The sequence below is a fragment of the Dromiciops gliroides genome, chromosome 4 (genome assembly GCF_019393635.1).
Source record: "Dromiciops gliroides isolate mDroGli1 chromosome 4, mDroGli1.pri, whole genome shotgun sequence".
In the NCBI taxonomy this organism is placed as follows: Eukaryota; Metazoa; Chordata; class Mammalia; order Microbiotheria; family Microbiotheriidae; genus Dromiciops; species Dromiciops gliroides.
Genome location: NC_057864.1, coordinates 171212763 through 171501120, shown reverse-complemented (window position 1 = coordinate 171501120; position 288358 = coordinate 171212763). Strand labels below are relative to the sequence as shown.

The 288358-nt window shown below is 38.5% G+C and overlaps 1 protein-coding gene across 1 annotated transcript; it reads left to right on the top strand.

Annotated features, from left to right (window-relative positions):
* The first annotated feature begins 49727 nt into the window (after nt 1-49727).
* On the top strand, nt 49728-286967 carry LOC122754780 (ankyrin repeat and fibronectin type-III domain-containing protein 1-like). Its single transcript, XM_044003238.1, has 4 exons — nt 49728-49791; nt 140289-140329; nt 286196-286330; nt 286919-286967. Exons 1-4 carry the CDS (start codon nt 49762-49764, stop codon nt 286965-286967), a joined length of 255 nt encoding a protein of 84 aa, XP_043859173.1. The 5' UTR covers nt 49728-49761.
* Nucleotides 286968-288358: the final 1391 nt, after the last annotated feature.

Sequence of the window (288358 nt, the reverse complement as noted above, 5' to 3'; positions counted from 1 at the left end):
TGCCAATTCATCTCCACCTCATTTTACAGATGAGGAAACTGAGGCAAATTGAGTTAAGTGACTTGCCCAGAGTTACACAGATAGTAAGTATCTGAGGATGGATTTCAACTCAGGGAGATGAGTCTTCCTGAGTCCAGGCCTGGCACTCCAACTCTGAACTCAGATTTCCTGACACCCATCCAGTCACTGCACTACCTAGCTGCCCTCCTTTCCTCTTACCCACACCCTCCCCCCCAACAAAATATGCCCATGATTATTAAGGCCTCAAAATGGTACATTAAAAAGCCAAATAATTATTAAAAATTAGGGTATTGAAAGTGCATACAATGAGGTAGGTTTGTTGATTAAAACTTATTCATTAGAACCTGTCCCTTGGTATAGACCTATGTAGCTAAAATATATTTATAGGTTCACTAAGGGCAAAAACCCCTACCCATTTAAGAGGCAGCACTAGAAGGTAAGTGATCCAGAATCTAGTGAGCTCTGCGTCTTACTCTTGGGTTCTCTGCACCTCTCAGTTCCTCATCTGTAAAATGAAGTGGGTGGACTAGATAACCTCTGATGTCCATTTCTGTTCTAAAATTAGGTGACTCATTAGAAGTAAATAGATTGGGGCAGCTGGGTGGCGCAGTGGATGGAACACCGGCCCTGGAGTCAGGAGTACCTGAGTTCAAATCCGGCCTCAGACACTTAACACTTACTAGCTGTGTGACCCTGGGCAAGTCTCTTAACCCCAATTGCCTCACTAAAAAAAAAAAAAAGAAGTAAATAGATTTATCACATTAAGTACTGGCATGGTGTGGCAAGGAATGGCGCTAGGATGCCACCAATACAATCAGTCAAGATGTGTTTATTAAGCACCTACTATGAGCCAGACTCTGAGGTGAGCACTGAGGATGCAGACACAAATGAAACTGTTCACGTGGATGCATGGAATGGGAGAAAGACACAGAAGAGATAGAAATATGATGATTTGGGGTGGTGATAGAGAGACCACAGCAGCTGGGGTGGGGATGGTTGGAACTTGAAAAACTTTGTGTAAGAAGGTGGGGAGGGTGAGAGAGAGACACAGACACAGAAACAGAGACACGCACAGACAGAGAGACAGAGATGGGGAAATACAGGATAAGAGTAGTCCAGTTTGGTTGATGCATGAAAGAAAGCAGGATGAAATTAGGTTGGAAAGGCAGGTTGAGTTTTGATTCTCTCTCTCAATCCAGGATCAAAGGGCCTTCAGTTTTGAACTAGAAATGCCAAGGTCAGGATTTGAACCTTGGTCATTGGAGTCCAGATCCTGCACCCTTTCTACTCTACCTTGTTGCTTCCAGGGTACCTTAATCAGGACAAAATGGGGAAACATTTGAAGCTTTCAAGCATAACAGTTAGGGGACTTTTTCAAATAGCCCAGGTATGAGGGCCTGGGCAAGAATGATGGAAAAATAAAGGAGAAAATGGACTGAAGAGATGTTACAGAGATAGTACCTCAAATCATGCTCTATTAGTCGAGTGAACCTGGGTTAGTCCCTTAACCTCTCTCAAACTCATTTTCTTCAGTTTTAAGATGGGGTTAATAACAGCACCTACCTCAGAGGGTTGTGAAAATCAAATGGGATAATGTGTAAAGCACTTTGCAAACTTTAAATCACTATACAAATATTATCTTCATCATCACCACCACCACCATCATCATCAATGCTCAACAAGTGATCCAGATCCTAAAATCATAGATTTATACTGGAAGGGACCTTATTGATCACAATCTGATCTCCTGATTTACAGATGAAGGAAAAGCTTGGATTCCACCCCAGGTCATTGGAATAGAAACTCTGTATTCTATACCATAAAGGCCCCTCAAATATTTTGACCCTATATATTAGGGTAGAACTGATAGGATGGGAATCTGAGTTTCTTAATTTTGGAATGCATTGGTCATATAATCCATCACTCCCATTCCATTACATTAGAAGCCCTCTTACTATAATTAAGTGCAGCTTGTTGTTATTTCAGTGTATTTTTCTTTAAAAAAAAAAGATATAAAGCGAATCTGAGGGAGAATTGATCCATGGTCTTAGCTCAGGTCATTTGGAATAGGCCATATCCAAGCATTAGCATTAAATGTACTTTCCAAAAGTTAAAGTTCTTTAGTTGTAGTCTCCTTTGCCTTATCCTTATAGATTCGTCTCTTCTATACAAGTTTTTACTGTAGAAAAATGGGTTTTTTGCAGTTATCAGACAAATAAAAGTATTAAAATATCTCGAATCATAATTTTAGAGTTGGAGGGAATCCTAAAAAGCCTATATTCTTTTTTTTTTTTTGTGAGGCAATTGGGGTTAAGTGACTTGCCCAGGGTCACACAGGTAGTAAGTGTTAAGTGTCTAAGGTCAGATTTGAACTCAGGTCCTCCTGACTCCAGGGCTGGTGCTCTATCCACCGCACCACCTAGCCGCCCCAAGCCTATATTCTAACACCCTCATTTTACATATGAGGAAACAGAGGCCCATAGAAGCTAAGTGTCTTTCCAAAAGCCACAAAGGAGGTAAATGGCAAAGTCAGAATTGGAACTTGGAACTCAGGATCCAAATTCACTGCATTTAGTTCAACATCAGGGCAGATAGGTAGCATAGTGGATAACATGCAAGGCTTGGAGTCAGGAAGACATCTTCTTGAGTTCCAATCTATCCTCAGAAACTACTAGCTAAGTGACCCTGGATAAGTCACTTAACCCTGTTTAGCTCAGTTTCCTTATCTGTAAAATGAGCTGGAGGAGGACATAGCAAAGCACTCCGGAATATGGTGTTCATGACTCCAAATGGGGTCATGAAGAGTCAGACACGACTTAAATATAACTAACAGCAATTCAACATCGGTTATTATGGAGTACACTATTCTTTATTACTGCACAGAGACATTTTCTAAACTAATCTAGAAAATGTCACTTCATATAAATCTCAAGTGCTTGTCTAGGGGCTAAAACATGGCCCAACATAATTAATTGCCCAAAGATGGCATCTTTCCAGAATGGTGAAAGACATTGCTGTTGATTTTGCCATTTGTATCTGGTTTACTTTGATATGAGAGCCATGGATATCAAAAGCTGAACTAGTTTCCAAAGAAAATACGTTTTCTCAAGTCTCTGGTCTTTCCCCCAATGATGAAAGGGCTAATTTGTCTAATGAATTTTCATTCTCACCAGAATTCAAAATAGAGCTATGGAATGTTAGGGCTAGAAAGGATTTTTGTTATCAACATTCTAATTCAACCCCTTTAACTTGACAGAGAAGGAAATGAGGGGTCAAGGAAAGGAAGTGACTTGGGTAAGCTCATACAGCTCTTCACAATAGAGGCAAGACTATCTCATTCTGTGTAGTGTTAATATAGATTTGAGTTTGCTTGGCCCATTGTCCAAACAAAGACATTATTATAGTCCCAGGACTAATGTTTTTCTCTAACTTTGGTTGAACGGAGCAGATAGGTAGACAGAAGGACATACAGACAGACTGGTTTGCAAGGAATTTGTTTGATAAATGATTCTAGATGTTAGGCAGGAACTTAAAAAGAAAATGTGACCTGAAGGATCTAGCTCTTCAGACTTTCCTTTGGTTCACTGGAGAAGAAAAGTAAAAAGTGAAAATTCAGCACATTTGTGAATTTGTTGTTGTTGTTCAGTTTTTTTCAGTTGTGTCTGACTCTTCATGACCCCATTTGAAGTTTTCTTGGCAGAGATACTAGAATAGTTTCCTATTTCCTTTTACAGCCAATTCTACAAATGAGAAAACTGAGGCAAACAGGATTAAGTGCCCAGGGTCACCTAGTTAGTAAGTGTATGAGGTTGGATTTGAACTCAGATCTTCCTAACTCCAGGCCTAGCACTCTATCCCCTGTACCTGTGAGTTAGAAAGAAAATACTCCAGATTCTCAGAACTAAAACCTGTATTTAATGGCTGGTAAATCTTGGATGAGTAGCAGTTCTAGGTATTTTTCATTGTTCTTAGCTGTGGTTAAGATGGTCCTTTATTCTTATATCCAAGTAAATCTCCTGGATAGTGAAGCCTTAGAGGTTGGAAGGTGAAGAGGGAGACAGGGAAGTAGTAACAATTATAAGGTTAAGACCTCCTTAACTGAAGCTAGTTTTGCTTTTTCAGAAGATATGGCTGAAAATACTAGCCTCCCTTTCTACTTTGTAGCATAGAGTTCTTTGACATTCTACTTTGGCCCTATCTCTTCATCTAACCATGTTCTTGGTCACTTTGCTCAAGATGAGTCTCTGGGCTTCTACCACTCAATGGACTGGTCCACCTGCTACTGAAATTTCTCAGCCATCCACCGTGATGTGCTAATATTGGAAATGGTCCCAGACCTCTCTGATAAATAGAAACCTTGCTGATTCTATGTAGCTGTGAGTCATAGAATTCCACAGTCTTCAAAGAATTAAAGTTGGAGGTTACCCAAGGGGCAATAGAGAGGCACATGATTGACATGAGTAGGCTGTAACATTGCTAGCCAAGAAATGCAGAAGAGAAATAACACAAAGGATGCCATTAGAGAGAGAGACAGACAGAAATGCCAAGAGACAGAGACAGAAGAGAGACAGAAAAATAGGAAGAGACAGAGTTAGGGAGACAGAGATAGAGATAGAGAGAGCTTGGACCAGAAAAGAAAGTGAAAAAGGAGAGTCTTATGGTGAAAGCAAAGATAACCAATGGAACATCTATGTGTTCTATTAGTAACAACATAAGGTCAAGAAAGCATGTTAGGTGGACCTAATTTGGAGAATTTACTGGAGGACATGGCCAAGAGTCACCCAGCATATGAAGGGATGGATGAATTGAACTCTGCTTCAGTAGAGGGAGTAACCACATCCGTTGAAATACTTAAATTTAACTCAGTCATCTACACAGTGTAGCTAGGTGATACAGTGTGTAGAGCACTGCAACTAGAATCAAAATGTCTAGAATTCAAATCCAGCCTCAAGCATTTACTAGCTGTGTGACTCTGGACAAGTCACAACCTCAATTTGCCCCACTTTCCTCATCTGGAAAGTAGGGATAATAATAGGACCTACTTCCCAGGATAATTGTGGGGATCAAAATAAGATAATATTTATAAAGCGCTTTGCAAATTTGAAAACATTCATTATCGTTGTTATTATTTATGCCACAATGTATTAAAGTTAATAGTTCAAAAGATTTGGACATTGAGCAAAGTATTGTAGTGCCTGGTTAAAAAAATGTCATCACTCTCCAAAAACATTTTCTCTATATACTTTTCTGTAGATGACCTATGTTGTTTCTTAGAAAATGGTAGACTTTCCTTCCAAAAGCAGCATAACAAAACATTAACACTGGCAGACATGATAAATAACCACCATTTCTCAAACATTTTTAGTCTCACGAAGCTTTTTTACATCCACTCTTACATTTGATTCTCATAACAATGCTGTGAGATAAGCAGTCAGTCAATAAGTATCTACTGAGCTCTTTACTATGTGCCTAACATTGTATTACTATCCCATTTTACATATGAGGAAATCAAGCCCAGATAGGTTAAGTGACTTGATCAAGGTTACGTGACTACTAAGTGTCATACCCACAACTTTTCTGATTCCCAGTAGCCGTCTTCCTATTCTTTGATGTTGAGTCATTTAAGTTGTGTTTGAATCTTTGATTCTATTTGGGTTTTTCTTGGCAAAGATACTGGAGCGGTTTGCCATTTCCCTCTCCAGCTCATTTTACAGATGAGGAACTGAGGCAAACAAGGTGAAATGATTTGCCCAGGGTTACACAGCTAGTAAGTGTCTGAGGCTGGATTTGAACTCAGGAAGATTTGACTCCAGGACTGGCACTCTATCCACTGTGCTTCTTACTACTAGACCTATGTAATTAAGACCTATGTGCAATTTACCAATAGGAGCAGATTACCCCAGGGGATGCTGAAGTATATGCCCTGGCATGAATTATTTGAACATTTCCAGGGAGGGAAAGCAGGAACCCTGAACACTGCTCTTAGAGTATCTTGGGGATTTATTTATCCTGTTCTTTAAAAGTTGGTAAATAGAATTAAATAATTTCAGAAGGTAAAGGGACCTTAGATAAGTCCCCTTCATTTTACAGAGGAGGAAACTGAAGCCCAAAGAGAGAAAATGACTTAACTAAGGTTACATAGACAATTTGAGGCAGACCTAAGGTCCAAACTGAGGCCTCTTGATTCTCAGTCCAGTGTCATACTGAAAATATCATTCTGCCTCCGTAGCCTCTGGTGCTAAAAGCCTGAGGCCTAAGCATTCTGTTGAGCTGCTATGCAGTTAGCAACAGACCTACTGGAAAAACAGAAACGTCTCTCTCTCTCTCTCTCTCTCTCTCTCTCTCTCTCTCTCTCTCTCTCTCTCTCTCTCTCCCTCTCTCTCCCTCCCCTCCCTTAATGCCAGGCATGAAGTTAAAAGGTCACACCATCAGGTGTTAAGTATAGGAGGTCGTGACTGGTGAAGAAGCAGTAATAGAAATATCAGAGACAAGTTGGGGTTAGGACAGTGCTACATCTATGGAAATGTCAGCACCTCTGGTAAGCATACAAGGCACATGTTTTCCTATTTACAGAGAGCTTTAGTGTGGCCACCACATATTAGCTTGGAAAATAGAAGCTAAATTCTGACTTGATGGAGGAGAGGGGAGTTAATATTAAAAGGTGAGACATCAGACATGTGATTCCAAATAGTCTCAAATGCAGAATTGGTATTTCCCAAAACAATCCCCCAATTCTGAAATACAGCCTTGGGGCTGAGAGAAATGTGGTGGTTATTTTCTAGGGGGAAAAAATCTGTCTTTTAAGCATTTGGTCCCATGGACAACAACAACTGTTGTTGTTTTGCAATTGTGCCTGACTCTTTGTGACCCCCTTTGAGGTTTTCTTGGCAAAGATACCAGAGTGGTTTGCCATTTCTTTTTCCAGCTCACTTTACAAATGAGGGATTGAGGCAAACAAGGTTAAGTGACTTGCCCAGGGTCCCACAATTACTAAATATCTGAAGCCAGATTTGAACTCGTGAGTCTTCCTGATTCCAAGCCCAGTGCTCTGTGTGCTGTACCCTTTATGTTTCGCAAAGTACTTTGTAAATATTGTCTCATTCAATACTCAAAACAATCCTGTGAGATAAGGGGCTATTATTATCTCCATTTTACAGATGGAGAAAACTATGGCAAGCAGGAGGTTAAGTGACTTGCCCAGGACCACACAGTTAGCATATAAACTGAAGATGGATTTGAACTTCTCTCTTCCTGACTCTAGGTGCAGCACTCTATCCATTGTACTAACTAGCTTCTATGGAATGCCAGAATGAACATGATGGTCTACAGTAATTAGAAGGGGTTGTGGTATAATGGCAAGAGAACTATGCTTGGAGTCAGGAAAGAACATGATCTGCTTCTAACACTTAACCAGCTGTGTGACCCTAGACAAGTCACTTCACTTCTCCCCCTGAATCTCATTTCCCTTCTTTGTAAAATGGGGACAATAATATCTTCATGATCTACCTTATTAGTTTGTTATTTTCAAACTATTTTGCAAGCCTGAAAGTGCTACAGAAGTGAGTTATTTTTGTTTAAAGCCTAAATTTCTTTTCTCCATTGTACTATATGCATGCAGGAAGGAGGATGGTTATGGCCGTGTGTCCACACCAGATTATGTCCTGGGTGTTCTCAGATGCCTCCTTCATTGTACTATTCCATTTCCTTTTTTTTTTTTTTAACTCAATTCCATTCAACAAACATACATTAGGTATATAATAATGTGCCAGGTACTTTTGTGGGGTTTAGAGATACAAAATCAAAGACAAAGCCTTCTGTACCTTCTAGAAGTTTAAATTCTAGTGGAGAAAATTGTGTATAGATGTCACCTCTGGAATGCATATACATATATACATATACATATACATATACATATACATATACATATATATATGTGTATATATATATATGCCTAGTGGTGGTGTCACTAATTCAGAGTCAAATAAAATTGAGTGATTTTCAAAAAAAGTATAATTCTAAATACTCCTAATAATTCAAGAATGTTTACATCATTTCATGGCTTTATTAACAGTGTAGTACGGTGCTTGTCTTTCTAGCACCCCTCCAATTTTTACTATTTTCCTTTTAGTCAAGGACACTGAGCCAGAGCTAGTGGTCTGGAATGATGGAGTTGACCCTTGTCTCAGTCTCTTTCTCCCCCTAGTCCTGGATGAAATGGGAACATTCAGGGACACTAGTTCTCTTACCAAAGTTGTGGCTGGTGTTTCAGAAGGTGACATCAGGTCCTCCCCCACTGATTCAAGTCTGTTGGTTAGAGAGTGGTCCCTTGTTATTGTAGGTTCATGCATGTGTGTGTGTGTGTGTGTATGTGTGTGTGCGTGCACGCATACGTGTGCATGCGTATGCATGCATGTCTTGAGAGGGAGGGTTATCTTGCTGGTGTTTCTCTTAGTTCAACTTCCCTGTTGATTTATCCTCTGGTGCATTTGATGCTACTTTCCATTTTCCTGAGGTGTTCCCAGAGCAGGGATTCATGGATCTTTTGGGGAGTCTGGCTTCACCAGACTCCAGAAAAGGTTGTTCATGACTCACAAAAATAGATGATCCTTTCTAAGAATAGTGTTTTTAAATACATAAAATAAAATATAGAGGATTTGATTCCAAAGGAAAATAATTATATTGATGTAGTTTATCTATCTATCTATCTATCTATCTATCTATCTATCTATCTATCTATCTATCTGTCTGTCTGTCTGTCTGTCTGTCTGTCTGTCTGTCTGTCTGTCTGTCTGTTTGTCTGTCTGTCTGCCTGCCTGCCTGCCTGTCTCTCTGTCTCTCTGTCTTTCTATCTATCTGGATCGATTCCCCAAGTAGACATCTGGATAGACAGACAGAAAAATAATAGATAGATATGCTTGGAAATCAAGTAGATATCCATTATTTGAGGAACAGTTAAACATATTGTGGTACTTGCATATCATTAAATGTTCCTATAATATAAGAAACAATAAAAATGAAAAGAAAAACACAAAAAGACTTACAAAACAGATGCAAAGAAAAGTAGACTTTAGGAAAAATATAACCAATGACTACCATAATGTGAATGGAAAGAACAATCATAAAACAACTGAAGTTGAATGTTATAAAATTTAAGGAACAAGCTTGGATGCCTCCCCAACAAAAACATATGGGATGACATCTCATTTAGCTCTTTTACAGAGCTGGGCATCCATAGGTGTGGAATGTTGTTTATAATGGATTTTTAAGAGTTGATTGTTTTTATTGTTTCTTCTTCTTATTCTGCTTTTTAAAAAGGATAAAGGATGGCAGTAGGGGAGGGAAAGTGGAAAAAGGCAGGAGAAATACAGGAGGTAATATAAAAATGAAAGTTATCAATGAAAACTACTTTAAAAAATACAGAGACACCCACATGATAACTGAACTGAATATTGATTGAGAAAATATAGGATGATAAAGATATTATTAATTTTATAATGTTTTTTAAAAAGAATCTGTTTTATTTATTACAATAGTATCAATAGTCATTTGACAAATGCTATAGATATGTGTGAGAAATTCTTTATTCAGTCAACAGAAGGTATGCTTGCTTATTTGTGAGCTTCCATATAGATTTGGGAATTGCATGGCAAAAAGGCAAAATTGCATATCTCCTCAGTAGTAAGTCTAGAAGTAGCTAGGTGGAATGGTTAATGAAGAGTTGTACATAGAGTTAGAGAGACCTGAGTTCAAATCCTGCCTCAGAAGCTTACTAGCCATGTAACCTTGGACAAATCACTTAGCCAGTGTTTGCTTCAGTTTCTTCATTTATAAGATGAGGATAATAATAGTATTTATCTGTTAGTGTTATTATGAGAATCAAGTGAGGTAATATTTGTGAGCCACTATAAAAATTCTAGTTGAAAACATTGTTTGGGTATTTTAACTATACTTTAGCATACACTATTTAAATTATATATTTTCAAATAAAATCCAAAACAGAAGAATCTAGAATGACACAGCAATTATTAAGTACTAAACATGGAAGGTAAAATAAACTAAAAGTTCTATGATAAAAACTAATATCAATATTTATAAATCCATCCCAAATGAGAGTCATCCTTCTTATATCTTTTTTTTTTTTGGTGAGATAATTGGGGTTAAGTGACTTGCCCAGGGTCACACAGCTAGTAAGTGTTAAGGCCAGATTTGAACTCAGGTCCTTCTGAATCCAGGGCCGGTGCTCTATCCATTGTGCCACCTAGCTGCCCCCAGAGCCATCCTTCTTAAAGTACTCTACTACTCTGGGGGGCAGCTAGGTGGCACAGTGGATAAAACGCTGGCCCTGGATTCAGGAAGACCTAAGTTCAAATCCAGACTCAGACACTTGACACTTACTAGCTGTGTGACCCCGGGCAAGTCATTTAACCCTCATTGTCCTGCAAAAAAAAGAAAAAAAGTAGTTACTCTGTGAGGATATCATTCTTCTCTGGAATTGCTAGACAGAGCAATAACTAGGGAATCTGATGATTTAAGCTCATATAGTAAGGAAGGAAGAAGACCATAGGGAGAAACCACAAGACTACTGCTGGTTGGGAGAGAACAGGAAGATCCATGAGAGGGAAGAGCTCTTCTGGAATACAGGGAAGTCTAAGGATCCAAGCATTTTTGCATACCATCTCCATGGTCAACTTTCATCTAAGCCATTCATGGTCAATGCATGGGAAGGGTAGATTGTCCCATCGTGTGTGTACCCAGTGACTGTGGTGATGATGATGAAGGTGGAGGGGTTGAGTCAACAAAGGGGTAGAGGAGAAGAGAGAGCCTAGGTTGTGTACTCTTGATACTGGGATATGATGAGGCTGATAGAGGGGGTAGTCATGAAGGACTGGCAAAAGACCACAAGGAATGGGGCCAGATACTGGGAAAGAAGTATATGCCTCTAAGCTTCAGAATCCTGGCACAAAGTTCCAATTGTCTTTCTGCAGTTTATAGTTATACCTCTGATGCTGTCACTTAGAAGAGGGGCATAAGCTCCTCCTGTGCAAGTTTTATCTCTCCCACCAAGATAGTTACCCAACTTTGGAAACAAGGATTGACTGTCATGCTTCTTGGAATGTCACAGATACTTAGCATTTTGCTAGCAATAAAACCTATGCAATTAACTACCCTTCAATAAATATTTATAGAAAGAATGAATTGCCCATTCAAAGAAAGAGACAGAGACTGAGACAGAGAGGGACAAGAGAAAGAGAAAACATCTCAGGGCTTCCTGGACATCCAGTCTAGTGGTAATTGATACATTCTTGGACAGCTCATCAATAAATCTCCCTTCAATTATTAAGCAACTTTCCTGTATCAGGTACTGGGAATAAAAAGACAAAAAATGAGACAGACCCTTTCCTCTGAAAACATAGACCTAAGAGAACTTACATTCTGTTACAGGAGATAACGTACATATATGCAAGATAAATACAAGATAATTTTGTTGGAGAGGAATTAGCAATTAGTTGGGAGTGAGCCAGCAATCAAGAAGAACCAGAAAAGGTGGTGTTATAAGTCTCGGAGAACACCAATGGTTTTGAGTTGTGGACGTGAGGAGGAAGTGCATTCCTGGGAATAGGAGACAGCCTACATAAAATCAAAGGGCTAGAAGAAGGAATATTGTATATGAGCACCAGCAAGACCAATGAGTAATTGGCAGGAGCCTATAAATCTACAACTGCACCAAGTATTGTCCTCCTTTTATCTATTTTCTCAATGAACAGATACTAATAGAACAAGCATCAGATTCCCTAGTTATTGCTCTGTCTAGCAATTTCAGAGAAGAATGATATCCTCACAGAGTAACTACTTTTTTTCTTTTTTTTTTTTTTGCAGGACAATGAGGGTTAAGTGACTTGCCCAGGGTCACACAGCTAGTAAGTATCAAGTGTCTGAGTCTGGATTTGAACTCAGGTCCTCCTGAATCCAGGGCCAGTGTTTTATCCACTGCACCACCTACCTGCCCCATAAATACTTTTTTTGGGGGGGTGGTCTGAAAAATTACTTAATGAAAGAAAAAGCAGGGAAAGGGGGCCTCCTACTTAAAAAATCTGAGAATAGTGGGCAGCTAGGTGGCGCAGTGGATAAAGCACTGGCCGTGGATTCTGGAGGACCTGAGTACAAATCTGGCCTCAGAAACTTGACACTTACTAGCTGTGTGACCCTGGGCAAATCATTTAACCCCAGTTGCCTCTCTCTTTCTCTCTCTCTCTCTCACACACACACACAAATCCGAGAATCACTGAAAAGTTTCCTTGTTTCCAGGCAAGACCTCAGTTAAACAATTGAATTCACTTCTTCAGTTGGAGGGCAATACTAACTGCTCAAATTCTAGCAGAAATGTTAATAAGTGCTTGTGGTGTAAGGTCTAAAATTCTAGCTGTGATGTCTAAAATCTAATGAGTGGTCATCTTAAATTAGAAGCTTTAGCAAGAGTTTAGCCTTTTAAGTATTTATTAAGTTGTATTAGAAGTTAGTGAAGAGGGGGCAGCTAGGTGGCACAGTGGATAAAGCATTGGCCCTGAATTCAGGAGGACCTGAGTTCAAATCCAGTCTCAGACACTTGACACTAGCTGTGTGACCCTGAGCAAGTCACTTAACCCTCATTGCCCCACAAAAAAAAGAAAGAAAAAAAACACTAGAGAGAAGTTAATGAAGAGAGTGAGAGAGAGGTAAAACAGCCTTCATCTAGCTATCTAAGTGCCAGCATCTGTCCTCTCACCAAGCCCCAAGTCCAGAACCCAAAGACCCTTGCTTCTCCCTGGCTTCTCCCAGAAACCTCCCATGAAACAGGAAACAGGGCCGTCCACACACACAGCTCCAAGCTAATTGGCTGGTAGCTCTGATTGACATGACCCACAGGCAGCAGATATCACTTCCTGATGCCAATCTGACCTTTGAAACCTCCAGAGTTCACCTCACACTTTCTCCTCATGGTGGAGCTTCCCTGCAATATCTTTCTCAGCAGGTTGGTTGTGCTCTGATTCTCACAGTGGTCACCAGAAAGAAGGAAGAAAAGCAACTGGTTTCGTTAATCCATAGAGTAGATAGTCATTCTCTGTTGCTTATATTTTTTATATAAAACAAATTGAGAATAGGAGAACTTTAGAAAACAATCTCTCATTCCCTTCTGTTTTAGTTTGTGACTGTTCTTGATGTACATGAAGTTCTTTTAAACATTAATCATGGATTCCAACAGATGGAATTGTTTTGGGTTGTGAGTTTAGGATATGGCGTAGGGACAGATAGGGAAAGGGGCACCAAGGGCTTTTATTCTTGACTACGAATGGGAATCCCTTCCAAGCATTGCTCAGGGGGCTGGTGGGGCTGGTGACAATTCTTGGATAAAGTGAGATTTAAAGGAATGGATGAGAGGGACAAAAAGGCACATGAGATAGGAACTGTTTCATTAAAGGACCATTTGGTTTATCAATATAGTCAATGGAGTATAGTGGATCAGGATTCATGAGAGTTGTTTGTTTTGGCTTGGTGAGCCCCAAACTCCATTGGGCTTCCATGTAGCATGGAGGCTTAGCTTTGAGTGGTGGAAGACAGGTAGATTTGAATTTCAGGTGTGTGGGAAAAAATAAAATTGAAAATAGTGATTTAGACAGACCTGTGACTTCATTGGTATGAAGAACTCCCAGGTGAGAAAACTCCCTCTTCCATTGCAGATCAACATCATCTCTGCAACTTAAAGTCTTTTAGAGCTGCCTGGAGCATTAGCAGTTCAAATGACTTGGCCAGGGTCATACAACCAGTATATACTTGGCAGAAGCAGGACTTAAACCCATGAACTAGAAAGGATTTCAGAGGTCATGTACTCCAACCCCTTCATTTTATAGGTAGAGAAACCGAAACCCAGAGGGTTTAAGTGATTTGCTCAAGGTCATCACATAGCTATTAACCTCAGAGGCAGCATTTGAATCTAGGCCCCCTGATTCTAGATTATATATATATTTTTCCACCATACAACATTGCTTCCCAGGTCTTCTTGCATTCGAGGTCAGTTCTTTGTCTATGATGTCTCTTGATAAATATATACATAACAATACATATGTATACACATACATAAATACATACATACAACTGGAGTTCTCAATCCTAAATTTGTAAGCAAAGTAGTAAATTCTTCCCAGAGCATTCTAATGTGAGAAAATCAATTGTCTTCACTCAGGGGGTATAGAGGGAACTTGATCCAATAAGCAGCACTAACCAAGGCCCACATTTTCTCCTCCCAAGAAGGCCATGGTCTGAAATCATGAGCTGAGGGAGAAAACAGGCTGGAAAACTTACATCAAAAAATATTATTTATTATGCTATCTCTGGCACAATGATCTTCTTACACCGAAAACAAGCTCTACAGCTGGTGGTCCCAGACACCTCTCTCGGGTTGAGGTGCATTTGTGTGTGTGTGTGTGTGTATGTGTATGTTTGTGTATGTGTAAATCACACACACACACATTCTTGAGCAGAGTGATGTTACTGATGCAAGGAATGACCAAAAGAAAAGTCAAATCCTACATTCAGTACTCCAGGGGTGTTTTTGCTATTAAATTAAGTCTGGAAAATAAATAATTGTCTTTGGATCTGATTTGAAAGATTTTGCGTAGTGGAGTACTTACTAAAAGAAAAAAATTGCTAACCATTCTCTTGAAGGATTCTTTTGACCAGTCAGCTTCCCTCTGCCAAATTATAGGAGATCATGATTACAGGTTGCTGTCTGGGAAGTGATGGATTTTTTTCAATACAATTATCCCAGCAAAAAATAAAGGGTTGGTGGGGTGGGGGAAAGTAAGTCATATGTTCCAATTTTTATTGCTACATTCCTTGGATGGCCCCATATGTTTACCTTTAACTGACTTTAGACTCTGTGTTCTGTGTGGTTGCTGGCATGGGCTATGGAATTCCTTCATGTCTATTACTTTATTAAGGAATGTAAAAGCCACATACAGACGGACAGGGGAACACAACAGCATGAGACACAAATAACCCTAAATGAGATGCACATCTTGAATAGGGATTAAGGGGGGAAAAACTTTACACCTAATTCTTGGTTGGTATGTGACACCGGAAAGGCCCAAAAGGGGGCACTCTTACCCTCTCTCCAAAAACTCTATAAATAACGTCGTGGGGAAGAATGGCAGTACAGTCAGCCCCAGAGTCCAGCTTAAATATTGTCAGCCTTGCAAACGAATAAAGGTCTCCCTTTGGTGAGAATAAAGACCCTCTCTGCCATGGCACCGATAGAGTTGGAGAAATGACTTTCCAAGAAATCGATGTCTGGAGTTAACTATTTCATTTTCAGGCTCTGTGAGCCAACTCTCCAGCTAGGAACATGTTAGCTTAAGGGTATGGTTCATTTCATCAGATGGCGTGTATTGGGGGTGGGGGTGGGGTCAGAAGCTAAGTGGGACAAGTTGTTTGAAATGGCAAGAAATTAGAATGAAATATTCCAAGTAGGCACTCAATCCATGCCTTTTCTTACACACTTTAAGTGGACTTGTGGCTAGGGACCCGGAAGGCTTGGACAGCCAGATTTAGACTGGTCCATAGAACACCGATGTATTGATTCTGGGGGCCCTTCTTGTAAGGAAGGGGGAAAGGGCTTAGAGAAGGAAGAAATACTCCAGGCCTTATGTTTCCGAGAATTCCTCATCCCTCCTTGCACAACTTCCCCTGGATCCCTTCTACCCATTATTTGTTTCTTATAATCCCCAACTTCCTTTGAGGCTCAGCTTAACCTCCATGGTGACTGTCCTGATCTCCTCCAGTTGCTAATGCCCTCACCCCTCCAGTACTTTGAATTTTTTGTGAATATATTTTTTTTACATTTTTGTATATATACATGTTTTCTTCCAGTGAAATGTTAGCTCCTTGAGGTTTTGTTATTATTGTCATTTTCATGTCTGATTATGTGACCCCACTGGAGTGGTTTGCCATTTTTTCTCCAGCTCATTTTATAGATGAGGAAACTGAGGCAGACAGGGACAAGTGACTTGTCCAGGGTCACAAGCTAGTAAATTTCTGAGCCCGGATTTGAACTCAGGAAAAAGAGTCTTCCTGACTCTCAGCCCTGCACTCTATCCATTATGCCTCCTAGTTGCCCTTTCAAGGTTATAACCAATCAAGTAATAAGCATTTATTAGTTACCTATTACGGGAGACAACATGTATAAATGTAAATAAATATTAAACCAATTACAGAGTTAGTCAATCAATAAACACTTATTAAGCACTTTGCGCTATGCTAAACATTGGGGATACAAAGAGAGCCCAAAGACAGTCCCTGCTCTCCAGAAGCTTACAGTCAAGTAATTGGGTGTGTGGGGAGGAGGCAAGGGTGTATCTAGGAGGATCAGGAAAGGATACATACAGGTGGTAGTGCTTAAGATGAGCTTTGAAGTAAACTGTTCAGTCATTTTTTAGTCATGTCCAATTCTTTGTGACTTCCTTTTAGAGGTTTTTTTTTTGGCAAAGATGCTGGAGTGCTTTGCCATTTCCTTCTCCAGCTCATTTGACAGATGATGAGACTGAGGCAAACGGGGTCAAGTGACTTGCTCAGGGTCACACACAAAGTGTCTGAAATCAGATTTGAACTTATGAAGGTGAGTGTTCTAGATTGCAGGTTTGGCACTCTAGCCACTGCACCACCCAGCTGCCCAAGCTAGGAATTCTAAAAGGCAGAAGCAAGGAAGGAGGGCATTCCAGCCATGGGAACAACCTCTTTGAAGGCACAGAGATGGGAAAAGGAATGTCTTGTGTGAAGAATACTAAGCTGGCCTAAAAGTAATAAATTTATAAACATGTAGCAAGACTGGCAAGGTAGATTAGAATCAGGTGATGAAGGACTTTTAATGACACAGAGCACCCAGCATTGATCAAAATGCTATTGACAAATTGTCCAAATGTTCCAAATGATTTAGGTGAATAATTTATGACATATATGGACAAACATACCTGCAGAACAGATCTAATATCTCATACCAATATTTACAGTTATTTACACAGTTTCTTGGCAGCTAGGTGGTGCCACAGTGCATAGAGCAGCAGGTCTGGAGTCAAATCTTCCTGAGTTCAAATCCAATCTCAGACACTTACTAACTCTGTGACCCTGGGCAAATCACTTAACCCTGTTTGCTTCAATTTCCTCATCTGTAAAATGAACTGGAGAAGGAAATGGCAAACCACTCCAGTGTTTTTGCCAAGAAAACCCCAAATAGGGTCACAAAGAGTCAGACCCAACTGAAACAACTGACAGCAACACAGTTTTGAAGCATTTTCCATATATTTTCTTGTTTGAACTTTACAACGTCTTTATGATGACAGGTGTTATTAACCCTATTTTATAGGTCACTCAACAAGCATTTATTAAGCACTGTGCTAAGGTGAGGAAACTGAACCTCATAGAGCTGAAGTGGCTTGCCAATGAATATACCACCAGGAAGCGTCAGAGGTAACATTCAAACCCAGGCTGCTCTAGATTCTGGTCCAGCACTCTTACCCACTAGAATAGAATGCTCCTCATCATGGGAATAGAAGTGAACTTGGGCTCTTATAGGTTATATCAATGGAGCACAAACTCTGAAGGGCACTGCCCAGATGGAAAGATGACAAGTTTGGTCCTGGCAACTGACTATATCCCTATTCTCTGTGAAAGAACCTGCTAAAGTCATCATGGCACATCTCCCAAAGGCTGCCCAGAAGGTGACGATTTAAGTCAACATTGTTGTTCACAACAACTTATTGTTAAAGCATGCAGGGGTCATAACCTGCATCAGTAGAACACATACTTATAGAGATGGAATTATGGGTTCATAAAATATTGAAGCACAGGGGGAAAATGAACCAAGGAATTAAAGTTAATTGAGACAGATGAGAGAGGGGATGACCTGATGATACCACTGGGATGGAAGAGGTGGGGTGGTGACCCATGAAAATGCTTATAAGATATCACTGGGTTCTTTTCCATATAAATATTTTATTATTTTCCAGTTACATTTAGAGATAGATGTCACTATTTTCTAAGAATTCAGGTCAATATCAAAGATACTTATCCCCAGTGGTTTAGGAGCGGGGAGGGACAATGCAAACACTACCTCATATAAGTCCTTGGTTGGAAAGAGGTGTCGATCCCATATAACCCTAGAAGGGGTGCTTGACCCGAGTTCGATGGATTCCGAAGGAATCTATAGACAGACATCAAAAGGTCCGTGAACTTGGATGAAAAAAATTACATCTTTGTTTTCATTAACATCTCACTGCAGTTTAGCATTTCTTTCAATTATAATTTCTTTTTTTCCTGAGAAAGGGCCCAGAAGTTTTACGAGTCTGCCAGAGGGATACATAGCACACAGGAAAATAGGGGAAGAACATTTCCTCTAGAGATAAATGACAGGGAAAAAAATGGAATGTATTCTCATTCAATATCTTTCAGCCATTTTTAGTTGTGCCCAACTGATCGTGACCCCATTTGGGGCTTTCTTGGCAAAGATATTGGAGTAATTTGCCATTTCCTTCTCCAGCTCATTTTACAGATGAGGACATTGAGGCAAACAGGGTTAACTGACTTGCCCAGGGTCACACAGTTAGTAAGTGAGGCCAGATTTGAACTCAGGGAAATGAGTTTTCCTGACTTCTGAGCCCTGAACCACCTAATTGTCCTTTATGTAGCTTAGGGTCCTTAATAGAGAAGAACCCTCTGTTAACTAGACTAAATTTTGCTTCAGGACAAGGTAAACCAGAAAACTTTGAGGTTTGTTTTGTTTTTGTAAGAAGCTATAACATATACTCTTCCTTGGTTTGAATCTGGTAAACTAAGCCTGAAATTTTTATTGTTTGGGAATTGGGGAGATATGTACTAAAGTCTGAACCATAATGGGGCTTCCCTCTCTTTCAATTTTAGCCTATTGCTTCTTTATTGTGTAGAGGTGCCTTTGTATTCTTAAAGGTTATGCCAACACCTAGCATTTAAATGTCACTATAAAGTTTGCAAAACTCTTTCCAGAGGTTATCCCATTAAACCTCATAAAAACCTTGTGAAGTAGGTGCCATTACCCCCATTTTACAGATGAGGAAACTGAGGCTGAGCAAAGTTAAGTGACCCTTCCCCCACCAATCAAGCACAGACTCTGATAGGTCCTTTCTGGGGGTCCAGACCTTGGTATAGGGATCTCCCAGTTTGGATACTTCCTGCAGTAGTGCCAGCTCTGTAACTAATATGCATTTTTCTTTGCAAATGGGCCCTGAGAGATGAAATGATTTGCCCAAGATCACAGAATGAGAGTGCCTTGATCTATTCTTCCTGACTGTAAGGCCAACCCTCTAAGCACTGCATCCATAATGATAGCTCTCGACAGTATGTCCTTACCAAGATAAAAAAGCTTTAAGTAACTACTGGCTACTTGGTGGCACAGCAGATAGTGCACTAGGCCAGGAGTCAGGAGAACCTAAGTTCAAATCCAGCCTCAAATAATTATTAACTGTGTGACCCTAGACAAGTCACTTAACTATTCCCTGCCTCAGTAAAAAAAGAGAATAAAATAGCACCTACATTTCAGGGTTGTTGTGGGGATTAAATAAGGTAATATTTGTAAAGCTCTTAGCATAACACCTAATAGCATATAGTAGATACTTAATAAATGCTTTTTTTCTGCTGCCCACAATAAATTTCATGTGTCCACTGAAAACCACTAGATCTTAGATATGGAGTTGGAAAGGACTTTTTAGCTCATATAGAACAACCCCCTCATCTTGCTGATGAAAGAAACTGAGACAAAGAGAGGTCACAGAAGTAGAAGTAATATATTTGAACCCAGGTCACCATGAGTAACATATATGTTCTGTGAACTCTATCCATTTGTCTCCAATCATCTATACAGAGACCAGTTTTATATGCTTGAGACTCCAAGGTCAAAATCATGAAGATTCCAAAGGGCAAGACCAGTGACTATATATCTCACTCTGTGTAATTGATCATAAGATCCTAGCTCTGTCAATGGAAGGAATTTCAGAGATAATCTAGTTAACACCTTCATTTTACAGAAAAGGAAACTGAGGTCCAGAGAAGTTAATTGACTTGCCCATGGTCATACTGATAGTGCTACAGGTAGCTGAGCCCAGATTTACACCTTGGTTTTCTGCCTCTAAATTCAGTGTCCTTTCCTTTTTATCAGCACTTTTCACCTTTCAAAACTAAATTCTCCAGGGTTACTTTTTTGGGTTTTTTTTGGTGAGGCAATTGGGGTTAAGTGACTTGCCTAGGGTCATACAGCTAGTTAAGTGTCAAGTGTCTGAGACCGGATTTGAACTCAGGTCCTCCTGACTCCAATGCCGGTGCTATATCCACTCCAGGGTTACATTTTTATGAATGCTCTTTTTAGTATCGCAATTGTATAAGAACATCGAGGACTGATGTACTTGAGGACAGGATTTAGTCTATATGGTTGGATAGGAACTATAAATTCAATCTCAATACCACCCCCCCACACCCCTGCAAGACCTCTTAGAAAACTATTATGTAATAATGGAGTAAATTACGGTTTAAATTGTCAAGGACATTTGGGGGGGGGAGGCATTATTATTGTTATTATTATATTTACTAAAATGAAAGGTCATTTTCTGAAATAGAACTTTTGCCTATAGATTTTTTTTTAATTGTCACATATAGGGTGATTTCAAAATAAACAAGAGCACAAAGTTTATATTATTTTAAATGTATATTGTATTTGTCTTCTCAACACTGTGGTTTTGAGTTCTGTGAATAGCATCGTAGTATAGAGCCAGCCTATTAAGGCTCCTGTTTTGGTAAGGAAACTCTGAGAGTGGCTACAATGTTCTATTACATACTGTGTACTTCCAATATGCTTAGCATTCCACGGCCTAAATGATCATTTGTTGAACAAATTCATGCTTTTATTAGTCAAAATACAGAGAAAACAGAGCCTCCCTGTTTCAAGATATTTGCTAATGCATGGTTAATTATCACATATAGCTTACTATAATTCATTTTACAGGGGGGACCTCCTGCAGGTAACATACTAGCAATTTATGAACCAAAATAACCTCAGTATACATTAGGACTGTTTCAGAGCCGGTCAGACAGTTGGTGCTTCTAAACCTTCTTACTCCACGTTGCTAATTTGAACAAGGCTTTATTTTTTGTATTTGTCAGCGGCAAAACTGTAGCATGGTTGTTAAACTTCTCCCAGGCCTAATTAGAGTAGCAATGCTCGCATTCATAATGAAGTTCGTGTCCTGGTTTGGAAGCGGCTGGCCGGGCCGTTACAGTAGCTTCCTGGCAGACGGCAGACGTGGTTGGCAGGTTTAAGGTAGCTAGTGACTGCGATATTAAGTGACTGTTGAAATTCATTGACTCCACGGCGGCTAATGTGTCTAGATGACAACAAGTTTACACGGTTCTTTTATAGTTACAGCAAATGGGTCCATTTAAATATTTATTAGGTGATTATGATGATGTGAAATGGAAAAAAAAAGGGGGGGGGAGCAAAGTACAGTATTGCATGTGTGCCTGTCCTGACTGTTTACGCGGAGCAGGGCGGCGGGATCGCTCAAAATTACAGCATCTTTTCCTCATAAATATTTATATCATCTTCGGCAGTTATGAATGCTAATTTATTTGCATTTGTCTGTCCTTTCGATTTGCCTGCTCCACTGGCTGTGGGCAGATGTAAGGTAGGGGGTGGAAGGTGGGGAGTTTTGCAGGCTTCTTGGGTCCCCAGTATATTTCACTCTGCAGACCGAAGGGCATTTTGATTAGCCAGAGGAAAGTTCGGTTTTTTTTGCTGGAACTGAGAAGTCCTTTCTGCTCCCAGAGCTGGAAAGCTAAGAGAGAGTCCGGCAACTCCTGCACTCATGTTCGGCATTGACTCAGGGATGCTCTCCTCCCTCTCCATAAATTTGGCCTCATATTCCCGGCAGGACTACTTGTCAAATCTCCCTGGATGGGACCAAGCCGATTTGGCTGATTTGGGTGTCTGTCAAACTTGCAACCTATTTTTTTTTCTTCTGCCTGCTGTAAACCACTTACCAGAAAGCCCGACTATAAACTTTGACAAAAGCAGGAAGGCATCTCCCTGATGTGTGGGGGCCCTGGGAGTGGGGAGCCCAAAGATTGAAATGAACCACTGAGTGTGTGCAGCAAAGGCGGTGTCTAAAGGACGCCAGACACCACCTGAAGCCAGGCCATGCAGTGAAGAAAATCAGTTCAACCAATCATTTGACAGCAGGGACACAGACTAAACACCAGGCTAAATGATGGGATTTTTTTTTTTTTCACTATTTTCCTGGCAGTTTGGGCTCTATATGGACAACAAAAAACTGTTCAGGGCCTAGCTGGCAATGGGACCAAGAATCCCAGGAACAGCTAGCTGGGTTGTCTTTGTAAAGGAAAGGATATATTGGTGAATTTTATTTTATAAACATTCGTTTAATTTCTACTATATACAAAGTAGCCCGTTATGGTAGATGGAATAAGTGTATAAAGTCAAGTTGAGTTGAAATCCACTTAACTACCTATGAGATCCTGAGTAACTCACTTAAACTCTTGATGCCTCAGGCAACTCAGTAGGATTTCACTACATATATGGGCTGCTATCTGGACTGGTGGAGGGGTTTCCCACAACCAGAGTTGCATACACTGACAAAATTGCCTTTCCTGTCAGTGTTCAACTGTATGAAAGACACTTTGTTATGTGCTGGGATTACGCAGAAAAAATAACCAACCAATAAACCAACAGTGCCATCCCTCCTGGGCTTGTGATCTCATTGATGTAGGGAACTCCCAGTATGAACATTCCCTCCACTGACGTAGCATAGCAATTCTTCTACAATTTATGGACTCCTGAGGCGTTAGTGACATAAACTGTATATGTAAGAGATAGGACTTGGGCCTGGATCTTTCTGACTCTCACTAGCTCTCTCTCCATAATGTCATGCTACCTCTCATGTGTCTTTATCAAAGAATGTTTATGGGAATATATACTTTTTTCTCCTTTGGGGTCCATATATCCATACATATATAGGTACACACATATAAATACATATACACATACATATATGGACACATGTATGTATATGTGCATACACACACACACATATATGTGTACATATACTTTTTTTCTTTTTTGGCAGGGCAATGAGGGTTAAATGACTTGTCCAGGGTCACAAAGATAGTAAGTGTCATGTGTCTGAGGTTGGATTTGAATTTAGGTCCGCCTGAATCCAGGGCCAGTTCTCTATCTACTCCGCCACCTAGCCGTCCCTGTACATGTACATATATATATATATTTTTTTATTTTGGTGAGGCAGTTGGGGTTAAGTGATTTCCCCAGGGTCATACAGCTAGTAAGTGTCAAGTGTCTGAAGCCAAATTTGAACTCAGGTACTCCTGACTCCAGGGCCAGTGCTTTATCCTCTGTGCCCCCTAGCTGCCCCCTATACGTATACTTAAAAAAAAAAACTAGATAAAGGAATGAATGATTATTCATTAAACATTTACTATGTGCAGAAAAATGTCCATGGGTAGAAACTGGGAGAGTTCACTCTAGATAAAGAATATGTGGGTTGTATAAATCTGTATCCTTGTACTCTAAAAAGTTTTCACTTTATCTAGCTGTGAATCAGGCCTCCACTTCACTTTGCAGACATTTCCAAAGTGTGTATACGGGATTCTTCCTTTCTAACTCCCCTTTATGTTCTATATTCTCTGTTTAGAATGGAAATTTCTTGAGGGCAGGGGCTGTCATTCTTGCTTGTTTTGTAATATCAGTGCTCAGTCCCAGTTTCTACCTATGGACATTTTTCTCTCTAGTTAGCTCAAATGATACCTCTTTCATGAAGCCAGAAGATCAGAGAATTCATGTTGGAAGGGACCTTAGTGATGAATGAGTTCAAACTTCTCATCTTAAGGATAAAGAAACTAGAAAATGTAAATGATTAGCCCAAGTCTTAAATATTCATCATTGAAATCCTTTAAATGGTGGATTCTTCTATTACATTATAAATGCAATCATTTAAATAACCATAATTTGAGTTAGACACCATTTTTGTAAGGAATACACCTAGTTCACTAATTATGGTCTTCTGATAACTGGGATTTTGATTTTTGTTTTTGGTTTGTTTTGTTTGTCATAACGACCCCAATTCTAAGGCACCAGGTCCTTAAAGTATAAAGGAAGATGATTGTGTTTTTATCAAAATGGAAGGCATTGGGGGGCAGCTAGGTGTAGCAGTGGATAAAGCATGGGCCCTGGATTTAGGAGGACCTAAGTTCAAATACGGCCTCAGACACTTGACGCTTAGTAACTGTGTGTGACCCTGGGCAAGTCACTTAACTCTCATTGCCCTGTAAAACATTTTTTTTTTTAATGGAAATCATGCTTGCTTTCTACCGGTTGAAGAGGCCATTGTGAAATGATCCAATGTCATCCTGCAATGGTTTGATTTCCTTCACATTGATCGAAAATATCCATACTGTTGGAGCAGGACCCGAGTATGGAATAAAGAAAAGAAAGATATTTTAGATAATAAGAGCTTCTCTGGGGAAAGGTGCTTGGAAGTAGACTGAATCTCTGAGATAACTCCCTGTGTAAAGCTGCCCAAGAATAGGAGCTGGAAGAATAAAAAGAGAAAAAGAGAAAATCATATCTCCTTCTTGATGCCTTGTTAAATCAGGTGTTCTGCACCTTGACAGGTGAAGAAACAGATGAAGTTTCAGGCAAAAAAAAAATCAACATGCTGCTTCTCCTTGGGAACAACCCCAGGTTGGAGGCTTTCATGTACTAAGTAGTAACTGCTCAGAGCTCTAACTTGCATGAGTGGTAGGTCTGAAAAATATAACAAACCCCACATTTAAATTAAAATTGGCTTCATGGTGTGTGTGAGAGACTTGAAGCAAAAGCAATAAAAAAAATCTCACAGTTACCACCTCCCCTCCGCATATGGTTTTTTTTCCCCCTTTGTTTAGGTCTGGTAAAGAAACAGCAGGTTTAAAAATGAAATTTTGAAGTAATTTTGTTCTCAGAACTGGCAACATTCATTGTGTGTGTGCAAGCATGTGTGTGTGTATATGGTCTTGGATTGAAAATGTTGCTTACTAATGTGTAAAGACATATTCCATTCTCTGGATTATTGTTCTGACTTCTAGTTTTAGTTCCGTAAACCCCACTCGGCCCCCCAGTTTGACTTTTCCTTTTGTGATTCTACCTCTTGATTTTTCCAGATGTTCTTGAAGCTTCCTTAGCCAAACTTCTCTCCTCTGTCTCCTCCTCTCCATTCCTAATGGCGGTCCTATAGCTCAAGGCCTAAAGACTTCTCACCTGGACAGTAACAATAGCTTCCTAATTATTCTCATAATATCCAACTGCTTTACTCCTTCAATCAGTCCTATCCAATGCCATTTGATTAGACTTCCTAGTGCCTAGGTATGATCAAGTCTCTCCACTGCTCTCAAATTTCTGATAGTTTGCCATTGTCTGCTGAATGAAATCCAAACCTTTTAGCCTTGTACTCAAAGCTACCCACCACTGGGTTCCAACGCAGTTTCAAGGCTTATCTCACACCACAGCGTGCCATTCATTCTAATCTCTGATCCAGTCACTCACCATCCCCCAAACACAGAGTATGATTTTCTTCCTCTACACCTTTATTCATGCTTTTCTCTTTGCCTATAATACATTATCCTTATTTCTGCCTTTTGATGTCCTTCAAGGGCCAACTTAATTGTCAAATAAAAACTTCTATCATCTTCTCCTCCTCTCCAGATCAGAAATTATTTTCCCTGACCTGATCTCATAGCACATGATACTGTGCATATGTTCCTCTCAAATTTTAATTTTTATTATATTAATCTGGCTATGAATCTTAGAATCATAGCATCATAAAACTGGAAGGGCCAACTAATTCAACTCCCTAATTTTATAGTTGAGAAAACAAGTCTAAATCAGTTAAATGACTTTCCTAGGATATAAACAGTGGAGCCAACATTTATTTTTTTCCCTTAATAGTGTTTTATTTTTTTCAATTACATATAAAGATAATTTTCAACATTCATTTTTTTAAGATTTTACATTCTAAATTTTTCTCCTTCCTCTTCCAAGACAGCAAGCAATCCAATATAGGTTATACATGTACAATCATGTTAAACATATTTCCACATTAGTCATGTTGTGAAAGAAAAATAAAAACAAAAGGGGAAAACTATGAGAAAAAAAAACAAAAAAAGTGAAAAAAGTATGCTTTGATCTGCATTCATACTCCATAGTTCTTTTTCTGGATGTGGAGAGCATTTTTCATCAATTTCCTTGGAATTGCCTTGGATCATTGTATTTCTGAGAAGAGCTAAGACTATCACAGTTGATCATCACACAATGTTGCTGTTAGTATATAATGTTCTCCTGGTTTTGTGGAGCCAGTATTTAACAGCACTCTATCCCCTGTACCACATTGCTCCCCTTTTTCTCCTCCTAATAGATTGTAAGCTCCTTAAAGGAAAGGACCATGTTTTATTTATTTTTGTGTTCTGCTTGGTTCCTAGGACACTGTGTTACACATTGGAGGAATCGAGGTGTCCCAGTAGATATAATTCTGAACCTGAAGTTGATAATACTCGAGTTCAAATCTAGCCTCTATGTTTCCTAATTATGTCACTCAGAGCAAGTCACTAAACCATTATCTGCCTCAATTTCTTTATATGTAAAATGGGGATAAAAATGACACCTATTTTCCAAGGCGGTTGTGAGGATACAAATGAGATATTTGTAAAGCCCTTTTTAAACCTTAAAATGCTTTAGAAATGCTTGATGCCTATGATGATGTTTTTAAGGTTGAATTCTAGATTATTATGTTCTGTAGCTTTTAGTAAGGTAGACTTTATTCAAAGGCTAAGTTGTGGAGTAAGAAATCATGGGTAGGAAGCCAATTAATTAATTCAGGATGTGAACAAGAAAGCCTTTAGGGTAAAAGGACCGGATCAGATATTGTGAACGACCTTTAGGTTTTCTCTAGGCAGTAGAGAAATACTATAATTAAAGGTCTTGTACTCTTCAGTGTCATAGTTCTTCTAGAGAACATGAGAGGGGACTTCTAGAATATATGGCAACATGGACAGTTGTAGAGGACCCCAGGTCTCCCCCACAAACTCCAGAACTAAAAAGGATTGGGGATAGATCGATGATAAAGAAATTGAAGCAGGCACCTTCATCCAGTCCAGAATTGCATAAAAAGATGGCTGGGAGTCTGGGAAAGGAGTCACAGCAGGGAAGCCAATGCAAGGGCCAGTGAATAGTCCCAGAGCCAGATTTCAGCTTTTGTAGAAGGAAATATTCACTTTTAAATATTTATCATCTTCATCATCATCATGATGTAAAAATAGAGAGAACATGGGAAGAAGTAGTATGCTTGATTCCTGAATATCAGGAATCCTGAACTTTCTATTTGCTACCCTGTCTAAAGTGATTACTCAGTTTAAACACTGCACACTAATCTCTTGAAGGGAAATTAAATAGTGCTTTTAGAACCAAAGTTGGTCCCTAGCTCAAGACCTAACTTGTTCAACATAAATTCCCTTCCGATGATGCTATATGATGGTGAATTTGAGAGTACTACAATCTCTTAGGAATCAAAGATATAGGTAACCCTGAAAGCAAAGAAGGGATACAAGCAGCCAGCAGCTTTTTTTCTAAAGATGCCATGCTCATTAAATGGGCCGAAGGATCTCTTTCACTCTATGCTTGATTACCAAAGGAGTTTAACCACTTGAATGACTAGTGAAGGTTAATAGATGTCACATGAGTATCCATGAAATGTATAAAGACCTAAAACAATATTTCTTAATCTGGGCTTCATGAACATGTGTGTATACATGTGCATATGCATGTATATGTCTACACATGTATATGTATATATACACATATATACACACACTATATTTCTTTTATAATTCTATATGTTTTACTTTATGCATTTAAAAATACTCTGAGAAAAAGGCCCATAGACTTCACTAGACTGCCAAAAGAGCCATCACACACACACATACACACACACACAAACGCACACACACATGTTAAGAACTTAGAGGAAAGTCTTCAACACATTGGATGGATACTTTGCAGAAGATATTTTTTGCAAGGACATGGGCAAGAATTTCACAGGATCAGAAGGCATGAATGGGTTGTGATCTTTGCCCTATTCTATGTATTGTATAGAGATGTACAGAGACAACCACAAGTAGAGCTAACACATAGACAAAATATGGAGGTGTGGTGTTTTACTAAATCCAATAGGTTCACCAAGATTCCTCAAGTCCATTGATTTCCTACCTTCTTCTACTGATTTATATGTGAACAAATGACATAATAAGGAGAATATCTCCTAGAAAGCATCTCCAGAGACTGTTGTTGTAGATGGCAAACAAAAAGACTTCAGGGTATAGGCAATATCTTCCTCTTGTTCCATGACGTTGGAAAAGAAAGAAGGTAGGATATATGGATACCGACATAGTCAGCGATAGAGAGCAACATTTATTTTTTCAGGAGTCATAGACATACCAGAATAATCAACTCCCTGGCAGGGAGCTGAGTAAATCTCATGAAGATGTCAGTCAATATACTTTTTATAAAACACATACTATGTGCTAGGCATGTGCTGGGAATACAAAATAGAGACAAAAGACAGTCTTTACCCTCGAGGAATTCACACTCTAATGACATAGATATATTTAGTGGGGAACTTGCTTACTTAATTAAGGAGAATATCAGGTTGAATTTTTGAGGAGAGGAGAAAAATAATTTGAAAAAATTTATAAACTATAATTCTTGGCCAGATTGGAAGGATTCTTTTCCCATTAGGAGAACCAGTACTCTCTTGGTTTATTCTGGCTCTTTAAAACTTCTCAAATTCAATTGAATTCATTAAAAATTTATTGAAGCATCTACCAGGTGCAAGGCACCAAGCTAAGTGCAAGGGAAACAGACAAAGACAAACTAATACCTTGTCGAGCTCACATTCTGCTAGATGGTCCACAAGCTTAATATTAATCAACATCGTGACATGGTAGCCAAAAACAAAAAATGAAAACCAAACATGATGTATCAGTAAGGGTGTAAGAGCCAAAAAAAATGAGGATAATAATGCCTGTTCTCTGCCCTGGTGAGAAGTCATGTGAAGTACTGCATTCAGTTCTGGACCCAACATTTTAGGAAGGATATTGACAACTTATTCCTCCTTGATACAGCTATGAATCGGTCCAACCTTTCCGGAAAACGATTTGGAATTTTGTGAAGAAAATTACTAAAATGACTCAGAGATTCCGCTGCTAGGCATGTGTCTCAAGAAGGTCAAAGACAAAAAAGAAAGGTCCCATAAACAGGATATGAACTTGTCTCTCTGGCATTTAACATTCTGCTTAGCCTGGCTCTGGCTCATCTTTCCAGGCTGATTATACATCATTATGTCTCATGCACTCTAAGATCCAGTCAAGCTAGCTCATTTCTCTGGCCACCATGCCTTGGCACAGGCTAGCAACTCATCCATCTATCAATCAATCATGAGGCACTTATTAATCACTTATATGTCAAGTACTGTGTTGGGTCCTGGGCAAAAATGACAAAAATGAAACAGTCCTTGGCCTAGAGAAGCTTAGAGTTAGTCTAGAGGTGCACATATAGGTATATACAGAATATATGCAAAATGAATACAAGGTAATGGGGGGGGTGCTGGTAGCTGAGAAGTATCAGGAAAGGCTTCATGTAGGAGGTGGTAGGAGAAGGGAAAAGAGAAAGTGTTTATTCAATAGCTCTTATGTGCCAGATATTGAGTTGAACACTTTACAAATATTATTTCATTTGATTCTCATGACAACCCAGTGAGGGAGGTGCTATTATCACCATTTTGCAGTTGAGGAAAGTGAGACAGACGTAGATTAAGTGACTTGTCCAGATTTCCCTAGTTGGTAAATGTCTGAAGCCAGATTTGAACTCAGGTCTTTTTAATCTAGGCCCAGAGCTCTGTCTACTGGACCACCTAACATACCTGTTGTTTCTGGGGAATTCTAAAAAAGACTAAGAGGCAGAGATAAGGAGAGTGCATTCTAGGGAGAGGCAATAGTCTTTACAAAGGCACAGAGACTAGAGTTGAGTCTCATTTGTGAGGAACCCTAAGAAGAATAGTTTGACTGGACTATTGAGTATTTGAAGGGACAAAGTGTTGGACCTGGAGTCCAGAAGATCTCAGTTTGAAACTGGCCTCAGACATTTACTAGCTGTGCGACTTGGGGCAAGTCACTTAACCCTGGTTGCCTCAGTTTCTTCATCTGTAAAATGAGCTGGAGGAGGGAAATGGCAAACCCCAAAAGGGGTCATGAAGAGTCAAACATGACTAAACAACAACATGTAATAAGGCTAGAGAGGTAGGTTGGGGCCAACCTTGAAGACAGTCAGAAAGACCTGGGTTCAAGCCCTGCATCTGATACCTCCTAGCTATATAACTATTACTTTTCTTAACCTTTCAGGGAGACTCCAGGTGATTGAGAATAAAAGTTACCAATAGGTTGCTGATTTGTATTGGTGGAAGGAGTTTCCATCATGAAAGTTCCCCACACTGGTCAAAATAACCACAATCAAAACCATCCCCATACACTGATGCTACCAACCATTCAATTTGGAGTCAGTGTTGACTATGTGCAAAGTTCCAACTCTTCAGATTTTGGAATTTCCCCTCAGCCTCCCACACAATCCTAGTAGTTTGGATATGGGGTGGGGCCCACATGCCTCAGAGCTGGTATTATCTTCATGCCATGACCCTGACTCATGTTTTTCAACCCAAGCCAGCACCCCAGACAGTCTGAAACATTGAATGCCATATGTTGAGGGCTCCTGACCAGCTATACCCAATGTCTGAAGGGAAGAGGAAGACAGTCTCATAAAAGTCTCTTTTTCTCTTCACAAAGGCAAAAAAGAGAACTGTTTCAGAGAATGTCTAGATTGAAGGGTGATTGAAGGAGAATGTGATGGGCTTCTCTTTTTCTGGAAAATGAAATTAGGAATAGGTCAGACATCAAGGACATCTTGACTCTGAATGGATATCATGAGAACATGGAATGTTGGAGCTGGAAGTAATCTTATGGGTCATGTAATCTACCCTCTATTATTTGCAGAAGAGGAAACTTGAGAAAAGAGCAAGTCAGCATCTCTGCAAATGATAGTCTTAGAGAGTTACCTAGAGCACTGAGAAGTTGTCATTTTCCTGAAGTTCCATAGCCAGTATGTGTCAGAGATGGACTTTGAACCCACCAGACCTTCCTGGCTTTAAGGCCAGCTTTCTATCCACGATGCATACCTATTGAGTTACCATTAAGGAGTTATTGCCAACTTTGAAGGAGGCCATGGACCTCTCCTTAATTCTGTCTTATTCAATATTGTTGTCCATAACTTAAATGAAGGCATAGATGGCACACCTATTAAGTAGGCAAGTGATAAAAAGTTTGAAGGGACAATTAACATGATAAAGAAAATATTCCAGGTCTGCAAAGATTTCATCAAGTTAGAACTATGGATCCAAACAAAGAAAATGCAACTGAATAAAGATAAATGTAAATGTACTCATAAACTAAAAGAAAAAAATCAACCCTACAAATACAAGGTAAGGCACAGCTTGGCAACTTTTCCTCTGAAAGTAATTTTTGGGATCAAGATAGATTATAGTCAAAATAAGCCAACAGTGTGAAATGGCAGCAGAAAACATTTAATTCTATTTCAACCTGCCTTAGGAAAGGCATAGGGTTCCAAATAATGGAAGTGATAATCTTCTTGTTTTCTGTCCTGTTCAAAACACATCTAGGGAAATGCGTTAAGAGGTGGGCACCCTAATATAAAAATAATATACACTGAAAAGCAACAGACTATCCGAAAAAGGATGTTAGGGATGGTTGAAGACCAAATGATGATCTGAACGGCCTGGGTATTGGAGACTATAACCCATAAGCGTTGATGAAAGGAACTAAAGATGTTTAGCCTGGAAAATAGAAGGCTTAGTTGGGGGTGATAGGGACTTTCACCTATTGGAAAAACTGTCACAAAGAAGAGCTACTAGACTTTTTACGCTTGGCCCAAGAGGGCAGAACTGGAGCTGTGGGTAGAAGTTTCAGGAAAGCAGGTTTTAGCTTGTTTTAAAAGGAAAAACTCCTTAAAAATTAGAGAACCATAAAAGAGGAATTGACTGCCATGGAGTCAGCATACTCCTTCTCAGCAATGGTTTTCAAGTGTAGGTTGGATAACCACTTGTCATCATGATTGTAGAGGGCTTTTTGGTGAAGTATGGATTAAATCAGATGACTTTGAGTGTCTCTTCCAGGTCTGCAATTCCATGATTCTGAAGGGCTGAGCCTTCGTGTATTTAACATTTCTTAGTTATGTGAAAGGTATTTTAGGAGATTACCAAATTACTGGGTTTGCCTTAAAATAGATAAAGTACAGAAGACAACATCCAGATAAACATAAGAATGGGTCTCTTTTCCCCTCCCCACAACCAGCTTGGAGATAGAATGGAAAGAGCTCTGGGTTTAAATTCAAAGAACCTAGATTTAACTCTCAGCTCTGCCACTGACTACTTGTATAAACATCAGGCAAATCACTTAACTTCGCTGGGCCTTAGTTTCCTCTTATGTTAGTTAGGTGGTTCAGTGGATAGAACCCCAAACCTGGAGTCAGGAAGGCCTGAGTTCAAATGTAGCTTTAAGCACTTCCTAGTTGTGTGAACCCGGGAAAATCAGTTACCTACTATTCTGCTTTAGTTTCCCATTCCTCAAAATGGGATAATAATAGCACCTACCTCCCAGGGTTGTTGTAAAGATCAAATGCCATCATATTTGTAAAACCTGAAAGTTCTATGTAAATGCTAGCTATCATTATCACCACCATCATCCTCATCATCTGTAAAATAAGGGGGTTGGTCCAGAAGGTTTCTGGGGTCCCTTCCAGCTCTGGAGCTATGGAACCAAAGATTGAAACAATACTCCGCAATAGGAAACATGTAAAGAAAATTCTTACACCTAGATGAATTACAGTTTCTTCTGACTTTGAGATTCTGACTCTGTGATTACCAATGACTTCACTCTCTCTGTATGTTTGTAGGGAGAAGGAGATTATAAGATGAATTAGCTCTGTGAAGCAAGCTAAGGAATCTGTGCAAAGAAGTAGTCTGGATAATTCCAAACTATGTTTCTCTTTCCTTTCCCTCCACATCCCCTGTCATCTGGTTTCTGCCTTCTCTACTCTACTGAACCTGTCCTCTCAAAAGTTGCTCATTCCTATTTAATCAGGAAATCTGGCAGCAACTTGTTAAACTTCATTCTCCTTGGCCTCTGCAGCATTTATTTCTTTAAACCAGACTTTTGACTGTCTCCTCCTTTGGCTTCCAGCATGCTGCCCGTTCCTTCCAGGTCCTTGCTGATTTCTTCTGGCTTAAACACAACTTGGTATCTTTTACCACCCAGTACTGCCCAAATTAATCCTGTGTGTTCCTGAGCCACAATGCAGATCACCTCAGTGCCTTGTGTTCTCAGTTATCTTTGTGAAACTACATGTGTTGGTATCTCAAATAGGAACGCAGTGTGACTGGTAGATGGACTGCTGGACTTAGCCTCAGGAAGACCTAGATTGGAATATAGGCTGTATGACAATAGGCAAATCTTGACCCCTCTGAGCCCCATGCTTCCATCTGTAAAAATGGGATAATAGTATCTATAATACCTTGGAGAGGTGTTGTGAGGATCAAATGAGATATCATATATAAAGTGCTCTGTAAACATTAAAGTGCTATATAAATGTTATTGTTATTTATCAACAAAACTTTATGAACGTCTTACTATATGCCAGACACTGTGCTCAGAATCTGAAGACAAGAGTAAAATAGTTGACTTTGCATTCTATCCAGGTAAATAACAAGCATATAATCTGCATATACAAAATATATATAAAAGAAAGACAAGGTGATTTTGGTGGACAAGTCACTGACAGCTGGAGTGCAGGGGAAGGACAGGGAATAATGGAAGGTGGTACTTGAATTGTTCCTATAAGGAAATTAGAGATTCTAAGATGTAGGGGTAAAGAAGGAGCTGCTACCAGGAATGGGGAACAGTTGGTATAAGGACATAGAGATGAGATTTGGAGTGCTGTGTATGAATAGCTGGAAGAAGGGAGTTTAGATTAATCTAAGTGGGAGTAAAAGCATGTCATGTATTTAGGACTGGAAAGGGAGATTGGGGCCAGGTTATAAAAGTTATTAAATACCATACAGAGGGGTTTATATTTGATCCTGAGGTCTTTGGTATTTATTGATAATTTTTTGTTTGGTGGTTTTTTTAACTTATTATCATTATTACTTTTTGGTTTGTTTTTATTATTATTACTATCAATTACTCATAAGCTTGTTGACAAAAGAGTATATTTCAAATTCTTAATATTGCCTGCCACAGTGCCTTGAATATTGTGAGCCTTTGATACATAGTCCATTGATAGTAAATGCCCTTTTCTGGTCTCCCAAAATGACCTCTCCATTTCACTGGTAATCTGTGGTGCCCCAACACCCTTTCCACAACCTTTGTTTTGGCTCCTAGACCTGACGACATCAGCTTTTTTTTTTCATGGGTTGGTTTGAATGGGCTCCCAGAGCATCTATGGTACCTATCTTGATCTCCATCTCTGAATACTACAGCTATCAGGGATTGCGGATCCTGGGAGCCTGACAAGAAACACATTCCATAGACCGAGTCACCCCAAGCCAATCCCACCAGTACCATTCTTCCAGCTTGTTGACAGCTGGGTGGTTGCCTTCCAAGTCTCTAATGCATATAGCCATAAGTTCTTTAAGGAGGAGTTGGGAGGGCTTTGATGGATGGTAATTTGGAGGACCTTCCTTTTTTGTTTCAGAGGTATATGTGATTGACATTTGATTATATAAAGTGGTCTGAGGTACTATCATGGTCACATGACCCATGGCCTGGCAGGACAGTGAAGTCCTGAACCATGACAAGGTGAATGGTTCAGCAACCCATTCGAAGCCTGTCCAAACCCACACAGAAATAATAAGTATGGATTTCCTCTGTTTGGAAGGACAACAAGAATGCACGGGAAGAAGTCTCCAGAACCAACGGCCTGGAGCTTTGGAAAGAGTGGGAGGTTTGAGAAGGGGATAATATGAAGACTAGGGATTTCTTCATTCTTTGTAGTTGTATCCCCAGCACCAAAGTGTCTGACACATAAATACTTATTGATTTATTATATGGTACAAAATTTTACAATTTACAAAGTGCATTGAATACTTTGTCCCATTTGATTCTCATAATGACTACGGGAGTAAGTGAGATTAATGTTATTCCAATTATATAGATGGGGAGTTTAGAGAGTTAAGCCTTGTTTAAGGTTTCACAGCTAACATTTAAAAGAATTGGGCCTTGAACTCAGGTCTTTGGACTCTAAAACCAGTACTCTTAACTTTCTCTTATTTAGAGATAATATTTTTGGAAGAGAAGCTAAGATGGGATGGAGGACTCCTTTGAACAAGTGATCTCCAATCTCCAATATTTCTCGTGGACAAAATCACAACAACAATATTGTGAGATTTCTTCTTCCTGAAATCTTTGGTACTTTTAATCTTTTCCCTCTTTTATTTTCCTTATCACTCACTTCTTGACTCCCTCCCCTCTGATTGTGATTTCCTTGTGGGTTGGCTCTCAAAGCATCTCAGCCTCCTCCCACAAGGGGCAATTCAGGGTTCACCAGCCTAGATCTTTGCCCCAACTGTCTTTTGGGTGGTCAGAACTAGACTCAGGGGGATGCCATACTCTTTCTCATAGCTCCCCACAGACCCAGTATCCTGTAACCTGTCCCACCCGCTTTGTTCCCTAGTTCTTTGTCCCAGCACTAGAAATTCAGAGTTTTGCAGCTTTGGTGCTTTTGGATTGTAACTCCTGGCAAACTTTTGCTCCTGAAAGGCCATAGCCAAACTGGCTGTTGAGGCCTAGGCAAACCTCTGCAGTCTGAGCAGGGTCTTTATATTATTGGAAAGAGGAAGGTGGGAAATAGGTTTAGGAGTGGGTTTTATGTTATGTCCTTGGGTCGGCTAGTACAGCCTCACTGATGGTAGTGAAGGAGGGGCACTGAGTGGGTTCAGGGTCAGAGGAGCAGAGTTTTTGGATTTGGGGACTTATTTTCTTTTTAATCTTCTTTTGGATTTTGGGTGTTTTAGGCCATGGAAATAGCTGAAGTTACTTTATCTTTAGTGCATAATTTATGTTATGGAGAGGTTTGCAAGGTTGTGAGGATAGGAGAAAATTTCTAGTCTGTCTTCTTGTTACTCGTATAGTCCAGAATTCTATAGCAATGATTTGAACTCAGGTTTCTCTCTCCTTAGAGAGAGCATCCAATATCTAGACAACCTTTGACTTCAATTTAATATCATATTAGCTGTTTGATTAACTCAGTCCCTTAATTTCTTTGGGTTTCAGTTAACTCATCTCCAAAATAAAGAGTTTGGACTTAATGACAGCCAGTATGATCCAATGGTCTCTGATGATTCACTATTTTGCACTAAAGAGAAACCTAAGTAGCTTTACCTGAGTGGCATGAGTGATTGTTTGGCTCTTCCATAAATTTAATATCTTGAAGCAGGTGCTATGGGGTACTTAGAGTTTGATCAGACATTGCAGATGCCAAGGTCATCCACTGCATTCTGGGCCATCTCCAGTTGTCTTAACTTTTTTCTTGCCACTGGACTTTGATGACTGGAAGAAAGAGTGAAGTTGATGACTTTGTGAACTCTATCTCACTTATATCCAAATCACATGCAAGTGAAGACATCACTCTGTGATGGTATTGGTGCTTTTTGAAAATGGAAGATGAACAACAAGAACGTTCAATATGTTCTGCTTTATTTTATAGTGTCAGTCATTTCACAGGGGCCTGGTATGGAGAAATATATATTCATTTTGGAGACCTGGGCAGAAATGACACGTTGATATATGCTTGTTGAAGATATTCTCTCCAGCCAAGGCCTTCAACATTGAGGCCAAACATCAGTACTTTTCCCCCCATATGTAAATCACTCCTCTGGTCCTAAGGTAGTTAGTTTTCATAAGCATGCTCCACTGTTGATGAGTACCTCATGTCACATTCATATGTATATAGTTTTCTCTAAGAGAAAACCTGACAGAATAAGTTCCTAAGAAAATGTTGGATGAGCTTTCAGAAAGTTTCTCTGACCTTCATGTTTTTCATCTGTCTATCCTGAATCTTGATGCTGGAACCAATGGTTTGAAGAAGAGACTATACCTATCCTTGGAGTTTTGTTGAATGAATGAAAAGCATTTATAAAGTTTTTACTATGTGCCAGAAACTATACTAAGCTCTGTGGATACAAATATGAAAAGAAGATAGCCCCCATCCTCAATGTTCTTACATTTTAATAAAGGGGAGACAACACAGATAGGGGAGTGGTGGCCAGTGAAAGGAATTAGCTTTTGAAAAGTCAGAAAGGTGTCAAGGGGGACAATAGACCCTCCATTGCCCCAATAATTAGAGCTATTGACAAAAAGACTTCCACCAATGGAGGTCTTCACTAAGGGTCTAGGTAAAGAATTTTCAGAGAATATCCTTTTTTCAGTTATTATTTCAATTAGTTGTCCAACAAGACTCATTCCAACACTGAGATTCTGTCATTCAGAGAGGGTTAGGTGAAGCAGTGGATAGAGCACTGGGCCTGGAATCAAGAAGCCTTGAGTTCAAAATCTGGTCTCAGATATTTACTAGTTTATTGCCCTGGACAAGTCACTTAACTTCTGTTTCCTCTATTTCCTTGACTACTAAATGTGAATTTAATATAGTTTAATTTAATGTAGCACCTGCTTCCCAGGGTTGTTGTGAGGATCAAATGAATTGATAATTGTAAAGCACTTAGCATTATGCCTAGCACATAGTAGGCACTTAATAAATGCTTGTTTCCTTTCTTCCTGCCTTCCATTCATGGGATTTAGGATCATCTACTCTGATTCTCTCTCTTTTTTTGATGGTGAAAGAGAGGCCCAGAGAGAAGAAATGAATACCCAGTGGTAACATAAGGAAGCAACCAGAAGAGCCAGAATTAAACAAAACCCAGTATTCCCATCATTAGTTCAACCAGTTGTAACACCTTTGAATGAAAGGGATCAGTTACTTGGTCAGTCTATAAAACAAATCCATTGAAATTAGGTTTTAGCATCTGTTATCTGACATAAGGTTTCTTACAGTATAATTATTTTCCTAATTATATTTTTATTAAAATTGGCTTCTTTTGCTACTCACTAAGTGCAGATTGAAATGAAGAACAGGAATGACTATGTGGAATTGGAAACTCAGCCTAATTTTAAAAATCTGTAACACATATAGGCACAAATAGTCAAGAAATAACTTCATTTAAAATTAGTCATTAACTTATACTATTTACTCCACCCCCAATGCCACTCCCAGGTAGATTCCTAGACTTGGTCCCTGAAGATTGGAGGATGTGTGTGTGTGTGTGTGTGTGTGTGTGTGTGTGTGTGTGTGTGTGTGTGTGTATGTGTTGAGTAGGAGAGAAGGAGCTGTGATTTGCATAGACCTAAAGTACTTTGGCAGGAATCCAAACCTTCTCTCTAAGTCTCCATCAACTGAAGTCAATCTGGAAGGTGGACAAGAAGCCTGTACACTCCCATTTAAACCACAAGCCCTCTTGGCATTCTAAGAAGCATGGGCTCCAGTGGTGCAAATAACTAGATATTTAGTTTGGGTCCTTTTTCCCCAAAAGCAAAGAGATGATTCTTTTTTTTTCCTAGGGAGGCAGGAGGAGGAAATGGATAAAAATATTTACATAGCGACCACCTAGGCCAGGTTAAAAAACTCCTGTTCCAGGTGTGAAACTTCAGCCAAGCAAGTCAGTCTCAGTCTCTCTCTCTCTCTCTCTCTCTCTCTCTCTCTCTCTCTCTCTCTCTCTCTCTCTCTCTGTCTCTCTGTCTCTGTCTCTCTCTCTGTCTTTCTGTCTCTGTCTCTCTCTGTCTCTCTCTCCCTCCCTCTCTCTCTGTCTCTCTCTCCCTCCCTCTCTCTCTGTCTCTCTCTGTCTCTCTCTGTCTGTCTCTGTCTCTCTCTCTGTCTCCGTTGCTGCCTCTTTTTGTCTCAGTCTTTGTCTTTCTCTGTCTGTTTCTGTCTCTCTGTCACTGTCTCGTCTCTGTCTCTGTCTTTCTCTGTCAAATTCTCTCTCTCTCTCTCTGTTCCTCTTTCTCAATTTAGAATACAATAGGAGTATACAAAGATCTGAGACAAATCCCTGAAGCAGCTGATCTGACCTCTCCTGCTTTTCTATCCCCTCACTTTACAAACAACAAACAGCCTAGCCACTTGTTTCAAACACAGTGGTTTTTAAAAAGTCTTTTTATCTAATTTTTTCAGTTATAAGAATGTTAGATTCTTTGTTTCCACCCTGACTAGGAAACATATATTTCAGCTGCTTAATCTTTCCCTTCTCTTTAGTACAGTTTGATCCCTGAAAGCTGCTCACACTATAGGATATAATGCTTTTAATTTTAATCAGCTAGACAATTAGGTAGCTAGGCAAGTGAAAGTGGCAGGTATGGAATATTTATTATATAGAAGAGCTTCAAGTAGGCTTTATGAAGCATGAAACAAAAGAAACACAATGCACTTTTCCTGACCTTTAAGGGTTTCTAGTCTAACTGAGAATATCAAGCACACATATTGTAAAGGGATCCTCTAATACCTTATATATGATAAGCCCTTTTAGTTTACCAAAGCATTTTCACATGTTATCTTATTGTATCCCCAAGATCACCCCAAGAAAAAGAAAGCAGTTATAAGAGGAATCAGTGTATAAAGTGCATTTTCATTTTGTGAAGAAACTATTTGGATATAATGTTAACATAGTGATAGATAATATGTATGAATTTGATTTTGGGGGCGATATGTTGTTTACAAGAGACACACATTTTTGAGGGGGAGGTAGGGTAATAAGGGTTAAATGACTTGCTCAGCGTCACAGAGCTAGTAAGTGTCAAGTGTTTGAGGCTAGATTTGAACTCAGGTTCTCCTGAAGCCAGACCATTGCTTTATCCAATGTGCCACCTAGTGCCCCAATATGTATGAATTTGAAATATTCATAACACCAATATCATTTTTATTCATGTTTTTGAAAGGAAGAATTGTATGATTACATATACCTTAAGGGAAAAGAATCAATGACTTAATTTGTAGAGGGGACTCCTAGATGATGAAATTAGTCGGTACTGATTCAGCTGAACACCTTCTTTACAACTTTAAGTTTCAAGTACATGTACAACCCATATCAGATTGCTTGTCTTCTCAATGGTTGGGGAGTGGGGTGGGGAGGAAGGATAGAGAATTGGGAAGTAAATTCTTTAAAAATGAATGTTAAAAATTGCTTTTACATGTAATTGGGGAAAAATGAAATATTAAATTAAAAAAACAACAACTTAGTCTTAAGAGACTTGCCTATAGCACTGACAGGTTAAGTGATTTGCCCACTGTCACATACCCAGGATTTGTCAGTGGTGGGATTTGAAACCAGGCCTTCCTATCTTTGAGACCATTTGTCTATTCACTATCCCTTCCCCTGCCATTTATAAATAATCGTGTTGAGTTTTAGTGGGGTTAAATTACTTGGCTAGTTGACTTCTGAACTAGGATTAAAATCCAAGTCTTTTTACTCCCATTTCCAAATACTTTCCATTCATACTTCTATGAAATCCTTGGCTCCAGTGGGGGAAAACAATTCTAAAAACTAAGATTTCTTGAAGATGGGGAATAGATTAAAGAACCTCTACAAGGCTCTTTTTTATCAAAGACTTCCATAACCCTGAAGCCCAAGGTAGATCCAGGGCTTCTCACTTTTATACTAACTAGGAATATTTAGACTCAGGAAATAAACTGCACTCAGTCTCCTCCTATGTAATATTGGGTTATTCCTGTGTATTGGGTTAAGGGTTCTTGAAGGGAAGAAGCACTTACTGTGTGCTAGTCTCTGTGTTCAATGCTTTACAAATATTATCTCAGCTGATCCTCACAACAACCCTGGGGTTAAGTTCTATTATCCCCATTTTACAGATGAAGGAATTAAAGTAGACAGAGGTTGTCACTTTCTCTGGGTCAAACGGCTAGTTAGTGTCTAGGGTTTGATTTCAATTCAGGTGAGTTTGACTTCAGTCCCAGCACTCTGTCTACTTTGCCACCTGGCTGTCTTTATGGTTCTTTGGTTCTCCATCTCTAAAGACTTGGGAAGGATAGAGTAGGTAAGTGATAAGACTCAGGTGAGATTGCCAAGGAAAGGCTTTAAAGAACAAGTGTGGGGGGGGCAGCTAGGTGGCTCAGTGGATAGAGCACTGGCCTTGGATGCAGAAGGACCTGAGTTCAAATCCGGCCTCAGATACTTGACACTTACTAGCTGTGTGACCTTGGGCAAGTCACTTAACCCCAATTGCCTCACCCAAAAAAAGAACAAGTGTGTATAGGGGCAACTCTTGAAGGAGGTGAAGGAAATGGATTAATTTTAAAAAGGGGGGATCAGCATTCTAGGTAACTTGTGAACAGGAATAGAAGCTGTTTGCAAGGAATTTCAAGTGAATTTGTTTAACTAGAGATGAGGGCCTTTAATATAATTGACTGCTTCTTGCCTATGACCATCACATATAGCATTAAAGACAGCATAAAATTAAATTCCTGTGAAACATTTGACCAAAACAATTACTGCAAGACATTTATATACTTTCCCACAAAAGAAGGAAGATTGTGGATTCTTTTCTTTCCAAATAGCTGAGACAGAAATACAATGTATATTCCATGTCTATCCAAAAAATGTCTTAGACTCATGGGATCCTAGATTTAGAATTGGAAGGAATCCCAGAAATCATCAGATCCACCCCCCCCCCCATTTTTCTGATGTAGAAGCTGAGGCTTGTAAAGATTAAGTGACTTGCCTAGATTCCCACAGGATATACCTGTCTGAGAAGAGATAAGGAGATCCAAATAGCCTGAGGGCTATAAAATTTAGCAAACCAGCAAGGTAACCCAGGCTTATAGAAAGAAATGTATTACCTACATTGAGTGGGTGCAACATGAGAAAGCTAATGGCACAGACATTCACATTGCTGTTGTCCAGTCATTTCAGTTGTGTCCAACTCTTAGTGACCCCATTTAGGTTTTCCTTAGCAAAGATACTAGAATGGTTTGCTATTCTCATCTCCAGATCATTTTACAGATGCAGAAACTGAGGCAAACAGGGTTAAGTGACTCGCCCAGGGTCCCCTGGCTAATAAGTGTCTGAAGTCAGATTTGAATTCAAGAAAATGAGTCTGCTATCTCGATGCCCCATCATATGGGCATGTGTCCCAGCCAAATAATTCTCATACGGCTTAAATTCAACCAAGATCACCAAAGAACTCTGGGATACAAAGCTGAAGCTCACCAAAAAGAAATGAGAAAAGAATAAAGGTAAAGAAGTTATGAGGAAAAAAAGTCCACTATGTAGCTGCTTAAACTACTCAAATGAAAACAATGAAGATAAGGAAAAGGAAAAGGATGGGCTTTGAGAAAGGCATCTGGTGATCAGGTTGATGACAAGGAAAGCCTTGGCCAAAAGGAATTCCTAATGCTTGAAATACACATGGATGATTAGAAAAGGCTTTGGGAAAGTCAAACCTACCCATCTTGTTGTAAGGAGGCTGGACGAGACTTGATGGCAAGACAATGCCTTACTAACATATAAAACAACAGATGTGAGATGCTAAATACCAAGATGGGAGTGGTGATATAGAAAATAGGAAAAAGAGGAGAAGGTCCAAAAGAGAGAGGGGAAAACTTAGTTTTTCTTTATCCTACCCCCATTCCACCCCAAACTGCTTGTTTTAAGTTTAGCTTCTATTTGCTCTGTCTTATATGATTTGTGTATATTTTATATCCTCTAATAAAATGTAAGATCCTTGAAAACTTTTTGTTTCTTTTTTTTCTTTATATGCCCAGCACTTAGCACAGTGCCTGGCACATGGTAAGAGATCAATAAATGCTCCTTGATTATTTGATTGATTAACCTATCTTTTAAGACCCAAATGACCAAAATAATTTCTCCTGTATTTACATCTCATAGATACTTTTCACTCTGTCATTTATACTCTATAGTTTATTTACTTGTGGGCATGTCATTTCTCCTCCTATTGAAGATAACTTTATTTTTTAAAAATTTTTTTACAGGGCAATGAGGGTTAAGTGACTTGCCCAGGGTCACACAGCTAGTGTCAAGTGTCTGAGGCTAGATTTGAATTCAGGTAACTCCTGAATCCAAGGCCAGTGCTTTATCCACTGAGCCACCTAGCTGCCCCGAAGATAACTTTAGTTAGTTTTGTGAATATATGTAAGCTATTTCTCTTCCCTAAGTCTCAATTTCCTTATCTAAAGATGGAGTAAAAAATGCCTCTACTTCCTATCCCATAATTTAGCTATGAGAATACATGAAATGATGTGTGTAAAGTGCTCTGCAAATTTTAAGCACATAGAACTCTTAGCTATGCTTGTTCTTCCTCCACCAGGCCAGAAACACAGAAAACTGTAGACTAGAACAGATTTTTTAAAAATCCCCATGACTAGAATCTTCCTCCATTAGCAAACTAAAGCACGGCCCCATTATATTGAAGTTAATGGATCCCAGAGTAAAAGTATCATATCAATATTTTGGAAAGGCAGTAAATTCTATTTCTCGTGGAGCTGTCCAGCACACAGGGTGGGATACCATTGGATCACCAATCAAATTTGTCACCATAATTTAAAACAAAGAGACCTGCTAGAATTTCCTAGAGAAGAGACAAAAGCTCTTCACTGGAAAGCAGTGTCATTCTTCATCTTATTACTGTGGTTCTATAGTTCACAGATATAAAATCTTCTTGTTTGCAGCCATACCAAAACGATAATTCTTGCCCATTTCAATCTATGCAGGAGCTGTAGGCCTTTGACACTGGAAATCTGTGTTGCTGTCCCAGTTAATTCCAAAGGGTGCAAATCACCCTTTTCAAACCACAACACAGAAATAATTGCTGGTGAATGCCTATATTGGTAGCCTACTATGATGGCTACTACTGATTGCATAAGGGGTTGTTCACACAAATCTCTCTAAAATCCTACTCTGGAAAACTGTTCTGGCTTCCAATGGCGTCATGGGAGCCTAGAGACCTAGAATCTTTGGAATCATGTATTAAAATGGCATTCCTGGTCTGGAAGGTCTCCATACGAACTAATCATATTGCCATAGATAAAGGGTTCCCTTCAGCTAAGTGTTTTTGTAGTGTGATGGGGAAAAAAAACTGGACTAGGAAGAAAAATGTCTGGGTTCTAGTCATAGCTCTACCATTAACTAACCACTGTGACCTTGCATACGTTCCTCCTCTTCTTCGAACCTCAGTTTCCTCTCCATTAAATCTATGGTGGGAACAGACTAAATGATCTTTATGGCCCATCCCAGATCTAAATCATAAAGCCAATAGTCAGAAAGACTGGATAAAGCTAGGTTTTTGGTGGCCTGGATGCTTTCCCATACTTTCAACATTTCACCTCTCCCTAAAATACCATGTTTTTGTGCTATCCCTGGTTACCCAGAATCTCCCACTGGGTTATTCCTTACTTCAAAATTATCCCTCTTCCTCACTTCCTCTTCTCCAATAAGAATTTCATTCCCTTAGTACTTTGCTATGTGATACAATGGTTAGAACACTGGGCATAGGGCCCAAAATACCTGAGTTCAAATCCTGCCTTAGCCATGTACTGGCTACAGGACCCTAGGCAAGTCATTGAACATTCCTAATATTTAGTATGGTGGAGTTTGTTTCAATGGCCTCTAGGGTTCCTTCCAATTCTAAACTATGATGCTACAACATGAAATTGATTTGATCTTAGAGTGCCATAATAGAGGAAAATATTTTGATACAATTCAAAGAAGTGGGCTTGCTTTTCTTTATACTCTGAGTATTTGCCTAAGGCATCACTGGGCATTAAATAAGTGTTTATTGAATAAAGAAATGCATTAGTCTTCCCAGGGGCAATCACTTTTTAAAGAATTTACTCGGAGATAGTAATGTCCTGTTATCCTTTCCAGAATTTCACCCTTGGCCAACAGGGAAGGTATTTGGGGATTGAACAACCTTTTCTTTTCAAATCACACCATATTTATGAGTACTCAGTCTGCTCACATGTGAAATTTGTAACCTCATGTTTATGATGCCTTTAGCTAACTTGGTGAAGGAAGACAAGACAAATGTACTCGGGTGAAAAAAAAACTGTCTCAAACTAATTCTTTAGGGAGAGGAATGAGACTTGTAATTTCAATGGTATGCAAAACTCCTAGAAGAGGAAACTCTCTACTAATTTAAGTCAGCATCTTGTCTGTGACTCAGTTTTAACGAGTTCCCCAGAACAGTGGTGTCAAATTCAAATAATCAATCAATAAAAATTTATTAAGTGCCTACTGTATGCTGGTATTCAAATCCAATCTCAGACACTTACAAGAGGTGTGACCCTGTACAAGCCACTTAACCCTATTTGCCTCATGTGTAAAATGTGGGATAAGGAAATGGCAAATGACTCCAGTATCTTTGCCAAGAAAACCCCAAAAGAGGTCATAAAGAGTCAGACACAACTAAAAATGACTGAACAATAGCAACAAACATGTGCCAGGCCCTGTGCTTAGGACTGGGGATACAAAAAGAGTCAAAAGACAGTCCCTGACCTCCAGGAACTTAAAATCTAATGGAGGAGACAAATAGAAATGAGGGCCACTAAAGCCTAAATAAAGATCCCTGATGATTGTCTATGGAACTACATTATATATTATCTGTGTTCTTTGTATTTTCATTTATTTTGTTAAATATTTCCCAGTTCTATTTTAATCTGGTTCACGCCACACCCTGAAGGATTGCAGCTGCACTCTGGTGGGCCCCATGTTTGGCACTTAGGCCCTAAGAGAACCAAGAAGTCAAATGACTTCCCTGGGGTCACATAAGAAGTAGTGTCAAAGGTAGGAGGCCCATATGTCTTCCTGTCTCTGAGGGTAGCTTTTATCCACTACATCAAGCTAGGCAAGTTGGCATTACTCAAAGGAGAACCTCATCACTTTGGGCTATCTACTTAGTGTCTGCCCACCTTGGCTTTGAACCCATTGCTTCTAAACTCCATGTATGTATCCATCTCATGGATTTAAGATGGATTATTTTCATAGAATCTCAGAGCTCAGAAGGATCTCAAAGTCCATCCAATCTAAACCAGACATAAGCCTAGATCACAAATTTAAAACTGTAAGGCACCATTGAGATGATTTATTTAATCCAATCTCTTCATTTTGAACATGAGGAAACTGAAGTCCAAAGAGATTGAGTGATCTGTCAAAGGTTACAGAGGGAGTTAGTGTCAGAGCTAGGATTTGAACTCAGGTTTTTTTTTGCATTTCAAATCCAGTTCTCTTTTCCACTCCATCCACAATGAGGAGTTAACCAACCTTCAGTTAAAAGTTCCTAATAAGAGAGACTCCACTACATCCCAAAGAAGTTCATACACATAATAGCTCTAATTGTATAACCCTGTGAAAATCATTAACCCCATTTGCCTCAGTTTCTTTATCTGTAAAATGAAGTGGTAAAGTAAAAGGCAAAGCACTTCAGTATCTTTGTCAAGAAAACCCCAAATGGGGCCATGAAGAGTCAGACAAAACTGAAAACCACTGAACAAGAAGTTAGATCACAAAGCTAATAAGTGTCTGAGGATGGATTTGAATTCAGGTCTTCCTAACTCCGGGCTCAGCACTCCACCCTCTGGGGCATCTAGCTGACTCAAGAAAAGCATTCTTTCTTCTTTATTATGAATTCAAGTCTCTAAGTGAACAGGTAACCAATAAACATGCCCTAAAATCTTCACTTTACCCAGATTTCCCAGATAATGTTTCATGCAGACATCACATGGTATTTTGGGGAGCTCCATGCATCATCTTCCAATTTAGTTCAATTCAACAAGCATATTTTTACACTCCTACTGGTGCCAAGTAGTGGCTACTGGTGCTAGTCACTGAAGTCTACTACCGAGAATGCAATAGAAAGACAAAGATACATTGACCAAAAGAAAAATGAAATAGCCTTAGCTCTGAAGGAGCTTCCATTCTGCTGGCTGGAGTGGGAAGAACATCATATAGTCAGATGAATTATTACAGATCAATTTCTCAGGTCGGAGCACTAAGTGGATGAATCAGGAAAGGTTTCTTAGAGGAGTTGGCTTTTGAGTTAAGCCTTGAAGGGAGCTACTGATTCTCAGATGTGATAAGGGACAGTATTCTGGAATGGGGAATAACCTGTGCAAAAGTGAAGACCACCAGATATGGTAAGCATCAAATAGGTCAATTTTCTGGCTAGAATATAGGACATCTGGATTTTACAATGCTTACCACTCAGCTTGCGAACAACCGTTGCATCTGATTCTCCTTAATGCTGCACAATTTTAGAAGTTTCAAGTTAAACTTCTGTCATGCATGTGTCAAAGGACATCTTAACTTGCCATTCTCACCAATTGAAGATTTAAGCAGTGAGTACTTTCCTGTTCCTAAGATTGAGGTTAAGTGGAATCACCTACCTAACTTCATATTCAATCTTGCTGTAGGAATGACTACACAAGTTTCTCCCTTTTTATTTTCTAAGTACTTTCTTTGACTATGTTGTGGGCATTTGCATAGTCGAATTTACATTGAGATTACTTAGTCCTCTTTTCTGATAATATAACTTAACTAGAAGCCCCAAACTTGGGTTCTAGTCTACATCACCTCTAACTGGCTATACAATGTTGGATGAGTTGAGTTTCTTAGCCACTATATGGTATAATAGATACAGTGCCTGACCTGGAGTCGGGAAGACTTGTCTTCCTGAGTTCAAATCTGGCCTCAGACACTTACTTGCTGTGTGACCCTGGGCAAGTCACTTGACCTTGTTTGCCTTGGTTTCCTTATCTATAAAATGAGATGGAGAAGGGAATAGCAAACCATTCCAGTATCTTTGCCAAGAAAACCCCAAATGGGGTCATGAAGAGTCAGACTTGACTGAAAACGACTCAACAACAACAAAGTTGAGCTTCTGTTATGGACAGCATTCTGGCTTATAACTTTGGACTATATTTGCACTTTTCATCCCAAGAATGGTGCATTATTCTTGGAAAAGATCTGCTCCATCTCTGACTTGTGTGACTTTCACCAGGTTTCATGTGCTTCATCTATAAAATAATAACAATAGCAATATTAACAACACCTTTCCCATAGGAAGGCAAGGGTCTGGGCTAGAGAATATTTCAAGGGCATTTTAAATCAAACGACAAGTGTTTAATAAATGTCTGCTTTGTGCCAGGCATTGTGCTACTGTAACCTTTGTTCTCACTATTCTTTTTTTTTTTTTAGTGAGGCAATTGGGGTTAAGTGACTTGCCCAGGGTCACACAGCTAGTAAGTGTGTGTTAAGTGTCTGAGGCCGGATTTGAACTCATGTACTCCTGACTCCAGGGCCGGTGCTCTATCCACTGCACCACCTAGCTGCCCCTCTCACTATTCTTAAATGCCTATTCATCGATGTTTTGGAGAGCCAGAGACAAGAAAAAAGACATTTCCTGTTCTCAAGGACATTGAGATCTTAAGGTAGCAATGGAACATGTAAATGTGTAAATGAGATCATAAGAGATCTGGAAAGGAATTTGGAAAGGTTTCCCATGAGATAGAATGGGAATAATACATAGACATACTTCATATTTTTGCAAATTACTAAACTCTAGTTATACATAAATTATAGACACTAAAAGCAAAATTAGACCCAATATGCTCAAAGAATTAATATTTGTTTGATTTGCAATAGTTTTAGTCTCCTTTCTCAACCCTTACTACTCCCCCAACATAGTTCTACACACACACACACACACACACACACATGCACACACCCCTAATACTATAGCTGCTATTAATCTTCAGAGAAAAGGAAGTCTAAGATCTTTAACTTCTAAATACCCAAGGGATCCAGTCCAAAGTGCATCAACAAAGCATCAATGTTATTATATGCTAATTTGCTGAGTTCTATTCGCACCTGTATTAATCAGAATCTCTTTCCATCACCACTATAATTCCGTCCATTTCAACATCTTTCTCATTCTCTCTTCTTAGCTGTCTCTCTCTGTCTCTGTCTCTGTCTCTCTGTCTCTGTCTCTACACACACACACACACACACACACCAGAAAAGTATTACAATTCCATTCTTTTCTATGCCATTAGAGTTAAATTCAAATCTCCCAGCATTATCATTCATACAACTATTCCTCAGTTCTGGGGCTGATCATAAGCTCCCATTTCTCCTTCTTCTCTCCTTCTTTTAAAAGTTATTTCTTTGTCAGAAAGCATGTGAGGCGTTTCCCCTCCCTTTCCTCTTGACCCTCCTCTGTGGTCTGAACACTTCTTGAGCCAAGTGCTGAGTGCAGCGGCCATTCTTAGCTTTGCTAGACAAAGAAGATGGTTCCCTTAGCAACAGGAACCATGTGGAGGTCCTCAGAAGGGGTTTCTCCCTCTCCCTAGGTTTTCATTCAACTTTACAGCTCACCCTGATGTCTCTCCTGGAGGATACACCAACCAGGGTAGGAAAAAATGGTTCTGAATATACATAATTGGTAGTCAGGAGATAGTAGTTTTGTATTCAATGGGCAGAAAATATGAGGAGACTAGGTAAGTTATCACCTGGCTTGTCAAGTGGTGAACATCTCAAACAGAAGTTGAAGAAAAGTTGTAATTGCTCTGGTATACAATGACTTCTGAAACTACTATAGCTTGGGACTTCAAAGGGGATTTTCTAGTGGGCGTATACCTGTGGTGGGCAGAGGAGAAGGCTTTTATAGGCAAATTTTTACCTTGTTAGCAATATTGTCTCTTGTTGCCAGGCTTTCTTTCTTCTTACTCTTATCATTTTCCAGTATAGCAATCTGGGTCCCCAAGTGACATCACTTTTATGTTAATATCAACAATTATCCATTTTTTTCCAGGTCTCCTGTTTTCTTTTGATCTATTGAAAATGGGATTGGGGAAGTAGGGCATAGTAGGAAGTAATTCATTTTAAAGCTGTTGGGTAACATCTATTGCAGGCAGTCACTTATTTGTAGTCAAAGAGCACAGGACTAAGGGGCAATCTGAATGGGACATTTTAACCTCTAAGGAGTCACCTCTTTGAAGAATGATTATCCTCCAATCCTGCAATATGAGTTGTTATTTGTTTCACAGACTGGTATACTAGTTTGATCATGAAGGTCGGAAATGTAAATTCAATCTATAAGGAAGTTCATAGTAACAAAAATTTTGAACAAGAAATGACCTTAAAGACCTGATTCCAACTCTTTCATTTTATGTATAAGGAATTGTTAAGTGACTTTGTGAGATTCACTCATCTCTTAAGTGTCTGAGGCAGGTTTCAAACTCATGTCTTCTTGACTCTAATTCCAATACTCTATCCACTATGCCACCTCAGTGAGATCCTGATCAATTAGATGTTTCCCAATCAATTCTTTTTTTGGTGAGGCAATGGGGATCAAGTAACTTGCCCAGGGTCACACAGATAGTAAGTGTCAAGTATCTGAGGCAGAATTTGAACTCAGGTCCTCCTGAATCCAGGGCCAGTGCTCTATCCACTGCACTACCTAGCTGCCCCCTCCCAATCAATCTGATGAGATTACAGGGTATTAGTAATAGTTTAAGGGGCATCTGTTGGAAATCTTTCCCTGTAGAATAGAGGCATTTGTCACTTTATGGAGAGGTCACAGAATTTCTTATTGGTTCTCAGTGATTGAGACTGATTTCCAAGATAATTTATTAGCTGGGTTTGAGGAGAACAAGCTCTTATGGAAAGGGCTCTTTTTACTTTAGCCAACTGAACAGCTTAAGCCAATTTTGGACTTCATATGTACAGATTAGCATGCATTATTGAGTTATAGTAAGAGTCTTAGAAAACTGTAGGACCCTATGAAAAAGAGGTATGTACTGTAATGTCAAACAATTGTCCAAATGGAAACCCCCAAGTTCAATAAGAAATAATTGAAGAAAGGCAAAAGACCTTTTATTTTTTTTTAAAGTATACCTACATGGGGGAAGCTAGTTAAAAAACAAAGGACTAGTAAAACAAGACAAGGAGAAATAACTTAAGTATTACTGAACTTCATGAAAACCACACACACATGCATACACACAAATACTCATACACAGAAATGATACCATATCTTTTTAAAAATAAGAAAAAAAGAAAAAGAAAACTGTCCATAACTACTGCAACTCGGGGGCAAAGTAAAAAGAAACAGAATCCAGGTCACCACCTAAAATAAACTTCAAGCATATAACATACCTCAAAATGTTATTACCAAATCTTAAGCTTGTAGGTCAAAGAAAAAAAATTGCAAATGATCGGGAAGAAAGAGATCAGCCACAGTCAGTAACATGTGAGAATATGCAACAGTTATGAGAAAGGAGCAAAAAAATTGTAGTATGGTAATACTAAAAGACAAAATATAAGGAATTATAACTCCAAATAGCTTATCCTGAAAAGCTGAGCATAATTCTATTGAGGAAAAATAAATCATTATAGACTCAAAAACTCCCAAATATTCTTGTTGAGAAAACCAGAGCTCAGTAGAATCTGAAATGTAAATGTAGGAGGCAAAAGAAACCTGGAGAGGTAAGCAATTTGGACAATTTGAAAATGTTATATGATGATCAAGTACATACTTTTTTGGGGGGGTGGCAGGGCAATGAGGGTTAAGTGACTTGCCCAGGGTCACATAGCTTGTGTCAAGAGTCTGAGGCCAGATTTGAACTCAGGTTCTCTTGAATTCATGGTATTTTATCCATTTTACCACCTAGCTGTCCCCAAACACATCTCTTATGAAGGAGAAATTAAAAGTAAAGAGAGATTAAAAATGGAATACTATTATTTGGTTTTGATCTGGATGAAGAGAAGAGCATAGGATAATAAGATCATAAAGTTAGTCTATAGATGGCTAGTATTGATTACATTATCTTTCTTTCCTCCCATCCTTTTCCTTTATATACAGGGGTATGAAAGGTAAAGAAGAGAAACACTATAATAGGATATAGTGGAGCAAAACAAACAAATGAACAAAAAACCCTTAACAATTATAAATTGTGAATATGAATAGGATGTCTTTACATGTAAAATTCACAAACAGAATGCATTGAAAAGAAAAATTTAACTATGTTGTTACAAGAAATAGATTTAAAAACAAAGATTCACAGAGTTAAAAATGGGAGGTTAGGATATAATCTATTATGTCTCAGTTTAATCCAAAAGAACTAGGGTGAGAATCATGATCTCAGACAAGGAGAAATTAAGAATAAAAATGGTTAAAAGAGATATTAGGGAAATTAATAAAGATTAAAAGGAGATCACAAGGAGTATATATATTTCTTAGACTTATATGGCAACTTTAGAAAAATTAGTTATATGCCAGGGCATAGACTCAGAAACAAAGGCAGAAAAGTAAAAGTATTAAACTTATTCCTTACATTCCACAATACAATTCAATTTGGAATTAATAGGATGAAGTTGAAGAAAGGATTAAAATTTAAATGGAAACTAAATATGATAATTATAAAGAATGAATGGGTTATTGAACAAATCCTTAAAAACATGCTTAATTTTATCAAAGAAAATCAGAATTATGAGATAATATACCAAAGCCTTGAAATCCATCCAAGGCAGTCCTTAGAGGAAAACTCACCTCTAACCTTTAATTAACAAAAGATAGAAAGAAGAGATCAGTAAATGGAAAGTGCAACTAAAAGAAAACAGAACATTAACAAACCAAAAATATAAAAATAAATACAAAATAGAGAAAACAAAAATGAGATAAAATTATAAAGAAAAATTTGCTTCTTAAGTAAGGCTAAGAGCTGATTTTAGAAGAATGTTAAAATAGAGGACCCAGTAACTGATGTATAAAAGGGGGTAAAAACAGATGACCACTTTAATGAAAAAAAGAGAATTCCCCATAGATGAAGAAAAAATGAAAAACTGTTAGAGACTATTATGAAAGCCAAATTGAAAATTTAAATTAGGGACAGCTAGGTGACACAGTGAATAAAGTACCAGCCCTGGATTCAGGAGGACGTGAGTTCAAATCCAGCCTCAGACACTTGATACTTCCTACGTATGTGACCTTGGGCAAGTCACTTAACCCTCATTGCCCCACCAAAAACAAAAACAAAAACAAACAAAAAAACTTGTAAAAATGTTTTTAGCAACTCTTTGTGGTGGCTAAGAATTGGAAATCAAAGGAATGCCCATCAATTGGGGATTGACTGAACAAGCTGTGGTATATGATTGTAACAGAATATTATTGTACTATAAGAAATGACAAGCAGTATGATTTCAGAAAAACCTGGAAAGACTCATATGAACTGATGTTTAGTTAAGTGAGCAGAACCAGGAGGACATTGGGCACAGTGACAGCATTATTGTTCTATGAGCAATTGTGAATGACTTAACTGCTCTCAGCAATACAATGATCCAAGACAATCCCAAAGGGCTGATGATGAAGCATACTATCCACCTCCAGAGAAATAACTGATATTGATTGAACACAGACTAAAAAAAAGAGTACTTGTGGATTCTACATATATAACCTATATCATATTGTTTGCTGTCTTGTGGAGGGGGTAGGAAATGGAGGGAGGGAGAAAAATTTGGAACTCTAAATCTTATAAAAATGAATTTTGAAAAATTAAATTAATGAATATTTACAAAAACTTATACTGGTATAAATATATACAAAAATGTAAAATGCTTATGTGAACAGAATTAGTTATAAACAATCTGAATAGCTCAATTTCAAAAAGAAATTGAGCAAATCATAAATAGCCTCCTAAAGATGGTGGAGAAACTTCTGACTAGCAATGCAAACAAATTTGTCATATAAAGTATTTATATAAATTGATATGTATTTCTTATTTACAAAATAGTTATTTAAGGAATTAAAATCTTAAGTTATACGTATTATAATATGTCTAGGTATATCTAAATATAATCATGTAGAAAATGTATATATGTCACATATGTGTTTTGTGTATATGATATCTATGTTTGATGTGTATAAAATATAATTATATATCACAAATAAAATAAAAAATTAAAACAAAAAACCGCCAAAGAGGCTATAGCACTATACCGAAAAAGATTATTCATATACCATGTTCAGGTTGTAGTTATATGAGAAATATAGGGATAGTTCAACATTAAGAAAACTATAAATATAATCTACTATATTTTAAACAAAAATCATATGATTATATCGACATATATAAAAATAATTTGATAAAATATTATAATCATTTATGTTAAAAAATGAAAAGGAGCTCAGGAATAATTGTACTTTTCCTTGATATGATAAATACTATCTAATCAATCCATCAATCAATAAAGAGTAAGTACCTATCATGTACCAGGAATTTTTTTGAGGTGCTAGAGATACAAATACAAACAATGTAATAATTTCCACTCTCCAGGAGGTTACATTCTAACAGAAAAGACAATAACACATTTATAAATATAAATATAAGGAATAAATATATTACAATAATTAAGAATAAGGTATTTTGGAAAGAAAGGCACTAGCATTTGGGAGAATTAGGAGAGGCTTCACATAGAAAGTGGTGCTTAAGCTAAATCTTGAAGGAAGAATGGGATTCCATAAAGTAGATATGAGAAGAGTAAAAGTTTGGGATAGCCAACTTACAGTCATGGAGATAAGAGATGGAGTATCACGTGTGAGGAATAGAGAGAACAATTTGACTGGATCACAGAAGGGACAAAAATATTCAATGAGGTTGGGGCCAAGGCTCTGAAGGTCTTTTTTGTTCTTGTTGTTTTGGCTTTTTGCAGGGAAATGGGGGTTAAGTGACTTGCCCGGGGTCACACAGCTAGTAAGTGTCAAGTGTCTGAGGTCAGATGTGAACTCAGGTCCTCCTGAATCCAGGGCTGGTGCTCTATCCACTGTGCCACCTAGCGCCCCCCCCCCCGAAAGTCTTTTAAAAAGCCAACTAGAAAGGTTTGCATTTTATTCTAGAGACAATAGGGTATCACTTAAGTTTATTGAACGGGGACCTGAGATGGTCAAATATGTGTTTGAGGAAAATCATTTTAGCAAGAATGTGGAGGGTAGACTAGAGTGGGGAGAGACAGGAGGAAGCCCATTATACTTTTGGATAACTCAATTAGGTAATCTCTTCTTTCATCAAGCCCATATGTCCCTCTTTGTAGGATTTTTTCATTGCTCCTAATTCTACCATTAAGGGCCAAGCAGAAGACATGACACCCCTCCTCCTTCAGATACTTGGGAGGCAGCTATCATGTCTCCAACATCTTTTCTTCTTCTACAGGTTAAACATCCCAAGCTCCTTCAAATGGTCCTCCTATTTCTAGAGCACTCTCCAGTTATCAGTGTCCTTCCTAAAATTTAGTTCCCAGACAATAACACTTAAGAGTGATTTCCCTAATGATCCCTTTTCTAAAATGTTCTAGAATTTCCCCAGTAATCAAAATTAAGCTCACTGACCTATAATTACAGATTGATTTTCTCTTCATGTTTTGAAAAAAAAATGGAACAATGTTCACTCTTCAATTCTGAGATTGCTCTCCTGCTCTCCAGGATCTTTCAAAGCTTGATGGCAGAGGCTCAACAATCATGTCTGTTGGTTCTTTCAATACCTGAACACATTGTTCATCTGTGCTTTGTGACTTGAACTTCGCCAAATGCATCTCTTCTTATTTCTCTCCCCATCTTGGGTGTGTTTTTTCTGTCCTTTCCTGTCTAAAACCATCCTGCTTGGCAGAGAAAACAAAAGCAAAATATAAAGATGCTCAGTAAGAGGGTGAAAAATGAATTGAATGGTTTATTTTTTCTACCCAGTTGCTCAAGTCAGAATCACTTTTGTGTCCAAGCATGTAAAATGATCACTTGCAGATCCACTCTCTGGCTTATATCACTTGTAGACTATAGATATTTTTTACTGGGGTAAGGCAGGGTTGATGGATTCAGTCACTGTCTATTAGTCCCATTGTTTGGTACTTTGTTCATGAAAAGACCTATGTCTGTTTTCTTGTGTTGGTACCTTATTGGGATGATAGGAGAGTTGGTCCCACTAGCTTTCTCCCAGTACCAACCTATGTCACTCAGCATTGGCTACTGATGGCCTCCCTACCAGCAAAGAGACCTACAATTTCATTAGTCTTTCACTCAAATTGCAAATTGCGTTATAATTATAGCACCTACCTCAGAGTTGTTACAAGCATCAAATGAGATAAAATAGTAAAATGTTTTGCAAACTTTAAAGCACTCTAGAAATGCTAGTTGTCCTCATTGTCATCATCATCATTCATCATTGTTGTTGTCGCTTTGTTTTTGTTGCTCATTTAGTGTGACTTAGAAAGAGACCACAAAGAAGTATCTCCTGATGAACCTATGGGTCAGTACTGTTTTTTCTCAGTGTTAATGTCTGTGAATTGATGGTCTGTCCCTGATACAGGCAAAGTAGGTGACTGTCTGCATACGTTATGATTTGAAGAGTGACAAGAGGCCCCACTTGCCTTCAAGTGCATCCCCTTAGACCTACCTACGGTATCTGAAATCCCTTCCATGAGAGGCATTCCTTTGAGTTCATAGCCCTTTAGTTGGTCTTCCTGTATTCAGTCCCTTTTTCCTTTGATTTAACTTCTAGATATCTGCCAAACTGATGATTTGGGGGGGGGGTCAGGGCAATTGGGGTTAAGTGACTTGCCCAGGGTCACACAGCTAGTAAGTGTCTGAGGCTGGATTTGAACTCAGGTCCTCCTAACTCCAGGGCCGGTGCTCTATCCATTGCACCACCTAGCTGCCCCAAAACTGATGATTTTAAAGTGAAGAGCTGACCATGTTAGTCTTGTACTTAAAAAGATTCAGAGGCTCCTCATTGTCTTTAGGTGAGAATACAAGTCTTTCTATTTGGCATTTGATACCTTTACAATCTGTCTCTAACCTACCTTTGTAGACTGATTCTACCTCTCTCCCTCTCTCTCTCTCTCTCTCTCTCTCTCTCTCTCTCTCTCTCTCTCCCTCTCTCTCTCCCTCCCTCTCTCTCTCTCTCCCTCTCTCTCTCTCTCCCTCCCTCTCTCTCTCTCTCTCTCTCTCTCTCTCTCTCTCTCTCTCTCTCTCTCTCTCTCTCTCACACACACACACACACACACACACATTCTGCAGTCTAACCAAACTGGATTTCTTGCTATTGATACCATCTCATCTCTGTCTCTTCACCTTTGCCCAGACTGTTCTTCCTTCCTAAGATATTCTCCAACCTTAATTTTTTGCCTTTTAAATCATCTAGCCACCTTCAAGACACAACTCAAATGTCACCTACTACCAGAGGTCATGCCTAAATCCCCTGGCTATGAATATCTTCCTCTACTTGCCTGTAATTACTATAGTTAATATCCTCCTCTCCTTGCCTGTAATTATAATAGTATTTATTTTGTACATATCCTATAGTTAACTATCTGTGAACATGCTATAGTACTCTAATAGAATGTGAGCTCCCTGAGAGCAAGGACTGTTTGTTCCACTTCTATATTTCCATCAGTAGCAGCAATCTTGTATTGGTGGGTTTTTTTTTTTTTTTTTTTAGTGAGGCAATTGGGGTTAAGTGACTTGCCCAGGGTCACACAGCTAGTAAGTGTTAAGTGTCTGAGGCCAGATTTGAACTCAGGAACTCCTGAATCCAGGGCCAGTGCTCTATCCACTGTGCCACCTAGCTGCCCCGGTGCTTTTTTTGGAATCACATAGGCTAAATAAACATTCTGAGTACTTTCTTTTTTTTTTTTTTTTTTTTGCGTGGCAATGGGGGTTAAGTGACTTGCCCAGGGTCACACAGCTAGTAAGTGTTAAGTGTCTGAGGCCGGATTTGAACTCAGGTACTCCTGACTCCAGGGCCAGTGCTCTATCCACTGCACCACCTAGCCACCCCTCTCACTATTCTTCTTTTTTTTTGGTGAGGCAATTTGGTGAGGCCCCTGAGTACTTTCAATTGATCCTCATACTTGTGTTCTATAACATTCTCCAGATTATCAACATCCTTCCTAAAATATGGTGCCCAGACATCAACATTTATGTTATGACCTTCCTAATGATACCTTTTATAATATGGTCTAGAATTTTGCTGGGAATCAAAGTTAAGATCACCAACCAATAATTATAGACTTTTCCTCCTCTTTTTGTTTTGAAAAATTGGAACATAGTAGGCACTTAATAAATAAGTATTAATTGAACAAAAGGTGTGACTATTGGTAAGTATGGTAATGTATACTCACAAGGGGCAGAGATATGGGTAGGACTCGGCAGGGGGAGTGTTTTCTCACTCCTTGTAGTATCCTTGTAGGGTATGGTTGTCTAATTATGTACTCTGTGTGTGTGTGTGTATAGACACCACCGACTCCAATTTTTCTATCCCACTCACTACAAGATCCAATATCAGGGGCAGCTGGGTGGCACAGTGGATAGAGCACCAGCCCTGGATTCAGGAGGACCTCAGTTCAAATCTGGCCTCAGACACTTAACACACTTACTAGCTGTGTGACCCTGGGCAAGTCACTTAACCCCAATTGATTCACCAAAATTAAAACAAAAGCAAAAACAAACAAACAAAAACCTTATATTCTGGGGCAGCTAGGTGGCACAGTGGATAGAACACCGGCCCTGGATTCAGGAGGACATGAGTTCAAATCCTGCCTCAGACACTTGACACTTACTAGCTGTGTGACCCTGGGCAAGTCACTTAACCCCAATTGCCTCGCCAAAAAAAAAAAAAAAGATCCAATATGAGATTTTCTCTAGGTAGCTGGTTGTAAAGTGGATAGTGGATAGTGAACTGGACTTGGAGTTGGTAAGTCATGAGTTCAAATATGACTTCAGATACTTACTAGCTGTGTGACTCTGAGTAAGTCGCTTAACCTCTTGGTAGCTTAATTCCCTCATCTATAAAATGAGGATAAAAATAGCACCTAGCTTCCAGGGTTATTGTAAGGATAAGATAGAATAATGTTTGCACAACACTTTGTAAACCTTAAAGAGCTATATAAATGCTAGTTGTTATTATTATCATCATTACCATATCTTTATTATTATTCCCACCTTCCTACAGAGGTCCAGGGCATTTATAAACTCATTAATCTTTTGGGACTCTGGGTGTGAAGTTTCATTCATCACACAACCACTTCTGTGCACATGAAACTCAGACCAAAAAAATCAACCCTGAGCTTCTGGTATGAATTATGTCTGTGGTTTATGGAATGCCTCAAAGCCCTAGAAAGCACCTATTTTCACAGCACACCACAGAAAGAGAAATGCAGTCCTGGACTCTACCCTCTAACATTTTAATATCTAGCATAAACAGCACTGACATTTATTTTTAAGCATAAAGAGATAATGAAAAGAACAAATACAAAAACAAATATAAATTAAAAAAAATAAACACCAATGCTAATATCATCAGTGTCTAAAACTTTCCCTCCAGTGGATTGTAAGCTTCTTACAGACAGGGGCTGTTTCCTTTTTGTCTTTGTGGCTGTTAGGTAGTCGGCAGTTAACAAATACTCACTGAATTGCATTGGTGGAAAGAAGATTATATAATGTAATATTAAATAGAAATATAGTGGGGGGTGGGGGAAAGATCAAGGGGTTTTTATCATCAGGGTGGGGTAGTAGACAAGGCCAGTCTTCTTTTCAACACTGTGACCCTAAAGGACCCATAGTTCTGTGACTGAAACTTTTCTCACTAAAGTGATATAGACTGTGGATTCCATTAGAGAAAATGAATGCTTTGCTCCAAAGAGAAAATTTTATTTTTACCCTGTATTTTTCCTTCCATTTCTATGAAAAAGTGTTACATATATGTATATATACATGCATGTATCTATTCATTCATTAATTTATGTTTATCTACCCATTTATTTACTTATTTGTGCACTGAAGCACCCTTGACTATCTCCCAAACACTTGGATTCAAGGAGTCATGCAGCATTATTCATTTCTTCATCTTGAGGTGATATAAAAACATCACCATACAATTCTTGGTCATTCCAACTTCCCAGAGAGCCTACATAAGACAGAACCATAGCTTTTAGTTGTACTAAATAATCTCCCAGACCTGCTGGCCCTTGAGGAACTTGAACAGTTATCCAACAAACAGATAATCCTAACTCTTACAATTATTCATTACATTTTGACAATCTAACACTGTATAGAGCAATAGGTTGGGTAAGACATTCTGCCACCACCTTATTCAGTACCATCCTACATTTATGACTCCAAAATAGTGTCCATTGCCTTTTAGAGAGGTCCTAGTATCTAGGATAGCAAGGGAACGTTATAAATTACCTAGTTCAACTCTCTCATTTTGTAAATGATGGGTTCATCGAGAAAGGAGAGGCAATGTGATATATTATGTAGTATTAGAGATAGAATGATCTGGGTTCAAATCCTACCCCTGACATATAAAAGACATGTGACCATGATTGGGTTACTTTATTTCTCAGTACTCTACCCAGACATGCATTGGTAAAAGGAGTTTTTACAGTGAAAGGTCCCTAGAGTGATTATATATATAGGTCCACACATTGATTGATTGATTGATTGCAGGGCAGTGAGGGTTAAGTGACTTGCCTAGGGTCACACAGCTAGTCAAGTGTCTGAGTCCGGATTTGAACTCAGGTCCTGCTGAAGCCAGCGCCAGTGCATTATCCACCTAGCTGCCCCCTTTTTTCCACACATTTTTTTAAGTCTATGTTTAAAATTAGTTGGAACATTATCAATTATCTAGTTATAGAATCACAGATTCTAAGCATTATGAGGGAGGCCAGCCATCTATTCTAAACCAAAACTGAACAAAAATCCCTTCTACAAGATGTCTGAAAATTTGTCAATCAGTATTTGTTTAAAGACCTCCATAAGGGAGAATTCACTATCTCCTGAATCCATTCATTGAACTTTTAAATAGCTCTAATTATCAGGAAATTATTTCTTATACCTAGACAAAAGCTGCCATTTTGCAACTTCTGCCATTGTTCTATCCTCTGGGACTAAACAAAACACTTAAAATCCCTCTCCCACCACTTAAGTTCCTTGCCTTGCCTTGCCTTGCCTTGCCTTGCCTTGCCTTGCCTTGCCTTGCCTTGCCTTGCCTTGCCTTGCCTTGCCTTGCCTTGCCTTGCCTTGCCTTGCCTTGCCTTGCCTTGCCTTGCCTTGCCTTGCCTTGCCTTGCCTTGCCTTGCCTTCCCTTGCCTTGCCTTGCCTTGCCTTCCCTTGCCTTGCCTTGCCTTGCCTTGCCTTGCCTTGCCTTGCCTTGCCTTGCCTTGCCTTGCCTTGCCTTGCCTTGCCTTGCCTTGCCTTGCCTTGCCTTGCCTTGCCTTGCCTTGCCTTGCCTTGCCTTGCCTTGCCTTGCCTTGCCTTGCCTTGCCTTCCCTTGCCTTCCCTTCCCTTGCCTTGCCTTGCCTTGCCTTCCCTTGCCTTGCCTTCCCTTGCCTTGCCTTCCCTTGCCTTGCCTTCCCTTGCCTTGCCTTCCCTTGCCTTGCCTTGCCTTGCCTTCCCTTGCCTTGCCTTCCCTTGCCTTGCCTTCCCTTGCCTTGCCTTCCCTTGCCTTGCCTTCCCTTGCCTTGCCTTCCCTTGCCTTCCCTTCCCTTGCCTTCCCTTCCCTTCCCTTCCCTTCCCTTCCCTTCCCTTCCCTTCCCTTCCCTTCCCTTCCCTTCCCTTCCCTTCCCTTCCCTTCCCTTCCCTTCCCTTCCCTTCCCTTCCCTTCCCTTCCCTTCCCTTCCCTTCCCTTCCCTTCCCTTCCCTTCCCTTCCCTTCCCTTCCCTTCCCTTCCCTTCCCTTCCCTTCCCTTCCCTTCCCTTCCCTTCCCTTCCCTTCCCTTCCCTTCCCTTCCCTTCCCTTCCCTTCCCTTCCCTTCCCTTCCCTTCCCTTCCCTTCCCTTCCCTTCCCTTCCCTTCCCTTCCCTTCCCTTCCCTTCCCTTCCCTTCCCTTCCCTTCCCTTCCCTTCCCTTCCCTTCCCTTCCCTTCCCTTCCCTTCCCTTCCCTTCCCTTCCCTTCCCTTCCCTTCCCTTCCCTTCCCTTCCCTTCCCTTCCCTTCCCTTCCCTTCCCTTCCCTTCCCTTCCCTTCCCTTCCCTTCCCTTCCCTTCCCTTCCCTTCCCTTCCCTTCCCTTCCCTTCCCTTCCCTTCCCTTCCCTTCCCTTCCCTTCCCTTCCCTTCCCTTCCCTTCCCTTCCCTTCCCTTCCCTTCCCTTCCCTTCCCTTCCCACATTTTGACAATGTAGTGGGGACAAAAATCATTTGCAAGAAACTGTGGAAGATAGGTAGAATGGTGGATAAGGACACTGGAATTGAAGTCAGGAAGACCTGAGTTCAAATTTGGCCTCAGACTCTTACTAGCTGTGTGACCTTGAGCAAGTCACATGACCCTCTGTAAAATGAGTTGGAGAAGGAAATGGCAAACCACTCTAATATCTTTGACAATAAAACTCCAAATAAGGTCACGAAGAGTTAGACATGACTGAAATGACTAAACACTGATGACAAAGTCCATGACAGCTGACTTTGGAGGGTATAACTGATCTTTGGTATGTTTCCCTTCCTTCCCTACCTCAGCTTCAACTCTCCATATTACCCTTTCCTTGTCTATTTCCATTTTTATTCTGGCATTTAATATCTATGACCACCACAACAGAAATGAATGATGGGAATAGAGAAAGGAACAGACAAGCAAATCTCTGCAGGCCTGACTTTGGCTTTCAAGGGATGAGCATCTATTATATTGTTCTAGACAGAAAAAACAGGAAAAAAGAAATGGTCCCTGAACTCTTGGAGCTTACAGTCATGAACAGGAAATATTCAAATGAGCAAAAATGAGCAACTGTGTTAAAAGACATGAGAACAGATAGACCACGAAACAGAACAGGTGAGAGAAAGAAAATGTTAGAGAAGTAGCCCATGCTAAAAAGAAATCATTTTTACAGGTGTGGTTGACTTCACTGAGACTTAAAACTATGAAACATAGCATGCATTCCTGCCCCCACCCCCACCCCAAATAAAAGCTCAGAGAAATCTTTGACCCATTTCATAGAAAAGGCTACAGACAGGAGAATTGGGAAAAGTTTTGGTCAAAGCATTTAGAGTTAAGACCGTATTTCAAATATGATAATCCTTAGGAATATTTAATAACATGTGAAGCAAACTGATGTGGAATTGCTTTATTTAAATCAATTTAGTCATTTGTGTTGCTACATTAAAAAAGAATTTCTAGCCCTCTTATTTATGGAAACATCTATGTACTACCATCCCAGTGCAGTCTGGACAAAAAAAGGGCCAATTTTGTTGAATTCTGTCTAGTATGACAGCTCTCTCCATCTCCCAAGTGAAAGTAATCATTCATTTTGTATTTAATCTATAGCCAGAAAGTGATACTCAATACTGAGCTTGGCATTTTATTTTGTGTTTGGATGGGATTGGAACCAGCTGATTGGCTTAAAAGTTTATGGTCCGACTGCATCGCCTAAGACGATGCCCTCATGAATCAGTCATTCAGCATATAATGACCTAATATTCATAATTTAAAATCTGACATTCACCACACAATCCTTGCCCTGTCATTGCCTACAGTTCTATTTCGGTGCATCACAGTTTGCTGGAGTTTACTGCTCCGTCCCAGGGGTCTGGGGGCATTTTTTTTCAGACAATCCTTAAATAAATACAAGATTGATTTCATTTATCTTTTTTGCTGGCCAGTATATATTTACCCAAATATTATTTCATTGCTCCTTTAGGTTATTCTGATGGGTGGTAACTTCTGGGTGTTTGAATTTGGTGGAATTAATGCTAGAAAATGTAATTTGGAGAGATTTCACTTGAGCTCTCTGCTGCACTGGTCTCAGAGAGCTCCACCCCTACCCATACACACCCCCACCACCCCTACTCCAGCCCCCTCTGACATACACACAGTAATATTACTGTAGTGGTGGTGGTCACTGTTTACTTAGAACATTGTCAGTCTTTGCAGTTTGGTGAAATGCTTTCAGAGTTGGGGTTTGGGCTGTATTTATGTTTGTCGGACAGGAAAGTGTGTGTGCGTTAGGGGGGTGGGAGGCAGAAGGGAGCAGAACGTCTACCTTTCTGCATGTTGTCAGACTAGGGATGGTAATGGAAAGGGAGTTAAAAGATTATGGCACATAAACCTTAAGGCAGGGAGGGGGAGGTAATTAGCCGATCGACCAGAGAGAGAGCGGTCTGGTGTTAATGTCACGCTGTGTATTTGTGGGGCAATGGAGCTAGGGCACTTTGTCAGGGTCCAGTCTGCTTTTGCAGACATACACAGAGTAAGCAGGAGATTAATCCATGTGGTTCTAACCACCTTTCATATCTTTACAGCTGAACATTTTTTATAGAAATCAATTAGTCCTCTGTCTCTGCAATTTTATTATGAGCCTCTGTCCAAGTTTCTGGCAAGCTCTTTAAGAGAATGATTGATGGTAAACTTTCATAATGAATAAAAAATGAACCCTCCCCCAGGAATTAATGTAGTGGAGAGAAAGTAAATGATAAAAATTACAAACTCCAAAAGTCACTAAGAAACCAATGTTAGATCAGTGTGGTCGTTGTTATACTCAGGGTTCTACCCCCTTCCTGTTGAAAGCCCTCCCCCACCTTTTTTTTTTTTTTTGCATAAGTACTCAGAATCCAATTTACTATGGAAACTTCAGGGGAGTTCTTTGCCTATTATTGAACTTGTTGGAAAGTAAAGAAGCATTCATTTGCCAGTCTCATAAATGCCACTTTGATGACTTAGGTTCATTGTAGATGAAGAATCCTGAACAAAAAAAAAAATTAAAAAATAAATATAAAGGAACCCTAGGTTTTTGACATAGGGGAAATGTATATGTGATGGGAACTAGGCTAATCAGCTTTCATTCAATTAGTCTACGAACAGAATAATGATAAGGGCAAAATCCCATCCTAATGAACTCCATGGGAGAGCTAGGTTGTTTTATTATATTGGGATCTTGTTATAATTAGTATGCTACTTTACAAAAATCACATTCCTAGGCAGCAAGGGCCAGGGATAAAACAGGACCAATTCCCAGTTCCTCTGGAGAGAATGAACAAGTAAAAAGAAGGTCTCTGAACTCAGCTGGGGAAAGTGAGGCTTGTCAGACATAGACAGCCAGCCTCCAAATTTGCTTTCTGTAAGTTTCTAGACCTTTTCCACATGCTGCCAAGGGAAATGATTTGAAAGTTTAAGAGGATCCTTCAGGATGGGGAAGTTAAATGGTCAAAAACTTATTGCTGATTGGTAATTAAATTATGGAGAATAACTGCTACACTATCAGATGAAACCATGGACTGGGTGGCCCACTGGCCTGATACTGTAGGCCATTTCTTGTCTACTCTTGATCTTAGTAAGTAATAATGTACTTACTAATATGATTTCATGTCTCCATTTCTCCATCCACAAAATAAGAGAGAAAAAAGTTCCTATTCCTCCATATTTTAACAAGATGTTTCTTGGACCAATGGAGTAATAAGTAGGAAAATATTCCGAGTTCCATATGGTAATGCCACTATGGAAATCCAAATTCATTATCAGCCTCATTCTCTAAGCAGAGAGTTGTGTGTTGGCATGGTTTAAACTTTCCAAGGAAAACCCTATGGGGGCTTTTGGAAGGTGGGAAAGGGGCAGTGGTGGATTTGAATGGAGACTGGGGTTCTTCTTAAAAATTACAGAGGGTACATTATGGCTAGTGGTGTGCTAGAGCTGGCTTATGCCTACTTGTGAGAGTCAATTGTTAAATGTTCAATATGAGGATTTACTCCTTGGAAATTGGCAAAAACTATAAAACAGTCCTTGATTTATTATTTGGTTCATTGTCTAGACTTAAGAAAGTGATGAAGTTGATTCTAATAATGCAGATTAAACTTAAAATTGTGTCATGTATGCTTCCCCCACCAAGAGCTGGTTATTAAAAATTTACCACTATTATATTCCGAATCAGGGTCCCCTAAAGAGTTGAAAGCAAAGAATTGGGATTTCTGATTGTCATTTATCAGTGGAGTACTTACCTATGTTTTTAAACCATTCATGTATTTATATCTTGGTACTTTATTGTCCCATACTGGAGCAGATAGGTGGCACAGTGGATAGATCACTGGCCTTGAAGTTGGGAGGACCTGAGTTTAAATCTCACCTCAGACACTTATTAGCTGGGTGACCCTGGGCAAGTTACTTAACCCAAATTACCTTAAACATCTGAGCCATGTCCAGTCATCCTGATTTATATCTTGGCACTGGACCCAGATGGCTCTGGAGGACAGAGTGAAGTTGGTGACCTTGCACAACCTTCTCTCACTTTAATCCAATTCAGTGCAAGTCATAACATCACCTCCCAATGTCATGGTCCTCTTCGAGAAGGAAGGACTAAAGCCATAGCCCCATATAGAGTGTAAGCTCCTTGAGAACAGAGACTGGATCTTCTATTTCTTTTGTATTGTTCTCCATTATACCTGTTGCAGGACTCTACCGACAGTATCTATTCAATGGATTCTCCTTAAATCACTTGACCCTAAGTTTGGACATAACGATGAGAAGCATGTGGTGTAGTGGGTAAAAACAATGGATATGTCATAAAAGACTCAGGTTCAAGTCCTACCTCTACCACTTACTGTTCACATGACTTTGGATAAGTTACTCACTTTCTCTGCATCCCAGTTTTCTCATCTGTAAAATGGGCCTCCTCCAGCTAGAAATATTTAACTATTTAATAGTAGTATTTATACAGCAATTTAAGATTTACATTGTGTATGTTATCTCACATGACTCTCAAAACAGCCCCCTGAGGTAGGTGCAGGGAATGTTTCCCCCATTTTACAGTTGAGGACTATGAGGCTCCAACAGCAGGTCACATAAGCAAATAAGGGTTGATAATGGGATTTGAGTCTAGAAATTGCCTGAATCCAGACCTGGTATTCTTCACTATGTCCTCATTGTCTCTACTTGGGACATTTAAGCTACTAATATAGATCTCATTTAGGCATACTCAATGCTACACAAGGTAATGTTGAATTCATCAACTAGTGGGGTGGGGAGGGAGGGAGGAAGAGAATTTGGAACACAAAGTTTTAAAACTTGATGTTAAAATTTGTTTTTACATGTAATTTGTGAAAATTAAAATTCTAAATAAATAAAACAACGACAAAGAAAAAAAAGAAATCATCAACTAGATGGTTCTGGAGATTAATTTGTTTGGCCTTGGGTAGAAAAAAAATCTGAAAAATAGAGTGAAGTGTCCATTGTTTATCCAGATGTTTGTCATTGCAGCCTCAAGTTCAGGGGAACCTGAATATAATAGTAACATTGAGGGGAACAGGGAAACCACTGTGTATTGACTCCTCCATTGTGAACTCCTTCAGGGCAGGGGCTTTCTTTTACCTTTTTTGTATCCTTAGTACTTAGCATAATGCCTAGCACATAGTAGGCACTTAATAAATATGAACTAAGCCCGATTTCATTATTTTAATATGTATGTATATATGCATGTATGCATCTCTCCACCTATGAATTTATGTAGCTATGTACATATGAAGAAGGTTGATCAGGGGAGTTCTTCAATCAACTTGAAAACCTTCCAAAGAGAAGAATTTTTGTTGGGAATTTGTACTTTCCCATGAAGTATGTAGACACACATATTTGTTCCCTTTTGGTGTGCAGTATGTTATTGAATAGAAGTAAATTATTTGGCTCAGATTGTTATGGGGGGAAGCCACACCTTAGTGCCGAGCCTATAAAAAAGGGATCGCTTGCTGGGCCAACTAGGCCTTTTGCCCTTTGCTAAATCAGAGAGAGCATCAGAACTAAAAATGAATATTGGTTCTGGGTTGGGAAGAGTTCTGGGTGGAGAAGAAGCCTAAATGTGTATATGCCTAACCTCCTTACTTCTCTGAAAGAAGTCTGCATTCCTGTATGGGAATCTGATGTGAACATGATGCCCATAAGAATGGGGAGAAGGAGTAGCTTCTCTAGCATCCTAATATTCATTTTTCATATAAGAGTCTGAATTTCCCTTTTTAGGGCAGTCTGAACCATAGCAGGTTACTATGAATTGAAGGGTACTCTATGAATTCCCAGGGCAAAGATGGGACTCATCAGTAGAGAATTACATTGTTTATGAGGCTGTTTTGAGTCCTAGGAATGAAACAGAAGCTTTTCTGGTATGTCTTCTTACTTCAAATGCATGTCATGCAGGTGGGTGGCATTGTGCACTTTTATACTAGGTCTGTGAAGACCAAGATGTGATTGATATTAAAACTGTATTCTAGGGACAACTAGGTGCTACAGTGGATAAAGCACTGGCCCTGGATTCAGGAGGACTTGAGTTCAAATCCAGTCTCAGACACTTGATACTAGCCATGTGACTCTGGGCAAGTCACTTAATCCCAATTGCCTCACTAAAAAACAAAACAAAACCAAACTGAAAAACTGTATTCTGAAGTTTCCAAAGGCAACTAACTCAGGAAGGGGATTAAAACAAGGCAAAGAGCTATATTTGGACAGTGGTGGAGCAGAGGAATTGGAGGAGGGGGCAAAGGTGGTTGTCACCAAGACGCTGTGAGATCCAGGTCTCACAAAAAACCTTTACAATTTTAATATTGCATGCACGTGAATGTGTGCTTAGGCATGTACATGCATGCAATATTTTATTTCTTTCAAGTGATCATCTTCTTATGAAACCGCCTCTGAGCCTTTATGGATTCTTCCCTCTTCCTCCTTCCTACTTATCCAAATCCTTAACGTCATTTTTAAAAATCTCATTTTCTACCTCCTTCATAAAGCCTTGACCTGACCTCTCCAGTCCACAATGACTCTGCCCTCCTTTGAACTGTGCCACTCATTTGGACCTTAATAATTTACCACCTTATGTCATTTCTCCATTGGCAGAACTATTATTTGATTTTTTTGTGTGTGCATCTAGTTTTCCTTGAAAGTATTCTACTCCTCTTATGCTCTTCATTGACAAGCACGGTGTACTATATGCATTTCTATTATTTTTTTTTGCAGGGCAATGAGAGTTAAGTGACTCGTCCCAGGTCACACAGCTAGTAAGTGTCAAGTGTCTGAGCCCAGATTTGAACTCAGGTACTCCTGAATCCAGGGCCAGTGCTTTATCCACTGCGCCACCTAGCTGCCCCCACTATATTAATTTCTCAAGCCAAACCAACTTGATAAGTGATGTTGCAGGAAGAGGTTATCTACTAGGTACAAGTTGGAATATATAGTCAGTAAGGTCATTTGTAGCTCAGACATCCACTAATTCTATCTCTAACACCATATTGAGAGTGATCATAGCATCATATAATTTCAGCTAAGGTTCTTAGAGGATATTGAGTTCAACCTCCCTCATTTTACAGTTGAAGAAACTGAGGCACAAAGAATGCTATGCAACTTGTTCAAGTTCACACACCTAGTATCTGAGACAGGATTCAAACTCAGTTCTTCCTGAGGCCAGGTCTAAGGTGCTATCCATTGCACCACTTAATCTTTATTATTCATAAATTGTTGTGTTAATCAAAACAGAGATAAATAGAAAGTTCTTCCCTCCCCCTCCATTATTTTCTCCCTTAAAGATTTGAATATTGGAGGAGGATAGAAACTTGAAATCCTAACTTCATACCTAAGATTCCCATTTCACCAATAATTCTGAAAGACTTAAAACTGAGCAAAGTCAAACCCAATTCCCTTCAACAACTTTACTACATCTACAGGTTTTCTCTTGGATGGTAGCCACCATTTAGAGCAAGAAGATTTCATTTCATAATTCTCAAGAGACCAATCAAATAATGGTCAAGTACAGTTAGAGAGGGCACAAGTTGACCCATGGCACATCCTATAGACAATTGACTTGGCACAGCTGCAATTTACCAGATACACCAGAAATAAGTGGTTTTCTGGGAACAATGTTCTGACTTCAATTTCTCTCCTTTTCCTTGCTTTGCTGTTCCTTGGGTTTATCCTTCACTTAGACATGTTTCTCAGACCAAGTGCCTCCTCAGAGAATAGTGTAGTATTCTCCAGTATATATGTCTTGACTCATTCAACAAATATATATTTAAGTACCTACTGTGAGCAAGGCAAAGGAAGCATGGCATCGTGTATAAAGATCTGGCCTCCAAAGTTCAAGACCCAATTCTCACATGTATTGGCTTTATGACCTTGGACAAGTCACTTAATGTCTCGCTGATCCCATATAGTTGTCTAAAACTGCAGAGTAAGTGCTTATCCCATTGGTAGAGGGAGTTTCTTCACTGGCAGTTCCCTACATCAATGAAAGCCCATGTCTGATTTGCATTGAAGTACCAGGTAATAGGAGACAGAACAAAGTCAATAAAATATGACCTCTGTCCTCACAGAACTTACATTCTACTAAGGGAATGAAGTGTGCACTAATGATGATAATATATTATGTATATGAAATAAGAATCATGGGATGTTCGATAATAATAATAAAGATAGCCAGGCACTGGGCTAATGCTTTCCAATTAAGTATTTCATTTGATCCTTACAACAACTGTGAGAGGCAGAGTATTATCATCTCCATTTTGCAGATGAGGAAAGTGAGGTTAAGTTATATGCCTAGGGTCTCACAGTTAGTAAATGTCTAAGGCCAAATTTGAACTCATATCTTCCTGACTTCAGGCCCAGTGCTTAATTCATTATGCCATCTAGCTTCCCCTAGAAGAGGAAGAGAGCTTCTGGGTGGTAGAAGAGGAAAACTTTCATGGAAGAGATGGCATTTGAGCGGGATCTTCAAAGACTTTTGGGAATGAACAAAAAAAGACATTGTAGGCAGAGGGAATAGCTTGGGTAAAACCATCTCAAAGCATCATAAGAACACTGGGAGTCCTGTATGATAGCTATAGGGAAATGTTATAATAAGGTCCCTTCAATATTCTCATTAATAAACTACCTCAACGAGGGTACAAGTTGGTTCTACATGACAGTAGACCACAGTGCTATAACCAGCAACTTTGGTGTCTAGAGCAAAGAGCATAAAATGAACGTAGGACAAGAAGTATAATAAGTGCCTTCAAGTCAACTTTTAAAGATAAATTTAGTTAAGAAGACTGGAGGTAAAGATGCTATAAAGTTCCTTCATGGTGGCTAGACAAAAAAACAAACAAACAAAAAAATAAACCTGATACTACTATAAAGGCTGTTTCCTAGAGAGGACAAAGTGTGATGGAACTGGGAAGCAAAACCAGTCTGGGAAGGAACTCACCTGGGATATAGCTTACTGTGGTAGGAGAGGAAGAGGTGAATCATTTACTAGTTTCCAATTTTTAAATGGTTATTTTAGTGAATTGTTCTTGTACCTTAGAGTCTAAGAACAATCACATTGTTGTTGAAGGCCAATAGCTCCCTCTAAATTTTGGTGCCCTGGGTCAAAGCCTCATTTGCCCTCCCTTTGTTACAGGGTTATCTTATAGTTAGAGTGACACATCAGAGGCATCATGATGCAATAGAACAGAATATTAAATTCTGAAATAGATAGTTCTGCTGCATATTTTTTCAGTGTGTCCTTGAACTTTTCTGAATCATAGTTCCCACATATCTAAACTTAAGGAATTGCATTAGATGATTTATTCCTGCAATACACTTTACTGTTCTTTTCATAAAATTAAATCTTTTTATTGAATGAGGAATGACTATAATTATAGACACATGTACTTATGTTATACATATTTAAACATATACATGGAGTAGAAGGAACTAGGTTCAAATCCTGCCTCTGAAGCTTACTATCCTTGAGATTTCAGGTAAGTCCCAACCTCTATAGGCCTCATTTTTCTCAACTTTAAAAGGAAGGACATTGGATAGGGTGCCCTCATCTCTAGAATTCTGATCCCATGACAATAACCAAAGTAAATTCAACTGTTCCAGGGACCTTCATTTGCATGGCCCACTGTGTTCCTGGGAATATTTTCTTATGCTACATCTATAAAAAACACAAACCAGGAAACCAAAAAATGAACAGGCAATAAACCCATTGTTTTGATGGTCAAGGCACTGCAAAATGATTTAGTCCACATGAATAAACTATATTATAACTAGGCTGTAATCTCCTCTAAGTAACCTTTATACCACAAAAAAGAATTTTCATTTTTAAGGGACCAATTGCCTGATCATTCTGGGGAAAATACACCAGACTCCAGAAAGAGACTTCTGCTGATAACTCTTTGTCAAACAAAGAGACAAAATGTGACATGTGTTTGAGAATGCACACACCCACAATTTGGTTTGCTATAACTGAAATGGCTTCGATTTGGAAAATGTATCCCATGCAAAAAAAATGAAGATTTGGAGAATTTCTCTTCTCATATTGGCCAGAAAGCTTCTTCATTTGAAGTCTATGGCAAAAGTTTTTTGGCCAAAGGAGGCTAATGTCGGATACTCTGCTTGGTTTGAAAGGCTGGATTGCCACTACAGTTCTCTTTGAAACAGAGGTAACACTGTGTGACTTGTGGCTCACTTTCCAAGATAATACTTCAATTTGAATTTCAATAGGAGTCAGTGTTCTGTCTGTTAGGTATTACACAACTCACAATGAAAAAAACATCTAGTATGGACTGCCCAAACAATACCCTTCTATATAGGCACTCCATACATAGAGCAGGCTCCCTATTCAGAACATTACTTATTTTATGGCATTGTAATTATATAAGGCTATACCATATTTTTTTTCAAAATTACCTGGAGTCTTGCTCCATGCCATGATTATAACCACAATGTACTCCTCCGCTAGCAAAATGATATACTGTGCAAGATTTCAGCTAAACAAGATGGTGAGTTTCCTGTGTGTCATCTCCTTGTCAAGAACAGTAGAGTTGCCAAAGAGATACAAATGAGTGTTCTCGGCATCACTTGCTTTACTTACCCAACGTTTCCAAAAGGCAAGTTAAAGCCCAGGGCATGCCAACACCAGCAGTCAGCACTGCGTGCCCTTAAGTTACCTCTGAATCAAGTGTGCAATGCTTGGCGTCATCTAGACCAAACATTCAGATGTTTGACTGAATTTTTCATTTTTTCTTCTGGATGTTTGGCATCACTAGAAGCAGCCAGCGTCTGCCTGGAGTGTAGCATCTAGGGCGATGGTGGAATTGTTTAAACATGGCTCACAATAAACTTTCTGAGGGAAAATGTTCATTTCAGTGTCACTTTTGATAGTGGCAATCTGTGACTATTTATTATTACTGCTGTCAGCATTGTGAGTGATAACAAGGATTCTTCCTTTATAGTCTCACTCAAGACCATCCTTCCTTCCCCCTTCCCACTTTCACCACTCAGGTTCAAGTCCTTATTACTTTACTCCTGAGGAATAGCCCGAACCAATAATCAACAAGTATTTATTAAGTACTTACTGCACACTAATGTAGCTACCCAGCTCTGGGGATACAACTATTAATGAAAAACACTTCCTACACCCAGTTCTTTCTGATTTCCAACATATCCTCCTTTCAGTCTATTCTGTGCAGTGTGGCCAGATTAATCTTCCTAAAATATAAATTTGATGCCACTCACCTACTCAAAAAGTATCAATTGCTCCCACTGCCTGCAGAATAAAGTTCAAACTCCTTAGCTTGCCATTGAAATTCATCAGTGGTCTGGTTCCCAATTGATTTTTCATTCTTTTCTCCCATTTTTATTCTTATCTCCCATTCTTATCTCCCCAAGCCTTCCCCTAAAAAATTCTACATCAGAGGGACTGGTCCCCAAATACATGGAGGATTTTTGTATGACCCTTGTTCTGAATGAAATTAAAGCTATTCTGAAAAGCTTTGACCAGTCATAGGAGAAGCAGTATGGTAACTAAAGACAGAAGGGTACAAGGAGTCCTAAGTTTAAATACTGTCCCTCTTTATCTCCACCTGTGTGATCTTAGAGAAGTTATTTCATATCTCTGGCCTTCAGTGTCCTCATATCTAAAATGAGGGAGATTTAGATTATATTGACTGACCTTCCTGCTTTAAATCTATGATTGAAAGAAGCAGTTCAAGTCTCTCAAAGATATAGTCATAAATTTGTTACCAGATAACTATCAACAAATGCTTCATGAATTGAATTGATGAATTGGGAAGCTCATGATGCTTTAAAAATTTTTTTTTCTTATTGAGAAAGATTAAAAAGCCACATAGATTAGCATTGGCTACTGTCATCCCACCTCCACAATGAAGCTATTTAATTTGAGTTCAGAACATTGTCTTGTGGAGAGGGGTCCCTATAAGTTATTCCTTTGCCTCGATTTCTCCAAATCACAAAAAATATGAATCACACAAAATATTGGAGTTGCAAATGACTTCAGAAATTATATAATCTAATCCCTTTATTTTTCTGGAAAAGAAGCAATTCAAGTGAGATCCAGGAATTTAACCAGTAAAGAATCTTAGCAGTCATGCAGTCTATGCGCCTCACTCTATAAGCCAAGGAAGTGATACCCACAGAGACATAGGATCATAGGCTTAACTATGTACTTTTATTTGAACCAGAAAAAAATTTTTCATTTTACAAAGCAGGAAACCAAGGCCCAGAGAAGACAAATGACTTGGCCAAGGTCACACAGCCAGTTTGTGACTTGCCCCCCCCCCTCAAAAAAAAAAGCAACATCTTAAAGGATGCCTTGGAATAAATGAAAGTTTGTCTTTCCAAAAGCATATAAAACAGTTGGATAGCTGAATGGTTTAAAAATAAAAATATACCCACGAATATATTCTCATTTGTACTCCTGCCGAGTTTTTATTATTGCTGTTGTCTTCTCTCTTGGGGGAAGAAGTAGTAAAAATATTAGGAGGACTGACTGTAGCAAGGAAATGTCCAGCTCAGAATCCTGTCTGAGGAACCCCAGCATTAACTCAACATGTTAACACCCCCAGGAGCCTGTGTTTCCTCTTTGACCTAGGCAGCACCTTGTATTCTGTGGGCACTCAGCAAGGCCCTGTAGCAGGCATTTAGCCATAGAGGCTGAGAGTAACCAATGGTCTTCCAGGAAGTTTTGTTGTTTATCCCCAAACTAACTTTCTATTTGTGTGTAAATGAGCCTCATGATTCATTTTCCATAAACATTGTGGGCAGGCTGAAAGGGAAAAATATATCCAAGAACTGGGGACTGGCATTTTTCTCCATGAAAATTGCCAAGAAAAAGATCTTTTTTTCATTTAGGCATCTCTCTGGAAGACCAACTTCTCTGTAACAAGAGGATGTTCACAGCTGAGACACAGTACAAGCATTTTGGACTCTTTACAAATGAGTAGATATGTTCAGGCATAGGATAAACAAGGAGGAAAACTCAGGGTTTGCATTTCACTCGCATGCTAGTCTTACCTGGGCACGAGCTAATACTTCATAAGAAATCCTAAGATGATAGATTTAAAGCTTCAAGCAACTCTAGAGGCCATTTCGTCCAATCCCTTCATTTTCCATATGGGGAAACTGAGACCCAGGAAGACTAAGTAACTTGCTTAACATTGAATGGCTAGTGAATTTTAGAAGGGGGATTTGAACCTAGATCTTTCTAGCTCTAAACCAACCTCACTAGCCACTTACTACTCACCTGGATGTCAAAGGCAAGCAAGGTTCAAATAAAGATCATTGTTCCTCACTTGGCTATTTCATCCCTCTGTGATCTTCATGTCTTTAGCTCTTCATATTTTAAGTCCTTAAATATCTAGACCAAATCTGCCTCCTGCCCTTTTTGTACCTTCCATTTCAGCCAAAATGGTCTGTTCTTTAATTATGCTTCATGTATCCCTGCCTCGTGTTTTTCCCCTACCCTGGATCACCTTTCTCTCATACTCTTTGCTTATGTGAATTCTATTCATCCTTCAAGACTCAGCTCAAATCACTCCTTTTCTGTGGCATCTTCTTTGACTTTCTAGTCTCACAGTGATCTCTCCTTCCCTGGACAACTATAGCACCTATTATATGTCCCACTCAGAAAATTGAAGGTTGGAAGGGATCATTTATTCCAACCTCCTCTTCTTTATATGATGAGGAAACTAAGTCCCAGAGAAGGAAGGAAAGGGATTTACCAAGGGACAGAATCTTGACAGAGCCAAGATTCAAATGTACGTCTTCCAACTTCAAAGTCAATCCTCTACCATGCTGACCTTATAATACCCATCTTGGCATCATTCATTGCTAATTGTATGGATTATATCTGTGTGTGTGTGTGTATGTGTGTGTGTATATATATATATATACACATATGTACATATGAATATACATACATATATGTATGTCTGTATGTATATATGATTCCCCAATTAGATTAGAATCTCCTTGCAGGCTTTCTAATCCCCATTTCTTATTGTTCAGTCATTTCAGTGACCCTATTGAAGGTTTTCTTGGCAAAGATACTGTATTGATTCATCATTTCCTTCTCCAGCTTGTTTTACAGATGAAGAAACTGAGGCAAAGAGTTAAGTGACTTGCCCAGGGTCACACAGCTAGTAAGTGTCAGACACTGGATTTGAACTCAGGTTTTCCTGATTCCATGCCTGGTACTCTGTCTGCTGTGCTACCTAGCTGCCTCTATCTTCACAGTGTGGAACAAAATGGAATCCTGAAGAAAGTTAATTGATTGATTGATTGATCTCATTTCTATGCACTAGCACAAATGCTGAGATTTTGTTTATTTGCCCTTGAAACCTCTAGAAGAAAGGATAAAAAGTTCTCTATCTTTAAAAAATATCCTTTACTATTTGTTTTAGAAGAGCAGCAGCTGCATGAATGGTAGCAAGAGTTTATTTTCATGGGAGTTGAACACAAAAACATTGGGAACTGTCTTCTTCTAGGGACCCTGGGATTTGCCCAGTTCTGAGTCCTTCTGCTTTGGATTAGAGATGAACTATGTCTCTGAAATGTCCCTATTAGGTGCTCTATCATAGAACTCAACTGCTGTCAAGAGGAGAAAAGAAATGTCAAAAAGAGGGTGAATGAAGAAATTGAAGTAAGAAAAGCATACAATTGTTTGTCCTTTGCTATAAAGGGATGGGGGGGGGGGTTGCTTCTCTTGGGTATCCTCTGGGATTGTTTCTATGTCAGCAATGAGGACCAAGGAAAGACACTGGTTTGGGGGATTGATGATCTGGATTCAAATATGAGCTCTGCCTTTTACTATCTGTGTGACCTTGGACAAGGCACTCAATCTCTTTTGGCTTCAGGTTACTTATCTATTAAAATTATAGAGCTGGACTAGATGACCTTCAAAGTCTCTTCCAGTTCTAAAATCTATGATCCCATGATCCACACAAAGGGCCTCAAGAAGGGCTTTGGTTTAACTTTGGTCCATAAACCCTTCAAAGATAAAAAGTCTGAAAAAGAGCCCAGCATCCTCGGTCCATTTCTTGTTGACAGGAAGGGCTTTGGTGAACAACTAGTTTGTACAGGATTGTGGAATGAATGGAATATATTTCAACCAATAGGACTAAACTATGAAATCAATAATGATGTGGTGTTTGTGTGTATTTATGAAAAGGGTGGAGAGGAAGAGAGAAAGAGAGAGGGAAAAAAGAAGGGAGGGAGAGAGAGAGAGAAAAAGAAAGAAAAAGAAAGAGAGAAAGAAATAGCTCACACACATAGCCACTTTATGGGTAGTTAGGTGCATGATCTCATTTGGTCCTTGAAACCACTCTATGAGAAAGATAAGAAGTAGTGGAAGGTTTCATTATCCCCATTTTACAAAGGAAGAACTAAGGCATCTAAACAATGAACAGTTTCTTCAAGGTATCATAGCTAGCAAATATGCAAGGTTAATTAGAATCTAGGTCATCTGACTTCAAGACCAAAGCCTACTCTACTTCAGTGTGCTGCCTCTCAAGAAAAATGGCACATGGCAGGAAGGGCTGAGGCCTTTGCTAAAGCATTTTCCTCTCCAAGGCCCTCTGCATCATCTTAACCACAGAGAAGATACCTTTTCTTCACCCTAGTCCTTTTTACTTTGGGAATCACAAGCCTCTCAGATCAATAAGAAAGGCCATTCTATCTTTCAAATGTAGTAACTAGTCCTTTCAAGTAATTTCCGTTTCAGTGCCCTTTGATGTTTTTTGCTTTGTTTTTGTTTTCTACTTAGAAGGCAATCAGGTAGAACAAAGTAATGAAGAAAGGAATAACATTCAGATATTTTAGAACTCATTGAGATTGAGTTCTTAATTTACATGTGTATTTAATTATAATTTTTTCAATCACTGCAGCTCCATCTTCTGTTTTTCTGCCACTGTCCTCCCATCACCCCAAACCTCATTGAGAAAGCAAGAAAAACAACTAACATGTATAGTTGAGAATTAGTGGAATTCTAAGGCCATGGATTTTTCTACTATTTCATGATTACTAAATTTAAAAAAAAAAAATCTCAGAATTGAAAGTGCTTTGAGGTCCTCTATTGACTGGAGGACTTCAGCATTTTTCATCCTGTGAATACCTTTCAACAACAATAACAACAACAACAAAACAATCTGTTATGATTCCCCTAGACAGATTTAATATACTGCTCATTATAATCTGCAATTATTTGCTTCTTAAGGCATCATTAAATATTTTTTAGCTTTAACTCCTTGTCCCATTATCATGGATTCCAATCTGGCATCATTGCTCTAGTCCAATTTATACATGAGCTAGAATTCTCACTGTAACATGCCCAACAAGCAATTAATCAGTCTTTGCTTGAAGATCTTGGCTCTCTCTAATTATTAGGAATTAATAGCCCTTTGCAAAGTGATACAAGGTAGGTGCTTAATAGATGTTGATTGATTGAGAATATCTTCCTTACATTAAGCCTAAATCTGTCCCATTTGTAGCTTCTGTTAAGGGCTAAAATTCTAGCTATTCTGTCTAAAATATCTAATGAGTAGTCGCCAATAAATTATAAGCTTTAGCAAGAGTTAGGCTTTTAAGCATTTATTAAGGAGAACAAGAATTTGGTAAAGAGAGAAAAAGACCTACATTCATCTATCTATTAAAGGGAGAGCACGTTTCTAGCTCCCTTCTCTGCCAGAGTCCCCAGGAAAGAGAACCAGACAGAGCTCTAGTCTCTTCCTTCTTCCTCCCACTACCCAACGTCACTTTCTGATGCCAAAGAAAAGATTCCTAGTCTTGCCCTCAAAGACCTTCGCTTCATGGGCGGAACTCTTCTACAGTAAGTCTCCAGCAGGTGGCGTCATTCCAATCATTACACTTCAAACCACTGATCAGAGTTCTATCCTCTAGGGCCAAAGAGATCAAGTCCAATCCCTCCATATGACAGTCCTTCGAACACTTGAAGACAGTCATCATGGCCCCTCCTCTACCCCTTGTCCATCAAGTCTTGCCTTCTCCATCATCTGCTTCTTCAATCAATTCTCCTATGGTATGACTTGAAGACATTCCTCTATCCTGGCTACCCTCACCAGACAGTGCTCCTATTTATTGATGTCCTACCTGAAATATGGGAAAATATGGCCCCAAACTGAATGTAATACTTCACTATGATCTCACCAGGAGAGGAACCAGCAGGACAATCACTTCTGTAGGGAGATGTACATATTTCTCTTAAATTGGCATATACATATATAGGTATTATTTTCTTTATATTTATATATATGTGCATATATGTATATGTATACATGTGTGTATATACACATATATAAACTTATACATGCACATAAAGAATAAATATAAAGAAATACTACTAATACTAATATCTAACATTTAAACGGTATCTTTTATGTGTCAGTTCTTGTTTTTCGGTCATTTCAGTTGGGGTTGGACTCTTCGTGACCTCACTTGGGGTTTTCTTGGCAAAGATACAGGAGTGGTTTGCCATTTCCTTCTCTAGCTTATTTCAGAGATGAGGAACTGAGCCAAACAGGGTTGTGACTTGCCCAGGGTCAATAAGTGTCTGAGGCCATATTTGAACTCACAAAGATGAGTCTTCCTGATTCCAGACCCAGGACTCTATCCAACTAGCTGCCCTGTTATGTGCCAAGCATTGTGTAAATACTTTACAAGTATTAAATCATTTGAGCCTTATAACAGCCCTGGGAGGTACGGTGCTATTATTATCCCCATTTTACAGAGAAGCAAACTGAATCAGAGGGTTAAGTAACTTACCAAAGGTCACATAAGTAGTCATTGTCTGAAGCCAAATTTGAACTCAGATCTTCCTGACTCTAGACCTAGTGCTCTTCCCTCTGTGCCACTCCATCTTGGCACCCAAACTCATAAGTTGGGATGCTCATGAGGGTAAGTTGACTAAATGCAATTTAATTTGGAAGGAAGAGCATTAGTACCTCAACCACCATATCATACTTTTGACTCTTAATGAGTTTGATTGCTAAACTTCTCCTAAACCACTAAAACCCCAAATCTTTTAAAGATCTAGGTCTACCTCCCATTTTAAGTGTTTGAAGTCAATATTTTCTTCTTCTTCTTGTGATTAAATTTCATCTTGGAGGCAGCTAGGTGGCACAGTGGATAAAGCACCGGCCCTGGATTCAGGAAGACCTGAGTTCAAATCTGGCCTCATACACTTGACCCTTACTAGCTGTGTGACCCTGTGCAAGTCAATTAACCCCCATTGCCCCACAAAAAATCATCTTAATAGGTTTGGTTCAGTGTTCTAGCCTGTCAAGATTGTTTTTAAGTCTATCTATGTCATCCAATGCATCAGCCATCTCTCCCTGGCCTGTGTTATCAGCACATTTGATAATTATGCCATCTATGCCTTTACCCAATTCTTTGTCAAAATTTTTTAATAGAACAAAGCTAAGCACAGATTCCTGGGGCACCACACTGGAGTCTAAGTTGATACTCATGCATTAATGACTATTCGTTTTGGCCTGTTATTCAGTTCTAAATTAACATAATGTTATTATTGGCTGTGCTTTTGTCCACAAGACTAGCCTGAGAGATTCTGTCAGATGTTTTGAAAAAGATAAGCAAACTATATCCATAGTTTTCTCTTGATCCCCCCAGTTTAGTCAAACTAAAGTGTGTCTTTTTTTTAAACTTTTAAGGTTTCACTCAAAAACCATAAAATTAGTATGGCATGACCTATTCCTATCAAGGTCATGATGGCTTTTTGTGATTTCTTCATTTATTAGATATTCACTAATGATTCATTCAAAAAAATAGCACCCTATAGGCAACTTGAATTCAAACATGTCTTGAAGAGCCTCAGTTACCTACTAATCCTCAGGTCTCTAGTTTTAACCTGAGGGTCTAGAGTTTCTTATGTTGTCACTCATGAGTCCCCATATGTGTGATCACTAATATTAATCTGCCAGTTGAATTCCATTAACTTTTGGAAAGAGATTTACTGAGAGGGCATGGTAAGAATATATCCCTACAGAGTATGAGCTCAAATTTGAAGGTCAAAGGTTGGGAGGCATATGTAGAGAATACATGTGGCAGAGAGGCACCTCTCAACTCCTGGCTTTGGAAGTCCTTCATAGAAGTTTTGTGAAGTTCCTCTTAAAAGAGACTCTGCTGGACTCCGAGGGGAGGTGCCTTGTCATAGTAATAACCAGCACTTCTCTCTTCAAGGGTCATGTTCCCTAAAGCTGTGACTGTTCTCTAGTGACTGTACTCCCTCATCTTTCTGTAGGCCCTTCCTCTTTCAAAGGCCACTGGCACTCTAATGGTCTCAACTTTTACCTCCAATCACAGATGTAATCTCTAAAAGTGAATTTTGGATCTCCTTAACTTACCCAGTCACCTGGGTGCTCTCATTTTAGAATATTCATTCACTTAAAACTAGGAAAGGTTAAACATCCAAAAAAGTACAAGTACCATGGGCTCATGGATCCATGGCAACCATGTGAAAGAATTTGAACAGCTGCTCTTCCCTTCACCAGACAGCTTATGACCAGCTTAGAGTAGCCTTCCTCACTCAAAGATGTCAAAGAAATATACTAGGTTATGGATTAGGCATTTTCTTGTATTAATATTTAATTCTGCCTTAGCAAGTCCTGCAACATTGCTTCTTCCAGTTCTTCACCCAATCAGAAGGTTTTTCATCCTCATACAGTATGGTCCTTGAGTTACTCATGACTCCATTATCTGCCTTTGCTTCCATCTCTAGTACATTTAAAAGAAATGTTCTTTATACTTCCTTATTGATTTTCAAGTGGAGATTGGATGACCATTTGTCAAGTATATGATAATAGGGATAGCTTTCATGTATGGGTTGGACTAGAGACCCCTTCCATATCCTAAACTCTTTGACTCTGTCATTTGAGCTATACAGGTTAGTCATCTTCTCAAACAGCTAGAATGGGAAGGAGAGAAGTTCAAACGTGGTTTAGAATTTCCCAAGCATGTAATTTTTTCAACACACTGTCTGAATCCTCTTTGGATCTAGCAAATGAACTTGCTTGATTTTACTACCTCTTTAGTTTCTCTCTTCTTGTAGAAAAAGAATTCCCCTATGCCACAACAATCTGGGGTTACTTGTGGTTGGTTACTGGACTATAGACCAGCTGCTCCAGCTTTTATATCCTTCTTTTGAATATGTACTCAGGAAAGCCATCGGAGAGAATTAGACACCTGTCTACACTCTTTCAGCTTTATTCATTTACTCCCAGTTTGGAGAATAAGAGCAACAAAGACCAGTCTCTTCCTAACTTCCTTTTATTTTCATTTTTACTTTTCTCTCCCTTCCCCAACATTAAGGTTAATGTTTTATAAGCATCACAACTCCAAGGGATTTTCCAAGAAGACTAATGTGTGCCCATAAGCAGAACTTTAACAAGGAATTATGGTGTCTGAAATAAATTCAGTGGGGAGGGAGGTGGTAGAGTGCGATTAAGAACCACTTCCCAGTCCACTGCTATCATGTGGTTATCCCACAACTGTGTTACTATTCTTCCTGACTTAATATGGTTCAGAGAAAAACATCCCACTTTCTGAAAAAGATCTTCCTCTGTCCCAAGAGGACCTGAGAACTTTTGTGACTCCACTCCATTAGTGAATTAGTCAAAGGGTCAATTCCCAGTCTACTGCTTTACCCCCAGGTTACTTTAACCTAAATATGATTGCAGAAGGAATTTGCTGCAAGTACCCTGAAGGGCCCTCTCTCCTTCCCCTCACCCTCATATTGCACTACGAAGGTCCTAAGAAATGTTTCCCTCTGGAGAAATGATATCCCCTGACAAGCCACTTCTCCACTGAAAGTGGCAGGACACTGTCACTGCCACTTTGTTCTTGACAAGTGGTCTGAAAAAACATCCCTTCATATGACTCATTCTCTGGGCAGAAGACTACTACGATAAGGAAGCATGGTACTATTTGTCCTATCCTAATAGAAAACTATATACATTTAACTACCACCTCATTTATATTTTGAAGTCACAGAAAGTGATGTTTAACCTGATTTGTCCTATAGTTTCCTTAAAAGCTAAAACTGACTTTCCTTTCAAAGGTAAGAAAAGGTTTCTTGCCCTTAATTACACATATTCCTGACTCTGTATTAAGTAAATATTTTCAAAAGTTTGGCCCCAAGTTTCTTCTACTATCAGTCAATAACTCCCAAATTGAACTGAGATTCCATTGGCAGTGATGTCAAAAAGACCTTGCTGGTCTGAGTTGACTTCCAAACACTCAATCCATAGTTATTTATTTAACTGTTTACTCCTCTTAATTTTGCCAATATCCAGTTAGAGATGTTGTTAAAGGTATAGCAAGATGGGGGCAGCTAGGTGGCACAGTGGATAAAGCATTGGCCCTATATTCAGGAAGACCCGACTTCAAATCCAGCCTCAGACACATGACACTTACTAGCTATGTGACCCTGGGCACGGATCTTGAAGAAAGGTGAAAAATTCACTTGGAATTGATTTGCTCATTAAGACACTTCCAATTACAAGCAGTTATACAATTGAATTCCTTATCAAAATTTTCCTTCCCTTCCCTTCCTTTCCCTTCTCTTTCCCCTTCCCTCTTTCCTTTCCTTTCTCTCTCCCCTTCTTCCCTTCCCTTCTGTTTTCTTCCCTTCTTCTCTTCTCTTCCCTTCCCTTCCCCCTTCCCTCTTTCCTTTCCTTTCTTTCTTCCCTTCTTTCCTTCCCTTCTCCCTTCCCTTTTCCCCTTCCTTTTCCCCTTTCCCATTTTCATTCCCTTCTGCCTTCCCTTTTCCCCTTCTCTTCCATTCCCCCATTTTTTTTTTAATTAAAAAAGCCTCTATCTGTGTGGGTATTGTGCTGAGCTGAGTTGAATTTTTTTGAGAATTCATTGACCACATTCCAGAGAGCTCTTAGGGGTCATGATTAGAGATGGGATGGGGAACTATGTCCCTATCATGCCCAAATCAGTCCCATCCTATAAGTAAAACATAGTAATAAACTATGAAACCTCGAACTATGAAACTTTGAAACCATCTCCACTGGATGGCGCCAACAAGACTTGGGTTGCCCCAAGAGACCTGGATGGAGATGGCAGATGACAGAACAATTTTTATCTCTTGCAACCTGTCCCCCATCTTCAGTCCCCGCTCCAGTTTCCCTCCCCTCTATCTTCTCCTAGATGCCCCTGCTCCTGCCTGTCCCAGCTTCAGAGGCTTCCAGCCTCATGCATTCAGTGCATTTAGTTATCAATCAACAGGGATTTCAGCAGCAGTTGTGCTGGAGTGGACAAGTTGGCCTTTCTTTATGCCAACAGGGAATGCTTGAAATACCTCGACACACAACACTGATTGATGCAGTCACAGTTTACACACCATTCTTCAGATGGTTTGAAATGGCTAGAATTAATGGCTTATTCTTAGATAGGAGAAAGAAAAAATACCTTTTTCTGGTCTTCTCATTTAAATCTATTTATTTGAATTTTCAGAGTGTGATGGGGGTCTTACTGCCTTGCTGTCAGCTGGTGCCCCCAGAGACAACTCTAGCCAACTTGGCACCGCCCCAACCCCAAGGGAATCTGAGTATTTAGGGCCCCATTTTCTTTGCAAGTGATGCAGATCCCTGTGGTCAGGCCAAGAGAGGGCAAAAGGGACCAGGGAAAGAGGTATCAAGGGCCTGAAAGGCAGAAGAAAGGGAAGAATGGGGTTTGTTAGAGCTCTGTTGTGTTCATGCCAGGCTATGTCAGCCAGCTGGAAGAAAGGGGGTGGGGATGGAGTTTAAAACCCCTGGTAAGGAATTTTTACTTGGTCTGAACATTGTTTAAATTCCTGGAGTGGGTGATCCCTGTAATAAATACCTTGGACTCTGTAAGACAGATATATTTATTCAAGTTTAAAGTTCGGCCTTGATGGATATGCATTTGGGAATGCATAGGGTCGGAGTGTTTGTTATACATTGGAACTCGTTCAAAGTACTCGAGGAGTTAGGAAAACTCCATTTATAGCAAAGCAGAATGTCTTAACCTTTCTTTGTGGTTACTCTGCCTAATTCTATGTTTTGTCCCATGCCTTGGTCTTAGTTGGTCCTCAAGGAATACTAAGTGAGCATGGACATTTGGCCCCAGACACTCCAAATACTCTTGCAAAGCTCCTTTTGATGGGATCTTAACCTCAGTCACTGGTGTTTTATGGAGAGAAAACCTCATCCACCGGGAAAGGCAGTAATCAAGCCAGAGGGTAGATACATGCTAAGGAAAGCAAACAGTGCAGAAAAACCTGGGTGTGCTGTTACTTAAGCCCTTTCCATTTTAAACCCTCTGGCTTAGAATTTACTTCTGCTAAATGGGACCTGCTAAATGATGAGAAGCTGTGTGGTATAGGAGATAGAGTTTTGAAATTAGATTTGGACTCAAGAAAACCTGGGTTCAAATACTGCCTTGGACACTTACTGTGTGACCCTAGGTAAGTCACTTAACTTCTCTGGTCCTCAGTTTCCTCAACTATAAAATAAGACTTATAAGGTCCTTCCCATCTCTAAATCTAAGCTCTGGAAAATGAAACCCATTGAAACCAATTGTCCATCACTCAGTATTGAATTGGAAGTTCCCTGACTTCATCTTTACCCCTTTCTCAAAGTTTCCCTTTTCCCCTGATCTCTCTGAGTTTTATAAATAGGCCTTAGGTGCCTGGCCACTAGACATATTTTCCAGTGCCTCAAGCTTCTCCATTTTCCTCTGAAGACATATCCAAAATGCAGGACATTGGGAAAGCGGCCCTCCTTTCCTTCCCATTCTGCTTAGTGAAAGAATAAATAGAACCTAAAGAGGAAACACTGGCAGTCTGGGAAACATCACCCAAGCAGCTTGGTTTCCCCAAGATGACAACCTTCACTCTATTCATTGGTGCCAATGAGCAAATTAGGTCCTTAAGAGCAAATGAGGTCCTGGTTCGAGGTGGTACGGCTACCACCCATGTATGCTCCTTGATCCACACACATCCAGGTATCTTCACATAGCTGAGCTTTGGATTTGCTGGGACCCGGCTTAGTCCCCTAGCCCCAGAAGTCTCTTTTCTGTGGAGAGCATGTGACATGTAGAAAACCAGTTCACCCTGGACCCAAATGGTCCTCTCACAAGTGGCAATCCCTCATAGAAATTCTTGCCTTGCTTGGGTGTTTTGTTCATAATTCCCGGAAAACAAGATTCCCCTCCTCTTGCCATTAATTGTCCCACTGTGTGAGTGACTATAACACTCCACTGGTGTTCAGATGCTGCCGTGAAGGATTTTTGCTCAAGATAAAAGACCAGTATAGCATTTGTTTGGGAAAACACATACCTTTTATAGGCCAAAGCACATAATGTTTGCAACAGCAGGAAAGAGATGTAAAAATACTGTGTTCTGCAACATTGGCAAGTTATTCTCTGCTTGAGGAATTCTTAATTAAAAAAAAAGAAAAAGAAAAAGCAACTACCCAAGGTCCTAATTTTTGCTACAGCTGCCATTATAGGTTTTTATTTTTCCCTGAGATGCTGGAAATTTTTTTCAGCACATAACTCACATTTAAGTTTCTTAATCACTACTTTCCTGTTAACTCCATGGTTTGGGATTTCTTTGTCACTTTAGGGAAGTCAGAATAGAATTAAATAGGAATATAGTTAATCTTACTAAAGAAATTCCTACCAACAGAATTTTTCCTTAATGTCACCAAGCCTTAAATTAGTTGATTTATTTTCCTCCTAAGTATGACTGATTGGGACTCATACTCCTCCAGGCCACCCTGAGACATACACATACACACACACACACACACACACATACACACACACCTTAGTATTACAAAGATGGAAGATATGTCCTGGTTCTTATATTCTCTGAAGAATAAAATATACATCTGTGAGACCTAGAATGGAAGGGGTCTGGGGTTCAATCCTGACACCTTCTGATGGAGCATTTTCTGCTGCAATCAATCAATCAACAAGCATTTATTAAGTGCCTATGATGATTTGCCAGACACTAGGCTAGGTGCAGCAGCATTTAGATTTCTGACTGAAGGACTCTGGGGTCAAAGGTGGACTCTGAAATTCCAGGCACTGGAAGTGGAAAGGATCATTATTTCACTGAATATTGAAAGTACAGGCATACAAATAGTTGGGTATTATCTCAACACTTTAATGGATCTACAACCTCATCAGCCTGAACACTCTCCAAAGGTGACAAACTATGCCTATTTATCCCATGCTCCTCTTGTCTATGGGCTCCCATGAATCTCCCACAAAAGGGATGCATAGAGAGTCTCCTCTAGGACTATTGACATGATGTAGTTATCAATGGAACACTCACATAGTCCTTTTGTTAATCCTCCATTTTCACTACATGATTCTCACCTGCTTTTCTAGTTGTTTATCTTTGATCTTGTCTTTTATGCTACTTTTTTTGTGGGTCAATGAGGGTTAAGTGACTTTACAGGGTCACACAGCTAGTAAGTGTGAAGTGTCTGAGGCAAGATTTGAACTCAGGTCCTCCTGAATCCAGGGACAGTGCTTTATCCACTGCACCACCTAGCTGCCCCCATGTTACTTTGTAAAAATACAAAATTCATTATGGGTGACTTACTATAGTCTATTTATGCCCACCATGCAATTTTCCATTGTCCTTCTGAGGACATGAAATTTTGATTCCCTTTAGACTATGGTGGTATGTGATTTAAGCAACACAATAATTTGTATATTAATTCCTTTGGCGAACATTTTTTTTAATGAATGAATAAAAAGCAATTTATTATGAACTTTTTACATGCTAAACACTTTGCTAAGAAGTTAACTAAGCCCTGGGGTACATAGATTAAAACAAAGACAGTCCCGAACTCTAGAAACACACATTCTAATATGAGAGACAACATACAAAGGAGAGTACTATCTCAGAAGGTGTTATTTGGTACTGAAATTTATAGGGATGATGAGTGGGATCACAAGGAATTAAACTCATTCCATCAAAGAACACTTGTTTTGCTCATGATAGCAGAGCAGAACAGCTACTATATGCAGTGAGCTGTCCTAAAGGTTGTTTGGGGTACAAAGAAAAGGGGCATGGTCCATGCCCCCAAAAGCTTAAAGTCTTTTAGAGGAGATTATATATACAAATAACTATAGACTTGATACCAATATATACTCCAAATACCAAAATATACCCCCAAACACATTCAATTATAGGACAGGTTATATGGAAGAGATTACATCTGAGTGATGTTAGTGACCCTGAGGAATGAGTGGGATGGGTAGAACCAAATAGAATTTGGTTATTGGAACATTCTAGGCAGATGGAAGAGTGTATGCCAAGGCATGAGATAGCACGAGATTGTGTGAAGAACAGGACATGGTCCAATTTGACCAAAGCCTAAAGAGCATCAAGGGGAGTAGTGGGAGATAAGCAGGCAGGAGTCAAATGATAGAAGGCCTTGAATTCTATAAAAATTAGTTTTGATTTTATTTGGCTGTCAGTGAATAACGGTGAATTATTTGAACAAGGATAGTGGCATGGTAGGAATTTGGGTTTGGGAAGATTACTCTGGCAATTAAGCAAAAAAGAGGAACAAGACTTAGAGGAAGGAGACGATACTTAAAGAAACAATTGGGGTTTTATTTAAGATGATGGGCAGTAGAAATGGAGAGAAGGAAATTGATACAAGTAATATATTACATATATAAGTGTGCAAGTATATGTGTATAGTCTTAGAGAGTTTCATGGCGGGGGTTGGGGGAGAGACTGACAGTTTAGAGACTTACCTATGGTCACAGAGCTAGTATGTGAGAGGAAGAGTTTGAACCTATATCCTCCTGATGCTATCTACCATCCCATGTTGTCTCTCTGTAAGAGACATCACGGAGATGAGACAAGATTTAACAACTGATTGGAGATGAGTGAGCCAGATGGAGAAGTCAATGAGGACAAACAGAGTTCATCAATAGAAATAATTGAGAATCTAAAATTTATTCAATTGATGAAACACCATTGGAACAAATGAACATGCTCTTTTATTAACTAGAAGCTTGTAACACTGAATTCTAACTCTATAGAATCCCCAATGTTTTTCCCGTCATTCTCACAGTAGGGACCTCATTGATGTGGATATGCCTTCTAATAATAAACACTGTAATCCATTCATGCCTGCCTATATTTGTAACTCTTCATTTACGAAAATTCATATCCTTTCATAACACGGGGCTGATCTAATGTTCTGGGAGCTTTTCACATGATCTCTTGATGTTAGTCAGTCAATTGGTCAATAAACATTTATTAAGTACCCAGTCTGTTCCAGGTTCTGTACTAAGTGCTGGGGATACAAATGGGACCCACAGTCTAATGAGAGAGACAACATGCAAATAACTATGTACAAACAATATATCAACAGGATAGGTTTGAAATAATCAAGAGAAGTAAGGTACTAGCATTAAAGATGATGGAGAATGGCTCCCTGTAGAAGATGGGATTTTAAATGAAACTTGAAGAAAACTTGAGAAACCAGGAGATAGAGATGAGGAGAAATAGTATTCCAGGCACAGGTGGTAGCCAGTCTCCCCAAATGCACAGAACCAAGAGATGGAGCATGTTGTATGAAAAATAGCCAGGAGGCTAGTTTCACTGGATCAATGGGTACATGGAGGGGAGGGAGATACAACATACTTGGTTATCCTTTGCTCTCACTACATGACCAGGTCATGTTTCTTTCTCCACTCACACATTTCTTTGATGACATCCTTTTTCATGTGTCTTTCTTTATTGGCATTTTTTTGCAACATGCTCACATTTACCATGCCCCTTTCCATTGTTCTTTGAATGATCCTCAAGTTTGATTCTTTGAGGCTTATGGTATTCTATGACTCACATCAATACAACATAACCAAAAGAATATCAGACTTTAAAAGATGGATCTTTGTTTCTAGAAGAAGCCTGGAAACCTGAAAAGAACTATGATGTTTCTCAGTGGCAATACAGGCCAATCTATTCTTTCTGCCCAATTCTAGGCCTAGCCTATTGTCCATTTTCACTATCAGGTCAAGATGTATTAAAGAACGTACTAGTTCAATGGGTTGTCCATTCACCTGTATCTTCTACACTATAAAGTGTGTTTTCTTATTAAGTGAGTAAACCATCTTGTGAAAATCATATTATAAGAGTTTAACTATACAACTTCTCATCTTAATGGCTCCAAACATTTCTAGTGTCATGAAGGGAGGCTGTAATAATGCTACCATAAAATACCTCAGTCCTTTTGTAGACTTCAGAAAGCCTTTATTTAAAGAGAGAGAGAGAGAGAGAGAGAGAGAGAGAGAGAGAGAGAGAGAAGGAAAAGAAAGAAGGAAAGGAAGGAAGGACAGAAGAAAGAAAGAAAGAAAGAAAGAAAGAAAGAAAGAAAGAAAGAAAGAAAGAAAGAAAGAAAGAAAGAAAGAAAGAAAGAAAGAAAGAAATTAAGAAAGAAAAAGGTTGAACACACAAGTTGCTTGGAGGTTTCCTTCTCACCTTTGTTGACTAGCAGGAGGAATTCAAAATGTTGACTAGCAGGAGGAATGCAAAATTCAGACATTGTCAATGTAGCATTGACTCACAGACATTTTATTCCGCTACCAATAATTCTTTAAAGGTGCTGACACAATTTTTAGTGGCATATGAATGGCACATGACTAGCACTCAGCTATCACTTTGAATGCTGCAATTATTGCTCCAAAGTACAAACATGATTTTTGAGGTATGTTGTTTGTCAGAGCGTCATACATCCTCCCCGCCATTTAATTGAACAAGAAATCTTTTGAAAATGTTACTTAGACTCACACACTTCATTTTCCGCCCACAAAGTATACATGCTTAATCATGGTGCAATGGAAAAAAATACTGCATGTGGAGTCAGAGAACCTAGGTTTGAATACTGACTTCACCATAGTACTAGTATGGATAAATCATTTAACACATCTGAGCCTAAGCATCTTCATCTATAAAATGACCTTTGAAGTTTGTTCTGGCTCTAAATCTATGAGCCTGTGAGGTAGAGGCTTGGAAAGAGTGGAGAAACTGAGGCAAAGTGGCAAAGTTGAAAGGGCACTGGACTTGGAGTTGAGAGATGTAAAACACTAGTTCTGCTACTGACATGGGATCATGGATAAGTTGCATCCCCTCTTTAAGCCTGCCTTTTTCTCTGTAAAATAAAGGAGGGACTCCTAGGAGTCCCTCCAAGTCCCTTCTAGCTCTTATATTCAGGGCAGCTAGGTGGCACCATAGATAGATCACTGGCCCTGGAGTTAGAAGGACCTGAGTTCAAATCTCACCTCGGACACTTACTATCTGTGTGACCCTGGATAAGTCATTTAACTCCAATTGCCTTAAACATCCAGGGCCATCTCCAGTTGTCCTGATGTACATCTTGCCACTGGACCCAGATGGCTCTGGATGAAAGAGTGAGGTTGGTGACCTTGCACAGCCCTCCCTCACTTAAATAAATTCAGTGCAAGTCATGCCATCACCCTGATGTCAAGGTCCTCTTTGAGAGTGAAGGACACACAACAACAAAAACAACAAGCTCTAATATTCTTATTTTGAAACCCCTTTCAACTTTCATACTCTCTGCTTCTATGATTCCAAGGCGGTGGTTCATTTGAATACAAATGTGAGTGGAAGGGGAGAAGCTGGGCATAGAAGCACCCAGCTCACCAAGCATCCCTCCATGTAGTCCTTTGTATCATCTTCTCCCAGAAATCCTAGCAGAGCCACAGGTTGAGAAAATGAGAGGGTAAAAGTAGTAGGTTTCTCAGTCACACACCTGAAAACATGGAAGACTGATTAGGAACTTCCATTTTGTTTCCCTTTTTTATTTTTCTTTAGCCTATATTTGTCTCTGATTGAAAGTCATAAAGGGGGGCAGCTAGGTGGCACAGTGGATAAGGCACCAGCCTTGGATTAAGGAGGACCTGAGTTCAAACCCAGCCTCAGACACTTACTAGCTGTGTGACCCTGGGCAAGTCACTTAACCCCCATTGCCCTGAAAAAAAGAAAAAAAAAGAATGAAGGAAAGTCATAAAGGGCAGGTAGGTAGGTAATTGGATAGAGCACCAGGCCTGAAGTCAGGAAGACTCATCTTCTTGAGTTCAAATCTAGCCTCAGACATTTACTAGCTCTGTGACCCTGAATGAGTCACTTAACCCTCTTTGCCTCAGCTTCCTCATCTGTAAAATGAGCTTGTAAAGGAAATGGTAAACAACTCTAGTATCTTTGCCAAGAAAACTCCAAATGGGGTCACATAGAGTAGGACACAACTAAAAAACAAGAAAGTCCTAAAGGCAATTTCTGTCTTTGAGATGACTGACTCATTCAATCCTCCTTTAAGAGACTGAGGGAGGGAATATACTTCCCAGATGCCCTGAGCACTACCAAGTAATACTTTAGGAACAATAGAAAGGGGGCAGTTAGGTGGCACAGTGGATAAAGCACCAGCCCTGGATTCAGGAGTTCCTGAGTTCAAATCTGGCCTCAGACACTTAACACTTACTAGCTGTGTGACCCTGGTCAAGTCACTTAACCCCAATTGCCTCACCAAAACAAAACAAAACAAAACAAAAACACAACAACGACAACAAAACAATAGAGAAAAGAGGTTGGAAAATTTAAGCACACTGAAGCTTCAGTTCCTTTGATTTTTAAATACTTGGGGACTTAATTTAGAGTTTTAGGAAGAAACTTCAACATGTATCTAGTTCAATCCACATATTATAGATAAGAAAGCTGAGGCTCAAAACGTTGACTTACCAAAAATCACTGTCATGCCAGAGCCAGGGCCAGATAGAACCCAGGAGTCTAGCTTCCAGTCTAATCCAATGCTTTTTCCATGATTTCACACTGCCTCTCTAATTAAAAAAAAAAGGAGAATTAAGGGAGAAAGTTTAATAAGATAGCAATCCCTCCCTTCCATTCTCTCCTTCCCACCCCTATAAGGAAATGGATTCAGAGCTAGAAGCGACCTTGAAGATCATGAAGTCTTAACTGTTCATTTGACCTATAAAGAAACTGAAGGCCAAAGTATATGACTTGTCCAAGATCACACAGTTCCCAGTGACTAGGATCTCAAATCTCCATTGCCAAAGGGCACTTTGCTTTGACCCATATTTGATGGATGCTATTTACACACACTGTAGAGTCTCATCTTGGTCTAATATTTTTGTCCATCTATTTCCTATATATATGGGTCTGTATCCAAGTGTTGTTCTTAGATTATAAATTCCCAGAGGGCAATTATCATTTAATGCTTTTCTCTCTGCCCAAACAGATCACTACTCTATCCTTCATTGTTCTTGCCAGGTTTTCCCATCCCTCAAGGATCAAGATTCTACCCAATATTCTGGGGGACAATTTCTTCTTTTGATATCTCAAGGGCAGCTAGGAGGTGCAGTGGATAGAAAGCCTAGCCTGAATTCAGGAAGACTTGAATTTTCATTCTTCCTTGCACACTTACTATCTGTGTGACCCTGGCAAGTCATATTTCCTCTGCTTGCCTCAGTCTCCTCAGTTCTAACAATGGGATAATAATAGTACCTATTTTCCAGGGTTGTTGTGAGGAGCAAAATGAGATAATAACATGCATATAGCACTTAACAGAGTGTCTAACATATAGAATGTCTAACATATACTATATAAATGTTAGTCATTATTATAATTAGCAAGAGTATTATTATCCCACTGAATCTAATCAGCCACCCTGCTTCGTTCTCATTACAAGAAGGGCTTATTTCTGTAACCCCTTAAACATGTCCTTGCTCAATCACCTCCATGAAGTTCCCTTAACACAACACTCTGCTCAAACTCGATTTTTAATAAAGCTTTCCACATGTTGATTCAATTTGACAAGTCACTGAGTACCTGCTATGGACAAAGCTTTGTGCTAGGCAATAGATATACAACCTTAACCCTCAGGGAATTTACATTGGATGAAGAGCAATGCCCTACTTATAAAGATAAGTACAAGCTAACTGGAGGAGAAAGTACTTATGATTGGGGAATGGGGCAGAGAGGCAGTAAAGATGAGAGCACCTGATGCCAATAATGATTCTAGTAACAATGATGATGAAAAAGAAGAAAGAAAATATGATAGTGGCTTCCAGAAAACTCTATTTAGCATTTGTTTCATGCTAGGTTTCTCGGTTACATAATATTCCCAGCCCACCACCACCCCACCTCCTCCAATATTTGTCCTAATGATTTTGGTTCTTTCCTCCACCTTTAGTGGGGGAAACAAGCCATTTTCAGTCCTTGCCAACTCTCCTACAGACAACACTTATGAGTACCCCCTCTGACAGCATAATTAGTATGCCTGGGGTGTTTTTCACCAGCTGCTTATGTCTCCTCCAAGTTAAAAGTCAACAGCTAAATATATAGCATTGGAAGTGCACAAACAGCAAAATTGATTTTAAGACTCAGAACCCCTTGATTATCAGTATTTATAGCTGTAATTAGAGAATGTTTTAATGTCTTATATAAGCCATTCTTTATTGAAAGTCTCACGACAGAGAACTTGATACTAATTTCCTTTGCATCAGCAAAGAAGTAGCATCCCTGCTAACACTTGCCTAGCTTTCAGGTTGGTTAATTACAAAACATGTTGTCCTACATTATACATAGTACATTAGGGGCTGATTCACTTGTCAAGTGGCTTTCAATGGGAGTTCCTGTTCCAAGCTACTAGCATATTATATGTCTGTCCCCAGAGCCTGATTCAAGTGTATGGTGTATTATGAGTGATGTCTGCTGCTAACACTGGCAAAATAAAGCTATTTGCCTCAAATGTGAACATCGTATCTTTGCAAGGTAGTGTGGTATGGGGGGAAGATTACTGGATTAGGAAATAGGAGACCTCCATTTTGCTTCTGTTTATACCAATGTGACTTTGGGTAAGGTACTACACCCTCTCAGCCTTTCTTACTTTATAAAATAATTATAATAGATAATCTCTAATATATCTTCCAGTTCTGAAATTCTGTGATTCTATAATTCTAAGTGTATGATGTAATTTGAGTGAAATTCATGTCAGAATCAGCCCACAAATATTATTTCTATATTGTGCATAAAATATGTCTAGGTCATAATCTTGATGTTTCCTTATATGAAATACTGTAGGATATTACCATCCTTTTCTCCCTAAATCAATCGTTCAATCATTTATTAAGTACCTACTATGTACCAGGCACTATGTAAGATATTGAAGATACAAAAAAAGAAAAGAAAAACGATTATTACCTTCAAGGAGCTTACATCCTAGTGGTGGAGATGATATATCTAAATCGGTATGCTCAAAATAAATATACAGTGGATGAACAGTAGTTTTAGAGTGAAAGACATTAGCAGAAATGAAAACCAGGAAAAACCACCTGGAGAAGGTGGTATTTATTTGAGCTGAGTCTTAAAGGAAGGCAGGGAATCTAAGAGTCAGAGGTTGGGAGGGTAGGAGTTCAGGTATGGGTAATAGCCAATACTAGGGAAAAGAAATGGAGGATGGGACATAGTGTGTGAAGAACAGTAAATAGTGTCAAGAAGGCTAAGTACAGGGGTGTGGTGATGTGTTTAACAGCCAGCTCTCTGAAAAACACATATGTACCGGAGGTGGGAAGATAAGTTTATATAATATACCTAAGATGTACTTATGAGTTTAATCTACATCATTACTATTTTCTCCATGATTTTAGTATGTCTAGGCAATCAATAAAATAATACATCAATCTCCAATTTGTAGCATCTGCCAATTTCCAGGGTATAAATGTTCACATTGCTTTAAATTCTATGTTATTTTTAATTTATGGAATAAAACAAGCATTTTCATAATAGTAAAATAAAAAAGAGGATTACACATGAAACAGCAAATCTATTATGTGCAACTTGCTGTTCCTTTTAAATATATAAAATAAATAATATAATATAATCACTCCCACTGCTAGTGTCCTTCCTCTCATACTACTTTGCTTTTAATTCACAAATATTGGTATTTATGCACTTTATATTTATATTAAACGCTTATGTATGTTTGTCTTATATCCCACATTAGAATGTAAGCTCATTGTAAGCTAGAATCATTTCATTCTTTGTATTTGTATAGCCAGTACATGGCACCGTGCCTAAGATATAATAGATGCTTCATTAATGCTTGTTTATTATTTGATACATATCCTAGGAGAGGGTTTTAAGGAGGAGGCTATTATAGTAATCATTTCCCCCAAACTATTCCCTCTCACCATAAAGTTAGAAGAAGAAAAACAAAAAAGAAGAAGAAGAAGAAGAAGAAAAACAAGCTCCATCTTCTAAGCTGTGGGAAAGAGAATGGTGAAAGCTTTCTCCATCTGGCACAAGATGCCGACTATTAAGTTGTTTGGGAAATGTGGAGTTGTACCCATCTAGAAGATTGGCCGTGGCCATTTTAATATGTTTTTGAAAATCATTGAGTGCTTAAAAACCTGTAGTAAAAGCCCTAATAAACTAAATTAGACCAAGACCCTGCCAGAATTGTATTTACCTCCTGAAGTGGAGGTTTGGGAAACCATGTTAAAAATGAAAAGAAAAAAAGGAAAAAAAAGAAAAAAGAAAATGACCCTGAGTTTGGGGTGGGGGAGGGCAGGGGGTGTAGTGAGCTCTTTTACCAAATGGACAAACCCCCTGCCATCAAAAACACTCATTTGTAAGAGGACTGGCGATTGCTTTCAATGTCACACGTTTTTGAAGGGTGATGCCACCCGCCGTCCATTTTTGTTTTGTTGTGCTTTGTTTTACAAGTCTTATTTATTTTTACAAGGGGAGGAACGACAGAGAGGGAATGGAGTCCCTGTAGCCCCAAGAATACGTGCTTTGTTCATTGTGTATGCCCAGGCAGTACAATGAACAAGCACTAATAAGAGGAAAATGATTGTAGCAAATAAAATCACATATGCTTTAGTCACCCAGAAGGGGGCTGTGGGTGAGCAATGATAAGCATTCCCTGAACATAGCATCGCATTAGGCAGTCTATGGGGCATCTCTGGGAACTCAAGGGAAAAGGCCATATAGCTCTTGAAGCCAACATTCTATTTGACACAGAACATCATTAAAATTATCTAGGAGAATGGCAATGGGCTGGGAGTCATAGGCTCATAGATTGTTAGATTTTGAAGAGACCTTAGATATCATTTAGCTCAACACCTTCATTTTTACAGATAAGGTAACTGAAGCCCAGAGAGGTTAAGTGATTTACCCAAGAACATGTGGTTTAGTCAGCATCAGGGACAGAATTTGATTCCAGATTTTCTTGACTTCATGTTTAGCCCACTATCCATTATGAGCACTGGGTTCTAAATTCTTCCCTTTTAAATATTATTCCCCTATTAAAAGATTCCCCTCCACACACTCCAGGTTCTAGCCAAAATGGCCACCTTGCTCTTCTTCAGGAATGCCATTCCATGTCCTATCTCCTTGCCTTGGCACAGGCTGTTTCCATAGATGGAATCCCCACTATCCTCACCTCTGCCTCTTAGAATTCATGGTTTTCTTCAAAGCTCACCTCAAATGCCACCTCCATCATGAAACCTATGCTTTCCCCTACATACACCCAGTTGCTGGTGCCTCCCCCTCCAAAACCCCCCACAAAAACATACCTTGTATTTATTTTGTTGTCTAATGTGTATGTGTGTGTGCATGTGTGTGTGTGTGTGTGTGTGTGTGTGTGTGTGTGTGTGTGTGTACACATTGTCTCCCCAGTTATCTCCTTGAGGAAAGGGACCATTTTGTTTTTGTTTTTATATTCCCAGCACCCAGTACATTGTCCAATACAAAGTAAGAGCTTAATAAATGCTTGTCAAATTGGTATAGGAGGTGCTTAATAAATGTTTGTTGACTAACTCCACAATTTACTCTTCTCTGTGTGTATGTGTGTGCGTATGTGTGTGTGTGTGTGTGTGTGTGTGGTCTTGGGCAAGTTACTGAACTTCCCTATACCTTAGTATTTTTCTTTTGTGGGTGCCAAACAAGAGTGCCAATGTCTGCCCTACCTTTTCCATAGGGGTGTTATGATAGGGCTTTCCCATAATGTAGGGTATCTTCCATGGGAAGTCAAATGGCCTCTCTATGCAGGTTTATCTATGCTCATGTTCCTTTTTTTGGGGGGGGGCAGGGCAATGAGGGTTAAGTGACTTGCCCAGGGTCACACAACTAGCAAGTGTCAAGTGTCTGAGGCCAGATTTGAACTCAGGTCCTCCTGAATCCAGGGCTGGTGCTTTATCCACTGTGCCACTCAGCTGCCCCGCCCCCACTTCCCACCCCAAGGTTTGATTATTCTTATGAGATATTCTATATCAAATGAAATTGGCTGGCTAGAGGAGTCACATATTGACTCAGAAAACCACAAATTAGTATTATCTATGTTGCAGTAGATTTTTATTTATTTTTTAAACATTTCCCAATTTTTAAACCTGTTTTGGACTGGGGAGTTTTGAGCTTGTGGCCGAAGGCAGAGTTTGACACTTTTGATCTATTATAGAGTAATGTACCTAGCTGGATTGGCTTCCTGACTGTGTAGCCTCATGGGAAAATGAAGGCTACAATTCTGTTTTAAAGTACTGACTAGAAAAGGAGAACCTGAGGAAGGGACAAAAATTAGATGATTTTGTCTGCATCTTTTTTCACCAGAAAAAAAAAAAACAACAAAACAACACAATGGTAAACTCATAGATTTAGTTTGAAGGGACTTGAAAGGCCATCTGGTCCAATACCTTCATTTTATAGATGAGGAAACTAAGGTTATGTGACTTGCCCAAGGTCATACAAATGGTGTCAGAGGCAAGATTTGAACTGAGGCTTTCTGTGTTCCACAGCCAATGTCCTTTATCTACTATGTTGCCTCAGTAATAGCTGGTATCTATATAGCCTTGTTAAAATTTTCAAAGTATAAACACACAGACATTTAGACAAATAGAATCTCATTCAATCATCAAAACAATGCTGTGAGATGAATGCTTTTATTATCCCCATTTTACTAATGAGGAAAATAGTAAGCACCAGAGGCAAGATTTGAACCCCTGCCCTCTAACTTCGGTCTGTGTTCTTTTCACTGTACTTCACTAATATACATACATACATATTTAAAGCTGGAGGGAACTTTAGGGATCAGCTAGTCCAACGTCTTATTAATTAATGACTTCAAAGACCAAAGAGGTTAAATGATTTTCCTGATGTTGCACTGATAGTATATGGCAGAGTAAGGATGTCAGCCAGACTTCTGACTTTAAAACAAATCCTATTTCTATAGCACCATACCTGCTGGCTTTTATCTAGTGCATTTAAATGGCTACAAAGTAATTTTGTTACAGTATCCGTTTAAAAAAAACACACACAACAATCCTAGTGTAAGGTTGTAGGTTTTTCCTCCCACCCTAATTAATGTAATCACAGAAAGTCCAGATAGTTTGATCATATTAAACAATCAATTTAAAAGCATAATCTATGTATGAATTAAAATCCCTAATCATTTTGAGAGAATAAACTACTTTGATGAATGGGTAAAGAGAAATGAAACCACAAAGGAAATTTTGTGATTGGCTCAAAAAATCAGACACATCTTTGTCCATGTATAACACTTAATTATAATAATTAGCTTGGTTTAAGCATAGCAAGCAATAAAATGGACCACAGCTTTTTCCCTTGTCAGCTTCAGAGAGTTTATTTTGAATTAAAAGTTCTCAGTTCAATTACAAGTGACCTGAGGCCCCAGTCAGGTAAATTCCTAATACTTAGGCAAAGGTTGGGTTCTTTGCCTAACTTTAAATCTATATGTAAATATGAATTGGGCAAGTAGGTGATACAGTAGATAGAGTGCTGGACTTGGTCAGGAAGAGCTGAGTTCAATTTCTGCCTGGGCCACTTACTAGCTGTGTGACCCTGGGCAAGTCATGTAAACTCTCCCAACCTCATTTCCCTTATCTGTAAAATGGGAGGGGGGTAATAAAAGCACCTAGTTCAAAGGTTGTTATAAGGATAAAAATGAGGTAATATATGTAAAACACTTTACAATCCTTAAAGTACTATATAAATGTGAGTGGTTATTGCTGTTATTGTCATCCTCATCCTCCTTCTCCTCCTCTATTTAGCCCCTGACTTCTTAATGATTAAGGAAAAATTCAGCTTATTGGATATGTTTGGGCAGCAAAACAGATTATAGAATATTGTCTATAGGTAGTCAGGCATCAGGAGGGGGAATTGGGCAAAGTGCTGACCTTTATCTGGAGATGTCCCTTAGCCTGAGTCCTCCGTTATGAAATGTCTATAAAGGCAATGACTTTCTTCAGTGTTTCTCTTCTCTACCATAGCTCATCTTTTCCTTTGCTCCTTAAAAGTATACTGGCAATGTCATTCTGGCCCTAACCGCTCAAGTACAGACCCTCAGAACCTCTCCTTCTGGTTCTAAGATTGAATCTTCCTCTTATTAAAATCTCCTGGAAAGAGACCCAGTCTCTCACACAATGACTCTGAATTGTTTAAAGAGTGTTTACAGGGTTATAGGTGTCGTTCACACTAAGTCCTAATGGTTTGATTCCATCAAAAAGTGTTCTTCCTTTAAGTATCAGGACTAAAATTGGTTAATTCCAATCGTACCCTTATATATAAAAACAGAAAGCTAGTTTAGATCCAGACAATCGAGTGGTGGTTGAATCTAGTGGCAAAGTACTCTTGAGAAGGAATTGCCTTGGGGAAGGAAGCAAGTTTCTCTCCTCCACCCCCCCCCTTCCCCATTGACAAGGTGAAAGTTATCAGCATTGGTAACAGTGCCCCCGAACAGCAGTGGCTGTTGTCAGCATGTGTCAGGAGCTTAGAGACACACAAAGGGAAAAAAAAAAAAAACTAGATATATCAAAGAAAGGCAGCTTTAGCAATCTACTAGGGTACTAACCCTCAGAGATCAGAAGAGAAATCCACAAAGTGAAAAAAAAGGACTTCTTATTTCCTTGGAACTGGGAATTACCCTTTTGTTATATGAGTTCCCTGCATTTTTGCTTCTACCAATTTTTATTACTATATTCTCCCCAGGGACCTAGCATATGCTGGGGAGAGTTTGTCAGGGTAGGGGGAAGAAGGAGGAGGGGAGAATGACAATTGTTTTTCATTTCTTTTTTTGCTTTGTGAGGCAATGAGGGTTAAGTGACTTGCCATGGGTCACACAGCTAATAAGTGTCAAGTATCTGAGGCTGGATTTGAACTCAGATCCTCCCGAATCCAGGGCCAGTGCTTTATCCACTGTGCCACCTAGCTGCCCTCAACAATTGTTTTTCTAACTATGCTCAATATACCTGCTTAGTAAATACCCTTCCCAAAAGCTAAACTTTGCTAATAATGAATGGGAAGCACACTGCTAGGGACTATGAGCAATTGTACTTGAAATCCCAAGACTTCAGAATTACCCTTAGAAACCCAAGGAAAGTAATAGCCAGCCAGCCTCTGGGGACCTAACCCACCAGTGAGAGTAGAAATTGAGAAAATGAGCCAAGAGAGATTGCTTCACTTGAAATAGCCCTGAAAGATAAGTAGTGAAAATGTTGTTCTCCCCATTTTACATGCGAAGGAACTGAAAGCTAAAGAAGTAAAATGACTTATCATGAGCCACATAGGTTGTTAATTGCAGAGCTGGGATTTAAACTTTGTTTTTCTAACTCCTAGTTCAGTTTTTTCACAACACCATAATATATTAACATTATACCAAGGTCAATTCATCTTACTAACCTTATTTCCCATTCTTTTTCATTCTTCTTCACCTAAATTCCATTCAGAAGAAGCCAGTAGAAGTGAGTATTCATGGATAAGAAAGGAAAAATATTTTCCCTAAATACATATCATATGATACCCCCTAACCTTTATATTTCACATCTCAGTTGTATAAACCATTCCTTCCTCCCTAGTTTCCCTAGGCTTCACTCAAAACAAAACAAAACTAAACTAAAACTAAAACTAAAACTAAAACTAAAACTAAAACTAAAACTAAAACTAAAACTAAAACTAAAACTAAAACTAAAACTAAAACTAAAACTAAAACTAAAACCAAAACCTTGGCTCCCCACAGAGGGCCAAGGACCTAAATGATATAGTAGACTCTATAATAATAATGGGTGGCAATGATTCTAGGTGTGTTTTTCCCCTGAAAACCTACTGGAGTGTTTATTCCAATAACTGAACTAAGAGAGAAAAACATAGAAGTTAACACTTCAGAAATTATGAGGAAATAAATGTCCTTTCACTTATATTCTTTGAATGCCTGCAGTTTTTCTTCTTCCATCCAATAACAAAACATTTCTTTATCTGATAACAAAACACTGATGCAGGGGAAGGAATGGGGTTTCAAGGATATCTTGTTGATAAATGGAAAAGAAAGGAAAATGTCCAGGCACTGCCCATAGAATGGTCTAGAAAGATCATAGAAGATACCAATTAGTGCTTCCTTCAAAAATGTTAATACCTTGGGGCAGCTAGGTAGCAGAGTGGATAAAGCACTGGCCCTGGATTCAGGAGTACCTGAGTTCAAATCCAGCCTCAGACACTTGACACTTACTAGCTGTGTGACCCTGGGCAAGTCACTTAGCCCTCATTGTCCAGCAAAAAAAAAAATGTTAATACCTTGTTTCATTGGGTTTTTTTACCTTGTTTCATTATTAAAGAAATTAATGCTCATCAAGGAAAAGTAGACATGGAGTCTAGTCATCCATTGAACCAGTTAAGACTCCACTTGGGGATTCTGATAAATTCCTTAGTGGAGAAAATCATTATTTTTTCTGAAGTGTGATTAAAATGAGATTTTCCTTTGATCTCCTCAGACTCTGTCTTCTGTAATCTATCACAACACTTCTTTTTTTTTTCTTTTCTTTACTCTTGTGAGAGTAAGTTCCTTGGAGTCAGAGATCATATCTTATTCATTTGATTCTATTTCAGACATATGCTGGGCACTTACTGTCTTCAAGGCCATTTTCTTTTAATTGTCACAAGGAAGTGTCTCTTGTTGAAAACAAATAGTCCAACTTTCCCCCCTTATTTTCATTAATATCTTTTTTATTTTTAATATCACTTTCATTTCTAAATATATTCCTCCCCCTCTACTACCCAGATTGTCATCTCTTATAATTTTTTTTTAAAAAAAGAAAGGAAATATACAGATCATCAAAACTAATCAGCATATGTGATATTCCACAACCATTGTCTCCCACTTCTACTTGCCTGGGCAACAACTTTTAGTCAATTAACTTTCATTTTTTTCTCTACATCAAATCTCATTCTAATCCATTCTCCACATAGCTATAAACTGATTTTCCTAAAGTATAAGTCTGGCCACACTCAGTAAATTCCAGCCTCTACAATAATATGTAATGCCCTGTATTTAGATTTTTAAGCACTTCATCATCTGATTCTAATCTACCCTTATGACTTTGTTGGCATTAACCTTCTTCACAAATCCTGGGGTCCAGATACACTCCTCCTTCTCCTCCTCCTCCTCCTCCTCCTCCTCCTCCTCCTTCTCCTCTCTCTCTCTCTCTCTCTCTCTCTCTCTCTCTCTCTCTCTCTCTCTCTCTCTCTCTCTCTCTCTCTCTCTCTCTCTCTCCCCCCCCCGGGGCAATGAGGGTTAAATGACTTGCCCATGGTCACACAGCTAGTAATTGTCAAGTATCTGAGGCTGGATTTGAACTCAGATCCTCCTGAATCCAGGGCCAGTGCTTTATCCACTGTGCCACCTAGCTGCCCTCAACAATTGTTTTTCTAACTATGTTCAATATACCTGCTTAGTAAATACCCTTCCCAAAAGCTGAACTTTGCTGATAATGAATGGGAAGCACACTGCTAGGGACTATGAGCAATTGTACTTGAAATCCCAAGACTTCAGAATTACCCTTAGAAACCCAAGGAAAGTAATAGCCAGCCAGCCTCTGGGGACCTAACCCACCAGTGAGAGTAGAAATTGAGAAAATGAGCCAAGAGAGATTGCTTCACTTGAAATAGCCCTGAAAGATAAGTAGTGAAAATGTTGTTCTCCCCATTTTACATGCGAAGGAACTGAAAGCCAAAGAAGTAAAATGACTTATCATGAGCCACATAGGTTGTTAATTGCAGAGCTGGGATTTAAACTTTGTTTTTCTAACTCCTAGTTCAGTGTTTTCACAACACCATAATATATTAACATTATACCAAGGTCAACTCATCTTACTAACTTTATTTCCCATTCTTTTTCATGCTTCTTCACCTAAATTCCATTCAGAAGAAGCCAGTAGAAGTGAGTATTCACGGATAAGAAAGGAAAAATATTTTCCCTAAATACATATCATATGATACCCCCTAACCTTTATATTTCACATCTCAGTTGTATAAATCACTGCGCCACCTAGCTGCCCCCACACTAGCCTTCTTAATGTTCTTCTCACATTTTCATACATTTCCTACCTCCATGCTTTTGTCCAGGCTGTTCCCCATACTTTCAATGCACTCCCATCAAAAACCTTACCTTTTAAAATCCAATGTTTTCTTCAAAAATGATCTCAAATTTTACCATCTCCATGAAAGGTTTCCAGATCCCCCCAGTTTTCTCCCTCTCCAAAAATGTATTTATTTTCTATATATTTTCCACATACTTACATGGGACATACCACATAGATATGTTGTACTCCCCAACAAACTGTGAGCTCCTTAAGAGCAAAGACAATTTAATTTTTGTATGTACATCTCTTTTCTTAGTTTTGTTTTGATTTGCGGGGTTTTTTTGGGGGGGACAGGGCAATGAGAGTTAAGTGACTTGCCCAAGGTCACACAGCTAGTAAGTGTCAAGTGTCTGAGGTCGGATTTGAACTCAGGTCCTCCTGAATCCAGAGCCGCTGCTTTATCCACTGTACCACCTAGCTGCCCCCCCCTCCGCCACCGCCGTGTATCCCTTTTGTATTCAGCACATAATAAATGCTTAATAAATGCTAAGTGATTGATTAAAAATAGATTCAAAATTACCACCTTCTGGCCATGGCAAAGAGACAGGATCTCAGAGTTTGAATGTGTTATTTGCTACAACTGATTGAGTAATTAAGCTAAAATGGAGTGGAAATGAATGGCTCAAGTTCATATGCTAGTTAGTGGCAGACATTGTACTAAGACTCAGGACTTCTGACTCCCAGAACAGTGGTTTTTTTAGTATGTATATGTTTGATGAATGAACGAATCCATCCAAGAAGTCTTAGAAGTGCCTTGGAAAAAAAAAAAAAAGCAAAAGGCCTCTTAGTCATTAGCTCGAAATTGTGATTATCTTCATCTTCATTGGGACAGCATTAATCCTCTTAGTGCTAACCTTTTCCCTGGACTAGATTTTAAATGGATGCAATTTAAGAAGTTCAGCCCATTTTTATTAGTGGCCCATCCCTTTCATAAGAGCCACATTGCACTGCCTCTTACTGAGTGGCTCTGGGAAATATGTGCTTGATATTTTTCTAGCAGTGAGTGGGCTCTACTGGTTTTCTTACTCCTGCTTACTCCCCTTGTGGTCTTAGGTAAGCCATTTCCCCTCTTTGAGCTTCACTTTCCTCCTCTGTAAAATAAAGAAGTCAACCACATGCTTGCTAAGGTCCCTTGTATCTCTAAAGCCTATGTGAGTCGTCCATACTCTGTTCTCCTTGTGATCAACTAAATCTGCCATGTCTTTGGAATGCAAGGTTTTCTTTGTTAAATGGTAATGATCCTTATATGATCATACTCTAAGTGGTTGAGATAATCAACCCTAAATATCTCCTGGTAAGTATGTATGTATGTATATACATCCATCCATATATACACACACACATATACACTTATGTATAAAAATAGATATTATCTATGCACAAGAGGAACCAGTAGGGGATACATTACTTGTCCTTTCTGTCCTAGTAAGGGTTGTATTTAACATGACTTCATAGGGTCTCCAATCTTCTTGATGTTGTCTAAAATGGTCTGTAAAATGATCTGGAGTGATCTAGATAATCCAAGACCGTCAACCTTCACATAGTTTCCCCAAAGTACCTGGAATGATAGAATTTTGCTAATCCAAAGACAGGCGCTTTCCCAAGAACTGTCTTTTGCCGATTGTAGATCAGTCTGGAGCTCCACCTGTTGGTCCCTTCACTTCTCAAATAACCTGTGAACATTCTCCAAGGATGTTATCTGGTGGTCAGCCAAGTGCTAATTGGTCTAATGCAGTCTGAGAAGCCTAGGTGCCAAGAATGGAATAGGACTTTTTTTTTTTTTTAATCAGTCAGTGGAGTCACTTAAAGGAAACTATACAGAATAAACTAAAAATAGCTGAAGGGGTCAAATGAAGAGCAATAACAAAGTGGCTGAAGAAAACTTAGGAGATGTGGGAAGGACATAACCAATCTGCCACTCCCTCCTCATGAAAACTATATTCTCCCAATCATGAAGTTCTCCCTTGAACTGTGAAGGGAAAGCTCCACTGGGTTTATAAGGCATGTCTACCTGGATCAAGCCCCATTTAATTCTTGAGATAAAAAGCAGAGATATTACAACAGGCCTAAGTATTCACATTAATTGTAATGTATCGTGACACAACCATTTGCAAAGTCTTTTCCCCATGACTCAGTTAGATGAATAAAGCAAATATCATTATCCCTATTAGAAGAAGGTCTGAAGGAGGGGAAAGATTGCTAGATTTGGAGTCAGAAAGAACTGGTGCGAATGCCACTTCTGACACTTACTAGCTAAGTGACCTTGAAAAAAAACATTTGACCTCTGCCTAAAGCAATTCCCTTAGACTTCCCTTCTAAATCATAGACCATTACTGAGTGAGTAGAAGTTTATACAGATGGATTTTCTTATACAAGTAAAGCACATATCCGTCAAATATTCAAGGATTACATCTCCCTAGTAAGATGGGGAGTTAGGTGGTCACCAAAATGAAGTGACTTAAGCACATCTACTTGGATTTGAACCCAAGATTTCTGGCTCTATACCATTATATATTTTGAGCTAGAAGTCACTTTAGAAGCAATCTAGTCCCCACTGTTTTATAGATGAGGGACCTAAGGTTGTAGCATGTCCATGGTCACAACATTTCATCTACTATAAAACATTGGCCGTTTCTAAGACCACCAGAATTTATGTGTCAAAGAAAAAAAAAAGCAAGCATGCCAGCATTCAGGCATATGTGTGTACATGCATGTATATTTGTACATATTTTTGTTGTTCAGTCATGTTTTAGTCATGTCCAACTCTTCATGACCGTATTTGGGGTTTTCTTGGTAAAGGAGTTATTTGCCATTTCCTTCTCCAGCTCATTTTACATATGAAGAAACTGAGGCAAACAGGGTTAAGTGACTTGCCCAGGGTCAAACAGCTAGTAAATACCTGAGGTTGGATTTAAACTCAGGAAGATAAGTCTTCCTGACTCCAGGTCCTACATTCTATCCACTGCTCCACTTAGCTGCCCTTTGTACATACTTAGAAATATACAAATATGCATGTATATGCATGTTCCCTAACGTACAACCTATATGTATGTACATTTGTGTTTCCAGCACACATGTATGCATATGTGCATTTATCTTGGAGAAGTACCAAAACAGCAACTGTACCAAATGGGACTTTAAAAGATATCAAGAAAGAACTGCCTATAATCAGAAGAGACATGTGCCTTCTATAATACAAATTCCCATTTCTAATGTGACACTTCAGAATCCTGTTGTGTAGCAGGTTTCAGCATGGGGTTATAATAATCATGTTAGTAAAATGTCGTGCAAGCTGTTTTCCAGGCATACCTACCTACTCTGGCCTGACTTTACTGTGGAGTATTTCCTACTACCTCATATAAAACACTTTTGTGTGTTTGTCCAAATGAAAGAAGATTTGTCTCCCAGGAAAACCATTTAAACACATAGAGGCTGAAATCTCATTTTCGAATATTAGGTTTCATTTTATGACATATCATGCTGTTCGGTACAGCATATCTATATTAAAAAGCATGAACAAGCATTGCCTTGTTCTGCTCCATTCCTATCCGTCTCTAATGTACATTTATAAAAATACAGACATATCTGATTCCATATACACTGTACAACATTTTATCGATTACTGTGAAACTTGGTTATATCATATTTCCAGAGACTGAGAAAAGAAAACATAGAAAGTGGAAAACACTGAATTTGGTTATAGTAGATCTAGAATTCTAAAAACCTGAATTGTAGAGAAGCCTTGTACGTGAGAATGATAAAAATGGGTTGCCCTGAAAAACTATCTATTTATTCCACCAAACTATAGGTATCCTCCTTTTTGTCTAGGTTTGCAGCATTTAAATGTTTGTTAAAAATGCATTCCTAGAATGGACACCATTGGTTTCCACAGCCTTCAGGAAACTCTCACCATCATCATCAATGAGAAATATTTTTCTTTTTTTCACTTTTTTTTTGGGGGGGGGGTAGGGCAATGAGGGCTAAGTGACTTGCCCAGGGTCACACAGCTAGTAAGTGTCAAGTATCTGATGCCAGATTTGAACTCAGGCCCTCCTGTATCCAGGGCCAGTGCTTTATCCACTGTGCCACCTAGCTGCCCTTGACAAATATTTCTTGATGACTTATTGTGCATGTGCCTGATATCTAGAATATTTCTTATATCTAACTCCCTCTCTCCACTTACTAAGCCTCTATATTAGTTAACACTCTCATTGACTCTTTCCTGAACTATCACAATGACCTCTTCATTGCTCTCTTTGCTTCTAGCCTTTTTCCTCTCCAATTTATATTCCACAAAACAAACAAATTGATAGTCCTAAAATACAAATCTGATCATGTCTTATTGCCTGTTCCTGCTCAAAAATGTCAATGGCTCCCTAGTGCTTCTAGGATCTTAGGATCATGAGCTTAGAGATGATTGGGGGCAATCCCCAGAGAAGTTTATGATTTGCCAAAAATCACACAGACAGTAAGTAACAGAGCAGGGATTTGGAAAATAGATATGGAAAGACTCATTACCAGTAAGCCGGTCACTTGGTAATGTACTCTTTGGACATAATAATTCATGAAACAAAGGAAAACATAAAATAATATTCCATCCTGTGTTGCTGTTGCTGGTGTATAGTTGTTTCAGTAATGTCTGACTCTTTGTGACCCCTTGTAGGGTTTTCTGAGTAAAGATACTAGAATGGTTTATAGTTTCCTTCTCCATCTTATTTTACAGATGAAGAAACTAAGGCAAAAAGTATTAAGTGATTTAGCCAGGAATACACAGCTAAGTAAGTGTCTGAAGCTATATTTGAACTCAGGATGTGTCTTTCTGGCTTCAGGCCTGGCATTCTGTCCACTCTACCACCTCACTGCCCCACTCCATTCTGTATAAGCCCTTTCTGTTTTTGCGGTGTTAGTGGCAGAAAAGGGGGCAGAATGTGCTGAGAATCATACCATTTTAGACCATTTATAAACTTTAACATAGTCATTGGTACTTTAAATGTTATTAAAAAGATGTGTCTTTGTTTCTATGGGATATGTGGGGTCATTAAAGGAGCCTTGCAATTTCCAATTTCCTGTAGAGAATCCATTGCAGGCTCTTTTGCTTTTTAATTTTGAACCCAATTTATTGTTTATTTTATCTTAATGCCAATCTTTTTTTAATAACTCTCCATCTTTTTTAATACTGATATCCTGCTAATAATGTAAGGCTGCAAATCATGGATGACTACTGTCTCCAAAGAATTAAAAATTATTATTACACAGAGAGCAATAGCAGGTTTGAGCTGATTTTAACATAGAACAAATAAGGAGCTTTTAAAGAAAACCTCGAGTCAATCATGTCATCATGGGAAATGTAGAATTTTTTAAAAAAGATGGTTTGGTCATGCGTCAAGAATGAGAGATAACAGGTAGACAGATGAAGTATTCCAGGTCTCCTCCATCAAGAGAAAGAGAGAAAGTGAGAGAGGCCCTAGTCACATTGTGGGAGCCTCTTGTGATGAACTTGTAAATCCTATGTGGTGAGCATGGTCAAGAATTACAAACGATGGGCAGGTCCCCATCACCTTGTGTGATTCTCTCCCTCCCTCTGCCACCCATGGTGAACTTGTAGGGAACATGATGAAGAATTCCAAAGGATAGGCAGGCATGATTAAATTGTAGTCTGCATCGCTGGAGGAAGTAACCAAATTTTAGATCCATTTGGTTATTTGAAAGTACCTGTGTACATAGCATATCACCACCCCCATAGAATGTAACCCCCCTGAGAGTGCTGTGTGTTTCATTTTTTGTCTTTGTATACTTAATACTCTGTACACCACCTAGTGTAGAGCAAGCAGTGAAGAAGTATTTTTTAGATTAAATTGGGTTGACAAAGCTATCAGGTAAAAAGACAATTTTTAAAGATGTGGTTTCTTCCAACAAGGAGCTATCATTTGAAAGGAGAGAGGCAGAGGCAGATGAACACATAGGTACAGCTCAATCAATGCCTTGCAGAAGCACCCCGAGAAAAAAATGGAAAAACTCAGTCAATTGTCCAGATGTTTATTATCCTGTAGACACAACTTCCAGATGATGGATGGGGTTTTTCTACTTTTTTTCTGGGTCTAGAAGACACAGCTGTGCCCTAATCACTTAAAGCAGAAGTATCAGAATGGTATAAACCCATATGTGTGAAATCTCAGTGAAGAGGAAATACATTTCTTCACTCCCTCTGATATGAGAAGAGAGAAATCATGAGAAAACAAGTCTTCTATCAAAGATGTGTTTAAAAAATCCTTCTGAGCTTTACTATGAGATTAGTATCAATTTTTCATTTAGAGTTCTTTTTATACATTAAAAAGTCAAGTGCTTAGAAGAGACTTCAAGGCCCAAAAGATCACAAATTATTTTATAATATTGAGAACAACAAAAATAATAATGAAATTAATATAAAATTTTAAGACTTGAAAAGTACTTTATATATTATCTCATTTAATCCTTGTGACAATTCTGGGAAGTCATAGTGATCATGAACATAAGCATAATCAGTAGTATTTATAGAGCATTTTAAAGTTTGCAAAATATTTTACAAATAGTATCTCACTTTATCCCCACAGCCCCAGGAGGGAGATTTTCTTATTATCTCCAGAGAGAGAAGTTAAGGAACATGCTCAGGGTCACACAGCTATTAAGCTTCAGAGGCAGGATTTGAACTCAGGTCCAGCACTCCATGGACTGTACTACCTGACTACACAAGGGTAGCTCACACAATCATTTTTACCTCCATTCCTCAGATAAGAAAACTGAAGAACAGAAAGATTAAGAGACTTGCTCAGGGTCACAATAGTAAGTGGCAGAGTTAAGGTTTGAAGTCATTTCCCCTGAGTCCAGGACAAGTGGTCTAATTCAACCAGAAAACCCTATTCTTTGAGCATTACAGCTGATCAAGATGTTCCTGAATATAGGTATATACTATCTAATTGGTTCTATAAAAATCACAAGATTAGGTGAAACAATATTATTGGAGGAAGTTAGTTCACTAGGCAGTTATGTTACAAACTTTGACAACTAGCCAATGAGGTTACAGCAGGAATTGTCAACTTTGAGGTAATATTTGTTCACATGATATTCATGGCATTTTTGTGAAACACTTGTGGTCAATTGAATTCTTGTTCATCTCTTCACCACACTGTCTACACTCTGGCCATCATCCTCTTCATCTTCCTCACCCACTCCACTTTGAACGGTGCCCCTGGCTCACTCAGTTTGGACCAGAAGACTTATACCTTATCCTGCCTGACTTCCATGCCACTTCCTATGCATCTCCACATTACAGTGTCATGCAATGTGTTGTCTTTCCCTGTTAAGAAGTAAACTTGAGGACAGAAAATGTCTTACTTGTTATTTTATTGCCAGTATTTAGCACAGTGCCTGATACAAGTGCTTAATATCTGTTCTTCCTTCCTTCCTTTCTTTCTTTTTATCTGTTCATCATCCATCAGTCTGTCTATATGTTTGCCTAGTTGTATGACTATCTGTCAATCATCTATTTATCCACCTATCTATTCCATCTATTGCATATCAATTTATGCTTGATCTTACTATATGCTTAAAAGCATTAATAAAAATAATTCTATGTAATGAATACTTGTGGCATAGGAGAGGGCTTCTTTAGATGGTTTCAATAAATATGGAGTAAGTGGTGTAGAGAAAAATGTTTAGATTTAAGAAAAGTTTCATGAACAAAATGGTGTTGAACTTAGTTGAAACTGACAATTTACAATTATTTCTCTATTTTTTTGCCTCTTAGAAGAAGTAGGGGCTGAGGAGTGGGGGTAAATAGCCTATCAGGTCCATAATTCAATGGAATGATATAAAGCCTAGATTAGAGGCAATAGTTAGTACTAGCCTTGACAGGTGAGCTAAAAACAAAAAAACAAAAACAAATACATAAATAAAAACCATGCCTTGTCTTTGGCGGCTTTATTTTCTTCATCTTTTAAGATTTTTGCAGGCATCAGAATGGGGTGGGTAGTAAGAAGTTTAGGAACAACCCCAAAGGAACGTTACAGGGACAAATTTGTGAGTCCAAGGTTATCCTGTAACCCTCTACTTGTTAGCAAGGGCCACAACAGGAACAGAAAATTTACGAATGGATGTATTCTTTCTTCTTTCTTTACTCTCCCTCCCTTTATGATCTAATTCTTTAGAGAACATATAGGGCCTTGTTGGTCCTTAATCAATTCTTTTGGATTGTTTGACTGTTGACTAGCTCTGGCCCAGGCCACTTTAGCACCTACCTGAACTATTTCAGAATCCTGCTAATAGGTCTTCCTACCTCTGCTCTCTCCTCTCTCCAGTCTCTCTTTCATGTTACTGTCAGATTAATTTTCATTATTTAGTCAACATTACATTATTCAGTGTATCAGTCAGGTCATGCCACCCTTCTGCTCAAAACCCTTCAATGATTCTCTATTACCGTCTAAGTGAAGTTCAAATTCTTTGTCTGACAGCTGGAACCACTCTTCATTTCGATCCATCAAAAAACATTTATTAAATGCTTATTATGTGCCAAGTCCCAGACATATATACATATATTCGTATATTTCTACTCCTTTCCATGTCTTCTATATTCCAGCTAAATGATATAACTAACTATTCCTCATACAGACTTCATGCCCACCTGTATTCTGCCTTTGTCCATCCTGCTTCTTATGCCTGCAATGCTTTTCTCCCCACCCCTGTCTGATGAATTCCTACCCTCCTATCCACATTACAAAAACCAAACTAAATGACTACCTCCTCCATGAAGCCTTCTTTAGTGACTTTGGATTCAGAGTCCCTCAGTACAAATCTTGTCTCTGTTACTTGCTGCCTATGTGGCCTTGGGAAAGTTGTTTATTTTTTCTGCATCTCAATTTCCTCATTTGTAAAATGAAGGAATTGGACAGTCCCTTTGTGTTCTAAAGCTATGATCCTATGATGCCTCCAATTGGGAATACCGCCCCCCCACCACCCTTTCTAACTCACAAGACACTTCTTTCATACCTTTTGTATCCAGTTATTTTTGTATGTATCACATCCTGCCCCTACTAGATGGTAAACCCTGACAAGGGAGAAGAATTTTTTTTAATTTAAACCATGTATTTTACCCAGTACATAGCATAGTGTTCTATACACAGTAGGTGCTTAATAAATATTTGTTCTTTTTTAGAGGTAGAGTGGAATAGTGGGTAAACAGAGAGCTAGCCTGAAAGCCAAGAAGAACTGGGCTCAAGTTCCATGTTTGGCACATTACTGACTACCACCCTGGACATCAATAAGCTCATTAGTACTCTAGGAAATTCTTAGATAATATGTTGCAGAGAAGATACCTACCACCACTGATAAAGGGAGTTTCCTTCTCCAAGAGTTCCCCACACCAATGAAGTCGCAGGTTCAGTACCTATTCCTCTCCATTGCTATTGTAATCACCCATCCTTGTCCCTCACTATAGGTCAGGCCCACCTTTTCTTGGTAGTTAATACAGCCCCCATTGAGTCAGGCCCTAATAGGAAGGCATTCTCATCATTTGGGGGAACTGTATGAGATCATATTAGAGAATACGCAACTGCTCAATGATGCCTTGTATGAAATAAAAATCCAAAAGATTAGCATGTAGTCAATGCAAATATGTGTCATCCCACTCATCATATCATAGGACTTCAGTATCATACAAAAGTCTAAAATTTACTTCTCTAATATGCAAATAAATATCAAGAGTGTTATGTGTGTGGAAATGTCTTGGATCATTTTCTTGATCAGAATAGCTAAATCTTTCACAGTTGATTATCTTTACAATATTGCTCTCCCTGTGTACAGTGTTCTCCTGGTTCTACTTACTTCACTTTGCATCAGTTAATATAATTATTCCCAGGTTTTTCTGAAATTATCCTGTTAATCATTTTTTATAGTACAACTGTATACTACAACTTGTTCAGCCATTTCTCATTTGATGGGCATCCCCTCAATTTCCAGTTCTTTGCCTCCCATAAAAAGAGCTGTTCTAAATATTTTTTTTTGTGCAAATAGATCCTTTTCCCTTTTCTTTGATCTCTTTGAGGTATAGGTCTAATAGTCATTGCTGGGTCAAAGGGCATGCCCAGTTTTATAACCCTTTGTGCATAATTCCAAATAATTTTTCAAAATGGTTGTACTAGTTCACAACCCTCCCAAAAGTATAGCAGTAGTAGTAGTAGTAGTAGTAGTAGTAGTAGTAGTAGTAGTAGTAGTAGTAGTAGTAGTAGTAGTAGTAGGCCTCTACCAGTCTCAGACGACCATGGATCAGCGCCTTGAAGAACCACAGGCCACAGTGTGGCTGTGCAATCTGATACGGGAGCCGCAGCTCCTGAGTGACTTATAACCGGTAACTGCCGCATCCCATGTTGTATCTACCCCATGAGGAGTAGCTGACGTGTCCTCTCCAGGGCACTAGCCTGGGCGGATCAATATGGAAAACAAACTGTTGCCCATGCAGCAGGTTTTCCCTCTCCGCGACACTGGTGGATCCAAAGGAGAGGCAGAACCAATACAATTTGGTACCAGTGCCACCACAGGAGTTGCCAGAGGGATGTGATATCCAACATCCAACTGCCTAAGGGACTCTGACTCCTGATTTTACCTTGGAGTTAACTCCCAAAGCATTTCCCACAACAGAACGTTAGCATCCCAATTTTTCCACATCCCCTCCAGCATTTGTCATTTTCCTTTTGTGTCATGTCAGTCAATCTGATAGGTGTGACATAGTATCTAAGAGTTATTTTAATTTTCATTTCTCTGATAAATAGTGATTTAGTGCATTTTATATGACTATAGATAGCTTTGATTCCTTCTGAAAACTGCCTGTTTATATCCTTTGACCATTTGTCAACTGGGGAATGGTTCTTATTTTTTTTTTTATAAATTTGGCTTGCTGTCCTATATATTTGAGAAATGAGGCCTTTATCAGAGTAACTTGCTGTAAATTTTTTCTCAGTTCCCTGTTTTCCTTCTAATTTTAGCTGCATTAGTTTTGTCTGTACAAAAAATTTTAATTTCATGTAATCAAAATTATTTGTTTTATTTCCTGTAATCCTCTATATCTCCTATTTGGTCATAAACTCGTCTCTTATCTGTAAGTCTCACAGGTGCATTTTTTCCATACTTCCCCAATTTACTTATGATGTCAGTCTTTATGTCTAAATCATGTATCCATTTTGACCATATCTTGGTATACAGTGTGAGGTGTTGGTCTATGCCTAATTTCTGCCAAACTGCTTTCCAGTTTTTCTAGAAATTTTGTCAAATGTTAAGTTCTTAGCTCCAAAGCTTGGATCTCTTGGTTTATCAAACACTAGTTTACTAGGGTCATTTACTGCTGTGTATTGTGTACCTAATCTATGCCACTGATCCACCACTCTGTTTCTTAGCCAATGTCATATTATTTTGCTTTGTAATATAGTTTGAAACTGAAAATGCTAGGTCACCTTCCTTCACATTTTTCTCATTGATTCCCTTGATATCCTTGACCTTGTGTTCTTTCAGATGAATTGTGTTATATTTTTAGCTTCATAAAAGAATTATTTAGTAGTTTGATTAGTATGGCACTGAATAAGTAAATTAACTTAGGTAGAATTTTCATTTTTATTATATTGGCTTGACCTGCCCATGAGTAATTCGTATTTCTCCAATGTTTTAGATTTGTCTTTATTTGTGAGAAAAGTGTTTTGTAATTGTGTTCATATAATCCCCAGGTTTGTCTTGGCAAGTAAATTCTCAAGTATTTTTTATTGTCTGCAGCTATTTTAAATGAATTTCTCTTTCTATCTTTTACTCCTGGGTTTTGTTGGGACTATATAAAAATGCTGTTGATTTATGTGGGTTTATTTTATATTCTCCAATTTTGCTTAAGTTGTTTATTGTTTCAACTAATTCTTAGTAGATTCTCTAGAGTTCTTTAAGTATACCAATATATCTTCTGGAAAAAGTATAGTTTCATTTCCTCATTGCCTATTTTTATTCCTTCAATTTCTTTTCTTTTTGTCTTTTTGCTATAGCTAGCATTTTTAGTTCAATATTGAATAATAGTAATGATAATGGAAACCCTTGTTTCACCCCAATCCTTTTAGGAAGATTTCAAGTTTATTCCCACAACAGATAATGCTTGCTCTTGATTTTAGATAGATAATACTTGTGATTTTAAGAAAGACTCCTGGGGCAGCTAGATGGCGCAGTGGATAGAGCACTGGCCCTGGAGTCAGGAGTACCTGAGTTCAAATCCTGCCTTAGACACGTAACACTTACTAGCTGTGTGACCCTGGGCAAGTCACTTAACCCCAATTGCCTCACTAAAAAAAAAAAGAAAGAAAGAAAGACTCCTAGTGTTTTATAGGAACAGTTGTTTAATTTTGTCAAAGGCTTCTTCTGCACCTATTGATATAACCATGTGATTTGTTTTGTTTTTGTTATTGATTAGGTTAATTATGCTTCTAGTTTTCCTAATATTAAATCAACCCCAATTCCTGGTACAAATACCATCTGGTCATAATATATGATCTTTATGATATATTGCTGTAATCTCCTTACTGGAATTTTATTTAAAATGTTTGCATTGGTATTCATTTTTTTAAAAATGGTCTTGTAGTTTTCTTTCCCCTTTTTTGTTCTCCCTGATTTAGGCATTAAAACCATGTGTCATAAGAAAAATTCCTTTTAACCTATCTTTCAAATAGTTTAGTTAGTATTGGGATTAATTTTTCCTTAAATGTTTAGTAGAATTCACTTGTAAATCTATCTGGTCCTGGGGATTTTTTATTAGGCAACTCATGGATGGTTTGTTCAATTTCTTTTTCTAACATAGGGTCATTTAAGTATTTTATTTCCTCTTTCATTAATCTGGGAAGTTTATATTTTTGCAAATATTCATCCAACTCACATATATTCTCAGTTTTACTGGCATATAACCAAGCAAAATCACTCTAAATAATTGTTTTAATTTCATCTTCACTGGCAGTGCATTTATACTTTCCATTTTTTGATAGGGGTCACTAGGTGGCTCAGTGCATAGAGTGCTGAGCCTGGAATCAGGAAGACCTGAGTTTAAATCCAAACTCAAACACTTACTACTTGCTGTGTGACCCTGGGAAAATCACTTAACCTCTGTTTACCTTAATCTGCTGGAGAAGGCAATGGCAAACAATTCTAGTATCTTTGTCAAGAAAACCACATGAACAGTATGATCTATGGGATCATGAAGAGTCAAACAGAACTAAACAACAATAATTTGGTTTTCTCCTTTTTTTAAAAAATCAAATTAACCAATAGTTTATTTTCTTTTCTTGCCCCCCCAACCAGGTCCTAGTTTTATTTATTTATTCAATTTTTTTTAGTTTTCAACTTTATTAATCTCTTCTTTGATTTTTAGGATTTCCATTTTGGCGTTTAATTGGGGATTTTAAATTTGGTCTTTTTTGTTTCTTATTTGAATGTAATTCACTTCTTTAAACACTGCCATGCTGAGCCTATGGTGACAGACACATAGTTCATCACCAGGCCAATGATAAAAACCTTTCTTGCTGGTACAAGTTGCCCACACCTATACTCCTGTGACATAACCCAAAGACACCTTAACACCACGAGACATTAAGGGAAGAGCATGGTGAAGGATTTCCAGAATTAAATATTTATAAAAAGTAGAGGAAATAAACAACTTTCATTTCTGACCCCTTCTTCCTATCACACAGCCACTATTTAACTTCAGGCCCTTATTTCCTCTTCTGTGGATTGTCATAATAGCCTTCTTAATTTTTTCTTTTATTCTGAACTTAATAAACACCACATAAAATCAGGATTTTTATATACACTGCAGAATCAAAAAGATTGTACATGAAAAATGTGTCTTTATTGAGCAGTGTATTTCTTTCTAAGCATATGATATATTCAGTATGCAAATTTCACAGTTATACTGCATATCTGTAATTTCTTCTGGCCTTCCATTTCTTTTCTTTTCAGTTGGAGATGGGGGAGGGAGTGAGAGTCAATTCTTAGCCTTCCTTTCTCTCCTATTTCCCCCTTTCACTAAAAAAAATAAGAAAAGAAAAACAAAACCTTGTAACTAATATGCTTAGTCAAGCAAAGCAAATTCCCCATGTCCAGAACATGTCTCATCCATCACCTTTCTCTCAGGAGCCAAGTAGCATGCTTTGTTAGTTCTCTGAAATAGTGGTTGATCATTACATTGATCAGAGTTCTTGTCTTTCAAACTTGTTTTTCTTTACAATGCTGTTATTGTATAAATTGTTCTCTGGATTCTGCTCCATTCACTCTGCATCATTTCATATAAGTCTTCCTAAATTTCTCTGAAACCATCTCTTTCATAATTTTTTATGGAACAGTAATATTTCATTACATTGATATGACATAAATTTTTAGCAATTCTCCAATACATGGGCAATCCCTTTGCCACTACAAAAAGAGCTGTTAACGTTTTTATGTTTAGAATCTTTCCATCTTTCTTTTTTTTTTTGTTTGAGATACAGACTTAGAAGTGGATTAACTAGGCCAAGAGATATGTCCAGTTTAGAGACTTTGGGGGCACAGTTAAAATTGTTTTCTCAAATGATTAGACCAACTTAATGTTCCAGCAGTGCATTAACATACCTGTTTCCCAAAAGCCTCTTCAACAATTTGCTTAGTTGCCATTTTTGCCAATCTGATAGATATAAGAGAGAACCTCACAACTGATTTAATTTGCATTTCTCTAATTAGTAATGATTTTCTTATAATTTTTACTTAAATTTCTTCCTTTGAAAATATCCTTGTTCACATCATTCAGCCATTGACCTATTGGGAAATGATGCTTGTTTTCATACATTTGAATCAGTTGCTTATATTTCTTAGAAATGAGAACTTCATAACAAAAACATTCTGCAAAGTTTCATATTTCCCTACCCAATTAACTGTTTCCCTTCTAACTTTAATTGCACTGGGTTTTTTTGTGTAAAACCTTTCAAATTTTATGTAATTAGTTTTGTCCATTTAATCTTTATGACTTTCTCTACCTCTTGTTTGATTATGAACTCTTCCCCTATCCTAGATTCAAAAGGCAATTTCTTCCCTATTCATCTAATTTATTATGCAAACTTTTAAATCTAAATCATATGCATATATGTATATGTTACATATATGTATACACAGAGACAGAGACAGAGAAAGAGAGAGAGAGCTTGTCTTGGTATATTCTGTGAGCTGTTGGTCTAAAACCAATTTTTGTTTCTTAGTTTTGTCAAATAGTATTTCTACAAAAAGCACTTTGCAATTGTATCCACTTAGTTCCTCTGTATATCTTCATAGCTGGGCTTCCAAGCATTTCATTCATTTTGTAGAGGGTTGGTTTTTTTTAGAATAGAAATTCTCTCTCTATTTATTCCTTCTTGATAATACAGACATATTAATAATTTGTGTGGCTTTATTTTATACCTTGCAACTTTGCTGCAGTTACTGTTTTGATTAACTTTAATTTTACTCTCTGATTCACTAAATAAACCATAATATCATCTGGAAAAAGCAATCCTTTTGTTTCCTCTTTGATTATGTTTATCGCCCCAATTTCTTTTTCTTCTCTCATTGTTATTACTAATATTTTTAGTATAATATCAAATAGTGGTGTTGATAATGGTCATCCTTGCTTTATCACTGATCATATTGAAAAGGCCTCTAGTTTATTGCCATGCTATTTAATGTTGGTTCTTGGATTTAGAAAGATACTATTTAGAGAAGGTCCATTTATTCCTATGAATTTTATGTTTTTAATAAAAGAGGTTATTGAATGTTGTCAAAAGCTTTTTTCTGTATCTTGATATAAGATATCTTATATCAAAAAAACTGGCTATTAATGTTATCTATTATATTTATAACTTTTATATTATTAAAGCCATTCCTACATCCCAGATATATATGTGACTCAATCATACTGAATACTTTTTGAGATATTACTATAACTTCCTATCTATTATTTCATTTTCTCCAAAGATAGGTATTAATATTTGTCTATAGCTTTTTTTCTCTGTTTTAATTCTCTCTGATTCAGGTATAAATATCATGTTTGTATCAAAGAAAGATTTGAACCCTTCTTTTCCTATTTTTATAAATAGTTTCTAAAATATTGAAATTATTTTTTAATGTTTGATAGAATTCATTTATGAACTTATCTGGTCCTTGTTTTTCTCCCTTTAGCAGTTCATCTATGGCCTAGTAAAAATTGTTTTCTTAGCCTTATTTGCATAATTTCTCTTTTTCTTACGTTAATCTGGGAAGTTTGTGTTTTTATAAATTTAAATTTTGTAAAATTAATTTATACTATCAGTTTTATTGGCACATAGTTGGGCAAATACTTGATATTTCTCATTTTATTTATATAATTTTAAAAGTTTTGCTCCATTTCTTCCAGTGATCCTAATTGAACGTGTGGCCAAGCGTGTGCGTATGTGTATAGAAGCTTTGTTTGTAGATGTTGTGTAGTTATTCTCTTCTGGATTTGTTTTTTGGACACCCCTAATTCCATAATAGCTTTTTATTGTTAGTTTCTTGTTTGTTTGTTTGTTTGTTTTTTTCAGGGCAATGGGAGTTAAGTGACTTGCCCAGGGTCACACAGCTAGTAAGTGTCTGAGGCTGGGTTTGAACTCAGGTCCTCCTGAATCCAAGGCTGGTGCCTTATCCACTGTGCCACCTAGCTGCCCCCTGTTTGTTTGTTTATTCTTTCTTCCAGCCTTACAACCTGAATTGGGACTGGATGTTAGGGCCAGGTTCTGCTAGTTTCTGGAGGTGATATTAGGGTATATTTTGATCTTGATGTGTATTCTCTGGAATTCTGCTAGTGCTTTTTTTGGATGTTCAGAACTGTGTTCTTCAAGGGTATCAGGATCAGTTAAGACCAAGTAGTTACAAAATTTCAGTATACCCTAAGTGGTCTAATATAGTCTTATGGCTATACTTCTGCTCTGAGCTTTGCAGACTCTCCTTATCCCCATTTGGGTTTTGGCAACACAACTGCAGACTTACCCCAGTTAGAATCCAGTAGACAAGTTATGGCTTCAACTGTTGTAAGATGCCTTGAAGTCTCTAAAAGTTCAGAATAACCGAACAGCAAGGTATCTTTTCTCTGAGTTTCCTGCCCTGTTTACTTATGTTTTTCACCTCAGTTCCTCTCTACCTACTTCTACATTTTTTGTTTAGGTCAATAGACCCTGTTTAGGTCAATAGATCCTCTGTAGTTAGCATGTCACTACTGTTACAGTTCTAACTAGATATGAAGGCTGGGATCAGGCCCTGCTCTCTGAACTCAATCCTTGCCTGTGCTTGCATCTCCTGGTGGCCCATTATGAACACTGATCTCATCCCTGTATATTACCTCTTCTTCTTGAGTAATCTTCAATCAAGAATTGGTTCTGGCTTCTGATGTGACCCAGACAGGCACCACCTGAAAGTCTTGGGTCTCCTGGATCCCAGCTCTGTCATCTAATGTGTCCAATATTCATCCCAACTGTATGTCATCTGCAAATTAGATATTGATAACACTTGTGCATCTATATCCAAATCATTGATAAAAATGTTAAATATCATTACACAGATCCCTGGGTGATGTGACTAAATTTATCCCACCTGGCTGACATTGAAAATGTTAATGACTTGGGGCAGCTAGGTGGTACAGTGGATAGAGCACCGGCCCTGGATTCAGGAGGACCTGAGTTCAAATACAGCCTTAGACATTTGACACCTACTAGGTGTGTGACCTTGGGCAAGTCACTTAACCCCAATTGCCTCACTAAAAAAAAAAGAAGAAAAGAAAAATAAAATGTTAATGACTGCCACTTGAGTTAAGCAATTCAGCTGGGTCCAAATGCATCTAATTATGCTATCATTTTTTGTTGACTTTTTTTGTCATTCATTTGGTATGTGATATATGTTGGCTTGAGTTGTTTATTGTTGCTGTTGTTGTTGTTGTTATTGTTATCTTTCTTCATCTGTGTTCTGCCTTCCATCCTAAATCATAAGCTTCTAAGGGTAGGGAGTATTTCTTCTTTACCTATATATCTTGTAGAGTTCATAGCAATATGTACTTAACATATCATGTGTTTAATAAAGATGTGATGAGTCATGGATTAATTGAACATATGCAGTTTTACACAAAATGATATTGGTTGCATTTAATTGGGAGCAAAAGAAGCTTGTCCCCTCCAAGTTTTTCATTATGAAGATGGCTGCTTTATGCCAAAAGATACCTGTTTTCATGTGGGCAATGTGTCAGTAGAGAAGAATGATGGAAAATAGCCATATTGAGAATGTTGCCCTTGATTTGGTGAAAGAGCACACCCAGGTCACTTCCCGTCCTGTTAATGATCTCAGAGTGACACATCCTGGAAAGCCCGGGAATTATTTGCAATCATCTATTATGACAAAGCCAGTATCATGACACCAACATTTTGATATAACAGTCAACACTTCCTCTCAGATTTTCTCCCCACCCTGAATCTGGTGCCATTGTCTTAGCCAATCAGCACTAGTCTTTTCCCAAGTTCCTTTCTCTGAAGAAGAATCACCCTACATTTAAGAAACACCTGGTGCATAACTACATATGTATTATTCCAAAAAGGGTTTATTTATCCAGCCATGAAATGTAAGGAAGTCACTATATACAGTCTTGTGATGTTCTAAAGCATGGGAGATCTAAGACCCTAAGGTCTACATCTACTGAAGTGTTAATTAGCCAAGTACAATGGTCAAAAATGAGTTACTATGTGAACCAATTAAAAAACATAATTGGGAGCTTTCAGCACTTCTAAATATTTATTCCATTTGATGCAAATATTTATTTACATATCATCTGTTTGCAATTTTTATCACTTATGCTCTCTGTAAAGCTGTTTGTAGCCGATTAGATCATTCCTGCCTGGGCCTGAATTAAGATCTAAACTTTTTCTAGTTAACTGACAGCAAACTAAAATATTTTTGTTCTAATTCATTGGACAATGTATATTTTTGACAATGTGTTTATAGTCTTCATTTATCATGGAAAGTGATATTGCAGTCATCCTTTTGAAGGAAAAACTCTAAATTTCTTTTCATAGGCAATTACCTCATTTTGTTATATTTTTCCATGTGGTATTGATTAAAGCAATTCCCAACTTTGCTGACTTTGATTATGTCAATAGACTGTTAAAGGTTTCCTTCACACTTCTGCAAGAAATTGCTGGGCTTCAGTTCTGTCTCGTCGTTTCCATCAAATTTGTGCAGACTTTCCTGTTGGCCTTGAGAGGTTAGGGGATTACTTTAGGGTGTCTGGGTTAATATTCCTTGCTTATTGGGTGTGCTTTCTTTCCTCTCAAACTAGAGCAGCAAAGCTATTTAGTATGAGTAGTCTAAAAAATCTTCAGGGCCTTGATATCTCTTAAACTCACTTTCCTTTTCTCTGTATCTTCATCTACACTTTTCTCCTCCCCTCCTGGGGCAAATAGGTGCCTCAGATGATAGCAGTAGCTGGATCTGGAGTCAGAAAATCCTGAGTTCAAATCCAAACTTAATAGCTTTGTGACCCTGAACACATCACTTAATCTGTTTTCTTCAGTTTTCCAAACTGTTAAATAGGGATAATAATGGCACTTATCCCCTATGGTTGTTCTGAGGATCAAATGAGACTATATTTATAAAGCATTTAGTAGAGTGTTTGGCACATGTTGCTTTTGTTGACTCATTCAATCTTGTCTGACTCTGTGAACCCCGTGGAACATTGCATACCAATACTGTACATAGGGTTTTCTTGGTAAATATACTGGAGTGGCTTGACATTTTTTTTCTCCAGTAGACAAAGGCAAACAGGTTAAGTGAGTTGCCCAAGGTCACACAACTAGCAAATGTTTGAAGCCAAATTTGAACTCAGGTCTTCCTGACTTCAGGTCCAGCACTCTATCCATTGAGACACCTACATACCTTGTCTGGCATAGTACTTAATAAATTCTTATAGTTTTCCTTCCTATTCTTCCCTTTCCAAGTGTAACTTCTATGCCTTGCTTTTGCTCACATCTCTTATTAAAGTATCCAGGACTTTGCTTGATCAATTATTTCCCATCTCACCCCTTCACCTTCAATTTTCCTCTCCACCTGTTCCTTTCCCTCCACTTCCAATTATGCTCAACTAGGGTAGAACTTCTTCAAGTCTGCTTCTACTTGTATCTCCTTTCCATTAACCCTCACACAGAGAGTATTGTTCACTTGTTGCCCCCATTTTTTTACCCTTTACTCATTCTTTCTCCCCTTATAAACTTGTCCCACCATGTTATTAATCTACTCCTTCTAAAATCACCAATGACATCCTCATGACCAAATGTAATGACTCCTTCCCAGTTCTAATTGTCCTTGACTTCACAACATTTAAATCTGTTGCTTTGAAACACTTTGATTTTGTGACACTGAAATCGTGGTTTTCCTCTTACCTCTCAGGTTATGCTTTCTCTACCTGTTCTCATACATGAGTTTCACATCTTAGTCATAGGCTCACTTCTTATTTCTCTTTGCTCTTTCTTCTACAAAAAACTCATCCATTCTCACGATTATAACTATCACATGAATCTCCAATTTATATCTGCCCCAGACTTCTCTTATGATGTTAAATACATTTTTGTTGGATTGAGAGTGAAGAGAAAAAACTGAAAATGTCTAACTGACTTTATAAACTTACCCAGAGTTATTCTTCTTTGTTAGAGATACTTTGTTTTTGAAAAGCAGCACATAGCCTCTCCATCAGTCAATAAATATTTATTAAGCACAGTGCTAAGCCAATCCAACAGTTCTTCAGATCTTTTTTTCTGCCATCTATCCCATGTGAGATGAGGAAGAAATGTCCAGGTTCCTTTTCTCAAATATCTGTCATCATTCTATCATTCTCTCCAAAAAGATACTTTCTTTGCTTTTTCTTTTGCGGTCTTCTCTAGGTACCAGTCTCACCCTTCATCACGTCTTTATTAGGGAAGGCTCCCCCTCCTCCTCTTTTCCTTACATTTACTACAGACAGAGATAAAGAGAAAAAGTAGACATTGCTATTTGGTTGTAAAGCATGCTATAAGTTATAATTACTGAATAAAAGTGGTATTAATGAATGACAAAGGAAAAGTAGATAGGATCAAAGAGAGGCCAAAGTCCAATCATCATATTATTTTCCTCACTGTGGGTCCCTCCAACTCCAGTACCTCTGGCTTTACCATGAAGAAATTTACACGTCTCCCATTTTCAATTAAAAGGAAGCTCTGGGGCAGCTAGGTGGCGCAGTGGATAAAGCACCAGCCCTGGATTCAGGACCTGAGTTCAAATCCGGCCTCAGACACTTGATACTTACTAGTTGACTTATACATTCTGTAATACAAACAAGAAAAGAAGAACAAATGTGAGCCTTTTTTAATAGTTTTGAGATATTGTGTAGCTTCTCATTCCTTCTTGAGTAAGGGATTGTTCGAGAATGTTTCAAATAAATATCTTTACAAGAGAAATCTCTGCCTGTGTCAAAGTTAACAGTTAGGTTTTAGCAGATGATGTTGCTGGAGTCATCATAAATAGATTAACTGTTAAGCTGAGATTCATTTTGAAGAATTCAAAGATGAGGAAGGAAGGGGTCAAGTTAGGGTCATCTTTGCTTAGAGGTTTATTTAATCCAAGTGTGTTAGCTAGTTGCTCTGTAGTAAGAAAAGCCTTGAAAAAATTAATCCACTTCTCTTCAAATGAGGTCTTCAAATAACCCACTTAAATCTTTATTTTCTTGAGTAACCAAGAGATGTTCCCAGCTCATTAAATCTTGACCTAAGCCATCTGAACATACAATCTTTCCTTTCTTAGTCCCTATCTGTACCAGGCTTTGATTACTGCCTGGATTGCTAGTTTAACAGAGGGAAATGTGTGCGTGTGTGTGTATACATATTTATATACATTACATATACACATATATGTGTGTAAATACATGCACACACATATATAAACACAGCCATTAATGAAATTCTATTCAACAATATGTCCTGTTTATTAAGAATTACATGCTTGTGGGGCAGCTGGATGGTGCAGTGGTTAAAGCACCAGCCCTGGATTCAGGAGTACCTGAGTTCAAATCCGGCCTCAGACACTTGACACTTACTAGCTGTGTGACCATGGGCAAGTCACTTAACTGCCATTGCCTAAAAAAAAAAAAAAAAAAAAAAGAATTACATGCTTGCTCATTAAGAGACTTTTACTTTGTGTGATTATAGAAAGAATTACTGATTAAGAAAAGGTTAAAAATGTTCTTTTTTTTCTTAAGGGGCAGCTAGGTGGTACAGTGGATAGAGCACCGGCCCTGGATTCAGGAGGACCTGAGTTCAAATCTGACCTCAGACACTTAACACTTATTAGCTGTGTAACTCTGGGCAAGTCACATAACCCCAATTGCCTCACCAAAAAAAATTTTTTTAAAATTTTTTCTTATATAAACTTGGAAGTGATTATATTGTTTCCAAATTTTTCTGTCTGAGCCTGCAGTTAGTGGCATGCAGGAAGAAATCATATATTTACGAAGGTCCATATATAAAATCAACAAACATTTTTTAGGCACTTAATATGGACTAGGCATTGTGCTAAGCCCTGGGTATCCAAAAAAAAAAAGGCAAAAATAGTCCCTGCCCTCAAGGAGTTTACATTTTAATGGGGGAAAGAACATACATAAATCAGAACATACAACATAAATACAGAGGTTATCCAGGAGTGTAACAAGTGACTTATATGTGTGTGGATGTGTGTGTGTATGGTGCACTTTTAAGTTTAATCTATAAATTATTAGCAAAACAATAAATCAAGCCCTGATTTGTAGCATCTGATAATTTCAGAGGTGTAAATGTTCTCATGGAACATATAACAATTGGCTCTGTAGTTCTAGCTAGATCCAGCACACACCTGAAGGTAATCTTAGAAAGGAAGGCACTAGCATCTGGTGGGGAGTAGGAAAGGTTTCTAGAGGAAGTATGCTTGAACTGAGTCTTAAAGGAAGCGAGAGATTCTAAGAATGGGAAGTTGGGAGAATGCAAAGCATGCCACATGAAAGAAATTTCAAGTCATCCAGTGTGAGTTCATTATGGAGAATGTGGAGGGGAGTAGAATGTAAGATGATTTTTTTTCCAATCATCCAATTAGGAAGGTGCCAAGTTGTGAAGAGCTTTAAATGAAAAACAAAGAACTTTATATTTGATTGTGGAGATAACAGAGAGCCATGGGAGTATATTGACTAGGGGAGAGGGGAGAGGGGAGAGTGACATGGTCAGAGATAAGTTTTAGAAAAATCACTTTGATCGCTATATAATGGATGGGCTGGGGTTGGGAAAGACTTGAAGCAGAGACACCAGTTAGGAGGGAGGAGGTGATGAGGGTCTGAAGTAGGCATGTATAAATGTAAATAACTGAGGAAGAAGAACTTCCCCCTAGGTCTAGGGCATAATAAATAGCCCCAATGTGATTCTCTTCTTGGAAGTACATTTAGATGCTTTTAGGTTTCAGGTATGGAAAAAACCACTGAATGAAAGACCAGTCCAGTGAGACTGAAGCTAATCACTAATAATCACTAGGAGCTAATCTTAATACCTTATGGCAGCTAAGTGGTTCAGTAGATAGAGTATGGACATTGAAGTTAAGAAGATATGAGCCCAAATCCTGAATCAGACAGTAGATGAGTGATTCTAAGAAAGCCACTGAAATTGTCTGCCCCTCAGTTTCCCCAGCTGTAAAATGGAGAAAACAATAGTGCCTCCCTCACAGGGTTGGTGTGAGGATCAAATGAAATAACATAAGTAAAACTCTTTAGAACATTGTCTTTTTTTTTCCTTTTTTCCTCTCTCCCTCTCCTCTCCTCTCCTCTCCTCTCCTCTCCTCTCCTCTCCTCTCCTCTCCTCTCCTCTCCTCTCTTCTCCTCTCCTCTCCTCTCCTCTCCTCTCCTCTCCTCTCCTCTCCTCTCCTCTCCTCTCCTCTCCTCTCCTCTCCTCTCCTCTCCTCTCCTCTCCTCTCCTCTCCTCTCCTCTCCTCTCCTCTCCTCTCCTCTCCTTTCCTTCTCCATGTAGTTAGATAGATGTATATTGGGAACAGAAAGATATGGCTTAGTTCACAGGTTCCAGGTGATGATATAGCTAATTATGGCAAAATGGTACTGGACTTACCCAATTAACTCAGCTTTGGAGTTTTCCAGTACTACTAAAGAGAGTACCATTAATAGAACTACTAAAAACTATTATCTGCTTCAATCTCATCCAACAAACATTTATTAAATACATTCTGTATGCAGAACACTGTGAAAAATATTGTGAGAGATACACAATTTACAAAAGACATAGTTCTTTCTCATCATGGAGCTTATAATAAGATGACTAAATGATGTAAGAAGGAATTCCATCTTGCCAGATGTCCTACTAAATGAGAATGGTGATGTTGGCATGGGTTTTCAGGGAACTCTCTTTCTTTAATAATGCAAAAATAAGCTTGAAGTAACAATGCACCAACTTGGATGAAATCTAAGTGGACAGAACTTGAACACCAATACAACTGCCCTTAGTTCTGTGTTTATTTTGTTGTTGTTGTTGTTGTTGTTTTGGTTTGGGGTTTTGGGTTTTTTGTTTGGCTTTTTTTTGTTTGTTTTTTGTTTTTTGTTTTTTGTTTTTTTTTGTGGGGCAATGGGAGTTAAGTGACTTGCCCAGGGTCACACAGCTAATAAGTGCCAAGTGTCTGAGGCCAGATTTGAACTCAGGTACTCCTGAATCCAGGGCCGGTGCTCTATCCACTGCGCCACCTAGCCACCCCCTCTGTGTTTATTTTAACTCCAAAGAAAAGTGTTTGGTGCCATGGCATTGATTTTTGCACAGTATATTCTCAGGGACATATCTGAATATTTTTCAGCATAATCAATATTAATTTTGTAGTGTCATCTAAATGAAGAAATTTGTGAAAGTGCAACCTTGAAGTAGCAAGTAGCCTTTTTTGTTCCTATGTTCCTGGCTAAAGGTGTTCCTTTTACTTTAAAAGGCCACATTACTGTGTGGCTATAGGCCTTTTCTCAGCAGGTGAGTGCATTCTAAGTTTTTGTTTCCTAGCAACATGCTATCTGAAAGAAGTAGATGGGCATATGGTTTCTGGAGAGTTTTCAATACCATTTCCTGATTTCAGGCAGAATATGTAATAGTAGGCAGTATGTACACTGCCATTTCCCAATTTTTTGAGTCAAATATATATATATATATATATAATTTATTTATTAAAATTAAATGTCTGTTTAGAATAGATGTTATTGCTATCTATGTATCCAAGAGGGTATGGAATAAAGTGATGTCTATGGTCCATGAAGTGGGTGGGACTAGAAGGCTTAGAAGGTCCTCAACTCTGAAATTTCATAACTTGACAACTGTTTATTTAATTTGCTCAGCCATGTGAAATCCAGTGCCCATCTTACCACACCAATATTCGTCTTTGTCTGTCTGCTACAAGTATTTTTAATCTTTTTTTTTTTTAGTATAACGGACCCTTTTGGAAATCTAGTAAAGTCTATGGTCCTTTTCTCTAAATAACATTTTTAATAAATAAAAATCATAGAATTACAAAGGAAATCAATTTTTTTGAAATGCAATTATCAAAAACATTACCCTTTATTTTACAATAAAGGCACTGAGTTTCAAAGAGGCTCATCCTAACTTCAGTTCTCTGTTCTCTAGACCTCTCTCTATTTATTACAGTAGTCAAAAGGTTAAGTAAGCTAATTGACTGGCATGAATGAGGTAGGTATGAATCAGAACTACTTCAGGTCTAAATAATTTATGCTTTGTAAAATCACTGGCTCTCACATCAAGGCTGATATAGTCTTTTTTTTTTTACAAAATTGGACAAAAGAAAGATAATACTTTAGGCCAGCTGTTAGAGTCTTTTCCTCTAAACAATTGTGAGCAAACCCTGAAGTATTCCCCTTGTCACTATAACTATGTTCTGCACAAAGACTGCAGGGAGTGGTTCTCAGGTCGGGCCAAAGGCAGGGGCATGTGAATGTTCTGTGATATACAAACAACGTTTTTAACAAATTTCTCCATCGACCTTAAGATAGGGATGAAGGAGAGGGGGAAGAAAAAGCATCATTAGAGTATGAATCCAGGAACAAACTTTTCATCCTTTATGTGTTAACTAAAATAGATGCCTTACCCATGGGGAAATTCTCTAGCTTTCAGAATAACATCTTAAGGTGCCTGGTTAACTTCACAGTGTCTAAAATTGTGAAATAACAATACATGTATAAACATCCCCACCTCCCCATCCCCAATCAATCATCCTTCCAACTCTCTCCACTGAGCCAAAACTTGGCAGAACTGAAACTAATAAGGGGATTCTAACAAATCCACAGTTGGGTGTTGGGTAGGGAGGCCCATGCTTTCTTCTCATAAGAACCTCTATTTGCATACCTTACCTCAGTATCCTCTGCTGGCCTATTGCATCCCATTATGCAAATGTCCACAAGCCACCCCACCAGGGTCCCATAATTGCATTGCCCCTCTCTCAGGGCCTGCTTTACCCTTCCTTCAATCCCCACAGGAGTAAGATTGGGACTTTTTGAAAGTTATACATCATATTCTCTTTTATTCCAATGCCACCTACCAGTCAGGCCATCTGTGTCATTGTGCCCCAGCATGGAGCAGTTGAGAAAGCCCTAAATTTCGAAGCAAAAGATATGAGTTTGAATCTCTGCCGCACCACTGGCTGTCTGTATGGCCTTAGGTCTCAGTTTTCTCACCTGTAAAATGAGGGGGTTTGACTCTATAGCCTTTAATATCCATCTCAGCTCAGTCCCATGATCCTTCAATGGGATATGCCCCAGGTGTCTGTGTTCCTAGTCGTAGTTCTAAAAACTGGCACAGTAAAAACAGGAATCCAGAAGGTTTCAACTTTATGACATCCCTACATTTTCTGAATCACTATCAGCAAAAAATTGGTTTACATATTGTAAGGGGGCTAAAAGTCTAGTTGGTCTGTCTAAAGTATCTAATGAATGGTCGCCAATAAATTATAAGCTTTAGCAAGAGTTAGACTTTTAAGCATTTATTAAGAAGAATAAGAATTTGGTGAAGAAAGAGAGAAAGGCATAGATTCATCTATCTATTAAAGGGAGAGCACATTTATCCCTCCACTGTCCACCAGAGTCCTGACGAAATAGAGCAAGAGTCCCAGCCTTGCCCCTTCTTCCTCCCACAAGCAAATGTCACTTCCTGATGCCAAAGAGCTGGGTGTCTTGTCCTCAGACACCTTCTCCTCATGGCGGAGCTTTGCTACAGTAGGTCTCCAGTAGGTGGCGTCATTCCAATCATTACAATATGAAGCACTCTTTCTTGGTTACTTTCTAATTTGTACTTAAATTCACTCCCCAACAAATACAGAGTCCATTGATGGAAGGGGCAAAAAAATTAAGTATAAGGTCTGAGGAACATATTTAGGGAATACATGGTCCAAGTCAGTTCATGACTCTGGTCCTGCAAGGCCTGGAAATCTTTATTTTCTTCTCTTGCAGTCCTTTCTTCAGCCCAATCATCATATTCCAAGACTAACTCTGTCATGAGTCCATAGCTGAATCTATTCTGTCCTTTCAGAGGTCCCACTCCTAGAAACTACTTCCTTTCTTGAGGGACTGCCTATGTGTATCTATTGCTGCCTGTCATGTGTAGTTCTACTTCTTGTCTCCTATCTGTCGATTGGCTCCACTTCAAAGTAACATTACTAATAGGGAAATGTGGAAGGGAAAAGAAAAATAAAAGACTCCTCCCCCCCTGACCCAAAAATGACACCCTCTTAAAAGCTGGGTATCACTGCTGGCCCAAAGTAATTCTCCAACTGTTGAGATAGGCCCAAGAGGTATGACTGATCTCTTAGCCAATCTGGTGTGGTGTTCATTGCTTTCATTCAATTACCAAGGTTCTAAGGCTCTCAATATGTTTAAAGATTTTCTTCATACCTTGTTGTGGGCTATAGGAAAAGTCCTTATTACCACTTTACAAACAACTTGAGGGAAAAGGAAGCAAAATATGACAGGTGGGGTACTAACTCCAGAGTAAGAAATGCCCAGAAGTTCCTAATTATTAAAAAGAAGGATTAGCACCACCTATCACTTCTTTATTTTGGTGAAATAACCAAGGATTGCTTGGTGTAAACACTGATTGTACCAGGAAATTTTCAAGGGAGCTCGAAAAGGAAAAACCTTGGGGAGAAATTGACTTCTAAGAGAAGATACCATTGATCAAGGAGGCTTCTCCTTGAAGACACCTTTCTTTCTATAATTAAAAAAATATTTGGTGCAGCTAGGTGGCATAGCAGATAAAGCACTGGCCCTGGATTTAGGAGGACCTGAGTTCAAATCCAACCTCAGACACATGACACTTACTAGCTGTGTGACCCTTGGCAAGTCACTTAACCATCATTGCCCTGCAATATATATATATATATATATATATATATATATATATATATATATATATATATATATATATATATATATATATATATATATATACACCAAGCAATGTTAGCTTTTAATTTAGTTTCCCAAATACACTTCCCTACTGAGATGTTGTATATATTTTGTATTCACTTATCCGTTGATATGTTGTTTGCCCTCATGAAGCTCCTTGAGGGCCAGAATTTTCTTTTGCTTTTTGTGTTCTCAGTGATCACCACAATACCTGGTATATAGTGGGTACTTAATAAATGCTGATTGAATGGAATTATGATAATGAATTGAAAGCTACTACAAAGACCACCTACTTTAACCTCCTCATTTTACAGCTGCGGAATAAAACTCAGACAGAGTAGCCCTAGATGAACTGAACTTTAAGAACACCTTGAAGAATCAATCTGTGTCCAGATGCAATGCATTTTTTAAAATCCATAAGACAAAGTAAATAGAAGATAGCAGGATGAAAACTTTTATCTCAAAGTAAAATTGTAATATTTGCTTATAATTATTTGTATTTAAAGTACTCTTGAAGAGAGAAGAGAAAGAAAATATTCATTGTTAAGCATATTTACTGGGAACAATTTATTTATAAATTATTCAGCTGGTGATGAGATCTATATCTAGAACACTGTAGAAAATACACATAAGTATGGCAAATAAATGGACAATCTAAATAAAATAGATGTATATCTAGAAGGATATAAGTTGCCCAAACTAATAGAACAAGAAATAGAATGCTTAAATAACCCTATCTTAGAAAAAGAAATTGAAAAGTCATATATGAGCTCCTTAAGGGAAAAAATAGGAACAGATGGATTTATAAGTGAATTCTATCAAATATTTAAAGAACAATTAATTTTAGTACTACATAAGCTTTTTGAAAAAATAGGTAAATATATCTGATTGATTTCTGTCTAAGGGAGGACAGAGGAGAGGAAGGGATGGAGGGATAGAATTTGGAACTCAAAACTTTAAAGAAAAATATTTTTAAAAAGAAAAGAAAAAATAGGTAAAGAAGAAGTCTTTCTATTACACAAATATGGTCGTTATACCTAAACCTGGGAGAGACAAAACAAAGAAAACTATAGACCAATTTACCTGAGGAGTTTTGATGAAAAATTTTAAAATAAAATTCTAGAAAGTAGATTACCATAGCATATTACAAAGATGATACTCTATGACCAGGATGGATTTATTTCAGGACTCCAGGGCTTGTTCAATATTAAGAAAACTATAAGTAAAATTGGCTACTTTAATAACAAAAACAACAAAAATCTTATAATTATTTCAATAGAAGCAGAAAATAGTTTTTGACAAAATACAATGATTCCTATCAAAAAATCTGAAAAGCATAGGGATGAACAGATCTTTTCTTAAAATGATAATTAGTATCTATCTCAAGCAAGATAAGTAGTAGCAAAGAGAAGTAGTATCTATCATAAGCAAAAAAAAAGAGCAAGCATTATGTGTAATGGGGATAAAACTAGAAGTCTTTCCAATAAGATCAGGATGAAACAAGGATGTCCATTATCATTCCATTATTGTTCAACATTATACTAGATATGCTAGCTATGTCAGTAAGACAAGGAGAAGAAATTGATAAAATAAGCACAGGCAATAAGGAAACAGAAGTCTCACTTTTTACAAGATGATATGATAGTTTACTTAAAGAACCCTAGAGAGCCAACTAAAAAACTAGTCAAAACCATGTAACAACTTCAGCAGTTGCAAAATATAAAACAAACCCACACAAATCATCAGCATCTCTGTATATTACAAACAAAATTCAGCAGGAAGAGATATAATGATAATTCCATCTAAAATAACCAAAAAAAGTATAAAAACTTGGGGATCTGTCTGGAAGACACACAAGACTATATGAACACAATTATAAAATACAGATTTAAATAACTGAAGAAATTTTCATTGATTACAGGTAGACTAAACCAATATAGTAAAAGTGACAATGCTCCCTAAATTAATTTACTTATTCAGTTCCATATCAAATTACCAAAAATTACTTTGTAGAGCTAGAAAAAAATAACAAAATCCATCTGGATGAACAAGAGGTAATTAATATCAAAAGAATCAACAGCAAAAATGTGAAGGAAGGTGGCCTAGCAGTACCAGATCTCAAGCTATACATACTACAAAGCTGCATTCATCAAAACAATTTGGTAACAGATAAGAAATGAGTGGTGGTTCAATGGGACATATTAGGTACACAATATAAAAAAGCAAATGAGCACAGTAAACAAGTGTGTGATAAACACAGAAATTGCAGCTATTGAGGCAAAAACTCACCATTCAATAAAATCTACTAGGAAAACTGGAAAGCTGTCTGGCAGAAATCGGACATAGACCAACATCTCATACCATATACCAAAATAAGCTAAAAAATGGGTAAATGATTAAGACAAAAAGGGTGATGTCATAAGCAAATTAAAGGAACATGGAAGAAATTACCCATAAGATCTATGGATGGGGAAGTGTTTATGACAAAAGAAAAGATAGAGAAGTTCATAAGAGGTAAAATGGATAATTATATAACATTGAAAATAATTTGCACAAAAATAAAAAAGAAAACTAGATTAAAAATACAATAATTTGTACAAACAAAACCAAATTCACCTGAAATTGGAAGAAAAGCAAGAGAGTGTATGGGGGAAATCTTTGCAGCAAGTTTTACTGAAAAAATCTTGTTTATCAAATACATAGGAAACTAAGCTAAATTTATAAGAGTGAGACATTCTCTAATTGATAAATATAGTCGAGGGGTATGAACAGGAAGTTTCCTAAGGAAGAAACTAAAGATATCAATAGTCTTATAAAAATGCTCTGTCACTAATAATTAGAGAAATACTAATTGTAACAATTTTGAGTTACCACCTCACACATCAGATTGACTAAGATGACAGAAAAAGAAAATTACAAATGCTAGAGAGAATGTGAGAAAAAAGATACACTATAGGCAGAACTATGTACTAGTCCAACCATTCTGAAGAACAAATTGGAACTGTGCCCAAAAAGCTTTTAAACTATATATACCTTTTTAGGTCTGTAACCCAAAGAAATCAAAGGACAAGTACCCATATATACAAAAAATATTTATAGAAACTTTTTTTTGTGTGGTGGAAAAGAGTTGGAGACCAAAGGGGATGCCCATCAACTAGGAAATGCTAAATAAGTTATGATAAGTGAATGTGACAGAATATTATCGTATTGTTAGAAATTATATAGAGGATTGTTTTCAAAAAAGTAAGAAGACTTATATGATCTGATGAAAATGAAATGAATAGCTCCAGGAGAACATTTTGCACAACATAGCAATATTGTATAACATAATCAACCGTGAAAGACTTAGTAACTCTGATCAACACAATGACCCACCATGATTCTGAAGGACTCGTGATAAAATATCCTATCCACTTTCAAAGAGAAAACAGTGTGGAAATTTTCTTTGCACATTTTATTTGTCATAGATTTCATATTTCTTATCTTCATAATGGACAGGAAGAAAGAAGAGAAACTGTAACTTAAAAGAAAAGAAAATTGAATTTAAAAACCAGAAGATAGAATAAAACACGCATAAGTCATTTCTTAGTTGTTTGCTTTCACTGAGTATAACACCTTGCCATTTGGTCAATACCATCTACTACTGTCTTATTCTTACTTTAAAATAGGGTATAATTATACTCTTGCTTTGAGCTGTTCTCTGCTGGAATGTGAACATCTGGATGGGAGAGCATTCATAATATAATAATTTCAGACTTGATCTCTTACACTGGTATGAAGTCAGGGTCTCTATAAACTTCTCTGTAGATTTCAAAACCAGAGTTTAATGCATGTCTTCATTACTTCCAGAAGTTCTCTACCATTCTGATGAATGGTCCAATTATGCTTCACCTTTGCTTTGCATATATATATATATATATATATATATTCTGAGAAAGGATATATATATATATATATATTCTGAGAAAGGATATATTAATACTATATCTTTAGGTACAATGATATCATTATTGCTGGTATTGTCTTTTCCCAAGTAAAGCTAAACAAGTATTTGTTTTCAATATTTATTGCCAACCAAAATTTCAGATTTGTCTGGTTTGTTTGACATATATTGAATAATTTGCAGCATGACTTGCAAGGCAGGAATTGTTCATCAACCATTATGTATACATCAAAAATAAAAGCCTTCTGAAAAATTTTAATAGGAAGATTCCACAGAGAAGATGCTAAACAAAAGTTATGCTGAGATAGGTCAAAGTGAAGATACTTCATTATATATCCAGGGATCGATTATAGTTTTATTGAACAAAGAAGTTATTCCATGTATATTTTGTGGTTAGGTCTGTCCCAACAGTGATACCATGAGTGACAGACAATAAGACCAATGATCTCTAATTCTTCTAATGTAACAGACCAGTTAGTATTGCCTGTTACTCAAATGTTTCTAAGCATTGACTCACTAAATAAAATTCCAAAACTAAGAAAAAAAGAGAAGAAAAGAAATAAGATTTATCTTGACAACATGGGTGGTAGAATATAGAGTGGGACCTGACTGCAGTGTTATAATATTTAGTTCTTCCAAGCGTCCTCATACTTCTTGAGAAGCAACAGTCCTTTGACAAGGAGATGCATCTTTACCTTTCAGACATCACAGCTCTTCATCTCTTTTGTTATGAACTTGGGTCTGATAAGAACTGCATTGCTTATTGCCTTTTGGATTGTCCACTGTAGGAGGAATTTTCCTGCTGGAATCAGAAGAGAAACATTCTTTCTATGCTTTATACATTGTAGTTATAGCACTTACATCATTGAATTCACAACCTAAAAGTTCACCATTAGATGAGTCAGAGGAGATCTTTCTTATGAGTTCTAAATCTGTTCATCAGACAGTCTCTTAGACATTTTAAGCAAAACTACATTATTATAACAACCAAACTAAATTCGAAAAATGTGAAAAGAAATTCATAAATTAGTGGAAATCATATGCAAAACAAAAATTCTATTTTACTCTATAAATATATTATTCACAAGGTTTTATAAGTGTTGACAAATTCTATGAAGTTCCACGGGGAAAAGACTAATATGGTCAAAGAAACAACCCAATATAAATAAATGTTGGGGCATTTCCTCTTATTTACAACGAAAGTATAAAGTGTTTAGGCAAATGCATCATTTGATGCATCTGGTTTTTATGAGTAGAACCATGTGTTTTATTTCTTTCATTATTTGAAAAGTCTTTAGAATACTGATAACAAAAATATAGAAAAAGTAAGAGTATGAATTAGAAATAACAGTCCTTTTGAGTTTCAAATGTCTAAAAAAGTTTTATGTGTTAAGTAATGTACCTGGTCCTTCTCATTTAAGTAACTTGCACAAAGTTATACAATTAGTAAGTCACATTTTTGGTATTTGAAACCGGATACTCTGACTCTAAATTCATGAATCTTTCTAAGTTTCAATTAGATTTTTTTTCAGGAAAAAAAACCCTAATGAGTTTAAATGGTATGATGAATTGGGTATTTCCCAGGGTTTGCTCTCCCCTAGAAAAACTAAGCACTGAGGGTCTGGATTTGGAAATTTGTTGGCTTTCATTTTTTTGTTTGTTTGTTTGTTTTGTTTTGTTTTTTGTTTTTACGGGGCAATGGGGGTTAAGTGACTTGCCCAGGGTCACACAGCTGGTAAGTGTCTGAAGCCCAGATTTGAACTCAGGTACTCCTGAATCCAGGGCTGGTGCTTTATCCACTGCGCCACCTAGCCGCCCCTGTTGGCTTTCATTTTAATATTCTACATAGGCAACTATCCATTTTAATATGGCCATCTTAACAGGTGGCCAATGGACCCCATTCCCCACCAAGTTTCATTGGATAGATTTTAGGGAGTTTGTAAACTTGGGTGGAAATATACACACATACATATATACTTGTATATTCACAATATGTATATGTGTGTATCTTTTCTTATTTTTACCAACCTTTGGTTTCTTTTATAATCCTACATATTTTGCTTTATGCATTTAAAATATTATTCTGAGAAAGGATCAATGAATCTCACCATACTGCCAAATATATCTGGGATACATACACAAAATGGTTAAGAATCCCTTACTCTAGAGAGTCAAAATGAATATTGATATGGGGGAGAGGTCAGTGAATCATGTTTGGTTGACCAAAATAGTTGGATAATTGTTCAATCATGGAATTTCAGAGTTAGGAGGGACCTTAGAGGTCATCCAGCCTAATTCAATTCACAAAATGTAGATTCTAACTTCTTATCCCTCTTCTTTACGTACAATCATGGGTATATGATGATGGCAACAACTTTTCATTTCTCAGTTTAAAAAAATGGTTCACTTACCTCAGTTAAGTACGGTAGAGAGTAATAGCATTGTTTACCAAGATAATCAATTTCCAGGATATTACAATCTGCAAAGATTTCTTTTTCTTGCAGAAATCTGGCTTCATACTGAGTTGGTCATTTGAAGGGTTTCCTCATTTATGAGCTTTCCTTTTCTCAGCAAGAGATACACATTCAGAAGCAGTCTATTCTATTTTCATCCCAAAGTCATTATAGTTCACTTGTTTTTTTTAACCATATTCTCTTTTTCTCTTTCTCCTTGCTTTTCAGAGTCTACACATTAAAGATCGACATTTCACCTGCAGCAAAATGTAAGTAAATTGGTTCCTTCTTTGAAACTGCATAGTGATCTTTTCTATTTTTAAAAGAGTACTAATCTTATAGGACTGCTGCCTGACATTCCTGTGTGTTGAAGTCCTTGATGTATAAATGTGGTCTTGGTGGGAAATTGCCAGATATGTTATGTCCTTATGTGGACTTTAACAAGATGAGATATTTTATCAAGCAGAAGATATGATTTTGTTTTTGTTTAGTACTGTGGGTTTGGAGGTAGATTAAACTCCCCTACCAAAGCAGTAGGATAAAAAGCAAAAATTGCAGGCAATCATTTGGACAGTTAATCCACATAGCACCCGATTTTAAACTATTTGCAAATATATGTGTGTATGTGTATATGCACACATATATACACATGCACATACATATATTTATACCATATACACAGATACACACAGTATATGTGTGTGTACATGTACATATATGCAATACATATACACACATATACATACAAATACACATTATATGTACATATACATATACAAATATGTATGTATGTGCATGTATATATGTATGTTAGTTCGACTGTTTGTTTTTAACTTTTAAAACCCCTGCATCTTATTCAATAACTTGATGGTAATTCTGGGTATTTTGTATTTGTACAGTCAGAGTTTCAATATCAAAAGCACTGGGAAAAGCAGTGTTCTGTCTCAAAAGTTACTGTGCTAGGCTAGGTCCCATGATTCTCAGAACCTCAAGTACCCCAACCAAAGTTGCCTCATTCTAGAAGACAGAAATAATTATGCTTGTTCTGAGGCTTGAGATTTATGAGCCTGTAAAGCAGCTCATGTAGGTCATTTCTACTTTTGAGAATTAAAATGCCTATTTTTTTCATAAAATGAAATTGATGATAATTATATCCAAAAAATGACAGAAATATAATTGTCTCTAAAAGAACTTTATTTTTAAAACAGCGAAGCTACTCAGATGGCACACCCGGAAGACATCCTGCCCATCTTACCTGTGTGCATGCTCAGCAGCCATTGGAGTGTTTAGCTAGGCATCATTAGGCCCATTGGGGCCCAAAGGTGTTAACCCACTTGTGTGAAATATTCCAAATTACAAAGATAGATTTATCTAAGCATCAGCCAAAGCATACTATTAATTTCCCAAGATGATGTTTGTTGTTGGTTCTGAGAATCAAAGCTGTTGCCAGTCATCAAATTTTAACACATCAAAGCTAGAGCTATTTCCCCTTGAAAACATGAAGAATCTTCTCCACATAGATCCCTATTAAATAAGAGATGGTCCTGTTATATAACACAAGATTTCTCTGTAAAACTAGCATTGGTTTTGTTTCTTTTCTCTTTTTTTTTTCAGTATTATACATTTAGGGGTTGCCTTATTTTCCAACAAGCTATATTGCCAATAGGAAAATCCCAATTCTTTGTAAGGTTTAAAGTCTATTAAACTTAATTTGAGAGACTTCTCTATTTACTAGGTCCTTTAAATGCCAATCTCAGCCCATATTATTGGGGGGCTTTATTGTTTTATCAAGCCATATGGATGTTTTAAACAGTTTCTGTCAATAGAGCTGTCTTAGACTTTATTAGCAAACCCTGGTTTTTTCGTGTTGCCAAGAGTGCTTTTGTGACCTAAATGTTTACTATTGACCTTTATTTTCTGCCTCTTCAATAGTGAAAGAATGCTGCTAAGGGGAAGTTGCTCAGGTTGGCTTTATCCCTTGTTTCCATTTTCTGGCTCTTACGATGACGTCTGTATGGGTTCAAAAAAGCCATGCCATTAAAGAGAAAAAATACTGAAATATGAAATATAATGCATGAATGGAAGAAACTTGGATGAGGTAGAAAGCAAGATTTTTAGGAACAGATACCTCCATGTGAAAATATGAATACAGATGTTGAAGGCTGTTCCCTTACCAGAGCTTCAGTTAAAAGTGCTCTCCAACTCATCTCTCTCTCTCAAAATCACGATGGTTATCTTTGGAATCTAGTCCTTGGATTAGTTTTATTTCAGCGGGGAATTGATGATGATAATAATTAGCGAAGCTCTTTAGGATTTGCAAAGTTATGTATGTATCACCTGTGTTATTAAAGTTATATTAAACTCTTAAAGCTTAAAACTGCACTAAGACTGTTGGTGGCATCCAGTGTGTGTATATTTGTGTCTATATGTGTATATGTATAAATATATACCTATGCATACACATGTACATATACATGTATATTATGAAATTGGATCCTCATAACAATTCTGTGAGGGAGGTGCCCTTTTTATAGATGAGAAAATTGAAGCTAAAAGGGTCCAGTGACTCGCCTAAGGTTATATAGCTAGTTTCTGAGGATGAATTCATACTTAAGTCTTCTTTATTCTGTGTGTGGCCTTCTACTTACTATGTCACCTAACTACATCTTGAAACAACAGTGAGCATGTATAATATACCCACTGTACACTCAGACGATAAGGAGACTTAACATTTAAAAGGCTTGCTTGCTTGCTGTTATAGAACTTCTATTTCCTGCATGATGTACATTTATGAATCTCTACACTAGCTCTTGATTGGATCTGTTGTTTATAAGTCATCAGTGAGTAGATGTTCGCAAACTCAAAAAGTGTGATTCAGTTACTGAAAAACAATGGAATAACCCAACTACAACTGGTTGATATGAGGTTTGTGATCACTTTCCATCACCAAATCAGGCCAACTCTTCAGAGATTTGAACCATAATTTGGTGCCCTACTAGGATTATAATTGGAACCAGCAAACTTAACCAAAAGCCACCTAATCAAATCAGTAGTAGGCTATGTAAAACAATCCATGTCTATAAGAGGCAGAGTTATTATTCAGTCATTTCACAGTCATGTCGGACCCTTCATGACCCCATTTGGGGTTTTCTCAACAAAGATTCTGGAGTGACTTGTCATTTCCTTCTCCAGCTCATTTTATAGATGGGGAAACTGAGGCAAACAGAGTTAAGTTACTCACCCAGGGTCACATAGCTAGTAAGTATCCGAGGCCAGATTTGACCTCATGAATATGATTCTTTCCTGACTCCAGGCCCTGCATTCTATCTGATGTGCCACCTAGCTGCTTAAGAGGTAGAGTAGCCTGGTGGAAAGGGCAAGGAATTTCAAGTCAGGATTTGGGTTGGAATCCCAGCTGTGCTGCTTCCTCCCTATGTAGTTATAATCAAGTCATTTAACTTCCTTTGGCCTCAGTTTCCTCCTCTGTAAACATGCAGGGGCTGGAGTAGGAGTTCTGAAAGCTCAGTTCCATTCCAACAGTTTATGATCTACACCAGAGGACACAAGAAACTACAGTAATGGACTGGGAGATGTATGCTACACATACGACCCCACTCCACTTGAATGAAATCCATCTGTAACCATGAAAAATGATCTCCACCCAGATACTAGCTACTGCTGGCGGAGATACTCCTTCTGTTCGGTGACAGTAACTTGCACTCCGAGGCTAGACTCCATGACTCTGGGGGCTGCAAAATTAATGCAGCGCAACAGACAAAGACAAAGGTCCTGCAATCCCCAGCCAGGCCCCGAGAAATGTTTTCATGCAAGTGTCTTGTTTCTTTTCAACTAAATATATTCATCAGGACCACTGCTTCTGGTGGAAGAGAGTTGTCTTCTGGGTGGTATGGGTGAGAGCGTTGCCAAGCAAACCTGAATTATCCCGAGGGCTGTAAAACGAGCAATTGCTTTTTAAGAGGTACCGTGATATTGTGTGTTCCTTTCGTTTTTTTGGCAGTGATGATTTTCTGCGATTTGTGGTTTTGCAATTTCTCTTTCTGCAGACAACACCCTGGCTCCTAGTCAATGCCCCCTTTGGGGTAGGGGGAAAGAAAGGGGGGGAGAGATTCCCCAGAGCTCTGACTGCTCCAGGAACAGAAGGAAATGTTAATGAAATAAGTCAGAAAGAATGTTAGTGCCTGGTAGACATTGGTTGGCTGGTGAGGAAGAAAATGGCTTTTAATAAATTTCATTGTGTGGCCAGGCTTTCGTAGGAGACGGTTTGCTCCTTGTTCTTACCACTGGGTCAAGATGCTTCTGTGATTTCTCTTCTTGCTTCTCCATCGAGCTCAGTCTGAATATAAATCTATTCTATCTGAAAAGGACTAAAGAAACTCTGCCTTATCTGTGAGTTCCCTTCAGGCTCTACTGGCCCAGTAAGGCTTTCTTGCTCTGTTGATAGTCACTTTGTAATACCCTGGATTTTGTTTCCATAATTATTTTAGGGCGCCTGAAGGCAGATTCCCTGTATTGTTTATGATCACCTTTCCTACACCTTCCCTATTGCTAAACTGTCCTCTTTGCCAGGATCTTTGGTTCCAATTCCAGACACTGCAGCATTTATCTAGGCTAGAATAATGTGTTCTAGTTTCTTTTCATTACCTCTGGAAAGGATTTGTAGACTTTTGTTTGCTTATTTTTTATGGCTGCTAAGCACTGTGCTGAAGGATTGAGAGCTGCATCCAACTGAACCCTAGGATTCTTCCCTAGCTCATAATTTCATAGCCAATGCCTCCCCTTCTCTCTGCCGAACCCATCCCCAAGGGTTTATATCCTACTGTTTGTCTCTTTTCTATGCCACAATCAATTTCATATGCCAGTGACTCCTTCCTTTGCTCATGACCTAAATGCCACTGCTTCCTTTGTTTCTCCCCAAAATGGACATGCAGATAATTATTCTCCAAGTGTCAGAATTGTGCCAGGATCTATAGACTGGGGTGGGGGGGTGAAGTGAGGTGAGGTAGTGGGAAGGAATGATAGATAATATTAAATAGCTACCTGATAGTTGTGTAAGTAGATATACTTTATTATTTTTTTAATCTGTGATTTTTGTGGATCTTTCATGGATGCAGATCATATCACAAGCCCTCTTATTTACCTAATCATGGCCTTCAAAAGTTGATTTGGCTGAAGAATTTATGACTCTAAGGCCAACCCAGTGATGAATGAGCCTCTTGGAACTTAGCTAGGTTAGTTCTTGGATGACAGATGAATGATTTGTCTTGGAGTCAAAGTCTTTCCAAATTGGTAGTCAGAGCTATCTGCTGGCAAGATCTTTCAAAGTCCAGGGTCTCTGTCACATCGTGAGGAATAAGAGGATAACCTTATATACAAGTATATAAACCAATGATCAGAATCCAAAGTTCGCCTCCTTTCATTAGCCTCATTAAAATGTTCTTCAAAGCTCTGCCAAGCATCATACACTTCAGAAAGCCTTACCAAAATAAACAGGCTCTGGGTATAGAAACCATGATATACTAAGTTTGGAGAGGCTCATCAGTATGCAAGCTGAGAAATTCTCAAAGACTGGCTACTAAGTGGAGCACTGAACTTCATTTATAGGAGAGATCATATTTAGGAAATCATAGATCTTTGATATATTCAAGTATATAGTTTCCTCAAAGTCTTAGTACTATTTTAAGCTTTAATAACTATTAAGAGGGTGTCTCAAAAGTCTAAGTGAAGTCTTAAGCTTTAATAGTTATTAAGTTTAAAAGCTATTAAAACTTAAGACTTCATAATAATAGCTATTAAATTTAATAACTACTAAAGCTTAAGACTTCAGTAACTCTTTTAGGATACCCTGTGCACATACACATAGATGATAGATAGATAGATAGATAGATAGATAGATAGATAGATAGATAGATAGATAGAGATGTAGATATAGATATAGATATAGAATCCTCTCTGGGATACTCTCCCAACTTGTACTTCTACTTATGGGTTGAGTCCCCAGAGGGTGGCTGGCTACTCCTCTCCAGGTTTCTAGGGCACCCTATGAGTCTCTACTCATAAAACGATAATTCATATGTCCCCACCAGTGTGCTTCCATTAACAATCAGCATGTAGGCACAATTAGCTCCTAGCAAAGACATTTACTAATGACATAATAAGAACAATAGTTATAGAACATTCCCTCACATAAACCTGAGGTCTATTCCTTTATGTATCCTCATAGGATCTGTGGAAAAAGTGGGCATAAATTTAAAGAAAATAGTAGTGAGGTACACATATAGGGAACACTGCAGCCAAGGCAACTCAAAACTTTTGGTAAAAGTTGAATGGCCTAAGCTATGAAAATGGAAGGTATAGGGAATAGGGAGCGAGGCCAGTCATGTAATTTTAGCTTTATTAATGGAGCATAAGATTTCATTCCTTCACTAAAGTATTCCTCCTGCCACTCATAAGCAAAAGGTGATGATTTTTATTGAACCACTACAGATCATGAGAATAATCCCCCAAAACATGGAGAGGTTGCCATATTCACTAGTGGAGAACATACTCATACTAATGAAATAATAGATCCCTTAAGTAATGAAATATAAGACTGAATTGCTCTTTTAGTAACTACATCACTCTGATGGCTAATGTTAAACTTGCATTTAATAAAAACCCTTACATGCTTTTCACATGAAGCATTGTGAAGCCAGATACCACTTTTAGCCTGAATATATAGATACATAGAGGTGATTTTAAAAGCCCAAGTTTATATATATAATATGTGTGTATGTACATGTACACATGTATATGTGCATTTATATATAATATTATAGATGCATGTGTGTCTGTATGCATGTGTACATATGCATGCAGAATGTATTATTGTATGTATATACCAAATACATATACATATATACATATGTGTGGATGTGTGGATGGTTGGATGGATGGATAGATGGATGGATGGATGGATGGATGGATGGATGGATGGATGGATGGATGGATGGATGGATGGATGGATGGATGTGGGGCTTCTCCCTAACCCAGAGGACCATAGCAGCTTGTCCTCTCTTATTGAACACCATCCAAACAGGAAACAGGGAGGCACCCCTTTGAGTGGTCAGTGTCTTTTTAAATGTACTCCTTGTTTCTCTTTTTCATGTGGTAGATAGAACAGAAACAATACTTGCATATACCTGCAAAGTTTGATGACTAATAGGTGCTTAATGAATGCTTATTGCCTGACTAACTGACATACTCAAGTCCAAATGGAGACCCCCATCAGTAGAACACACTGCACATAATTACAAGGACTAAGCTCACTGGCCAGTCCCCCATTACATTAGTAACAATTGTGAATAGCATAGATCTAAGAAGAGAACCCTGCACTATAACTTTTAGAAGCCTTGTTCCATACTGATGGAATTCTTATTAAAAAACATTCTTTGAAGGCTGAACCAATTTTGGAGTTGCTGAACCAATTGTAAATCCACCTGCCTATACGCTCATCCATCTGACATTTCTCTATCTTGTCCATAAGATGATCTTAAGAGACTTTGTCATATGGTTTGATGGAATATATACTGTATCTATATCATCCCCCTTATGTACCATCCTAGTAGAACATGGAGTGTACCTATGACTTAATTGGTATAAAGTACGTCCACGCGAGAAAATCGCCTCTACCAATGCAGGTCAGCACTTTGATTGCAACTGAACATCTTAGAGAATTGTTGAGAGTACTAAAAAGCTGAGGGACTTGCCCAGAGTCACACCATTACTATATCAGAGGCAGTACCTAAACACAGATCTTCCTGGTCTAGATACTACCTCACTATCCACTGTGCTATACTGCCTCCGTATAGCAGTTAAATGACTTTGGCAGGACTTATTCTCATTGAACCAATCCCGACCCCTAGTAACTTCCTATTCTAAGTGCCCTCAAATCAACTGTTTAATTAATCCACTCCAGACAGCTAGGTGGTACAGTGGATAAAGCACCAGCCCTGGATTCAGGAGGACCTGAGTTCAAATCTGGTCTCAGACACTCGACACTTACTAGTTGTGTGACCTTGGGCAAATCACTTAATCCTCATTGGGCCACCCCCACCCCCCAAAAAAACCCTCTAGAATTTTGCCAGGAATCAGATTAAACTCATTCATATGTAGTATCCAGGATCCACCTGTTGAGAAATTAAGACATTTGCTCAACTTGCTGATTCCTCCCCCAATCTCCATGAAGTTTCAAAAACTAATAACAGTTTTATAATGCGATTTGCAAGGTCATTATATATCTGGGATTGAATATTTGAACTCTTTTAAAGCAAGGGGATGTTCTCTTTGTTTCATCTTACCCATTTGGGACTCAATTCTCTTAAACATGTTTCTTTCATTCTTCCTATTTTCAAGCTCTGCTAGTCAGTGGGAATGTGATCAGAAACAAAAGCACAGAGTGAAAGAGGGAGAGAGGGAGAGAGGGAGGGAGGGAAGGAGAGAGGGAGAGAGGGGGAAAAAGAGGGAGAGAGGAAGAGATAGGGAGAGAGAAGGAGAGAGAAGGAGAGAGAGGGAGGGAGAGGGAGATAGAGAGAGATTAAGCCCTAGATATTATATTAATCACTTGAGGTACAATTAAAAAGCAAGGTATCCCTTCCCCTCAGATATGACCATGTCCTATATTCTTCATAGTACTTAAATAGGGCAACATAGTATGGACTTTATAATGGGCAAATAAAAGGAAAGCAATATGTTTGTTGATTGTTTTCTTTCTGTCTTGATCTTACACAAGTGATAACCTGGTGTTAAGAGTAATGAGGCTGGTTTCACAGGAACTGAAGAATCTATTTCAGTGAATATTTCATTGTTTATAGCCAAAGGCTTTTGTGAAATTTGTAGCCCAAAGAGTTAGATGGAGATATGATGGACAGATTTTTTTTTTTGCAGGGCAGTGAGGGTTAAGTGACTTGCCCACAGTCACACAGCTAGTGTCAAGTGTCTGAGGCTGGCTTTGAACTCAGGTCCTCCTGAATCTAGGGCCGGGGCTTTATCCACTGCGCCACCTAGCTGCCCCGCTGGACAGATTTAAAGTATATTATTTCTGAGCATCAAAATATTTTAACATTTCAGAGGTAATTTCCAAGAAAAGTAAGTCCTTCCAGAGTTTTCCTGAGAGCATTCTGTTCATCATTTCTTTTTTCTCTATTTTTTTCTTTTCTTTCTTTCTCATCATTTCTTATAGCACAATAGTGTTCCATCATAATCACCAATTTGTTCAGTCATTCTACAATTGATGGACATAAATTTGTTCAGTCATTCTCCAATTGATGGACATAAATGAATGTTTTCTAAGAGAATTGGTCAGGTTAGGTTTATGAAATAGTATTGATTATAGACATATAAATTAATTCTAATTAAAGAGAGTCCAACTTCTTCCCAAGGCAGCACTGAGAATACAAGTACAAAGAATGAATCAGTCCCTACTGGTAAGGAATTTATATTCTAAAGAGTAGGAAAACACAATGTGTGTGTGTGTGTGTGTGTGTGTGTGTGTGTGTGCGCGCGCGCGCATGTGTGTGTTTGTGTTTGTAAATTACTTTCTAATGAGTAGTAAAACAAATATAGATATATATATACATATGTATACAGATATGCAGAATAAATATAAATATACGTATATGTATATTTGTTAACATGTTTTTAACATACATCAGTCTCTTTAATATCTATATTATATACAAGATATCTTAGGAGGAAGGGCACTAACAATGGATGGATCAGGAATGGCTTCACACAGAAGACGGTGCTTGATCATCTTAAAGCAAAAGAGAGACAGGTAGAAGTAAAGAAAGTGACTTTCACCTCTGAGGGATAGCCGATGCAAAGGCAAGCAGATAGGCAGTGGAGTGGCAGGAGTGAGGAACAGAGATAAGACCAATTTATAGGTTATTGAGTCCAGAAGGAGGAGTAATGTCTATTGAACCTGGAAAGAGACTTTGGAGTCAGTTTATGTAGGGCTTTAAAAGCTAAATGTAGGCGTTTACATTGTATTCAGAAGCAATAGGAAGCCAATGCTGTTAGTTGACTAAGATTGTCCCATGGGTCAGATCTGTGTGTAACCAAAATTACTGTGGCATCAATGTGGACAACAGAGAAGAATGAGAAGTTTGAGGCCAGAAGACCAATTAGGAGGCAATAGCAATAATCTAGACACAGGGTGAGAAGGATTTGAACTCAGATGGCAGCTGTGTGAGTGGAGAAAAGGGGTTGATTTGGAGAGGTGCTGGGAAGGAAAAAATGACAAGATTTGACAACTGATTGGATATGAGGAGTAAAGAAGAGTGAGGAGTCCAGGGTAAAGCAGAGGTTAAAGACCTGGAAGACTCAAAGGTTGATAGTACCATTAACAGAAAATGGGAAAGTTTGGAAGAGATGTTTGCCAAGGGAGGATGGGGAAGAGTCTAAGCTGAAAGATACTTACAGGTAGCATATAGGTACAGGTTTAAGAGCTGACTTCAAGAATCATAAGGATAGGTACTTAATGTCAGGGATTAGGCCAATGACCAGTGGCTAGCCCCTTGGAAACAGTGCTGATGGTGTAAATGGAAATACTCTCTATTCTGGTTATGTTCAGGTTGCCCTCACTCCAGCTGAGCTCCCTACATGAACTGAGGAACATAGTTCTGGCTCTCAAGCCAATATTATGGACAACTTTTGAGCAAGTTTCTGTTCAGCAAGGTCAAAGCTATAGCCAGATCTGCAGACTGAACATGCAGTATTTAATAGGGCCCCATACATTTTGCTGGAGGTCCTATATTAGAGAGTGATTGATTACTGATTTTCCTCTGTACAGCTTGCCTTTTCAAGGAAAGCAATGTTACTATGGTTTTTTGTTTGTTTGTGTGATGTTTACTATGCAATTTGGATGATACAACCAACAGACTTGGCTGAATGACGATATAACTGAATTGTGTTTTAAACTATGGAGAAGAGCATATTTTGGTTCTGTCCTTTAGGAAAAGCTTTTATGCTACTATAGATTTGAGTGAATGATGTGGCCATCAAAAAGATGATACCAATTAGTAGTGAAATTAACTGTTTCTAGGGGAAACAGGAGATCTTGACTTTAAAATCACTGGATCATAGATTTAAAGCAAAAAAAAAGACTTCAGAGGTCATCAAATCCAACCATTTTATTTTACTGTTGAGGAAACTGAGAGAGAATAAGTGACTGGCCCCAGATCATACAATGTCTGCATTAAAATTTGAACTCCTGTCTTCCTGACTCTATGACCAGTGTTCTCTATTGTACTAACCCTCCCCACCCCCCAACCCAGGTATAAGGAACATCAAAGACCTTATAGGCACAGGTTCAATGTGCTCATTTTATAGATAAGGAAACTGAATCCCAGAAGGGTTGAGTGACATTCAATATCACACAGCGACTAAGCATCAAATGGGAAAACTAGGTGGCACAGTGGATAGAGTACCCAGCCTGGAGTCAGAAAGACTCATCTACTTGAATTCAAAATCAAGCTTCAGAAACTTACTAGCTGGGTAAGTCATTTAACCCTGCTGGTCTCAGTTTCCTCATCTGTAAAATGAGCTAGAGAACGAAATGGCAAACCATTCCAGTATCTCTGCCAAGAAAACCCGAAATAGGGCCATGAAGAGTTGGATACCAATGGAAAATGACTGAGCAACAGTAGTAGGCATCAGAACCAGCCTTTGAACACAGATATTCTGATTATAAAACAAATGCACTTTACACTATGCCAGGCAACACTGATGAATTGCTTCAAGAAAGAGAGGAATATTCAGCAGATCTATAAGTGAGGAAAATCCAGGTGCCAAAGTCCAGAAGAACCTTGAAATATTGAGTGAAGTGGCTTATAAGATCAGTCCCAGCTGCCCTTAAACTTCTCTCACCCTGCTTCACATTGCTTCCTGCTCTTGGCCTCCTAAGGTATAGTTTAAAACCTCTCTCTCTCTCTCTCTCTCTCTCTCTCTCTCTCTCTCTCTCTCTCTCTCTCTCTCTCTCTCTCCTCCTCCTCCTCCTCCTCCTCCTCTCTTTCTGTCTTTCTCACTCTCTCTCTCTTTCATACACACACACACACACACACACACACACACACCTGCCCCCCCACCCCTCACCAAATTTTAGTGGCTTCCTAGTCCCTATAAGATCCTTTGGCTTTTAAAGACTTTCCCAACCAGAATCCTCTGACTTTTCCAATATTCTTATACTTTACTCACCTCCACAAACCTTACACTCCAGCCACACCATCCTTGCTGTATCTCACACACACATGTATTCCATGCTTTTTTTTTAAAACAGTAATGCTCTCCCTCCTCATCTCTACCTCCTGGCTTTCTTGAAGACTGAGGTCAAATCTCACTTTCTATAGGGGACCTTTCCTCGTCTAAACCACTGCTAGTATCTTCCCTTGGGGAATCTAGGTGGGACAGTGAATACAAGCACAGGCCCTGAAGTTGAGAGGACCTGAGTTTAAATCTCACCTCAGAAACTGTGCGACCCTGGACAAGTCACTTAGCCCCAATTGCCTTAAACATCCAGGTCTAGCTCCAATCATCCCGATGTATATCTTGCCACTGGACCTATATGGCTCTGGAAGAGAGAATGAGGTTGGTGACTCTGCACAGCCCTCCTTCACTTAAATCCAATTCATTTTTTTCTTTTTTTGTGGGGCAATTGGGGTTAAGTGACTTGCCCAGGGTCACCCAGCTAGTAAGTGTCACATGTCTGAGGCCAGATTTAAACTCAGGTCCTCCTGAATCCAGGGCCGGTGCTTTTATCCACTGCACCACCTAGCTAACCCCAAATCCAATTCATTTCAAATCGTGACATCACCCCAGTCTCAAAGTTCTCTTTGAGAACAAAGGACAAAGAACAATAATGAACAATCTTCCCTCTGAGATGACCTTCCATCTACTCTGTCTTGTCTTGTACATGTACTTTTCTTTTGCATTCCCCCCATTGGAATATGAACTTCTTGAGGGAAGAGACTGTATTTTTTTTGCTTTCTTTGCATCTCTAGTACTCAGCACAGAGCCTGATACATAGTTAGTACCTAATAAATGTTTGTTGACTGCTAACAACCAGTCCTTAATTAATTTGATTTGAAGACTTATTCTTCCTCATAATTGCAATGAGCTGATTGACTGAGCATTGAATGAGTTCCCTCTCATGGAGGAGGAAAGCATTAGGGTAGATTTATTTCCCTGCCTACCAGGTAGAACTGTTTCTGATAAGGTTGAATCAGCTTCACCAGTATGGTCAATAGGACCCCTGATGGTATTGCCTTGGGTGGAATTTCCCACTTCCCTTCCTGAAAATGATTTTTTTCTTTATTCAAACAACAAAGCATGACAGATTCTTTGTTATTTGGTAAAGAATAGATAACATAAAGCATAAACAACAGGTAGATCTGGGGTTGACTCATAAAAATGATCAAATAGGTCCATTACTTTCTTTTATTTTTCTTTTCAGTGCAACAAACATGTATTTTTTTTCCAGTTACATGTAAAGGTAGTTTTCAACACTCATTTTCATAAGATTTAAGGATCCAAATTTTTCTCCCTCCCTCCCTTTCCTCTCCCCTCCACAAGACATCAACCAAACTGATATAGGTTATGTATGTATAATCCACAAGTTCTCCTTTTATCAGTTCTTTCCATGGGGGTGGGTAGTAGACTCTGTCTTTAGTCCCTTGGCATTATCTTGGATCATTGTATTGCTGAAAGTAGTTAAGTCATTCACAATTGCTCATAGAACAATACTGCTATCACTATGCATAATGTCCTTTTAGTTCTGCTCACTTCACTATACATCAATGTTCATTAGTCTTTCCAGGTTTTGGGGGGAACATCCTGTTTGTCATTTGCTATAGCACAATACCATTCCACTACAATCATATACCACAACTTCTTCAGTCATTCCTCAATTGATGGACATTCCCTTGATTCCCAATTCTTAGCTACCACAAAGAGTTGCTATAAATATTTTTTGTACAATTTCCCCCCCTTTTCTCTTTTTCATGATTACTATTGTTAACTGTTTCCCTTCCATCCTATTCCCTTCCCCATGATATTTACTCTATTATCTATCTTCTTTTATCCTATCCCTCTTCAAAAGGGATTTACTTCTGTCTGTCCCCTCCCCCAATCTGCCCTCCCTTCTTTTTCCCCTCTCTCTTTATCCTCTTCCCCTCCTATTTTTCTGTAGGATTGGATAGATCACTCTACCCAATTTAGTGTGTATGTTATTCCCTCCTTGAGCCAATTTTGATGAGATTGAGGTCTTTGAGCTAATTCTGATGAGTGTTAGGCTCATTTACTGCCCAGATTAAATAGATTTCTCCACCAATTGGGTGTGTATATTAATCCCTCCTTGAGGCAACTCTGATGAGATTAAGGTCTTTGAGCCTATTCTGATGAGTGTAAAATTCATTTATCACCCTGATCCTCCCCCATCTCTTCCCCCACTCCATAAGCCCTCTCCTGTTTCTTTCATGTGGGATTTCACCCAATGCTACCTCTGCCCTTCCCTCTCCCCAATTGCATTCCCCTCTCCCCTCAATTTAACTATAAAGATGTCATCATGGGGCAACTAGGTGACACAGTGGACAAAGCATCTACCCTGGACCCAGGGGGATCCCAGCCAAAACCTGGGCCCTCAAACACAAGACAGTCACCCACCCCCTGACCCCAGGTATGTCTCCCAACTCCCATTTTTTATGGTTCTCTAAGGTCTTGTATTTGAAAATCAAATTTGCCATTCAGTTCAGGTCTTTTCATCATGAATACTGGAAAGTCCTCTTTTTCATTGAATTCCCATTTTTTCCTCTGAAAATTATACTAAGTTTTGCTGGATATGTGATTCTTGGTTGTAATCCCAATTCCTTTGCCTCTGGAATATCATATTCCATGCCCTCCAATCCTTTAATGTAGAAGCTGAAAGATCTTGTGGTATGCTGACTGGGGCTCCACAGGACTTGAATTCTTTCTTTTTGGCAGCTCTGGAATTTGTCTATAATATTCCTAGGAGTTTTCCTTTTGGGATCTCTTTCAGGAAGTGATCAGTGGATCCTTTCAATTTCTATTTTACCTTCTGCTTCTAGAATATCAGGGCAATTTTCCCTGATCAAGATAATGTCTAAGCTCTTTCCTTGATCATGGTTTTCAGGTAGACTAATAATTTTCAAATTATCTCTCTTGGATCTATTTTCCAGGTCAGCAGTTTTTCCAAAAATATATTTCACATTGCCCTCTATTTTTTTATTCATTTGGATTTCTTTATTCTGTCTTGGTTTCTCATAAAGTTACTAGCTTCCATTTGTTCAGTCCTAATTTTGAGGCAATTATTTTTATCAGAGAGCTTTTCCATTTGGCTTTTCAAGCTGTCAACTTTTTTTCTCATGTCTTTCCTGCATCACCCTAATTTCTCTTTTCATTTTTTCCTCTACCTCTCTAACTTTATCTTCAAAATTCTTTTTGAGCACCTCTATGGCCTGAGACCAATTTATATTTTTCTCAGAAGCCTTAGCTATAGGGGCCCTGACATTGACATCTTCCTCTGAGGAATTTCCTTGTCACTAAAGAAACTTTCTATGGCCCTCACCTTTCTCTGTCTACTCATCTTGCCTTTCTTTTACTTGACTTTTAGCTCCATAAAGTGGGGCATTTTTTCTAGGCTGCACTATTCCAAGCTTCAGGAGGTCTCAGGTGGTTTGATTTAAGGCGGAGCAGGTTCTTCACTCACCTGGCCTATTTCCTGATCCATAAATGACCCCAGATCAACTTGCTAATCAAACAGCTTTGTGTGTTGTGGTTGTCAGCTCCAAAGAGCCTGTGCCCCTCTCCCACCTGGGCCACTGTTACTCAAGCCTACCTCCTGGTTCCCAGGAGGGGATAAAAACCCAAGTTCTGCCTCAGCACCAGGTGAGATCCCTGTAATCTCCCCCCTGCCAAGGGCTCAGCCCTTTCACCAGACTGAGAGCTTAGTTCCAGACAACTCTGGTGCTGCAGCTGATTCAGAGGCTCTTGGGGTCTCTTTCTCTGGCAAGGCCTTCCTGGGACTGGATCTGTGTCAGGATGACTGTGGGGTTGGCTTCCACTCCTGTCTCAGCACAGCAGCTCCCTCCTTCCAACCTTCCAAGCCGTCCTTGGTTGGAAAATGATTTCATCACATTCTTCTGTGGATTTTACTGCTCCAGGCATTGTCCTATGGCATTATTTGGATGTTGGGGGGGGGCAATTGTGTCATGAGTTCAAGAGCTCACAGCCTTTCCTTTGCCATCTTGGCTGGTCCATTGCTTTCTGAAGACAGGAAAATTAAAATAATATGGATATATATATATATATTAAGAAGCCTTTTCCCTTCAAGAGACTTCTGGTTTATGATTCCTTGCCATTCTTCCCCTGAGGTCAGGAGAAGAGAGGTTTCTGAGACTAGAAGTACTCAGCAGGGCAAAGAGCCTGGAGCAACTTATCACTGATAGATCCCACCATGGCCACTGAACTATTATAGCATCAGCCCATGTGGGGTAATATGCTGGAAGAACTGAGCTATATCTTGGAGAGTTGTTGTGGTCATTGTAGAGCTCTGGAGTGGAGAAAAAGCCAAGGCTTTGGGACTGTGAGGCAGATTAGCAACCCCAGACCAGACCAGAGCAAGACTAAATGGGACAGTCAGCTGTTGTAAGATGGAGATGGAGGTTGCCATTGCTAAACCTTGGCACTTTGCCCCTATTTTCTCTGTTTGCTTGCCAGTCTTGGGGAATTTCAAACACATAACTGCTTCCCCCCAATCTTTCTATTTCCTGAGCAGTGAGGGTGGTTGGAGGGATTGGAAAGTGAGACAATTGAGTAAAGCACTTGCTTTATAGTTTTGCTATGTGCCATTCTTTTATGGTGATTTTCCTCTGTTTTAATAAACCATGTGACCAATTAAAAGGCAACCATCTGTATCTTATGAATCCAGTTAGTCATTTGAAAGCAGGAGGTTTTCCAAGTTTAGTCCTTGAGTCCTCAATGAACTTGAGGGCAAAGGTAAGGAGTTTTGTATTTTAGCGATTTGGGGTCATATCCTAGGATAGGATAGAATAGGACAGGATGGGATGGGATAGATTTTATATTATACTCATCAATGTATATTGAATCAAATCTAGAGATAGAATCCAGGAGCCCTGAGATGTGTGACCTTCAAACTATATAAACAGAGAAAACTCTAGGAGTTTGTAAGCTGAAATCCCTCTGTGGAGCAATAAGGATACTGTGTCCAGTGCATGCACACTAAATACCCTCTGATGAAGGTACTTGGCCAATGGACTGATAGTAGTGTCACCTGGTGGCATTATATGCTACACTTTCTATTAGTCTATATGCTTCACTTCCTATTAGTGAAGTAACAGCTTGCTTTTCTATAGGCTGCAGGAAGCAGGGCAAAGAGCCAAGTGTGAGCTGTCATTACTCTGCAGTATTACTGTGCAAATACTTGGCCTACATAGACCATCATTATAAAATAGTAATAATTCATTTCTACTTAACAAACATTTTAAGCCCATACTGAATGTAAGGCACTATGCTAAGCACTATGGATACAAAGTCTTTTCCTCTAAACTCCCCCCCCAAAAAAAAAAAGTCTCTGACCTCAGGGAGTTTATTCTATTGGCCATATAGAATGTACACAGGTATCACCAACTCCTTTAGATGTTCAGGGCAAACACCTCTCCTCTAGGAGGATTTTCATGATTCTGCCAGTAATTTTCCTGAAACATAAGTCTAACTGTGTCATCCCTAGTCAATAAATTCAGTTGGCTCCCTATTGCCTTGATGACCAAATGTAAAGTTCTTTATTTGGAATCTGAACTCTTTACAACCTGGTCCCTTACTATCCAATACTTGGACATTTTATTCTCCTCTAGGCACAGTATCATCAAACTGCTCTGGCCACCAGCTGTTACTCACATGTTACTCACATTCCATCTCTGTTCTTCATGCTTTTCTACTGGCTGGCTGTGTTCCATGACTTGAATACTCTCTCTCCTCATCTCCAGTTCTTTTTCCTGACTCCCTAAAAGTCTCAACTTAAATCCTACCTTCTACAGGATGCTTCTCCCAGACTTTCCAGATGCTAGGGCTTTTCCCTAGAGACTACTTTCTATATACTTGTATATTTCATTTTATTTATATGCTATCTTCTCCATTAGAGTGGGAGCTACTTGGGGGCAGGAATTGCTTTTTTTTTCCTTTGTGGTTTCAGAGCTCAGCATGGGACTTAGCACATTAAGAAATGCCTATGGACTGACAGCCCACTGAAATCACATTCTATTTATGTTTCACACCCTTGGTAAGGACTTTCTCATTGTATCCCCAGTGCTTGCTTCAGTAGGAGTTTAATAAATGCTTATTGGTGGATTGATGAAATGAAAATTCTAATATATTAAAAAAAACTAGTTCACTCTAGGTCTGGTAAAGACCTGGATTGAGATTTTTTTTCTGGGTTTAGATTTTAAAAGAAATAAAGAATTGAGGAGTTACAATGGCTTACCATGAACTTGAGCAACTTTGAACTGATACTAGATCTCTGGAAGGGATGTGAAATCCCAGGTTGGTCAAAAAAATTGAACCAGGTTGTAGAAAGCAAGCTAGCTGTATGACCTTGGATTAGTGATTTTATCTCCTCTGCGCTTCAATTTCTTCATTTAGAAATAGCAAAGTTTGGATTTATCAAGGATGTGCTGGAGTCAAACTGGCTCAAGGGAACTGATTGCTAAATTTGGGGTGGGGAGGCAATCAGGGTTAAGTGACTTGCCCAGGGTCGTACAACTAGTAAGTGTCTAAGGCTAGATTTGAACTCAGGTCTTCCTGACTCCATGGCCAGTACTCTGTTCACTGTGCCAGTAGCTGCCCCAATTGTTAAATTTTCAGTGTAAACATTTAAACCTAAGAAATTGGAAAATATTACAAATCATGATTTGATTTATCATTTTGTTGTTGTCTAGACATTTGTTAATGATGTGGATTAAACAAGATGTGTGTTGAGTACATTTTCCCCTCCTAGAGATCAGGTTGTTAAACATTTATCAGCACACCACTGGACTAAATAATTTCAAAAATATCTGCTATTCCCTACAACAGCAGCTCTGGCTCATTGAGCTGACCGGAGGGGTGGCTGGAGCCATGCCCAGGAACTCAGACAGACATCTCAAGCAGCTAGGACGTGATGGAAGCACTGGGAAGTACCTAAGGGTGACGAAATAAAACCTATATTTTGATTCTCCCCCCTTCCTACTGTTAGCCCCATTTGCTGTAACCAGTGGTTCCCATGGATGGATGATATGGTGCTAGCTGGGGAGAATTTCTGTTTTCTTGGTGTTGATTGTCAAGCCACAATTGACACAAGCAGCAGAGAAATGGAGAAATTTTGAATGCCATAGATAAGTTCACTTACCTTGGCAGTATACTTTCCAGGGATAGCCACGTAGATGATGGGGTTGATGCACACATTTCCAGAGCTCAGTCAGTGTTTGGGAGTCTCTGAAAGAAAGTGTAGGAGAGAAGAGATTATTAGGCTGCCTATCAGAATGAAGGTTTGCAGAATAATTGTGCTGAATTCATTGTATGCTTGTGAAACTTGTACAGTCTACTAGCTCCAAGACAGAAAATTGAACCACTTGATTGTTTCAGGAAGATTCTGAAGATTACCTAGCAAGACCAGATACTGAGGACCTCTTTTGAGCTGAACTGCCAAACATTTATACTACACTGCAGAGAACACAATTCTGATGGGTTGGCAATGTTGTTCAAATGTCAAATGCGTGTTTACCCAAGAGGCTATTTCTGGAGAACTCACTTGAGGTGAGTACTCACATGGAGGGCAGAAGAAGTGGTACAAGGACACTCTCAAGGTTTCTGAAGAACTTGAGTATCAATTGTGAGACACGGGAGACACTGGCACAGGACTGCCCAGCATGGCAAGTCTGTGTCATAGAAGGTACTGTGCTCTATGAGAAAAAATTTCAATAGCATAAAGGAAGCATGAGAGGCTCAAATCTAGAGACATCTCCTTTCAGAATATTTATGCCCAACCCGTGATAGAGCCTTCTGAACTTAAATTGGTCTGACCAGCCACAATTGAACATGCTATACCTTGACCCCAACATCATGATGTCATCAGTCCTCTTTGAGTACGAAAGATGAACAATTGTTAACCCAGTGACTCCGAATATGGATCCAGATAACTTGAGAGCTTTTTAGATCACTTGTGGCCTGGTAAATGAGCTTTGCTAGAGAAACAGAGAAGCTTCTTTTATTTCATAAGGCTATTGATTTATCACTGCTGCTTTTTCACCTGAGGAGGTTCTTTTCATGCACACCTTTTCCTACTTTATCCTTCCCCATAGAACCCTCCTTGGTAACAAAGGAAAAAAAAGTTTAGTGAAACTAGATGTAGTCCTTCTAACTTCTCTTTTAAGAGAAGGAAATATGTTTCATCACCTCTTCCGCACTGCAAAAGTTGATATTAGTATCAATACTCAGAATTAGACTGGTAATCATTGTTATTTTCAGTTGCACTTTGAAGGAATGTCTTAAATGAAAAAGTGTGTATTGAGTGCTTACCATGTGCTAAGTACTAGGCATAGACATGTAAAAATGAAACAACCTCTGCCCTGAAGGAGCTTACATTATAAGAGAAAAAGTCAATGTTGTTCATGCTTCATTTTGAAGAGGACCAATGATATCACAGGGTGATATCTTGATTCATGCATGAATTGGTTTTAAGTGAGGCAGAGTTGCACAATATACAGCCTCATCCTCTCACCAAAGTCTAGCAGCAAAGGAAAAGTCAGGACAACCAACAATGGCTTGGGATGCAGTGGATGACCTTAGCGGGGTTTTTTTGCAGGGCAATGAGGGTTAAGTGACTTTCCCAGGGTCACACAGCTAGTAAGTGTCAAGGGTCTGAGGCCAGATTTGAACTCAGGTCCTCCTGAATCCAGGGCTGGTGCTTTATCAACTGTACCACCTAGCTGCCCCTTACCTTGGCATCTTTGATGTCTGGCCTAGCTCTAAGTGTTCCACAGCACCTGCTTCAGCTGCCTTCATGGCTATAGGAACAAATTGTTCTCATCCACCCACTCTACCAGGGGAAAGTCTTCACATGCTTGAGCTACACATTCCCCTAACTCACTGATGACTTTGAGAATTGCTGGTTACCTTCAACCTGGTTTAGCCCATCTGCCAAGATGATTTTACCTGGGTGTTGCCCCTGAGCATGCTACAAATTCTTGGAGCCATAGGTGAGAGTCAGGTGACAGGTAGGCACCCAAGGTGAAGGAGCAGCCCCAAAAAGGGCTTGACCAGCCCTCCCACCAGAGGTGCTAGTCTCCCTTGAACATTCATACACACAAGAGGAAGCAGTGCAACTCTGCCTCACTTAATTCCAATTCATGCATGAATCAAGATATCACTCTGTGATATCATTGGGCCTGGAGAGAGGAAGACTCATCTTCCTGAGTTCAAATCTGGCCTCAGATACTTACTAGCTAAGTGACCCTGTTTGCATCAGTTTCCTCATCTGTAAAATGAGCCGGTGGAAGGAATGGTAAACCACTCTATGATCTTTGCCAAGAAAACCCCAAATGGGGTCATGAGGAGTTAGATACAACTGAAAAACGACCAAACTCCATTGCTATGTGTGACAAATCTTCAAGAAGAGGAAGATAATACATATCAGAGAATGGTAGCAAGGGAAGAAAATTTTGGCGTAAAGAGTCTCAAGAATGATGAGTGATGTCTCTTAATTTTCATACCCTTTCCATTAGTGAGGCTAATTTAATATGTATGAGGGAAAACCTCAGTTGTTTTAAGTTTGCATTTCTCTCATTTGGAATTATTTGGTCTTCTGATTTTCTTTTAAAATGTTTCATTGATGCTCTATTCTCTTTTTAAAAATGTGACTGTCACTTTCTAGTGATTCCCCACTACCACTGAAAAGAACATTGCCTTGCAACAAATAAGTATAGCTAAGCAAAACAAATCAACACATTGTCCATGTCTGAAAACATATGCCTCATTCTACAACTACCATATACTACCTCTGCCAAGGGGAAGAAGGCAAGCTTCACTGTCAAGTTTTTTTGAAGTCATGATGAATCATTGCATTGATCAGAGTTCCAAAGTCTCACAAAGTTGTTTTCCTTTACATTATAATAGTCATCATGAAAATTGTTCTCCTGGTCCTGTTGCTGAGTTTGTTCTGGATCAATTCATGTAAGTCTTCCAAGGTTTCTCATAACTTTTCATATGCATCACTTCTTCTGACACAATAATATTCCAACATATTCAAAAATTCATTTACCAGAATTTATTCTGTCATTTGGCCAATTAATGAATATCTGCTTTTTTCCTATTTTTTTGTTGTTGTTAAAAAATAATGCTGGGGGCGGCTAGGTGGCGCAGTGGATAAAGCCAGCCCTGGATTCAGGAGTTCCTGAGTTCAAATCTGGGCTTCAGACACTTGACACTTACTAGCTATGTGACCCTGGGCAAGTCACTTAACCCCCATTGCCCCTCAAAAAAAATAATGCTGCCTCAAATAATTTTGTATGTATAGAACTTTTTCTTATATCTTTGACCTTGTAAGGCACATGAGTAATAATGGTATTGCTGGGCTAAAGGCAGGTTAAAGTGATTTTTTTTAGTATAATTCCAGATTATTTTCCAGAATAGATGGAACAATCTACACCTCTGAAAACTGTGAATTAGTACATTGTCTTCCAATAATCCCTCCAACATTATCTTATTTTGTTTTCCTGCATTTTTGCCAATCTAGTGGGTGCGGATTAAAACCTCAGAATTGTTTTAAATTGCTATTTTTTAATTTCAGTTATTTCAGAACATCCTTTCATTTGGTTATTAATGGTTTGCATTTCTTCTTTTGGAAATGTCCTGTTCATATAATTTGGATCTTTGCCTAATGAGGAGTGGCTCTTGTATTTAGATATGTGTATCAATTTCCCTTATACCTAGATATCAAACCTTTATCAGAGATATTTGTTCCCCAAAATACCCAATTAATTTCTTCTCTTCTAATTCCAGCTACACAGATTTTATTGATTCACAGACTTTTCAATTATATTGAAAAAAATTGGCCACTGTGCTTTCTATTATCACTTCTACACCTTATTTAATTAAGAATCTCTTCCCCTGAGGCATAACCAGACAAGATAATAATAGATCTTTCCATTCCTTCTAATTTATGATGTGACCTTTTATATTAAGGTGACATATCCATTTAAAAGATGTTTGCATAAACTTAATCTCTGCTATGTTATTTTCTAATTTGCTCAGTAGTTTTTATTGAATAGGGAATCCTTGCCCCAGTAATTTATATCCTTAACTTCTTGAAAACTGGGTTACTATATGCAATTTTCTCTGGTCTCCTTTACCTTGTCTATTCCATTGATTGACTTTTCTATCTATCTTAACCAGTACCAGTTAGTTTTGATTACTACTTTTGAATATAGTTTGAAATCTCTTAATTCTATATCCATTTTGTTCACTCCCCCCTCTCCCCCACCTCCACCACATTATGCCCCTTGCGATTTTTTCCCCCTTTTGCTCTTCCAGAGGAATTTTGTCATTATTTTGTTTAGTTCCTCAAGAAGGTCTTTGGTAATTCATATGTGGTGACTATACATCTGCAAATTAATTTAGGGCAGATCAAAATTTTTATTACATTAGCATGAGCCATCAATAGGATATGTCTCTAATTATTTAATTATTCCTTTATATATGCAAATAAGTGTTGTATAGTTGTATTCCTATAAGTCCTTATTACATCTTGGTAGATTGATTCTCAGACATTTTATATGTCTTATAGTTAACTTTAAATGGAATGACTTTTTAAAAATTTTTCTCTTGCAGAACTTTGTAAATAATATACAAAAAGACTTTATTATTTTTGTTTTTATTTTTTGTCCTATCATATTAACCAAAATTATTAATTCAGTTATTTATTTATTGAATATTTAGAATCTCTAAGCAAACTGTCATATCATTTACAAATAAATAAACTTTTATGCCTGTTAATTGACAGTTACCATTTGTGGTAGGATTTGAACTCAGTCCTTAGAATCATAAATTTGGAGCTAAAAGGAAACTTAGAGACCATTGAGTCCAACCTTCTCATTTTACAGGTGAGGAAAATGAGGCACAAAAAAGTTAAGCAACATATATAGCAGGTAAGATAGAAGGATAGAGTACCAGATCTCGAGTCAGGAAGACCTAGTTCAAATTTGGCCCAATAAATGTTCTAGCTGTGTAACCCTGGGCAAGTTATTTAATCTTTTTCAGCCTTAGTATTCTCATCTGTAAAATAATAGCACCTACCTTCCAGATTTGTTGTGAGGATCAAATGATATAATATTTGTAAAGTGCTTTGCAAAACCTTAAATTACTATATAAATGCTAGCTATTATTATTGCCAAGAATCACACAGCTGGTAAATTTCTAAGGTGAAATTTGAAGCCAGGTCTTCTTGACTCCAAATCCAGTACCCTGTTCACTATAGGAGTGTAAACCACTCAGCCCAATAGCCCCCAGCCTCACAACATTCCCAAGAATAGCTGAACCAGATTAAAATGATTGGAAAATATTTAACAAAATAAATCAAAATACAATAAAACATGGATAATATTAGTAACTTGTTTTCTAAGTCAATATGTACCTTCAGGGATCCTTTATATGTGGTTTAGTGGCATCCCATTTCTTTTTGAGTTTTACATCACTGACCTACATCATGCTGCCTCTCTATATTAGAGACGAGACTGGAAAAGAGAACATCAGACAGATTGGAGCCTAGGTGAGCAGGCAAAGGCCTTGTAATTAAGGCAGGGGGATCAGGATTAACTATAAACAACTCTGCCAGTTTGTGAAACCATTATCCTTTTTCATCCATTACTGTAACATCGCCTGACCTTCTATATTCCCTTACAGAATACTTCATGGCAAACCCCCTTTAAATTGCCCAAGAGGTTGGCATTAGGGAATAGGAGAGAGCTGGGAGAAAAGGAAATCCGTCTTCTCTTCCTTGTGCCAGAGGCCTAAGATTTAAGGGACCCCAGAAAGCAAAGGAAGTGGTGACAGGTAAAAATCAGTGAGCTAAGTCCTGGATTTGTTCCTGGAGAATAAAAGAGAGAGTAGCATTAGAAAATTCAAGAGGCCTATTTCATCACACTTTGAGGCACTACACACTGGCCAACATAACTCTACAGGAAATACTGCTTCCAAGGCCACCCCTGACCTGCTACAGAGGACTTCATGTATCACATAATCACCGGGAAGATTCTGCACATCCTTCTTAACACTGAGCACTGTGAGACCACAATTCATGGCAGCCTTATTTTTTTTCCCTTATAGGAACCAATTATGTATTCCTATACTATAGCATTTATTCAGCTTTGGAAATGGAAAGAGGGTATTCTTTATAATTTATATGGGGTGCTCCCAGAAATCCAGTCTAAGTCCTCAGAAAATAAAAACTGACCAACAATTTATGAAAAGAGACACAGCTGACAAAAAAAGAGGGCATATTGGCTCCCAGAGTGAGGTTCATTTAAGTTTAGTAAATGTGTAAAGTATGTGCTCCCACTGCCCTCCCCCTCCAATTCCTTTGCAGAAGTGGGATGGTGTCCACAGGTATGGAACATTACATATATTGTATGATTTTTTCAATATGTTGATCAATTTTGCTGATTTTTTCTTCTCTTATTCCTTTTTTTGCTCTAAAAAATTCATTATAAAATTCATTATAAACTCTCTAAAAATGGAGGGGAAAGGGCTATAGGGAGAACTTTAGGAGATATAAAACCAAAAGATATAAATATAATTGAATAAAAATATTTTTATAAATATGCATATTTAGTTTAAAATTTTAAACTATATTTCAGTTAGATTAGCAAATAAACTCAATATTCATAGTTTCTCTCCTCACCTCCTTTCTTCTCCCTTCTTTCTTCCCTCCCCATGCCTCTCTCTCTCACTTTACCTCTCTTCCTTCTCTCTGTCTCTCTGTGTCTCTCTCTGAAGTTTCTGTCCATCTCTGAGGTCTCTGTCTCTGTGTGTCGCTGCCTCTCTATGTCTCTATCTCTATGTGTTTCTCTGAGTGTCTCTATGTCTCTCCCTGAGTATCTCTCTCTCTCTTGTCTCTGTTTCTTTCTCAGCAAAGCCTGATTTATATTTTCATTTATTTTTGTGATACATAAGGCCTCACGTCATCTGTTTCAACTTCCCACTCTGATAGCCCTTAAAATTATTCCTAGAAATGTGTATTTTCTCATAGGAGATACAAAAAAATATCAAGCACTGACAGATCCCAGTATGAGATGACACATTCCCAATCTATTATTCTAAAAGAAAATGGCATTGGCTATAAAAACCGATAAAGCTGTATTCTGAAAGTATCAGAGGTTATAATGTGACCCATTATATAATAAACTTAAGAGTAGGCACTGTGTCTTTCCTATGCAATTAGCTCTCAATTACCCACTTGTAGATTATGTACTTTGTGGACACTTTCCAGAAGTGCTCTAAACTCCAACTGGCGTTCCCCTGCTGCCCCATGTACTGTTGGCCAGGCTGTTGTGTGCTCAGGGGCTATAAACCTATTTAAATATCATAGAACCATAGACCATCAAAGCTTTAGCTGATCACAGAGACCATCCAGTCCAACTGCCTCACTTGACAGAGGAGGAGACTAAGTAAGTTGTTCTGGAGCCAGCTCATTTCTGGGTATTACCTTTTCATCATAAGCCTGCACACTACAGAAATAGGCAAACCACTTCAAATCACAGTTTGATTTATTATGATGTTGATTTGTTTAGACTTATGAAAGTTATGGAGAAAATTATAATAATAGAGATTAAACTTAAAACCTAAAAGAGTGTCTGTCACTCACTAATTTTTTTGGCGAGCTGGTTGGTAAACATTTGCAGGCATGCCACAGAGAGTAAAGATTAAGAGTATAAAGGAGCTAAGAGTTTTAGGGGCTTAGTAAAGGTCAAAAGACTTGTTAGTCATAGAGTTGATACAACAGTCCAGAACCTTTGGTTCTTATCCCATTCGTCACATTTCATGGCACTGTGTGCTGGCAAGAATCTTCAGGCTGGATAAAACAATTATGGAAAGATATGCTGTAATACTACATAAAGTTTAATCTTCATTACATACAAATGCACAAGTAGAGTGTCACTCATCTCATTAAATTACAAAGATCCTAAATCTACTTCTCACTAAATAGGCTTCCTAGTGCTTCCACTACCTGCTTCGCAGAACCCCACTCTGGTCCAGCCACTGGGCTGTTGTTTAGTTGCTTCAGCCATGTTCAACTATTTATGATCCCATTTGGGGTTTTCTTGGCAAAGATATTGGAGTGGTTTGCTATTTCCTTCCCTAGCTCATTTTACAGATGAGGAAACTGATACAAAGAGTTAAGTGACTTGCCCAGGGTCACATAGCTAGTATCTGAGGCCAGATTTGAACTCAGGAAGATGAATCTTCTTGACCACAGGCTGGACACCCTATCCTCTGAACTACCTAGCAGCCCCATTACCTATGGGACTACGAAGGGCTTTGACTATTCAGGGTCTGTGGAGTTGATTGAACCATTTGTGGTTTGTGGAGTGGATCATAATATAGACTTAGAGCAGAAAGGGACCATATAAGTCATTAAATCCAACCCCCTCATTTTACTGATAAGAAAAAATGAAGCAACTTGCTCAAGGTCAAAAGAGGATGTGATCTAGAGCCAGAGGAAGTAGATTTAAATCCAGTTTATCACTTAAGACCTGTGTAACCTTGGTGAAGTCATTTCATCTCTTGGGTCCTCCATTTTCTTATGTGTAAAATGGGAGATTGGGACAAGATTACCTCTAAGGTCCCTTGCTATCATCATATAAATAGGATCATGATATGGATACACCAGAAAGAAAAATCTGAAGGGACACTGAGGCAGAAGGCAGTGTCAAGTAGATGCAAAGTCAAAATGAAGAATCAAAGGAAGGAATTAGTGAGATGTGAGGGCTGGAATTCCACTGCTAAGTATTTAAGTGTGAAACTGGAAAGGGATTCTTTCATTTTGTAGTATTGAAGTATGTGTCTTTACACCAACTGTGTGAGAACAGTCCCTCCCTGTAGTTTCTTCAGAAGCTTCCTCAGGGAAAAAGCTAACACCCCACCATCCTCATTGTTTTCCATAGCCATGGATAAAGTCCACATGGCATCAGACATTTGTCACATCCTGGAGAAGAGAGCTTTCATGTACTCACTGACCTCCTCATGTCCTGATCTCACCCAAGGGGACTCGGAGTAGCATACTCCCTGCTCTCAATCTTAAAAGACAAACCCTAAATGTCCTGAGCACCAGAGGACTTGAGGCAGCAAAAACTTTGGGACAGAAGCTTGTGAATGGCCTGCTCAAGGTACAGAAAAGCAAATTAGTGCTTGATTGGGACACAAGTAAAATGGCAGAGACAGGGGCCAGTTGAGGGACAAGACCTAGACTGAGGCAGTGACACCAGGAAGGGATAAAATATAGTAAAAATGGACTCTGAATCCCTGAAATCACATCCAATCCTGCCTTTTTAGATCAATTATAACATATATCATTTGTCAATAAGCATGAATTAAGTACTTACCATTTGCCAGGCATTATGCTAAACCCTATACAAAGAAAGAGATACAACCCTACCCCTACCCCCTCCAAAAAACAATATGGTATTTGTCCTCAAGGGCCTACATCCCAATGAGAGAGATAACATGCAAACAACTTTGTACGTACATGTTATATGGTGAAGATGCCTGTAATCTCAGAGAGAAGGAACTTGGTTGGGGGAGGTGAGGGAAACAGAAGGGGCAAAAGTGTCCTGAAGAGGGTAGAATTTGAGCTATGACACCAAGAATGTCTTGTCAATGGGTACTGGATTTTTTTTGTAATGTTTGCCTTATACTCCTAGATTTAAGCAGATCCCTCTCCATGGAGAAGAAATTGGTATGAGCTATGACTAGTAGGTTAAAATCAATTAAGTCATTAGAGCCTGCGAGGTGAAAGTAGGCTCAGTATCCAGTGTTAATTGGCCCAAGGCACAGTCTGCCTTTACAGGTCAGCCAATCAGTGAGAATTAGGAAACACTTCCCTAGAGGACTCAGGGTGTGAAAGAGGGCATAGTATCACTTTCATTCTATGAGCAACAGGGAAGAAAGATAGCCTCCAAGAACAACCTTCTTGGTCCCTGGGGCAGAAGGTCAATGTTTCTCTAGGGAAGTAGCTAGAGGATACACTTCAGTAACTATAGCAAAGCTTAAACTATGGACCCATATGGGGTCATGTAAATGAATGTGGGGGTCGTGAAAACTTTGGCAACAGTAAAATATTATGTCTTTTTTATATACCTATATACCTGTGGTCACATCAAAATTATTTTTGGGAGGGAAAAGGAGTCGTGAGTGGAAAAAGTTTAAGAAGCCCTGAGTTAGAGGACCACACAGTGGTTATCTAAACTCTGTTTGAAGACCTTTAGTGAGAGGAAGTCCATTACCTCCCAAGACAATTAATTCTGCTTTTGAATAATTCAAACTGTTATTAATTTTCTTTCTTATACCAGATCTAAATTTTCCTTTAAATACCTTCCACCTTTTGGTCCTAGTTCTGTCCTCTGGGACCAAACAGAATATGTCTAATTCTTTGTCCACATGACAGTCTGTCTAATATAACTACTATGACTTGCCTCCAAGTCTCTTCTCCAGCTTAAATATCCAAACTTTCAGTTTTCCTGTGGTCTCATCTACAGTCCTTTCACCATCCTACTCACTCAACCTCTAGATACATTCTAGCTTGTAAATGGACTTCTTAATATGTCATGCCCTCAGCTGAACACATTCCCACTGTGGTTGGGCCAGGGCTAGCCCCCTCCCTCTGAACTCCATAACTCTCATAATTCAGCCTAAGATCACATTAGATTTCCTGTCTGCCATGTCATACTATTAACTTATGTTGAGCAACATAGATCCAAAGCCCATGAGATGTGTAGAGACTGAACTTGGAGGTGAAAGGAGGAAGGTGGAACTGTAGGAAAGAGCTAACCACCACAAGGTCTTGCATTTGTATGAACTGAAATTGGGACATCATTAATATTTCCTGAGGAAACTATTGTGGGGCTTGCCTCCTCCTGTAGAGGTGGGGGACTGTAGGAGGGAAAAGTTGCCTATGCTGTCACCTTTCATCACCATCACTTGGTTTTACTCAGCTGTTTTTCTCTGTTGCCAGGGGAACTGGGAAGTGACCATTGTGTTAAAAGCAAAATACATCAATAAAACATTTTTTAAAAGAAATAATTGTGTGTCACTAGCTCAGAACAGCCCAAACCATGATTGTTTCCATTTTGCAAATTCCTTCATTGTCTAGTAATGGGAATCGCTATTGATATAGTGTGTTTGCAGTGCAGCAGGCTCTGAGTTGGAAAAGATGAGTGGAAAATTTTAGAAGACAAAAGTCGGTTTACAGGGAGAGTGGGTCGGGGTGGCAGGGTGTGGGGAAGATTGTTTGGGAGCTTGGAAGGAAATAACTACAAATCTGAAAGAAAATTCAACTTCTCTATTGGTCTCTTTTGAAAAAAAAAAAAACCCACTCAGCAAACACTGACCATCCAACCCTCTTTCTCTGATCACGTCCAGAGAAGCTGGAGTTCAGAGAATTTGCTTTTTCATAATACTGGTTGATTTGAGGCTATGTGGAAAACTAGAGAAAATGACTATGGTGATAAAGACCAAGGGAGGTAAGGGTATTGACGCTAGCCTTCATCGGAATGCCCTGCCTAGGGCTAAAGGGATGTAAAACCCATGGTCTGAAAGAAGAAATTTTGTTGTTCTTTATTATTTGAACTCTATTTTGAAAGAGAACATAAGCTTTTATAGGACAGGAACTGTTTCCTTTTTTGTATACCCTTTTTTTTTTTACCCAGCATCGTCCCTGGTACATAGTCAGGGTTTACTAAATGCTTGTGGAATTATATAGAATTGAAGTAAGGCAGTCTTAGGCCTAATGCAATAATAATAATAATAGTAAAGTTATATAGTGCCAACATAGCCACGGTCCTAATAGCAGTTTCCTGTGAGTTCTGCTAACAATGTCACAAAGTTCAGGATCAGATTTTGGTATAAGCCAAAGGAAAAGTCTCAGGTGGTCGTTTGGCTTAGGGATTTCTCTCCTTCTCTCTGCCATCTCCCTCCTCTGCATTCTCATCAGCATAACTTTCTTGAGCACCCTTGCTCAGCTGCTGACCCCATGCAATTCAAAGCACTCCAGGTATTTACAATAGTCTGGGAGCCTCCTTTATATTGTTCCCCTGAACTGTGGTTTAAAAAGGACCTAGAAACCAAGAGCAGGTTTAGGAACAGATTGATGACATGGCTGGTGACAGCCCCCTCTCTGGCAGTTTAGAATTTCCATTTGGGAGTAAGAAGAGCTGAGCAAGGCTTTCAAATGAGATCTTTCTTGCTTCCATTTTCACTTGCACACGATGATTTTATTAAGATGATAGAGTATTTTTATTTGCCGTGAAATCTCAGTTCCATAATTCTAATGGGCTTCAGATGGCTTTACCTGAGATGCAGATGTTTGTTAAAGAATGCTGATGATCCCACAGTACAAACCAAAAATTCAAAGGTACTTTAATGCCAAGGAATATTATTTTTATAGACAAGTAATGGGCAGTAGATGTGAAGATGATAATAATCCTAATGATCTACTCAGCTACTCAATTTTTTTTCTTCTAAATCATCTTCCTTTAATTTTAAACTTTCCTGGGGCATGTGGAGACCTTTTGAAACTTAATTACATGTTCACAATATCATAGAGTTTGAGTAGGTAGGTACCTTAGTAGCCATTGATCCATCCCCTTCATTTTTTTTTTTTGCGGGTCAATGGGGGTTAAGTGACTTGCCCAGGGTCACACAGTTAGTAAATGTCAATTGTCTGAGCCTGGATTTGAACTCAGGTCCTCCTGAATCCAGGGCCGGTGCTTTATCCACTGTGCCACCTAGCTGCCCCCACCCCCTTCATTTTTACAGATGAGGAAACTGAGACCCAGAGAGACTTACCCTAAGTAGTAAGCATCAGAGCCAGTATTTGAACCTATACCTATCCACTGATTCAAAGGCATTGCTCCATGGGCATTTAGCCAGTCAGTCCTTGGACTTATGTTCTTTGATAAAAAAGAGTAATACTATCTATATTCCATATTCATCCCTATCTGGATCTGTAAGAAGTTGCTGACTTAGGTATTTATTCCAGACTACTAGGCTCACTCTTCTTACTTGTACTGGCCTGGTCAGTTATGTTCCTAGAAAGAAGAATATTACTTCTCTCCTTGAAGTGCTAGAAGTAACACTGAGAGGTTGCAGCTTCTAATACATTACTCATAAGCCCCTATTAGTGTGTCTTCGCCAATATCACTCAACCAGTAGAACTCTTTGAGCTTTTAGAAAAGGGTATTTACTAAAAAGATATAAGAAAAATAGTACTTATAAAACACTCCTCTCAACTCAGGGACATCCTTCCTTTACACAAAGGAGGTCCCTGAGGAGAGTTAGTTAATTCAAGCTTAAACTATAATTTTAGTGAGGGATATATGAAGAAAATATATGTGGACAAAGTCTATCTCTTACTCCTAGCCCTTTTTGTTAAACAATTGGGGAGTCTTCATAAATTTCATTTTAAATGTATTTCATTGGGCTTGGTAAATCAGTGCCCTCCTAGAGTTCATAGGCAGCATTTCTCTCCATTATAATGGTTCACAATCCTTGAAACTTCCATCATCCTTGAAGGATTGTCTTTCAATTTTAATATGTAAGTAGTTACTCTCTTGTTAACTACTACTACTTCAAAGGGTTAAAGTGCTAAACCACTACCAATTGTGTTGGCCAATGGGGCTTCTTAAAGCTTCAGTGCCACTCCTCATCTCACCTATTCCCTGAGCTCTACCATTTCAGAATATTCATTCACCTAAACACAGGAAGAACAAATGCAAAAGAAACAGAGCCAATATTGGCTTAAGGATATTGGCAAATGCTTAGGTGGCCTTCCCACCCACAGCACCCCACCCTCATCAGCTCACAGCAGTCCTTACTCAAAAGTCAAAAGAGAAGATACTGAGAGATCATTCATTTCAACATTTTGTGTGTACACTCAGTTCTGGTTCAGCTTCTCCTGAGTCATCTCTCCTCCCAGAATCCAAAGCCAATTAGAAGGCTTTTCACCAGGATGTAAGTAACCCTGAGTCACCCTGGATGAATCCAGCTTCTAGAGTTCTATATGTTAGACTGGAAGCAGTCAGAAAATAATTGTATGTGCTTCAAGGACTGGGCTCTCATTGGCCAATCCTACAATCACACTGGGATAAAGCACCTGTCTCCTAGTCAGGAAGACTCATCCTCCTAAGTTCAAATCTGGCCTCATCTGTGTGACCCTGAGCAAGTCACTTAACCCTGTTTGTCTCAGTTTCTTCATATGTAAAATGAGCTGGAGAAGGAAATGGCAAACCCCTCTAGTATCATTGCCAAGAAAACCTATGGTGTCATAGTCAACTACAACTGAAAAACAACTGAACAATAACAACTACAAACCATCACACTATGGTCAGAGATTTAAAACAGGAAAGGACCTTCCTCAAAGGCCATCTAATAAGGACGTTGCTGAAGCCAGCACAAACCATCTCTCAGGAGCTGATTGTTAAATTTTCAGTATGAGCTTTTACAACTTGGAAATTGGCACACACTATAATTAGGGTTTCATTGTTTTGTTGACTGTCTAGACTTAAGAAAGTGATAGAGAAAAATGTTAATGATGGAGATTCAAGTTAGAAGTATGCCTTACTTTTTTTTTTAAGTCAGTCCATTTTTTTGTTACATCCAATTCTTCATAACACCATTTGGGGTTTTCTTGGCAAAGATACTGGAGTGGTTTGCCATTTCCATTGCCAGATCATTTAAGAGAATGTCTGAAGCCATATTTGAACTCACGAAGATGAGTCTTCCTGACTCTAAGCCCAGCACTCTATCTGCTATACCACCTAGGTGCCAATGCTCTCATAGTCACCATTTAATTTTCTTAAAGGAACTAAATTACTTCTGGGTGAAAGTAATCTCATTATATATGAATAGAAGAATCCATCTAAAATACAAACAGAGTTCTTGAGCTCAGTTTTACAAGAGGGTAGATAAAATGGCCTTCTTTCTAAATTAGTATGTTGAGAATTAGTTATCAAGCCAAGAGTCAACTGTTTGATGCCTAACTTTAGGCTTGCCAAATATGACTTCCTGTTTTGCATAAAAAGAACTTGGGGTAAAAAATAGAAACACACACACACACACACACATACAAAAAAAGGCTCATGCTTGATTACCGAACACCAAGTGGCTTGTATGAAACAACATTTTAATGATTTAAGTGTTAATGAATCAGAAACATATGGATCAAATTTCCCCTAGAATTCACATGGATCTTTAAAAAAAGACCAAAGAAATAAAGCATTTCCCCAAGTTTTAGTGGCCCCTGGAATTGTGTTGTTTTTTTTCTTTGGAACAGGAGGCAAAAGTTGGGGGTGGGGCATTGTGTTCCACTGCATATGGCAAGTGAAACTTAGATTTCTAGAGGGGGGAAAAGTCTTTTTAAGTCTTGCTAAAAAGGAACCATAATTCTTCTTGGACATCAAATAATTCATACCAACCAGTATTTTGATGAGTTAAGGGTAAATGAATCAGGAACATACGGATTGCATTTGAAATACTCATGGGATTAAAAATGAAGGGAAAAAGCACTTGGTAAAGTATGTTTGGGGTTTCTGCCAAACCCATAATGTTCAAAAAATAGTTTGAAATAATTGATGAATCCCCCAAACCCTGCCAGCTTCACCAGGCTGGGTTGGAAGTGTAGATGTTTGTGTAACTATCAACCATCAACCTAAGCAAACACCCAGAGCAAGAATAGCAGGAATGACCACATTTGAAGGGCTCTCCTCTTGCCCTTGTGCCTGGGTTTGCTCCTTGGCCTTAGACTAGACACTTAGGGAATGTATGTCTTTCGGGCCCTGCCAATATAATGGTTCAGGCCCAGGAATGGAAGAAAATGAGAACCTTCTAGACTGTATAACACTTAACAGTAGATTACTTACCAAAACCATGGAAGGAATATTCAGTAGGGACACAGTTGAATGCAGATTCCTTCATCTTGACATTTTCCACCATAGCATCCCCAATTAAGAGTGTATATGATGCCCAAGGAGCCCTGACTTCTTTCAGGCTGAGCTTTTTATAACTTAGGTGACTGGGAAGCTATGGCAATAGCTCAAACATTAGGTCCCTGACCAATTAAGTCTCATGAATGGTTTTATAGACATTTTAAGGGGGAAAGGTACCCTAACCTAGGTGGCAAGAATATTGCTCCTACTTCAGTGTATCACATTTTGAGGTAGAAAAAAATCAGACAACACTGACAATCGTTCTGTCTTCATAGGTAGCAAAGATAGCATATTCAAATGACCAACCATTTGTCCTAGCAGTTAATTACAAAACTTATTGTTCAGAGCATAGAAATTCTTTCCACACTGGAAATATCGAGGTAAAATTTCTTTTTATTTCCTTGTTTGGCACATAGACTGAACTCAAGTGATCAATGATGTTCCTTGGCTTATCTGGGTTTCCCACTCCTTCCAAATAAGTGGCTGAAGTTGAAAAGAAGTAGAGTGAAAAACACCTGGAGAATGATAACTTGTGATTTGAGAAAATGTCTAGATGAGAGTCTCAACACCTAGTATATTCTGACAGTTTGATGTCTTTACAGGGAGAGGAATGGGACCAGACATTTCATTTTCATTTTAGAATTTCATTAAGCTCCTTATGAGGTAACTCTCTCTACTGATGCAGGCCAACACCTTCTCTGCAATTCATATTTTAGTTGCCTAAAATGAATGGTATTCTAGTAAATGTTTAACAACTGGCTCTATGAAAAACAGGACACATTTTAAATTTAATCTGAATTATTAACATTTTCTCCATCACTTTCTTAAGTATAGGAAATCAACAAAACAACAGATCAAGCCTTGGCTGTTTTCATAGATATAAATACAAATACTGAAAATTTAACAACCATCTTTCATGAGCCTAAGAGCCAGCTCGAGCATACCCCAACCTAAAATTGAAAAGTTCTGTGACTTGCTCAGCCAGGAAAAAATGAAGCAGAACTTGAACCCATGCTTTTCTGGCTTTGAAACTGAATCTCATCAAAATATACTCATTTCTGAACACAATGAATTTGGCTCTCCCTCAATATCCTCTTTAATGCCATATTATGGTTATAATATTATCAATTTAGAACAAGAAGGGACATTTATTAGCTATTACTTAGCCTAACCTCTTCCTGTAAAGCAGGCTAGGAAACTGAGGTGCAGAAACAGTGAGTGGTATACCTAAGGTCACACAATTGGCAAAGCACAGATTTGAACCCAAGTTCTCTGGCTTCTTCTTCTTCTTTTTTTTTTTTTTTTTTTTTTTTGCTGGGCAATGGGGGTTAAGTGACTTTCCCAGGGTCACACAGCTAGTAAGTGTCAAGTGTCTGAGGCCAGATTTGAACTCAGGTACTACTGAATCCGCACCATGCTGATTCCCAAACACTATGTGTTCAGTATAGGCGCAGACGTATGCCTTTGAAACTCGGAGCCTTGGCTTCTACAGACAAAGCTAGCCACACACCTACAAACAGATGACTACAGGTCCTTAAGGGCTATAACTGTGTTTCTGTTGTCTGGGGATGAAGCTCACTACGTTCAGAAAGGTTTATCATCAGGTGAGAAAATGTTCAGCCACAGGTGCTCTGAAGTTAACCAGCTACGAATATAGAACAAGGGTTCTTAACCTGGAGTTTATGGACACACACCCCTACCATCCATGGATGTTTTTTAGGGGGGATCTGTAAACTTGGATGGAGAAAAATTCACCTTTATTTTCACTCATCTCGAACTGAAATTTAATACTCCCTTAATTCGTTAATTTAGGCAACAAATGTTATTCTGAGAAAGAGTACACAGGCTTCACCAGATTGCCAACAGAGCCCATGACACACGCACAAAAGGTTAAGAACTTGTGATCTGAAAGATTTCCAATGCATACAAGCAGAAAGAATACTCACACTGATGAAACTGAAGATCATTGAAATAATTAAAACCTGTGTGTCTTTGAGCAAGCCAGTCAATCTCCATATGTTTCCATTTCCCCATCTGTCAAATTAGGGCATTGGATTAGATGACCTTGAAGGTCCCTTCCATCTATAAATCTATGATTCTTTGGAAGTATGTACCTGGTAACCCCAGTCCCACAACATCATGTATCTGAATGAATTTTCAAGGCAATGATGACATTTCAACATCAGCCCTAATGTGTTTACCCAGACAAAGAGCAAAAACCCTTAACCCTGACCCCAGGTCAGAAAAGTCTTATCAAGCTTTTCCAAAGTCAGACAGGTAGGGGCCCTGTTAAACCTGTTAATCAGCTTAAATGGAGGTAGAGAGAGAATACCTTTACCGGTCTGGCTGCCCCATTCCCAGGAAACTATCTGATTCCAGAGACCAATCTATCGCCTCTGTGTTTTCCCTGACCTGCTCTGGTATACCCTAGAAATAAGATTACTCCACTTCCTCCACTTAAATAAGACCTCTATAAGAGAGAAACTTTAGTAGTGCCAATACATGCCTCAGCTGGACACATTTATCTTAAAGAAAATTAGATGCATGTAAAGGGTTTCATGGAAAAATTAACTTTAGTACCCTCCTGTTCTCCTTTCTTGGAGGGGAAGGAAATTGATATGGGGTCTGGAGAGAAAAAGCAATGTGCTTATCTGAAGATCCACATAAAGAAATTTCTCCATTGATGTTTTCAGCACAAGATTTTGGTTTAAAAATATATTTCCTTAGTCATATGAGAGGATGCATTTCTTCTGTAAGGCTCAGAATTAAGCCATGCTTTGCATATGTCTTAGACTTGGTCAAATCTCTGACAAATGCCTAGGGACAATCATCTTCTCCAGACTGCCAGAGAAACAGCTTTGGAATTCATGAAAATGTACAAATTAGATAATAAATAGAAGCAAGAAATCTGCTTTAAAACTACCTGCTCTCCTCCTTTTTCTCTCTTCTTTCCATACAACTCTTCTGTACAGTAGCACAACAAGAGTTCAGAAAACCTGAGACACAAAAGAACTATCAATTAGAGGAGAAAGATCTTTTTTCCCTTTTTATTTATTTATTGCAATTTCCCATTGTAAAGCCCTCTGTTAGAGGTGCCATTGAAATCATAATGTGCCTTTGAAAGGATTCAAGTCTGAGGCTTATGTACATTTCATGATCAGATGACCAGACATTAATGGGGAAGGGAGATTGCCTGAGCTACATGTGTATATGTTTCATTTTCCTTTCAGGAAAACAATCAAAACGTGGTCACTTAGGAACTAGGGCAGTGCAAGCTTTCAAAGCAGACAGGCAAGTTTCCCAGGGACAACAAGGCATAATCTCCAAAGGGTTGGCTCAAGATTGATTGGCCAGCCAGTGCTATTTAGCAAACAGTTTACATAGGCAGCCTGGGTGCTGGGTTTAAACTAAGTGAAACCTATCGAGACCTTCCCTATAAAGTGGACTTGATCTATATTAGGGAGTAGTCTAATTATAGGGATTGGCATATATGGAATCAAAGTGAAACTCTATATGGGACTGGAGAGGGGTGGTCTTTTATACCAGGGTGGTCTGAAACCGGGGTTTAATGTATGTACAATATACAAACATTTTTGACAGACCATTAACACCTATAATCTTGTAAATATTTGCAATTTTCTAGATCATAAATATAGCTGCATAAGCAGCTCTTTCAGGACGTCATTTATACTCCATTAAAGGTTAATTTACAAGTTAGTACCTTATAGAAAGAAGATATGTGTACTTTTATGCTAACTTTCTGAAAAGGGAGACTGGTGTCTCCAACAGTAATTTGTAGCTCTCCCGTGGGTCTCACTGTAGTACTATTCAAAGAACTATGTGAATTCTTTTCATCAGCTCATGTTCACAGCAAACTTAATCTTCTGTTTTGAAGAAGAAGGGGAAAAAAACAGAGAAGGGAGAGAAAGATCTGAAGTCTTAAGGCTGGGCTTCCAAGCATCCAACTGTTTATTTAAACAATTTCCCCTGACACACTTTCTCATTTCTCCTGGCCCTGTCTTTATGATACCTGCTGCTGTATCTTAACCTGAATCCCAAGGGGCTTCAATAGTTCTAGACTCAAAGACCTCTCAGAGGGCATGGTAAATAATAAGGGCCTGACTCCTAAGGCCATTATCATAGTGGATGCAATGGCATTTCATTTTGCAAAGATCAAAGGAAGAGAGTTGTGATGGTCTGTGTTTTGTGTTAGATCCCACCCTCAACTGCTCCCCACCCACTCCTCTAACACCCCCAACAGAGCAATCCTGGGGTTCCAATGAAGATGAGGATGAGGAAATGTTTTCCTGAGTTAACCTCAAGTTGTTGTAACAGTAACAATAAAAAGGGCAGACTTTAATTAAACACCAGCTATTCTTTGAGGATGGGGAAGAAAGTCATAGATGCTTTAGGGCCTAAAATGTTAGAATATTATAATATTAATAATAATAATAATAATAATAATAATAATAGCAGCTAGAATTTGTGTACTGTTGGAATTTTCAAATGAATTGAAAATTCATATAGATGATCTCATTTGAAGGTAGAAAGGATCTTAGAACACAGAACTCTGGTACATAGAAATATAACCAGAGGGATCGAAAGGCTCTTCAGAGGTCACCCAATTCAACTTCCACTTATTTTACACATGAAGAAAATAAGACCCAATTTAAGGAAAGGACAGGTTGATGTAAAATGACTCCCAGGGAGTACCGCAGAGATTCATATTGAGCATTGATCCATGGGCTGTGTGAGTGCGTGTTGTTTATAAGAATATGGGCCCTGTCTTTTCCTGTGCTGAAGGGTTCAATCAATTTCAGAGCTCTGGGTCCTGAAAGTATGTGCAGCCCAGCCGGCCAGGCTGTATGGCTCATTGGCAGTGGCATTTTTCATCTACTGCCTCATCCCAGTGGTAAGCCTGCTCTGCCACTCATAACTCCATAATTTAGATGGTTCCCAGCATTTTCCCAGCAGCCCCCTGTCTTCGGGAGCTCCTTATGACCCACGAGGCAAGTTTCAAAAGCTTTGCTGTGTCTGCTTGCATTTATCCCTCTTTTCCTTGCATTGAGCCAGATCTTAGGAAATTTTCCAACACATCCATCTTCCCTGTCCTCACCAGCCCAAAGCAACCCAGCCCAAGTCTGGGGATACACACAGAATGCTTTCTCCTGCCCTTTCTTCTCTTTAAAATGCTGTTAGCACAAAAATCGCTGAACTAGGGTTCAAAAGACCTAGGTTCTGCCTAATACTAAATGTGTAACTTTGGGTCTCTACTTCTATCTTTGTAAAATGAGGGTAATTGGATTAAATTGGTGATCCTTTGTTTTTTTGGAAGATAATTCATTTTGGTTTTTTTTAAAATAATAAACATTTTTATTTATAGTTTTGAGTTGCGAATTTTATCCCTTTTGTCCTCCTTCCCCTTGCCCCTCCCTGAGGCGGTAATCAATCAGATATGAGTTATACATGTGCAATTATGTAAAACATTATTATATTAGTCATTTTGTACAAGAAAACTTGAATGAAAAAAGTGAAAAAAGTGAAAAATAGCATGCTTCAGTCTGTGTTCAATCAATATCAGTTCTTTCTTTGTTAGTCTTTTGGGATTGTCTTGGATCATTGTATTGCTGAGAATAGTTAAGTCATTCATAGTTCTTCATCAAACAATATGGCTGTCTCTGTGCACAATGTTCTCTTGGTTCTGCTCACTTCACTATACATCAGTTCATAGAAGTCTTTCCAGGCCTTTCTGAAATCATCCTGCTTCTCATTTCTTATAGCATAATAACATTTCATCACCATTATATACCATAGCTTGTTTAGTCATTCCCCAATTGAGAAGCATTCCTTTGATTTCTAATTCTTAGCCACCAGAAAAAGAGCTGCTATAAATATTTTTGTATAAATAGGTCTTTTTCTCTTTGGGAGAATATCTTTGGGATATAAAACTAGCAGTGGTATTGTTGGATCAAAGGGTATGCCCAGTTCTATAGCCCTTTGGGCATAGTTCCAAATTGCTTTCCAGAATGGTTGGATCTTTTCACAACTCCACCAACAGTGGATGAGCATCCCAGTTTAAATTGAAGATTCTTAACTTGGGATCAACTGATAGATTTCAGAAGCTTTGAACTTGAATGGGAAAAATTACATATTTAATATATTTCCTTTGTAATCCTTTGTATTTTATTTTATTTATTTAAAATCATAACTGTTAGAGGGGTTCCAAAGACTTCCTCACACTATGCCAAATGACACACAAAAGATTGCTGGTCCTGGACTCAGGAAGACCTGAGTTCTAATCAAGTTTCAAACACAATATGTGTAAGCCTGGGCAAGTCACTTCACCTCTGTTTGCCTCAGTTTCCTCATCTGTAAAATGGGGTTAATAATAGCACCTATCTCCCAGAGTTGTTATGAGGACCAAATATGATCATGATAAATCACCTACTATGTAAAATGCCTGGCACATAGTGTTATATAAATGTTAGTTGTTGTTGTTGCTGTTGTTATTATTATCCACCAACTTGTATATAGTCACTTCCATCTCTAAGTACTATGAGAATAATCATAGCTAACATTAATTAAGTTCTTTAGGGTTTGAAAAGTGTTTTAATTCTATCATTTGAACTGTGAGGCTGGAACTATTATTATCCCCATTTTACAGATGAAGAATCTGAGACCAAGAGGTTAAGTGACTCGCTCAGGGTCACACAGTTATTAAATATCTAAAGCAGGACTTGAACTCATATCTTCCAAAATCCAAATTCAACCCTCTCTTTATCCATTATATCACTTAGCTGGCTAGCTATAATGTTAGATGATATGTCCAGACCCTTAGCTCTAATGTTCTGTAAATTTGCGATTCCTCTTGTCTTCCCCCTTAGAGTTTCTGAACCTTGACTTCCTTATCTGTGACATGGGCATAAGAATACTTGCACTACCTTCGTTACATAAAGAAAAAGAAAAAGAAAAGTGCTTTGTGGACATCAAAGCAGTATATGAATGTAAGCTGTTTATATGAGTCATTCCCAAAGTAATTTCCTGCTCTAACAGCTCTTCAATTCTCTCTTCCTTCTCCCCCTCTCCCTCCCTCTCTCTCTCTCTCCACAGAATGGACCTTACTATCTTGATCCCAGAACTAATAATAATATGATTAAGAACAATTAAATCAAAAGGGAAAGGAAAAACCATAATTATTATTATTACAATTAAGATTACAGTCCTCATTTCTCCATAACCCAAATAGTAAAGTCAGAAGAGAATTAAAGGAAGTACAGTACAGTTGAAAGAACTTTGGCCTAGAATTCAGGATCCTTAGAATAATTCCTTGACTCCTCTATCAACGGAAACTGAGTGACCTTATACAAATCATAGACTTCAGACCCCTTCTCTTTGAAAGAAAATGATTGGACTGTTCAGTGTCTATGATTAGCTGTAACTTTCAAATGCCTTTTTATCTTGTTCTCACTATCTATCTACCTCCTCTTCTCTTACACCATGAGCTGTTGAAGTGGAGAAAAATCACACAACTTTGCCAATTGAGTCCTTATAAATTTCTGTTATTTGATCTGAACCAATCCCTCACTGAAGCAAGGTAATATTTTTCTCTTCTCTATTTGATTTTTTTTACTATTCCTCACACATTGTTAATTTATTTAAATTTTAGTTTATTTTCAGTTCTGAATTAACTCCCTCCCCATTCTTCACCCACTAAGAAAGCAAGAAAAGCAAAATTCATTACAAATATGTGTAGTCACGCAAAATAATTCCCCCATTAGCAATCTTAAAAAAAAACAACTTTTAATCTATTCTGATCCCATTACCTCTCTGGAGGTGGATAGTATGTTTCATCCTAAGTCCTCTGGAACTGTGTTTGGTTCAATCTCATAAACTATTCCAAGTGTTCTCTTTTTTCCTCTATGTTCCCACACCATGCCTGATTCTTTTCTGAGAAAGCAGAGACCATTTGTTATGAACTACCACTAATACTCTACAGATGAAGCCCTCTTTTCATCATCACCCTTCTCACCTCCTTTGGTCTAGTCTCTGATGAAGTATCCTTCTCTTTGCCAAGGCCAACTCCTCTTCAGGTACCCTTGACACAATTCCATCTCATCTCCTCTAATAGATTACCTTCCATTATCATCCCCTCTCCTTCTATTCTTCAGTCTTTTCTTATCAGTTGTCTCATTCCCAGATGCCCTTAAACATTCCCAAATATCCTCAATACTTAAAAAAACAGCCTTCACTTGACTCTACTATTCTATATTTTTCCTCTCTTTAAGAGCCAAACTCCTAGAAAAATAAGCTGTCTATATTTTTAGCCTCCATTTCCTCTCCTTCTTAGCTACTTATAATCCTGGATTCCATTTTCATCCCTCAACTGGACTTTTTCTCTCCAAAGCTTCCAATGATCTCTTCATGGATAAATTGAGGTAATTTTTTCAGCCTTCATCCTTTTTGACCTCATTATGTATTTTAATTCTGTTGGTCTTCTTCCCTTCCTGGATACTATCTCCTTTCTGGGTTTTCATGATATTTTTATCTTATGATTCTCCTCTTCCATGTCTGGCTACTTTAACTCAATCTCCTTTCCTCCATCATCATACATATTCCACACTCAAACTATGGGAGGATTCCAAACCTTTATTCTGGGCCTCCTTGTCTTCTCTATACATACCCTGTCTCTTGGTGATTCAATAAGTTCCCAAGGTTTTCATAATTTCTATTTAGATGACATACCTATGCCTATATCTATACCTATACTATATAGATATACCTGTACCTACATCTATACATACACATATATACAGATGCCCTTATGTGTTTTATATATCTGGGAGTCAAAGATAGATAGATACATCATATATATAACTCCCAGATGTGTATATGCATTGTATATGATATTTATATATACATGTATATATATTCATTAATGGATAAACCTATACAGGTATATACATATATGCAAATGTATATATATAGTCTACTCTGTTTCCTGACCTGTCTTACATGACCAAATATATATATATGTATATATATACATACATATACACATATAAGTATGCATATGTGTATATGAATTTGCACAATTACTTTGTATACATATAGAGAAAATATGAATATTCAAATGTTAAATATTTGGATATATTTATTACTAAATATTTCAAGTTGCATAACTGAATATCCTGTGGACATCTCAAATTCACAATGTCCAAAACAGAAATCAATATCTTTTCCCTCATTTCTACATATCTTTCTAACTTCCCTATTTTTGCTTAGGGTACTACCATCCTTTCAGGCCCCAAATTCACAACCTCAATGTTGTAACCTACTCTCCACTCTCGCTCACCCCACATACTGACTCAAGAGTCAAAGCTTGTCATTTTCTCCTTTCCTCATCTATCTACTCACATAGCTGCAACCTACTTCAGCCTCTTAGCACCTTTTACCTGGGCCATTACAGTAGCCTTCAAATTGACCTTATTCCCTTAAGTCTCCCTCCTCTTTAGTAGAAGACATCTTCTACATAGCTCCCAAATAATTTTCCTAATGGATAGGTCTAGCCATATCATTCCCCTGCTCAGTAAACGTGAATAGCTCCCTATTGCCTCAACAATTTTGTTTGACTTTTAAACTCTTCACCACCTAACTCTTTCTTTACATTTCTCCCATTCCCTGCACTCATAGGGCCATCATCCTACTTTAGGCCCTAATCACTCTCACCTGGACCATTACAAAAGCTTCCTAAATGGGCTTCCTGTCTAAAATCTACAGTCTCCTATCCATTCTCCATACAGCTGTCCAAGTGATATCTTGAAAACATTAGTTTGCCTATATCACTTCCTTGAACAAAAGCTCCCAAATCCCTCCCTAATGTCTTCCAATAAAAATGATCAGTTTCTCTGTTTGGAATTTTAAACTTTTCCCAATCTGGCTCTAGCCTACATTCCCAGGCTTATTACATATTACTCTCTATTGCACACTCTATATTCTAGACAAACTGGCCCAGATTCTTATTTACAAGATTCCATTTCCCATCTCTCAGCCTTTGAAATGGCTGGTCCCCATGCCTGGAATGCATTCCCTCCTTACTTCTGCCTATTAGAATCCCTTGAAAGTTCAGGTCAAGTATTCATCTAACTTGAGTCCTTTCTCGACTCCCTCCTTCCCTCCCCCTCAAGTTGCTACTGTCCACTGAAATTAAAAACATATTTACATATACATACATATACACATGCAAGCACACACACACACATATATATATATGCAGAAAGTAACTTTCTATATTAAACACATATATGTATGTATTATATAGGCATTTTTTTCCCTCAATAGAAGGGTAGATACTTGAGAACAAGATCCATTTGATTGTTCTCATAGTATTATGGTTTTAAAATTGCCTTGAATAATCCATAGTATGTATTCAATAAATGCTTCTTGATCAGTTTTAATATTTGATATTGTAAGGTCCTTCTAGCTATCACAGTTTGTGTTTTATGATTAATTCCTCTTCATTCCCTGTGGAGCTGAATTTCTCCTTTTATAGCCATGCTCAACATTTCCTTTTTCATGGAAAAGGGGAATTAGAATTTTTTGCATGACCGTGAAGAAAAGCTCACTTATTCTTGGTTTATAAGAAGTAAAGAATGACTTTTTTCTTGGATGAAAAGAACAAGGAGTTACATTCGTACGGGGTATATGATTATTAACCTTTTATACACAATGTTCCAAAGTGAACTGGATGAGCTCACATATTGCTTTTCACTCTAAACAGAAGCTAGGTGGCACAGTGGTTGGAACGTTGGGTCTGATATCAGAAAGACCTGAGTTCAAATGTGGCCTCAGATACTTATTATCTATGTGATTTTGGGCAGATCACTTAAAATCTGTTCCGCTCAACTTCCTCAACTCTAAAATTAGAATAATGATAGCACCTACCTCACAGCATTGTTGTATCAACTGACTCATGACATTTGTAAAACATTTAGCACATTACCTGGGAAATAATAAGTGCTGGGCAAATGTTGTTGTTCTATCCCATAGGATTCTATCCTTTTAACATCAATAAGTATTAATTAAGCTCCTACTTTCTTCTGAGGACTGTGCTAGGTGCTAAGGATTGGCAGAGCAGGTGGTATTTCCATCTTACAGTTAAAGAAACCGAAAGTCAGAAAAGCTGTTTCTTACCTGAAGTCACACAGCTATCAAATGACAGGGAATGCGCCAATCCTATATCACAGTAAAATATATTTTGAGCTGGAAAGGATGTTAGGATTCATCAAGTCCAGTGCAAGTTTCATTAGATGTGATGCACCTCTTAGACCAAGACTTCAATATTCCCCAGCCCCCAGCTACACTTTGCCAGCTGCTCTTCCAAATTTAGCCTAAAGTCACAGTCATAGTTCTTTCCACTGAAGTAAAAGAAATACATCTCTGCCTTTGAGACTACTGAGGGAGTAAAAAAGAAGAGGGGGTGGGGCAGAGAAGGGGAAGAAGATTTCAATGGCTCATCTGTATGTATCAGGGACTATGCTAAGTGCTTTACAAATATTATCTCACATAGTTTCTGCCTTAGAAATCCAAATTTATTACTAACTTAAATGTTTAGTGTACTTTGATTCCTTATGGCAAAGAATTATATATCCTGAGAAAAAATTAAAATTAAAAAATTAAAAATTGTGAATCATTGATTGAATGTGTTGTTCAGTCATGGAAACTCCTCATGACCCCACAAACAGACCATGCACACCAATACCGTCCAGGGGATTTTCTTGGCAAAGGTACTGGAATGGTTTGTCATTCTCTTCTCTGGTGGAATAAGGCAAGCAGAGGTTAAGTGACTAGTCCAGGGTCACACAGCCAGTAAGTGTCTAAGATCAGATTTGAACTTTGATCTTGCTGACTCTAGACCCAGTGCTCCATCCACTGCACCACCCACTGCCCCCTGATCTAGTGTAAACCCCATCATTTCACAATCCCATAAAAGGGAAGTGGCCATTGTCATACTGTTACGTGTCAGAATCTGGACTGGAACTCAGGTCCCTTTGGCAGGATAGGTGGTACAGTAGAAAGAAAACTGGGGCTAGAGTCAGGAAGACCTGAATTCAAATCCAGCTTCATACATTTACTAACCATGTGACCATGGGCAAGTCACTTAACCTCTCTTTGCTATAATTTCCTCAACTGTAAAATGGAGGTAATTATAGCACTGACCTTCTAGGGTCATTGTGAGGACCAAACCAAATATGTGTAAAGCCTTTAGCATAGTATCTGGCACATCCTTGATGTTCAGTCATTTTTCATTCATGTCTGACTCTTTGCGATCCCATTTGGGGTTTTCTTGGCAAAGATACTGAATTGGTTTTGTCATTTCCTTTTTCATCTCATTTTACAGATGAGGAAACTGAGGCAAATGGGGTCAAGTGACTTGTTTACAGTCACACAACTAATAAATGTCTGAGGCTGGATTTAAACTCAGGTCCTCCTGACTCTAGGCTGGCACTCTATCGACTATACCACCTAGCTGCCCATTTGGCCCATAATCGGCACTTAATAAGTGCTTGTTTCCCTCCTTCCTTCCTTATTTGATTCCAAGTGTAGCTCTCTTTCCACTATACTGGAAACTGAGATAATATTTGTAAAGTGCTTAGTGCATTACCTGGCATGCAGTAGGCCCCTAATATTCATCCTATTCCCTTCTCTTTCCTATCTCTATACCATGCTGTTTCTTCTGACTCCAAGTCTACTTCCCATTATCCCATCTCTGTGGAGAGTGGAGAGACCACAGGCTTAGTTATTAATGTCTGAGATAGAACTGACTTTGACATAGCATGGTTCTGGCCCAAACTCTGTAGCAACCCTTTCCTGAAGGTATCGTGGAGATACCTAGAATGTACTGTCTGGAAAAACGAATACAGCCAAGTGACCCAACTGACTTCAAGCTCTCACAGTCTATGGATGAAAGAAATGATGGAGCTAGAGAGATGGGGAGGGGAGAGGGAGAAAATCCCATCAGCTTTGGGTGTTCCTTAAAAGAGGTCCACCATTTTAATCTAGCTTTTCCTTGGGGCCCTAGCAAAAGCCCTCAGTCCTTTATCCTCTACACTTTTCCAAGCCTCAGGCCTTCATCTCTAAGTCCCAGTGCCTGAGAAGGAAAATGCAATCCACATGTTTCTGATTCATTTACACTTAACTCATCAAGTTGTTGTTTAGGAAGAGCTATCCGGTGTCCAAAAAGTCTTTGGAGTCTTTTCTTTTTCTTTTTTTTTATGAGCCATTTGAAGCCCTTTTTCAGAGAAGTCCATGCTTAGGTCCAGCCCATGAGTAAACAAACTGGAACACCCAGAGAATCCAGCAAATTCCGTATTCCCAACTTGTCCCAGTCTATGTGGATTCCAAATCTAGTCATGTCAATTTACCCTTTTGTTCACCAGTTTCAGTCATGTCCGACTCTGTATGACCTCATTTGGGGTTTTCTTGGTGGAGATTCTAAAGTGGTTGGTCATTTCCTTCTTCAGCTCATTTTACAGATGAGGAAACTGAGGTAAGCAGAGTTTAAGTGGCATGCCCAGTGTCACATAGCCAAGAAGTATCTGAGGTTACATTTGAATTCAGGTCTTCCTGACTCCAGGCCCAGCACTCTATCCACTGAACCATTTAGCTGTGCCTAAATTTACCCTAGAGTTGCCCATTTCCTTTTATATATTTATTTAATTTTGCATGGTAAAGCTGAGAGAGAGCCATTCACTCCAGACTTAACCTTCTGGCTTGTTCACTAAAGACTACTGCCAAAGACACACAAAGATTGAAACCTAGATCACAATTTCCTCACTTCATCTGGTATATTTCTTGAGTATCTCTATTTAAGAGTCAACATGGATGTCTCAATGGCACCAGCAATGGTCTACACTAACCCTTGTAGGGGCCATAGGATCTAGAACTAGAAAAGATCTCAGAGGCGATCTAGTCTAAGGCCCTTATGTCACAGAAAAAGAAGCTGAGGCCCAGAGAAGTTACCCAACTAGTCTAGAACATAGTGTCAAGGATCTGGGGCTGGAAGGAATCTCAGAAGCTAGCTAGTCAATGCCCTGTTATTTTACAGATGAGGAAACAGAGGCCCTGTTTGGTTAAACAATTTGCTCAAGGTCACACTAGCATCAGAGGGATGACCTGAATGCTAACTAGTCATCTGACCCCAGGACCAGTTCTCTTCCTGCTCTCCTGAACTGTAGGGACTCCTCAGTGCCTGGCTTTCCAAGCCTGGTTGGACTTAGCTTATGATACAACCCATATTTTTGCATGTATTCTGTGAAGCGTGCAAAACATGGTAACCACCTAAGCAGTGGTGACTCATTAGCATATGACTTCAATCTAGAATATCCCCAGTATTCCAAGTCAGATCTTTCATGGCTCCATCCTCGACACTCTCTGCTACAATAGGCAGCCTCACTGGTTTAGATAAGAAAATAACCTCTGTCTTTAAAGATTGCATAGTCTATGACAGAAAAGCAATTGTAAAATACATTATATGACATGAATTCAAGAAGGGAACGGGTGAGGTGAAGAAATCCTGTTTGGCTAGAATTTATAACACTATGGCAGATTGGTCAAAATCAATAACATGACTGAGGAATTGCCTTCTTATTGGTCTGGAATCAATCACTGAGTGTACCCAATAAAGTCAGGGAACACTATGGTTGGTTTACAGAGGGGGGGATGAGTGCAATCAGTACACTTCTATTCTTAGCTTCATTAACTTTTCTTTTGCTTATTTTGAGTGTTTCTGTATTCATTGTGGATAATTGGGCAAAAATGAGAATTTCAAAGACTAGAAAGGGAAAATCTTCATGATGGAGAACCTGGCAATGAAACAGTTAGCCAGGAGGCCAGTTCAAAATTCCAAATCCCAACTCCAGAATAAATTCAAATATGACTGATTCCAGCTATTTCCAGGCTCTGTTTCCTTTTGATGATCCTTCTTCCCAGTGTGGGTTATATTAGCAAATTTAAAAACAGCTCTAACAAAATCACAAAGGCATTACAAGCAAAGTATAGCCAATTTAAAAATAAAATCATTTGATTGTCCTTAAGCAAAATTGTACTTAAATGAAGTAATCCCCCCAAAAAATTATGGTTTGTGTAAGTAAAGGGAAGAGGTAATGGAATGAAAATCATGGTGGAGCATCTTCTAAGGTGTGGCATTATCATATCCAGTATTATTCCCAATTATAAATAACTAATAATAAAATCGTATCTTTCTCACTGAGTTAAATTCATTTTAACTCAACAAGGGTTTATAAAGTGCCCCCCCTGGTTCTGGGAAGATGACGGAGTGAGAGGTAAATGAAGGGCAGGTCTCCCCACAACCATCCATCTTCTCCCCATCCCATCACTCCAAATAAACAAGAATTTACTGAATGCAGAAAACCCAGCAAAGACAGGAAGAGGAAAACTGAAAGAATTCATCACAAGGAAGTTCTTATAGAAAAAATATCTGAAGAGTAACTAAGCAATGTACCAGAGAATTTTTGTTTGTTTTTGTTTTATGTTTTGGCCCCCTTTTTTGTATCCACATTGCTCAGCACAGTGGATAGTATAGATAAGTACATAGTATGTACTTAATAAATGTTTCTTGACTTGACTTGATCTGACTTAGTTTGCTCCTAGTTCTTTTGAGTCTGGCTTCCCTGATCTCCTACAGACGTTGGCTACACTGTCTTGGACAGCCTTGCATCCCTGTTGGATCCTGCAGTCTTAGACACTAACTTTTGGAATAAATCTCTTAGCAGTGTTCCAGAGGAAAGTTCAGTCCATCCCATAACAGGGAAAGTTATGGCCCATCTATAATGTGAGCCCAAAGACTCCAAAGAAAAAGAGGGGTTGTTGGAGAGGGATGTGGAAACTGAGGGACAAAATATCAGAGGGAAGAGGCCAAAAATGCACATTTGGTTGACAATATTTAATGCAGCATAGGATGAGGCAGATGGTCAAAAGAAAGAGTCCTAAGTGGAGAAGAGCCCCAAAGGCTTCTCAAAGGCTTCTCAGAGCACCCTCCATAGTTGTATCCTAAAGGACTTTCCTCTAATCTCTTCATGATCAGCTCCCAGGGGTCAGACTAGGGAATGAAGCAAATCAACCTCAGAGCCAAGTTTCACAAGACTCCATCTTCTACACCATCTTCCTATTCCTGTATCCCCTTTTCCTCCTGCATCCTCTCCTCCTCCACTTCCTCATCCTCCTACTCTTTCCCCATTATGATAGCATTCTATATTGTTATTAATGTTATTGTGACTAATATTATATGATCTATAATAATAGAAAGATCAAACCCCAAAATTGGGACCAGTAAAGGTAGAAAATCCACCCAACTTCTGTTACCTCTCAGGGGTTCCTCCCAGTACTGTTCCAACTCCTGCATTTGAGGGACACAAACCTCATGGGACCCTGGTGGTCTGAGAGAACAGAGAATAGGCAGCAGGTCTGAGGGAAGTATACAATAGCTATGGACTGTCAGAGGAATATGGATGAGGATTAAGAAGGACATTTATAAAAAAAGACTTTTTAGAAAAATAAAAATAGTTATCGATAGAGACAAATATACTTGGATGAGGAAGAGAAATAAACAAAGAAAAAGGATATTTGAAGATTTTTACAAAGAAAACAAAAAGGGAAATTAGTCAAAATTCCTGGGGGAGGGGAAAGTATTAAAACAAATTCTTTGGGGACCCTTGAAATTATGACAGCTCTACAGAACCAAAATGGTTCAGTAGAATCATCAAAGAAAGAGTGAAATTATCAAAGAAAAGACATAAATTTGAATTCTTAAGAAAGAAGTTAACAATTCTAATCAGAGACTAAAGAATTCAAAACACCCAGAGAGATTCTATATAACAAGATTCTCTAAAAAAAAACACAAATAAAATAAAATGATGTAGGAAAAATAAGATTATAAATTGTTAAAAATAAAAATTTGAAGGATGCATGAAAGCTTTACAAAATAAGAATACTGACTTGAAAATAAAATATGAAAGGAAAATCTAAGTAATATGTTTTCCATAAAAACTTTATGGAAAAGAAAATATATCTACCTTAGTTTAAGAAACCATATAGGGGAAAAAAAGAAACCATATAGGAAAAAAGGTCTAGGAATATGAGAAGCAGACATGAAAGTAAATCTTGAGAGAATCTACAGAATACCAAGATGAATAAATCCCAAGTTTAACTCACTAAGAGATGTTGCATTCAAATTTCATAGCTATAGCATCAAAGAACAAATATTTCATGCAGCAAGGAAAAATCTTTCACTTTCTAAATATAACAAATTAGAATAGCACAAGGTTGTTCTGTTTTTACAAGAAATAGAAGGAAAATCAATCAAGATGTATTTATTAAATACTATGTAGCAGGCACTTCTAGGTGCGGGAAATACAAATAAATATAGTCTCTACCCTCATGGAGCTTTAATTCCACAAAAATGATAGAATATGCTCACAGAAACATAAGAGCTATGTACAAAATAAACACACAGTGAGTTGGTGTGGAGGGAAAAACAACTGTGTGAATTGGAAAGATCATCTGATGGAAGGCAGTAGTTGAACTGAACCTCAAAGTGATCAAAGGGTTCTGTGATGCTGAAGTGGGGAGTCAGGGCTTTCTAGGAATGGGAGACAGACCATAAAAAGGCATGGAGGTTGGAGATGAAATGCTATATAGAAGGAATAGGAGAGAAGCCATGAGAATGTGAAGTTCTATATAATCATTGTATTTTTAAAAATAGACTAGATTCAGATTGCAAAACATTCCAAATTCTAAAGCAAAGAGGTTGTACTTAAACCTAAAAGCTGCAGTAAGCCACTGAAGCTGCTTGAGCAAAGGAATGACATATGGAGGATGGATTGGAGAAGGGAAAGATTGTATGCAGGGGAAAAATTAGTAGACTGTTGCAATAGTGCTCATGAGAAGTTTTGAGTGCCTGGGTCAGAGTAATAGTATTGTGAGTAGAGAAAATCAGAAAGAGTTGGCAGCTGACTAGATGGGTAAGTGGCAGGATTACAGTGATGAGGGGATTTGAATATGGTATTCTGAAAAGCAAAAATAGCAACTTGCACTTCAAAATAACATACACAGCAAAGCTGGACTAACTGTCATGGAAAAGAAGTGGATGTTTATTAAAAAGGATGAATATGAATAATAATTAACCAAACAAAAAAAAAGATATCTTCATCTAACAACTTTGTCCCTAGTCACTCATCGATGTAAGATTGCCAGAGGTGGAAATGGTGAAAATGCCTGAACTGAAACTAATCACCATAAGGCAAAAAGTGACTTGAGAAGGGAATGGATTTTTGATTGGAAAGAATTTTTCAAAAAGTAAATTAAGCTTTCTCTTAATCTCCTATCTGGGAGTGACACCACCTCCAAGCTGAGGTTCTGAAGGAGGCAAAGGGAAGAAGCTTCTGACAATCTTAAATTAGACATCTTTGACTTACTGAAAAGAGTAATACTTACCCAAAGATTCCTAAGAATCTTCTAGAGAGCAAAAGGACATCAAGGGTCTATAGTGCCAGAGTAGTCCATTGTCCCGTCTTGGACATTACATAACCACCAAAATTCTTTAAGTTCATTCACATTCTTCCTCACTCCTCTACTCTGGGTATGTTTGTAGGAAAGTAAGTGTGCTTTCACATTTAGGGGAAATGCATTGTAACTTCTGTCCTTGCTATACTATTTGAGTTAATAATGTCTTTGCTAAAAAACTGAGTTCATTGGCTGATTCAGAGGAAACATATTGGTGGGGACTTGTAAACTAACATTTAGGAGGATAGCTACTCACAGGGTTGTCCCTGGAATTCGGAGAGTAGCAACAGTCACCTTTTTGCAGACTCAACCTGTCTGTATTTATGTAAGTTGCCCCCGGAGGGAGGTATTATATTGATAAACAATTAGCTAAACTGTTTAAGAAGAAGAAATCATTAATAATAATAATAATAATAATAATAAACTAGCATTTACATGGTGTTTTAAATTTTTCAAAGTACGTTATTTAAATTATTCCATTTTGTTTTCACAACAACCATGCACTGTAGGTATTATAGAAAAGGCTTCTAAGATTGAGAAGGCTAAGTGTCTTGCCCAGAGTCACACAGCATCACATATCTAGTGAGTGTGTGACGCAGGATTCATACTGAAGGATTCCTGTCTCCAAGTCTAACACGCCATCTAAACAAAGACAGAAGTTATCCTTAGTTGTAGATGTCATGATGGAATAGATAGAAAATCTCAGAAAATCAATAAAGTAGTTAGTTTTTATAAATTAGCAAGATGCAAAATAAATATACAAGAGCATCAGAATTTCAATACAATGCTAACAAAATCTCAAAGAGAAATTACATTGAAAACAACAAAATGTACCAAATAGCTAGGTGTTAACCTACTGACATACTCAATTTATACAAATACAACTACAGAACACTCTTTACAAAAATAAGGGGAAACAAAGAATTGGAGATATACATTTAATGCTCGCAAGAAGACAGTGTCACCAGAATATGTATGACTTAAATTAGTTTATTGAAGTAGTACTAAGCGAACCAATTTATCTAAGGAATAATTTATAAAAACTTAGAGGAGACAATAACAAAATTCATTTTGAAAACAAAAGGTCAAGAATATCCAGAGACATAATGAGAACAGTATGACCAAAAGGGGTATAGAATTACCAGACCTCTAACAATTTCACAAAGCAGCAGTCATAAAAACTATTCGGTACTAATTTAAAAAAAACAAAAACAGAAAGGTTGATCAGGGAAACAGACTAGAAATAGAAACAAGAAATAGAAGCAATTTAAAACAGTAGATTAGTGTTGGATAAACTCAAGAAAATAAAATAGTTGGGGGAGGAATATCTTTCTGACAAGAGCTGATGGGAAAACTAAAAAAAATAGTTTAGTTAAAAAAAAACTGTTTAGAAGAAATTAAGTTTAGACCAACATTTTACACCATATACCACAATAATCTCAAAATGAATAAATGTAAAAGAAGACTTTTTTTTTTTTTAAATGGAAAGGAACTCAGTTTGTTTTCACAACTATGGGTAGGGGGAGAATTCTTCCTCAAACAAGTAATTACAATGATAAAAGATGAAAGAGATATGTTTGAGTACACAATTTTTGGGGGTTTTTTTAGTACATAATTTTTTTAAAAATCTCTTTAGAAATCAAATTGATGACAAAATATAAATCTTCCCTCAGTTCATCACTCTCTCCACTATGCCAGCCAGTCTGTTGTATGATCACAAACATAAATTTCTTCATTCTTTGCAGATCTGGGATATCACACCTTTGTTGATATCTGATACAAATATTATCCCCATGTTTTACTCTATTATCTTCATATATAGTTATACAAGAAAATGACTGAATTACTCATACTGACAGTGATTCTTATACCCATAGAAAGTCAAAAGCAGAAGCTATAAGCAAAATTATTCATCGCAGTTAAAACAAAGAAGATACTTTTTAATTGAGGTATTATTGAAAAGACTATAGATATGGAGTGAATGGGATATTATCATGCAGAAGAAATTATGAATTTGAGAAATTCTGAGAATCAGGGGAAGATTTACATGAATTAATGTGGAACAAAGTAAACAGCACAAACATACACTCAAAAGAATGATATGTTCAATTTCTACAGAGAAAAAAATTAAAAGATCACCATTAGAGAAACAAATTCAGAGTAATTGAAAAATGAATAAAGATCTCCCCCATGGCATAAAGGTCAGAATACTAGGGCAGAATTTCGTATACATGAACAGTATGTCACTGTAGCAGATGTTTTTGCTTGATTGTCACTCTGTCACAAGGGAGAATTCAATCTGCAGTAGGGCCAGGATTCTGTCCCACCCCAGCTTCTAGAACTGATAGGGATAAAAAGACAAAATATGTCTACTATGTACAAAGGTAGGCCCTGGGATACAAAAACCAAAATGACAAATCTCAAGAAGCTCATATTCTGCTGTGGGGCTACCACATTAAAACAGAGAAGTAAAGACCACATAATTTGAGAAGGGAGGGAGTTCTAAAAACTGGAGGAATCAGGAAAGACTTCTGGTAAAAGGTGAAACCTGAGTAGTACTCTGCAGGAAGCTAAGGATTCTAAGAAGCAGAGGTGAAGAAGGAATACATTCCAGACATGGTGGACAGCCCATGCCAAGACATGGAGGCAAGGCATGGAATGCTGACTTTGAAGAACAGTAAGGAACACAAAGAGCATGTGAAATAACTTTCAAAAGTTTGGCTGGAGTCAGACTGTGAAGTGTTTTAAATATGATTTCAATTCAATAAAAATTTACTAAGTCCATATTACTCCAATTTTGAGTGCACAACACAATGCCTAGCACATAGTAGATGCTTAATAAATTCTATATGACAGAGTATGAGGCACTATATTAGGTGCCAAGGATACAAAAACCAAAACAAGATAGTCTGTGCTTTCAAGGAACCTACATTTGGGATGGAAGGCAAGGTGGTTTGGGATATGTGCACAAGTAAGCAAATATAAAAACTATTAAAACAATGCAAAGTCATTTCAAAAGGGAGAGAGTGGTAAAAACGTAACCTCTGACTCCAGATCACCTGCATTAGCGGGGAAAAGAGGTAGGAGTTTGCCAGCTATAAGCCATGAGAGTAGTACCCTTGTTCTGGGGTCCTGTAATGGTAGACAGTGGTGTCGGTTCTCCAGCTGGTGCTGAAATAGGTAAAATGATTGACTTGGAGTCAGGAAGACCAGAATTCAAATCATGCCTCAGACACATTAGCTGCGACCCTAATCAAGTTATTTAACTTCTCTCACTTCCAGTTTCCTTGTCTGTAAAATGATGCTGATCATGGCACCTACCTTCCAGAGTTGTGAAGGTCAAATGAAAAAACATATAAAATACTTCACAAACTCTTCTCTCAAGCACTAGAGAAGAAAACACATTGGTTCAAGAAAGAGGTCTGTTAGTTCCTGGTAATTGTTCTACAGAGGCCTGAGTGAACAAATGTTCAGCACCAGTTCCTATGCTTCATCCTAAAAGACTTGGAGATAATACATACTCAGAGGATTCACTTTGCCTATTAGGGTGTTATGTCAGATGTCCATCCCCATTGTTCTCATGGTAAGAGGGTTGGAGTGGAAAACGATGGGACCAAGCAGCATCCTGCAGGTGAATTGTCTATAATATCTACCTCAATATCTAAGTTTTATGTTACTAGTTTTGTGTTATTTGATACGAAATCCATTTTAGTGCAGGAGTTTTATTAAAGCTTTGTTTTTCTTTTTTTTCAGAGAGGAAAGGGTCCAAAAGCAATACAATCCCTAGCATATATTCACAGAGATCAGCAACAGAGAGAAAGTATCTATTAAGACAAACACCTTAAAGCAGCACTTTCTGTCATAGCAAAGAACTAGCATTTATCAATTGGGATATGGCTGAACAAATGATGCTATATGAATTAATAAAATATTATTGTGCTTTTAGGAAAAAAGAACAAGATAAATTTAGAGAAACTTGAGTAATCTTATATAAACTGAATGAAGTGAGCAGGAACCAGGGAAACAATTTAAAACTAAAATAATATAAAGGGCAGATAGGTGGCACAGTAGACAGATGGCTGGGCCTAGAGTCAGGAAGATTCCTCTTCCTGAGCTGACATTTGGCATCAGACATTTACTGGCTGTGTGATCCTGGGCAAGTCATTTGAGCCCTGTTTGCCTCAGTTTCCTCATCTGTAAAAGTGAGCTGGAGTGAGGGGCAGCTAGGTGGCGCAATGGATAGAGCACTGGCTCTGCATTCAGGAGGACCAGAGTTCAAATCCGGCCTCAGACACTTAACAATTACTAGCTATGTGACCCTGGGCAAGTCACTTAACCCCAATTGCCTCACCAAAAAAACAAAAAACAAAAAACAAAAACAAAAAAGTGAGCTGGAATGGAAAAATGACAAACTACTGCAGTATCTTTTCCAAGAAAACCCCAAATGGGGTCACAGAAAGTCAGACACAACTGAAATGACTGAACAACAAAAACAACAATAATTTAAAGAAAAATGACTCAAAAGGATTAAGAACTCTGATTGATGAAGTGATCAGTCTCAATTGTAAAAGATGGCTATTGGAACATGCTTCCTTCATTTTGGTACAGAAGAGATAAAATAGAAGTACAGGATGATATATAAATATAGCTATATAAATATATTTGACTAAACTTATTTGTTACAAGGAAGGGCACTTTTTGGGGGAAGAATGTAATTGTCTTAAGGGGGAGTAGAAGGATAATGACAGAGACTTTAAGAAAAGAAGAAAAAATATCAATTAAACTTTTAAAAATGCTCAGAAGAACAGAAGGAAGTCAGGATGGGACGCCGAAGTATGGGTACAATTTTCCTAATTTGATATATTTTCCAAAAATAGTAAAATTAAGTAAACTTTTTTTTGGCGGGGCAATGAGGGCTAAGTGACTTGCCCAGGGTCACACAGCTAGTAAGTGTCAATTGTCTGAGACCAGATTTGAACTCAGGTCCTCCTGAATCCAGAGCAGGTGCTCTATCCACTATGCCACCTAGCTGCCCCAAGTCGATAATTTAAAGTGCTTACTATGTACCAGGGACTGTGCTAACTTCTGGGAATGCAAAGAAAAGGGGGAGCAAACAGTCCCTGCTCTCAAGGAGCTTGTGGTCTAATAGGAGAGTCAACATGCAAACAACCATGTGCAAGAAAAATATAGCCAGGATAAATTGGGGAGGAAAGTCAGAAAAGAAAAGGAGTTGGCATTTCATTCTTGTAGATGGTGGGATTTTAGCTGAGATTTGAAGGAAACCAGGAGGCAGAAGTGAGGAAGAAGAGAATTCCAGGGATGGGGGACAGTCTATATACCAAACAGTATGTAATAAAGATTCATGGTTTCATATACACAATCCTCTCTTTCTATCCTTCTTTGTATATAGAAATTTCCATGTTTATTTATAGCTGTCAGGTTCATAATTTTACAAAAGGAAAAGGAAATCTGAAGCAAAAAAGGGTGGGGGGATGTCCAACTTGGATACTTATAGATTTTGTTACAATAGGCTTGTCACTTAGACCTCAGTTTCCTCAACTATAAGATCAGCAGTTGAACCAGATAGTCTCTTTTAATTATAAATACGATGGTTCTGGCATTGCAAAAAATTTGATAACATCTGGCTCAGTTTTTCTTTTTTTTCTCTTGAAGATCTCCAGGAAAAGAGACCAAGAACCTCCTCCCTCCATACACCATCCCCCTCACTTCAGTAACCTATTCCACTGTTTAATCAACATGATGTTCATCGTGTCCATGACATCAACAGTGTTCCTTCTTTTGCCCAAAAAATAGCACCTGCTTATTAGAAACTGACTTCTTCTTGTTCAGTTCTCCTACAGAGTGGAAATAAGTATGCTTAATAGAAAAAATCCATCTCCTCGTCTTAAAAATATCATGCAGGGGCAGCTAGGTGGCACAGTGGATAGAGAACTGGCCCTGGATTTACAGGACCTGAGTTCAAATCCGACCTCAGACACATGACACTTACTAGCTGTGTGACCCTGGGAAAGTCATTTAACCCTCATTGCCCTGCAAAAAAATATCATGCAGCTCACCTACTCTAACTATGGCTACACCAAAGAAATGATAGAGTTGATAGACTGAGTCATAGTCTTAATATTGTATATGAAGATGGAAATAACAAGACCAATTCATGGTGTTTATATAACACTTAAGTTTTGCAAAGCACTTTGCAAATACAGAATACCAGAAATTATTGGCTTAAATGATAGTGAAATGTTTCTGACTAGTGTCACCCACAGGACTAGAATACTATACACTAGTAGTCAATTTTGTAAAATGTTTTAATGGTATAGCAGATTTTTTCATTTTCTCTGACATAAATATTTTCACCTGGCAAGACCCTAGGTGACACAGTGGAGAGAGCTCTGAGCTTGGAGTCAGAAAGACCTGTGTTCAAATACAGCTTCAGATTCTAGCTTTGTGGTACTGGGCAAATTATTTAACATCTGCCTGCCTCAGTTTCCTTAACTGTAAAATGGAGATAATTGCCAGGGTTGTTCTGAGAATCAAAATTAGATAATATTTACAGGGTTTAGCACAGTGCCTGACACAAAGTGGGCTCTATATAAATGTTCATTTCCTTCTCTCCCCTTCCCCTCATATATGACTTGTATGTATATATGTGTGTTCTCGTAACTTTCCCCTTTAAAAGGTTTATTGATTCCTTTTGTGACATTATAGTCATTTGTAATATACCCTTTACAAAGACATATAGACATTGAACTTATAACTTACAGAAAAAAACATTGAAACACAATAACTGTGACAGTGTATTCATCATTGCATATCTGTCATCCTCTACATCTTTCTAAAGGGAAAGAGGTACTATCATCATCTGTTCTCTGAGACTGAACTTGGTCATTATAATTACACAATGTTCTCTTTCTTTTTAAAATTGTTGTTCTTTCCATTTACATTGTTTTTAAATTCTTTTTATTATGTATTTTAATATCAAAAAACAACCTATGTAACTTACAAAATGACAATCCAGAGGCTTGTACAAGAAACTTTGAACTATTGCTATAATTTAAGAAATATATATATATATATATATATATATATATATATATATATATATATATACATATTCTAAATGTATAATTTAACAGAGCAAGAAGAAAACTTATTGGTACTTCACTTATTTTCTTCTCTGCACTTAAATGTTTTACTAATTTTAGTAACTATCACTACCAATTAACCTAATACCACTATTGCCATAATCCCTCACAGCGGTCCTCTATTGTAACAAGTATTTGGATAGATTTAGATACATGTACACATGTATGTATGTGTGAACATATGCATATGTGTGTATGTATGCATATATAATATGTGCATATATGCATGTGTGTGCATATTCTATATGTGTGTGTATTTATATTTATACATATATATGTATGAAAGGGGAGTGAGATTTTTTGTGATTGAATCCAAAGTGCAAAAGTAAGAGCAGTAATTGGTGGATGTTACAGAGAGCTGGATTTGGACTCAACATAAAGGAAAAACTCCCTCAGAATCTGATCCATCAAAAATGGAACATGCTGCCTTGAAGGAGAGTGAATTCTCTGTCTTTGGAGGTCAGCTCACCTTCGGTTCACTTCTGCTTCACTTCTTGGAATCTCTGGGTCCCTTCAGGTCACATCCAACTACCACTTCCTACAGGAAGTCTTTCTTGATCTCCATTTTTATGTTCATACACACACACACTAATACCTTTCAATCATGTTGTATATATTGTGCGTTATATATCTGTGTACTGAAAATGTTCTTTCTCAAGTAGAATGTAAACTCCTCGTAATGCTCTTTGTAAGTTGCCTTGGCCACATATGCCCTTTACATGTGTGCCTCCCTGCCATTAAGTTCTGTTTGTTCACACAGTTCCCATGGAGGTTGTTTGTATTTGTAAGAGAGTGCACACCAGAAGTTGACTATGCCATTTTAGTCAATTAACTTTGCTAAGTGCATTGTTTTGATTTTTGTCTCTGTATTCCCAGTCCCTAGCACTGTACTTTGCAAATAGTCGGCACTTCATAGAGGTTTTCATTTGAATAACACTGAATCAGAGGCTGGATAATCAATTTGAGAAGATGTTGAAGCCAGGATTCATCTCTTAGGCAGTGATTGGACTAACAGGTCTCTGAGGGTGGCAATTTTGCCCCTAAACACCACTCGTGCAGTACACCTGCCCAACAGGTCCTTGGTAGCTCCACAACCTTTGCTCCAGATGGAAAGCTGGCATTAAAGCAGAAAGTTCAAAGAGATAAATGAGACTTCTTAATGAACCAAGGTATTATTAACAGATCACTTTAATGAGCAATGCTTGAGAAAAGACATTTGCAAAATGTCAATTCAGAGCAAAATCAGAATAATCCAGATGGCTCGTAGCATAAACAAGATCCTTGGCTAGCAAAACACCTCCTAGTCAAACTCTTAGATACAGTTCCAGAGATGTGTAAGGGTTTAAAATATGACTTCATATGGAGTAGGCTTGCAAGCCACGGTTCTAGTTAGGCATCTGATCTTCTTCTTGTTTGCCTTTTAAGTTTCCTGACCTTCTCTCAGAGACAAGTTTCTCAAGACTCCATCTTCTACACCATTCTCCTCCAGTATCACCTCTTTCTCCTGCAATCCCTCTTTCTCCTCCACTTCTTCCTCATCCTCCTTTTCTTCTTTACTCATTGTGATAGCATTCTATATTATTATTAACATTATTATGACTAATTTTAATTATTATTCTAGCACAATGTCTACACAGGCATGTGGCTAGGGCCACTGAGGCTAGTGATGTTTTCCTTTATGGGCCCTCAAGATTTACCTGGGATGGTTGCTCTAGGATTACCTGTCTTCTCAATAAAGCAACAAGGCTCCTCAGAGTCAAAAATAGAAAAAAATCAGAGTGATTATAATCTGCTGAGAGACTAGTATTCAAGCCTCCTTGTGATATTTGTACTTGTGAATCCTTCATTAGCTATTACACATTTAATTTCCACTGAGTATAACCAACCCAATGAATGCCAAGTGAGCCTTTCTTATGGCAGTTCTTCTCTCTAGAACTCCCAAGACCACCAGTGGCAATTCTTTCCATTTCAGCTGGTCAACGGCTACTGTTGTTTCTGTTATAACCATTCTGGTAGTCATTTCTTGCTGCTCAGTTGCCCAGGAAGGAGACAAGATGCTGGCTGCCTTTGGTTATCTTAATGCTCTTTGTCAGTGAAAAGAAGATACAAATACAAGTGGCCCAATTCCAAACATAATCTTGCCTAGTAGGTGCTCATAGATTTGGGGGGAAAGTTGGAAAAAGACATCATTACCAATCCTCCAGAGCTTTGAGAGCCATCCTTATCCCTTGAAACCATCAGAAAAAAGAGGAATGAGGGTCAGGATGTCCTATTAGTATATCCTTGGAATTCTGCTGAGTACAGGCAATAGGAATTAGGAAAAGGATATCTGAAGTATATCTGTACCTTCTCTGAAGTTCAGGTTTCAAGGAGAGACATTTCTACCTTCCATTCCCAAAGGGGCACTACATTCTTATTAATAGTTGGTATTTATGAAATGTCTAAAGATTGCCAAATACTTTACACACATTATTCCATTTGATTCCTTGAGAATTTAGTTCATTCCATTAAGATGATTTCACCTCATCTGGGAAATGGGAGGCTGAATCATGATCACAGAATGATAAAGCTAGAAGATGATCTAGTATAACCACTTAATTTTACAGTTGAGGAAACTGGGAGCATGAGAGTTTATTCAATGTGCCTAAGATCACTCAACTAGTAAGTGTACAGGACTAATTTCAAAACCAAGCTTGTGGAATCCAAGTTCAATGTCCTTCATACAATATTCCTGTTTACTTGTCCTCTGTGTCTCCTATTAGCTAAAAACAAACAATAACAACAACAAAAGAAACCTGGACTCTGGCACTTTTGCTTCTTGTTTTCTCACTTGACTTTCTGGTTGTATGGTCAACTCTCTGAAATGGTACCAGAGCCAACTCCAGCTCACAACAACTCCTATTAGGCAAGGAGTGTTGAGCCATATTCTGAACATACAGTCTGTGAGACCACAGTTGCTGTTTCCCAGTTCTACTCTGAATGCTTCAGAATGGGCCACTCATCCACCTCACCTGAGCTGAGCCCTGACAGGCAAATGGACTGGCAGTCTCTCTACTATTTAAAGCAAGACAGCCAGCAACCATCATCTATCAGCACTAAAACCTGAGCAATCTAAATTAAACAGGTTTTTCCCCTACATGCAGTCTTGCATAGGGAAATAACATCATTCATTATGAATGAACCTAAACAGAGGCATCTTGGAGGTGATGTGATCAAGGATTATGTTTTGTTTTGTTTTCCACTAGAAAATGTTCTAGGTTTGGTTCTTTGGGCTTAACAGCTGAGCTGCTATTCCAGTTCATAATTGTAATATGGGACTCTAAGGGAGTTTCACCAAAGAATCAAATGGGAGACCAATAACTCATAAAGCAATTGGCCATTTGGGGGGCTATGCAATAAGTTTAATTTACCATTTTCCCAGGTGGTTCCCATAAGAACCAGTACACACATGGCAATATTAGATATTGCTACATTAAAATTCCTAATACTGACTGGGTTTCTGGTTCAACACATACATCCATGCTGTTTCCTCAGACAGAGGAGAGTAAAGTGACTTTTTATGGGCAGTGATCAGCAGTGATGAGGTCAATTCAAAACTTTGGGAATTCCCAGAGGTTGTTTCCTTTCTGTTGTGTATCATTGGGAGAAGGGGAAAGCCTTGTTTTCATTACAGTTCAAGCCGGATGGTTCTCAATTTTTCTTACCAAATCAGAAGCTCTACCTAGCAAATAGGAAGAAGAAGAATTATTGGAAGAGCTCAGCTAGCCTGATTTTGAACACTTCTAAAACAAAGGGCTTTTACTGAGGTGCATTTTAACTCATGTAAGGGAAGGCACAAAACCTAAAATAAAGTATCCAGGGGTAAGTTAAGGGCAGAAAAAATGAAGGAGGAGGCATCCAGGGAAAAGTGCTCATAAGGCTGGGTCCCAATCACTGCAATGCTCTTTAGGGTATGGTAGGAAGAAGTGTGGGGAAGAGGCTCTCACTAGCTCTTTAGAGATGCTACTCTTGGACTTTGCAAACCAAGCCTTGCCAAGCTCTCTACCTTTCCTCTGGTCAGTATGTGGCACATCTAGGTTTCCATCACCTCCCCAACAAGTGGAGGGGGAAAAGGTTAAGAAGCCCACCCTGTTAAAGTGTAGAGAGGCTGCTACAGCCCACATTAGTGGAGGGATCCCCTACACCCACCAAGTCTAGCTGTATATTAGGCAAGATGACTTCCTATAGATATACTGGCAGGACACAGGGGCAGTAAAATCTTCAAGATTATCTGAGCTATTCAAGTTTTCACAGCTCACAGAATCTGACTACATCCATTTTTCTACCTGTTATTCTTCCCATTCCAGTTCCTTGAAAAAACAGAAGTCAAATCACAGAGAGAAAATGAACACGGCCTGCTGAGCAGTGTTCTTTTTCCCCACCCTGTGTTGTTTAAGAACAATGCTGGGGCTTGTTGTTAAGAGGGGTTTTAAATAGGAATTAATATTATGGGATGTTTCCATCCAAGGAGCTCCAGGCTTTAACGTACTCCTCCAAATAGCCTTTCTGTTTTACAGGTCTGGGGAGAGACAGCACAAAGGAAACTATTGACTTGGCATCCAGTGGCCAACTGCAACACCTGGTTCCAGGGTCTCTAGTCTCACCTCGAATCTCTTCTCTCCATCTGTACCTTCAGTTTATTACTTCCTTAGGAGTTTCGAATTTAGAACTATGCTGGGTAGAATGCAGCGAACCAGCTGACATTCTCAGCCAGGGGGGACGTGGCAGCTGCTTGTATTTGGCAGGATGTATGTGCATGTAGCTGAATTCTTATGCATTTTTAAAGTCTTCCGGGATGGAGATGAGTTTGTGATGTTTGAAGCCCATAAGCTGTGGCCACGTGGCACCAAAGATTATCAAACAAACAAACAAACAAGGAAAGTACACTCAACTCATCAGGGCATTGATCTATAAGAAAGCCAGAACTCTGTGTTTGCAAACACTAGGGCTATGATATACCTCATTGTTTTTGTTGTCATCTTTCCAGTTTTTATCTGTTTATTTTATTTTTAATTTATCGAATAAAATGAGCATTTCCAAAATATAGTACAATAAAAAGATGATTGTGCGTGAAACGGCAAATCTACTATGCACAACTTGCTATACCATTCAAATATATTAAAAAATTATCATGTAGATTTCTTTCCCCCCCAAGGTGGCTACCATTAGACACAAATAGGTGTGTGTAAATACATATATATATATACACATGTAAAATATGCATGTAAAATTATTCTATACCTCTATCAGTTTTTTCTGTGGTTGTAGAGTCTTTCTTCATATGTGCTTTATAGGTTTTTTCCCCCTATAACATAGTACAATAAAAAACATCTGGTTTAACTCAACATGCTCTGGAGGTAGCAAGTTCCCCTTCATTGGTTGTCATCAAGGGAAGACCATTTGTCAGACTTATTTTAGAAGAAATTCTCAGGTACAGGTAGGACCAGATGGCAGCTATGTCAAACAGTGATAGAGAGACAGACATAGAGTCAGGAAGATTAAGTACACATCCTCCCTCAGAAGCTTGCTAGGAAGGAGTCATGGGCAAATCACTCAACCTCTCAGTCTCAGTTGCTACACCTGTAATATGGGGATAATAATCACAGGGTTGTTATGAGAATCACAATAAATCACACATGTAAAGTGCTTTGGAAATTTTAAGGTACAAAGGTATGTGTGACTCTGAGGACCTTTCCAATTCTTCAATCCAGTGATCCAGTAAGATGTGGTTGCCTTTGTGATCTAACAGATGAATGCAATGTTCTCCACCTTCCTTTTAACTGAACAAAACAACAGCAGGTGGCAGCTGAGAGATGAACATCAAAGAATACAGAGAACCTTGGCAAAGTGATTGAGCATCTGAATCTCTTTCTTAATGAGGAGAACAGCTGATAGCTTGGAACACTGTAAGAGTGTAGGATCATAGAATTAGGCTAGAACTCCAAGGCAAACTATTCTAAACTCCCTCATTTGACACATGAGAAAACTGAAGCTCAGAGAAACTAAGTGATATATGCTCAAGTTCATACAGGGAATAAACATCAGAAAAAGGATATGAACTCAGATCTTCTAACTAAAATAGCTACTATATAAAAAACTAAGGGGAGGGTTTAGGATATGTCAAGGTAGCCATTGATTTTATACCCTGTAGATGAGGATTTGGCAAAGAAAGGAAAAAGGACACCCTATGATGTTCAACACCACAAAGTATTTAAAATATAAAAGGGAAAGGCATCTTTGGCAAGAATACTAGGATGATTGCTTGGTTAGCACATCTGAAGGGAATGGACCAGAGCTTCTTTCGAACAGTCAGTTGTACTATAAAAAAAAGAAAGAAAAAGAAATCTTCATAAATCATATGAAGCAATATTGGCATACACCATATGACAACATTCCCGCTGTGCCAGGGACATGCACAGCTGTGTAGGACAAGAAAATATCTGCACAAATAACTTCACTTTGCCCAAGAACAGCTGAAAGTAAACAGACCGGATCCATAGCAAAAAGTGTGAAGCCTGGGAAGTTTACCTTTGGCACTGCCAACCTCCCCTTTCTTCAGCCTCCTTCAGTGGTGACCTCCCTGACCCCTTTTAGATATTCATGGCCCTTCTACTCTTTAAGCCTTGTTCCCTTCCCAAGAACTCTGAGATCCGTCATTAATACCTGTTGATCCCTTGATAGATAACACCCTGGTGTTAGTTATTGCATCAACTTATCCAGAGTTGGCATTTTTCTCTCAAATGATGGAATGAGAGCCTTTGTCTCCAGTTCAAGGATTTGAAGCAGATAGAAGGAAATTTAAGAGCATCTCTGAAATCACATTCTAGATAAGGTCAGCCCTAAAGTTAAACTTGATTTAGTCCTACTAAAGTGACTCCAATGCATGGTTGTTCTAAAGAGATCGGCCCAGCAATTCACACACAAAACAACCCTAAATTGATGAAAGCTTTCTATTTTCCAAAATAGGACATCTTGTTGAATGACAAGTTCATTGAATTAGTGTATCAGTCAGTGTACTTGAGGTGGCACTGCAGATAGACAATGATATGTTGGACCCTAGATTGGATAAAAGGAAAGGAGTAGACAATTATTTCAGAAACTGCACAGTAATTTTAAGGATCCCAAGCTACTCATTGGCATAAAAACCCACTTTTCCTCTTAAAAGATATTGTATATGTGTACTATGAGACACAATGTATAGTAAAGAAGTAAATCTGATATTGCAAGGCAAAAATGATCTTTTTTATATTTATATTATTGTCATTTTTTAGTAAATCCTTCTACCTCTCCCTAACCCACTGAGTCATCTCTTGTAACAAAGAATTAAAAAAGAATGAGGGGAAAAAACAATTCAGCAAAATTATCCATCACATTAACAAAGCCTGACAGTGTATTTAATGGTCTGTACCCTTGGTCCCCCACCAGTGCAAAGAAAGGAGAGGGGTTCATTCTTTCTTCTCTTTTCTAGAGGCAAGTTGGTCATTATAACTATGTGGAATTCAATTTTTAAAAAAACCTTTTTAAGCAGGAATGTTCTCCCAGTGATACCATATGATTGTCAGTCATGGAACATCACCTTTTCCAAAGAATCAAGGTTGCAGATGATTTGAACAGTAATGGCCTCCAGCATATTTCCAGTGATGACCAACACTCACAAAGTGGCATAAAGGGTAACACTGACAAAAAGTGTAATTGGGAAAGTATAATTAGGAAAGAGGTAGCTGGTTGCATAGTGGTCAGAGTGCCAGGACAGGAGTCAGAAAAACTCATCTTGCTGAGTTCAAATCCTGCCTCAGATATTTATTAGCTGTATAAACCTGGGCAAATCACCTAACCCTGTTTGCCTCAGTTTCCTCATATGTAAAATGAGTTGGAGAAGGAAATGGCAACTACTCCAGTGTCTTTGCTAAGAAAACTCCAAATGGGGTCATGAAGAATCAGACACAACTTTAAAAAAATGACTGAAAAAAATAATTAGGAAAAGGAGATGTGTCAGTCAAGTGGCAAGAGAGAGGGTGAACCAATATTTAAAGTGCCAGAGTGATACCCATGAAAAGGAAAAAGACCAAAAGGAAAGCTACTACCATATTGGGTGGGCCCTATATGGAAGAATGGGGACAAGAATTGTGTGAAATGAGAAGGCATGAATGGGTTGCAATATCCTCAGAAGGAGTCCCCACACTGATAAGATCATTAAAGATGATGTGTTAAGTATAAAGTAACTGTGAGCCACATCAAAAGGGTCTTCTGGGAGTAAGAACCAAAGGCAAGCCCAGCTGCTCAAATCCAATTCCCTAGAATTATCCTTTTCAATTCAAACTCAACAAATACTTATTAAACCCTTATTAAACTATATATGCTATATAAAGAACTAGGCAGTGGAATGTACAAATGTAGACAAAAGTGTCAACCCTCTTACTTGGAACTTAGACTCTAACAAGGTGATGTGCATACAGTCAAATAACTATGATATATGATCATTACAAAAGACTTTATGCTCATACATGCAAAATGTTAGGTGTAGTTTGAGATTTTAAAAAAAGAAAAGGGCATTACTCCCTGAGAGAATTCAGGGAAGGCTGTCTAAAGGAGGAATCATTTGAATTACATGTAAGGGTAGTTTTCAACATTCATTTTCATAAGATTTAGAGTTGCAAAATTTTCTCCCTCCCTCCCTTTCCTCCCCACTCCACAAGACAGCAACCAGGTTATATATGTACAATCCACAAGTGTTCTTTTTATCAGTTCTTTCTATGGGGGTGAATAATATGCATCGTCATTAATCCCTTGGGATTTTCTCTGATCATTGTATTGCTGAGATTAGTCAAGTCATTCACAATTGCTCACTGAACAATGCTGCTGTCCCTATGTACAATGTCCTCCCAGTTCTGCTCACTTCACTATATATAAGTTTATATGAATCTTTCCAGGTTTTTCTGGTATCATCCTGTTTGTCATTTCCTATAGCACAATACCATTCCACCACAATCATATACCACAGCTTCTTCAGTCATTCCTAATTTGATGGACATTCCCTTGATTCCCAATTCTTAGCCACCAAAAAGAGTTGCTATAAATATCTTTGTACAATTTTCCCCCTTTTCTCTTTTTCATGATTACTATTGTTAACTGTTTCCCTCCATCCTATTCCCTTCCCCATGATATTTACTCTATTATCTATCTTCTTTTATCCTATCCCTCTTCAAAATGTATTTGCTTCTGTCTGTCCCCTCCCCCAATCTGCCCTCCCTTCTTTTGCCCCTCTCTTTTCATCCCCTTCCCCATCTATTTTCCTGCAGGGTTAGATAGATTACTCCAACCAATTGAGTGTGTATATTATTCCAGGAGGAAGCATTTGAACTGGACTTTATAGGATGGGTATATATTCAGAAGGCAGTGTGTATTGGTTATTCCAGGGAATGGAAACAGTATGAGCAAAGACATGGAGGCAGGGACGTGTGGGGGCCCAGAAGAAAAACTAGGAGAAGTTTGGTTTGGCTGGAGTATGGCAGGAAAGAAGACTTGAAAAACAGAGTAGAGTCAGATCATGGAGGACTTAGAGTAGCAGAGGTAAAAGAGTGTTTCCAATGAGTTCTAGCTTCTTCTAGGGTATGGCATCTGCCCTGCCTACAGCAGATCAGTCACCACTCTACAATTTACAGTCTTCAGTACTTGAGAAGTTAAGGGACCAGCCAATACACAGACAATATGTGTCAGAGGCAGGACTTAAACACAAGTCTTCCTGACTTGAGGCCAGATTTGGATCCATTATGCCATTTAAATGCCACCTACATGCACAGCAATTGAGGAGAGAGGAGCACTAACAACTGAGGGGACTCATGAAAGGCCCTTTGTATGAGATGGGAGGACACATGAGCTGAGCCTTAAACGAATCTAGGGATTCCAAGAAGTTGAAGGAAGGAGAGACATGAAGGCCACAGCCTAAGCAAAGGCACAGTGGTGGGGGATGGAAAGCGAATTATGAAGGACAGCAAATGGGCAAATATACATGGAACACAGAATTTTTATACCCAAATTGAAGAAATTAGTTGCCATAAAGTGGGGAACTGGAGTCTCAATCCCAATTCTCTGTATTGTAAGACAAGAAAATTTTGGTTTTTTTAATTTATTGAGCCCTTGAATTAAAAGCCTTCTCAGTAAGATTAGAGTTCAGCAAAACTATTAGTCAGAGGTTTATCTTTGGTACTTTGTTTCCCTTATTTAAATGCACCTTATTCCACCCTTAATCTCTCCCCCAGGTGTCCAGTGCCTTCATGCTGCCATCATATACCTCTACCCTTTCCTTCATGAAAATTTATATGTCTTTATATCCCCTTCCAAGGGACTATGGGTTACCCAGAAAACCCCATCCAAGCTAACGAGTTGAATCAGCCAAATAACATGGAGAACCAAACTTGCAATTCAGAAGATCTGGGTTGGGGTAGCAGTCCTGCCACTTAAAACTGTGTGATCTTGGGCAAGTAACTTAACTTTTCTGAGTCACAAATTCTTTCTTTGTTCTATCTATCCTGGAAGATATGAATCTGTCTTGGTAAATAATTATAATAAAATTTTACAATTTACATTGTAAAAGCAATTAATCAACAAGCATTTAGGAAGCATCTATTATGTATCAGACACTGTGCTAGGTGGAAAGGAAGGAGGGAAGGAAGGAGGGAAGGAAGGAGGGAAGGAAGGAAGGAAGGAGGGAAGGAAGGAAGGAAGGAAGGAAGGAAGGAAGGAAGGAAGGAAGGAAGGAAGGAAGGAAGGAAGGAAGGAAGGGAGGGCGGGAGGGAGGGAGGAAGGAAGGGAGAAAGGAAGGAAGGAAGGAAAAGAAAGCATACCTGCTCTCAAGAAGCTTAAAATCTATAAGGGGAGATGACATGTACATTTAACAGCTTGGACAAAAAAAAAAGAAAGCAGTCAGGAAGTGAAGGCATGAAGACTTTGGGGGATTAGGAAAAGAAGCCTTCATGGATTTTATATTTAAATTTATTTGTTGTGATGAACAAACATCTATTTTAGTACCACCCACATACCTCCTATTGTTTAAAAAAACCTGTGACGAATATGCATAGTCAAGCAAAAAAAAATGCAAAAATAAATTCCCACATTGGCCATGTCCAAAGATATATATGTCTCATTCTTCATCCTGAGTCCATCACTTCTTTGTCAGGAGGTGGCTAACACTGTCTTTCTGGAGTAGTGGTTGGGCAATGATTGATCAAAATTTTTCAGTCTTTCAAAGTTGTTTATGTTTGCAATGTTGTTAGATAAATTATTCTCCTGGCTCTGCTGACTTTACTCTGTATTAAATTCACTGAAGTCTTTGCAGGAGTCTCCAAAACTATGCCACTTGAACTTTGTCTTAATGGGGATTAGGGATTCTCTGAGGTGGTGAAGAGGAGGAATTGAATTCTAGAAATGGAAGTCATCCAGTGCAAGGGCATGACAAAAGGGAGAGTGCCATGTTTGGAGAACTGAGAGAAGACCCATTTGTCTGGACTATAGGATCCAGATAGGGGAGTGACATATAATGGGAATGGAGAAATAGGTTGGGATCCAGTTATGAAGGGCTTTAAAAGCTAAACAGAGTAGTTTCTATTCTATTTTCAAGGCAACAGGGAGCCATTAGATTTTCCTTAACAAGGGAGTGGCATGGCATGGCAGATAGAGCCCTAAGTTTAGTGTAGTGAAGACATGAGGTAAAATCCTGCCTCAGGTCCTTAATACTGTTTGTCTTGGGTGAATCACATAACTTCTCTCAACCTCAGTTTCCTCACCTCAGCCTCAAAGGTCCCTTCCATAAATCTATGGTCCTGTGGTACAACCTGAAATTAGAGAAAACATTTTGCCATATGTGTTTTTTGCCAAATGTAGAGGAAGAATCAAAGTAAGGAGAGTGGAGGCAATTAGGAGGCCATTGCAATAGTCAGAGTAAGAAGTGATTGAGGTCATGACTTTAGATGGAAGCTATGTAAGTAGAGAGAAAGGGGAAGATTCCAGAGATATTGTGAAGGTGAAAACAGTAAAATTTGGTAATTGCATATGTGAGGTAAGGTAGAGTCAGGAGTCAAGAATAACTCCAAGGTTATGAGACTGGAAAACTGGAAGAATGGTGGTACCCTTAACTGAAAAATGTTTGGTAGAGGAGTGTCTGATTCTTTGAAATTTGGGGTGAAGAATTGTTTTGGACTTGTTGAGTTTGAGATATCTCTGGGTAGTCAAATTTGAGGTATCTGATAGGCCAGATGGTGAAACTGTGCAAAGTCCTTCTTTAAATCCAATTCACTTTCAAGTCACATATTACTTTCCGGATATCATTGGTCTTCTGAGAATGAAGGACAAATAACAATCTGGTCTTACTGAACTGGAACTCAGTAGAGAAAAATGGGACTGGGCATATAGTCATCCCTTCCACATTGCAACTCTCGGGGGAGTTTTTTGGAAGCCACAAATGACACACAAAGGATAGCAGACAGCACAGAAAAACTTTAGAAACTCAGACATATGTAAAATATATGTATAGTATTATATAATATCAGCATGTTTTATCTTTTAATATTGTAAATACTGCAAGAACAAAAAAGAAATAATTCAGACTTCTCTGCTATGAAGGGAGGATCAAACAATTTTATATTGATTTTCCAGATCATAGGGATGCCACACCCCTGACCCCTGTGACGTAGAAGTGATAACTGTATAGATCTGGGAGTCATCTGCAAAGAAATGGTAATTAACCCCTAACAGCTAGCAAATATCAAAAGGAGTATTTGAACCCAGATCTCCCAGCTGAAACCCTGCCATCTTTCCAACACAATCAAGTGTTCTTGAAGAACAAATGAAATAACGGATGTAAAAATAAATCATATTTTTTAAAAAGTAGATTTTAATAAGGTCTTAATAATCTACTCAAAGGGGCAGCTAGGTGGCACAGTGGAGAGAGCACCGGCCCTGGAGTCAGGAGTACCTGAGTTCAAATCTGGCCTCAGACACTTAACACTTACTAGCTGTGTGACCCTGGGCAAGTCACTTAACCCCAATTGCCTGACCAAAAAAAAAAAAAAAAAATAAAAATAATCTACTCAAAAGGCACCATGATGAAATATGCAGAGTGCTGGACCTGGAGTTAGAAAGCCCTATCTTCAACCTCACTTTTGACATTAGGTGTGGGATCCTTAACCTCTCTGAACTTCAAGCACTTCTCTAAGGTTATAGTAAATCACTGACACATCCAGGTAACACAGGCCCTCAGGCCAGGAACAATTCAAATTTTATCAGGGAACAAACTTAGTGCTGATATGAGTCAGGCAAATGAGGGATATAACTTTGGGTCAACCATGAGGAGTTCCTTTGAAAGGACAGGAAGGAGGGGGCAGCTAGGTGGCACAGTGGATAAAGCACTGGCCCTGGATTCAGGAGGACTTGAGTTCAATTCCAGTCTCAGACACTTGACACTAGCTGAGTGACCCTGGGTAAGTCGCTTAACCCCCATTGTCCTGCCCCCCCCCAAAAAAAAAAAGAAAAGGAAAAAAAAAAGGACAGGAAGGTTCTCAAATTGCTTCAGATAGACACATGCCCTGTCTCTCCCAGTAAGTTATTATCACTGAGCCTGAAGAAGAAACCTCAGTAGGAAAAGGTAATAGATTTATAAGCTGGCCTTAGCAACTAACATTAAATGAGACTTGGCTAATAATTAAATCCCCAGCTTCAAAAGCTTTAAAATTTGGCTCTGAGTGATATGGAAGCTTGTTTTGTTATGCAGATCAGTATTTGGAGCTCCAGGCTTGATCTTTCCCTCTCCTGACCTTTCCGCAGAAAACTATTCCATTAAAGCAAAAGCCCTAGGCTTTCAGGGAGTTACACTTGGAGACCTTTAAAGTGTAACTCTTCATTGTACTGATCTTTCTCTCCTTGCTGGGAATAGGCATGACATGTCATTAGAGGTCTCTGCATTTCACTGTCATTGTTTCAAGGAAATGGAACTTTCCCCAGGAGGAGGCAGCTAGATATGAGTTGTTAATGAGTGGCAAACAGAGAAACTAAATTGATCAATGTTTATTGTGCCTCTTGGAGAGCCTCTCTTGCTATCATACTCCAAGTTGCCCTACAAATGCAACTGAAACCAATTTTTTTTTGTCCCAGGTTTGGCTCTAGAAATTGTTTTCAGTTGCTGTGTTCTCTTAGCTTGGGGATATTCTTCCAGGTTTTAGTTCTCCTTACATAACCAAATGAACAACAAATTCATTTTAAAAGGAACCTCCAGTGATACTTAAAATTTATGACCCGATCCTATCTTACTTATACATCCAGGTCAGCAGGAAGTTGGGTTGACACCATGGGGCATCTCAACAAAGTTCTTTCTCTTCTTTGCTGGCTCCATTTAAAATCTATTCTGTGGATTTTTTTTTCAGTACTTCTGTATTGGGAAAATTAAAAAAAAATAAGCATTTAAAAATCTTCTGTCTCCAAAGAGACCATCAGGTTTAGACAAAAAAAAATCAATGGGAGTTGACCAATGGCAAACACACCCACCCAATGACTTCTATGTAGTACCATCCAACTGTCCCATTGGTCATTTTATCCTAGATTACTGCATGGTCATCTGCTCCATTAGCCAGTGGCCATACTGCATCAGGATCATCCATACCTTACTCTCTTCAAGCCTCAGTTCTGTTTTTCATTGTGAAGACAAAATGAATGTGAACTTTCTCTCAAAGGACCATAGATATAGAAATGAAAAAGACTTTTGAGTCCATTGGGTCACAAAGGTGAAGGAACTTATCCAAGGTCACACAGGTAGTAAATGACAGATAGAAAATTTTAATCCAGATCCTCTGATTCTTCTCCCTGTATCACTCTGTCTCCTTAGAGTGATGTACCATTATGGAGTATGTTGGGTACTTTAAGGAGGAACCCTCCATTAGGCAAAGTGCAAATGATAACCTGTGAAAAAATAGAAAGCAAAGGGAGTATTTGGGGAGTTGTCAGAAGACACTGGCTTACTCTATGTTCTGTCCTTATTCTCTTGGAGAACATAAGTTTCTTGATGGCAAGAACTACCTGACTTGCTTTTTTTTTTTTTTTTTTTGGTGAGGCAACTGGGGTTAAGTGATTTGCCTAGGGTTACACAGCTAATAATTATTAAGTGTCTGAGGCCAGATTTGAACTAAGGTCCTCCTGAATCCAGGGCTGATGCTCTATCCACTGTGCCACTTAGCTGTCCCACTGACTTGATTTTTTTTTTCCTAGCAGCACCTAGCACAGTGCCTGGCATTTCAGGGAATAAGAGAAAAACTTAACCTGCAATGTTTTTTAATAGAGAACTCCCAGTATGGAAAGTCAATCCACCAGTGCAGCTGGGTAATAGATAAACTTAGAGTTACCTAGAGGAACTGAAAGGTTAAAGGGCTTTCCTAGAATCATACATTGTGTTTGTATCAGAGGTGAAACTTGAACATAAGTAATAATCATGAGAATAAGAATAACATTGATATAGCACTAACTACAGTTATCCTTTTGACATCTGGAAGTTAGGGGCTCAGCACCCCCATGATCTAGAAAATTGCATTTTTTTGGCCCTTCCTTCATACCAGAGAAGAAATCTGAATTTTCTTTCTCTTTTTCTTTTATGGGGTATTTACAGTACTTTATTATAAAATGTGGGTTATTTGGTCACAGGCTCTGTGTCATCTACTGCCATTCATGTGTCATCTGCACCTTCCACGAAACTCCCCCAAATTTCTCATTTAATTTCTTATGCTGACCCATAACATGGCATGACCACAATGGGGAAAAGTTGCAATGTGGAAGGGATAGCTATATATGCTAAGTACTATGCTAAGCAATTTATAATTATTACCTTATTTGAGCCTCATAATTCTGGGAGTTAGATATTATTATTCCCATTTTATAGATGGGGAAACTGAAGCAAACAGAGGTTAAGTGACTTTCTCAAGTTCCTACAACTATTTACTATCTGAGGCCACATTTGAAATCAGGTCTTTCTGACTCCAGGAACTCTAAGGCCATTTTATTGTCTAGTATACCATGGAGTCTTCTGCTACATACCATATGGTAGCTTCATGATTATTGCTTGTTTATTGATTCCCCCAAGATGTTGCCAAGAAATATAATTGTGGCAATCTGGTGGAGAGAAAGTTTTTTAGGGTTAGTATCACTTGCCATAAGTTTTCTCTACTCTAGACATGTCCCTTTTTTCTATCTGGAACCTCCTCCCCCTTTTGTAATCTGCCAGGAACCTTGCATGTTCAAAGTTTCCAACTCCCATGCAAGTTTCATGTTGCCTAAATGCATGGTGTCATAATGAGAGGAGCAGGGAGATCCAATGTCATGATGGACCAATAAAGTTGTAACTGCCAAATTTAATGTGGGGAGAGTTCATTGGGTGGCTCGCCATAATATTGGGGTAAGAAAGGGGATTAACAGCCTCTTTGAAAAAGAACAAAACAGGTTTTATTAATAGGAACAAATCTATAACACATTAAAAGGGGGATAGACAAATGCACCACCACACCAGCGTCTTTCTCCCTCTTTCTCGACTGCAGGAGTGTCTCCTCTCCTCCCTTCTCTCTCCCAGAAGCCCCCTCTCCCACAGGAAAAAGTGGCTAGGTGCACAGTGAATAGAGTGCTGGGCCTGGAGTCAGAAATACTCCACTTCCTGAGTTCAGATGAGGCTTCAAATACTTACCAGCTGTGGGACCCTGGGTAAGTCACTTAACCCCATTAGCCTTAGTTTTCTCATCTGTTAAATGAACTAGAAAAGGAAATGGCAAACACTCCAGTATCTTTTCCAAGAAAGCCCCAAATGGGATCACGAAGAGATGGATATGACAAAAAGGACTCAATAGCATCAATGATGTGCCAGGCACTGTGCTAAGAAGTTAGAGATACAAATATAAAGAAAGATAGTCCCTCTCTTCAAGGATCTTACAATGGGGGAAGATAGCACACAAAAGGATGGTGAAAAAGGTGAAAAGATGCTACCAAGGAATAGCTGGCCCAGAGACATGATGTACTGGGGAGTTAAAACCAAGCAGAATTGATAATGGAGGATGGAGAGTGACCTGGAAAAAAATTTTTAAGTTCAGAGCCCTCTATAAAGGAAGGTTGTAGAAGGAGTTTACTCCTCTACCCTCCAGCCTTCCAATCAGTGGGGAGAGGCTTCTGAGGTAGTTGAGAAGGTGTTGAGTATCAGAAATGAGTCAATCACAGAAAAATGATATATGAACAGAAGATAACTGAGTTGCAAAGACAGCTGGCAGAGGAGGAACCCATGGATACAGATCAGAGTAGTAATATGTTAAGTACCATTCAATCAGAAGTTGCCAAACATCAGCTGCTAATTGAAGAAGAAATTCAGAAATTAAAAAGATACAAGATTGAAAATATTAGAAGGAAGCATAATTATTTGCCTTTCATCATGGAGCTATTAAAGACTTTAGCAGAACACCAGCAGTTAATACCACTAGTAGAAAAGGCAAAAGAAAAACAGAATGTGAAGAAATCTCAGGAAAAAAATAAAAAGGATACTTGAGCAGCAAGAGATAGAAAGAGAAATTCAATTTAAAGTAACAGGAGATAATATAAAATACTTTGGAGTCTACTTGCCAAGACAAACCCAAGAACTCTATGAACACAATTACAAAACACTTTTCACACAAATCAAATCAGACCTAAATAATTGGAAAGATATCAATTGCTCATGGATAGGCAGAGCTAATATAGTAAAAATGACAATTCTACCCAAATTAATGTACTTATTCAGTGCCATACCAATAAGACTACCTAAAATTATTTTATAGAGCTAGAAAAAATAATAACAGAATTCATCTGGAAAAACAAAAAGTCAAGAACATCAAGGGAAATAAAGAAAATAAATGCACAGGAAGGTGGGTTAGCTGTACCAAATCTGAAGTTCTACTATAAAGCAGCAGTCATCAAAACTATCTGGTACTGGCTAAGAAATAGAGTGGAGGATCAGTGGAATAGGCTAGGCACAGGAGACATGGTAGTAAATGACATTAGTAATGTACTGTTTGATTAACCCAAAAACTCCAGCTTCTGGGATAGGAATTCAGTATTTGACAAAAACTGCTGGGAAAACTGGAAGATAGTATGGCAGAAATTAGGCATAGACCAACATCTTACACCTTATACTAAAATAAGGTCAAAATGGGTACATGATTTAGACATAAGAGGTAATACCATAGGTAAATTAGGAGAAGAAGAAATAGTCTACCTTTCAGATCTTTGGAAAGGAGAACAGTTTATGACCAAACAAGAGATAGAGAATATTATGAAATGAAAAATGGATGATTTTGATCACATTAAATTAAAAAGGTTTTGTACAAACAGAAGCAATGCATCCAAAATTAGAAGGGATGCAAAAAGCTGAGAAATAATTTTTATGGCCAGTACTTCTGATAAAGGACTCATTTCTAAAATATATAGGGAACTAAATCAAATTTATAAGAATCCAAGTCATTCCCCAATTGAGAAATGGTCAAAGGATATGAACAGGCAGTTTTCTGATGAAGAAATCAAAGCTATCTATTCCCATATGAAACAATGCTCTAAATCATTATTGATTAGAGAGATGCAAATTAAAACAACTCTGAGGTATCACTTGACACCTATCAAATTGGCTAATAGGACAAAAAAGGAAAATAATACATGTTGGAGAAGCTGTGGAAAAATTGGAACACTAATGTATTGTTGGTGGACCTGTGAACTGATCCAACCATTCTGGAGACCAATTTGGAATTATGCCCAAAGGGATATAAAGCTGTGCATACCCTTTGACCCAGCAATACCACTTTTGGGTCTTTTCACCAAAGAGATCATGGAAAAGGGAAAAGGACCCACACGTACAAAAATATTTATAGCTGCTCTTTTTGTGGTGGCAAGGAATTGAAAATTGAGGGTATGCCCATCGATTGGGGAATAGCTGAACAAGTTGTGGTATATGAATGTAATGGAATTCTATTGTGCTGTAAGAAACGATGACCAGGAGGAGTTCAGAGAAACCTGGAAGGATTTGCATGAACTGATGATGAGTGAGATGAGCAGAACCAGAAGAACATTATACACAGTATCATCAACATTATGTGTTGATCAACTGTGATAGACCAGATTCTTCTCACTAATCCAATGGTACAAGAAAGTTCCAAAGGACTCATGATGGAAAAGGCTCTCCAAATCCAGAAAAAAAGGAAATGTGGAATATGGATGCTTATTGGACCATACTATTTCTTTTGGTTTTGGTCCTGTTGTTTTTCTTTTTTGAGATTTTTTCCTTTTTGCTCTGATTCTTCTCTTATAATATGACTAATGCAGAAATATGTTTAATGTTATATATATATATGTATATATATATGTATATATATATATAACCTATATTAGATTATCTGCTGTCTAAGGGAGGGAGGGAGAAAAATTTTGAATTGGAAATCTTATCTAAACAAATGTTGAAAACTAAAATTAATTGATTAATTATTTTTTTTTTAAAAAAAGGATGCTTGGAGGAAGATGCTTCTGATCTTACTTTCATGAAAAAACCATACGTACACAAGACTTTTAACAACATCCTATCTAGTCCAGCATACATTTGACAATAGTAACAATCTGTTTCACCTTGAATGCATGGATTCATACAATCTTTTTTTCCCTTACCTGCGAATTCCATTATTTGACATTTTATTTGAATTCCTGACAGCTTCCCTGAAAACAGTACTACTGTAATGCACCTGAAATGCACAAATGATATTATTCTAAACTCTTCCTAATTTATCTTTTAGGTTTTTGTCCCACAATTAAAGATTAAGACTTACAATAAAACAGAAAAATGTCACATGTTAAAAAAAAAAGAAATGAGAATCAGCATGGTAATGAGATTTCAGGTGATTGGTTTAACCTAGGGGAAGGTAAGGAATATCTTGGCATCTTTCCAAGATAGTCTTTCTATACTATTGTTTTTTATTTTAAACTTCTTTTTGCTAAATGTTATTTGATCTATGTATGTCTCATTTTGTTTCAGTCTTAAGCCTGAATCACTAGGCTGGCCTGAGTTAAGTCCGAACCAGAATACCATTCCTTCTTCTCCACACTCCCAGCCTCAAGTATTCCAGTTAAACCATAGAGATATTTCTTAAATATGCCAAATCAAAGTCTATTGCTTTGAATTGCTATACTATTCAGTTCTCCTTCAGTGACTCTTAGTTCATAGACTATGTATACTTTCTATGACTAGAATTATTATAGAATTCCAGACTAGAAATCAGGGGGTCCTGGTTTCCCAGGTTTCACCATGGACTCTCTTCTTAACTTTGGTCAAAGTCATTTTGCCTTTTTGTGACCAAGAAGCACCATCTGTGAGGTGGAAATGATAATCCACAGAAAAATGTTCTGTGAAACTCCTGTAGATATAAGATAATAGATATGAAAGTGTTTTTAAAGTGGAGGAAGGAGTATTTTTAGTTGCTGAATGCAAATACAGATTCCTCATAATCAAATGATTATTTATCTTGACTTCCAGAAATTTTTTTGCCTCTTCTTCAAAAAAAATTAAAATTTGAAAGATTATCAAGACTCAAATACGTTTTATTTTTTTTTAATTAAGGATATCTTTTGGTTTTGAAATTACCTATATATGTATGTGTGTATGAGTATACACATACATACATACATACATACCCTGGATTTACTCTCTGGGTCAGAAAGTAGGGAGTGAATCACTCCCAGAGAGTAATCCCTTTCAACAAAGACTAACAGAAAAAATAAAGCATCTCAGCAAAACCAACAAAAATATGCAGGCTAATTTGATAGTATAAGCAATGAGCCGCATCCACAGCTCCCCAACCTCTGCAAAGAAGGGAAATAGATGGCATCTTGTCCTCTCTTCTTAAGACCAAGAGTGGTAACTCTAATTTCACACTGTTCAGTTGAAATAAGAAGTCTTATGACAGAGTAGTTCCAGTCCCACCTTTGACATAGAGTTGCCTGGTGACCCAGGGCAAATCACTGTCTCAGTGTTCTAAGAAGTTCCAGAGAAGATGCTAACCTTCATTGGTAAAGGAAGTTTCCCTCTCCAAGAGTTGCACCATGTTTAAATTACAAGCCTAGTTTGTCCCTGTGAGTTTTGTCTATTTTTTTTTTTTGCTTTTCCTGCCATTTATGTTGTTACAGTCCTTGCATACACTGTTTTCCTAAATAATATGATTTACATATAATTATATCTGGAGAAAGCCCTAGAGCTCTTTCTTCTGGACTGCATATCCAGTAGTATACTAGGACAGAGGGAAGGACTAAGCATTGCTATAACACCTACTATGTGCCAGGCACCATGCTGAGCACTTTATAAATATTTATCCTCACAACAACAGTATGAGGCAGGAGCTGTTACAATTGAAATAACTGAAGCAAACAAAGGGTAAGTGATTTGCCCAGGGTCACACAGTACTCTTGAGTGTCTGAGGCCAGTTTTTAACTCAGTCTCCCTGACTCCCGGCCAAGTGTTCTATCAATTGCACCACCCTTTGCCTCTAGCTGCTAGACAAAGAGTTGGGTATCTTGGGTTTAAATTCTATCTTAGATCCTTCCAACCTATGGATTCATGGGTATATGATGAGTCTCTTACACTTATAGATTCCACATCTGTAAAATGTGTATGATAATATCTTCTAACTCAAAGTGCCATTGTGAGGAAAATACTTTATAAAACATGTATTATTGAAATGTATGCTATTTTTCCCCCTTTACCCTTTTTGGCCAGTGGTTTGGTTTTTGTATCATGGACCCCATTGGCAGTTCAGTATAGCCTATAGACCCCTTCTCAAAATAATATACATGCTTCAAATATATAGGATTTTTTTTTTTGGTAAGGCAATTGGGGTTAGTGACCTGCCCAGGGTCACACAACTAGTAAGTGTCTGCACTTGACAACTTACTAGCTGTGTGATCCTGGGCAAGTCACTAACCCCAATTGCCTCACCAAACAAACAAAACAAAACAAAACAAAAAAACAAAAAAAACTACTAGGTGCCAATAGTATACTAAACACTTTACAAATATTATTATTCAAAACTCAAAACAGCTCTGTGGAGTTAGATGCTATTATTATCCCCATTATATTTGGGTTTGTTTGTTTATTTTTGGTGAGGCAATTGGGGTTAAGTGACTTGCCTAGGGTCACACAGCTAGTAATTGTTAAGTGTCTGAGGCCACATTTGAACTCAGCTCCTCCTGAATCCAGGGTCAGTGCTTTATCCACTGCACCACCTAGCTGCCCTTATCCCCATTTTATAAGTGAAGAAACTGAGGCAGAATTTAAGTAACTAGCACAGGGTCTTATAACTAGGAAGCATGTGGCCTCCTAACCAATTCTAATTTCCACTGGATTATATTATCAGCCTTCTGTCTATTCCCCTTCCAGCCCCGCCAAATGTGTTTCCCTAGGTAAACAGTCCATGATGGGGGCTGTGAATGGTCAGGGAAACCTGAATTTGTTGGGGATCAGTGCACAGGCATTCAATAAATGTGCCTAAAAGTGAAGACCTTCTGAAATACATTAGTAGTAGTAGTAGTATAGATATTAGCATTAGTATTATTGCTGGTGTTGTATTAGCATTAGTTGTTGTTGTTATTGTTACAAATATCATCACAGCTGACATTTAAATAAAATCAAATAATTGTTACTTATATAATTATTATTCTTATAGATAACATACTTTGCCTACTGATATTTAAGTAAAATTAAATAATTGTTTATATAATTGTCACAGATAACATACTTTATGTCATTATAGCTATATCAGTATAGCTGATATTTAAATAAAATTAATTCATTGTTACTTATATAATTGTTATTATAGATAACATGCTCTAATACTTGCAAAGAGCATCAGAGCACAATCAGTCTTGAGACTGACAAGAATTTTTTAAAAAGATGCAAAAGGAGGTTTCAGAAAGTATAGCCTATATACTCTAAGGGTCTAATTAATTTGAGCTGGCTGCTTGAATCCTTAAGTAAGAGGGAGATCTCAGCTCTAGATCAAATTTGCTTTTCCATCTTAGTTAGGGAGATAGTAAGAGACCCCATCAGTCACTACAGAAGGCTTAATAATTGCTCCACACTTTGGTTTCTATTGATTTACAAATGTTTGAAGGAAGCTCTGATATTGACTTGACTCCCTGAACCTACCAGCTTCTGATCTCTTCTCCTCCCCTCCCTTCCCATCCTCTTGCATGCAAATTAAAAGCCAAGAGGAAAAACTGACAGGGGTACTACTCCCCAGCAGCTAAGAGGACATTAAAACAGGAGAATGTGCATCAGCTTCTCTCTTATGACTTTTGTACTAGTTGTCCCCAATGCCTTGAATGCATAGCCTCCTAATCCCTCATTTTCTTCAAGACCTGCCTTAAGCACCATCTTCTACAAGAAGGTTTTCTTCATCCCCCTAACTATTAGTGATCTCCCTTCCTAATCCCTCTGCTTTTAACCACTTTCTAGTTATGAATTTGCTCTGTGAAAGGCAAAATGAGAGAGTAGATAGAGAGCTGGTTTCTGGGTTTTGTTGTTGTTGGGTTTTGCAGGGCAATGAGGGTTAAGTGACTTGCCCAGGGTCACACAGCTAGTAAGTGTCAAGTGTCTGAGGCCAGATTTGAACTCAGGTCCTCCTGAATCCAGGGCCGGTGCTTTATCCATTGCGCCATCTAGCTACCCCCTAGAGAGCTGGTTTCTAAAGCTAAGACAATGTCAGTTCAAGTCCCAGCTTTGACAGCTACAATATGCATGACCTCAACCTCCCTGTGCTCTACCAACCTCTCTGAGACTATACATTGCAAGGGAGGTACCACTTTACATTGGGGAAGCTAATTTAGTAACCTGCAAGTTCCTTCTACCAATGAAGTCACAGGTCTAGTTTCTATCCTTATATTCTCTGTGTGTATGTATGTATGCATGTGTATATATGTATATGTATGTATCTGTGTGTGTGTGTGTGTGTGTGTGTGTTGTGCCCTGATAGAATGTAAACTACTTGGGAGCAGAAATTGTTTCTTTTGTTTTTAGTCATATTCCCAGTACCCAGAATTGCCTAGCAAATAATAAGCACTTTATTAATGCTTCTTGATTGACTCCTTGATTGGCTGATGGAGCAAAACTAATAATAATAATAATAATAATAATAACCCACAACACTATTTCACAGCCCCACCTCTCTGCCCAAAGATTCCCTTTATACAACTTACAAATCTGGGCTTTGCTTTAACTTCACTGTGTTTTGAGAACTGTACTGATCCAGTGGCACACTTCTGAGTTTATAGAAAACGGCTTTAAAATAACAACATGAAGTATCAATGAGCAGTTTCATCTATGTTTCCATCTACCTGTCTCTTGCAAATAGCTGTTACATAGATCTCTAAGTCAGTCATCTATCTTTGTTCAGTCAACTCCTAAGATGGTGTTTCACTGAATTGATTAGCAAAATGGATTTTTTTCTCTCACTTTGTTGACTGGCCATTTCTGAAAATGAGAAAGCTTGTTGGTCAATGAATGGTGACCCTGGCCCAGTGGTGTTATAAATGGAAAGACAAAAGGGTAATGTCAATGAGCCTGACACATATCAAATTTATTGAGAGCTGGATGGCTTCTGTGGTCTCTTCTAGCTCTGATCTATGATGTTTTTTTCAGGCCTACAAGTTCTTGATGTTGTTTCCATGCTATTTTTCATACATTATCAACATGCTTAAGTCACTGTTAGTACTCTATCTCTCCCAAGTTTTGCCCACTATGTGCCATCATATTTCCTCTTGAACCAGCCACAAATGCGATTCTTCTGATATTTTTTGTTTTATGGTTCATAGCCATGTAGTATTGTCAAGAGCATGTCCACTATTCATTAAACTTCAGTGACTCCTTGTTACCTCCAGAATCAATTATAAAATCTTCTTTTTGGCCTTCGAAGTCCTTTGTAACCTGCCAGTCCTTATCTTTTGGGTCCTTTGATCCCACACTTTCCAGTATTCTTTTAACTTACACCCTCCCACTCATCCAATACCACACCCATTCACTGTGCAATCCAGTGACAATGGCCTCTTTGCTGTTCCTCAAACAAGACCCTCCATCTTCTGATTCTGGGCACTTTTATATGCTGTTCCCCATGCCTGGAATTTTCTGCCTTCTTGTTTCTGTCTCCTGGGTTCCCTGACTTCCTTAAAGTTCCAGCTAAAATCTCATCTTTCACAAGAAAACTTTATCTTTTGGGGGGGGGGCATTGGGGGTTAAGTGACTTGCCCAGGGTCACACAGCTAGTAAGTGTCAAGTATCTGAGGTTGGATTTGAACTCAGGTGCTCCTGAATCCAGGGCCACTGCTTTATCCACGGTGCCACCTAGCTGCCCCCAAAACCTTTATCTTATGCCCCATAATTCTAGTGCCTTCTCTCTGTTCATTATTTCTAAGTTACCTTCTATATATCTTTTTTTGTACAAAATTCTTTGCATGTTATCTCCTCAATTATACTGGGGTCTCTTAGCAGAGATTGTCCTTTGTCTTTCTTTGTATTCCTAGCACTTAGCACAGTACCTGGTACATAATACACACTTAGTAGATATTTATTGACTTATTGGCTGCTATTCAAGATGGCATTTTCCAGCGTGGGCAGCTTGGGATCTTTGGAAGCCCTGAGCAGCTTTGCAAATACAATACAACCTCAGCTCATTGTCTATTCTTGATCCTTCAGGGTATTCAGTAGAATAAGTTGATGTTTCCAGACCTATAACATCTCAAGGCACTACTCTTTTGCTTTGGAGACTCTTGTTTTAAAACAATGAATAGGAATAAGTGAAATGATTCTTAATAACCAATGATTTGGGGAGATGCAGAGTTCTTCCTTTTCTTCGAAAATTCTCATTTGAAGACTCAGCCTCTGAAGGAAAAGACTGATGATAGCAGATAGGATTAACATTCTCCTCAAACTAGGTATTGCTACCTCACCCAACTTTACAAGGAATTTAATCTAAGGTGAAACTACTGGCCCATTGGGTTCTGCTCAGGATTGGGTGGGGGATATAGATCCTGGGGGTAATTTGAAAGTAAATGACATGATCAAAGTCACGTCGCCTATTCTCTAATTTAGAATAATCAACTTGTCATTGTAATATTCATTCTTGTTTATTAATTGTTAACCAATCATAATTGATTACAACCCTCAGTAATATCTACTCTTCCAAGGACATAAAAACTATAAGCTGACCACCATGATTCGTCTTTGGCATCTGAGAGTGTCACTGATCCAATTGATTGGTAATATGTTGGCATTATTAACAAAATGATTGATTACCCAGAAATTATGTCTCTCAAACTTTTTAAACATCACATAATTCACTAAGTACATTTGTTATACAGTATGTAAGATATGTTATTTTCTAGAATTCAGAACAGCCATCATTTCTATATCCATTTTCCTCAAGCTGAATTGATCTTTAGATATCTTTGTTCCCAGGATATCTGCCCAGTGAAAAAGGTGCAGCCGACTTTAGCTGATGTGTGGTAGCTTTGGCAACCCTTCATTTCCCTGCCTTCAATAGCTTGGCATTTGTGCCCCATCCATATAACTCAATATCTATAGTCAAGTCATTTAAGAGCTTGGCCACCCAGTGTGCTTCTGCCTATTTCCTCGAGCCATCTGGAAATCTTCCAGTGTTCCTTTCGAAGAAGGGAGGAACTGTGGCATCCTACAGCTGGCTCCGATGTGTCTGTTGAACTTCTACATTCTTCTTACCTCATTGCGTTGGAGACTTTCCTTTTACTGCCAATGGCTTTCTTTGGAAAGTAGTTTTATAATGACCTTTATCTAACAATTAACCAGGAACGAATTAACTTAGCAAGTTGAGATCAAAACCACTAGGCCACAAAAAATCTTCCCTGTCTTTTGGACTTTCCAAGTGTGAATATTTTTGTTGTTGTGCTCAGTGGTGCTGCCAAGATTTTGGTCTCCATTCCAATACAACAGACAAGAACCAATCAACCAGCATTTTGGAAAGAGTTTGTTGGTGAGAACATATGTTGCTAAGTGATGAGCATCATTTGTTCCTTTCTGGTTTTCCTTTTTATCACTGGCATGGAAACTATAGTTCCTTCCAAAAGAAGAGAAGGCTGAGTCATATTTCTGCTAGGACAATACAGAAGTTGGTTTCTTGGGGGACAGAGCTGAAATGGCTCCAAAGTTGAATATTTGGGCAACCTCAAATTCCCAAAGAAAGGAGAAAAAACAAACAATTCTGGTTCTCCTGACCCTGAATCCTGGCAAGGCTAGAATTATCTTGTCTTGTCTTCCTAAAGACAGGTGTAGTATAATCAGAACCAGCTTTAGATCTCATTTACAGAGAGGATGTGCCTTTGAGAAGGCTGGGACAGTGGAAAGAAGACACCTCTGGTCTCTTTTACTGTCCTTCATCAAACTGCCAAAAATTAAACTTCCTTTGACCTGAGGATTCCACTTCCCTGGCCAAAAACTTCACCTACTCCCTACTGCCCAGAGGACAAAAGCAGAATTCCTTAATAATAGTTCCTTCCCTGGGTGATTATCTCTAATTTATCCTGTATATATCTTGTTTATAAATAGTTGTCTATATGCTATTCCCTTCCTCTCCCATTTAGATTATGAGCTTCCTGAGGTCAGAAACTGGTTTTTTTGTTTTTCGTTTTTTTTTTATTCCTCCAAATAGTCCAATGCCCAGCACATAGTAGATTCTTAACAAATGCTTGTTGACTTAGCCTGGGATTTTGAGAGCCTGGATAATCTAGCTGTAGCATATCTTTCCAGTATTATTTCATATTGCTTCTTTTCATACAAATGATATTCTAGATAAACCAGACTAACTGTTCCCCAGTCACGTTTTGCCATCCTCTAGCTCAGTGTGTTGGGAAAATTGTCCCACATGCCTAAACGGCCTGAATGCCTCTTCATCCTGTCTTGCTGAAATCCTTCTTTTCCTTCAATGTTCAGTTCAGTTACTTCTCTCATACTTCCAGCTGAAAGCAATCTCTCTTTCCTCAAAATTTCCTAGATCTGGACTGCTTCTTTGCCTCCCCATCACAACATAATTAGTATGATAATAATCTATCATAATCTTAGTATTATAATAATTATTATAAACAGAATATATACACAGAGATACAACTATGTGTATGTCTCTATATACATATCTAGTATGACAAAGTTAACTTTCATATATTACTTGAACTTTTACAACATCTTTTTCATATTGCCTTATTTGACCCTCTAAACAATCCTGTGTCTGGTGCTTTACTATTCCCATTTTACAGATAAGGAATTTAAGGCTGAGAGACATTACATGACTTGCCCAAGGTCAAACAGATAGTAAGAACCTGAGGCAGATTTTTTTTGGCAGTGCAATGAGGATTAAGTGACTTGCCCAGGGTCACACAGCTAGTAAGTATCAAGTGTCTGAGGCCAGATTTGAACTCAGGACCTCTTAAATCCAGGGCTAGTGCTTTATCCACTGTGCTATCCAGCTGTCCCCTGAGGCAGAATTTAATCTCAGATCTTCCTTGATTCTAAATCTGACACTATGCCACCTAGCTACCCAATCCCCAGTATATTATCAGCTCTTTGAGGGCAAGACTCTATCATTTTTCATATCTTCATCCCCAAAACAAAACAGAATACACTGTACACAGTAGGTGTTTAATAAATGTTTGTTCCATTAACCACAGAGAAATAGGTCCAAATGTAGGGGAGAGTGAGGAGAGCTCATACCCAAGCTTCTCTATGAGAGGCAAAGTGGAAAAGTAGATACAGAGCTTCTTTGAGCCAAGAAGATCTGGGTTCAAGTTTTGCCTTTGATACATACTAGCTATGTGACCCTAAGCAAGTCACTGAACCTCTCAATACTTTAGGCACTTCTCTAATACTATAAATTGCTGAAAAGATTCTGAATTGTTAGAGGGAGTTTTCTCATCTAGAAGTTGCCTGCTCTTTGTCCCTAACCATCTCTAGTGTGGATACTGCGAGGGTTCTGGCTCCAGACCATACATTTATTTCTCCTAATTATATGGTTTCTAGGTCTTTCCTTTCATTCACTCCTGTCAAACTAAATCAGTTCTTCAAAAGTTAGCAATCTTACTATTTATGGAAAAACACTCCAAGTCTGTTTAACCAAGTAAAAACTAAATAAACATGGAACTGCTAAGCAATTGAGCTAGGTCAAGCACTATGGTCCTTTCACACTTAGCCATGACCCCAGGATGATGACAGGCAGTTGGGCCAACTGAATCAGTGATTGAAATAGGCATCTCATGTGAAAAGCAGAACCAGCCAATCTCTTCCCACCTGTTCCTCTCTGCTCATTAGTGGGCACTCCATTTCCTTAAGCAGAATGATTCCCTCATGAGAAAAAAAATCACTGCCTGACTGAAGCTGATTCTTAGAACCTTAGATCTGGAAGGGACCTTAGAGGCCATATCTTCATTTTTTAGTTAAATTTGCTTTCTTTGATTAAAAAAGATAGATTTTCAGGAAGGGGTAGTTAGAAGCAAAACACTTTTAAGGAGGAATAAGGTAAAAGAAGATAGAAAATAGAGTAAATATCATGGGAAGGGAATAGGATGGAGGGAAGTAGTTATGATGATTGACTATAATGGCAAAGCATATGGTACCTACTTTGCTGGGCTAGTGTGAAGAAAATTCTTTGTCAAGTTTAAGGTACTATATAAAAGTTATGATGAACAGGATGCTATCAGAAAAACCTGGAAAGACCTACATGAACTGAAGCAGAGTGAAATGTACTGTATACAAAATAACAACAAGATGATCTGCTGAGAAGCACATGGCTATTTTCAGCGATGCAGTGATCCAATGTAGCTCTAAAGGACTTATGAAGATTGCAATCCATCTACAGAGAAAGAACTGATGGTGTCTGAAAACAGATTGAAGCATATTTTTTGACATTTCCCTAATCTGAAGTTTTGTTTTTGTCTGTTTTCTCTTACAACCTAGCTAATGTGGAAATATTTTCGATGAATGCTTATGTATACCTTATATTGAATTGCATGAGTTCTTGGGGGGTGGGGGATGGGAAGGGAGGGAAGGAGAAAGATTGGAACACAAAGTTTTAAAAAATTTATGTCAAAATTTGTTTTTACATGTAATTTGGAAAATAAAATTCTAAACAGAAATAAAAAAGATAGATTTTCCCTCCCTCAGATAGCTCCCACTATTGAAAACCTTTGTAAGTATATACATTTGTTGTTCAGTAGTTTTTCAGTTGTGTCCAACTCTTTGTGACCTCTATTGGGATTTTCTTGGCAAAGATATTGGACTGTTTTGCCATTTCCTTCTCCAGCTCATTTTACAGATGAGGAAACTGAGACAATAGGGTTAAGTGACTTGCCCAGGGTCAAACAGCTAGTAAATACCTGAGGTTGGATTTGAACTCAGGAAGATAAGTCTTTCTGACTCCAGGCCTGGCTCTCTATCCAGGTTTCCAGGTAGAGCCTGGCTCTCAATCTAGCTGCCCATTCCTCACCAAAAAAGGAAGAGTAATAACAGTAACACCATAAAGAATTGCTGTGAGGATCAAACAAGATTATGTATATAAAACACTTTTCAAACCTCAAAATGCTATATTCATATTAGTTGTTGTTATTTTGTTGTTGTGGTTGTAGTCCTCCTTAGGCAAAAGAAAAAGATCCTACCAGCAAAACACTTTTATTTAGAGCTATGGAAAGAAAGCTGAAGTGTGTCATGAGATTCAGATTCTAGCTCCAAACATATTCTTCCTTCCTTCCTTCCTTCCTTCCTTCCTTCCTTCCTTCCTTCCTTCCTTCCTTCCTTCCTTCCTTCCTTCCTTCCTTCCTTCCTTCCTTCCTTCCTTCTTTCTTGCTTTCTTGCTTTCTTGCTTTCTTCCTTTTTTCCTTTTCTTTCTTTCTCCTTTCTTTTCTTTCTTTTTTCTTCCTTCCATCTTTCCTCTCTCTCTCTCTCTCTCTCTCTCTCTCTCTCTCTCTCTCTCTCTTTCTCTCTCTCTCTCTCTCTCTCTCTCTCCCCCTCCCTCTCTCTCTCATTCTTTCCCAAGGTCTCCTACTGCATCCAGAGCCATATCCAGTTGTCCTGATGTATACCCTGCCAGATGGCTCTGGAAGAGAGAGAGTGGCTGGTGACTTTTCATAGCCCTTTGTCACTAAAATTCAATTCAGTACAAGTCTTGACATCACCTCCCAGACGTCATGGTCCTTTTCAAGAATGAAAGACAAAAAATGACAACAACCAAGACCCTTAAAGACGAGAAGGTTTGAAGTGGTAGAGAGGCCAAGGGAGAAGGAAAGAAGACAAAGGACATTATCACTAATTTTAAAATTAGAAAAACAATGAGACAATAGACTTATTCTACTCCTACTTCATTTTGAGACCTTAGACAAGTCACTTTCTCTCTGTTGACCTCAGTTTCCTCATCTGAAAAAGTAAGGGATTTAATAAGATGCTTCCTGAGGTCCCTTCATACCGTAAAATCTCATGACTCTAAGAAAGTATCATATTCAGCCCATACATAAAAAAGATATTTGGTGCCAGAAATCAATAATCATGTTATTAGAGTCAATTGTTGGTTAGCTATGTGTAGGTTATCCATTTTGTTGGTTAACACTGACAATTTTTTTTTAAATCCTGACTGGCTTTTCCTACCACTCATCAGACTTCTGGATTATCTCCTTGACATGAGGTGGCAGGAAATGAAAACCCTTTAAATGTCAGCCTGGGTAAAAACAACTCAAAAAGTAAATCTACCAAAACCACATAATGTATTCCCAAACCAAAGAGAAATTGGTTTTTGGATTATCCTCTGTTTTGGATTTTCTGTGGCACTGCTTCCCTCTAGCCATGCAGATAATTGAGAATTTAATGCAAAGTTGGCACTATAAAACCCAAAAGCTAATTACATTGCAGGCCAGGTAACCTTTGACCTTCAGAGTCCAGACTATTCTCTGAGAGTTTAGTTTACATCCAAAGAGGATCAAGGATAACCACCAGACCTGGGATTTCATCAGTATAGGGCACTCCCAAGTGAGAAAACTCCTGATACAAAGTAGGTCAGCACCTTCGCTGCAACCTATAGTCTTTGCCTAGAGCAAAGAGAGATAAAAAGACTTGCCCAGGGACATACAACCAGTATGTGTCAGAAGCAAGACTTAGATTCCTAGCTCTAAGACTGGCTCTATCCATTAAGCCATACTGCCTCTCTTACTGTCAGTGTATGCAATAATACTAGTTATGATCATGTACTAGGGCAGTTTATAATACGACCATAGATTTTAAATTAGTAGAAACTTTATGGGTCATCAAGCCCAAACTTCTCAGGTGGTAAATGAGGCCCAGAGAGATTAATGATTCACCCAGGACAATACAGTTTGTAAGTGTTTGGAGTAGGAATATGAAAGTAAAGAGATTAGCATAGAGCCCTGTTTTAATTGCTATTTAAAATACTCTGTAAAAGTATGACTTCAATTGCTGATAGTGGCATGGAGGTGGGCATGTATTCCCAAAGGTTAGGACATCAGAGAAAAAACCCCGGGCAGATTCTTTCAAGCTGTAAGGACTTCAAGTGTGGTCCAAGAAAGAGATCATGTCAATCACCCAAGGGGCAGACTATAATAGCTATGTCTAGAGAAATTTAACAACAACAGGTCAGTCACCACACGATGAATGTTTTGGTCATGTCAAGTCATGAAACAGAGAAAAATTCCAAAAAATGACTCTTAGTCCTCTAGGGCCCCTTTTTGCTTTTGTGGTGGTGGTAGAGTATTCTAAGAATGGCACAATTTTTATAGTCTATCCATAAAGGTTGGTACTCTCAGTGTGAGTTATTTGTCCAACAACCAATGACTTAATCTGCTACTGGGAAAACCAAACCATTTCCATATGGCTAGTCTTGCTGAATAAAACAAGACAGAAAAGAAGTTGTTACTATAAGATAGGTGTCAAACAAATCAACAAGTATTTATAGGCATACCTCATTTTATTGTGCTTTGCTTTATTGTACTTTACAGATATTGCTCTTTTTACAAACTGAAGGTTTGTGGCAACTTTGCCTTGGGCAAGTCTATTGGGACCATTTTTCCAATAGCATGTGCTCACATTGTCTCTCTGTGTCACATTTTGGTTATTTTTGCAATATTTTAAACTTTTTCACTATTATTGTATCTGATATGGTGATCTGTGATCAGTGATCTTTGATGTTACTATTATAACTCTTTGGGGCACAATGACCTGTGCCCATGTAAGACAAGAAACTTAATCAGTAAATGTTGTATGTGTTCTGACTACTTCACTGACTAGCCATTCCCGTCTCTCTCTCTCTCTCTCTCTCTCTCTCTCTCTCTCTCTGTCTCCAGACCTCCCTATTCCCCAAAACAAAACAATATCAAAATTATGCCAATTAATAACCCTATGATGACCTCTAAATGTTCAAGTGAAAGGGAAGGTCAGTTGATGTAGCAAACTTCATTGTTGTCTTACTTTAAGAAATTGCCACAGTCATCCCAACCTTTAGCATCCCCCACCCTAATCAATCAGCAGTTAACACCATCAAGGCAAGACCCTGCACCAGCAAAAAGATTGTGATATGCTGAAGGCTAAGATGGTGGTTAACATTTTTTAGCAATAGAGTATTTGTAATTAAGGTATATACATCGTTTTTTTAAACATAATGCTATTGCACACTTAATAGACTATAGTATAATGTAAAAATAACTTTTATATGCACTGGTAAACCAAAAAATTTGTGTGACTTGCTTTATTATAAATATTCTCTTTATTGCAGTTGTCTGGAACAAAACCTGCAATATCTCCAAGGTATGCCTGTATTAAGTATCTACTATGTGAGACACCATGCTAGGCATTGGGGATATGAATATAATGAATGAAACAATCACTACTCATGGGAATCTTTGATCATAATGAGGAAGATAACAAAGATATGCATGTATATATACATATATACACACACGTATAGATATATGGTATACATATAAAGAGAATAAACAAAAATTACAATACAGTTGAAATACAGAGTAGAATGAAGACTATGAATTAGAAAAGGTTTAATGTAGAGGGCAGTGGTTAAGTGATATCTTGACATAATAGAGGGATTCTATGAGACATAGGAGAAGAGGGAGTACATACCAAATATGTGAGATGGCCAGAGAAAAGATTCTAAGAGGGCAGGTGGGTTATCATGTGTGAGAAACAGAGAGAAGGTCAGTTTGGGGAAAATGAAATATGGGAGGAAAAGGTAATGTGCAGTGAGGATGGTAAAATAGGTCCAGCCTTTCAAAGCTCAACAAAAGAGTTTATCTACATCACACAGCTTCTCCTCAGAGGAATGAATGAAAGTTGGAGAAGTGGGTTTCTTTGCATACCCAAAGCCAATAATCATCATTATTTCAGGGGTTGCTTTCTCATTTCTCCTCACAGTGTTCTTGGCATTCTTAAGGAGACCACCATGAAGATACATGTAGTCTATAATGCCAATATCTCAGAGGATGAAAAGGTAGAGAAATCCTATGAACTTGACAAGATTCTCTAAACCAGTTGTTCCTATTTAGCAATCCATAAACCCATTGAAGATTCTCGATAATTGTATAATGGATTTGTGCTAAAAATGCTGTAATAGTGTTGAAAACAAATAATTGTATAAAGAAATAATAACTAAACTCTGTAAGTTCAGAACACGTTTTTGTTGTTCTTATTAAAGGAGATTCACAGAACCAAAATATTTTGGGAACAAGATCTCTAAACAAAGTCATTATATACCTTAATATTTAGTAGTTTGAAAATAAGGGTTGTTATAGAGGAGGGCAGTATGGGAAAATATAGTTTGGGATTCAGAAATAAAGTTAAAGGCTAGTAGATTATCCAGAAGCTTCATGGTTATATGTCACGAATAATTTCTTCAAGAAGAGAATTGGAGGTAACAGATGGATATGGCAAGCACCTATGAATATCAGTAAAAATTTAAAAGAAATGAACTCACTGAATAAACATGCAATGACTGGTTATTGACACAGGAGACATTTCAGAACATTTAGATTCAGTCAGACTATCAACTTGTTAAAGCAAATGCCAAAATCAATACCAAATCAGAAAAATAAAAAATGTGAAGTCATTGATTGTAATTTTAACAACCTATTTAATCAAGCCTCTGATAGATGGGAAATTGATAAAAAGTGATGATACTGATTCTCTTACCACTTCTTAGAACACAACAGCTGCTATAAGGAGGCCAGAAGAACCCAGAAATCTTCTCATCCAGCACACATTTGATCTTCTTGCCAAAAAGAGAAATATGTCAGCCAAGGTCTAAAATATAAGCTCACTGACAAACTAAGACAAAAATGAGTGCTGGAGATTACACATAGTATAGCCTTACAAAATAACCAAAGTCAGTGAAAAGAAGCCTACAGAAAACTAAAATAAGACTCAACTACACCTTAGAGTTTAATGATGAAATGAAGGCCTAGAAATAATCGTGAAATGGGAGAGATTCGCAATTTTTCTCTGGTGATCTCTTCTAATTATCGATTGCAAAAGAACTGCATTTGGTCTTCATATCCCAAGGCTCCAATGACCATTATGAGGAAATAGTACTTGAGAAGAAGGAAATGGGAATAAGTGTTAGGACAAACCTGCTGGAAGACATGTTGGATATATGTCAAATGCATATATACATTCTGGAGACAATATGATTTTAGGGATATTCAGGAATTTATATTCAAGATACCCACATAGAAGATTCCAAAAAGAATAAATATTATAGAATTATTTTGAACTGTCATTTGAAAAGACATCAACAAACTGAACCAAAGGTCTACCTTTTACTTTCTCCAAAATCTTTATGAAAATAGTCTATGCCTCTTCTTCTTAGCGCCATCTTGTTGATTTCCGCTGCACCATGAGAGCCAAGTGGAGGAAGAAGCGAATGCGTAGGCTGAAACGCAAGAGGAGAAAGATGAGGCAGAGGTCCAAGTAATCAGACCGTGCTGAGCACTGAGGCCACAGGAGCAGAGATGGAATGACCCTTGGTGACATTCTCGAAGGCAGAAATCATCTGGAAACTTCATCTCCCTACAAAGCACTATACTAGCTCTACCATCTGACGAAGGACCACCATTTGACAATTCCCTATCAAAAGGACATGCCACCTAACCTTTTTGATTTTGTGCCGTGGGACTCCTATCATTCCGGACTGGTTGTTCGTTGTGGCTTAGTGTAGCACACCTGTACAATAAATCCTCGCAACTTCTTGTTTGAAAAAAAAAAAGAAAGAAAATAGTCTATGCGTGCACTGAGGACTTTCTTGATGGAAAATATGAGAAGAAAACAGGAAGGTTCTTGCAGTTTTCTGTAACAAGCCATATCTTCACAGCCACACAAGTGACAGAGATGCAGAAAGAATGCAAGTTCTTGATTATTATTTTTTGATTACCAAAAACAGACAAGTATCTTTTGACTTGGTCAAGCATAACACCAACTAAAAAGTTCTCTAACTAGCTATCTCTCACACATGTGCAAAGATCATAAAAATCCCTTGATAAATGCAAAGAGAAAGCTTTGTTCAAAGATCCTCCAATTACCAATAACACTTTAGGCATAAAATATATATGTTCACCCATGTAAATCTGGCTCCTTATCCAAATGCAAGAAATAATGGATATAAATGGTGATTTTCTGTAGCCGTTTGTATTTGCAAATGATATTGTACTGACTGCATCAAGCACCAGAACACTACAGGGCCTTGTCAGTGAGAACAGGCACTCAAAAGAGACTGGCCTAGCAATTGATGTGGGAAACAAAATGAATGCAGAATGCAGATTGTCCAGAATATAACATGAAGTTGAATGGGTAGCCCATTGAGTTAATCATTTTAATATATCAGGAACTATGTCATGGATAAACCCTTCAGTTGGACAGTAAACTTGGACAAAAACTAAATAGGAGGAAGAGAGTGGGCTAGATTGCATTTTGGAAAAGTGTGCAGCACTTCTAATGATACCAATCTGCTCTCTACCACTTCTCACAATTTTCTTGCCATAAGCCTATTCTCTGACCAAGTCTGCCCCACCAGAAACATGGACACTACTCCTGATACTTGAATTCTATCCCTGATTTCCTCTAAGCTCTAACAGGTACAGTTTCCATGCTGTTCTTTTCTCTCTTGCCTTTTCTCCAACTCCCTCACCAGCATTAGGACAGTGCCTCAGACCTGTAAGTGCTTAATAGAATTTTATACAATGAAATATCTAGCTTCCTAATAACAATATAAGTGAGAGCTATACAACAGCACATACCATCTCTGAAGATAGTAGGCTAGAAGGGACTTCAAAAGCCATTTAGTCCAACAATCTCATTTTATAGATGAGGAAACTGGGACCCTGAGAGTTTAAATGACTTCCCTAAGGTCACATAGGGAAGAAGCACCAGAGGTGGGCTTTGAACTCAGAGCCTTTGACTCCAGACCCAGTGCTCCTTCCACTGTACCATGTTGCCTTCTCAGCCCTGCAAATGGTCCCAAGGTCAATGGAGAGTCACTGTATGTGTAATTAGTCCACAGCATGTTGACAACGAGATCTTAACACAAAGGTGACCTAAAAGACATCATATAAGCAACCTAATTACTGGTAATAGTAGAATGTAAGCTTATGGAGGGGAAGAGCTGCTTTTGTCTTTCACTGTATCCTCTGCACTTAACACAGTATCTGCCACATAGTTGAGTGTATAATTAATGCTTGATTGATTGATAAGAATAGGACATAAAGTGTCAGAAAGGGATGAAAGGTAAATAGCATATATCCACCAAATGAAAATTCCTGTAGAAAAACCCTTCAAGCATGTTGGATAGATCCTTTATAGAGGACTTATTAGAAGGAATTATATGGACAATAAGAGGAGGCATGAATTGATCTCCACCTGCAACGATAGGGGCAGGGAATATTCATATCAATGAAGATCATACACACATTGGAGGATAGATGTATGGAGGGATAAGAAGGACACTAGCTTTATAAGCATTCCATAGCGCAGTGTGGTGTTTTATCAATATTTTTAATAAAAGTATTCTATTATTTTCTAGTTACATATAAGGATTTTTTTCAACATTTGTTTTCATAGAATTTTTAGTTCCAAATTTTTCTCCCACCCTCCCTCCCCTCCCTCCTCCCCAAGATGGAAAGCAATTTGATATAGGCTATATATGTATAATCACATTAAATGTATTTCTGCATTACTCATATTGTGAAAGAAGAATCAGAGCACAGGGGAAACATCTCAAAAGAGAAAAAAAAAAACAGCTCATTTGTAATCCACAGTTCTTTTTTCTGGATGTTAAGAAAATTGTCTATCACGAATTCTTGGAAATTGTTTTGTATCGTTGCACTGCTGAGAAGAGCCAAATCCATCACCATTGTTCATCACACAATGTTGCTGTTACTGTGCACAATGTTCTCCTGGTTCTGCTCTTCTCAGTCAGCATCCGTTCATGTAAGTCTTTCCAGGTTTCCCTGAACTCCTCCTGCTCATTATTTCTTACATCACAATAGTATTCCATTATATTCATATGCCACAACATGTTTAGCCTTTCCCTCACTTTCCAATTCATTTAATCAATATTTATTACAATGTGTTGTGTACCAACAGGTAGAGTAGCACTATGAATGAAAGTCAGTCATAGAATCAAGGAGACCTGAGTTCAAGCCCTACCTCTGATACATGGTAACCATATATACATACTAGCCATGATCTCCCAGTTCCCCCTGGGCAACTCACAACAACTCTGAGTAAAAGACATAAGTATTCATAGAACATGGGCTAGACCTATGGTTACAGAGGAGTTGCCAGTCTTTATAGGTAGAAGAATCATTCACACTGGGAGTTCCCTACATAGGTGGAATCATAGATCTGGACCAGAAAACAAACAAAAAAAAAATTATCTCTCCGTATCAAGGACATAATGTGACTGACAATGTAACAGTATCCATGGTATAACCAGTCGCGTCATCACACAGATTTATTTCATCAGAGCAGCCCAGACATAAGAGGTCTCACACTGGAGAATGACCTTGAACTTCTTATATATGACTGTGTCCTTTCCTGGAAGAAATGCCACTACTTCCAATCTGAACTCACTTTCTTTATCTGAGTACAAATGTCACAGCAGTAAGAGAAGAATTGCAATTCATGTTGACCCCAGTTCTCACAAAGAGCAGCTCTTGTTCATTGCCTCTCTGCACTGAGTACCTAGAACAGGGTTACCAGGAGCCCGAGTTCCCATTTCAGAGGACATCTTGGTGGCTGCCATGGAGAAATCCATCATCTGAATGGGCAGCAAGAATGGACTTCTTGGCTTGAACCAGGAAAGTTAGTCTTCTACCTGAGCCAACAGCAGAGGTTAGCCTATGACTAGCTCTGGACTTAAAGATAAGGAGTTAGGGGCAGCTAGGTGGGGCAGTGGATAAAACACCAGCCCTGGATTCAGGAGGACCTGAGTTCAAATTTGGCCTCAGACACTTGACACTTACTAGCTATGTGACCCTGGGAAAGTCATTTAACCCCCATTGCCCAACAAAAAATAAATAAATAAATAAAGATAAGGAGTCAATACCATTTCCTAAATAAGAGGTTTAGGCTGTAAATATACTGGGCCACTCTATCTTTGTCAGAAGGCACCTGCCTGGCTCTTATTGTTTACTTGTTGGTCACAGCCACGGCTCCATTGTAAGTAGAGTTATTTGCCTAATAACATCCCAAGTGTAATTTGAAAAATGGGCATTAGACAGTGCTTGAATCTCTTCCCATATGCTCCCTGATTGAATTCAAGACTAATTAATTTCAATTTAATTCAATCCAACAAATATTTAAGTAGAGAGACAGTGTTACATAGCAGATAGAACACAAACCTAGGTGCACATCTTACCTTTGAAACATACTAGCTGTCCTTGGGCCAAGCTTCTTAACCTTTCTAAGAATCAGTTACCTCACCTGTAAAATAACAATGGACTAGATTATCCCTGAGACTTTTCAGCTTTAAATTTATGATCAAATATGTGGCATCTAAGTCATACTGTAGATAGAGTGCTAGATTTGCAACCAGGAAGATGAGTTAAAGTGCTGCCTCAGACACTAGCTGTGCAACCCTGGGACAAATTGTTTATTCTCTCTCTGCATCAGTTTACTCATCTATAAAATGGAGCTGATAATAGCACATATCTCTCAAGGTTGTTGTGAGGACCAAATGAGTTAGTATATGTAAAGTGTTTTCTAAGCCTTAAAGCACTATATGAAGAATAATGAGGAGGAGGAGGGGAACAATGATGATGATGAGGAGAAGGAGGAAAAGGAGGAGGAGGAAAGAAGAAGAAGAAGAAGAAGAAGAAGAAGAAGAAGAAGAAGAAGAAGAAGAAGAAGAAGAAGAAGAAGAGGAGGAGGAGGAGGAGGAGGAGGAGGAGGGGGAGAAGAGAAGAGAAGAGAAAAGTAGAGAAGAGAAGCAAGAGGAGGGAGGAGGAGAAAGAGGAGATGACTATTACCTCCTTTGTGCAAGTCAGCAAAAAGTAAAGCCAGCATGAAACAAATATTCAGAATATAATGGCAATTCCCTTCAAAATATGTCAGTCATCCTTTAATCCATAGCCTAGAATCTAGCTATATTGGATAGATTATAGATTGCTGCACTTGGACTCAGAAAGACATGGATTTTATTCTTCCCTCAAACTTACTGTGTGAACATGGGCAAGTCTTATAACCTCTCTCAGTCTCAGTTTACTCATTTGTAAAGTGGAATTAAGAAAAGCCACCCTTCTTAGGGTCATAGCAAGGTCCAAATGCTAAGTGTTTTACAAACCTCACAGGGCTCCACAAATCTCAGCTCTCATTATTATATTATTAACATAATCAGCATTATCTTGTTTTCATGTTTTATCAGTTGCATCCAGATAAAAATGTCCCTGGTAGGTCATTTTCTTGTTGTTATTCTTGTATGTTCAGTGTTCCTCAGACTATTGCACAGATGGATAAAATAGCTGCTTTTTATAATTAAATAAAAATGTTGGCATGCTAACTCATCCTCTGCAGGGTCACTGAGAGCATCTCAGGGCAACTCTAGCAGCAGCCAGGATGGAAGAAATGATATGTACCTCAACCTTTCCCCACAAAGTTTTGATTTCTTCCTCTAAGTCTCTGAATTTTGAAGGTTTTTCATTTCATGGAAGTGGGAGAGCAAGCATGAGTATTTGTGTGGTGATATCCATTAAAAACATTGTTCTCGAATTTTTATGTATTAATGTTATATCTGGAAAGTTCTGGACAATTTGGTCTATGATAATGCTCCGCTTAGAGTAGAGTCCATTTATTGGATTCTCGAGAATATGTTGATATCTGTATTTGTAGTATGGATATTTATCATCTGTGAATTTATTAAAGACAGTGAGCCTCTGATGTATCATATCTTGCAAAGCATTCAGTAGGTCCTAAGTTTTTGCAACTTGCTGGAATGATTGTATGATTTCTACAATTTCCTTGAATAATTATCATTGATCACTAAATCTGGTCCCCTTATATACAACCCTTCTGTAACTTCTGGTAACAATCCCATGATCCTTAAATGCCATCGTAAAGTCCTTTGTTTCTATAAACAAATGTCCATGAGTCAGTTATTTCTTTGAGACATCTTTGGCAATACATGGTTGAGTTGATTCAGATATAGTATATCCATGCTTATTTAAGATGTGTGTGTAGAGGGGAGCTTCCTAAATGTGTAGGGACAGCTCAAGTGTAGCATGGGTAGATATCTCCCTCTATTAGAGACACTACAATTTCTGCCTTGAGGAGAACAGAAGGCCTATGGCTAGGCCCTTGGTTATTGTTCATCTTTCTCTGAAAGAAATATCAAACCATTTCAGACTAGACACATATGTTTCTGCCCCCTAAAATATAGCTCATCTAAGAGTATAAAAGTTTCAAAGTAAAAATGCCAAATTGGCTCCCTTGTTGTTCCCTAGGCATGATATTCCATCTCCCATTTCCAAACCTTTGTACAGGATATCTACCATGTCTGGTTTCTCTCCATCTTCTCTTTTGCCTTTCTGAATGCCCTGTTCCCTTTAAGGCTTATTACAAATACCACCTTCCACAATAGATCACTCCTGATATTTTTTTAAATGATTTGAACAGGGTTAGAGGAGCCAGGAAGTTATTTGCCAACCAGACTAGGCAGCTTAGCAGTATCTTTGGCCTCTAAAGCCCAGTAGTGGTTGCTACTTTCTTTTCTTTGCATTGTTTCAGGCTATGGGCAAAGAGTAAGGTCTGAGCCAGACCTCTGAGGTTACCATGTAGTGAGGCAGGCCCTGGCAACCACAAAGGGTGTAAACCACTCTTTGGGAGATGCGGGTGGCTTAACTATTTCTTTGGCTCATTGGTGTTGATGTGCACAAAGCATGAGGGCCAGAATAGTCCACATTGTTTTCCTCTTGGCAGTTAAAGTTCTGTTCATCTGAAAGCTCTCCCTTATCTCCCAAGAATCTTTCCCTCCTCTTTCTGGGAATGAACAGAAGGTTGTCACAGAAGTTCTTCCCATTTCTGCTGGGCTAAAAGTCTCCACAGCAGCATTCTTGTTTAATTATAGCTATTCAACTGACATTATACATGGGATAGAGGATGAAGAGAGACATGTGTTCAAACCCTACACATATATTGTCTATGTGTCTCCGGATAAGTTACTTAATGTCTCAGTATTCCAAGCAGTTTTCTAAAACCATAGTTCCAGAAAAGATGCTTACCTTCATTGGAAGAGGGAGTTTTTTGACTAGGAACTCTACACTAATGAAATCACAAATCCAGTCCCTATCTCAATAATAATAATAATAATAATAATAATAATAATAATAATAAATATGTGTATATACATGCATATATTTAACCCAAATAATTTTCGTTTCAATTTTTGCAAGTCTTAAGCACTTTTTAATCTGCCCTTCCCATTACACAACTCCCCAATGAGAAATTTTTTTAAATCTCTCATATCAGTATCATTCAGCAAAGTAATTCCTACCTTACCCATGTCCAAAAGAAATGTGTCTTTTTCTGTATCTTAAAATCATTCTCATGATTGGGAATGAGAAGGATGGTCATGGCTGTAATAATTGACTCCCTGGACTTGAGTGTGATATGAGACCTAATCTCCTTGTTACCTATCAGTAAAATTGGGTCAAGTTCCCTAATACCCAATAGTACAAATGTTTCCTCTGCCCCAAAAGTCTAAATCAATCTGACATGTACTCCTTCCTAGAGGCAGGTGGTCTGGAAGGTCTCTGCCATATTGGCTGACTCCATGGTTCTGTAAGTGTGTGCTTAAAAAAGAGTTGGCATCCTTTAATAAGCATACATGCAAGATGTGATCAACCTTCTACTCTATCAGATTCTATATTCACAATATGACACCTCCTTAGCCTCATTTTCAATTTCACCATCTTCTGATCATCAACACATCAGTCTTCTTGATGAAGTTGCATGGACTCTTTTAGCTTCTCAGTTTGAAAACTCTTTCTATTAAAGTTAAATAGGGACAGTGATGGGGACCAGATTTCTCATTTCATTGTCATAGGGCAATCCTGATGAGAAAACTTTCTCTATTAATGCAGATCAATAACTTCTCTGGGTTCTTAATTTTTTTATATATCATGGACCCATTTGGAAATCTGGTGAAGCTTTAAAAACTCCTCAGAATAATGTTTTAAAATACATAGAAATACAAAGGAAATTGGTAATATCAAAATAGCTATCAATTCATTTTCTAATCTATTGACCCCAGATTAAGAACCACTTTTTAGAGAGCTGTCTAGAGCTCTGAAATGATGAGTGACTGCTAGAGTCACACAGACAGTATGTATCAGAGGTGGCATTTGAACCCAGGACACACTGGCTTCCGGGGCAGCTCTCTGTCTACTATAACCACACTGTATCTCATCTTGTAGATAAACAACACTTCAGAAAATGCAGAAATCATGGAGGCAGAGTGGCTCAATAGAAAGAGTATTAGATCCCAGATCAGAGCATGTTGAGGTCAAATATTACTCAGCTATTTACAACATCATGATATCTGGCTTGTCACATGCCTGGGCCTCTATTCCCTCATTTGTAAAATGAGAATGTTGGACTTGATGACTTCCCCTGTCCCTTCTGGCTCTAAGTAGATGATTATAGGATTTGTAGCTTGGAAGGAACATAGTACTTATTAAACCTCTTCATTTAGAGATGAAGAAACTAGGAACCATAGAATGATTTCCCTCATTCCATACAGCCACTCACTCCAAATCCAATGTTCTTTCAACATCCTGCATCCTTGGTTTGTCACAGGCATTCTGATACTTTATTTTTTTCTAAATTAAGGAATAGAGCTACATGGGATGGACATCTCTATCTAACAGCTATTTTATGCAGAGATTCACAGACTAAATAACACTTGGAGCGGGGAGAGAAGGAAGAGCAGAATGGAATGGTAGACAAAATGCTGGATTTGGAGTCAAAAAGAATTAGGTTACAATGCTGCCTTCGACATTTACAAGCTCTGTGACCCCAGGCAAACCACTCTGGGTCTCAGTTTCCTCATGTGCAATGATTATAGCTAGCATTCATATAGCATTTTAAGGTTTGCAAAGCACTTTACTTATGTTATCTCATTTGAGGCTCACAACAACCCTGGGAGGAGGATGTAATTATTTTCCCCATTTTATAGATGAGGAGTTAAAGGACTTGCCCAGCGTCACAAAGCTACCAAATATCTGAAACAGGATTCAAACTCAGGTCTTCTTGACTCTAAATCTAGTTCTCTATGGACTGCCCCTGCTTAGCTGAAATCTGTAAAATGAGTGAGTTGGAGGGGGCAGCTATGTGGTGCAGTGGATAAAGCATCAGCCCTGGATTCAGGAGGACCTGAGTTCAAATCCAGCCTTGGACATTTGACACTTACTAGCTGTGTGACCCTGGGCAAATCACTTAACCCCCATTGCCCCGCAATAATATAATATAATATAATATAAAATGAGTGAGTTGGACACCATTGTTTGTGGGATCTCTTATAGCTTTAAATTTGTGAACCTATGGCTTCAATACTTGAGGTCTTCACTATCTGTAAAACACTCTAGTAGTGGAAAAGGGTGCATGCACGAATATTTATACAAACTAGAATTAATAACTTCATTGGGATGAACAAATGAAGTGTCATGAGAGGTACCAAGGGGAAAAGTTCACTTCCAATGGGGGCAGAGGTGAAGAAGATAAGGAAATTCAATTATTTCCTAACATTTATTGTCTAATATGTGTTAGGCATTGCACTAAGAGCTGGAGATAAAGACAGAAAGTGAAGTAGTGTCTTCCCTTAAGGAGCTCACATTCTGGTGATAGGAAGGAAGGAAGGAAAGAAAGAAGGAAGGAAGGAAAGAAGGAAAGAATGAAGCATCTGTTAGGCATTTAATATGTTCAAAGAACTTGGCTAAGCATGGGGGATAAAAGAGAAAAATTAAGATGGTCCCTGCTCTCAAGGAGCTCACATTCTAATGGGGGAGACAAACCAAATTGATGATTTCACCTTAGGGCCAAGTGATAAAAGCCCCAAAGTCCTTAGGGTTCAGCAGATGGTGTACACAGATAAATAATACAAATCTATTTGAAGTAATTTGGGTGGGATTACTAACAACTTAAGGATTCCCAGGATGAACTTTTGTTAGAAGCAGTGCTTGATATGAACCTTGAAGGAATGTGGAGATTACACCATATAAAGGCAAGTGTCAGAACATTGAATATCATACCTGGTAAAATAAAATGAGCCAGGACATCTAGGTTGTGCATTGGATAGAGCATTGGCCCTGGAGCCAGGAGGACCTGAGTTCAAATGCAGCCTCAGACACTTAACACTTACTGACTGTGTGACTCTGGGAAAGTCACTTAACCCCAATTGCCTCACCAAAAAAAAAAAATCAAATGAGCCAGGTTTGATGGAACATAGAGTACTCAAGAGGGAATACTATGAACTCAGTCTTAAAAAATAAACTGGGGGGAAGGGGTGCGGAGCCTAGATGGCAGAGGAGAGGCTGTGACTCCCACAAGCTCCCAATAATCCCATCCATTCACTCTCAAAAAATGCTATAAAAAAATCCCAGAGCAGCCGAACACACATAAGAACAGAGTGAGACTATTTTCCAGCCAAAGACGGCAATTGGGATCACCTGCTGATTGGGCTTATAGAGGATCTCAGCACGAGCTACAGACTTAGCCAGGAACAGACTGTGCCTCCAGCACCTCAGTCTTCAGTGCCAGCAGCTTCCTCTGAGGCTTGGCTCGTGGAATGGTCAGGGGGTTCAGCAGTTGGCCAGGGTGGAGTGGCTGCAGTCTCTGCTGCAGCTGGGGCAAAGTACCCTGGTTCTGAACCAGTGGGCCAAATTGAGTGGTGATGGTCCAGTGGGGAGGGGCACAGGCATGCCAAGCTTCTGACCATAGAGAATCAGATTTCAATCAGATATCTGCTTCTGGGTTGAAATGTGTAGGCAAAGAAAATAGCAGACAATAGCTTCTTTGGGGGAGGAGCAGACCAGAATACACCCTCAGAAGGAGATAATAACAAAGTCAAAGCTTCAACATCCAAAGCTTCCAAGAAAAATATGAATTGGTCTCAGGCTATGGAAGCTCTCAAAAGGAACTTTGAAGAGAAAGTAAGAGAGATAGAAGGAAGATTTAGAGAGATAGAGGAAAGGATGGAAAGAGAAATGAGAGTGACGCAGGAGTCATGAGAAAAAAGTCAACAGTTTGAAAAGCCAAATGGAAAAGGAGATTAAAAAACTGTCTGATTAAAATAATTGCCTAAGAATTAGGATTGAACAAATGGAAGCTAATGACTTTATGAGAAACCAAGAGACTGTAAAGCAAATCCAAATGAATAAAAAAAATAGAGGGCAATATGAAATATCTCCTTGGAAAAACAGCTGACCTGGACGATAGATCCAGAAGAGATAATTTGAAAATCATTGGACTACCTAAAAATCATGAACAAAATAATAGGTTAGACATCACCTTCCAAGAAATGATCAGGGAAAGATTCTAGAAAAAGAAGGTAAAATAGAAATTGAAAGAATCCACCAATCACCTCCTGAAAGAGATCCCAAAAGGAAAGTTTCCAGAAATATTATAGCCAAATTCTGGAGATGCCAGGTCAAGGAGAAAATATTGCAAGCAGCTAGAAAAAAGGAATTCAAATACTGTGTAGCAGCTCTATATTAAAGGACCATAGGGCATGGAATATGATATTCTGGAGGGCAAAGGAACTGGGACTGTAGCCAAAAATCACCTGCCCAGCAAAACTGATCACAATCTTTCGGGGGGGTGGGGGTGGGAATGGAACTTCAATGAAAAAGAGGACTTTCAGGCATTCATGATGAAAAGACCTGAACTGAATAGAAAATTTGACTTTCAAGTACAAGACCCTAAAGAAGCATAAAAATGTAAACAGGAAAAATAAATCATGAGGAATATTAAAAGATTAAACAGTTTAAATTCCTACATGGGAAGATAATACTTCTAACTCTTAAGATCTTTCTCAGTATTAGGGCAGCTGAAAGAAATATACTTAGACATAGGACACAGTTGTGAATTAAATATGAAGGGATAATATCTGTAAAGCATTTATTTTTTGTTTATCCTTGTTTTTTGTGGGACAGGCAGTGTGGGGTGGCTTATGTCTGGGGCCGGATGTGGGCTCAGGACCTCCTGGGTACAGGGATGGGCCTTTGTCTACTCTATAACCTAGCTGACACATGATGACATCTTCAAAATAAAGCTAAGGGGTAAGATGCCTGCACTAGAAAAAAGGAAAAGGGAGAGATGGACTGGGGAAAAGTAGCTCACATAAAAGAAATAAGAAAAAGCTTATGGAGTAGATGAGGAAGGAGCGGAGGAGTGAGTGAACCTTACTCTCATCAGAATTGGCTCAAAGAGGGAATAACATACACACTGCAGTGGGTATAGTAATATATTGGACCCTGAGGGAAAATGGGAGGGGAAGGAGATAGGAGGGGGGAGAGGCAAAGGAAGGAAGGACAGATTGGGGGAGGGGACAGTAAAAAGCAAAACACTTTCAAGGAGGGATAGAGTGAAGGAAGATAGAAAATAGAATAAATATCAAGGGGAGGGAATAAGATGGAGAATAATACAGTTAGCAATAGTAACTGTGAAAGAAATGATGAGCAGGGTGATATCAGAAGGACATATGAAAAATGCAAACCATCAACAGAGAAAGAAGTGATGGTATCTGAATACAGATTGAAGTATAATTTTATTTGTTAGCTCCTCTTTCTAAAGGTAGTTCATCCATTTTCTTTCACAACCTGACTAATGAGAAGATGTTTTGCATAACTGACATGTATAATTTATATTGAATTGCTGGAAATCATAGGGAAGGATGAGAAGGGAGGGAAGAAGAAAATTTAGAACACAAAGTTTTTTAAAAATCAATGTGAAAAGTAATGATGAGCAGGAGGTGATCAGAGAAACCTGGAAGGACTTACATGAACTGATGCTAACTGAGGGGAGCAGAACCAAGAGAACATTGTACGCAGTAATAGCAACATTATGTGATGAACAATGGTGATAGACTTGGCACTTTCTAGCAATGCAATGGTCCAAAACAATTTCAAAGAACTTCATGATAGAAAATGTTCTCAACATCCAGAAAAAAGAACTTTGGTTTATGAATGCAGATTGAACCATACTGTTTTTTTTCCTTCTTTGTTGAGGTATTTCCCTTGGGATCCAACTCTTCTTTTACAATATTATTAATGCAGAAATATGTTTAATGCGATTATACATATATAACCTATATTAGATTGCTTTCTGTCTTGGGGAGGAGGGAGGGGAGGGAGGGTAGGAGAAAATTTGGAACTAAAAATCCTATGAAAACAAATGTTAAAAATTATCCTTATGGGGCAGCTAGGTGGCGCAGTGAATAGAGCACTGGCCCTGGAGTCAGGGGTACCTGAGTTCAAATCCGGCCTCAGATACTTAACACTTACTAGCTGTGTGACCCTGGGCAAGTCACTTAACCCCAATTGCCTCAAAAAAAAAACCTATCTTTATATGTAACTGGAAAATAATAAAATATTGAACTAAAAGTATGAAAAAAAGAAAAGAAAGATAGGCTGGGGCCAAATTGTAAATGACTTTAAAAGGAGTTAGTATTTTAGCCCAGAGTTGACCACTAGGAAACCACTAAAGCTTCATGACTAGGGAAGTGGCATGGTTAGATCTGTTCTTTAGGAATATCTATTTGATTCCTACCTGAACGATGGCTCAGGGGAGGCTTTATGAAAGCATTTAAGCTGAGTAATAATCCTTGTTCATGTATTTTTCAATGAACTATCTTTCTGAGAGTTGTATAGTGAGCAGATAGCCAGCCTTGTAGTCACAAAGACCTAGGTTCAAGTTGTGCTTCTGACATATTAGCCATGTGATTTTGTCATTGATCCGAATTGACAGAGGTCATTTCCTTATTAGGAAGATCCCAAGATTGATGAAATCACAGGTGCACACCAAACATACGCATGGATATCTGTTAGGATTTTCATTTCAAATATTATAACAATATAGTATGGTCTTTTGACCTCTTCTGATGCCCGGTTTACCTAGGTAGTAAATAGTAATTGCTTTTATGCCGCAGTATCTATAAATGACACAGCACATTTCTCTCTTTAGGTAGGCATGTTCAAAGTTGTCACCAGTGTATTGAATTATTACAATAATGAGTGAATCAAAGATTATGAAACCAACTCTGGGCATGTAGAAGCATTAATAGAACTACCAAAGATCAATACAACTATCCAACAACTATGGACTTTAAAGGGAGTCACTCAGCTGCTATACCTCACTGTTCTTATCTATGAAAATGAAGGATAATACTATTGCTCTCTGGTGATTTTAGTTTATCTTAATTTAGTTTGATTTCTTGAGAGAGAAATTTTAGCTTTAGGACCACAGGATTATAAAATTTGAAATGATCACCTGGTCCAACCCTTTCATCTTTACAGAACAGGAAACTGGGGCCCAGTGACTTATCCAAGGTCACACAGGTAGTAGTAGTAAATTTAGGATTTGAACTCAGGTACTCTACCTCTGAACTCAGTACTCCTTCTAATACATAGCATTTGTTGTCACTTGAAGGAAAAGAACATGAGGATATAAGTTTGCAAAGGATCCAACCCCAGACTCTAGAGATTCAGCAAGATGAGGAGATGGGCAAATCCAACAGCCTTTGGGATTTTTTAAAGCATCTCAAGTTATTTTTCAGAAGTTCTGGTTTGGCATATTCCAAAACTCATTTTGCCAAGTTCTTCTTTCCCCCTTAATTTTTAAGCCCATGTGTATTTTAAGGGAAATTTAATCCGCATGTTTCTGTTTCCTTTACACTTAACTCATAAAAATGGCTTGTCAGAGCTATGTGGTGTCCAAGAAGTCTTTGGAGCCTTTATAATGATATTTTTGAACCTCTTCCCCCTTCCCTCCCTTAGAAACAGGAAATTGTGTTTCACTGAAAGCAAATGAATCAAACAGCAAAAGACTCAAATTCAGTATTGATAGTTCAGACGCACAAGTTTAAGGGGCTTAGAAAAACAGGCTCTTCTATTGTTGGTCTATCCCTAGATCCTTAGGGTGTAAGGAAGGAGAGGGTACTACACACTAATGGCTGTTGAAAGACACAGTGTTGTCTCTCAGCTCCTATATCTGTGAAGAGTGCCACGAAGCAAGGCACCACAAAGTGCCTAGCCTACTTCTCCATTGTGAGATGTTAACCACTTACGAGAAATTTTGGGACTTCTCTTCCTCCACCTGAGAGAGTGTTAGATGCCCTCAGAACACCTGAAAGTAAATATCTAATCCCTGGGTTTTTTTGGCTAGCTGGCAGAATATCAACTTACAGAGGGACCATATAGTCCTCCAGTGCTAAGAATGAAATGGCCCATAGAGTCTATAATATTCTACACAAAGTCAAGAGGCAGGACATGGGATATCATGCAACCACATGTAGCCCACAACACTCCTGAGTGCAGTCTGAAACAGATTAAAATGTAATTGGGAAATATTTAACTAAATAAAAATGTAATAAAAGATAGATAATATTAATATGTGGTTTTCTAAGTCAATTTGCAGCTCATAGGGTTTAGTGGTCCCCATTTCTACACGGGTTTGATAGCACTAGTCTAAACCAATAACTGGACTTAACCCCTGCCTGTAATGACACTATTTGTCCAGTTACTTATCTAACCCACTCACATTTTACATATAAGGACATTGACCCTTACAATGGTTGAATAAGTTTCCTCAAGGTGACACAGGAAGGGTGGTCTGGCCTCCAGAGAGTCTTGTCTATACCATCTCAGTGATTAGATAGGAAGGAGTGCCAAATGACTTATACTAGGTCACATGGCCAATAAGTAGCAAAAAGGCAAAAACTCATTTGACCTTGGCATCCAGCATGAATGAAGACTATGAAAGTCAGGACTCCCAGTACTGTGGATCTTGGGAGTGTTAAAGCAGAGATGTGAGAAAAGAAATTTGAACATGTGTTCACTTCAAACCCAATGTTCTTTCCAGTATATCCCTCTTTGTTTGAGTTGTAGTATTGCCCATCACTGGTTATGTCACCTTGTTGGAGTTATTTAACTTTTCTGGAGCCTCCATCTCTTTCATTTCATAACCTGCTTCCTGCTCCTCACATACAGCATTGAATCTTCTCAATCCACCCCCCCCAACCTACCTTCCCAGCCTTATTATTACACCCAAGATATCTGCCTTCTTTGTTACACATAAAATTCCATCTTCTGTGTCAATGCCTTTTCATGCCAGGAATACAGTCCTTCCTTATCTCTGATCTGTTAAAATGCAAGGCTTCCTTCAAAGCTCCACCCAAGACTACCTTCTTCATGAGGCCCTTCCTGTTCTCAACAGATGCTAATGCCTTTCCCCATAAGTTACTTTTGATTTCTCTTTTGGGTGTATGTGTATAATAATATAACATTATTATATATAAAACCATATACCAATTATATGTTACACTATAATATATGTTATTATATAATAAACTTTGTACAATATAATGCCAATTATGCTATGGTACATTATGACATATTAATATATAATTTATATAATTATGTATATGTTGTTTCCCCTAAGAGAATATAAGCTCCTTTGAATCTCATTTTTTGTCTCTGTATTCCCACCACTTAGCACAAAACTTGCACATAGTAGCAATTTAAATGTTTGTTGATTGACTGATCAGTAAAATGAGAATACTAGATCAGCAAAATGAGGAGAATACTAGCTTAACTGCCTAATATCACATTAGTTCCATGTAATGAGCAACATAAATGTGATCAATGGAATAGAAATGGAATGTTGGGCCACTGAACATCTCCATGGCCATGAGGATGGATGCTCTAGGCTTAATAAATCCTTCCCTGATCAAAGATACACCTGGTCTAGAAGCACCGCAGTATTTGTCTTCCTGAATGGGACCATTAAGAACTTCATTTTCAGTGTAGAGGAAGCATTTTCAGCACAGAGGTGGAAAGAGCACTGGATTGGAAGTCATACATAACTGTAATGATATTCCCTTGAGCAGACGGAATAATTTCATTAGCATTAGGCTTTCTTTTCTGTAAAAAGGTGGACAGTAATATTCATAGTAGACAGTTATATGTAAAGGGCTATATGAAATTGTTAGTAGCAGTAGTAGTAAGGATGAGACCCATTGATCTTTGGACAAAGGCCTAAACTAGAGGGAAGGTGTGGAAAAAGAAGGTTGAGTATCAGTTGGGGACAATGCATAGTTTCTCCAAATTTTCATAAAACTGTCTTGCATTCTAACAGGGGAAATTAACTTTTGTGTTACTCATCGTAGAAAGTTCTTAGGAGGAGATTTAATTAAAACTTCTTCAAGATGGCTTTAAAAAGTGGAAGTAAGGGATAGAGTTATATTTGGCTCTAATAAAATCCAGGAGCTAATCCCAGTCTCACTCAGAAATAGCAACCTGTGTTGTCAGTGTCCCATCTTTGTGATGTGGAAATAGCCTGGTGTCTTCTCTCTGATCTTTAGATGTCTTTCACATTCATACCCTTAGCCACTACAGTCACCAGTACTGTTTGACCAGATAGGTATATTTGGGATGTCTGTCTATTTCTGGGGGAAAAAAAGAATTTCTGACTATATCTCCATGACATCAAAACAAGGGGAAAAACAATCCATCTATTTAACATTTTGTAGACTTCCCCCTCACTTTTTTTTTTAGTGAGGCAGTTGGGGTTAAGTGACTTGCCCAGGGTCACACAGCTAACAAGTGTTAAGTGTCCGAGGCCGGATTTGAACTCAGGTACTCCTGACTCCAGGGCCGGTGCTCTATCCACTGCACCACCTAGCTGCCCCTCCCCTCACTTTTTAATGGGTCCCTATTATATCATCATGCACAGTCTTCATTTAGAAAGAGGCAGAAAATGTAATATTCTTTTTAAAATCAAAGGATCTCTGGGCTACCCACCACCTTAGAGAAGTACTTTGATCTAATAGATGGGGAGATTGGCTTAGAGTCAAGAACACCTGGGTTCACAACCTGCCTCTAACACTTACCAACAGGGTGACCAAGGGAAGACAATTTAGCTTCTCTAAGCTTCTGTTTCCCTTTCTGTACAATGAGGACAATAATTGTTATCATGCCTGTTTCACAGGGTTGTCAGGCTCAGATGAAAAACATCATGCAAATTTCATCAACAGTATGGGATAAACATCTTCTGTTCATATTACCTTGTGACACTGAGCAAGTCCCTTCACTTATATGGATGGGGCTTTCTTTATTCATGAAATAAGAGGGTTGGAATTGAAAATCTCTAAGAACCCTTCAGTACTTATTATTCTATGATTCCAAGTTTCTGCTCTGAAAGAAAATAAACAAAAATTTAAAAGAAAACTTAAATCCAAAAACCACTTCTTACCTTTGCAAGCACATGAGTTGGATCTATGATGATAGCCAGCATTTATGGAACACTTTAAGGTTTGCAAAATGCTTTACAAGTATTCTCCCCCAAGTAATAATCCTCACAATAACCCTGGAAAGTATATGCTACTATTATCCCCATTTTTACAAAGGAGGAGACTGAGTCAGGCATAGGTTAAGTGACTTATCCTAGGGTCATACAGCTAGTCAGTGTCTAAGGCTAGAGTTGAACTCAGGTCTTTCTGATTTCAGGCTCAGCACTCTATACATTGTGCCACCTAGCCTTCTATATGCTTTTTATGAATGATGTGAAACTTAGCTAAACACCTCTTCCCTTCTGGTGAAAATTGGGCAGCATCTTCATTTCCCCACCAGAAAGCAATGCTATAAAAATAGCCCTCATGCTCTTTCCTTGGTATTAACTGTGATTACTAGAAATCCATCTGCTTATTAAGTAACCTTCAGCTTGGCTTGCACTAAGGCATGGTCTTGCTTTTGGAGAGATAGATAATGAACTTTAGGTCTGGTCACTCTACTTTCCACCCTCCCTTTTGTCATAACTCAAGGCTATGTTGGCTTCTGGGGAGGAACGAATCATCCCAAACTTGGAGTTACTCTCCAGAACTTAAGCTAAGGCTTAGGGAATCTGACTAAAGCTGTAAGTTACCTACAGTAACCAAATGACTCTGAGTACCATTCCAGCTATAACTTTTGCTCAAACCAACCAGCCCAGTCCATCTATATAGGAGCTCATCCAGCAGGCTTTGGAAGCCTCACTCCATGACAATACCAGTCAGCTATTGTATATGGGTATGCAGTGCTCTAAGTGGCTTGGCTAAAATTCAGATCAACAAACATTTATTGTGAATATTGTGTGCAAAGGATCATACTGGGTACTGGGTAAAATATACATTTTTCACTGAGATACGGGCTCTGATTTCATCGAGTATATGTTCTAGTATGAACTTATATTCTAGTATACAAAATAATATATAAGTGTAAATTAAAGATATAAAGTATTATGTGAGGTCCGAGGGGGAAAGTTTGCTTTTCTCCTTTGTGCTGACAGGCTAAGGTGACGGTTGCTAATGAGCAGATGGATGTGTCGGTATCAAGTAAATCTTACTAGAGGAGGGAGAGAGCCATTCTAAGCCATAGGAAATTGCATGAGAGAAGTCAGGGAGGTGGGAAAATGTGAAGCATATATAGGAAGTAGTAGGACATCATGTTTGCCTAGTGCATAAAGCACATGGAGGGGGTATTATGACATAAACTTAGAAAGGTAGGAAAACACAACATGCTGATGGAACTGGAACGTCAAGCACAGGAGTTTAAACTTAGATGTCAACCTATCTTTTCAGTCTTATTTGAGATCACTCTTACTCCATTCTGCAATCCAGCCAAATTGGTCTTCTCTCTCATTCTCATACAAGGTCCTCCTTCTTCTCTCAATATTACTTTGCATTGCCCATCCCACATGTTCTATATGCACTTCTCTTCCACCTTAGGTCTTTTTCATGGAGTATCCCCCTTCCTTTAAGATGCAGCTCAGTCAACAGCTGACCTGGAAAATAGATCCAGGAGAGGTAATTTAAAAATTATTGGACTACCTGAAAGCCATGATAAAAAAAGAGCTTAGACATCATCTTCCAAGAAATTGTCAGGGAAAATTGCCCTGATATTCTAGAAGCAGAAGGTAAAATAGAAATTGAAAGAATCCACTAATCACCTCCTGAAAGAGATCCCAAAATGAAAATCCCCAGGAATATTATAACCAAATTCCAGAGCTCCCAGGTCAAGGAACCAGAAAGCAACCAGAAAGAAACAATTCAAGTACTGTGGAGCCACAGTCAGGATAGCACAAGATCTAGCAGCTTCTACATTAAAGGATGGAAAAGCATGGAATATGATATTCTGAAGGGCAAAAGAACTGGGATTACAACCAAAAATCAACTACCCAGCAAAACTGAGTATAATCCTTCAGGGGGAAAATGGGACTTCAGTGAAAAAGAGGACTTTCATGCATTCATGATGAAAAGACCTGAACTGAATAGAAAATTTGACTTTCAAATACAAGACCCTAGAGAAGCATAAAAAGGTAAATAGGAAATAGAAATTATGAGGGATGTTAAAAGGTTAAACTGTTTACATTCCTACATGAGAAGATGATACTTCTAACTCGTAAGAATTTTCTCAGTATTAGGGCAGCTGAAAGTAACAAATTTGGACAGAGGGAATAGGTGGGAATTGATTATGAAGGGATGACATGTGTAAAGCATTTATTGTTTGTTTGTTTTTTTAAAAAAGATAAAAGGGACAGCTAGATGGCACATTAGATGGAGAACTGGCCCTGGAGTCAGAAGGACCTGAGTTCAAATCCTGCCTCAGACACTTGACACTTATTAGCTGTGTGACTCTGGGCAAGTAACTTAACCCCAATTGCCTTATAAAAAAAGATGCAGCTCAGTTACCATCTTCTGCATGAAATTTTCACCAATTATCTCCTGCTCCTCCCTTCCCTGCTAGAACTCTCCCTTCCCAAACTATCTTGTATCTAATGATTTTGTATATATTTGTACTTTTTCATTTTATGCTCAGCATCTTAAAGTCTTAGGGAAGTCTTAAATTTTAATAGCTACTTAAAGTCATTAACAATTAAGGCTGTTCCAAGACTTTGGGGACACCCAGTATTTACACTGTATATATTTATATATGGACTTATTCTGTCTCCATTAGAATATCAGCTCCTTGTGTGCAGGGATTACTTCAGTCCTTGTACTTGCAACCCCAGAACCTAGCATAGTTTCTGGCACACAGTAGGTACTTACTAAATGCTTAATAATTAGGTGACAAAGTCATAATGGGTTAAATGAAAATTAGAAGGTTGAGGGTAGGGACAGTTTTGTTTTTGTCTTTGTATTTCTAGTGGCTAGCACAATGTCTGGTCCATAGTGAATATTTAATAAATGCTTTTTGGCAGAGACATTCTAAACTTCTGAAATTTACATCAAGTAAGATGTCCCTTCTTTTCCTTATTTATTTTCTTGATGACACTATCAGAGACAAAATCATGGTTTGGTTGTATTATGGGTCTCATGGGGACATTTCTCACATAGTCATGTTCTTGTGTAAGACCAATAGGTAGGTAGGTTTGGTTTGGTTTGGGTTTTTTTCAAAGCCCTTGGAATTAAGGTCGAAAATAAATCTGTCTTATTCAAAGATAATAATAATGGTAATAATAGCAGACAATGATATCATGTTTACCATTTGCAATGTGCTTTGCATCCATCCTCTCATTTGAGTGCCCATCAAAGCCGCATAACATGGGTTCTCTGGATGTTAGCATCCCCATTCTTTTTTAATTAACATTTTTATTTAAAGTTTTGAGTTTCAAATTATATCCCTCCTTCTTTCCCTCCCTCCCCTCCCCTCTCCCTGAAGTGGTAAACAATCAGATATGGGTTATACCTCTAAAATCATGTAAAACATTTCCATATTTGTCATTTCATATAAGAAGACTAGAATAAAAGAAAAAAATGAAAGAAAGTTAAAAAACAGCATGCTTCAGTCTGTGTTCAATCAATATCAGTTCTTTCTTTGGAGGTGGACAGTCTGCTTCATTGTCAGTCTTTTGGGATTGTCTTAGATCATTGTATTGCAGAGAATAGCTAAGTTATTCACAGTTCTTCATCAAACAATATTGCCGTTACCATGTACAATGTTCTCCTGGTTCTGTTCACTTCACTATTCATCAGTTCACATTAAGTCTTTTCAGGTTTTTCTGAAATCATCCTGCTTGTCATTTCTTATAGCACAATGCTATTCCATTACAATCATATACCACACCTTGTTTAGTCAATCAGCAGTCCCATTCTTATAGATGAGGAAGCCTTATAAGTGACAATCCCATGGTTACATGGCTAGTAAGTGTGAGATGCAGAGTTGGAACTCTGGCCTTTCTGACTCAATAATCTAACACATATCAATGTCCTTCCAAAGCTCTGGTGCCCAGAACTGTACAAAATTCTCCAGATGTGGTCTGGCCAAGGCACAGAATTATGGGACTATCAGCTCCTCATTCATGAAATAGAGCATAGATGATTCTATTCACCACACTAGTATATATTGCTCTGTGCATTGGGAAGAGCAAATACAGGGCTATTCATTGATTATCTTGGGGGCAAGAATTGAAAAAAAAGGTACAAATGATCAGAAGCCCTGTTTGTGTTCTAACATGTGAAATCAGACTTTTTGGTTCATTATCACATCTACTATTAATGGTTAGAACCTGTGTCATGCTGAACCATAGCAGTGTGGCCAGCCCAATACTTTGGTTCAACAAGGACTTCCTCCCAGCCCCTTCCACCCATTCTTTGCATTTATTTTGAATGTTTTTTGTATTTGTTACCTTTATGTATGCTGGTTCCCTTTCTCTACCCCAAAGGAAAATATTAGCTTCTTGAAGGCAGACTCTTTCATTTTTGTTTTTTGTTTGTTTGTTTGTTTTTATTGGGTTTGTTTTGTTTTGGTTTTATCTTCGGTGTCTAGAGCAGTTCTTGGCACATGGTATATGGCAAGGCAAGAACATGTATTAAGTGCTTACTTTGTGTCAGGTACCATACTATACTGGGGATACAACTATAAGAAAAAGAAAGGCAATATTTGATTTCAAGGAGCTTGCACTCTAATGGAGGAAGATGCTAACACAAAAGTGAGCTGAAAAGCCTGAATGGGGTAAGAGATATAGATGAGGAGGAAGGGACCCATGTGAGGGTATGGCCTCCAACAGTGACTAGCTGTGTGACCCTGAGAAAGTCACTAGACCTCTGTCTTCCTCAACTTCCCCAATTATAAAATGAGAATCATAAAAGCACCTACCTCACAGAGTCGTTGTGTGGATCCAATGAGGTGATATTTGTAAAGCACTTAGCACAGTACCTGGCACATAGTCAGAGTTTAACAAAAACTTGTTTTCTTCTTTTCTTCCTGCTCAGTTGGGTCTTTCCCACATGACCATCTGCTTGAGGCTCTACAATTTGATTGCTTACCTTTGTGGCCCCAGTGCCACAATGTCTGAGACAAGTGTAGCTTCATACACAGTTGACGAGAATAACATATTGAAGTTGGAAAAGAAAGAATCTACTCTTGGGCGTTAGCCAAATCCATCAGAGACACGTTTCTTTTTTTAATGGTACAAGCATTCTACTTGGAAAAAGAGATTTCTGACCAAGAGAATTCCTCCTGCTAAATTAGATAAGCCTCTCCCCCCCTCAAAGTTTCCAACTCGCATTTTATAGTAACAATGAAACCAAAGACGAAGAAATTCCACAGCATCAATAAAACAAATGTACATAGTTTTAGTTCAAGGTTTTAGAATTATTCAGGAAAGAAGTCATTATTAATGAGGGTACACATCCTTACAGAATCTTTGCAATGATCCTTACTTTCAATTTAGTCAAAGGTATACAAAAGGCATACACCTCTCTTGATTTGGTTAATAAAAAGACATTCCAATTCTGAATTTAGGCAAAATAAATAAGACATTCTGACTCTTAGTTTGTTCATCATAAATTCCATCTATTGATCTAACTGTAAGTTCTGTCTTGGGGAATTGGGGCTATTCTCTAAATTAAGTCTCCTATTCTAGGAAGACTGATTATTTCTTTGATCCAAAGGAGACAAGGGAAATAAGAAAAACAGACACTGTAATAACATTAATTCTTAATATTCATAACACATAAAAAGCCTTGATGCTATAAGTTTTCACAGTCATAGATTCTCAAAATTGGAGGTCACCTATGTTTATTATTATTGGTTTAATTTTATGGTGCCTCTTTCAAATGATTATAAATTTACAACCTGATGGAGACTTAGAGACCCCATAGTCCAACTCCTTCATTTTATTCATTTTTTAATTCAATTTTTTGTAAAAAAAAGTTTTTCAGATCCAATTTCTCTCCCTCCTACCTCCTTCTATCTCTACCTCACCCCATTAGGAAAACAAGTAAAACAAACCCCATTACAATGTGTAGTCAAGCAAAACAAATTCCAACGTTGGCCATGTCATGTTATATATTTTCCCCTATAACTCATTTTTTAAATAATTTAAATGTTATTCTATTTGATATGAGTAATATTCATCTTAATTTTTTGTCTGTAGTACCTTTCAGCAAAATGTAGTTTTCCTGTTTATTTTTTTTTAATTAGGTCTATTTTTGCTATTACTTTGTCCAAGATCTTGACTGCTATGCTTGCTTTTTTTTTTCAGCTGAACCATAATAGATTCTGCTCTGTTTTAACTCTCCATTTATCTTTCTATTTCAAGTATGTTTATTGTAAACACCATGCTGTTGGATTCTGTTCTCATATATTTTTCTTTTCTGTTTCATAGAGTTCATCCATTCACATTCATAGTTATGGTTGTTAATTTATATTTCTCTCCATACTATTCTCTTATGTTTTGCCTTCTCTCTTTTGACTCTATTCTCTCTTTACAAATTTGTTTTGTTTCTTACTGATCCATCCTATAACCTACCTTCTCTCTCCCTCACCCACCTCTTTCCCTTAACTCCTTTCCCTCTTGTTTCCCTGTTGAGTGAAATGTATTTCTGTATTCAACTTGACATGTGTGTATATGTGTCTGTATATTCTTCCTTCCTTTGACCTGTTCAGATGAAAATGAGGTTCAAGTGCTACCTACCCCTCTGACTCTCTCTTCTTCATTGTCTATACTTCTACTTGCACAAAACCTGACTATGAGACAATTTTCTCCATTCTTCTCTCTTCCCAGCCTACCTCCAGTATATTCCTCTTCCCTTCCATTTCATTCTTCTTTTAAGATCATCAAAATACAGCAGAATCACTCCCAGGTCTTCTGTCTAATTAGACAATTTCTATTATTCCTGATGATGATTAGTTCTGAGGGAATATATGCATTAGCTCCCTATATAAGAATATAAGCAGTTTCTTTTTTTAGCCATCCTTTATGATTGCTAGTCCATGTTTACCTTTATATTCCTGTGTCTATGATGTTAAAGTTTCTATGTAGCTCTGGTCTTTTCATCAAAAATACTTGGAAGTCTTCTCTTTCATTAAAGATTAATTTTTCCCTTATTGGATTATATTCAGTTTTGATAGATGTTATTCATAGTTGTGAGCCTATATATTTTTCCTTCTGGAATATCATGTTCCAAGTTCTCCACTTCTTTATATTGGTGACTGCTAAATCTTGTATGATCCTAACTGTGGCTACTTAGTACTTGAATATTTTTTTTTCTAGTTGCTTGTGGTATTTTTTCTCTGACCTGAGAGCACTGAATTTTGTCTACGCTATCCCTAAGAGTTTTTATTTAGAGGTTTCTTTCAGCAAATAAGTGAGTTTTTTTTTTTCTATTTCCACTTTCACCTCTGGTTATGAGATCTCAGCAGTTTTCTTCTATGATTTCTTGAAATATAATATCTAGGCTTTTTTGTCACAGTTTTCAGATAGACTTGGGATTCTTTTTTTTTTCTGATCTGTTCTCCAAGTCAGTGGGGTGTCTTCTTTTTCAATTGTTTTTTCTACTGTTTTAGTATTTTTTATAACTAATGGCATCATTAGCTTCTGTTTGATCCATTCTCGTTTTCAGGGAACAAAATTTTGTACTTATCATAACACATTAATTCTCTTTCCATATCTTTCTTTCCTGGCTCTCATTTCTTTTCCTTCTGCCAGTCTTTAAACACAATACTATTCTATTATGTACATATGCCACAATTTGTTCAGCTATTCCTCAATTGTGTAAGAGTCAATCGAAGGCACCCCCTTGGATTCTAATTGCCTAAAATTATCTAACTTAATCTATTTGAATATATGCCTTTGGTTTGACTAGTATGCCTAGCTGACTAGTAAAAAGTAAACTCATTGGTAGGGGGCTCCTGAGATGTGGTTTGGAGAGGATTCCAATCCACAAAGCTCAGAAAACTTGTGATAACTTTCTGGGGGACCTTGTGCAAGGAACACTGCAGATACTATACCATGTGAGGGGCCAGTAACTTAATTTAAATAGTCAGGTGAGTTCTTCTAGCCTCATTGTGAATTTGAATGAAGCCATAGTTGTTTTTTACCCAATTTAATTCTAAGCCAATCAGCTAAAGAATCATACCTTCTTTTCTCCACATACCACAAATGGCAAATAGCATAAATTAATACTAGGTCGATGAAATCCAAATACTTCTAAGTGTCTGATTTTCAAACTATAGTGTATTTAGGAAAAGTGGAGAACAATTAACATATTGTTTGTTTTGGGTTTGTTTTTTGCTTTTGTTTTTGTTTTCATTTTTCTCAATTGCATTTAAGAAGGAGATTTAGAGGTGGGCTCTCAAAGAAACTTCTCACCTCCCAAGAAATTTAAATAGCATTCAGGAAGAACAGATCAAATGACCAGATACCTGACATGTACAAGTTAATTGCTGAGGTACTAAGGACCCAACAACCTCCTGCCATCTTCCTTCCCACAGTTCACCCCAGTTTCAGCTCTCATTCAAGATCCAGAATAGATTGACCTGCTTAAGCTGGCCAGACCAAGGACTTGGCCACCACTGAAGCTCTTTTCAATCTGATTTGAACACAGTCTAACTGGCCTCCTTTTTTTTTTAAACTAAGTGAATGAAGGATTGAGGCATTGAGCTTTAATTCCATTCAATTCGTTTTGTGTTCCTGAAAGGTTCATCCTGTGGGGTTGACAATGAATACCAGGAAGGAATTACTTTTGTCACTTGGCATACATGGCCGCCAAAATAGCACAACACAGACCTAAAGGTACTTGCTCTGAAGGGATCAGAGAGGGGCCCAGGATGATTCAAGTAGAAGAAATGGGACAGAAATAGGTAGGGGAGGTAAGACTGGGCAAAAACTGGAAGGGACGATGAAGAAAAAGAAGGAACATTAAAAATCCATAGAGATGAATCTTTATTTTTAAATTTGAGTGGCCTGCTCAGCTAACCTTTTTGTTCTTCTTTCAATCTATGTAATCTCTGCTTTTTCTCTTTATCTTTCCTTCATTTCCTCCAGTATATCACATGACTCCTAGCTGCCTGAGCTCTGGGTTAGATGCCCCTGACTTTCACAGAATAACTTGAACTAGCTTTGTCAAGAGAAAGAACAACAACAAAAAAAAACAACTAAAAATCTCTACTGCTGCTAACTCCTTTTAGTGGATAAAGTGACCTCAGCAGTGAGACCTTTCCTTGATAATTTGGGTGGATTTTTAATTGCTGCCTCTGGTACCCCTACCAGGCAATTATTTACTTTTTATAAAGTCGATTATTACCTCAATTCCTGTGTCTCTTTGGAAGGGCAAATAAAATTAATTTTCTCACCTCTCCTCTACCAGGAACCTTAACCTTGTGACAGTAAATAGTCACTGAGGCTTCTCCACTCTACTCATCTTTGAAAGCCTGAAGTGCAGAAGTGTGGAGCTAAGGAACGGATGTTTTTTCTTCATCTGATTTTCTTGTGATGGGTTGCTTAGGTGAGAGAGATGAACAATTTGACCAAAAGGAAAGTCTCAAACAACAAATACAGTTATTAGAAGAGTATCCTAAAATGGAGAGAGGAAGTGTTCTGTTGTAGAATCGGTTAATCCTGCAATTAACAAAGTGCAAGAGGGACTCTTTGATGAAATTTGGCTCGGGGTGGCCCAGAATTTTAGTCATTGCCTCTACTTCAAACCCAACCCAAAATAGTCCAGAAAAAGTTTGTGAAAAAAAATCTCAGTTGGCATCCAAGGGAAAAAAAAAAAGAGGGGAGGGGGAAGTGGAAGAGGATGGGGAGGAATTTCTTTTATGGCTTGAGTGACCAGGAAAGCTAGCAGGATTACTCATGCAAATCGCCACCCACTGAGTAAGAGATGCCTAGTATAATCAGAAACAAGCAGACACTCCTAGGCAATATTGTAACTGCCTAAAAAAGCCCCAGCCCCACCACTGGAAACACCCTGTGGGGCTTTGTCCTAGGAAGACCCTGAAGATTTGGGGCCTCATTATGAAACAAGGCATAACAACATGAGCCCCAAAGAAGGTATTTCTGAAAACTCATTTTAAGAAAGCAGATTTCAATCCATTTGGGGGAAAGAGAAGGGATTCATATGCTCCACAGCAGAGTCCAAGGATCTGTCTAGGACCAAGGAATAGTAGACCAGAGAGAAAAAAGAACTTTACTGGGGGCATTCTGTGACATTGGTGGGAGGCACATGTGCCAAGTGCTTAATTTACATTTTGCTTAGAAAGAGGCCAGAAAACCTTTCTACTCTACAAGAAGCTTTCACAAGTATTGGGAATAGAGACCTACTGTGTCACTCCCTAGCAACTTCCCTTCTCTGCTCATGTAGAGATAACAGAGACTTCTCCAGTCTTTAGTGCTTTGTAAAAAGTATAAATACCACCCAAGGAGGCTGGTTGCTGGAGGGGGAGGGGGCTTTTCCTCTAAAGATCTGTTTATTTTGCAGTCAACAAAGGGTAAGGAAGCCTTTGCTGAAATGTTTGTTTGGAAATCTGGAATTTAACCATATACCACACTAGTCTTGGTCATTTTGTTTTATAAGATGACAGGCAGGGAATGATAGAGACTTGGTGATTCTGAGAAGGTTGGTGATTTGTTTGTTTTTAAAAATACACTTCATTACCACATTTGTCACCCTGACCAGGGTTGGGTGTTAGGAACACAGCTAAATCATATATTATCTATTGCCTCCCCCAAAGGGTCCCTGGATGGTCAGCCCAATCGACTGCAGAATGGACCAAAGAACAGCTGCACTTCTGCTGTTGACAATTTCATTATTCCAATGATATTCAGCTGGGTAATTCATTTCTAGGGCCTGGCAATATCTCCTGATCTGGCTAATGGCTTGGATGTAATTTTGCAAGCTTTTGAAAATGATTATCTCTCCTTGTGTTGGGCTTTGCCCTAATATGGGGAACAATGATTGCCGCCATTAGGAAACAACCTTGTAGCTCTCAGCTTTTTACAGCAGGTTGCCTCCCCAACCACAAAGGCAGGAAACATTAGTGACTGGTATGATAAGCTATATATGGTTCACTTCTGTCCTTAGCAGCAGCATGTTTTTTTTTTAATTTTGCAATTAACCTTCAGATGACCAGTCTCTCTCCATCCTTACCTAGCCTTATGAAGGTTGCAAAGTTAGCCAAAGATTCCTTGGGGTTTTCAAGTTATTGTGCACAACAGTAGTTGTATTCAATATGTTTACTGGTTCTTGTATTAAGAATAAAGAACTTCTCACACAATAGGAAACTTGGCACATGTCTGCCATCCAACAACACCCAGGCCATACCTCTTCTGAAAGTTGGGATAAGAGGAATATAAATGTGTCTCTTCACTACTCATGATTCTTATGCCACTTTTCCCCAAGATTCCCAAACAGAAAATGAAATTGTCAGTCACCCAGTTCCCAAAAAGTTGCCTACAAAGTACCCATCTAGATTCTTTTGGGAGAATCCTAATTTTCATCATTCCAATTCAATCACTAAATTTAACAATTGGTAGCTCTTCTGTTCTTTTTTCTCTCCATTCTTCCCAAGTATTTCTAGTCATCCTGGGTCATGACCAGATGTCATCAGCACTGTCAAATTAAATATGAAAAGAGTATGATGATGGTGGTGCAATGTCATGTGCCTCTTAGCTCATCCTTCCGTCTCAATGTAACAAATCCATCATATTTATCATAAGCAATTGAAATCTATTTGGGCAATATTTTGTTGGAATCAGCAGAATGGTGACTGATTAAGAGATTTAAATGTATTCTATATTCTGATGTCCTTACAATGGACATCATTAAGAGACATGTTCCTGTATTTTACCAGTCAAGGAATTATTTCCTTAGGGAGTTGAGATTCTCACTTATTAACAGGCTAACATTCTCTTCATTGTATGGGAGCTTTTGACTCATCACTTTCATGTCCTTGAACTTGCATACTGAAAATTCAACTCTACTGATTTTTGATTTTCTATCCCTTCCATTCAAGGGACTATTGTAGGTATTGGTGCAAGGCAGTGGTTCCAGCTCTTTTTCAACACCTAATTCTCTACTGATTTCTTTTATTTCATGAAATACACATGTCCTGTCTTTAATTTCTGCAGGGCATATTTTCATTTTTGAGAACTGTAGGACTCCCCTAGACCTGTGATTATGCTCTCATCGAGAATCTATTGAGCAGCCCAACCATTGATTCTAGACTTGGGAGCATGGTGGAGCCAGCTCATACTGACTCACAAGAGTTGATTGTTAAATTTGCACTTCAGAAATCAGCATGCTTCAAATCAGGGCTTGATTTATTATTTGGTTGATTGTCTAGACATAAGAGAGTGATGGAGAAAAATGTTAAAAAACCAAATTAAACTTAAAAGTATGTTGTAGGTATATTTTGTTTTCCAAGAGAGCCAGGTGTTAAACATTAATCAGCAAACCACTGATTCTAGTTCTTGTCTACTGATAAGTTCAACATAGGAGTCTACCCATGTTGGAAGCATTCCTTACTTCTTTGGACATCATTTTGATGCCAGTGGAGCACAAGAGCTTTCCATTGGTTATATCTACTTGCACTACGTGACCAGCCCATCTTTTTCTCCTGGTTTTACATTTCTTTGATAACATCCTTTATAGCACTTCTGCATAATCACTTGGTGTTTTTTAAAATAGATTTCACCCTGCCTGCCCCCCCTCAATGTCCCTTTACACTACCCTTTGAAAGAAATAGAAATTGATTGTTGTGTTGAGATTTCCTTGAGAATTTTGCACTAAAGAGCAACAACAACAACAAAATCATAATTGGAGACACAAATCCAAGGTTGGGATTCAGTCATTGGTGTAGGGTTTTTAGCTGTAAGTGAAGGATTATCCCAGGGAAGTTTTAGATGAGATTGTTCTGCATAGAAAGCAGGAGAATTCAAGAATTCCTGTGATTAAGCAGGCTACAGGTCATCTCTCCTGTCAGTCTCCAGTTGAGAGGACCCTGATTTTAAGCATTATTTATTGTTGTGACAAAATCCAGAAGAGCAAAAATAATTTGTTTAGTCTCCTGGATTTGTTTTAAGGAAAACTGACGTAGGCTCTTCTTTTCTAGCCCAAACTTCCCCAAATTTGACCTTCTGCCTCACAGTCCCCATGCCTTTGCATTGGCTGCCTAGAATACAGTCTCTGCTCTTCTCAATTTCTTACACTCCTTAGCTTTTTTTCAAGTCTCAAATCACTTGCTGGCCTCTTACATGAAGCCTTTATTTACTCCCTTTTGCCTTAATTGTGGACATTTTAGATCTCCATCCTAGAATGTAGGCTTTTCAAATAGTAGGTGTTTAATAATTTTCTTGAATTATATCAGAGAACTGTGTGAATATTCCTGAATATTGAGAGATGAAATGAAACCAACATGCTGCTTTGTTTTGTTTATTTGTTTTATACAAAGGACCTATTTCTTTCAGGAAATGACCAGTGTGATTCCTTCTATTTCTACTTTGTCTCTGATTCAAAGAACTCTGGAAAGTTTTCTTTTTTTTTTTTTTTGGTGAGGCAATTGGGGTTACGTGACTTGCCCAGGGTCACACAGCTAGTAAGTGTCAAGTGTCTGAGGCTAGATTTGAACTCAGGTCCTCCTGACTCCAGGACCAGTGTTCTATATACTGTGCCACCTAGCTGCCCAAAAATTTTATTTTAAAAATAGGATGTTTAGGCTCTTTTTTTGGTTATGGCATTCAGATAGTCCAATGATTCTTATATTTTTTTCTCCTTGATCTGTTTTCAAGGTGAGGGTTTTATTTTTTTAATTTGAGATGTCTTAGATTTTCTTCTACTTTTTTCAGTCTTTTAACTTTGGTTTATATTTCTTGTTGCTCTTGAAGTCATTGGCTTCTATTTGGTCCATTTTACTTTTCAGGCAGTTTGTTGCTTGGGCAAGGTTTTGTCCCTCTTTCAAGCTGTTTATTCCCTTTCCCAATTCTTCGTCTTCTTTCTTTTTGAATTTTTTTGCCTTGAGTGCTCTCATTCCATTTATAAAAGCATTTTTAACTCTTTTATTTTTTACTCTTGCTTCATCTCTTTCAAGAATTCTACTTCAGTTTTTGCCAAAGCTGTTTTTTCTCTGAGGCTTACTTATAGATATTTTGGGGTCATTCACTTCTTCTGGTTTTGTGTCTAGAGCCTCCTTGCCATCATAATAGCTCTTTATGTTGGGGTTCATTTTTTTGTTTACTCATTATTACAGCCTACATCTTGACATAGGACTTGAGGTTAGGGCTAGGTTCTGCAGCACTTCTGGAAAGAAGGCCTAGACTGGGACTGTTGCTGCCTCGGGAGGGAAGGGTGTTAAATGTTGTATTATTCCAGGTGACAGCCTGGAGACTTGTGCACTTTCAGGGCTCCCAAAGTAGTCTGATTCAAAGCAAAGTCTGCTAACAACCTGGTCTGAGTCCTGCAAGTTCCTGACTCAGGTTTCAATCTTTGTAAGTATAAATTGCAGCTACACGCTAATCCTACTGACCAGCTGGAAAGTTCTGTTGGTTCCAAGTAGTAGGCTTGCCTCTTGCCTTCATTTGTATCCTCAGTCATTTCTCTGCTAGCTGGACTAGATGTTAGAAATAAGACCCTGTCTTGCTCCTGAGTTCTAAATCACACTGCTGCTGCTATTTGAGGCTTCTGAATTTCCTCCTTTCTTGGAGCTCAGCCTAGGGTCCTCCTTCCTTGTGAATGTTATCCCCGTGCACAGGTTCCCGTCTGAGTCTCCTCTGGATCTGTGACTCAGACCAAGTAGTAGACAACAAAAACTGCCCGTTGGCACTGTCTCCATCTCAGTGCCTGAGACCTTCTCCTATGTGTGTGCATACTTGCAGAAAGCTTCTGGGCCAAACCATTCCCCAGGGTCTGAAGACCTCCCTATCTGCCTCTCTGTTCTAAGCTGGGTGGGACAAATGATTCACTATGACTTTTTTCTGGATTTCCACATCAGGATTCAGTCTGGCACATTTTCTAGATCTGTTTGAAGGAGTGTTTTTAGAAGGATGCTCACTGCACCACTTCTTATCACTGCTCCATCTTGGCATTACCCCACCAGTAAGAAATGTAAATGGCTACTTCTAGGTTTGTGCCTTTCTAAGGAAGAAAAAGGAATGGAGACTGGTAGGTAGAACAAGAGCAGAACTGTAGCCAAAGAGAGCCACTGAGGGACAGAGTTGACTAGGATCAGGATTTCCACTGAAGGAAATGACTAGTCTAGCTCACAAGATTCCTTTCCTTGGGCAAGAGAAGAAAAAAGGCAGAACCCATGAATGCTAAAATCCAGGATCTAGCTTGGCCTAGCTAGGGAAAGGAAATCCAGCCCTGGCCCCAAGAATTCAGATCTAATAGCAATGGCCTTTCAGGGACTGACCTACTGCATGGATTTCCATAAGTGAAATGGAAAGGAGTAGAGTGAGGAGGGAGAAAGGAAGGGCAACACAACTAATACACAGTGAGGACTGGCTCATGGAGGGTGGAAAATGAGTGGAGTGGGCAGGCTCACCTTACTCGCAGGAAGGGGGAAATGCTTCGAAAAGCTTAGAGGTCTCTAAGATAGATCTGCCTTTTCATTCATCCACCTGGGAGAGAGTTGATGTCTTGGAGTAGGGATGGGGCAACACTTCTGGAAGGATAAGGCAGGGGAAGGGATTGGCCCCTTACCCTATTAGAGGCTGATGCTTTCCTGGGCACCACCCCACTATCACTACCAGTTCCCCTTCCAAAGTTTTGTCTTCCCCATCTGCTCAAACTTTCCTGGGGTATGAAGCCTAGATAAAAGTGGGTGACTTTCAGTCCAGATTTTGCCTGAAAAGAGAATTTTCTCCATTCTTCCCCAGTGGCCTGTCCTGTGTGTCATGAGATCAGGGTCCACTGCTCTGGAAGAGAGATCAGGTCAACCTACAAATGAAAAGCATAGAGCTAAGCACTGGGAATACAAGGAGAATAAGAAGATAGTCACTGATCTCAAAGAGCTCAGAATCTAACTGAAGAAAAAAATATTTATCCCTTCCACATCATGGCTTTCCTCATCAATGTTTCTTATGCTGACCCTCAATTAGTTCTCCATCTCCTCCTCTATAATATGAAGAAGTGGTACATGATAACCACCATTGTCCTTCCCAGCTCTCATCATCTCTGAATCTGGGATATTGACACTCCATCATACCCCACTTGAGCTCAGCCTCAATTTCAATCATAAATAAAGCTTCCTCTGTGACCTTGGCAAAGTCACTTCTCTTCTCTGGGGTCCGAGTTTCTTTCTCTATTAAACAAAGGGGTTGGCCAGATGATTCCTAAAGTTCCTATCCAGCTCTAGCTTTGTGGTTGGGATTTGGTTTGCTTTGGTATTTGTTGAGGGGAGAAGTTAGGACATAAGTCCCTTCAGATCCCTCAACCAAGGCTGGGAGAGTTACTATTCTGACCTCAGCCAAGAGTCATTAAGTTCCTTGAATGCCAAGTATAAAGAAAAAAACTGCCCTTTTATTTAGTTGTGCTTAGTGAAAATGGGTATCCAAACCAAGCACCCTTCCTAGGAGGGAAAGGGCAGGAGCAGCCTTCTCTTTGTTCTAGCATCTCTGTCCCCCTGACAAGGAGAAGGGAAGAAAGGAACAAGCATTTAGCAAGCCTTTATCCTCTGTGCCAGACATTGTGCTGAGCTATTTACAAATATCTCATTTGATATTCACCATAACACTAGGAAGCAGGTGCTATTATAATCTCAGTTTTACAGTTGAAGAAGCTGAGGCAGATAGCAGTTAGTGACTTGCCTAGAGCTACTAATGGATGTGTCAGGTCAGATTTAAACTCAGGTCTTCCTGACTTCCGGCCAGCACTCTATCCACTATGGAAATGGGCTTGATGTCCATTTCCACCCCCAGCCAAGATTGTTTTTCACTAACTTCACCCCAAGGATGGTTTTTCGAGCTTATCTTGGGTGCAAAAAATTCCTAGTTATAGTTCTCATAATACATATTAAAAGGATGGGGAGGGGGCAGCTAGTTGGTGCAGTGGATAAACCAACGGCCCTGGATTCAGGAGGACCTGAGTTCAAATCTGGCCTCAGACACTTGACACTTACTAGCTGTGTGGCTCTGAACAAGTCACTTAATCCTCATTGCCCCACCCCCCCCCAAAAAAAGCATAGGGATGGGAACTGGACCTTGTATTTTATTGATCTTGGGAATTCCCAGGTGAGGGAACTGCAATCAGTACAGGTTGGTGCCTTTTCATCTACACAGCCAACATGTGACAGGCAGGGCTTACAGCTAGGTCATTCTGGCTTTGAAGCTCTCTCTTATTGCTGCTATATATTTAAAACTGCCCTGAAATCCGAATTTATGGTGCAACTGTCATCAAACTAAGTGCTTGTTTGAAACGATTTAGCACCTCCTAACCCTGCAATCAAGTCACAGTGAAATGATCCCGCCAAATCCTCAAGAATACCCAGTTATTATATAATAGCAGCTGTCTTGACATAATGTCACCACACGTCAGACGTGGCTGAGCCTGGAGCCACAGGTCTATTATACTGTACAGTGTTTCTTGTCTGTGAAGATAATTTTTTTTTGCATGTAAAATTAGGACAGTGGGAAATAAATACATGGACTTTAAGTGTGTCATTTAATTGGAAAATTGAGAAAATGAGGATAAATGTAATTCATTCTCAAACTCTCTTGACCTGCCTCAGAGGGCATATGGTACTGAGCAGATAGAGAATTATGATAAAACTTGGAGGCCACATATAAATGGGGCATTGTGACCTGGCTGAGGACAAGGTTGAGACTTAGAGGCAGACCTAGCAGGCTTACATTCCTTTCCTCCGTGTGCTGTGGGAGATCTCGGGTACATAACAGACAATAGGGAATTCATAAGGAGAGAATTATAATGATGACTGAAAGGAGGGTCTGCAGCCAGAACAAGAAGACTTTTGAGAAGTAGGGGATCTTACTATCCCAGGGTGATGCCAGAGGAGAGAGGCAGCATGGAACGGGTAGGAAATCGTTCTTGGAAAGCTTTCCAGTGAAGAGTTCAGAGCCATCTCAAGAGAATCCCATTTCTTCAAACTTCGAAGTTGGGAAACCTCAGATGGCTCATTTTTGATAAACATTCTGTCATAAAACCTCCCCAGGCATCTCCTAAGGACCATCTCTTTCTTAAGAGCCCTTTCATACATCCTGTCTCCGCGTCCAAAGAGAATGTCAGAAGAGCCTTTCGGGGGATATTTCGGGACCTCCAAGTTTTAGTCTCAAAGGTCAACTGGTGCTTAAAACAAAATAATCAAGAAATAACACGCCAGTGAACAGTCTGAACCTTTTGAAAAGGTCTGATTGGAGTTGAATAGGAGATGCTTTTTACTTCCCTCCGTTTTTTTTTTTCTTTGTGGCTTAGAAATGGAGAGGGAGGAGGAAGGGTCTTACATTCATTTCTAACAACTTCACACACTCAAGAAGCCCTGTCTGCGTGTTCTGGTACACCCTGGGGTGTTGGTTTTCTTTTCCTATTTTTTTTTTTTGTCCCTTTATAAGCAGGCTTCAATAAGTGGCATATTTTCTTTTGGGGAAAGAAAAAAAAGAATTGGAGTAATTAGCGAGGAGCCGACACCCTACGGAAGGGTTGGAGAGATTAGGGAGCAGAAGCTGCCAGTCAGTACCTCCCTCCTGGACCATAGTGAGGAACAGGGCTGGTTTCTTCTCATAACTTATTTTGGGAACTGATGAAAAGGGCACCAAAATTTTTAAATCCTTGCTGAAAAAAAAAGTGAAATATGGTTAGAAGGCCATCAAAAAGCGATCAATTTTAATTTACTCATTGGAAAATAACCACATAGAACTGACCACACATCAGAAATGCATTTCCTGTGATAGATGGGTCTTTTTGAAAATGTGGGCAGGATTATGCGTAGAGGATCAGACAGTACTTATTCATGATATTGGTGGAAACTTTGCGTTAAAACTAGTTCACAAAATGTCTTCTGGAATTTACAAAAAAAGAAGTCAGCATATCATAATGCATATATTCATTCATTTAACATTTGTTAAAAGCCAGTTACTAAACAAGGCAGAAAACAAAGATTACAACAAAAAAATGTACTTGAGATTCCCTGCCCTTAAGAAATAGATCTCCTGGTGAAAAACAACATGCAGTCCAATAAATAAAAACAAGACATATGCAGAAAAAATAAAAAAATCATTGAGGGGAGGAGAGCTAACAACTGGAGGAAATAAGGAAAGGCTTCTTGTAGGTGTCACTTGAATAGAGACTTACAGGGAAATAGGGATTACAAGAGGTAGAGGAAGTAAGAGAAAGCAGGTCAGGCATAGAGGACAGTCTGTGAATATAAAGTGATTTCAATTATTGAATAATGTTTATTATAAACTTACTAACCCTGCACATATTCAAACATCCAAATGCATAAACAATAGAAATATATTCCTAAATCAGAAAATTGTGTTGCCTCCAGGTTTTTTATGTAAATTAATTTTAACAGACAGCAATGTACTATAGTGGTTAGAGGCACCAGCATTAGAGTCAGGAAGACCTGAGTTCAAGTACTACCTCTGACACATCCTAGCTTATGTGACCATGGACCAATCATCTCTGTTTAATCTAAGGTTCTGCTCTAGAGAAGGGAGTTTCCACAACAGATGTTCCCTATACTGATAAAGTCAGAATTCTGGACCCATCTAATTCATGTTAACAATTAAGTAACAAGGGCAGCTAGGTAGCACAGTGGATAGAGCACCGCCCCTGGATTCAGGAGGACCTGAGTTCAAATCCAGCCTCAGACACTTGACACTTACTAGCTATGTGACCCTGGGCAAGTCACTTAACCCCAATTGCCTCACCAAAGCAACAACAAAAAACAACAAAAAGAAAAACAAAACAAAAAAAAAAAACCAAGAAAATAACAAATTGTTCTTTTTCATTTCCATAAACCTCTATACTGCTGGGTAGAATGTAACCTCCTCAAAGGAAGGAGTTGTTTACATCTTTGTCTTTGGATCTCCTTAGTCTAGTGAATTACCTGGTACATAATAAGCATTTAATCGATGCTAACTTGAATTCTGAGCTCTTCTTCTCTGAGTATTTCACCAAACTTTTTTTCTTTTGATAGTATTGTACTTGTCATGATTATTTACTTAATGAGAGATACAGCATGGATAGTGTCATTTGGGTTCTGCTCTCTTTATTTATATCCAGTTTTCCCAGACAGCTTTGTGTTCTTCATATATGCCATTTCTTGTGGTACAATAACATTCTAGTCTATTTATGTAACACTATTTATTTTGCTATTCTGCAGGGGTTTTTTCTTATTGCAAATAAGGCTGCTAACAATATTTTATACCAATAGGTCTCTTCTTTTGGGTTATTAAGAGGACTGTAGGATAATAGATTTAAAGCTTGGAGGGTTCTTAGATGTCATCACATCTAATCTTGGACCTAAGATGGTGAAGGATAAGCCAAGACCCATCTGAACTCTCCCAATGTTCCCCTCTAAACAATTTCAAAGTGTCCCAAATAAAATTTTGGAGTGTCATAGCCAACAAAAGGTCAGAGGGAGTCATTATTCAGGCTAAGAAAATTTAAGAGGTCTGTAGGAGAGGTTTGTAATACCAGAGTGGGCACAGGCCCAATCCTGAAAGGAATACCTGGAGGCAGCAGCAGCAGCTTCAGGAGTTCTCTGGGCTGAGATAAGGGATTGGACAGTTGGTCAGAAAGATATTAGAGGAGATGCTTTGCTGGCGTTGTGTGTTGCTGGCACTAACTGACAACTCTATTGCCCATAAGTAGTTCTGGGTCACCATTTCTGGACAGAGAGGAATGCTGGTGATTGGTCACAAGAGAGCATGACTCCTTGTCATAGTTACAGGGCCAAGAAGAGCACTAGCATCTGTGGCTACAAGAAAGAAGGAAATCTGAACACAGTTTCAGGGGCAAGAGGAGTACTAGTTTTCATGAGTGCAAGGGAAGAGGAGTGCTTCCTGGGTAAAGACCAGAACACAGACCAGGAGAATAGTGACCACATCTCTTCCAGAATAACACTACCTTGGAAGCACCAAAAACTTGTAGACCCCCAGAACTAGCTCTGAAAATAGTAGCACAAAAAACCCTGAAGCTTAGCATATTGACTCCCCACCCCCAGATGAGCAGAGCCCAACTTTAACATGAAGTTTGAAGTAAAGAAATAGGCTAGGGAAATAAGCAAACAACAACAAAAAAGAACTTGAACCTGAAAAGCTGGTATGATGGCAGGGAAGACTAAGACATAAACTTAGAAGACAGAATTGTAAAAACCTCTATAAACAAAGCCTCAAAGAAAATGCTAATTGGACCCAAGGCCAGCAAGAATTACTGAAAGAGTTAAAGAGTTAAGAATGGTAGAAGGGGCAGCTAGGTGGCACAGTGGATAGAGCACCGGCCCTGGAGTAAGGATTACCTGAGTTCAAATCCGGCCTCAGACACTTAACACTTACTAGCTGTGTGACCCTGGGCAAGTCACTTAACCCCAATTGCCTCACTTTAAAAAAAAAAAAAGAATGGTAGAAGATGATATCTGAAAATAGATTGAAACAAATTTTTTTCTTTGACAATTCCTTAATCTGAAGTTTTGTTTTTTAACTGTTTTCTCTCACAACCTAGCTAATATGGGAATGTTTTTCGTGACTACTCATGTATAATTTATATTGAATTGCTTGAGTTCTTGGGGTGGGGGTGGGAAGGGAGAGAGGAAGAGAAGTTGGAACACAAAGCTTTAAAAAACTGATGTCAAAATTTGTTTTTACATATATTTTGGAAAATAAAATTCTAAACAGAAAAAAAAGAATGGTAGAAAAAAATTGGGAAAAGAAATGAATGATACAAGAAAATTATGAAAAGAGAATTAACAGCTTGGTAAAAAAAAGGGGGGGTCACAAAAATACTGAAGAAAACATCACCTTCAAAACCAGAATAAACTTAATGGTAAAAAGAGGCACAAAAAGTCACTGAAGAAATTAACTCCTTAAAAAAGGAGAATTAGCCAGATGGTAAAAGAGATAGAAAAACTCTTTGAAGAAAATAATTTCTTAAAATTTAGATTTGGGCAGGTGGAAGATAATGACTCCATAAGACTTCAAGAAACAAAAAAAAAATCAAAAGAATGAAGAAATAGAAAAAAATATGAAATATCTTATTGTAAAAAAAACTAACCTGAAAAACAGATCAAGGAAAAGTAATTTAAGAATTCTTGAACTACCTGAAAGCCATAATCAAAAAAAGAATCTAGACATTTAGACATATCGCAAGAAATTATCAACAAAAATTTCTCTGATATCTTAGATCCAGAGGGTAAAATAGAAATTAAAAGAATCCACCCATCACCTCCTGAAAGGGATCCCAAAATGAAAACTTCCAGGAATATTATAGGAAAATTATAGAGCTTCCAGGTCAAAGAGAAAATATTACAAGCAACCCAGAAAGAAACAATTTCAATATCATAGAGCTATAGTCAGGATCACATAATATTTAGCTGCTTCTAACTTAAAGGAGAAAAGGACTTGGAATATGATATTCCAGAGGGCAAAAGAGTTAGATTTGCAACCAAGAATAACCTACCCAGCAAAACTGAATATAATGCTCCAGAGGAAAAAAAATGAATATTTAATGAAATAGAAGACTTTCAAAAATCTGTTTTTCAAGAATTTCTGATGAAAAGACAAGAGCTGAAAATAAAATTTTATTTTCAAACAGAAGACTAAAGAAAGTCATAAAGAGATAAATATGAAAGCATTTAAGGGACTTAATGGAACTAAACTGTTTATGTCTCCATATGGGAAGAGGATATGTGTAGTAACTCCTAAGAACTGTATCATTATTGGGGTAGTTAAAAGGAGTCTACATAGACAGATGGCATAGGAGTGAGTTGATTATGTTGATATGATCTCCAAAAAAAGAATATCATGGTAAAAGATATGTACTGGGAGAAGGGAGAAGGGAGAAAAATGAAGCAAATTAGCTCACTTAAAGAGGCATACAAGGGCAGCTAGGTGGCACAGTGGATAGAGCACTGGCCCTGGCCCTGGATTCAGGAGGACCTGAGTTCAAATCCTGCCTCAGACCCTTGACACTTACTAGCTGTGTGACCCTGGGCAAGTCATTTAACCCCAATTGTCTCACCAAAAAAAAAGGCATACAAGGAAGAGCTTTTATAGTGGAGGAGAGAAATAGGGGAGTAGTGGCAGGCAATACTTGGACCTAACTCATCAGAATTGGCTCAAAGAAGGAAGAATATATGTGTGTGTATGTGTGTATGTATACTCACACACACACTTTCTTGTATATAGAAATCTATCTTACCCAATAGGGGGATGGGAGGGAAAGGGGTTAAGAGATTTGGTCAGGGGCATGATAAGGAAGAAGACAGATACAGGAAGGCAGTGGTTGGAAGCAATACAGACTTTTGAAGACAAAAAGAGAAAGAAGGATAAAGTGAGGAAAATTGGATAGAGGGAAAATACACAGTTAGAGATCACAACAATGAATGGGAATAAGATGAGCTAATACATAGAATGGAAGTAGATAACAAAATGGATTGGAAACTAAAATCCAACATTTTGTATACAAGAGACACACTTGGGACAGAAAAACACAAAAAGTTAAAATGAAGGGCTAAAAGCATAGTCTATTATGCTTCAACTGAAATGAAAAGGCAGGGGTGGCAACCTTGATATCAGACAAAGCAGAAGCAAGATTAGACCTAATTGAAAGAAATGATCTGGGAGGAGGCATATTTTGCTAAAAGGTACTGAAGCAATGAAGTAATATTTTTAAAATTACGTCATTTCTCTTATATAGGCCTCATTTCTCAAATATATATATATATATATTTTAAGTGAGGCAATTGGGGTTAAGTGACTTTCCCAGGGTCACACAGCTAGTAAGTGTCTGAGGCCGGATTTGAACTCAGGTACTCCTGACTCCAAGGCCAGTGCTCTATCCACTGTGCCACCTAGCTGTCCCATTTCTCAAATATATAATGAACTTGGGGGCAGCTAGGTGGCGCAGTGGATAAAGCACCGGCCCTGGAGTCAGGAGTACCTGAGTTTAAATCCGGCCTCAGACACTTAACACTTACTAGCTGTGTGACCCTGGGCAAGTCACTTAACCCCAATTGCCTCACTAAAAATATATATATATATATATATATATATATATATATATATATAATGAACTGGGTCAAATTTATAAAATAAGATCCATTCCCTAACTGATAAATGGTCAAAGGATATGAACAGTTTTCAGAAGACATCAAAGCTATTTATACTCATATAAAAATGTTCTAAATCGCTATTGATTAGAGAAAGTCAAATTAAATTAAAATAACTCTGAGATAATACCTCACACCTATTAGAAATGACAAGTGTTGGAGGGAAGGAGGGAAATAATATACATTAATGACTTGGTGGAATAGTGAACTGGTCTGACCATTGAGGAGAACAATCTGAAACTATGCCCAAAAGGCTATAAAACTATACATACCCTTTGACCCAGCAATACTACAAGTAGGTCTGTACCCCAAAGAGATAAAAGAAAAATGAAAATGACCTATACATACAAAAATAGTTATAGCAGTTTTTGTGGTGGCAAAGAGTTGGAAATTGAAGGGATACTCATCAGTTGGGGAATAGATGAACACCTTGTGGCATATGATTGTAAAGGAGCACTATTATGTTATAAGAAATGTCAAGGGGGTGGTGTTTGAGGGAGAAACATCGCAAGATCTACATGAGCTTATATAAAATGAAGTAAGAAGAATCAGGAGATGATTGTACACAGTAAACAGCAATATTGTGTGATGATCCAGACAGTTCCAAAGGACTAACAATGGAAAAAAATGATATGCACTTCCAGAGAGAATACAGATGAATTCTGAGTGCAAACTGAAGTATCATTTTCTCACTTTACTTTTTTGCATATGGTTAACATAGAAATATGTTTTGCATGATTTCACATGTATAACTGACATATAATTTGCCTTCTCACTGGGTAGGGGAGAGGTAGGAGGGAAGAGACAGGGTTGGCTGAAGCAAATGCTGCATTGAAACACAAGCAGAGAGGCAGCTAGGTGGCCCAGTGGATAAAGCACCAGCCCTGGATTCAGGAGGACTTGAGTTCAAATCTGGCCTCGGACACTTGACACTGACTAGCTATATGACCCTGGGCAAATCACTTAACCCTCATTGCCCTGTGTCGAAAAAAAGAGAGAGAGAGAGTGAGAGAGAGAGAGAGAGAGAGAGAGAGAGAGAGAGAAAGACAGAAAGAAAGACAGAAAGAAGGAAGGACGGAAGGAAGGAAGGAAGGAAGGAAGGAAGGAAGGAAGGAAGGAAGGAAGGAAGGAAGGAAGGAAGGAAGGAAGGAGAAGGAAAGAAGGAAAGAAGGAAAGAAGGAAAGAAAGAAAGAAAGAAAGAAAGAAAGAAAGAAAGAAAGAAAGAAAGAAAGAAAGAAAGAAAGAAAGAAAGAAAGAAAGATGAGCAGAGATAAACCTGCACAGAGAGGCATTTGAAAGCCCTATCACTGGGTAATTCGGGTATGAGCCCCAGCCTAAAGATAGACAAGACAGTTTCCAGTTGAGGTTGAAATATCTAGACTCTGTCTAATATCTGAGAGACAATGCAGAGCAGTGCATAGAGAGATGGCATCCAAGCCAGGAAGACCCACTTGTTCAAATCCTGTTTCTGCTGCATACTGATTATGTAACCCTCAGCAGGTCACTTTTAATTTCTTGGTGTCCTTGCCAACTGTAAGACTATAAGATGCAGGTAAGGCACCGACCTGCACTGGTAGAAGGAGTTTCCCCCAGATGACAGATGTCTATATCAATGAAATAATAGGTGTAGTGTCCTATACCTCATGCCTCATTTGTATGTGAACTATTCAAAGATGAAAGGAGAAGAGCCAAAAGGACAGAACAAGTATTTATTGATTTAGCAAATGCCAACTGTGTGCCAGGCACTATGCTAAGAGCTTTACAAATATTATCTCATTTGATCCTCATAACCAGGGAAGCTAATTTCAATTAGTATCCCCTTTTTACAGTTGAGGAAACTGAAGAAAATGGAAGTTAATGACTTGATTATGGTCACATTGCTAGTAAGTGTACAGGGACAGATTAGAACTCAGATCTTCCCAACTCCAGGCCCAAGGCTCAATCCATTCCTAAACTGCCTAAGATGGGAATGCATCCCTCAACTTTTGTATTAGTGTTAAACCACTTAACATTAAGTTAATTGTCAAATAGTGAGAAAGGATACACCTGATAAAAGGAGATAGAGCAGGCAATCCCCAAAACCATTTTATAGATCAGGAAACTGAGGTCCGGAGAAGTAACATAATCTGACCAATAGTTCACAGGCAGTCAGCAGAGCCCAATTCAAACCCAGATCTCCTGAATCTAAATTCAATGTACTTTCCTTTCAACCACCCTGGCTTTTGTGATGTACTATCCTCATGGTCAAAGACACGCATTTTCCAGCTGTCAGACCAAGGCTGCAGAATAGACCATAGCTGGGAGACAATTTTTCTCTGTATGAAGCTAACTGCTCCCTGTGAGGATTGAACCTATAACCTGGTCAGTCATGAGCACTGCATTCTAATCATTAAAACCAGACAAACTGTTCTATAAACCTTCAGAAAGCATACGGCTTGGTGAATTTCTTCATCTCATCTCTAACCAGAGTCAGAATGGTATGGTAGATACAAATCTGGCCTCTAATCCAAGAAAATATGAGGTCAAATTCTACCCCTCACACATACTGGTTGCTGAACCCTATGTATTTCAATGTCTCAGTTAATCCTTCAAGACTCAAGAGTTGCATTGGCAGAGGGCATTTTCCCATCTGGGAATTGTATGTGCCAATAAAAATCACAGAATCAGTCCCTAATCCCAGCCTTTACCTAGCGCATATCTGGGTATAGGATTGGGGAAAATGCTTCTCCCACATGCTGATGTCTTTTTTTAAAGATTTATTAATCATTTATATTAACATTTTTTTTGGTGAGGCAATTGGGGTTAAGTGACTTGCCCGGGGTCACGCAGCTAGTAAATGTCAAGGGTCTGAGTTCAGATTTGAACTCAAGTCCGCCTGAATCCAGGGCAGATGCTCTATCCACTGTGCCACCTAGCTGCCCCACATTCTTTTATTTTTAAGTTTTGAGTTCCAAATTCATAAATTTTGATGTCTTAAAGACTGCTGTCACTAATGCCATAATAGTATCTTGCGTTCTCAAGAGTTCAAGGACAGATGGTTGACGATTATCCATTTTCCAAGGGTTAATCATCTATTATCTTACACAATGGTAGTCAGTGAACCAGAGGAAGACTTGCTACAGAGGGGTCACCTCAACCCTTAGAGAATCTTCCTGCTCTTAACTTTCCACTTGAAGTCTGAGTTTATCAAAGTACACAGCTCCCAAACCTACCCCTGGACTCAATCATATAGAATCATCTGCTTTTCCATAGTAAGAGAAATTTGGGCAAAGCCCTATCAGGGATGAGGTCATCCCTTCACTCAGGAAGCCCTGGTCAGTTAACAAATAAATATTAGTGCTAACAATGTGCCAGGCTTTGTACTAACACTGGGGATACAAAGAAGGGAAAAAAAAAGACTCTGAGCTCAAGGAGCTCACATTCTAATGGAGGAGACAATATGCAATATATATACACACACATATATACATATATGTATATATACACATGTATGTATATGTTGTGTTTATTATATACATATATGTGTACATTTACAAATAAATGGATGGATGGAAAGTCATCTCAGAGAGAAAACACTAGCGGTGGTGGCAGCTGCTAGGGGAAGAGACTGGAAGAAGCCCCCAGCAGAAAGCAGGCTTTGAGCACAATCTTGAAGGTCTGGAAAGCCAAGAGGTAGAAGTAAGGTAGGAGAACATCCCAGGTATGTGGGATTGCCAGTGAAAAGGTATAGTTGGGACAGCTAGGTGGCCCAGTGGATAAAGCACTGGCCTTGGATTCAGGAGGACCTCAGTTCAAATCCAGCCTCAGACACTTAACACTTACTAGCTGTGTGACCCTGGGCAAGTCACTTAACCCTCATTGCCCTGCCAAAAAAAAAAGGTATAGTTAAAAGATGTGGTATCTAGGTGGAGCAATGGATAGAGCATCAAGCTTAAAGTCAGGAAGAGTTGAATTCAAATCTAACCTCAGGCAATTACTAGCTGTGTGACCCTGTAAAATTTACTTAACACTATCTGCCTTAGTTTCCTCATCTGTAAAATGAGTTGGAGAAGGAACTGGCAAACCACTACAGTAGTATCTCTGCCAAGAAAACTCCAAACAGGGTCATGAAGAGTCGGACATGACTGAAAAACAACTGACTGAATCATATATAAGGAACAGCAAGAAGGCTAGTGTCACTGGATTGTAAAGTATGTGGAAAGAATTTAAGTGTAAAAAGACTAGAAAGGGAGCAGCTAGGTAGCGAAGTGGATAGAGCACCAGCCCTGGATTCAGGAGGACCTGAGTTCAAATCCGACCTCAGACCCTTGACACTTACTAGCTGTGTGACCCTGGGCAAGTCACTTAACCCCAATTGCCTCACCAAAAAAACCAAAAGACTAGAAAGGTTGGAAGGGGCCAGGTTATGAAGAGCTTTAAGAGTAATCCTTTAAGGTGATAGGCAGCCACTGAGTGTATTGAGAAGTGAGGTGACATGCCCCTTCAGGAGCTGCCCTTTAGGAAGATCATTTTGACAGCTGATTCAAGGATGGAATGGAATGGGGAGAGACTTGTGGCAGGGAGATAACTAACAGCCATGACCACCTCATTTGCCAGTTGATAGCCTATCTCACAGTCATCATTAGCATGAGATGACTGAAGCTTTTCACCAGGACAGCAAAATATAAATGAGATCTGATTCCTCTCTAGAATGACCATGTGTCATCGAATCTTATCTCGGCCCACACTGACCACCCCTCATTCCTGCCCTCCAGGGACCTGTTGTTTGGTGTTCCTTCCTCCCCAATTCCTGAGATGGTAAAGATTAGATTCTGAAGTACAGACCACACCATCTCTATACTGGTTGTGTGACCATGGGAAAATCACTTAACTTCTCTGAACCTCACTTTCCTCATCTGTAAAATGGGACAGTTAGACATGAGGAGCTATAAAACATTACCATCAATAAGATTCCTCTGCAACACCCCTCTCCTGTCCTGAATTTGTCCCTGGAGGAAGACTTCCTCTTTTTGTTTCTTTCCTCAGCTGTGAGGACGCAATCTGCTTAGAGCCTCCAGGTTTGCAGTTCCCTAAATCAGGATGCTTGAAGTAAGCCTTCTGGGGTCTTAGCAGACCCCTGGGAGAGGGAGACAAAAAAAAATGTCCCATAGAGAGCTTCTGCCATGCTGATTGGACTGAGGAAAAGGCCTAAGCATTTTTCTTCTTGAGGACACTGGGGAGTTTTTGTGAGTTACTCAATGCTACCTGCAGGTTACTTCCCACAGTTCCCCAAGGGAGCCTGTCACTGTGCCCTGCTGTCCCCAGAAAGCAAGGAACACAATTTCAGAAAGCTTAGAAGTCCCTCCTCTGCCTTTGGTGAAGGATGGTTCCTTTTTTTGGCTCTGAGGGGCTGCTGTTTTCTACCAGGTAACTTTCTCCAGCATTGTTGGAGCTTGGGGTTCAGGGTTTGATAGCTGATGCAGCTCCAGGCGGATCAAGACTAAGGATCACGTCACATATGAATGTTAAACATGGTTTCTAAAGGCACTGCATCAGTATAAGCAGCAAAGCATTCAGTAGGCAAAGATAAGTCTGAATGGAGAGCTCGAGAGACGCCCAATTTTATGCCGTTGCTAGGGATATTCGTGTGTGTGTATGTGTGTGTGTGTGTGTGTGTACACGTATGTTTTCATGAACTTAATGAGCATAGTGACTCAAAAACTATCGGTGCCCCTCTTTGCTCCTTTCCCAGTTTATCTTAGGGAAAATGTGAGCGTGTCCCTGTTTGCAGCTTTCTAGGGAATGCAGTACAGGTTCCTGGCTAAACTTGCAAACCACAAGGCTAGGATGTGTGGGAAGTCAGGTATTTCCATATGTTGTTTCTTTCATTGAAGCATCAGGGAACCCTCCTCCTGAAATAATCCACGTTCTCTGCAGGAATGTGTCATAAACCATGCATATCAATAACTTCTTTGGGATCAGCTGTTGTGGAAACTCAAGGCATCATTTGAGTGGCTCTGGTTGGAGTATGCTGTCTGTCCTTCCTAAGGTTGCCCCCTACTCATGCTGGGAACTGTCAAGTGGCAGTACAGGTCTTCCTTGGCTGGTGATATATATGGCTTATGTCTATGGGAACCTGGTCTCAAGTGGTCATAAGGGTCAGTGGGGATGCTTGGCCCCAGAAAAAATGTATCTCATCAGTAGCCTAGAATTATAGGATGCAATCAGAGCCTCTGGATGATTTTCCTTCCCTACTGTTAATTTAGTTCAAAGATAACATGCTGTTATGCTGCTTTCCTGCTCACCCCGAGTGACAATCAACTACAATTCAGTCTTGCCTTCAGTGATCCTTTCGGTCCTTGCACACTTTCCGGGCCAGTTCTCACAGATTCAATAGATGAAGCATGCATGGAAGTCATGGTATCTCTTGACTACATGAGCAAGAGCCTTAGAAATCAACTCTTCTCAGAGCCGCAGTCCCGAGAATACACCTAGAATCAAAGCCGAGCTGTTTGACTCTCTCTCTCTCTCTCTCTCTCTCTCTCTCTCTCTCTCTCTCTCTCTGCATCATTTGCTCTTTTGTTTTGCTTTGAGAGCACCTCAATAATCGTGGACTTGTGCTCTATTGGGTAGTGAGCCTGTTTGTTTCTGATTCTTCATGCAGAATAGGAAGGAGATTCACTTGCTTTGCACAGAGACTGAGCCAGAGGCGAAAGCAAAACCAATGTGATTTATTGAATGAAGACGCTGGACAATTACCAACAACTTGTTCCTCTTCTGCTTCATCCAAGCTAAACTGGTAAGGAAATTCTATTACCTTCTCCCATTATGTTGAACATGGAGCTAGCTGGGTCATTGTTTTTAAAATGTGTGATCATGTATGTTTAATGATGTGATATATGCATCTTTTGAAGAGTTAGCTGGGGTGATATATGCTGGCTACTCTCTCTCTCTCTCTCTCTCTCTCTCTGCTCTTCAGGGACACATTATACATTTCCACATAGATTTGCTGGGGCATGGGAAGGAGGAAATCTATGCATTTTTTTTATTCCTGGGAACAGCAAGCTTTAGAACAGTGTTGTTGCCTTTAAAAATAAAAACAGATTGCTGCCACTCTAGGTTTCACCATTCCCTGTCATTTCCCAGTCTGCTCCCAAAGCACCTATCAGATACCTGTTGGATCAGGTTAACTGTTGGGTCCCAGGATGCTGAAAAGGACCAATGCCAATCTGAGCAAACAGCTGCTTCCCTGACTCTGGTTTGCCAACTGAGCACGGAGGCAAGGATGTCAGCATTTAAATGATCCTAGGTGATCAGGCACTGAATTGTCTGAGCACACCTAGCACTAGGAACCTGGTAATGTTTACAACATGCTTTTTCCCCCCAGGATAATGATAGCACAACAGATGCATGTGGGCAAATCCTTAGTCCTCTAACATCATAGGATTCATATTCTTGAATGTGATTTTTTTTCATTCACACAGAGATCAGAGGGATTCACTGAGTGCAGAGTGCGGACTGTTGCCTTTCTGGGATATGTGGCAGGCCACTTATGTGGCAGGCCACTAATGTGGCCGTGGGCTGCACCATGTGTCTTTAATGCTAAGCATGTTCCTGAACTAGGGGCCACAAATGGCCACTGGGATGACCCAGCTTAATTCCTTCACCTTTAGAAATGGATAACAGCTCATTTCTATGAAAGGAAAAGGTGATGTGAGAAAACATTTGCTTCTTCTTTCTCTTCTTTATCGTGGGCTTTTGTCTGAACTGTTATCTCTAGGTTTTATGGAAGCATCAATCCAGCTCTCTTGTGCTAATACTTCTAGCTCTGAATCCATATAAATGCCATGTAGAGTCGAAGGTTTCATTTGGTATAATCTCTTTGCAGTATATCACTCTGCTGTTAAGACAAAGTTGAGTCTATAAATTCTGATTAGGATGAGGATAGATTGCCTAGAAACAGAGAGCAATGTGCGTCTCAAGACGTGAATAGTTAGGAACTGAAGTTGGGGAATTTGGGGTTCACTGTCATCAGAGAGATGCAGCTTTGTACAGATGCCCAGGAACCACGTGCCATCAATCATAAGGGTTGTGCCATTCTCCACTTTCATCTGAAAGTTTCAGACATGATGGAAATGTGATAAGTGATTAATAAGCTGGAGAATGTCCAGAGAATGACATGGAGGATGGAGATAGGCCTTAAGTTTATGCAACGTGACTTCAGAAGCTTGGCGATTGCTCCTACAGATGCTGTAGCCATAGATACCAGAGATCTGGAAAACAAAGTTCTTGCCACCAGAGTGCTTGGTATTGTCAACTGTCTCAATATCAGTGAAAATAACATTAAAGAAGAGTCAATACAATCTGCTTTAATACTGAACCCAAGGAGGGTGGGCAGCTAGGTGCGCAGTGGATAAAGCACCGGTCCTAGATTCAGGAGGACCTGAGTTCAAATCTGGCCTCAGACACTTGACACTTACTAGCTGTGTGACCCTGGGCAAGTCACTTAACCCTCATTGCCCCGCAAAAAAAAAAATACTGAACCCAAGGGACAATGGGACTTTTCCATCTGACTTGCAGGTGAACTCTTCCATATGGACTGTGTCCCTTATCAGAATGTGCACAGCTTGAGATCAGGGACTGTCTTACTGTCTTACTTTTTTATTTGTACATCCAGCACTTAGTACAAATATTTGAGCATGGTAAGCACATAATAGATGCTTCATTCATTCATTCATTCATTCATTCATTCATTCATATGAGGATATATTGATGGAACTGAGAATGTTTACCTTTGAGAAGAGAAAATTCAGGGAGAACAAAGGTA

Bases quoted from the DNA above. Each gene is read 5' to 3' on its own strand.
- LOC122754780 (XM_044003238.1), top strand. From the start codon at position 49,762: ATGTCTCTCCTGGAGGATACACCAACCAGG. The intron at 49,792-140,288 runs GTAGGAAAAAAT...CTTGCTTTTCAG, and splicing joins TGGAGGATACACCAACCAGG to AGTCTACACATTAAAGATCG. The intron at 140,330-286,195 runs GTAAGTAAATTG...TTCTTCATGCAG, and splicing joins CATTTCACCTGCAGCAAAAT to AATAGGAAGGAGATTCACTT.